General features: G+C 42.7%; 20 protein-coding genes and 1 non-coding gene across 42 annotated transcripts; 10 read left to right on the top strand and 11 right to left on the bottom strand.

Annotated features, from left to right (window-relative positions):
• Nucleotides 1-4,052: 4,052 nt before the first annotated feature.
• tle3a (TLE family member 3, transcriptional corepressor a) lies at nt 4,053-22,707 on the top strand. Its single transcript, XM_061721762.1, has 21 exons — nt 4,053-4,652; nt 5,202-5,355; nt 5,834-5,934; nt 6,142-6,205; nt 7,569-7,613; nt 11,682-11,744; nt 11,912-12,016; nt 15,268-15,472; nt 15,924-15,931; nt 17,412-17,534; nt 17,835-17,885; nt 17,977-18,129; nt 18,597-18,729; nt 18,845-19,020; nt 19,127-19,200; nt 19,302-19,551; nt 19,988-20,235; nt 20,335-20,482; nt 20,595-20,745; nt 20,939-21,015; nt 21,322-22,707. Exons 2-21 carry the CDS (start codon nt 5,332-5,334, stop codon nt 21,427-21,429), a joined length of 2,307 nt encoding a protein of 768 aa, XP_061577746.1. The 5' UTR covers nt 4,053-4,652; nt 5,202-5,331; the 3' UTR covers nt 21,430-22,707.
• Nucleotides 22,708-94,483: 71,776 nt separating this feature from the next.
• kif23 (kinesin family member 23) lies at nt 94,484-103,556 on the bottom strand. 7 transcript variants are annotated; one of them, XM_061721755.1, is made up of 24 exons: nt 103,493-103,556; nt 103,200-103,266; nt 102,854-102,982; nt 102,355-102,460; nt 102,129-102,265; nt 101,928-102,040; nt 101,673-101,843; nt 101,460-101,504; nt 100,632-100,744; nt 100,234-100,355; nt 100,010-100,112; nt 99,839-99,918; nt 99,642-99,761; nt 99,313-99,496; nt 98,848-99,003; nt 98,590-98,756; nt 98,325-98,498; nt 97,950-98,192; nt 96,696-97,031; nt 96,281-96,514; nt 95,485-95,573; nt 95,195-95,273; nt 94,968-95,038; nt 94,484-94,875 (listed from the first exon to the last, which is right to left on the bottom strand). In XM_061721755.1, the coding sequence occupies exons 1-24, from the start codon at nt 103,504-103,506 to the stop codon at nt 94,860-94,862; spliced, it is 3,069 nt and encodes a 1,022-aa protein (XP_061577739.1). In that variant the 5' UTR covers nt 103,507-103,556; the 3' UTR covers nt 94,484-94,859. The 7 variants fall into 7 exon arrangements, with proteins under 7 accessions (XP_061577739.1, XP_061577740.1, XP_061577743.1 ...); XM_061721756.1 differs by having other exon boundaries at nt 99,337-99,496; XM_061721759.1 differs by lacking the exon at nt 96,696-97,031.
• LOC133444951 (Z30 small nucleolar RNA) lies at nt 100,483-100,580 on the bottom strand. The gene has a single exon (XR_009782769.1). It is a non-coding gene; the product is annotated as a Z30 small nucleolar RNA (small nucleolar RNA).
• A 2,947-nt stretch (nt 103,557-106,503) lies between the features above and the next one.
• ddb2 (damage-specific DNA binding protein 2) lies at nt 106,504-112,927 on the top strand. The gene is made up of 10 exons (XM_061721753.1): nt 106,504-106,793; nt 106,902-107,005; nt 107,671-107,862; nt 108,310-108,476; nt 108,972-109,071; nt 109,993-110,170; nt 111,203-111,348; nt 112,114-112,269; nt 112,345-112,390; nt 112,472-112,927. The coding sequence occupies exons 1-10, from the start codon at nt 106,661-106,663 to the stop codon at nt 112,714-112,716; spliced, it is 1,467 nt and encodes a 488-aa protein (XP_061577737.1). The 5' UTR covers nt 106,504-106,660; the 3' UTR covers nt 112,717-112,927.
• Nucleotides 112,928-112,943: 16 nt separating this feature from the next.
• On the bottom strand, nt 112,944-113,823 carry LOC133444183 (protein FAM180A). The gene is made up of 3 exons (XM_061721752.1): nt 113,694-113,823; nt 113,451-113,524; nt 112,944-113,344 (listed from the first exon to the last, which is right to left on the bottom strand). Exons 1-3 carry the CDS (start codon nt 113,755-113,757, stop codon nt 112,997-112,999), a joined length of 486 nt encoding a protein of 161 aa, XP_061577736.1. The 5' UTR covers nt 113,758-113,823; the 3' UTR covers nt 112,944-112,996.
• Nucleotides 113,824-116,045: 2,222 nt separating this feature from the next.
• Nucleotides 116,046-120,491, top strand: kbtbd4 (kelch repeat and BTB (POZ) domain containing 4). The gene is made up of 5 exons (XM_061722609.1): nt 116,046-116,103; nt 117,332-117,807; nt 118,433-118,574; nt 118,720-118,826; nt 118,965-120,491. The coding sequence occupies exons 2-5, from the start codon at nt 117,346-117,348 to the stop codon at nt 119,823-119,825; spliced, it is 1,572 nt and encodes a 523-aa protein (XP_061578593.1). The 5' UTR covers nt 116,046-116,103; nt 117,332-117,345; the 3' UTR covers nt 119,826-120,491.
• A 47-nt stretch (nt 120,492-120,538) lies between these two features.
• Nucleotides 120,539-126,670, top strand: rapsn (receptor-associated protein of the synapse, 43kD). Its single transcript, XM_061721751.1, has 8 exons — nt 120,539-121,716; nt 122,374-122,712; nt 123,182-123,340; nt 123,846-123,944; nt 124,094-124,216; nt 124,333-124,386; nt 124,512-124,711; nt 124,818-126,670. Exons 1-8 carry the CDS (start codon nt 121,492-121,494, stop codon nt 124,888-124,890), a joined length of 1,272 nt encoding a protein of 423 aa, XP_061577735.1. The 5' UTR covers nt 120,539-121,491; the 3' UTR covers nt 124,891-126,670.
• A 227-nt stretch (nt 126,671-126,897) lies between these two features.
• Nucleotides 126,898-131,530, top strand: LOC133444181 (zinc-binding protein A33-like). Its single transcript, XM_061721750.1, has 6 exons — nt 126,898-127,339; nt 128,808-128,903; nt 129,025-129,255; nt 130,171-130,193; nt 130,270-130,388; nt 130,468-131,530. The coding sequence occupies exons 1-6, from the start codon at nt 126,950-126,952 to the stop codon at nt 131,016-131,018; spliced, it is 1,410 nt and encodes a 469-aa protein (XP_061577734.1). The 5' UTR covers nt 126,898-126,949; the 3' UTR covers nt 131,019-131,530.
• A 35-nt stretch (nt 131,531-131,565) lies between these two features.
• ighmbp2 (immunoglobulin mu DNA binding protein 2) lies at nt 131,566-139,702 on the bottom strand. Its single transcript, XM_061721749.1, has 16 exons — nt 139,578-139,702; nt 138,652-138,724; nt 137,918-138,087; nt 137,638-137,833; nt 137,459-137,556; nt 137,182-137,345; nt 136,859-137,059; nt 136,629-136,776; nt 136,368-136,542; nt 135,979-136,161; nt 135,769-135,887; nt 135,593-135,687; nt 133,677-133,800; nt 132,789-133,592; nt 132,511-132,710; nt 131,566-132,399 (listed from the first exon to the last, which is right to left on the bottom strand). Exons 2-16 carry the CDS (start codon nt 138,720-138,722, stop codon nt 132,202-132,204), a joined length of 2,946 nt encoding a protein of 981 aa, XP_061577733.1. The 5' UTR covers nt 138,723-138,724; nt 139,578-139,702; the 3' UTR covers nt 131,566-132,201.
• A 99-nt stretch (nt 139,703-139,801) lies between these two features.
• On the top strand, nt 139,802-143,511 carry chid1 (chitinase domain containing 1). Of its 2 annotated transcripts, XM_061721744.1 has the most exons (13): nt 139,802-139,822; nt 139,893-140,164; nt 140,305-140,448; nt 140,854-140,986; nt 141,067-141,111; nt 141,197-141,303; nt 141,384-141,445; nt 141,541-141,630; nt 141,719-141,820; nt 141,938-142,087; nt 142,217-142,297; nt 142,392-142,434; nt 142,529-143,511. In XM_061721744.1, exons 2-13 carry the CDS (start codon nt 140,060-140,062, stop codon nt 142,625-142,627), a joined length of 1,161 nt encoding a protein of 386 aa, XP_061577728.1. In that variant the 5' UTR covers nt 139,802-139,822; nt 139,893-140,059; the 3' UTR covers nt 142,628-143,511. The 2 variants fall into 2 exon arrangements, with proteins under 2 accessions (XP_061577728.1, XP_061577727.1); XM_061721743.1 differs by lacking the exon at nt 139,802-139,822 and having other exon boundaries at nt 139,831-140,164.
• On the bottom strand, nt 143,210-144,759 carry gatd1 (glutamine amidotransferase class 1 domain containing 1). Its single transcript, XM_061721748.1, has 7 exons — nt 144,624-144,759; nt 144,355-144,431; nt 144,025-144,130; nt 143,838-143,945; nt 143,655-143,746; nt 143,458-143,551; nt 143,210-143,372 (listed from the first exon to the last, which is right to left on the bottom strand). Exons 1-7 carry the CDS (start codon nt 144,757-144,759, stop codon nt 143,257-143,259), a joined length of 729 nt encoding a protein of 242 aa, XP_061577732.1. The 3' UTR covers nt 143,210-143,256.
• A 61-nt stretch (nt 144,760-144,820) lies between these two features.
• cd151 (CD151 molecule) lies at nt 144,821-148,817 on the bottom strand. 2 transcript variants are annotated; one of them, XM_061721745.1, is made up of 9 exons: nt 148,674-148,817; nt 147,819-147,903; nt 147,222-147,413; nt 146,569-146,643; nt 146,248-146,268; nt 145,857-145,961; nt 145,548-145,703; nt 145,375-145,461; nt 144,821-145,257 (listed from the first exon to the last, which is right to left on the bottom strand). In XM_061721745.1, exons 2-9 carry the CDS (start codon nt 147,900-147,902, stop codon nt 145,198-145,200), a joined length of 780 nt encoding a protein of 259 aa, XP_061577729.1. In that variant the 5' UTR covers nt 147,903; nt 148,674-148,817; the 3' UTR covers nt 144,821-145,197. The 2 variants fall into 2 exon arrangements, with proteins under 2 accessions (XP_061577729.1, XP_061577731.1); XM_061721747.1 differs by lacking the exon at nt 146,248-146,268.
• Nucleotides 148,818-149,129: 312 nt separating this feature from the next.
• Nucleotides 149,130-160,141, bottom strand: cracr2b (calcium release activated channel regulator 2B). Of its 3 annotated transcripts, none has more exons than XM_061721741.1 (18): nt 160,100-160,141; nt 157,162-157,418; nt 156,981-157,092; nt 156,733-156,883; nt 155,928-156,074; nt 155,744-155,834; nt 155,573-155,668; nt 155,310-155,497; nt 154,930-155,001; nt 154,431-154,485; nt 152,574-152,653; nt 152,356-152,476; nt 152,048-152,174; nt 150,493-150,574; nt 150,263-150,377; nt 149,874-149,981; nt 149,724-149,800; nt 149,130-149,374 (listed from the first exon to the last, which is right to left on the bottom strand). In XM_061721741.1, exons 2-18 carry the CDS (start codon nt 157,414-157,416, stop codon nt 149,278-149,280), a joined length of 1,974 nt encoding a protein of 657 aa, XP_061577725.1. In that variant the 5' UTR covers nt 157,417-157,418; nt 160,100-160,141; the 3' UTR covers nt 149,130-149,277. The 3 variants fall into 3 exon arrangements, 2 of the variants coding, with proteins under 2 accessions (XP_061577725.1, XP_061577726.1); XM_061721742.1 differs by having other exon boundaries at nt 156,733-156,880; XR_009782707.1 differs by lacking the exon at nt 149,130-149,374 and having other exon boundaries at nt 149,874-149,998.
• Nucleotides 160,142-162,026: 1,885 nt separating this feature from the next.
• Nucleotides 162,027-166,022, top strand: tmem138 (transmembrane protein 138). 2 transcript variants are annotated; one of them, XM_061721737.1, is made up of 5 exons: nt 162,027-162,080; nt 162,672-163,144; nt 163,949-164,120; nt 164,251-164,326; nt 164,414-166,022. In XM_061721737.1, the coding sequence occupies exons 2-5, from the start codon at nt 163,017-163,019 to the stop codon at nt 164,524-164,526; spliced, it is 489 nt and encodes a 162-aa protein (XP_061577721.1). In that variant the 5' UTR covers nt 162,027-162,080; nt 162,672-163,016; the 3' UTR covers nt 164,527-166,022. The 2 variants fall into 2 exon arrangements, with proteins under 2 accessions (XP_061577721.1, XP_061577723.1); XM_061721739.1 differs by having other exon boundaries at nt 162,056-162,151.
• On the bottom strand, nt 165,437-170,276 carry tmem258 (transmembrane protein 258). The gene is made up of 4 exons (XM_061721740.1): nt 170,191-170,276; nt 169,800-169,909; nt 165,673-165,801; nt 165,437-165,590 (listed from the first exon to the last, which is right to left on the bottom strand). The coding sequence occupies exons 1-3, from the start codon at nt 170,191-170,193 to the stop codon at nt 165,675-165,677; spliced, it is 240 nt and encodes a 79-aa protein (XP_061577724.1). The 5' UTR covers nt 170,194-170,276; the 3' UTR covers nt 165,437-165,590; nt 165,673-165,674.
• Nucleotides 170,277-171,400: 1,124 nt separating this feature from the next.
• myrf (myelin regulatory factor) lies at nt 171,401-196,846 on the bottom strand. Of its 9 annotated transcripts, XM_061721732.1 has the most exons (27): nt 196,239-196,846; nt 193,383-193,426; nt 186,013-186,103; nt 185,533-185,877; nt 184,681-184,742; nt 183,427-183,649; nt 182,458-182,558; nt 182,189-182,303; nt 180,927-181,122; nt 180,475-180,551; nt 180,270-180,401; nt 180,076-180,181; nt 179,167-179,367; nt 178,305-178,413; nt 177,876-178,146; nt 177,704-177,776; nt 177,550-177,632; nt 177,376-177,444; nt 177,192-177,275; nt 176,936-177,003; nt 176,745-176,819; nt 176,442-176,672; nt 175,844-175,937; nt 175,520-175,582; nt 174,977-175,082; nt 174,806-174,877; nt 171,401-174,658 (listed from the first exon to the last, which is right to left on the bottom strand). In XM_061721732.1, the coding sequence occupies exons 2-27, from the start codon at nt 193,399-193,401 to the stop codon at nt 174,578-174,580; spliced, it is 3,147 nt and encodes a 1,048-aa protein (XP_061577716.1). In that variant the 5' UTR covers nt 193,402-193,426; nt 196,239-196,846; the 3' UTR covers nt 171,401-174,577. The 9 variants fall into 9 exon arrangements, with proteins under 9 accessions (XP_061577716.1, XP_061577712.1, XP_061577713.1 ...); XM_061721728.1 differs by lacking the exon at nt 193,383-193,426; XM_061721729.1 differs by lacking the exon at nt 193,383-193,426 and having other exon boundaries at nt 180,091-180,181.
• On the top strand, nt 196,697-204,115 carry LOC133444886 (uncharacterized). The gene is made up of 8 exons (XM_061722781.1): nt 196,697-196,842; nt 198,170-198,277; nt 199,422-199,509; nt 199,582-199,674; nt 199,776-199,869; nt 199,941-200,033; nt 202,772-202,973; nt 203,804-204,115. The coding sequence occupies exons 1-8, from the start codon at nt 196,697-196,699 to the stop codon at nt 203,814-203,816; spliced, it is 837 nt and encodes a 278-aa protein (XP_061578765.1). The 3' UTR covers nt 203,817-204,115.
• Nucleotides 204,116-206,457: 2,342 nt separating this feature from the next.
• On the top strand, nt 206,458-230,385 carry eps8l2 (EPS8 signaling adaptor L2). Of its 3 annotated transcripts, XM_061721726.1 has the most exons (21): nt 206,458-206,602; nt 210,999-211,049; nt 211,491-211,537; nt 217,504-217,568; nt 219,394-219,555; nt 220,059-220,208; nt 220,862-220,941; nt 221,110-221,222; nt 221,368-221,438; nt 221,526-221,652; nt 222,528-222,616; nt 222,701-222,775; nt 223,119-223,267; nt 223,363-223,555; nt 224,216-224,250; nt 224,338-224,443; nt 224,585-224,704; nt 227,423-227,495; nt 227,581-227,734; nt 228,296-228,428; nt 229,435-230,385. In XM_061721726.1, the coding sequence occupies exons 2-21, from the start codon at nt 211,015-211,017 to the stop codon at nt 229,510-229,512; spliced, it is 2,055 nt and encodes a 684-aa protein (XP_061577710.1). In that variant the 5' UTR covers nt 206,458-206,602; nt 210,999-211,014; the 3' UTR covers nt 229,513-230,385. The 3 variants fall into 3 exon arrangements, with proteins under 3 accessions (XP_061577710.1, XP_061577709.1, XP_061577711.1); XM_061721725.1 differs by lacking the exons at nt 206,458-206,602; nt 210,999-211,049 and having other exon boundaries at nt 211,420-211,537; XM_061721727.1 differs by lacking the exons at nt 206,458-206,602; nt 210,999-211,049; nt 211,491-211,537 and adding an exon at nt 217,316-217,412.
• Nucleotides 230,386-231,055: 670 nt separating this feature from the next.
• LOC133444170 (acyl-CoA Delta-4 desaturase-like) lies at nt 231,056-245,600 on the bottom strand. The gene is made up of 13 exons (XM_061721724.1): nt 245,439-245,600; nt 244,364-244,593; nt 234,868-234,978; nt 234,554-234,751; nt 234,352-234,453; nt 234,155-234,280; nt 234,006-234,066; nt 233,850-233,926; nt 233,646-233,743; nt 233,379-233,475; nt 233,153-233,232; nt 231,668-231,793; nt 231,056-231,465 (listed from the first exon to the last, which is right to left on the bottom strand). The coding sequence occupies exons 2-13, from the start codon at nt 244,556-244,558 to the stop codon at nt 231,414-231,416; spliced, it is 1,323 nt and encodes a 440-aa protein (XP_061577708.1). The 5' UTR covers nt 244,559-244,593; nt 245,439-245,600; the 3' UTR covers nt 231,056-231,413.
• Nucleotides 245,601-248,459: 2,859 nt separating this feature from the next.
• LOC133444169 (acyl-CoA Delta-4 desaturase-like) lies at nt 248,460-255,917 on the bottom strand. Its single transcript, XM_061721722.1, has 13 exons — nt 255,755-255,917; nt 254,354-254,698; nt 253,011-253,121; nt 252,694-252,891; nt 252,506-252,607; nt 252,310-252,435; nt 252,166-252,226; nt 252,020-252,096; nt 251,771-251,868; nt 251,435-251,531; nt 250,809-250,888; nt 249,169-249,294; nt 248,460-248,990 (listed from the first exon to the last, which is right to left on the bottom strand). Exons 2-13 carry the CDS (start codon nt 254,561-254,563, stop codon nt 248,939-248,941), a joined length of 1,338 nt encoding a protein of 445 aa, XP_061577706.1. The 5' UTR covers nt 254,564-254,698; nt 255,755-255,917; the 3' UTR covers nt 248,460-248,938.
• Nucleotides 255,918-259,999: 4,082 nt separating this feature from the next.
• Nucleotides 260,000-264,840, top strand: LOC133444730 (leucine-rich repeat-containing protein 10B). Its single transcript, XM_061722608.1, has 2 exons — nt 260,000-262,073; nt 264,723-264,840. Exon 1 carries the CDS (start codon nt 260,778-260,780, stop codon nt 261,990-261,992), a length of 1,215 nt encoding a protein of 404 aa, XP_061578592.1. The 5' UTR covers nt 260,000-260,777; the 3' UTR covers nt 261,993-262,073; nt 264,723-264,840.
• Nucleotides 264,841-280,462: the final 15,622 nt, after the last annotated feature.

The following is a 280,462-nucleotide window of genomic DNA, read 5'->3' as shown; positions in this document are numbered from 1 at the left end:
AGTATGAATGAAGAAACAAGTTTAGAAGTGCCATGGTCTGCCAACGTCCCCTCTTTAAAAATAGCATTCTGAATTAATCTAGATAAGAATACGTCCTGTGGCCCTCCGGCTCTGCTGCATGTGATGGAACGACAGCGAGTACGACGCCTGAAACGACAGCATTAAGTATGAGAATGAGTCTGTGAGGAGGAGGTGGGGCCTCGTATGTCAGCTGCCATTCTACATTGAAATGTGTTAAAGAGCGAGCACAAGAGGACTGTTTCTGAGGCTTTTCTGTGTTTTAGTTCCAGCGTGTTTCTGCTTGAACCCGTCTTTAATTAAATTAAGTGTAATACAACAATACATGGTCTGATTTGAAACAGTCATTAATAACACTTACTGAAAAATGGGCGTTTCGGGATCGCTGCTAATATCAATACATTAGCAAACATCAATTATTCTTTAATAATTGTTTCTTTTTTCAATTACCATGCGGTTTTCTAGATGCTAACAACAATCATTCAATCACATGGTGTGACAATAACATGAATACAAGCGGTTCTGGTTTGGTTTATCTTCTCAGTACTTACATATTTACATATTTACTGTGTGTTTTGTAAGAAACTTGAATGTAACAAAAGTTGTATTGAATCAAATCTTGTAGTGTAACAAATATTTGCATGAAAGCAGCATAATGGAGCTTTTGTGTATTGAAATATGAGTTTCAGTTTGATTTGGAGGAATACTGGATTACTTTTAGGAAGTGTCATCGGCCTGTCGTGGCCCTCCATCCGTTCAGTCCACAAAAGCAGCCAAGGCACCTTTGGGCACCTCGGCCGTCTCTTGTGACAGCTCTGAATATCTTTATGGCACTATGTTGCACATAAACAACAATGAAAGTAGTTCACAAAGCTACGGTGGACATGATGCTGATTAATATACTCAAGGAATTAACCACAGAAGATAAAACAAGAACGTGACCAAGCGTGAGACCCAATGAGAGTAGCTCTTAGACAGTAGACGTCCATACCAGTAGGGGGACCCACTCAGCTGAAATTTGCAATTGACACATAACAATCTTCTGCTGGGTGAATCCCTTTAAGACATGCATGACTTTCGGTTCCAATGGAGATCTCGGAAAAAGGGCAAGGCCCTTGATGCCCACTAAGGAATGTTATTGAAGTGAACTTGACAAAATTGCAGGGGAAATTGAAGAATCTGAGAGAAAAGTGAAGCATTTCAAAGCAACTGTCTTCATTTAACAAGAGTCCACACACACATGTAGTCTTTTGTTGTGTTACACTTCTGTTGCTCTGATATGTTGTCGTGTCCAGATGTCAAAAGTGGGTCCACAGATTAAAACATTCAAACAGGATAGTGACTTTTCAAGCTGACGGGTGTGCATGTGTTGTTGATTGTGCAGGTATTTATTCATGAGGGTTGTTGATTGCAGAGAATATTAATTTCAGTATATCAGTTGGCAGCTTTGCCTCTCCCATCCCATCTGAGGGCTATTTACAGCTCCAGATTCCTGCCAAAAACCTTCTTTCTTTCTTGTTTTGGTGACACTTTTTATGTCTGCATTTTTCCCCTTTGATAAGGAATCTCTTCCTGTTTTCATTGATTACCATCTGATGATTCATCCTGATAGAACAGTAATGGGAATTCATCTTTCCACGGCATACTGTGGGCTCTTTGTTCCGTGGAATGTGTGTGCGTGTTATTGTACATTTCTGCCTCCTGCCTGTGAGCTACGAGGCTGCGATACACAGCGTATGTGTTTGTTTGTGAGTGTGTGGTATGTAAGTCTGCGAATCTCCATGCAAACAGCAAGCCAGTATACCGGAGTGTAAGTTACTGAAACGCAAACCCAGCCTTTGCTGTAATAGGGCCTTCATTTTCTGCTTCATGAACAGGAAAGTAAGCAGGCCTGATAGAAAAAGGCCAAGTCATTTATTAAATGCAAGTCACTTTAATGAGCCAGTGCTGTGTAATCTACAAATATGCCTGATAGGTTCGTGATAAATAGTTCCACTCTATCGTTGATCTTAGCCTCATTCATGGGGATGCAAATGGTGGATTTTAACTGCATGCTAACTGATATTTCCAAAGAAATATATGCATGAGCGTGACAAGCAGCTTTGACAATATGACTCCAAGGAGATTGCTCCGTGAAAGAGACAAAATGTTTGCTTGCTGACTAAATCGAAGCTATAAGTAAAGTGAGTTACTAGTTAGTTCAAAGTGGCAGGACTGAGGACAATTCGTGCTCTGTCAAGAATTAGAGCCACCTCTGCAAATAGGTCTGTGTATAATGCCTGAGGGTGGGAGTTTCAGCGAGGCTGGGGGCTCCCGTGTAAATAAACAGTGTGGGGGTCTCAGTGGGTGGAGGGCCTCTTCTCCATGGGGTTTGGCCCAGCCTTTTGTTGCCTTTAATCCAGGCACTCTCAATTGAAAAGCATGAGGGGGTGCCTGGCTGAGATTAGCCTGCCAGCTCTTGTGTGTGCTTGAGTTTCTCACAGACTCCCCCCCCGTACTTTTGGAAATAACACAGCTATCCCACATCCTCAAGGTGGCTGACAAGAATGACAAGTAAGACGACTGCTGGGCAGCCTCAGACCTTAACGTGACATAATGAACTTAGCATTTGCCAGAAGCTCCTGCTATGCGCTGTAAACACGCCTTGCTGTTTTTGAACTTAAGCAGTGTTAGGCAAAAACCAGAATTATGCTATTAGCTTGAATTTGCTTTCGTGGCATGACCATAATTGCATCCAGTGTTGTACCGGATTACATATTACACATGTGTAAGGACACCAGATGTCTGGACTTTTACTAATTTAGCAGCTTTAGTCATTTGTTATGCATTAAAAACCCGGATAATAAAACAATTATACATTTTGATGGCTTTTGTTTGTCATTTCTGTTAAAAAAAAAAGAGAGAACTTTTGGCTCTTTGTATATGCATCAAAAATGCAGAAGTATGTTTTCTGTCTTTTGATCACAGAGTGCCTTTGTGTAAAATATTACATCGACATAATATCCGCTGTTAGACAGATCTATTGTTCTTTGTGCTAAAAGTAAATAATATCCGCTTGTCTGCTTGTTACATAGGCCTATAGGTAAAGGAAAACTACAGGTTGTAATGTTACAACTGTTTGCATGCTTCCTTTCTTCCTTTGTTTAATGTAGGCTCTCATTACCACGTGGTGGTAACAGATTGTTTGAACTGGAGAGAAAAGCCATTCGAAGCTAATTAAGCAGCCATTCCAGGCTCTATTCACAGGCAGAGGACCGGGGAGCACAGGCATTTGTCAGCGCTTGACCCCGCGTGGTATTGATTGACAGCCCTGCGCCGTGGATGACAGCCTCGGCGCCGGCCGACCAATCAGAGGCGGCGGAGTAAGTGCGCCGCGCTGCCATTGGCCGGCAGGCCTTAAAGCCGCAGAGGAGCCCCACGTGGGGGCAGAGCCGCGGCTTCAAAACAAGGCGTAGAGGCGGCGCTCAGACATGGCTGATGTTCACATCACACAAAGGCAATCATCTTCTCTCCCCCCGCTGTGCAACTATCACCCAAATGCTGATAGGTAGGCGCGCGGATGTGTTGTGCAACAATCATGAGACGCTTAAACCCAAAATTTATGTCGAGTCGTGGCTTCAATTTGGTGAACGTACATGATAGATTACTCATTACCGTGTCCTTCATGGTTTTTTTTATGTTTGGGGGGGGGCGGGGGTGTTAACGGACCCTGTTTTTTGTTGCTTTTTAATCTTTATTTATTCCACAACATCGCTCTTTTGTTTTATAACCATGTTGTGAAAACTGCATTTCGCTTCCCACCGTTTACCTTGTCTGGAGATTAATGTTTTTTCTTTAAAAAAAAAAAAAAGAATAAAAAAGAATAATGTTTTTTGCACTGCACATCTCCTTTCAGACCCCCACAGTATCGCACTGGTGGTCTCACCCACAAATTCATTAACTTTACTTCAGCGGGGGAAAAATAACTCCAAATGAAATGCGGATGTGGAATTTGTACTTTCTCTGTCAAATTTGGATATGATCGTCGGCACATCAATCCCTGCTGTTGTTGTCGGAGCCTCCACGGTGGGACGGAGGGGCTGATGCCGTGTGGATCCGTGTGGGATGATGTCATGTACCGCCGCGCCCCACGTGGGGCCGCCGCTCTCCGATAGGCAGATGTGGTCGTGGTCCTTCCGAGTAATGCGATTGGACAGATAGGGCGCTTTCACGGCAGTTCAGCCCTGCTGCCTGTGTGTGGCAACCGGGGTAAAGCTGGACAACTGGGGGGAAATGCGAGATTGTGGAGAGTACCATGTTACGCTTTTAAAGAAGCTCTTCGAGTCAGAAGACAGATTTTTGGGAGCATATATATTTATATATATTTTTTTTTCCTCTTTTTTTTGGGATTAACCAGCCACAGAAGGCGACCGTTCCTCGGAGGATCTCGGCTGAAGAATAAAGTAGTTTAATCGAGCCCGACCGCACCGAACCCCCCACCCCCTCCCCCAGTCTGGCTGGGTGCGTTCAGGGGAGCGAGGATGCTTGTCGAGAACTGCGTCCACATTACGAGGGATTAAACGCATGAATTATAGCCTTCTGTGTTTTTTCTTCGGGAACGGAGGTCGGACGGACGGTTGGGACGCGCGTTTCGGGTATGTATTTACCAGGGCTGCTGGTTTCTTTTTCTTTCTCTTGCCTTTTTTTCCCCCCTGCTCTTTCTTTTTTCGGGCGTGCGCTCCGCGGCGCGCCGCGCCGCTTTCATGGCCGTGCGCGGAGTCAAACAGTAGGCTGTAGGTGGAAACCCCGACCGACCGTCGGCCGCGGCCAAGCTCCAAACCCCCGCACGTCCCAAAACACCGAGCTTTTTTGCTCGTTTTCACCAACAGAGTGAAGCTTGGCACGGATTTGGACGCGAGGGATACGATTCTACGAGGAGAAAGTGCATGGCGCCTTCAAGTGCTTACAGTTTAAAATGTTATGTTGTGTTTATGTTTCCGAAAAAGGTCACGTAAGAAGGCAGAGGTGTATACGCCGAGTCGCATTAGTCTGTTTTTATGTATTTATTATTATAGGACTAGTTTGTTGCTCTTTACTGCTCACTAGTAAACAACGTGAACTGCGTTAAGCTTTTTTTTATCATACAGGTGTGGAATAAAACGCGTCATTTACATTTTTTTTTTTTATCCCCCCTTCCAACACAGGATTTTCACAACCTTTGCCCCCACCCGACTCCAGCCCTGTCTGCGGAGACTTGTGGGGCTGTGAGCACATTTCAACCGTTTCGCCAAAGGACCTGCACCCTGGAGAGATAAACAAAGAAAACATTTCAAGATGTATCCACAAGGCCGACATCCGGTAAGACGTGCCTCGTGTTCAGTCACAGCAGCCCAAATGTTTACCACAGAGCTGCGATGTTTCCCGTGAAACTAACCACCCTCAACGCAGGTCACCACATTTCTACGTGTGTTTATGCTATACCCTAATGTGCTCTTATACGTGGATGCAGATGCTTTGCATGCCTGGAGACAGAATATGAGGACAGGTGGTGCTTCTGATTCAGTTATGAGATGAGATTTCATATTCGGTGTGAAAGCCTCTTTTTTTCATTTGGTGTTATTAGCAGCTGGAGGTGCGAGGTAGACCCACCTCTTCGTCTGGTAAAGCCTCACAGCAGAGGAGATATTATCCTGAAAGTAGTGTAGTGTGAGACATGTTATCAGCGGCATTGGGAGAGAATCCAGAAAAATGACGAATAATGCCTTTGAATGAATAATGCCTGTGTGACTGAATTGTTGAGATTTTTTTTTCTGTCTTCTATTCAACCTTATTCCAGGCTCCACATCAGCCTGGACAGCCTGGCTTCAAATTCACCGTAGCAGAGTCTTGTGACCGAATTAAAGATGAATTTCAGTTCCTGCAAGCCCAGTATCACAGGTAATGGTCAACTCGCTGTGTCACCTGTACTCCACCGATTGATTGATTTTGATTTGTAAAAGCTGAACCTAAAACTCTGTTATCCTGGGAGTGGGGGAAAAAAAAAAGAAAAAAGACCAGTTTCATCCGGCTGTCAAGTGATTAAGTGGGAGTGAATTACTGAAGTGGTGGTGATGCTTGAAAATGACACCTTGTCTTCTATTTTAGTCTTAAGGTGGAGTATGACAAGCTGGCCAATGAGAAGACGGAGATGCAGCGCCACTATGTCATGGTAAGATTATGTTACAATAGGGAGCAATTATAGTACCAAATTTCAAGGCTTGTTAAAGATCTAGTTGGGGTGGAGTGACACAGGCTATTGTGATCACCTGTGTGGTGGTTAGGGCAGGCTGAGTGTCAGGTACAGGCCTGTGAGAGCCCTCGGGGGAGTTTGATGCAGCCGGTTGTTACGGAGCAGCTCTTCCTGACAGGCAGGCAGGCGGCAGTGGGCTGAGGCTCCATTATAGCATGGCCCTGATCTCCAAGGGTTGACTGCAGCATCGCCCCCTGTGTGTGCTGATCTGATTAATCTCCTAGGAGACTCGATGCTCAGACAAATGCATGGCCATAAATTAGGTGTGAGCTGCTGGTGGACGCCCAGAGCAGTGTGTGGGAAAAATGCACCACTGTAAACAAGATGGAGGACGTGGAACAAGGCTGCTGTTGATTCTTTCTTTTTTTTTTCACTCACGTTTCTTTGCTAACCTTAATTATTAGCTTTTATTTTAGCAGCCTTTTAGAAAAACATAGGTGTGCCACTGACGCAAGAAATGTGTCCAGACATAACGCAATACGCAGGTTTTTCTGTGGAGGTGTACTCCGTTGTCCCAGGTAAACACACGCCGGGATGACTGAAACCTACACGTGGATTCTTTTTTTTTTTTGTTTGTTTGTTTTTTCCTTTAGTATTCTTCCATGATGATGAAAAAACAAACCATGTCAGCCTGACAAGAACGAGGTTAGGTAAACATGTAGGGAAGTATCCCACAGCCAGCACGGGGTGTCGGGTTACACCATGGCTGTAGGGCTCTGATCTCAGACAGAATGGCTCTCTTGTTTGAGAGTAATTTTCGAAGAAGCTAATGGACTGAATAATGCATTGGCCTCATCAAATAGACGCTGACTGGAAAGCCATTTCTGCCCCGGCTGCCACTTGTGGGCTCCACGGATTACATTTCAGCCAGACAGACTGACCTGGCTGGAAATATCAAGAGTGTTGAGCAGTTGCGTTAGGCTAAGTAAACAGACATCATGGAGATCTGAGGGCTTAAGATAGTGATCAATACATCTGACCCTTTCATCTCGGAGCCTGCACTATAAACAGCAGAAAAATCAATTTATTGGCTGTTCGCTGTCAGCTGCTCAAAGGAGTCTTCTTCTCGTCAGGTCTTAGTTCATCACCTTGTAGGTTTTTATACTCAAACCATATGATGATGTAATTAGAGTAAGGGTCAGCGGCATTGATTTTTTTGGTTGAATGGAGTTTGTTAGTTCCTCTCATGTCTGAGCTATTAGAATGAAATACACTTTTATAATACTTAAAAAAAAATGTTAGCAGGGTATGATTAAGTAACATCTCTTTCTTTTCTTTTCAGTACTATGAGATGTCCTACGGGTTGAACATAGAAATGCACAAACAGGTACGTGCCACCTTTGTCATATTTTTCAGCTCATTGGTTCTCGATGGTGTCGGGGGGGGGGGGGACACAGGCCGGATCTGCTGCACACAAACAACACTCAACTGCAAATGTGTACAGCCCCTGGATTTGACTCAGCTTTTAGATAAGATTAAAGGTAGACTTTGACAAGCTTGGCCTTTGACGTAATGATTAAAAAGAACAGGCTGCTGAACGGCCGGTGCTTTTTTAGTAGAACAGTAATAATAAGAACAGAGCTACAGTTATTTAATCATTTATTGGGCCCTTATCTTTATCAAAGGGGGTTATTGTGTATTGCCTCAATCAGACTAATTCCTGAAGTTATAAAGATTATAAGAGAGTTATCCTGAGTTAGTCAGACCGTGGGTCTGTCCCTCTCGCCCCGAGACTGGCCAGCTGGGTTAATGACAGCATTGTCGGCGATGTGGATTGGTGTGTGTGTGTTTGTGTGTGTGTGTGTGTGTGTGGGGGGGGGTGATCCATCAGTGTCTGGTCCGTGTGTCGCACAGCCACATGTCTGTCAAACCTCAGGCCCCTCTGATAGCTTCTGTCAGGCACTTATCACCAAGCAGGGGGGGGGGGCTGGAGACAAGTTTGGAGAATAGAGCCGGCGGGGGGAGGGGCAGCAGCCCAGCTCTGTGTAAACAGGTTAATCGACTGATCCATTTTAGCGCCTGACTTTTATCAGGAACCTCAACAGAGCTGATGGAAGCGCTTGAATAATTCATCGGTGGGGCCCTAACCTGCTGAACGGCGTGTTTGTGAGCAAACAGTGTGGCCCCCATCCCTGCAGCCCCCCTCCCCCCCTGCGTGCAGCTCAGGCAGGGGAGGAGGAGAGGATGGGGAGTGGTTAACAGGCAGGGTTGGGATGGATTATTGGATGCACACAGGCATATTATTTTCTTGCCAGGAGATTTATTCCACGGTGAGGAAACTCATTCCTCTAACTGTGCCTTTTTCATTACCGCGCGCGGCCAATAATTCAGGTTTCAGGATGCACGCACCGGCACTGCTTAGATGGACTGATGTGGCGGCGTTATCTGATCTTCCCCCGTCAGCCATGTTAGCAGCGAGATGCAAACAGCTAATTTCTGTTGGATGATGTCAGCCCGTAATTACCATCATATGGTCCTTGTTTCCAAAAGCTGCGTGGTGCTCGGGGCTTGTATAATGGTTAGCTTCAATCAGATTTGGCTTTTACCTGCAGTTGTAATGCAGACGTGGGACTCATACTTGCAGGAATCATTTGCTTATTAGTAAACTATCTTGTATCCTCTGTGCCAAAGCAATCTCGGTCAGCCAACTGACTATTTGCTTTGTTCGTACAAAATAGGCATGCTGTGAAAAGTGGTTGTAGAAACTTTGGCTCTCCAGACAGTCAGTGCTTCCATATCCTCAATCTGTCATGAGGGACTGGACTGCAGTGTAATAATTCCAGGGTGTACGCTTTGGCTGTCACAGCCACTTGTATAAACTGAAAGTTACTGTATTTAAGATGTGGGATAGCTTAGGTCATGTTGGTTTTTGTTAGAACGAGTTTATTTTTTCAAGGGTTGTGTCCCTCTCTGGCTTAAGCAAACGAGCTGAGTGCTGAAGCTGACAAGGTTAATCAGAGGAACTCGTCCATTTAGGAAGCTTTTTGGCTTTTCTCATCTCGGTACAGATAGCTTTAAATGCCAGTTTGAAATTTACTTTGGACTTCACGTCAACAAAGACTTAAGATCGGTGCAACAACTCGGCTAAACTGAAACATCCTAATCTGTGTTAGATGAGCTGATTGTCCTCGTCGGTTTCTTCTCTCAAGAAAAGTCGGACCGTGCTGAGCGCTTGGACAAATTGCTAACCCTGTTAATATGACTAGTCAAGTATTGTTTATAGACGGATCCCCCTACTTTGCCTCTCTATTTAATACTCATCATTGTCTCAAGTCCATTTTCGCTCTGCTGATAGTAACGTTCAAATACCTCTCTGCACACCATTGACAAGCCAGCTTGAGAGAGCTGTTAAAGTGGTGCTACACAGGTCCGAGTACCTGTAATTGTGTAGCGGCGGTGCAAAGCTGGCCTCTCAAGGGCCAAGCTGTCATCTACTTAAAGTGACAACAGCCCCATTTTTATCTAGCAGCAGAACAAAAGGAAGAAAAAAAAAAAGAGAAAAACTTCCCTCAGCACTGCACTGTATCTGTTCTGACAGCAGCAGCGAGCCGAGCCGCTGCCTTGTATTTGCATGTTGTGTTGTGGGAGAAGCTCGGAGACTGGCAGTTGTTTAGGGCGCAGTGGATCAGCCACCTCCTGACCTCCCCGAGCCAGCTGTCACCATGACACTAAGCTACAGAGGAATGGACTGTGTGCTCAAGGCCTTTTTGCAAATCCTGTCAAATGTTCGACTGCTATTTACATGGCTTATCTCAACAAACATGGATTATAGCAGCTGGGTAACTTTTCCACCATTTCTAAGAGTCTCCTTCAACTCTTTCTAGAGCACTCACTAAATTGCATTAATACTTATTCCCGTAAAACCTTTATCTAACCTTTTTTAATGATTTTATTAGCTGTGGGTCACATTTATCGCATCTTTATAGGAGACCACAGTTCAGTCTGCCTGTCGATAAGCACGTTGTAGTCGGCCTTATCTTATGAACTATTGTACTTTCTGTAACACATGCTACCATATATTTGTTGCGGGTTATTGCCTCTTATCTGAAGCTTCACTTGGTTTCATGTGATAATTCATCTCCAGCTTGTTTGTCCTCCTGGTGTGCTTGGCTAATAAGTGGCTATCCGCGTTGCAGCTTGGGTCAGCAGGTCTTGTTCTGTTAGGCATTACTCTCCAATCTCTCCGGCTCTCGGGCTCTGCTCGGAGGTAATATGTCTGGCTGCCAAAACGGCCTGCCATTTCTGCCATGTGTAATAAATAAGCTGGCATTGTGCAAAGTGCATTCTGTGTGTGCGCGCGTGTTTGTGTGTTTGTGCTACTCCACATGAAAAATCAGAGAAAATCCCTGCGATGTGTTCGGCTGTGGCCCTGGCTTGAACTGCAGCTCATAAATTCCAACCATGATGTAGCTTTGGCCCTGTTATTTTTCTGCTCTCAGCGCAGAGCTTCGACCTGAGAGTCTCATCTCCCGAGCCTGGAAGGAGAGGCAGGAAGAACAAGCTTGGCCGTGCAGTGTTTTCAAAGGAGAGGGGAGGGGGACCCGCCCGCCTCCCATTGCTCTTTTTATCCACCATTCATTCGGTCCGTTCATGTGATCGACAGGCTGAAAATTCAATTTAATGACCTGCCTCCAAGCACGTAATATGATTTTTAAAGCCTGTTACGGTCAAGCAGAGGTGCCATTTGCATAATGATCCCAGCCAGATAGGGCTGCAGCCGTTACCATGGCAGTACGTAGACACGCAGAAGAATGGAGGCATGGGGTCTGTGGATATGTGAGGAGGCTGGGAGGGTGGTGGAGTAGGCCCTTGATTACAAAGAGAAATGGCTCATACTTCATTCTTGGAAAGGCTGATCAACAGCAAAATGCACTCTTAACACAGGCCGCTTGTCTTTTAATGGGTATTGATCAAAGATTTGAGGTCTGTTACCCACAAGGTTATTAAATGTGTGATATCTGTGTTCACAGTAATTCTAGACATTGACTGTCCACGCTGTCACGTATAAGTGCGCGGCAGGGCGCCGTTGCCGGCCTCTCTTCCAGGGGTGTGGTTGTGTGGTTGAACGCAGAGGTTAACTGCAGGACAGTGAAGTTGAGGAGAAGGAGGGCAGAGCGCGAGAGAGCATCCTCTCAACGCAGCAGCACTCTGCCTGCTCATATCCGTTTAGCATGGAGTGCACTCTCAGCACAGCTGTGCTCCATCCCCCTGGGCTCTTCTAATGTTTTAAATATTTCAAATGTCAATATCACGCTGTTTAGAGGATGTTGAGTCAAGCAGTTCTGATTGCCGCAGTAATTGACTTAATCGGTGTAAACATTAAAGGCGGGGTTATCCGAAGTCGCTGTGTGATTCATAACCTTCCATCTTATTTTGCTCCTCTTTTCTCTTCCAGACGGAGATTGCCAAACGGCTCAATGCAATTTTAGCTCAAATCATGCCTTTCCTGTCACAAGAGGTGAGTTTTGATTGTGGCCTCCAAAAAGTTCTTATTGAATGAAGTCACTTGAGGGTTTTGGCTGGTTTTTTTAGAAATAGTCCTTGGATGTAAAAATAAGCATGTTAAAGTTAAGTAGTGAAATTGGAGGGTTGGAGCGTTGCTAATAATCGCTTGTCTTCCCACAGCACCAACAGCAGGTTGCTCAGGCAGTGGAAAGAGCTAAGCAGGTGACTATGACTGAGCTGAATGCAATCATCGGGGTACGTGGACTTCCCAATCTGCCTCTCACCGTGTGTATACTCCCTTTTATTCCTTTATTTGAACTTGGGTAGGGGCAAAACTGCGCATGATTGTTTACCTTGTTACATGAACTGAAACATGAAAAGGATGTGAATCATTAACAGCAGCTGCAGTGCAGATTTGCCTCTTCTTGAATTAAATGTGTTTATATTTATATTCATAATTTATATGTACATTTAGTTTGTTTTTTTTCTCATCAGTTTGATTCACCATTTCAAATAGACACAAGTGTAGCTCTCAAAAACAGTCTGTTTCGCTGGCTTTAGTGTTGGTGGCATCCTCTATGCCTTGTTGTGTGTTTACAAATGTGAGCCTGAGAGCTCTTGAGATCCTCTTCGCAGCCCGTATTGGTTTAATTGGCTAAGCCTTTAACGAGGAGCCTCATCCCTCACTGTTGACCTGGATAGCTGTGGGAGTTAAAAGGCTGAGGCTAAACAGAGCACAGCCAGTCCTGCAAGCTGGCCGTGACAATAGGCAGCCATCACATCCCTGCTACGCAGCTCTTTGCACAGCACTGAGCGGCACTAGTGTGTGGTGTTCCTCGCCGCTTCACAGCGCCATCTGCTCCTCATTGATCAGCTGTACTCATCCCATACTGCTGAGACAGAACTGATTGGTTTCACCCACGATAAAAAGCTCAGGCTACCCTTGATCTTATTATGACGAATCTTTAGCAACAAGCCCAACAAGCAGGCTTGATGACTGAGGCACATATTGGAATTCAATTAATGCCCCCCCGGTGACCTTTCTGTTCTGGGATAATTGCTCCCTTGAATTTGTCTGAGTAAGTGTCTTGAAGGGATGGAGGGCTGTTTGTTTTTAACGCGTCGGACACAAGCAGATGCTTTATTGCGCTTTCACTAAAGCAGAGCATCTGCAAGCGTCAGTTAAGAATAGAAATATTTGATTTGTGGCTCCATCCCGTGCATATGATGTTCATATTGAGAACATGTGATCCGTTTAATATTGCATAATTGCCTTACACTTGAATGTGAAGCAGCAGTCCTTTCAGTGTAGAGCTCCGCTGGTCTATAATTTAAAGTTGGCTGCATTAAAAATCAATATGAAATATTTGATGTGCCTGTATGTGATTTCTAAGGTCCTATGTGGGCGCAAGGCTGTTTAATGAAACAGTAAGGGCTGAGCCAGAGTCACAGCAGATGCTCATGTCATGGTGGGGGTGGAAATGTAGCTACTGTATGTTTTACGAATACCTTTCCATTAGTTATTTATTAAGGAGAAGCTCTGTAGGCATGCCAAAAACCTCATGCATATTGTAAAGCAAGGTGGGGCAAAAGAGCGTGCCGGGCAAACAGGCAGCATCCAGGAACCAGCTGCATGTCTTATTAATGGAATTCCAGGCCATTAATTTAATGCAACTAGGATAGCTGCATGCACCGAGATGAACCTGGCTGGTAGTAACTTCCGTATAATTAGAAAAAAACAGACAAAATGTTCAGATCTTTCCACTGGTTTGTGGCGAGCTGGATCATCACAGTTTGAGGGAGAGAAAACATTTCTTATGCCTGCAAGACCATTAAGTAGATTATAGTATTTTAATAATGAAAAGAGGGCATCTGTGATAGCTCAAGCCTTGACCCCTCTCTGTCCTCCTTTTCAGCAGCAGCACGCTGCCTACCCTGCTCTCATGGTCAGTGGCGTCCACTCACATGTCTATGCCATGCTCTTGTTGATGGGTTTTTTTGTGTGCACACATCTGGGCGTTAAGGGCTTGTGCATGGCACTAACTGTACCCGAGTGCTGCACCTTTCACTGTAGTTCTTTTGTTAACACATCCAAGTGTATGATAATACATCTGTTCATTTTTTTTTCCTTTTTCTGTAGCTACATTTGGTCAGGGGGGGAGGGGAAGTGTGTTGAGTAGGTCTTTATCTTGGAATATTTAATTAGAAGAAATAGGCCAGAGTCCTTTCTTTATTTATTATTGTCTTCATTTATGGCCCTTTAATGAGGGTGTTTGCTGATCAGCCATGCTTATTACCCATCAGTGCCTCATTAAACACAATGATCACAGATGTCTCTCCCTTGCCAATGAACAAGCTCCTTAATTTCCCTCATGAACACAATATTACGGCACGCTGCATGTATCTCTGTCTTTGAGGGTCTCTTCTTCTTCTGCTGCGTCCTGGTTGTACTTTGAATCTGGATTAAGCAGAAAATACAAAAGCGACAAAACCAGTGAAAAGATCCTTCTCACATTGATTTTAAAAACATGTTTTAGAACTACGTGCCCTTTGTGTTCCTGTCATTTTGAAACAACACCACCACCTCCTCCTCCTGTGTGTTGACCCTCCGTCCAGTAGACGTTACAAAGTTTCTAATATTCCTGAAATGGCCATAAATGTCCACCGACTGATGCGTGTCTTGTAAAAGAGAGGGGTGCATTGCTGTAACAGCACCTGAATTATTCAGCTGACTAGTAGATGGGTAATAAATTGCTGATGTTTTTATTGGTGTCTCGGCTAAGTATTATTTAACCTTGCTTTAAACTGCTTACTTCCATGCTGAGTGCCTTTTAACTCCCATTTATTTCCCCGTGCCTTTCAAATATTGATGGTGAATATTGGAGGTTTGACTGAGTGCCAGCATGGGACCCCTGGTCCCGGCTCCCAGAGCAGCCTCGCAGACACACTCAAAGACTAAAAGGAAAGCAGTGCCAGTTTCTGGCACTTAGAGTTCCCACAGTCTCTCAGAGTTTTGGTGTTGAAATGATTTATGTGCTGTCAATCCTGGGATGTGAATATCAGAGTGGTAAAGAGACGCTGGCTGTGTTTTTGAAGTGTTTCAAAAATCAGTTGTTTACCCCCTGGGCTAAACATCTCCATGCTCTTCCTCTGCTGGTACAGGTGTTTTTTATTTGATGCTGCAGTTTGAACTGCACCAGTTTAGCTGAAATGAAATACTCGCTGACCTAAGAAGTCGTGTTTGAGTAAACCGTTGCTGTTTTTCTTTAATTTATACTGAAATAGTTTTATTCTCGGTGCTTTACTAACACTGCGACTGGACGTCTCGGGCCATGTTGAGGGATGTAGTTGGTCAATCACCCAACGCTAAATCGACCCTGAGGTGGCACTGACGCTCATTTCTGCGTAAAAAAGCATTAATATCATCTGGTCTTTAACCGATGAGCCTCGTGTGTAGCATGTGGGTTTTTTTTTTGCTTGGCTTTTCCCTCCAACCCACTTGGTGTCTGTCCGTATATCTTCCTGTCAATTTGCAGCAGCAGCAGCTCCAGGCGCAGCACCTCTCCCATGCTGCTCACGGGCCTCCGGTCCAGCTGCCGCCCCACCCCTCGGGTCTGCAGCCACCTGGCATCCCCCCTGTGACGGGCTCTGGATCGGGCCTGCTGGCGCTCGGCGCTCTTGGCAGCCAAGCCCACCTCCCGGTGAAGGATGAGAAGAACCACCACGATCTGGAACACAGAGGTGGGGGCAGGGTTTGACTTTGCTCAGTCGCATCACCTACTGTGCAATTGTGCTTTAGCTGCACAGCCAGTTTATTTGCAGGGGTACAGATGTATATTAATTTTAACATGGTTGAAAAGATGTAAAATGGGAGGAAAAAATCAATTAACCGTGGAGTGCTTCTCACTCTCTGGAGAAGGGTTGTAGAGCCCTTAGGTGAGGAGCACATCCTGTCTGTTCACATTCTGTCTGGGTAATGAGCTGGTACATTCCCAGCCCATGACTACATAAGCTATTCAGCAGCTCCAGTTGGTGGAGATAAGAGGGGCCCTGTGCCCTGCAGCTGATTCGCACACGTTTGGCCAGAAGCATTTGTTAAGATCTACTAACTGTTGTGTTTTTTTTTCTTCTTTCCCCTTCCTCCCTTGATTTCTTCATCACCTCCAACACAACTGTGGCGTCTGCGGTGCAGAGAGCACGGTGAGTGTCAGAAAACTGCAGCGTTCTTGTTGCAGAGATTATTGATTTCACAAAAGTCACATTGTCACATCCGCTGCCTGCGATTACCGATTTCATTCATACGCTGTGTAATCTGCTTTTGGTAAAGTGATTAATGGAGAATGAGGGTTTGAATGTAAATCCTGTGTGTTTAATCCAGAATCTGAATGACTGCTATCATGCTGAAGAGATTAGAAGCCTTGTAATTTCATCACAATTAAAGGAGGACTTGGAGCTTCGCTTCTTTAAGGATTTATTTGATCCCTTCTAGTGTCTCTGTTTGCTTTCATCAGCTGACTCATTCTTCTCTTCGCATGTGATTAATATTCATGATCGCAAAGGAGAGTTGTTTTGTGTTCTTCTCCTCCATCCTGCCTCTCCGGACCTTCCGAAGTGTTTTATTTGATATCCTGCGATCTCTGATGACTTGTGATGGTTCCGTGAGATTGTGTTTCTGTCGGCTGGGACGGCTGAATGGGCGCAGTCATGTCTGAAGAATTGGAGCTCCTGGGGCGATTAGCGGGCCTGTTTTGTTTCTGTACTCTCGTCCCAGGTCATCTGATAGTAGAGTGGTGACTTTGGTTAATGAGTCACGCTAAGCATCTCTTTAAAGGTCAGCCATTATGCAGACACTGTCCCTCTGCCGAGACGGTTAGTCCATCAGCCTTTTGTTCGGCTCTCCGGGTCTTTCTGGGTCCGCCGCTGACTCGGTCCATGTCGTTGCTTTGGTTCTCCGACGAGGGACAGAGAGAATCAGGGGGACTTGGCAGTTTGTTGGCAAGTGGTAAACTCCTGCGAAAGCCTTTGGACACCTGCCTGGAGCCTCCCGTTCTGCTGGCGTCTGGAGTGAGCTGTCCCAGCTTGTGTGGGCAGTCTCCATGAAGAAGCACCAGTCAGTCCCACGCTACTGTGCCCACTGGCAGGATATAGATTCTCTTTCTTTATCGGAGCTCAAAGCCTGAGCTGACACGGTGCCCAAGCACGCCGCCGCAATCGATGCCCAGTGCCTGCACAACATGCAATCTCTCTCCCCGTCTCACTCTCTCCACGTCTCTCTCATGCTTAGCCCGGATGACTCTGGAGAAAAGGCCCTCTGTTCAGCCACAACACACAGCTCATGTCCCTGTGAGGCTGTTTGTTGTCCGGTTATGAGGAGGAGGGAACCCGGCTCAGAAAACAAGCGCTCCTCCTTTCATTTCAGATAACGGCTCGTAGCATTGTGCTGCCAGAGCCGGGCCTGTGTGCGGGCTCGGACTTGGCCGGTGTCGGGGTACTTGCTGGAGCTGGCTTACAGCTGCGTTTTAAGAGTCCGCCGTGCCAATCGTTGTGTGAAGAAGGCATTTTTAGTATTTGGATTGGCGCAGCGTGGATCTCTGTGAATTTGTAATGGATGAATGAGTCAGTGTTCTGTTTTATAAAGAAGACAAAGTGGTAATAAAGCAAGTTTGTTTTGTCTTCGCAGAATAACTCGATATCCCCATCGGAAAGCTTACGAACGGCCAGCGAGAAGCACCGCAGCTCCTCTGACTACAGTTTGGACTCTAAAAAACGTAAAGTGGAAGAGAAAGACAGCGTGAGCAGATATGTAAGTTATTAACAAAATATCTTAACTTGTTAGGGAAACGTTTGTTTTTTTGTAAAATAAAAAAATAAGTTGTATGCATGGCAATGTTTGTCCAGCAACAATGATTTCTTGGAGTTTGGTTTCCTGACGTTACTGCTTCCGGCTCCAGTCTCACTCAGCTCTCAGCTAGGAAGGGAATAAGCTTCATCTTTTACTTTCTTTCCTTCTTTAATCTCCCTAAACTCTCACAGAGCCCTCCCTGTGTGACCAAACACATATCTAAAGTATATCAGTTAATTTCTACAAATGATATCTCTGCAGGACAGTGATGGGGAGAAGAGTGATGACTTGGTGGTCGACGTTTCTAATGAGGTGAGTAGTAAAGGACGGTCGACGGCATGTGGACATGTGCTGAAAACCACTTATCAAATAAACGTGAACGTCTCTTGCTCTGTGTGATCAGGATCCTGCCACTCCACGGGCGAGCCCAGCACACTCGCCACCTGAAAATGGCATTGATAAGCCACGCCCACCCAAGAAGGACACACCCAACAGCCCTGCGTCGGTGGCGTCCTCGGGGAGCACGCCGTCCTCCAAGGCCAAGGAGCTCAGTCATGTAAGACACCAAGAGAGCCGCAGATGAACTGGGACAAAGGGGGTTTTAAATGAGAATTGCAGAGTGAGCAAAGGGATGTGTGCAAATAAATCTAGGACGCTTTCTACTGTGGATTAGGAATGGCTGTCTGTGCTTTAAGTGCATGACTAAATGTCAGGGATAATATTGTCCCGCATCAGGATCAGTCAGGTCTTCTCTGTTAATAGCTCAATGTATTTAATGATTCCAGGATTTTTGCCTGTGCCTCAGTAAAAGATTAAAGCTAACGCAGTAAAGGGATAAAAACAACCCCATCTCCATTGTGACCATAATAGGTTTTAGAATAAATAGCAGTTTATAGCTCTGCAGGACTACGAGGGTTGTCAGAATTAGATTGGATTAAGTTCAGTTTGGTCTGAAATTGTCAGTCTGCACGGTGCTCGGTTATCGTGATGGTGAATGTGCTTGCTCTCTGCTTCCCTTGACAGAATGACAAATCCTCCACGCCCGGCCTCAAATCCAACACCCCCACCCCTCGAAACGATGCCCCTACCCCTGGCACCAGCTCCACTCCTGGGCTCAGACCCATCCTGGGCAAACCACCAGGCATGGAGGCCCTCGGTCAGTCCCATTCTCTCTCCCAACTCTGGAAACCGAGAGGATGCATTTCCAATCATTCTTTCCAAATGGGCTGCTTCATTGCATCTCGATAGTCATCTCCCGCCTTTGTCTGCAGCAGCACCAGCTTTACGCACCCCTCTGTCCATCGCGGGCTCCTATCCCACCCCCTTTGCCATGATGGGCCATCATGAAATGAATGGAGGCCTGACGAACCCCGGGGTGTACGCTGGTCTGCACATCTCCCCTCAGATGAGTGCTGCGGCGGCTGCAGCTTACGGACGCTCGCCCATGGTAACGACCCTCTTTTACGTAGCTGTATTTGTGATTACCTCCGAGGTGACGTGGGATTTTTGTAACAGATCTGTTATTCAAACACGTGCACCTTGCCTTTTTTTAGGGGTTTGATCCTCACACCCACATGAGAGCCCCCGGCCTCCCAGCCAGCCTCACATCCATTTCTGGCGGCAAACCGTGAGTGCCTCAACAAATGTGTTGCACTCATACATTTTTAAAAACCAGCAGCTGTAACAAACATTTACCACATGTATTTCTTTCTTTTCTTCCTCCTGCAGAGCGTACTCCTTCCATGTCAGCGCTGACGGCCAGATGCAGCCTGTGCCCTTTCCACCCGATGCCCTCATCGGGCCCGGTATCCCACGCCACGCCCGTCAGATCAACACCCTGAGCCACGGTGAGGTGGTGTGCGCCGTTACCATTAGCAACCCCACACGTCATGTCTACACTGGTGGCAAAGGCTGTGTCAAAATCTGGGACATCAGCCAACCTGGCAGCAAGAGTCCCGTGTCCCAACTGGACTGTCTGGTAAAGCCCTCTGCTGATTCATGTTTCACTACCAACTGTGTTTTGCAATTAGTTCCTTTTGTGTGTGCTTTTTACTCTGTCGTTTTCTGTTAGCAACGGGATAATCTTTTGTTGATGGTTACGTGCCACTTGCCAGTGTATGCACTGGCATAAAGCTGCAGTCACAAGTTTATTAAACAGATAAGAAAGAAACGGACCTCACAACATTCCCCAACCATTTATAGCCGGCTGTAAATGTGAACATCGTCAAATAAATGTGTAAATTCAGCAAGCTATAAACTTGTCCACTCAGCTCAGATTGATCTGAGTGTGGCCTTTAGTTTATTTTCATTATGAAGATAAGAGTTATATCCTGCTCTCCTCAGACTTGTTCCTGCATTTCTCTGCCTTTGCTACCCTGAACACGTATTGATTAGTTTTGTCCCCTTTGCAACAGAACAGGGATAACTACATCCGCTCCTGTAAGCTGCTGCCTGATGGTCGCACATTGATTGTTGGAGGCGAGGCCAGCACGTTGACCATCTGGGATCTGGCCTCTCAGACGCCCCGCATCAAAGCCGAGCTCACCTCTTCGGCCCCAGCGTGCTACGCCTTGGCGATCAGCCCCGATGCCAAAGTCTGCTTCTCCTGCTGCAGCGATGGAAACATCGCCGTTTGGGACCTGCACAACCAGACTCTTGTTAGGTTGGACGGCAGCACTTATCGTATTAACCGTGCTTGTGCCCGTCATTTCGAAAGTAGGTATTAATAAATGTTCGTATGCCTTTTTTACTTTCATTGTAGACAGTTCCAGGGTCATACGGATGGTGCGAGCTGTATTGACATATCCCACGATGGCACTAAACTGTGGACGGGTGGTCTCGATAACACTGTTCGCTCTTGGGATCTGAGGGAGGGTCGCCAGCTACAGCAGCATGATTTCACCTCACAGGTACAACCCTTAACAGAGAGGATATGGATAACTTCCACACACATGCTAGCAAAGATTGTGAGGTGTTGAGAACTGACAGCTCGCTGTAATCACTGTTCTGCCCCGCCCCTAGATCTTCTCCTTAGGCTACTGTCCAACGGGGGAGTGGCTCGCTGTGGGCATGGAAAGCAGCAACGTGGAGGTTCTGCATCATTCGAAGCCCGACAAATATCAGCTACACCTCCACGAGAGCTGCGTCCTCTCCCTCAAGTTCGCCTACTGTGGTAAGAATGAACGAGCGCGTAAAAAGAGCAATAACTAGTCCCGCCTCCCTGACCGTTGTTTTTTTATTGTACATTATAACTGCGGACATGTTTTTGCAATCTAATTTCTTCAAGATAACATGTGATAAGTGTGTCTTCATACCTAATTGTACTAGTCCGAGGTGGTCTGATGACTTTGCGATGTACTCTGCAGGTAAATGGTTCGTAAGCACTGGGAAGGACAATCTGTTGAATGCTTGGAGGACTCCGTACGGCGCCAGCATATTCCAGGTATGTGGATCAATAGAATCTGTCTGCAGCCGGGCCAAAAGTACGCAGAGTTGTCTCTGAGAGGAAGGGCGCGGTGACCGCTGCCTGACAAGACTATCCTATCAGTGAAAACCCAACCTGAAATATTGACCTGACAAAGGAGTCTTTTTGAGGGCTATTAGACCAAAACTTGATGTCACTGCAATTTAATCTAGCCCCGTAGTCAGCTAATCCTCCCCACTTAACTTTAAATGCTCTTGAGTGTATTAACTGCCTCCAGGACTAAAGTGTTTCTCTCTCTTTTTTTGTCCTCTCTTCTCTAAACAGTCCAAGGAGTCCTCATCTGTTCTCAGCTGTGACATCTCAACAGATGACAAGTATATTGTGACAGGCTCTGGTGACAAGAAGGCCACCGTGTATGAAGTGATCTATTAGAGCAGACTACTTTTGGATCGGAGCATGTTTGTGCTCCGGAACAGTGGACTCTTCCTGCATCCATCTCCCCTCACACAGACAGCGTGGATGTTGCCTGCAGCCCTGGGGTGGATGGGAAGGAAGTTTGGCAGTGCCAGACTGAAATGGATGGCGGCGGAGCTGCTCTGGCTCTGGATTCTGTGTCATCCAGCTCTGCCCTTCCTCACTTACACAACACTTGTACAGCGAGTGCAGTTTCCCAAGGCACTAAGAAGAAAATAATATCTTGCTGTTTTTTTTCTGTTTTTGTTGGATATTTCTTTTTTTAATTCTTCCTTTTTGATGTGGAGATAAAGTTCCATGACACGACTAGAAGCGGTGCTTCGCTCTGGAGCTTTTCCTCGGAGGTCCTGTGAAAAGTGTACATAATGGAGTAATAAATGGCCTTTTATAGATTTATATTTTGGTGTCCAGTTACGCTTGTGATGGTTCTTTCTTGTTTTCTCCGTGATTTTCTGTCCCCTCTGGGGATGGAAATTAGATTAGGACATTGTAAGAGGATATTCTATTCCTGTTTTTTTTTTTTTTTTTCCCTCCTTTTTTTTTCTGTCCATGTTCATTGTCCAGAATGACCTTTTCGGAAATCTAATTTGGATTTTTTTTTTCTCCACCCTGGAAACGGCTTCTTTTTTTTTTTTTTTTTTTCCTTGCTATCTACGATAACTCAGACGTTCGCCCCCTCGTGGATTTTAGCAGCAGAACTCTGGAATGCCCTTTTTTCCCAGACTTGGAGGATGGACAAGTGGCTTTTTCCAGGTTCATCGACCCATTGGTCCTGGTCAGCAGAAACCCAGCTCTGACATGAAGCTCGGTCACTGAATATAATATCACGATGGATCACTAGTAACTGGAGGACCGGCGGTCCCACAAAGAAGCAGCTGTGACTTGAGCTCAGTCTGTTGACACAACTATTGTATTAAAATTCATCGCTCCGCCGAGCAAAGTCATCAGTCTATACGAGTTAATTATTGCCTTTCTTGTTTTGACGGCCTGTGACTGATATGCGAGGCTCACGTGGTTCCACGCGAAGGTGGCAGGCAAAGCAATTACCACATCTGACATTTTGAGTATGATGTTTGCTTTCTTCAGTATTTTGGCGAGTTCCATCACGGTCTTCTCATGCAGTAATTCTCTCTTCATAAAAACAAGTTAAAGTGTGTAGCATACACGTGTCCTCACCCGTGCAGATTGTACAGTCAGCAGTTGTTGATAAATAAACTGTTTTTCTATAAAAACCTATCTTGACTGGATTTTTATAGTGCTCTCACCTTGCAGATTTGCAGAAGTGGTTAATTGCGGCCAATATGCTTATTATTATCCATCGGGAGGATCAAACGTTCGCTTTCAGATGTCTCTGCTCGTATATTAGGCCTGTAAACTTTTTCTGTCTAAATGCAAAAAAAAGTATTATAACTAACGAATTGTATTAATTTGTAGTTTTTGTTTTTAATTTCCATTCATCCAGTTCTGTGTTTGTCGGTTGGAGCTGGATGGCGGCGTTTTCCTGCCCTTTTAGCTGGTTGTCGAGCGTAAACCACAGTGATGATGGTTCTCTGTGTTGCATGAAATTTTACCTTTTTTTTTTTTTTTTTTTTTTTTTTTTGTCCCTTAACAAAGGAAGCTTTTATTTGCTAATTGGTAAGCTTTGAAGGAGCTGGTAGACAGACTTTGTTACAGCTGAAAACAGCTAAGCTGGATAAGCTAATTCAGAAAGGTGGGCGTTAAGCTTATTTTTAAAATGTCAAGCTATTACTAAGGCGGTACATTACATTTTTTTATGTTCAAAGTACAAGGAAATGAACTGGCAGAAACGCTCAAAAGCGGAGTTTTCTTAGCCCTGCTTTTATTACCTGGAAATGAGAAATGTGTCTTTCTTATTGCCTTGTGTGCTGCTATTGTGGCGAAACCTCTCTCGTGCTCTAATCTGCATTAAAAACACATGCAACATTATTCACAGGCTTCCTTGGAGGCTGTGAATAATGTTGCACGATGGAACAGCATCTGCAAATAGCTGTAAATGCATCTGGTTGGAAGCTGACGACTGCCTTAGGGAGTGCAGGCATCAGGGGGTGACGTTCTGGGCGCTGCTTGAGTGGCGGATTTGGACCTTTTGCCTCGTGGTTTAGCTGAAATTGATGCCCAGTCTGTCCCAACACTAGTCACCGTCATGAACCAAATATAATTCATATGGAAGTACTACGAAATCACACATCAACTAGCTGTGATGCAATCAGGGAAAGGTTTATTTTGTTTAGTTTTTTTTCCTTCTCAGCGCCACTTTAGAGGAATGACGTAAACATTGCTCTTGTGTTCTGCTGAGTGGTCTTTTGGTAGATGAATACTTTCGGGCAAGATGAGGTGAATGGCCCGTCCGTCCACTCCAGAGCAATGCTCTTCTAGGACTGTGCTTGAAGCTGTGAGCCCTTCATAATGCTGCCTCTCCAGAGATGTTGTTGTTAGATTATAAAAGCAGGGCCGGATGCTTTCAGCATGGAGCCAGCCGCCATGCTCCGCTCTCACGGGCTCATTTGTTAGAGGCTATAGTCTTTCTTTTCCCACATTGGTGAAGTGTGTACTTCCTGTGTGCATTTGTAGCTTAAGCTACTGCTCAAGTACAATTTTCTTCCTCACTTAATCAAACGGTGGAATGGCTGCAGATGAAAGGTTGTACCTCTGAGTGCCTATCGGTGGACGTTGAGGGGGTCATTGTCTCGCCTTCCACTGATCTGTCTTTCTATAGAGGGCTTTCAGCAGGTTCTCATGCGGAGGCCCATGGCTACTACCGACTATTTAGAGAGGGGGCAACGGTGCAGACCAAGAAACTAGAGTCGCCTAAGTGTTTTGCAGCAGGAACCTAGTCCAATTCCCTCCTCTGCTTGGATGGTTAGAGGTAAGACACGTGAAGACCATACAGAAACGCCGGGGGGGGGGGGGGGTGTCTGTACTGCCAATGTGTGGATTGTGCTCCATCAGATTTCTGGCTGGTTCTTTTGGCTTGCATCCTGTTTTCTATCCTCCTCCACCCATCACACAAAAAGATCCCTTTTCTATTTTTCTTTTTTCAATGCGAGGGACTGGCACCGTGCTGAAATGCAGAATAATAATCCTCTAATCACCTGAGTATTGCCAGTCCTAGGTTTTATCTGCAATGGATGTGAAAGCCCCCAGTGCCTAGTGATTACAGCATTTGATCTGGGTAATAATGTCTTCACTGTTGCCCTGCCTAGGGCCCGAAGGCAGCACCGCTCTAATCCACAGTGCATTCTAGTGGAATTGCATTACACAAAGACCACCAGGGTTCTCTTCTAGAGGGGAGGGGTGGGGATTGGGGGGTTAAAGGAGGAGGTTGCCATAGCAACAAGCTTCTCTCTCTCTCTTACCCTCTCTCTCACTCTCTCTCTCTCACACACACAGACACACAAGCGCACACACATGATGCACACACTCTCTCTCCTGGGCCAGATAAACGAAGGACAGGTTCTATGTTTACTTAGCATGGACCCACCAATCCCTGAGCAGGCTGAGCCCTGATAACATGGGGTCTGTACAGTCACCGACCACTGACAGCAGATAAGCACTCCAGCAGGGCAGAGCAGTCATCACCCTTCAACAAGGATGAACAAACCTGGGAGACCCGGATTCATTTGGATTAGGCTGGATTGCCGCTGCTGCTGGTGCTGCTGCTGCTGCTGCTGCTTTTGCTGCCTCCGCTGTGTTTAGACTACTGATGTTCACAGGACTTTTTACACGAGAACTCGATGTTGCTCTTCACCCTGTGGAGAGTTTAGTCAAAGGACACGGGCTCACTAGCAGACAGGATTCTATTTTAGATGTTGGGGGATCAAGGGACTGTCAGCGCCGGGCGTGTTTGTGTCACTGCAGCTTAACGGCCATGAACCTAGAAAAAGTAAATTCCTCGTGATGCTCGGCGAGGAAAGACACCACATATTACCAGTGTGCTCTTTCACCTTCTACTCATGTCTGCTCACATTATCAGCGCTCCGTCCTAGTCGAAGGCTGGAGAACTAACAGTGCTTTCCTTTGTTTTTGTTCCAAATATCCACTAAAATCCAGTAATTCAATACTGTGAGTGATTAGATTTTTATTATACTAATGCCCTGAGAAGAGACCAACATGCTCTTTGATGTTGAGATCAAGACAACTACAAGTGCTTCTTTATTATGTGCATTATGCTAAGATGCTAATTATTTTTCCACACACACTCTGTGATTAAAGCACAGCTGGAGGTGTGTAAGCAACACAACTAATTACAGCGGAAATGGTGGGATTGGACTAAAGCGGTGGGAGCTTCATTTTCTTTTGGCCCCTTTTCCGCCTTAATTTACCTCAACTTTTTGTTTTTTTAAAGAAGAAAAACACGGTTCACACCTCAACCATTTTCTCTTAGATAAAGGAGGCTGTCAACAACATTATAGATCTTTGAAATGTATCTCCTAAGGAGCTTTTTATGAATATTTAAAATTAATGGCAGCAAATATTAAATACATTACTGGACAGTTGTCCCACCATTTCAATCGTTTCTAGACGTTGAATCTTTTCTTTTTCAGTCCTTCTGTCGTACATATTTACTGGTATACTTGGGATCATCGTTCTTTTGAATGATCTAATTTAAGCCAGGCTTTAGCTGTCAAACATGGCCTGACATGTGGCTAGGATATTCTGATTGACACAGTGGATCTTTGTCGAGCGAATGACTGCAAGGAGCTCTACTTCTGCATAACTGGACACATCAACGTGGCGCTGTGCATCATCGGCATCTCCACTGTGTTCACGTCCGTCTCTAAGATGTCCTGCAGTTGTTGTGATGTAGCTTTGTGAACCGGCGTCATGCTGTAATGTTCTCTTTTAAGAGAAGAGGCTTTATCCTGAAGCTCCTCCAAAGAAGCGTCACATTTAAACGTTAACATCCAACATGCCGGCCGAAGCCTGGATGTTTCCAGTTTGTATGTGGAGTTATTGTTTAGTATTTCTTTTTTTTTTTTAAGTTTTGCTGAGCATTGCAGTGTCTGAACTGAGACTTAAACTTGTTGGGACGTCTACTTGTGGAAAAAAGGGCAACTTTCTTGAATTGTGTTTACGGAATGACAGACTGTAGAAGAATTATTTAAAAATGATCGAATAACCTCTTAGATTGTATATTCCTTCTTGGCATTGTAATAACACACACACACACACACACACACAAACTCTCTAGATCAGCAAACAGCCAAAACATCTCTTTCTAGAGGTGATAGAACTCCTAGCTCCTACTTACTGTACCTGTGTGGTGTCTCACACTCTGTTTCCATTTTTTTTCTTAGCTTTGGTCATTATTTGGGTGTAATATGTTATGTTATTCATTCATACATCTCTAACTCGGAGACCTGCTGAGATTATTTTCCTCTATTTCCTCATTTGTGAAACCTTATACCTGAATTATGTACTTTCTTTTTTTTTTACACGAAACATGGTCATCACTTTAAAAAGAGACTTATAAAATACAAGATGACGTCTTAATAATGTAGTTAAGGGTGTAATTTCAACAATGTTAATCACAGGGTATTGACTGTTTTTATGGTCTTTTAGGTCCACTATCACTTTTAAAATCTTTCTTGTTTAAAAGATTTTTTTAATTGTTCAGCGTAATGTTGTTTACCTGGCATTACCTACGAAATCAATAGCAAAGGTCTAAACCTGTAACTACTTCAGATGCATGAAGATGCCACAACAAGTGTTTCAGCTAGCCTTGTAGCCGCTAAACTAGCTACCACGGCAGCAACTCAAGGGTTTTTGAGTCTTGTCAAAGACTGGAATCGGTCATTTGTTTTAATGGAGGTTTTTGCCATCTTGCTGCAATCACATGCTTAGATTCACATTTCTTTTGGTCCCTAATAAAACCCCACACTCTGATAGATCTAGGATTGTTTTATGTCTGGAAGGTTCCTTCTGGAACTGACCATCAGCCTAATCTGCTCTCCAAATAAATGACAGTGGCTTCAGTATCTGTAAAATTTGGATAATCTCCTTTGTTTGCGAAGCAACAAAATCAAATTGAAACTAATTCTGCAGGCTTAAGTTGAACACTAAACTTGCCAATGTACTTCCTATGTCCTGTATACTTTATGCCGAACACATGTCCTAATGTCTGCTTATATTGTGGGAGCAGTATAGATTTACTACGGTGCTAAAGTTATATTTCCTTTCTGACTCAGGACATTGTGCTTCTCTCACAGCGAATGCTTTCCTTTCACTGCCGCTCTAGAGCACTACAGTCTTCACTGGAGAGGTGCAGAAAGAAAGGCTTGCACACCATTCTTTGATCACAAGAAATGCCACCATTGTCTACCTGCTATTTGGGAAGCTTTTATACACATCCAAGAAGCGAGGTGGCCACATGGTGCCTTTTGTGGAGCGCCTCGCCTCGTCTAAACTTCAGCAGAGCTGTGAATCTCAGCAAGAAAGTCATGTTTGACATCAGCGTAGCGGGGAGACACATCTACTGGGCATCAGGAAAAGAAATTATTTAACAAGGTTTTCATGTATTAGGCAAACTGTAATGGTCATTCAGTTCACATTTCCATCAAATTGATTTAATTCTATTATTTATTCAGCAGCATCCAATTTAAGATTAGTGGGATGAAGCACGAAGAAAGTGTGAAATTCTCACATCTGAACAGTTGGAATCACAGTGTTTGACATAAATATGGTGATGTTATAGATAAACAATCGAGGTGCTTGTAAGAATAACATATCTATCTCTGCAGAGTACTAACATAAGATACATTTATGTGAATTTGACACCAGATTTAATGCATTTCACATCATTGCATTGCTGGTAATATTTTCTTGCCCTTGCTTCCGGGTTCTGCTGATCTTTATTTCCGTGTGGTTCATTGACGATAACCCCCCCCCCCCTTTGCTGTGGCTAACAAAAGCAGATGGCTGTTAGACTGAAAAAAACATAGGGTCAATCTTTCAATGGATCTTTTCTTTTTTTGAAAATATATCATGACATAATCATGTTTCCCCCTTAAAAGCCCAGGGAAGCCTGCCTTGCAGATTGCAGTCCTCTCTTAGCTGTCTGGCCTGAACAGAAACAGCAGTTGCGTGTTAATAAAACCCAGAGGCACTCTGAAACCTTACCCATTCTGCTTTACGCTCTCAGCCAGGAGATTAAAGTCGGGGAAACATTACAGGAGGCTGGATAATTGCCCCTGTGTCTCCAGCAGACAAAAGGCAATGCTTCAGCAATTCCCTCAGTAAATTGTCAAGAGAGGCTCAAGGATCCTTCAAGGCTGTAGCAAATTGTACAGTGCTGTCTAACAAACTACCAATCTCTGGATATTATGGGGCTTCCATATATCCTTGGCTATAATGACATCTTGCACTGCTGTAATAGAGTGCAGGCGCGGGATAGCTTTTGTGAACACACTCCCAACAGAAAAATGACTACCTTAGCTCCTAGTCCAGTCTATGCTTATAACTGGTTTTTTTTCCCCCTCTTTATTTGTATTGTGATTTATAACACTACCATTTTCATGTTTGCCTCCGTTTCAGGGGTGAGTGCCGGTTGCTGGCACCAACACATGATTGCAACCTTTGCTCCTCGGGGCCACTTGATCCCCCGACAGGAAAAACCTCTGCAAGCAGTTAATGAGTCTCCATCCGTGCCCAGTGTTAAGGGTGACTACAAATTAACAGAGGCTTTTGTCACTGCTCTCCTCTGCTCCCTCACTCTTCCTTCCTCTTACCACCATCCTCTCTTGTCATGTCTGCCCCCCCCTCCCCTCCCCTCCCCTCCCCTCCTCCACCGTGCCCTTCCTACTGCTCTTCAATTTTCTCCCTCTACCTGCCTGCTTCACGCTCCACTAGCTGCGTGGCGGGGCCGTCGCAGCCCTGGCTTCGGGTCCTGAGCAGCATTCATTGTCAGCACGATTCATGTTTAGAATTAGCCATTTAATGAGAACAAAAGAAATTAATTGGTGGTTTAGGCCTAATGAGACGTCTGTGAAATTAACAGGCCTCATCAATAGAAACAAATAAAATCCTTCAGCGTGTTGTTGGGGAGCATTATCCTGACGAAGCTTTTGACACAATGATGAATAGCAGGTCAGGAGAGACCATCTGTGCTTTTTTAAACCCCTGCAGGAGGGGGATGGAATGTGGGCTGGCTCGAAGAGATGGTGATAAAAGAGGGAGAGAGGCAAAAGGGGGGGAAGGGATGGCAGGAAAGAAGAGTGAGAAGAGAGAGGGGAAAAAAAAGCCCAAATTCACCAGCTTTATTCATCACCTTTTAGCATGATCCCGCTGTCTAACCATGGTTACAAAAGAAATAAAAAACAAGGGCATTAGCATGTGAAAGGCTCCGGGTCTCTGACTATGCGTCCAGAAAGCCAAAGAGCTCTGATTTCGAGGGATATTTAACCTCCATTCAGACAGCAACAAAGGCCTGGCTGTCACGCTGAGAGCCGTGGTTCAGCCTGATTGGGGCTCGGGGGGAGGGTGTGGGCAGGGGAGGGCGCGGGCAGGATCACAGACCTCATTTGTTCCCCCTCTTTACTTTAGCCTGTCTCTATTCCCACTGAAGAGCAGCATTTCCTCTGTGTGCACCCCCCCCCTCCTGCCCCCATCCCTCTCCCTCCTCCCCTCTCAAAGTTGTAAATGTATGACCTGAGGAATAAAGAATAAATTGGATGGGAAGGAGGTGAGGAGGCAGCACAGAACGCAGTAATACATCTCTATCATGTTCGGTGACCTTTATTTACAGAGTGCTCAGCAACATCTTTGTCGGTGTTGTGTTTCCGCCTGCCTCCCTCATCTTTTAATGGCCCCGTACGAACGCTGCGGACGTGATGGAGGCGGTTATCTGCATGTCCTCGGCTCAGTCTGCGGCTCAGCCAGCCCATCGCTCTCAGGCCACCCAGCCCTGCCTGTTTGTGTATCATGAAGAAACTGTTTGCTTTCCTGTGCTGATCAAATAAACAGGCCATGTCTTTTGGGGGCGGGCGGTTGGAGGAGTGGTGTTGTTTAGCTCTATGGGTGAAGATAAGGAATTGTTTGATGGGGTAGAGAGAAACGAGAGCGATTTAGGTCAGCTAATCTGATTTACACAGAGATGGTCCAGCCGTTGCAGGGAGTAGTAATTACATAGAGGGATTAGAAGCCCCCCAACGCTACCAGGGGAGAGAGGGGTGGTGGCTTAAAGGTCTGAAAACTCCTCGAGTATGTTGCAGCAACAACACCAGATTGAGCAGCTCTTGGTGCAGCTTAAAAATGGCTGAGTTGCGCTCAAAACAAAGAGGGCATTTGGCCAAAGTTGAGTTACTAAGCTTGCTCACATGCGTTTACATCTGCTGCTTTTGATCCCACCAATACCAGAATTTGTTTTCTGTGGGCAAATGTCATAAGCGCATTTCCAGCAGCATTCACGGCTAAGGCGTCCCCCGAACCTGGGAACCGGAGGAGAACAGTGATATTCTGCGTTTTTTTAGTGGGCTTTTATGTGGCATACAACCTGGAGATTGATCCTTTTCAGCCTTGACATTCTGCTCGTGTTTAGCTATTTTCCATTTATGCAGAACAGATATTCAGAGCCTCTCTCGCCGCCATTTGTCTGTGTATTTAAAATGCACAGCTGAATAATTGCGCTGCCAGAGCCATCACTTCATCCACGGGAACGACTTGCACGCTTGGCTGCTGTTCCTAAAGTGTGCTTGGCTAATCCACTCATTGCTTTGTGCATTCAATCCTGTGAACCATAGGGCACCCGCTTGGATGCCCGTGCATATATTACTGCCATGGAACATAAAGTGCTGGGAGGATTTTCCTTAACGATCGCCAACGCTTTAAATGCTTCTGCTTCAACAGTCGATACTGCTCAGCCCATTCAATTATTCAGCCGTCCGTCCCTCATTAACAAAATCCTGACCTTGACATGTCTGCCCTATTTCTCTCCCCTGACAGACTCGGCTGTCCAAATGACTCTGTTTGCTCTGATATTGGATGGGAAATCCATGCATATTGATAAGTTGTTTGCAGTGTAATTGAAAATGTCAGTTATGAGGCCCATGCAGACAAAGGTCAGCGCCAAGAATAAAAGCTGACAAGCTGTTATGTGTGGTGAATATATAGCAAAGGAGCAGAGGAGAGAAGGATAACAATAGAATATGTTCTGTGTTACAGACCTGCAGAAATGGTTGTTCCCCGTATGTCAGACGGGGTAATAAAATTCATGGGAGAACACCTAAGATGACTTAATTTTTTTCTGCTTTCATCTGGTCTTATGGATCAGTTTGCGGCCACTTGATTGAAATTCTAATCTTTTTTCCAAAGGTCAACTTGTTCATCATTCATATCTCATGGTCTGGGTAAATATCCACTGCTCAAACACTCGATAAGATTTCTGAATATGCTTATCAGATAGGTAACTCATAATGTTATGAGGAGTAGCAGGAGTCCTATGAGTGCAATCTTATCTCTTTGAAATGTTGTACCTTGTGCATTAGTGACGTGAGGTGCCAATCAAAAACTGCCACGCTTTGTGTCTCAGAGCAACATCCACTCCCGTCTGAAACTGCAGCACAGGAGCATCAAGTGAGGTTAAAGTGCTCGCCACTATTTCTACATAAACAAAGATTTGAACCTCAGTCCCCGGGAGGCTGTGCCGGCCGACGGCCCCCCGCCCCCTCCACCCACCTCTTCCAGACCCCGTCCTCCCCACAGGCAGAGTGGTGACTGCCTGCTGGTTCTTTAATCGATTGCTAATGGGTTCAATTCCATCGTTGAGGAGCCGCTTGGAACCCGGCCCTGAGACTGAATGAAGTGGAAATACCATTTGCGGCTTTATGAGCCGTTATACTGCAGTGAGAGACCTCTATTCGCCATGCTTCATAGCGCTGCAAAGAGTTTTGCTCTACCGGTTGATGGTTTTTCTTATGCTGGCTTCTACCGCTTTCGGCTCAGTGCTTCCCATTTACATCGTGCCCTAAAGCATTTACATCCATTCAATCTACAACAAAATAGCTTTGCTTTGCTGCATTTTCACAAGTCTTGATCCGTGGGGGTAATTTCCATAGCACAGAATATCTCCCGTATACACAGAACAAGCTAGCGCGTTCGCTCAAAAGTTCATCCCATGGTTTTCATCAAATTTTATCATGAGCTACGATGCCACGTGATGTCCAATTATGCCAAAAACACACAGCCTTTGACCTCACTTACCACAACACTGCACATGTACGTCAGAGAGTATGAGTAAAACTTCATAAATGTGTGTGTGTGTGTGTGTGTGTGTGTGTGTGTGTGTGTGTGTGTGTGTAAGAGCGAGGTCGTGTCTCACCCTCCCTGGTTTACAGATCTGCCCAGATTTCTGCAGCGCTCTTATGAGCTTGCTCTGGCTGAAATGCAAAGCTAAGCAGCCAACACTGCTCCACATTTCACAGCCAATCCCAGCAGACATGTGCTCTTTGAAGCGTTCTGGGCCAGGGATACAAGTCTAGTTTGTTCAGTACTTCTAAAGCAGAGCGAGAGAGAGAGGGAGAGAGGGAGAAAGAGAGAAAAGAGAAAAGAATGTAAGCTGTTTTTTGTTCTTCCACAACAGTAGAGAAAAACATTTTTTGACATAGTAACTGCGAGCCTTGCTGCCAGATGATGGAATCACCCATGTCAAACAGGAAGAGAAAATAAATGCTTCATTGAACAAGAGCGTTGTTTAGTGATGGAGGGAGGGAGGAATGTGCAGGGAGACGGTGGAAGGGGCAAGCCGGCTTCTGTGTGTGTGTGGGTGTCTCAGCCGTTAGGATAAACATTTTCCTAGATGCGGTGGGAATAATTAGTGTCCCTGGCTTAGATGGTCTCATCAATGGACATTAAATCTTCTGAAGAATGGGGAGAAGAAAGCCGTGGTGGAGGAAGCCGGTGATTGTGGTGGCAGACCTGACGGCAGTCGTTGCAGCAGGGTACAAAGCACATGTTTGTGTTTGTTCTTTCAGGCTCATCTTCCAAGTAGAGTATGACAGGATTTACATGCAGGCTTCTAATCTCTGTAAGCGAACCTGTTTCGGGATGTAATTCACATGGTATGTCTTTTGATTCGGATTAGTCCAGGCAATCCTCTTACCCGTGGCTTAGTATAACTTATCACTGACAAGGCCGTCTCGTGGAGCAGTGCAAATCCTCATATCCACCCCTCCCAGACTTCCAACTCGTAATTCTAATCTGACCAAATCTGATCTCAGACTTTAACTTCCAAATACCTCTTGAAAGCTAGAGCTCAAACCGAAGTTCATGCAAGGCCTTTGGATTACATAAATTGAGGTTAGGGATTTACAATATGTTCTTATGTTGGAGAATAAAGCAGGAATTGGACGTAAGCTGTGGAGGAATTTTATGATTTTATTTCTCTCCAATGCGGGTTCTCAAATAAGAAAGATCACTGCTCAGGTTATGCTCTGAATATCTCCAGGTAATTGATATTGGGACTTTTTGAATTCATTTTCACAAAATAAACTGAATTCTGTATCTCTGACTCTATCTGGGCATCTTGTTTATGCCAATAGTTTATATTAACAACATAAGGCAGACGTAAATAATAATAAAAAATAAGACAAAAATGAAAAGAGAAAGTTTAAAAAAATGTTCCATACTTTACTTGATGACATATTTTACATTAACATCATAAAATATTCAAATGTAAGAGTCACATTCCTGATCCTTTAAGGTTCTTTATAATTCAATAAACAGGATTTAAAGTGGAGCATGCATGCTCCACTTTTTCTGCCTTAGCTGAAAGGCCATAAACGGGTTCTTATTAAACGTCGCAAGATTATGCCTTAATCTCACTGAACACATGTTGGGTGGAATAAAAGCAATTTTATTTCTGAAACAGTACTCCACACAGCTCTCTCCCTCCATAATCTTATCCCGGCTTCCGCAACAGAATGAGAATTCTTGCGTGCCAAAGCCGCTGTGTGTTTTAGGAAGGCTAAGAGATCAAGGACCTAATTAAGAGCTGTGACACATTACCATACCTGCGCTTGATTTGGACTGAACCTGCAGCCCAGAGACGAACTTGGTTCTCAGTCAGAGAGGATTTGGGGGCCGTGTGCTCTGCTAGTGGTGAGACAGTGGTGTGAAGATGATGATAAGCCAAAGCCCTAAATCCCAGACTCAGCTGTCTTATCTGGAGCTGCTGGGCTGTGCAGCATGCTTTAATGGAGGCGGCTCGCTGTCTGAGCTTTAGCTACAATCGCATTAAGATTCCCCCTCACCTCAACTTGGCTTGTTTGTTGTCAGCTTTTGATTGAATCTTGTGAATTAGAGTTTCGTGCTGGTTAAAGTCATCACAAAGTTTAATTCTTGGGACTACTGGGTTCCCGGGAAGAGACTGTCAAATTCACTCTCTTATCATGTGATACAACGATTATGATTTTACAACTGATGATAACCTTGAACATAGTCAAACTTTTAATCTTTTGGCACAACAGAATGTGCCTTTTTTCATTCTCTATCTTGCCTGCAAAAGAACAAAAGAGGACAATCTTAAGCACAGGAACAAGTGCCAAGACATGATCATTCAGCTATTCGACATGAAATGAAGTCACATTTTAATTAAGCAACAACAAAACTGTTATTTTAATGTCTGAATTTGTGATCAGTGGTGTTATAACAAAGTGGAAGCAATCAAGAACAACAGCAACTCAGCCACAAAGTGGTAGGCCACGTAACTGATGGAGCGGGGTTGGTGGATGCTGAGGCGCATAGCGCGCAGATGTCGCCAACTTCCTGCAGTCAGTCGCTACAGACCTCCAAACTTCATGTTGTCTTCAGATCAGCTCAAGAACAGATCACAGAGGGCTTCATGGATAGGTTTCCATGGCTGAGTAGCTGCATCCAAGCCATACATCACTAAGGGCAATGCAAAGCGTCGGATGCATTGGTGTAAAGCACACCGCCACTGGACTCTAGAGCAGTGGAGACGCGTTCTTTGGAGTGACAAATCGCGGTTCTCTGGGTTTGGCGGATAAATTGGCCAGGAAAATGGTACTTGTCTGACTGCACTGTGCCAAGGGTTTTTCAGGAGCTAGGCTGAGGCTGCAAAGGGAGGACTGACATCATATTAAATCCTATGGATTAAGAATGGGATGCCACAAATACCTCTGGCGATGTATGTAGACAAACAACCATGCATACTCACACGCAGGCAACATCAATCAATGTAACACACATACCTTCAGACCGTGGGAGGAAGCCAGAGTAAACCTGCACAAGGAGAGCATGCAAACTCCACACGGACCAGGGAGTCGAACCAGGAACCTCCCTTCTGTGAGGCAACCGCGCTAACCACTAACCCACCGTGCTGACGTTTGAATACTTAAAACATTATTTGCATCATCTTGTTTTAATGCAATCAGCTTGTAAACAGAATATCTAAACTGTCCAGCAACATAGCAAGATTAAAGCTGTCCCTTTGGTGCTTGAAGATGTTTAATGGGAGCTGGGCAGAGCTCATGGGAAAGTAGGAAGCTCCTCCCATCCATAAAGATACATAAGGACAGGACGGCTTAACTGCGATTCCTGTTAGGCCCCGTTTACACGTAGCCGGGTATTTACAAAAACGGAGGCGTTTTCATGCGTTTTGGCCGTCCGTTTACACGGAAACGGAGGTCAAAGTCACCAAAAACGATCATTTCTGAAAACTCCGGCCAAAGTGGAGATTTTCAAAAACTCCGTTTTCCCGTTTGCGTCTAAACGGAGGAAAACGGAGATTTAAGCTTCAGAACGTCACATTATGCACCAGAAACTCACCAGCGTCATGTGTGCGACCTGTGTTTACAATTAGTTTGGCCACCGTCAATATTTTCTTGTATTTTACCTGTTTAATATTCTAAAGTCACACTTAAAAGTAACTCCCCCCCCCGTCCAGCCTCCTGCTCATTCAAGCCTGTGAGCGCGTCAGCCAGCAGCATGAAGCCTGAATTATGGTTCCGCGTTAAATCGACGGCGTAGGGTACGCGGCGACGCGCAAGGTACGTGCGCGTCGCCGCGTACCCTACGCCGTAGGCTCTGCGTTAATGTAACGCGGAACCATAAATCACCCCTCAACTGGAAGTTACACACGTGTCATTTGTTGATGTTTTTCCAGGATTCTGATTGGCTTGCATGACGTTAAGAGCGTTTTCATGCGGGTCCGTGTAAACGAGGATTTTTTTGAAAACGTAGAGGGGAAAATATCCGTTTTTGTAAATACCCGGCTACGTGTAAACGGGGCCTTAGTCTGCTGTGGAAGCGCCTCTTGCATTGTTTTGTTGCTCTGTGTTTATCTCCCTGCACCACATACCCATCATCAAACACACATCCGTGCATGCACGCAGCACACCCGTACCCCGGTGAGTCCCAGTCTGTTTACTCAGGTGCCTGCTCGCTCGCTGTGGTGATGAACTCCTGTGCAGACTTTAACACTCTGCTGCCTCTCAGGCAAATGCCAAAACAAATCTTGTCATAATTAGCAGTAATCCTGCTCATTACCGTCTGCTTAATTATCCTATTAATAGCACTTCCTGGGAGAGCTTGTTTGCTATGCAGGCAAATGTTTGTTCCTAAATTAGCAGACAAGAAGACAGCTCCATTGTTCAAACAGCAGCTTTGACAAAGCAGAACAGGCAGGATTAACAGCAGACAGAACGGGCCACAAGCTCATCTCTGCTTGGAGCTGACAGGCAGGGAGGGAGGAGGCAGCCTGGGCCAACAACAGCACTCTTATCCTTCAAGCTGCTGTGTAATCTGCATAGTCAAGTACGCACAATCAGCACAGGCAACTTGTCATATCAGAGCTGCAATGTACTATGAAAGAAACATGAGGGACAAGAATAGAACCAGCTACAGGTGCACGAGGAATAAAGCTACTCATGCCGATGGTGTAAAAGGCTTTAAATGTGGGTTAACTCTTGTTTAGGCTTGCATTAATGTACACGAGTCTATCGAGTGACTTTCATGTTGGTCACAATAAGCTTTGGTAGTAAGACTTACAGTAGGAACCAAGAGCATTACAAAGCACCCTGCAGACAAGCGCCTAACTAACCTCATTATGTCGCAGGTAACAAGACACTAATGTGGACCGTGTGACTTTCAAAGGGAGTGATATGCTTTTCCGTGGTCTCATAAGGTGATAGGCTAATCACTGTAAAAATGAATTGGTTCTGTCTTTCCATCATACCTCCCAAGATCCCGAACAAGAGTCCAGAGGAAAGCTTTTACAGTAAATAAGGCTCGTGCTCACAGCGAGCCGAATAGCAGCCACACTGAGGTACGCACACTAAACCAAGCCAACTCAACACCTCAAGCTCCAGCAAGCCTCTACATTATAAATGGCCCTCTCTCTTTCGCCCATGCACCAATCCCCTATACATACACAGCGTGCCATAGCTGGAGTAAGCAGAGCCTGCAGCACTGTCAGCCCATTGATGTACAACACTCTGCCCTTTGTTCCTTGTACACAAACACACTTTCCACATTAATATTTCACAGGAAATGTACTCTGTGCTTGTGATTTAAAGCCTTTTCTTGTTAACAATGCTGTTTTCTCTGTTCTGTTGCACTGAATTATGAAGGCAACTTGTCAAAAAAAGGGACATGCCCATTAGATTATTATAATGCTGGAGATAAATGATTACTGGCAAGCCACATGTGACTTCATCTGCGCTGCCTTGCCGTGTTCCAGTTCAAACACTTTCCCTGAGGTTACACTTGCAGCTATTAGTTAAGAGTATGGAGATATGCTTAATGCGGTGTGCACACTGTACGTGTGAATGAGCATTTGTAATGTGTGTGCACATTGTGCACATGTGCAGATTACACAGCACCATACTGCGAATGAATTTTTTTCTCAGACGTATTTGTTGGGGTGTTAGAAAATGCACAGCCATGTGATGTCGCTTGTTTGTTCTTGTTGTCAGAGAAAAGGCAAGGATCAATGGATTTTCATTGCAAAAGTGAAACATGGCAGACATAACGAAAGCCTTTCATGAGAAATGAATGAATAATTCATAGGCTCTCTCTCTGGCTGCGCTTTGTTGTGTCTCATACAGATGGGATTACAGAAGGCTAGATCTTGGAAACATATGAAAGATTAATTTGTGATCTGGGACACTGCTTGCTTACAAAAGGACTAAATAATGATTTTACTGAGAGTGGCAAGGATCTGGGGATGGGTGTGCTGTGCACGGGGGGCTGGACACAGAAAGCCTGCAGAGAACAGTGCGCACAGCTGTCAGAGTTATATGACATGACAGCTATTCAAAGACTGTGCAAAAAAGTGAACTTGAGCTCTTAAACATTGTTCGCGCGACTTTAATTGATTCATGTTGTGATGCGGTTAAGATGAAAGACAAGTTAGTGTTGTGACGGTATTGTTAATACTTTTTTTTTTTTAATTGATCCCTCAAGAGCGAAGTGCTGCACCCTCTTTACACAAACAGGTCAGACACTTAGCAGCTGTAAAACATCCTCAGCAGCTGTCAGGGATTAGCCGCCCTGCTCAGACACTTCTGCTTGTGCAGATGCTTAATTTTCTCCTAAATCCAGGCCCTCCTACTTAAGAAATGACTACAAATTAGCAGCCTGCTGCCCAAAGTCACCACTCCTGATTTTTTTTTTTGAGTTGCACATTGGGATTAAGAGACTGTCTGAAAACAACTTGTATTTTTTCACGAGAGCCCCCCCACCCCAATAATTCACCAGCTAGGGAACACTAGAAGCTGTTGTCTGGTCCCCCCACAGATGGCACAGACACTAGGGTGGCACTGCTTGTTGTTTTTGATGAGCTGTGCATATACAAAAGCAAAACATCTGGAGCTGCCATGTGGCCTCTCCATTTGGCCTCCCCCATACCTCCCCGAGCCAGATGCACCCAAACAACTGTGAGCTAAACAGCATGAATGATTCATAGAGGAGTGAAAGGCACAGCTCGCACCAGAGACCTGCCAGCTACTTTGATTGGAAATCTGAATAAGCTATGAATATGCAAGACAGATTAGGCCAGCTGGGGGAGAGGGAGAAGGGGGTGGGGGTGGTTGGTTTACCAAACGATCTGTATTTGACTGGCGTGGTGAAAGCTCCTGTGGTTTTTCTTATTAGAGAATCAGAAGCGTAATGTCCAATTGTCAGAGTCATTAAATTATAAAGACCTTTGAGAGGATGGTGACGGGACCGTCGCACGGGGCGCTGGTTTGCGCCAGAGACGGTTCGACAGTCAGAAGTGAGGCGCGCCGTTCACACTCAGTGACTCAGATTTAATTGGAACCAAAACTGAAGACACTTTGCATCTGATATCAAACTGTACATGTACCAGTCCATCTGCAGAAATAAAATCAGTCAAAATCAGTGGACAGTTGCTGGGAAGACACTCAAAGCTGTTAGGTTTAGTGTTTGAGTCGCTGAATAAATAACAAACGTTTCTTTTTATGTTCATTAAAAGCACACTTATGGAATCTTCATGTTAAGTGAGTTTCCTATTTATAAAAGGGTTTTACAATAATTATTTGTACCTATGTACACATATCCAAGAATTAATGTATTAATTTGCATGCATATTAGAAATTCAAATCCAATATGCAACTTTTCCTAATATGTGGATGTGTTGTTAAAAAAACATTTCCTCTGGAATTAGAGGAGCAAAGGCCTTCTTGATTCTGGATCACACCATGAGGTCAACAAGTTTTTAGTCAACCTTTGACCTTTTACTCCATTCATACCTGGTATTAAAGGTGGAGCCAGCGATTCCTCAATCACACCAGCTGATATTTGCTCCTCCCTAAGAAAACCCTCCCATAATGGGCAGAAAGCCTGCCGGTGATTTACTGGAGCAATGTTCGCCACAAAAAATGTTATTGCCCATCTTATTCAGCCTGTTACTTCCAGCTTCTTTGACTTTTTACTCTCTCTCTTTCTCTCTTTCTCTCTCTTTCTCTCTCTCTCTCTCTCTCTGCTTGTTATCCCTTGTTACTTTCAGCTGTTTCCTCTAGCATTTAAATATACGAACACTGGTTCACACTGGTTCTGGCAAGCATGAATAATATGCATTTTTATAGAGCAGGAACTTTATATCCAATCACTCATGATGTGTTTGGATAGACATTGTAATGCCTGTTGTGATCACCTACACTAAGCTCTGGCCATCAGTAGTCAGAATTCTTAGGGTACATGTTGATGCCACGTGTAAATGTCAACTATTATGATGTCAGTCATATATTTTACATACCTTTAATTTTACTGTTCGTTATATTTACAAAGAGATGATGAATAAACGTCACAGAGATGGAGATCATCTGGTGTTATACCACAGGGGCTGGATCGAAGGAAGGTGGAGTACCTGGAATACAGAGAGATAAATAACTCACACGGAAATATGGAACGCTTGAAAACACTACAGGAAGACTCGTTATATCTCTATACCTCAATATTTCTGTGACGCTTTTAATTCAATCGTTGTTTTAGAATATACCTAAAAGTTTGAATTATTTATGCTTCTTGGTGACAAAATTCTGAGTTTCTTTAGTGCTGATGAATGATACTACCTGCACACAAATAGATATCCTCCCTTCAAGGTTAGACTCGCTGAGATGATCATAATTATAATGATGATTCTCCCACACACTCTTGTGTGCAGTAACATTCTAGTCCTTCACCAAAATTAAATTAACTTTAATTCTTGCAGACATCAAAAGGCACCTAATTTGCCCTTAAAAATATACATTTTTGATCCGTCAGTAAGAGCTACCGAGGAAGTCTCTAACTGAAATTAACAGCTGGTGTTTGGCCATCCATTTCAAGTGTAGCGACTTTTTACCTTTATTAAACTTTGGAAAATGAGCTTGTGAGAAATTTTAAGTTTTAACTTTGTTTAACTAGCTGCAATTATCACAATTAGACTGAAGTCTGTGGTCATTTCATTTATACATGTTGACTCTTTGAACTTGTGGGGGTTCTTCTAGCCTGAAGCTTATTAGGATTCATATCTTAGTATTGTTTCATCAAAGAAATCTTTATATGCTCATCTTCATTCTTTATTTTCTTCACATCCTAGATCTAATTAATCTGGACACAGTGTATGACTTGTTCTTACTGTACCTTAACCGGAAGGTCAAGGGTTGTAAAAGTGCAAGTAATTTATTTGAGGGTCCCCAGAGCCCCGGCCAATTAGGGCTTTTCCTAAGCTTTCTCCCTGATTTTGTAAAATAATCAGGTGACAATTTCTTTTTCCAGTTTCGCCTGCTTGCTATGCGTTACGATAACAGACATAAAAAGAACAAGTAAGAAGAGCTTTAATATGAAGCTGTATTATAGTGCTGAATATAAGATGATAGGAAGGAAAACAGATTATAAATGATGACGGTGGTTGATGGTGGATAGGCTAAGCGTTACTACAGGTATTATTTTCGATTTTGAGGTAGCAAACATTGATAAGAAATGCCAACATGTATACAGTATATCACTATTCTGTCTGGAAATTTGAAGATATTTTGGTCATATCACTGGTGCCAGAAATACTGCAAAATAGTATCAAGTTTAATACCTCTTAACATGCTGATAACAGATATATACCTGCATACCATGATTCAAATAAAAACGATAGAAACAGCTTGATAATTTTACGTCATTGTGGCATCGAAGCACCAGTTTAAAAACACATACTTGCGGATCAGTGCAGAAAGATAAATGAAAAGGTTTAGTCATACATTACAGGGGGGCTCCAGTCCCGTGTCCACAACATAAATACATTAGTCAAAAAATAAAGTAGAAAGCAAACGATTTAATGAGTAGCTGCCTTAAACACGTGAGTTACGGGCCTTCTCACCGTCTGCTGCTCAGTTACCAGCCCCCCCTTATTTCTGTCCACATCAGTAATGGCATCAACAATGACAGAGCCTCTGCCAGCTGTTTAATGGTCTGAACTCTGTCTCTGTGATTACACCAAAGGTCCTCAACCCTGTCTCACACGGACCCACAGACCCCACAGAGCAGTCAAGGGGGGGTTCAGACATCAGCCAACTAATTTGGCTAAAAACCGTCCTCAGCTGAAGTGAAATTTTAACATTTCTACTGGTAAAATCATATTTTATAGCTGTGCTTTCTCACAGGAAGCAACAATATCACCAAACACGTGGATGGGACGGTTTCATTCAAGATACTTATGGTAAAATTTAAATGTTACAAAATTTATGTTTGAGTCTACATCGAACCATTTGCATTTATGAGGACTGAATGGCTTTGAGCGTGGATTCCCCCCCCCCACCCCGTACATACACAGCCGCTGTGCAAGACTACTAAACCACACCCTTCCTGGGCCGAGTCAGTCATGTCATTGGACGACGCTAAAGTTCCAGTGTTCGATATCAAAGAGTTAACTGCCCAGCTCTTTCACTTTTACCATGCATGTAAATTTGCATGTCACCCAACCCCGTGAAAACTAAAGCTGCTGAGTGAGTGTCGAGACAATCATTTGGCCCTGATGCGACTCGGTTCCTTGCACCGGCTCAAGTGTCAATATACAGAGATGTTTTTTGCAAAAGCCCCAGTTGTGTTCAATGCCAACTTTGCATCTTTGCAAATCAAAAGCCATTTAGTGAGGATATAACAAGAAAAATGTGTTGCTGATTTTAAATACCCCCGTTAATCCAGTATTTCATGACACCAGAAGCAACAGTAGGAATGAGGAGCAAATCCGATGACCTGCTATCACGCTTTTTTTTTTTTTTTTTACGTTATTCAGAACACTTCATTTCTATACAGCGATCCTGATTTATTTTCCACCATATTACATCGATGTACACAGATGAACAGCATTAAATTCCTTTTATTACATGGTGTCCCTCTGGTTGTATTTGTTCCTGGTTTATTGCGTTGATGGCAGCTTTCAATTTTCCTCCCTTTTCCCTTTGGTTTCAGAACTAAGCTGCATAAAAAAGGATTAAGATTATGCTTTGAATGAGTCATCACTTTAAACTACTGATGGAGTTTACAGTTCAAAGGGGATTATAAATATTAAAGAGGGCATTTTTTTTCTTTTCCAATGATTGGGTTTTGCATTGCTGTGCATTGCTGAATCACACAGTGCACATAAATTCCAAGGATTAAGAAAAATATAAATCTTCAAGGTCTCTCTCTCATGACTTGATATGCATTTGGATTAACTCTGAGTAATATCCAATTAAATAATGCATTGTTTTTAAGAAAAGCAGGCATATCATGGAGGTTTGTAACGACTTAGGTTGAAGTTCATATTTGCTTTGCGAAGCCATCGTGTGATCAGACAGAAGGTTTTGCTCTTTGCATTATAAGACAACATAACTGACGGCCTTTGTTTGTTTGTTTGTTTGCTTGCTTCTTCACTTTTCAGATCCCCTGTGCACATAATAAGTTGTTATTTTGTCACGTAACTGATCATCCTGCATAGAAATTAAACATATTATCACTCCATAATGTAGGCTGATGGATGAATAAAAAAAAAAGGTTTAGGTGTGTTTAGCCTGTTGATGTATCCTCATATTCTATAAAATATTTTTCTCTTGTAAAAGTAAAGTGCAAAAATAAAAATAGGACTGGATGAAAAATGCAAAAAGGGTAATGAAAATAAAATTAAAATAAAAAGTCTTACACTTCCTTTGACTAATATTTTTTGGTGTGAACAGTCCAGCTTCCTGTTTGAGGCCAACCAGGAAGTAACAAAACTTCACCAACTGACCACAGGGGCTGGCTGCAAAAGTGAAATTATTTTCTGTTCCACATCAGGTCAAATTATTTAAAGAAATAAATGTAAGTATGACTGGGGGCGTGGACTATTGGCCACCTGTCATCACGTCTGCTACGAAGAGCTCAGCACAGTATTAGACCGTCTGCACAGACCTTCCTGTTTTAAAGTCAATAGGTTTTGTTGTTCTGTTACTACCAAACAGCAGCCAGCCTGTTCTAACTCAGTGTTGGCTTTATACAGCAGTCACTTCTGACATTTGAAACAGCAGCTCTTGCTGCAAATATTCACCTGCGGTGAATATTCGCCACGATCCAGCGCAGATCGGCTCAAAGGGCTGGCAGCCACGGCGAATCATTTTCGGATCTTTTCAAGCGGAAGTTTGCCCGTCTGCTCAGGTGACTGTGCTGATGTACCAAGAGCAACGGGTCGAACGGCAGCGGTCCCAGAGGAGCTCTGCTCATCCTTGTAAAAATTAGGGTAAGTGGTGCAGTAAAAGAAAACATGTTAGTGCATTGAAGCACTTCTCTCTCTCTTTCTTGCAATTTCGGTACATTTGGACATCTTTCAGCTGAAGAAACACTGGTTTCATTAAAATATCTTAATCATAAGGAAGTGTCATACTTTGTGTAATTGCGCTAAACGTGGACCTTATTCATGGTTTATTTATGGCACAAAAGGAAAAGCACGGGTTTACTTAACGGCAGTACTGGCTGCATCCCTGCGGGCTGTCTGTGGGGAAGCCCATCAGGGAGCACCGTTGTCTTGAAGGCTTGTGGTTGGTCTGCAACCACGTTTAGGTTAGAGATGTGTGTCTGAGTGACATCTACATGAATGCAAGAACCCAAGAATCCCAGCAAGATGTTTTTATCACAACCCCTGTGGGTTCAGTGTGGTGGCTGACATCAGTTCAGCGCTCATAGTTTCCATGCCAATAAGATGTCTCATCTGCTACTTATTTCTTCCAACTAACAATGTAACAATTCTATAGAAAAATAAATATAGTTTCGTCACATCTGGGCCTAAGAGAATAAATGTAATGTATGTGTGTTACTAAGAAATGAAGGCCATTAACTATAACTGGATTAAAGAAAGAAATGTTGCATTGTTGCCAAATCTTTTCATTTTCTTTTTTTTTTTTTTTTTTTTCTTGTAAGCACTTTGAGATTTCTGAATGGAAAGTGCATTATAAATTAAATTCATTATTATTATTATTATTATTATTTTCACTAATTAAAATGACCTCTGAGTTATTTAAACTGTAATCCATCGCTGAGGCCATTTCAGTGCGGAAGCTTTATCTCTAAAGGCGTGACACAGACTTGGGGCGTCATGTAATAGAAACTTTATAGCACAGATGCGTTTGGCAGCAAATTGCTGGTTAGATCGAAGAGCAGTAAGCCCATGAATCGATCAATATCTTCACTTTGAAGAAACAATCCTCACATATAATGACGACGTATTGACTTTTTTAATAACTGCTCATATTTCTGCTGCAATAATCACTTGGCTTCAAACTGAAAGTGGATCTTTAAGCGTGAGTGTGTGAATGCTTGTTTATTACAGTTGATGCATGTAGTAGATGTAAATGTTGAGTTCTTCCTGAAGCACAGGCAAACATGATATATATGTACAGATATGTGCACTCAGAACTTTCACCGGATCGGTTAATGTGTCTGCAAATTGAGACGCATGTTTTAATTTAGAACCCCCTGATAGGTCACTGTGACTCTTCGGGTCACATGACCTTGAGCTGCAGGTTTGGGGGCAGAATGACCAACATAAGCTCCCCTGCCCCGGCTGCCTGCTCCCTATGAATAAACCATAAACTGGGAGGTGCAGGCAGATCCCGCAGTTTGACTTAATCTGCGTATGTAATACATTTGGCACACAGTGCAGTGATGTGGGCAGTCAAATCAAAGAGTACCGGTAAGATCATTTGTTTGAACGTTGGTTCAGTATGAGTATGATTTGCATGTAACATTTCCCACTGAACCTTAATTGTAACTTATCTCTTCCTCTTCTCCTGTCAGCAGGTGTTTTTTTTATTTTTCAACATGAAGCATGTCATGTCATCAAGTATCTACCAGGGCTCTGAAGCCACTGAATTCCTAGACTTTCCCTCTGGCTTCACCTGGGGACTGACAGAAAAACCCCCTGGGGCAAAGTCTGCCAGGGTTGGAGTCTGACTCCATTGTTTATTGTACAGTACATATCTGTTTCAAACCTAGGGCCACTGCAATATTACTTTAGTTGTAATTATGCAGAAAATAAGTATAAAAAAACACAACATTAATTTGCTTTCATATTTTTTTCTCTCATACACTTTAAATGATCTTTTATTTTATTCTAGGGTTCATTTTCTGTTTTACTCTGAAGGCGCCCCCACCCCCGCCCCCCCCCCCCCCCCCCCCCTACCCGGTGTGGTTCTATGTTTGACCCTCGTCTCTGTACTGACCGTTCACATCCGTGACTTGTCAACCTCTGTGTTAGTGTACACTGTCCTACCTTTTTTTCTTTTCCTGCCAATTTGTTGTTTCTCTGGCTGTCATTCAGCACTTTGTTCCGGACACCTGGAGTTCCCTGCCAGCTTATGTTTTTGAAAATTCGGTACCTTGTAAGACATCCCTGCAATCTTGATAGCTGGCTGTGCACAGTTTTGGCAAAGAGATGCGCCGTTTTCACAGTGCAGCGTTGTGAAGTGTAAACTATGTTGAAAATTGTGCTTTTAGCTAAACAAAAGCCCATAAAAGGGGTTTGATACATTCTTTAAATGTACCATCAAAATTGTGAGTTGATGTGAACACTGAGACAATGGTCATATCTTCAGCTACATCTATACCCGCATCTTCCTTTTCCGGGTCACAGGAGTCTGGTGGAGCCAGTTTCAGCTTTCTTCAGGCTAAAGACGGAGTACACCATGGTCACCAGCCTATCACAGAACAAACAATACTCCTATTTTAGTTACCCTATTCATCTTCTAAATTGCAGTTCTGGTAGACACAAACTGCTTTGCCTGAGGTGCAGGCATCATGGGTCCTTTTATTGCACCTCACATGCAGCACCCAAGTCTTGTTTAGGCATCTGTTTGAAACAGATCAGCGGAAGTACCCCTCTTTATCTGATGATAAGGCCAGAATGCATATTTTAAAACAAAAGCTGAAGGTTTAAATCTCCCACAGAGTATGTATATATATATATATATATATATATATATATATATATATATATATATATATATATATATATATAAATGTATTTTACATTTGATAAATTTGACTAATTTCACTCTGTTTTGTAACTCATTGTGTCTTAAGCTGACTGAATAAAAATGACACAAGTAAACTTTGCATAAGATCCATTTAATGCTTTTCCAGCACAGGGATCTTTTCCCTGTTGGGCGGGTTTCCATTAGTGCCGGTACAGGGTAATACTTGGAATGCTGGAACTGCGACAGGGTCAACCTCCTTGTCAATCATTTCAAATGTCACATGTCCATTTACTGATACGGACCCGGTAGGATCCACCAAACTACAGCTCTGTACAACCCGGTGGAGACAATGCACTACTTTCATGGTTTGCCAACTACCAAGAAATTTTAAAGAAGGAAATAACATCAAAGAAGAAAAGAAAATCAAACGGCTACAATGAGATCAATATTAAAGATGGTTGCTGCATTTCAGTTTGGATACACTGCAATAGTCGCAAAAAAGATGTGAGATGGCTGAACAATGTCATCTACCGGAAACAGCAAATCCAATGGGCACAAGGCAACAACTTTTAGGGCTGCTGGAGTATCTAACCCAGGAAGGGGGGTGTTTCAGCCCCATAAAAGGTCCCAAAACCTCTCTTTGGGTTCCTGATAATCTGATATATGAACCATAAAAGCACGTAAAACAACCCCAGATCCCTACTCACGAAAACGTACCTTTTCAAAATGACCAAGAATCATTGGCCGTTGTATCACCATCACTTAGCCTGGTACTCCATCAAGAAATAACTTAAACAGACTTCTTAGGTTTAATTCATCTTGCATTTCTAACCAGCGTGGATATGCAAAAGGCCTAAGAATGAAGTTGATAGCTTTGTCTCTAGATGACTCACACATTGTCTATTTGTGGTGTTTGACACTATGAAAATACAAAATAATCAGCGTGGTTCATGGAAGATGTGAGATAACTGAACAAAGTTCAGAATTTCAAGGGTTTTTATTATTCTGACTTTGATCATTCCAACAAAAAGTTACAACAAAAACCTAATACCGTTTTCAGTATGTATGAATAAAGGAAACGTTCAACCTTTTATAAACTGGAGGTGTCTTACAACTTGACTTGTGTTTTTTTTTAACCCGTACGACAGTCAGATCTGTGCATATAGGTGAAAATCAAATATAACCCTGAGTGCAATTTCCCCCCAGCTACTTGTGTCTACCTCATCGCAGTATTCAAGGGAGGAGAGGAGCAATAGGCCCTGTGTTAACTGTCTTATTAGTGGGAAATGACTGCAGTGTCAGCCGTACCCAAGCTGTCACAGTGCAGCCATCATTAGAATAAGCATGAGAAGCTCTTGTCGTGGATGGAATCACATTTTAATCCCCACCACATTATTACTGTGGTGAGGAAGGTCAGCACTCAGGCACATTTAAGCATGAATAAACCCCCTTGAGAGCTTATGATAATGTCTTCCCTCAACGGGAGATATTGGTCATATTTTAGTTTCAAGCTTTTGTAGAATATGGCACGGCTAATGAAGAGCCTAATGTAATGCAGCTGTGCGGGCCGCCATGGTAACCATGAATAATTCAGCCTACTTGTTCTTTGGTATCCTGGTCTCAGGAGAGTCCTGCCTATATTGTCCATTATGACAGGCCATTATCCAGCCCTCAGCTTGCTAGCTCTCGGATGGTGCGCAGAGCCCATTTGTTACCCTCTTGCCCCTGGTAACCTTCAACCAGCTGGAGAGAATGATTGAGACTATACTGTTATATAAACATGAGAGCAAGAGATGCAAGAGGCAAGAAAACGAAGAGACCTCTCCACACCGGGGAATTCAAGGAGGCCCTTCCATTTCATTACAAGTGCATATTACATTTCCCTCCAAAGCCATCAGTTACTCTTTGAATACAAATGGCACCAACGGACCACTGTGATTTATTAATGTGCATGTCCTGTTTTAATGTGCATGTCCTGTTTTGGGTAAGAGAAGTATTCAGGTGATTTGCACATGCATTAAACCCTCAGTACAAGCAAAAGGCAGCATTAGTACGTGTTCCAAAAGTACACAAAGTATGCACGATTGGGAATTACTTCTGTCATTGTTAAAAATGTGTAAAACAAAAATGTATTCACTGTTAGTGATTGTTATGTTAAAGATCAGAAGGCCATCCCCAGCAATGTTTGTCAGGCTTATCCCGAGGGGCATGGATGTCTTGCCGGCTCACAACACCTGTTGCCATCTTGTCAGAAATAAACCATGTCATAATGAACAAAACCTGGACAGATTTATGTTTGCCCCCATGACAAGTCCGGAAATGAAAAACAACTAAACACAAGATGACATGGTAACTTCTCTGTTTGGGACTTTTGTCGCTGGACTAACTTGTTACTTATGAGAGAAGCCTTATGTTCGGCTTTAAAAGAACCAACTGAACACCTTTGGTGGTCCAGTCATCAAATGTAGTTGCACCGATTACTCTTAGCCCCCCAAGCTAACATTTGACTTTGTGTACCCACAATGTTTGCACAGATCGATTGCTGCTAGTGCGTCAGGCTCGTGACCTTCCCGTATCGGAATAGCATCTGCTTACAACCTACGTCTGCTTCAAAACCCAGAAACAAAAATAAAACTGCTGGCACAAAGCTGAAGCTAATCATTCCTCCTTGGTGTGCTGTGGTATCCGTGTATACGCTAACCCGTTGGCTGGGCTGACGGCATCATGACACGTAGCCAGAAGCAGCCTCTCTAGTCTATGGAAAAGTCTCCATCCTATGATCTAAGCGGTTGGGGAGTGGTAGCCTAGTGGTTGCAGAGGTGGGTTTGGGCTTGGAGAACCCATGTTCAAGCTCTTGGACTGGCAACAGTGGTGAACCACTGACAGGTTAAAAGCAAAGGACTAATTCCAGTGTGATATATATACTGACAAATAAAGATTATTATTGAATTCCCCAAATTCATTTTTGCATCACAGAGTTTGAGATACTTAGACTGCATTAATTTTGCATATAAATACAACAACACCTCCTACATGAGCTGCATGCAAACAACCTTTTCTTGTCTAGCCTTGTTGACAGCTCCAAGGTTTTCACATCACAAGCCATAGTTATTTAAACACTGCACTTTTAACATGTTATTTAAATGCTTTAACTCCAGTGTTGCAATTATTGACTTTGGCATCATGTTCATGAGTATTTCTTTCAAAATGATTACAGTATACATGTCTTGATAATGTGATAATGATGATGCGGGTGTCACTCCAGGCTTGGAAGGTGAACGCACACACGTGTTGCATCGGATCATAATGAGTTGATCTATGAGTCCTTCAAATCTCATAAATATTGTAATTTATTCATCAATATTTCATCCCATAAATATTCTAATTTCCTTTTGAGATTATTAAGTGCTTTTCAATTGCAATAAAGTGTATAGATTAACTTCAACGAGGTGTCCGTTTAAGTAGCAGCTAGCAATTAAAAACGCATCAGTAAGCTGAGCGACGGACCACATGCGTCCATCATCAGTTTATTAGCTTCTTACGTTTTACCTGTAGTGTTTTTGAACACAGATAATATAAAATGGTACATTAAGGCCATCCAAACCTGATGGGATAACACATGGCAGAAAGAAGAAAAAAAAAGGATTTCTGTGAGCCTGATTTGCCGGTCAATGGTCATAGCTGTAGCCCGTCAAGCTGAAAATGATCCATTTCCAGTCACCAGGCAACCAATTGGTGCATCAGAGAGCCATGGTATCCACGGTATTTGCCATACTTGGGAGACGGGATCCAATTTATGTATAATGAATGAGGTCATGAGTTTTCTTGCTGAAACATATTGCTGGAGGTGAATGTGCTCCAGGAGAGTTTATTTTCTCAAGTTCACGCTTTTCTTCTTTAGTTACAGTCAAACTTGCAGCTTCTGCTGGGATCGGGTCACACAGATCATTGCATGTTAGCCCGTGTTCATAAATGCTGTGATGTCCTGATTCAGTATTTCATAAATGCATGTGTGCTCCTGATTTATACACAAAACCACCACATTCAAAGGCTGTCCCTGGATCAACGGTGCATGTCTGACGTACATATGCCACCGACACCAGTGCCAGATTTTGTTGGTTCAACAAAAGTGATCCTGATTCAAATTTTTAATGGATTTTTTTTATCATGATCCACTTGACACTATGACATTTCATCAAATCTGAAATGGCAACAAAGCAATAAACTGAAAAACAACACTAGTCATATAAATTACAGCTCCCCTCTGCTTTGTCCCAACCTTGGCAGTGGAATAATATTAATACCAACATTAATTCATAGTGGCAGCCCTCGAGTGGAGTATTTATCTGCATCTAATTCATGCTAAATTAACAATCAAATCACTTCCGTTGAATTAAAGTAAAGAAGGCACAGAAAAAAAAAATGTGAGGGCCTAAAAGGGAATTAGCTGTGTGATTGTATTTGGTCAGGAATGTTGTTAGTATTGGACCAGCAAGTTGAGGAGGTGTGATGCATTTGATCTAGTCATTAGGACGGGCAGAAAGCTGTGCTCCCCGGTACCTCAGCCCTTTCAGATCAATGCCTGTGGCAGGCCTTAAATCAATGAGCGTGTTGCATCTCAAAGACTCATCATTGGACTGTCCCCTGAGAGACCGGCTAGTGAGGAAGAGGGAGATAGACATTGGGAAGGAGGCGGAGGGAGGAAAGTACACTCTTGGCTACTGACCTCCGTAATTGCCCTGCGCTACTGCTTGCATCCAAATGTGACCCGTTTGAGATAATTGCCTATTGGAAACACCGCTGAACTTTCCTCGAGTCACAGCTCTTTGTGATCTGGACAATTGTGAGCTCATCAGGGTTGTGGCTGAGCCGCCGCTGTGCAAGGGTCTGATGTTTAGCAGAAGAGTGAATTGAGACTGATGTTTCTGTTCCCGTGATTCATGGCCAGCCATTGTCCCAAGGGCATGGCAGTTTAATCAGGGCCGTGATAGCATCTCTTGGGGGGGGGGGCGGAGCAGGGCCTGTGGGCAGATCCAGAGGGCAGATATATTTATCTAGGTAATGAGAGCCCAAACACTGTGGCTCTGTGGGGAGGGCCGGTGACATGGCCCAGTGTGCTGAGAGACCCGCCGGTGCCATGGCAGTGCAGTCCCTGTGCTGCTCATTAAACTTCCATCAGCGCATGGTCACCATGTTCCTGCCAGGCCTCCAAAGTGCCCGTTATTAATTCATGAAAGCACACCGCACATGTGATTGAGTCTGGCGAGCACTGAAGCATCGAGGCACGAGAGATGGGGGAAACATTGTCTGTGTCTGAACGCCGAAGCTTCCACCAGACCCCTCCCACACTTTCCCTCTGGCGGTGTGCCCTTGAAAAAAAAAAAGAAAAAAAAAAAAACGGAGACAGAGACATAGATACACTATGTTGTGAAACATTAATAGCCGCTGCTGTAGTTTGCCTACAGCGAGAACAAGAGCGATGGAGGTCATGTGAGTGTGTATGTGTACTGTCCGTGGGCGTATGAGCACATTTGTGAATGCATCAGGATGTGCACGCTTGTTTTGAGCACATTTGCCTCAGCGTTTTGTAAATGCAGAGGAGGAGGTGGTTGTGTATTGTCAAGACACTGCTTGAATATATTACCAACAAACGTGGTGTTGTTTAGGGATTGCATGCTTGTATATATGGTGAGCCAGCCACTTTTATCTTCACTCCGCAGACTAAAGCGTGCGTTGGGAGGACCACCTTTAAAAAGAAGACAGTAAATTGGCCTGGATATGGATTGTTGCAATTGAATTTAAAACATTAGCTTCAGGATAATAAGGGCTGCTACAGGGAAAATCTAGGAAATGCATTTGGTCATTAGAGCATGGAGGGATGGGACTAATGGTGTATGTGGGTGGACTTGGGTGGAGGCAAAAAAAAAAAAAACGATGAAAACCATTTTTAGGATGAATGGTTATTTCAGGGAGAGAGCAAAAGAGGGGGAGAGGAAGTGGAGTAGAAAGGGGGAGACCAGGGAGACAGCAAGAGAGAGGAGTGCTACATGATTTCAAATTAACCATTATTGTAGGCTGTGACATGTATTATGTCTCCTGAGGCTGTGAATCTTGAGCTCATTTTCACGGAGATGAGGGGAATAGTCCGCTGTCACAGTTTGAACGTGTACAGCTGGCTTGAGCTCCTCATCTTAGGGCCAATTATAACTCTGCTTCTTTCAAATCCTCACCCGAGCTCTCTGAAGCAAATCTCGCCATGCACGGCTCATTGTTAGGCTCACTCGATGTCTAATTAGCAGAATGTTCCTCTCACCCCCCCCCCCTCCCGCAGTTGAAAATAAGACACTGACCAGGAAAACTTTGTAGGGATAGGTTAGCAGCAGTGAGAATATTTAGTTATCTATAAATTCAACAAAAACATGAACGCTCTAATGTACAATAAGTTTTATTTCCATTTCTTCCCTATCATAAAAGAGATATTTTTAGTACACCATCCTTGTAATATAATTCATATTTGGTCCATTATTATACATCTATATCCTCAACTGACGCTTCTACATGAATTAATATGAATTAATGCCACATTTCTGTTGCTGCTCATAAATCATTTGTTTTCATCTGCTGTCACTAAGCCGTCCTTTGACATGTAATTCTGCTCCTCTCCTAATTTGCATTGGCTAGTCATGTAGAGAAGACAGAATGGTAACTTGAGTGAGAGAGGGGTGAGCTCACTACATTAAATTAGCTCATGTTTACTGTCTTGACATATGAAAGGCAGTGGTAATAATGTGCTGCTGCTGCCGGCCAGCCCAGGAACAACACTGTCAAATTTCATCAGTGTATAATTAATAAAGCAGTCTGGATGATCTCTCTCCTATTAATAGTCACATTAAACTCAGAGTTTATGATATCATTAGGTCAATATGTGCTGTCTTTCTGAGATGAGAGGAAAATGTAGTGCTAAAATAACACAGAGAGTTTGCTGTGGAACGAGCTATACTGGTTACATTGGTTTCAATAGAGGCTCAAGCGCTGATTAAAAAATCCACTCTCTCTAAAAGGAAAAAAAACCTTGTAGCCAAAGTTTGCAAAGTTGAATCTGAAGTCAACACAAGTATTCTGTAACAATGTCCCTTGGACAGATGAGACAGAAGTGGAGATGTCTGGCACCAAGTTTGGCAAAACTAAATGAATAATAGCAGGAAAAACACCACCAACTGTCAAACACAGTCGTGGAGAGGCAGCGGTTCGGGGTGGTTTTTGCAGCCACGGTACCTGGGCACCTTTCCAGTCACCGAGCGAACCACAAACTGCTCCTTATATTTTAGGTTTTCCAGGCTCACACGTGAGGCTATGCGTCTGTCAGCGAAAGGACAATGTTGCCAAGCACACCAGCTCAAATCTACAAGAGATGAGGGAAAGAAAAAGAATGATGGTGTTGCAAAGACCAGCCCGATCATCAGAAGTCTCTGCTAAAAAATATAAGGCAGCTGTGCAAAACCAGATGCACCAACTTACGACGGAGTATTAGGGCCAAACAAAAAAACAAAAAAAGGAAATTACGAGAATAAAGTCATAATGTAATGAGAATAAAGTCGTAAAATTACGAGAATAAAGTCATAATATTACGAGAATAAAGTCGTAAAATTACTAGAATAAAGTCATAATATTACGAGAATAAAGTCGTAATATATTATAAATATATAAATATAACTTCACAAGATGCTCAATATTCCTCATTTTAACACAGGGAGAAGAAGCTCTTCCTGTTAGAGTTCTCATAAATCATATTCTCATAATATTACCACTTTATTCTCGCAACATTACGACTTTATTCTCGTAATGTTACGACTTTATTCTCGTAATTTTACGACTTTATTCTCGTAATATTACGACTTTATTCTCATAATATTACGACTTTATTCTATTACGACTTTATTCTCGCAACATTACCACTTTATTCTCGTAATTTTACGACTTTATTCTCATTATATTATGACTTTATTCTCGTAATTTCCAATTTTTTTTTTGTCTTAGTTTGGCCCTAATACTACGCTGAACTGAAGTAATGTTTTAAAGTGTCCGCAACCCCGCCACAACAACGTTGGACACTGATAACATCAGAGGAAGTGATTACTCCGGGTTACTGAATCATAGACTGTGTTTAGTTTTTCCACACACTGATTCTGTATTTTTGTTTTCTAAAAAAAAAAAAAAAAACAGGATGATCTAGACAGCCATGTGTACATTGTAGGGTAAGACTTCCTCTTCATAGATTCAGCTTAATTCTTTATAATCTTAGAAAACAGAGGAACCGATGTCTTTGTTCGCCCTGAGAGGAGTTAACATGCAGCCTGAGTTCATGTTTCCAGCTGCTTGCAAGCAGAGTGGAGCTTGTTGTGTGTTTTACCAGTGAAGCTCAAAGTGTGATCAGTCCACTCCAACGCTGAACAGCGAGGGAGAGAAATGTTCCCTTTATGTAATTCTGCACTAGTTTATTTCCGCAAAATGGTTTTTCTTGTTGATGAAAAAGTTATTTTTTGAATAGAAGCACTGACCAGAGCTTATTTCCCCAAAAATTGTTGGGGTAGGATAAATGACATGAAAGTTTTGAAATCCTCTGGTGTTTTTCAGATAAGCCAATCACTATAATTACATCATAATTCGGACAAAAATGATCATCTCTACCCACTTCTTCCTGCTCAGCGTCATGAGGGTTTGCTGATGGCTTCTTAGTTGGTGTAGTCGTATGTTCGTGATGGATCCATGCGATAGACTCCAAGACCTCATGACCGTAAAAAGGTCAGGTCAGGGCTACGGCTTTGAGCAAGCCATGCACTTATACACGTGGATTAAAATTTTTCATTTGACACTATTTAGGACTAATTACGCAGTTAGATAAAGCAGAAACCGTCCGGTCCGTTGCAAAACAGCACAAATAGTTACATGTAGGTAATCTCAGAGCGTTGGATCCCTGATAGGTATTCTGTTGTTGTTTGGTTTCTAGGAGGCAGGCCCTGATGTAGCAGGAGGTTATTTGTTATATCATATCAGAAATGTGTTAGTAACACAGTGTCACAGTCACGAGGGGCGCTGTGGAGAAACTAGTCCTGCTGGGAGACAGATGGCAGTGGCCTCAGAAGTGTGAGGCGTTTGCTGGCTCTGCACATTCACTGTGGGGCCAGATCTCAACACCTCACCCCTTTCGATTAATCAAGCCTGCCGCGGTTATTTAAAGCCACTGATTAATCATGCAGGATAATGGAGGTGATAGATTAGGGTTACAGGAAAGTTTGGGGATTTGAAGATAAAAGGGTTTATCCAGGGTTAGTGAGGCGCTGCAGCCGGCTATCATTGAATGATTCACTGAATTTTCTTATTCATCACTGAGATAAATTCTCCTCAGTCATCATTTGTAATGCGATATTTTGACTTACTGAGCTCCACCAGCGTTATCTGTTCATAAACAGACATAAAGGTCACATCACACGTACTAAATGCGCTCGAATTACGTCTCTTTCTGGGTAAAATGATATGGCTGGTAATACTGAGGTGTTAATACGAAGAAATGACACTAAACCGCCTTTAAATATTCTTTTTAATCTTATGTAATGTAGGTGTTTATTCATTTTGAATGGAGAATTAAGGCAGCGAGCGCTAGAGAGCCACGCTTGTCAGCCCTCTTTGCTGGTTATTAAACTGCTGCGTGAGAGAGAGGATATGCATACATCAACATGTCAACACTCGGAGTGTGTAAGGCCGGGGGAGTGTGTGTGTGTGTGTGTGTGTGTGTGTGTGTGTGTGTGTGTGTGTGTGTGTGTGTGTGTGTGTGTGTGTGTGTGTGTGTGTGTGTGTGTGTGTGTGTGTGTGTGTGTGCAGCTAAGCAGAATTTAATCTGAAAATGAAGCTATCCAAATATTAGTTCCACCCTCAATAAGGACATTTTTAAAGTCTGTTGTTACCCTTCTTTTTTTTATCTAATTTTTAATAATATAAAGAGTGGCTCTCTTAACCAGCAGGTCTGTCAGGTCCGTCAGCATTAGACTGTATCTCCGTGAGCAGACTCCCTCTCTGCCGGCCTTAGAGTCCACTGTTTGCTAATGAGCATCTAAAACGAGTCGGTGTGGGTTGTTAAATGGCACGGAGAGCCGCGAGGATCTTATTCTAATGCTTAAAGCTGACTTGATCTTCTGTCTCTACTCCTGCCAGCTGCTCTTTGCTCTGACGGACGCAAGCGCATTCCACGGAAGGAAGACTCTGATTGAACATTTACCTGCCAATCAAAGCCCGAGGGGTCAAGCCCCGCCCTCACCCCCCACCTGTGGACAGCGTGCTCCGGCGGCCTGGGCCCGTCACGGGCCGTCGCTCTCGCGATGAACTCTGTCGCATGTGTGCTGATGCGGGATCATTTGGGCATGTCAGCATGTCGGCCAGCGCGCGGCACTGTGTCTATATGAGGCCACGGCTACGCTCAAGCTAATTAATGCGGCTGAACTTTTCAAAGCAATGCATAGCTTTCAGAGCAGCAGGACCCAATTCTATATTTAAACCTCACAGGCAGCAAGGTTTTTTTTTACAGATGGGCACATTAGCCAACAACTCGTTCTGCTGAATCAAAATTAAAAACGCCACATGGCTTCACAGACAGAGATACTCCAGGAATGCTTGTTTGGTCCTTTATGTGCCCACAGTTGTAGATCTCATGAAATTAATAGGCTTGTGGATTATTTGTCATATCGAGTTACCCACAATATATAAGAATTTGCAAAATATGCAAAATAGTATTTTTCTCAGTACTGATGTGTTATACATAAAAAAGATTTTCAAAAAGAGCTTCTCTGTGAATCTTAAACCTAAAAGTAGAAGTAAAAGATATGTAATTAGAGTATTATCAGCCAATATTTGCTATTCAAGGACATGCTGCCAATAAGTAACAGAAAACTGAGAACTGTTATTTATAAAGTGTGATATCATTACACAGTTTTGCTATGACAGGATACAAACAAGCTTCTCCTCTCTTTTTTCTTGTTTTATAACTATTTCTTCCATTTATAACCTGGCCTCAACAGAGATATTTAAAAAAAATTTTGTTATTGTTATAACAAATCTCTGAATAAGACAAAAAAAAAGAAAAGAAAAAAACTCCCCCGAGGACGTGAGAAGTCCACACAGAAAGCTCCCGGTCAGGATGTGAGACAGGAACCATCTTGCTGTGAAAATGTTCGTGTCAATCAACCGCCCCGCCGCCCCTCAACTGCAGGATCGCCTGGGAAGTTACAAGAGCCAGAAATAATCCAGAGAAGCACCAACAAACATTTTACGACAGGTTCAAGCCGCAACATTTTAAACCCAATTTTTACGTTGCAGACAAATTTCGAAGGTCATTTACAAACGACCCCACTCTTTCAGCAGCTGAAGTGGGAATGCCCACCAACATGTTGCAAACTGTTTAAATATGCTGGATATTTGGGTGGAAACCCCCGAAGAAGGGTTGTTGAGTTAAATGTCAGTTGCAAATGAAAGGGGGATAATCGGAGGAGGAGCACAACAAAAATATATCATGACCATGCTGCTTGTGACTGAACTGCAGCAGGAGCACCCAAGTTTCTGATGTTTTCATCACACAGGATCATAGCACACATGAAAGAGAGAGGGCACGGGGAAGAGATCAAGATTGGCTGCTCTCTTCAACAAACAAGTAAGTAAGACAGTTTGATGCACCAGGAGCTACTTGTCTTCATCATGTTTACATGACAGCATTAACAGCTCCATAACCGTACATTCAGGAGTTACGTGGCGTAGTCTGTGCACCATTTTTGAAATCTCTGCTGTTATTTGAAGCTGCTGTTTTGGTTTTTATTTTTGTTGTTTTTGTTTTGTTTTTTAGAAATGGAAATGCATTCCAGTTTGGGTTAAGGAGGCTAACACCACCTCTACCTTTAAGAGAAAACTTAAACTGTTTAGTGTTTAATTAAGCCTCTAGTTAGTCAGTACGTTTACATGCACTAACAGAAAGTCGAATTGTTCTCACACATGGTGCACATACAATGCAGTATACATTATATACTGCATACTGGTCCAGTTTGACTCCATACTACGTAATATGGACTATGCTACAGTACCAGTAAAAAAACAAAACATTCGGTGCGTCCCAAATGCCATACTAAAAGGTATATACTAAAAAGCATACTTAAATTCTGCACACTTTTGATTAAATATCAATAGTGTGCATTAATTCGGACGTACTATTAAGAGCGCACACGGCACTTCCTGCCGTAGGGAGGGGGGGGGGGGGGGGGTGGGGTTGTTACCATGGCAACCTGTCACAGCAGCAGTAGCAACGCTCCGCTCCGCTCTTTCCCGTTTATCCTGGCCGAAACAAGATGACATTATATAATATTATTAAATACGAATATTATAATATTAATAATATATAATAATATTATTATACTTAATATTATACTTATGACATATACGTATCACTTAGCCAGTGTCCATCAATCCACACTAAAGAATTTAGTGTGGATAGAGCATACTATTGAGTACGTTCTAATGTTTCGGACGCACTAAAAAATCTCGCACACTCATTTTGCATACTCATTAGGGTGGAAGTATGGAATTTCGGATGCAGAAAAAGTATCATAACATTTTCTAGAACTAATTTCAGAAAATAGCACATCATCTGGGCATTTCTTGTAAACTACATTTTGGGAAATTGCTTACACCCTGCATACTGCATACTACATGTTGGAAAAAAATCAGTATGTGAAGCACATACTTTTGGAAACAGCCAGACGAGATGCTGTGGTGGGTCTCAACCCTAACCCTGAAGAGACAACACAAAAATGGGCGGGTACCGTGATTTTGATTATTGTGCTCTAAGCTCAGTTAATGCTCTCAAACAATGTGGCACCTGATCGTTGGCTGGACATGGGAGCTGCGGTGACCGAGGCCCGTCACCCAGCCTGTGCCGGGCTCTTTTGGGACTTCAATGAAAGTGGAGTGGATGGGCCTACGGAGAGGGGGTGGAGCGCACGGCAACGTCGGGGCGCTGAAAGTTGTGCTCTCTTAAAACGCTGTCCCTGCCTCTTACTCAGCGGGACCCTGTTGCCACCTTCCTCCCAGCCCGCCCCTCTTTCCCTCATCTTCCCGAATGACAGAGGAGCCGTCAGAGCAGCTGGGGTTAGGGATACTTGTCAGCAAGGCGATCGTGTGTCCTCTGACTCTGCCCCCTGTCTCTCCCACAGCCATGTCAACTGACAGCCAGCATCAGCTGATTATCGCCACCGGGGCAGTAAAAGAAACCCACTTTGGCAGTGACAAGCTTATGACCTGCAAGACACGCTCATATTGAGTGACCAACACTTCATCCAGAGGCTCAGACTGTGTCACCCTAGCCTTGAGAACACACTACCGGGTGGATAGTCTGACACATTAGCAATCTGTTTAAGGTTAAAGGATCAAATTGTAGCTGCTGTCATGAATTGCATCTGTTACCCGTACAAGATGTTTATGTGTTTGTACACTGTAATAGAACTTAATTGCTTCTTGGACGGGCAGAGCAGAGCAATTGTGCCAGTCTAAATGTGGCTCTAATCATATCTACAAAAACATGTCTAACACACCATTAAACAGAATGTTTATAGATCATTAATGCACAGCTTTGCTAAGTTTGAATAAGTTATACTGCTGACTGAAGGCAAGTGTGGAAATGACAGTCTATGAGCATGGCACTCATAAAAGTTATTTTAATCCCTCGTGGCCAGTCGTGCTTGGTGTTTGTGTATTTTGAGAATCTCTGAGAGGTTAACACCCCCTGTGTACAGGGGCTCAGACAGACTACTGGTGTCTGGTATCAAGCTGAATTAAAGCTATGTCAACACATTCAGTCATCCAGGCTTACATTACAGAGGCCCCCAGTCGTCCCTTATCTGCGGCACAGACATACAGTCAGCTACATTACACACACACAAATGCTCACACGAGATATCCTTCTCTTTTTCTTCCCCTCTATTTATACTGTAATTATGTTTTTCTGTTGAAATTTAAATGAAAGTCCTATTTCTTTTTTGTTTTTTTCCTGCCGTGAGGACATGTTTGCCTTGTTTACAATGCACAAAGATTAGTAAGCATGGAAATATATGATTTATTGATGTAATCAAATTAGTCTCATACTTGTGCAGAACAGCGCGGCAGCGCTGGAATGAATTAATAAGAATGAACTCTAGGGGGTTGCATGCAGGCTAAAATATTGTTCTCCAGTGGAGGAGTTTGTAACTTTTCTGTCAGACAAGTTCTTTCCTTTTTTCTTTTCTTTCCGGAGTGACTTATTGTGTCATCAGCCTCGGGTCTCTGCACTGCAGAAACAGCAAGTGACTGCCTGTTACATGCAGAAGCCAAGCACAATAGCAGAGGAGGATACCCGCACCGTAAATTCAGCCTGAGTGAGGTAACGTTGATGTTGTCCTCAGACTCCCATTGTGCTGCTGATTGCCTGTGTATGTGGCTTGTTAGGCTGCTGAAAGCTTTGTGTTTAGCCCCAGAAATAGAGGCTTGAAGGTGACATCTATCTGGGAGGTGGAGGGGAGGTGGAGAGTGCTGCGCTATGTTTCTATAAATACACAGCAGTCGTGACAGCTCACAGAGGAAACAGCTGAGAAGAGGAGCTTTGCTTTGCTGCATACCTTCTGATGACCCTGTCACTTTCACAGAGGTCTTAATTATTCTGCACGGGCGACTCACCTCTGTTCGCTGCCGAGGCTGAGACACAGTCGGACCTGTCGGAGGAAAGCGCCTCACTGCTCTCTTTGCTGCGCACACAGAACTCAGAAATCAGGCGTTTGCTTCAGCGTCTATGCAGAGTAGTTCCTGTGTCATGTTTTAGCACATGCTTTTGCAGGATCAGGCCATTTATCGGGCAATTATTTTATATTTACTGCATGTTAATTCTGACTTTTCATTAATACCAAATTCAACAGGTGTATAAATATATGTAAAGTATATATACATACATATATATATATATATATATGTGTGAAAAAAAACATGCACATGCTCTGTTACTGTGTTATTCCTGCAGAGCAGCGGCGGGTAGTTTCTAATCTTATACCCAGGGTTACAGTCCATAAAACAAGTCATGTTTTAGCATAGTGTGAATGACCTCTTTTAGCCTCTGAATGACGTTGGAGGCTTTAACGGCTAGTACTGGTATGGCAGTACATTTTTGTCACCTTTGCAGGCTTGATGGCAATTTATAAATGGGTCTAGTGTTTCCGTGCTCGGATTTCAGCGTGCCCAAGGTCACAAATTTGTTCCTGCTACTAAAATTCATGCACAAAGGTTGCATCGTGCAGGAGTTGAAGATTCGGTTGTCTATCTTTAAGCGTACACAAAACTGCTATGGTTAATACCAGATGGCATCTTTTCTGCATTTTCATATTTGCCCCACAGTGCTGGCAGTGCAAATGCCTACTAGTCACCCTGAAATAATGTGTCTTGTTCCTCCTGCAGAGCCTTAACCAACTCTTCCCCCGTCAGCGTTGCTTCTATCTGGACCCATTTCTGTGCTTATGTGTGAGTGTAGGGCACTAACTGGCACCAGTGGATAGATTACCTAATATAGTCCAAGCACGTTATTAGACCCCAGGGCGCTGGCTAAGTCGCTCAGTTCTGTTTGTGGCCTTTTAATTATTCATCAAGGTATTGCCTGCGATGTAACCTCAATTACTGTGGGCTGCGGGGGGCAGGTCACGTGTTGTTAACACTGTGCTGTGATCAGAGCCACCGCAGGGAAGGCTGCCAACGGGAAGAGGAGCTCTGTGGCTTGGCTCTCCACCCACCGCTACTGATTGGCTCACATTTAGCAGGATGCTGACTGCACCGAGGGTAGGAAAGGGAGGGGAATTCTGAAAATTCCCAAAGCCCTCAATGGGTGCAGGAAGACGTTGTGAATACTGTAAGCGTGATGGGCGTGATCAGCGTAGTGGAAGAAGAGGGTGGAAGAAGGAGGGGGAGGAACAGCTCGAGGTCTTCATGTGCCAGGAAGAGGGTGAGATGTGGGCTCTATCTCTCGGGCCCACCTGTAGTGAGCAGACTGGCTTTACACCTGCAGCCCCTGAAACTCGGCACACAGAACAGCGGGAGAGAAAGGAGCTGGCAGCCAGCAACCCATGACATCAGGACACAGGGATGAGAAGCCGGTCTGATTTGAGGGGCTGGAAGGTGCCGAAACTAAGCACACCGTCCATCAAATGCTCTTCCCTCTTTGTGTTGCCCTGTTGACATGATTGTATTACCTCACTTTAATTCATCTTTGAAAGGGATGCAAGGGAAATAAACTCAGCCGAACATTCCCGCGTCTCAATTTGCACCTTAATGAGGCTCCTGTATTTCCATTTGTATCGTCTATAAATGAGAAGTGCCAGAGCTGAGTTTCTGTACTTCTATCAGATTTGGTGAGAGTGATCAGACATCTCATTTCTCGGCTGATTTGTGGCAATCGTGTGTGACTGTCCCCAGTGCCTGCCTCACTCTGACAACCATGCCATGAATATCCCGGCAGTGATAATGAGAGCTGCTGTCATGGCAAGCTATGACTAACAGGAGTTTCATGCTGTGTTAAATAAGAGCTGCTGCCTTGTTAGAGTCTACTCCCACAGGCCGCACCTACCTTTACCTACTGATACAGACATCTCCAAGTCCAATGAGTCGGGATATGAAGGATGGTTATCTTAAGGTGACGAACGTGTCGATATTTGTGCAGTATTTGTTATCTCCACACACTCGTACGATAGCACAAATAATCCCTCATCCCCTGATGTTTCAGAGCATTAATTGAACAGGTTGATGCCAAATCTGGAGCTTTGAACTGATTTCTCTTGTTGACACAAATAGTGTTGTGAGAATTTGCAAAATAGTTTTGAATTTTATTGTTGAAAAGGTTCATCGGCGACAGCATTTGTTTAAAATTGTGTTTTGACCAAAATTACTGAGAAAGATGCAGATTTTCATGAATGAAATGTCATATTGTGAGTTTTAAATTTGAGTTCCTCAAAAAGAAAAAAATCTAAATGGATTATTTATAATTTAATTGATAAATATTGAAAGTAAAACCAATTTTGTTAAGCGTAAAATTGTATCTAGTAAAAATAAAGCTTATTCTTTGATTCCAGGTTCAGAAATTTGGACATCTGCTGCTTTTCTGTTTCATATTTGATTAAAAAAAGTTTTGTACTATTGCTCAAACTGAGCTGGCAGACTTTATTCCTGAGAAACTGAAGTCTACCAAGAGTCTGGTCTGATCTGCATTCTTCACCCTTCCTGCATGTTTTAATTAACACTGAAACCAACTCGTCTGGGGTCTGGTGACACCAGCAGGGTTACCAGGCAACCAGCAGGAGCCTACTGGTTTCTGTTTGAATACGAGATATATTGTGTTAATTAAACAGTTAGAGGAGTATTTGTAGTAGATCATTATGCACTGGCGCAAGGCTTTTATGCTTCCATCGCTCTCTTCCATCCTTGTGAACATCATGTCTCTTTTACAAACATTTACGTGGACTGTTTATATGAAATATTCATGTTTTGATGCCCGAAAGCCATTTACGACCATGATTCAGGATTTCAAATGCTCATTATTCTTTCTCCTCATTTACAAGAGTTGCCTGTGTTTTAGAGGTGACATTTCATATCCTGAAAGCTAAAAGCCAAGCCTGCAGATCAGATGACATTAAATGCACCTTAACCAGCCATCGCAGGCATACAGTGATGTAACAGCTCGAGTGCCATGTCTAAGTAGAGATAAACAAGTTATTTGCAACCCTACAAATTTGCTTTATTGCTCTGTCATTGTTGCTTAGTGTTGATTTAGGTCACAGATCCTAAAGATGGACCAAAGATTTTTTTTTTAAATAGTAATTTTCAATTCCATTTACTTTATTTGCAAAACACCAGACAGTCATCTCAAGGTACTTTACACAGAGAAGAAGTTCAGTCCAGTCCAGTTGAAAACAATCCAATAAAGTCCAATTCACTGTGATTCATTTAATCCAGTTAATCCCAGTAGGGTCTGGATTCAATATTCTGATATTGCCAATTGATTAAAACAACAAACAAAACCGCCCAGGTACATTGGGACTGAAAATGCGGTGGTCTGGTTTAGCCCCGCGCTCAGCGCCACCAGGGGCATTTCAGAAATGGAGAATTTGTGGGCGCTGCCTGCTCGGCAGGACTCGTTAGATTACCTGACGGTTTTGATAGCATGTGAGGATGACCCCACCCTGTGTCGCTCTCTCTGCAGTTATGCACCGAAAACGGATGAGTGGTCTCAAACATCATAAACTGCCACAAAAACTGTCAAGTGTATTTGATTATTAAATGTCAAAAGAAGAATTCTTATAAATGATGGTGTGCTTGTGTTAATTTGTATTTCCCTTACATAGCTGAATAATAATTAAATAATGTTTAAAAAAGAAATAGATGTATTATTAGCTCTCTATCCATCCATCCACCCATCTGGGCTGATTGATCTGCAACGATCATAACGAAGACTTGCAGCCATAAACATTTTAATAACACATATAAAGACAAGGGCTTCATTATTTCTCAGAGAAGAAGAGCACGAGCTCCGCAGAACCGCCACTAGCACGGGGGGCCAGAGACCCAGGAAGCATCTCCAGATGGAACATCCTGTGTCATAAATATTGTGTGAACTGTACAGTCTTTAATGGCACATACCGGTTCTGCTGTGCTTGCAAGTAACCTTGATTGAGGATTTACAAGCATCTCCATAAATTGCTGAGGATGATTTAGAGGCTGCAAGTGTGCTCACTGAAATAGGAGGACAGTGTTTAGACTTTTGCCCTGTGAACGACATATCTTTTTTTTTTTTACGACCAACTTTGCTGCACAGCTGCATGCTCTACAGCATTACAGTGGTGTGTACGACTTTTATGTTTTTAGCGCAACTAAAACAAGTAGTTTCCACATGAAACAAAAATCACATTTTAATTTATTAATTTCGCAAGCTGGCAGCTTTGGGGCGGGGTTAATTAGGGTCCCCGTATTGTTTCTGCTGAGGTTGTTCCTGCAGCTGAGATAAAGCGCTCTGCTGTTCATTACACTTACAACCAGCAAATGCTGAAGTAAACCTTCAAAATGAATTCCAAGGGACGAAATGCAAACGCCGTGTGAGCTGAGTGGATTATCTATAGCTGCAGTCTGCCTCTCTGGGATAGTGCCTTTTATTGTGGAGTGTTTTATTGCTGCTGGAGTAAGCTGACATGGAAGAGGCAGCTCTAAAATGAGACCTGCCAGCCAGCCTGCCTGCTTGCTCGGTTTTACTGCTACCTCTGCTAAAACCCTGCAGCCTGCACATATGCATTTTCATGAATCTTATGCAAACGGCGAATTGACGTTCATTATGTTTGCTGCTCATAAACCTGAGATTCTGGAAGAAATAATGCAACAGTTATCAGTTATGTCGCTGTAACCTTTGTAAGTGTAGAGTAACATCAGGAAGAGTTTTGATCACCGATTCATTCAACATCCCAGGATGAGCTATTAGGCCCTTCCATTAAACAACACTTGAACTGAGCTTTATTACACACTTATGGCTGCTTTCTTTTCTCTTTATGAAGCTGTCAGTTAATACTTAACTTAAAGATGGCAGAGACACACCCAGGAGATTTTTCCGAGCTGTGTTTATAAGAGAGAGAGAGCGAGAGAGAAAGAGAGAGGGAGAGAGCGAGCGACGCTGCTAGGATGAGTGACCATGTACACATGCTTTGCAGTAGGGAGCAGCAGGGATCAGTGGAAGCGGAGTGCTGACAAGCTGACCCTTACCAAAGCCCTCTGTCATTACAGGGATCACACTCTTCAGGGCCAGAGACTCTCACTTTTACTCCTCCCATTGAAAAAAAAAACCTGCTCCTGCCCTCATCACTCATACCAGCTATGCTATCTGTACGGAGAGTGTCGTGCAGTTCTCATCTCTTGGCATTGTTCTCAAGAAAATGCTGTATGCACAAGTGCCACTGTGATGCATGCTTTAGCAGACCTCCGCTTCACTCCCGTTTGTGTGGAAAACGCTGTGTGACTGAAACTACTGTAGTTCTCCGTAACAACCCACTGTGGTGTCGCACACACATTAAATCTGGTCTTTTTTCTCTTTTTTTTTTTTTTACGCTTCCAGGAAATTAATTTTTGGAGAGAATGAAACGCCAACAACGACTTCATATAAATCTAAATCCTCTCTCATGTAGATTAAGTTTCAGTAGCACTAATTTGCTCTGTAGCAGAGAGCAGACATGCCTCTCAGATGACATATAGTGGCACAGTTTTATATTTTCCCCCAGTAAAGACCATTTGCCAGTATTTATAATAGAGAAGGAGTATGGAGAGGGTTAGTGGGCTCTGAGGAACAGGACTGACACCTAAAGTAGGACATATGGTTGTGATTATACACCTAAAATTCTGAGAAGCCTTTCCTTATCATAACCATTTCAGATTAATATCTAAACATAATGATGTGCTGTCTTGTTTTTCTGTCATGGACTTTTGCCAGAAGGGATCGTCTGGGGTAATAGATGTTTTACTGATGCTTTTGACGATGTGGTTGATTCATCCATAAAAGATATCTAGTTGTAAAAAAAGGACACATTTCATTAAATTTTACATAAGCTTTTGAAAGTGATAGTAGTCTTGCTAGATGAAAAATATGGTTGTCGAGACATCCGCTCTGGCAGAAAGTATGACAAAGGTGGTTTAGACATCTTTTGTACATTTTTTCCGCACAACTTTAATACTTTAATACAATTTCGTAAATGTATGAGAACTCAGTCATTAAGATTGAAAGGAAGGCTGGGATTGAACATGGGTGTGGTCTGACTCACACTGAAGGAGATTCATGCCGTGATTTATCAATTACCACATAAATATACGTTGATGGTCCCAACAACTGTCAACATCCCATCACAAGATGCTTCTGTGAAGCTGAGGTTTACTTGAACGTGGTAAAGGATCACACCAGCGATGACACCAAGGATTTCCAGAACCACACTTGGCTTGTTCCCAAACCCGATAGACATTCATCTATAAAGAAATGTAGGCCAACAAAAGACAAAATGAACAAGACATCAGAATAAGATAAGTCCTTCATCTTCTAACCCAGTGGTTCCCAAGCTTTCTCTGGTCCCCCCCTTTTAGTAATAATGCATTTTTGTGCCCTTGTACTTTGATTTGATAACTGAAGAACGGGTTTTGTCCAACATAGCTATTTTATTTTCAGCCTGTTAGCTGAATAAACAAGTTGATTGCAGGTGATTGCAGGTTAAAACTCCCCTAGTGGCAGAAAAACCTTTAGTATTAGCACATTAGCTGGGCAGACCTGCTTATCTGCACTACTGTTTCTTACAGCCAGTCACTTTGATAGACCCGCTTTCACGGCCGCCGCAAGGGGTGTGCGAACCGTGCGACCGCACGGGGCCTCGCGCCCCAAGGGGCCTCGCGCTATGGGCCGTTTTTTTTTTTTTTTATATATATATGTGCAATGATGCGCGTGTCTGTTGTTCAATACAACTGCGTCAGACCAAGCGCAGACACAAGCTGCTCTGATCCAGACGGGTGGAGTGTGGAACAAACTGTCACACAATGTCGAGAGAACAAGACAGATTCAGGAAATTTCCATCAGGGGATGAAAAAAGAAAAAAAACTAAAGAAAATGGAAGAGTTTAATGCCTCTCTGAAAGGCTTGTTTGATAAATTTATTAAAAAAATCACTGATCCGACCGGGTCTCAAGCTGCCGTGGGGCCCCACGTCGAGGCAAGCCAAATGATGATGAGGCAGGGGAAGGTATCCAGTATTTTGCTAATTGGAGAGTTAAAATTGCGCATATAAACACCCGATCTGACCCGAAAAACCCCCAAAATTTTGCGCGCGTGAGCGTAGCGAGTGCGCGAGTGCCCCCCCCCAGCCATTTCGCACAGGGCCTCGCAAATCTCCCAGGCGGCTCTGCCCGCTTTCATCAGGTTTGTTTCAGAGACTGTATATAACAGTGGACGAAGCATTTGGTCACATGACCCGTTTCTGAATCCCGGTTTTGAGTCCCGCTTTCAGTGGCAAAGGAAAACTCCCCTTTAAGAGAGAAGAAACCTTGAGCACTAAGGGGGCGTGGGGGGGCAGGACAGTTCACACAACGTGATGACAATACCACCTGTGGTGTTGTGGCATGTTATAAAACCCAGTGATGAAAATGTGGCTGCTCTCCAGAAACACAGGAGCCCATCAGATCCTCAGCAGCTGTCTAAGAGTCATATATGGTCGCCAACACAGGGATTTTTTTTTCTTAGAGTCAACAGAAAAGAAAGGTGCTTGTGGTAAGAGAGCAGGTTTTCCCTCCTTCCCCCCTTCTCTGATTACTGCTGTTTTGGCAGCTGACGCCCCGTAATGGAGACCTGGCTGTCAGTGAAATTTGTAGCTGTCTGCTGTAGCACAGCTCTTCATTCCAATCAGCAGCTGTCAGACTGGCCCCGGCCTTTATTAATGATGGCCACTAACTGCCTTACAAATTCCCTGCACCATCTGAGAGCCAGCGTGAAACAAGGTTACACTCCTCCAAGTGTGCTGCTGTGGCTTAATGGAGAGATCTCAAATACCAAACTACTACCGAAGCTAATTCTGAGTCCTCTCTTATTTAAAGATCGCATGCGTGACACAGAAAAGTCTGTGATTTTAAAACGACGGTTTTAACATTTTGTTCTTGAGAAAGGCTCAGCTGTTGGAAGTTTTAAATCACAGTTATTTAAACTCACGCTTACGTCATCATGTCCGTGTGAGCATTGCTGGAGTAAGTCACTCTGCTTGATTGACTTAGAAAGTGCCTCGTAAAAACTTCTTTATACCCTTGTATGGGTTAGGTTGCACTAATAGAATTGTGTGTGAGCCCATAAATGCATTGTGACAGAAAAAGCATGTGTTTGTCAGCTGTTAAACATGGGGCAGGGCATCCAGAACGGCACACTGGGGAACAGCTGCCATATACAGTAAATCACTCACCTTTGAAATGCTGCCATGAGCCTCCCCCTCACCATCACTCCAGGGGAGAACACAGGAGCCACTCAGCTGGGAGCAACTGACACCTGGGACGTGACATCGCCTTCAAACTACCTGACAAAACCGCCTCCGAGAAATTACGATTCTTTGCAATTAAAATGCCACATACATATATAAACATATATTATTGAATTTATTATCAGATCATGAAAATATTGATACAGAGGATATTAATTAAATTGCTATTCATAGAGTATTTGCTTTTAGGCTGAATAACTGATTTTGCTTTTAAGTTGTTTTTCCACACGTATTTCAGCCATGAAATTTCTGAAACATTTCCAAGAGTGGCTACACGCGTGAATATAAATGTCTATAACATTCACTCTATGCTTCCTGTTTACTCAACCGGCGAGCTAGCAATAACTCCGGAAATTGACCGTTTGAGCCCATCTGTGAGTGCAGCAGGTAATCGTCTGGAGCGTTTATAGCCAGTGAGTGTGCATGCTGATAACAGCTGCTGCTTCATTCTCCTTTCTTCTGACCTGCATTTTCTTTCCACTCACTTGACGACATCGCACATACGTCCAAATACATGCAACAGGAATGTCGACAGGAAAGATGGAGAGCCTAATCCGCCATGTTTGCCTTGCCGTAAGCTAAGTACTGTTGGTTTAGAAGCTTACCTCTTCCATCTTGTCCTGCCACATCAAACACTTCAGGGTATTTCCTGTGGAGAAAGCTCATTTTACATGGTGATCCAATGCATGTATTAATGATATGTGACTGTGTCACAGCCTAGTTATGGCTAGTGTAGCGACTTCAAGAGAGACTGAGGTTGGGCCTGATTGTCTGATGCGCACAACAAAGGACTTACTTTTAACGTTTTATTATCAAAAGAATAAGGTAAGTTGATCAAATGATGATAATGTGCACGAACCTAAAGTAATCACAATGATCTCTTTCCTTTTCACAACGAGGGGGAACAGGCGTCTAAATTAACTAATATAATAATCAATATGACCACATATATTATATTAGAACCAAAACCACAATAAAAAACTTGACGTTATCCAATAATCCTCAATAATGAAACACCTACTGGTTTATTCACGGCTCCTACAGTTAGGGCTATATCTTTGCAAAGTTTGATCCAGATCAAGGCAAACAAGGCAAAAGTTTCTTTAAAAACAATAAAACAGACTTGAAAGTAATCCCTTGCAATGGTACCTGCAGACCACTAGAAGTGTGCTGCAGGGTATTTCTGTGCTGAGACACAGGCATTCCCCTTGTTTCCTTCCTATTGTGCTGTGTTTGGTGTGTTTTCAGGCTGCAAACTTTAATAGTTTGCAGGGATGTGGATGTGTTTATTTGCACTTTGGATTTGATTATGTTTTATTTTGGATGTTTTTGCAACTGGCTCCAGCGTCTGATAATTTATAAATCCCACTGCCACTCTGGCTCGCTGTGGAGGAATATCCAGCTTCAAATTATATATCAGCAAAAACGTTACCTTTCTTAAATTGAGCACTCCCTTTTGTGAAAAACAAGGTACTTGATCATTTTCTCAACAACATAATGGGGAAACATTTTAACATTATAACTGATTACTACAAGTTGGACCAGCGGCGTTGTTCTGGAAGAAAGAATGCTGGGAAAACTACCTTCTTTTGTTTCGTTTTTTATCCAGTTCCTCATTGTTAAGCTTGCTACGCCCCTTTTTCACTTGCTCAAGGCTGAATGATCCACATTTTAACCAAAACTACATAGTTGCATTGACTCACACAGTTTCATGCATCAGATTACTTATCCACCCTTTTAGGTTGATTACTTACACCACAAAGAAGATTGATGCTCTTGGCTTTTACAGGCCTTGTAAAAGAGGGAAGATTCCTGTCCTGTGACAGGTAGCAATTAAGTCTTAAAGAGGTGTAACAAGGTGCTGGATTATCCTTGTCAGAGGTCATATCAAGGAACGACGCGTCTACTGATCGTGAGTTGTTACAGAAAGATAAAGCAGATGGAGAAGAGATTGTTGGGGATTTTTTTTTTGTTTGTATGACCTTTGGTTCCCTGGTAATCCTTATCTCAAGAATCTTAAGCCGGTTTCCTACCCTCATTCACGGGCCAATCTTTCCATCCCTCCTCGGTCTGCAAAGGAATGCTCACACCTGTAGCACTTCACCCTAATGTGAAGTCTGTTGTGGGAATTCAGCAGGGCAAGCCCTCTGAAAGAACACACTGATCACTCCTCAGATAACAAGTTGTTGTTTTGGCAACAGCCACACATGAGAGAAATGATAGAGAAAAAGAAGGAATGGTGATGATGATAATAATAATAATAATAATAATGATAATAATAATAATACTCCCAGTTATATGAGGTGCTGGCGCCCGGAGTCCTGCGGCAGTTTGTGGTTCATTAGGACCTGTTCTCTCTCTGCTTTGGTGTTGATCCACATTCCACAGTGTGTTAAGTTGTTTGTTTGTGGCTATGTTGTGCAGTGAAGGATTGAGAAATGGATGTGTGAGTGACTCACCGGCTCCACTGATCTGGGTTGACAAAAGAGCAGTATGACATATTGCTTGCCACTCAGCGGCCTGTCAATCCACATACGCGTTACCACCCTACCCTGCAGGCGCAACGCTGGGAAACTGCTGACAATTACAGGAGGCTGAAGATACATTTTCTCTGAGAGAACAGGCGAGCACTCCAGGTATTTTGGAGCGTGTGACAAGCAGAGGCATGTTTATAATTTGAGGTGCTGCTGCGTCGGGGTGATGATCTGCTGTGGACTCCTAGACCTTTGGGGAGGACGAGAAGTGCACGGCACTACTACTCATATCCAGATTTTAAAGGGTTTCTTTGATCACTTGTAGGTTTTTGGCAACCATCATATTTTCTACACAAAAATAAACATTCATATTAAGAGACGCTGGAGCCTGGATGCTCAAAATTACAGAGGAGCAGCCGTAGTTTGAGTGTCTCGTATAATTTCAGGAAGAACGCAGCTGTAATTAGTTGCCAGTTGTTTCCAGAGTTGTTTCCATCATGGGTCATGTGACTCAACAGTCTTTTACAAACAGTGGACAACCCGTTAAGCCACATGACCCAGTGGTTTCTGAAGAGCTGCTACAAAGCCTAAATTTATTTTCTCGTTTCACATGTTGACTTGATTAATCGAAATGTACTTCCTCGTTTAGCTTTTTGTTTCAGTAAGCTTGGTCACATGACCATTACAGATGAGGAAGTGATAGTGGCTAGTCATTGGCTGAGGCAACTGTTAGTCAGTCACATTTGAAATGGATGTATTGCTTTATATGAACTCCCCTGGCGTGGGACAAAAACATTCACCACCCTCAGAGTTGTCATCAAAGTGAACTCAAATGATTAAGACTGAAACATTTTTTTTGACACAGACTGTAAATACTCACTTTAGTAGCCAGATTCCAGCTGCCCGTCGAGGAACTGCAACATATCGCTCTTCCACATGAGAATCAACCCGGCAATTTCATATTTGATGTTTGTTTTTTTTGTGCTTGTACACAGTAACACCATAATGTGTGTAGTGAGCCCTCCACTCCTTGTCTTCCTGCTATACAGATGTGTTTTTCTGTTGCTAGTCTTCAGAATATTCACAAATACTGCAATTTAGGCTTTCTCAAATGTCAGGACATACTGTAAGTGACATGAGGGCATAATTATAGCTCATTAATGCTGGACTGATGTGTGAGACGAGAAGATGATCAATGCAATCATGCAGGTTGTAGGAGACTTGCATACTTGGACATAAGAATGGTCTGAGCATTATCACAATCTTGGAGCCTGCAGGGTGTAGCTTAATGACTCTGCTTTAGAAGGCAAAGCATGAAATACCCGGATTACAAATAAAATAATCTGTGTGTTGGTCATCATTTGAATTCTAATTATTTAAAAAATATAATAATTCCTTATTGTAACATGATAGCCTATGTTTTGGAGACTGTTTCCAGCCGTCTTCTGCATCCGCTTCAGCCTATCAGGGAAACGCCGGATTAACCATATGGGCGACAGGGCACTTGCCCAGGGGCACAGAACCTGCAAAGGGCCCTGGGCAGGGTTACGCCGAGGTTGGAGACTATCCCATCTGTCATCAGCTGATTGGCGGCACACCCAGGACAGTTCACAAGTTCAAGAAAAAGTTGACAATATAGATCAAGAACATGCAAAGTCCACATACAGTAGAAAGGACCTAGTACGAACTAGGAGTCTTCTGGAGACAAAAAAGCTACTGCCACCAAAATCGCTTGTCATTTGGGGCAAGATTTGGACATAATTACCCATTTATCTCTGTATTTAATGATAAAAATGGCCTCATTGCACTATTGATGCAGTGTGTTCAGCAGCTCAGCGTTTACCATGGTCTCAGCTGCAGATGAATGTATGAACACGTCACAGTGGGGAAACGAATAAAAGCTGACCTGCAAGAGTTTCACACAAAAACAAACATCTGACACCTAATGCATAGGTAAAACATTTAATATTGTTGATATGAGTAAAAGAGATTAAAACACACAATGCTTAAATAGAGCTGTGAGTTTCAGGATTACTGAGAATGATGTTTCTCCCCCTAGAAGGACGTCGGTCCCCTGCCACAGTTCTGTGATTACTAGACCTAACAAAGGTCAAACGACCGTAGTCAGCATAAACGTGAAGAAAACAGAGGTCTGATATCAAGGATATGTAATAAATCCTCCGACTTGCCTTAATAGTGCCTTGTATTAACTTCAGACTTCATAGACAGAATTAAGCTGACAGCAACTCAAATAACAAGTGAATAAAACTGATTTGGCTTCATTACCGACAGTTCATAACAGCACATTAGTAGAGATTTCATGTTCACGAGCACCGTGGTAATATTCAAAGATAGATGTCACTATGTGTGGATGATTTTATGAAACAAGAACAGAAATAGTTAAAAAAAAAAAAAAAAAGAAAAAGGATGCCTTCTGTTTGTGGGATATGAGACTGTCTGAGTCAGAAATGACCTAAAAGTGACGTTCCATCTGAAAATGTCCACTCGGATCCCAGAAATTCTGGCTTTCAGCTCCATGTGAATGCACCAGAAAACAAATACTACTTGTACTTTCTAGTGTCATCCCCCTGTTAAGTAGCAAACAAGCTGCCAACATATCAAAGTAACCTTGCATAAGTGAAACGTGTCGTTTTAATGCGGCGTAGCCCTTCACAATGCCAGTCAGCTCGGTTACACCAGTGAGTAATTTGTAGCAACCCAAATTTCACTGGCTGCAGCTTTTTCTCTTGTGTGGGAGTAATTTTGGATTTTACAGTAAACATGGCAGACAAAGAAGAAGAACAGATGGATCTGCACACCAAAGAGCTCCCACATACAATTTATTTTTCATGGTTTTTAAAGCACCACGCCGCTTCTTCAGACTATTAATGATGATGTTTAATAGTCTGAAGAAGGGCCCGGTGCTGGAAATACCACAACATTTCGATTCTACACGGGGACTCTTTGGTATTCACATCCATCTGTTCTTTTTCTGTGTCTACCATTATTTTCGCCAGCACCCGGTCCAGTCCATTTCTCCAAAACGTGTGTCTTCGCTCAAGTTTCCAAACATTGTTGGGGAAAAATAACATCAAAACTTTAAGATGTTAGGAAGTCAAATGAAACTGTGATGGTGAGAAAATCAAAAAAACAACTCTGTCCTATTTGAATTAAGTTAGGATAGAGTAAACTGGTCCCTCTCTTTTTGTCTAAAACTAGCAACTGTAAAATAACAATTTCACATCTATAATTTAGAAAGACTGTGTGGTGTAATTTTGAAGTGACTCACGCTCCTCTGCAGAGCAAATATCAGTGACGCTGCAGAGCCTGTTAAATCTATCATCCTTTGTAACACCAGACTGTCAGGGAATATGGTAAACCTCACTTTTGTACAAGTCAAACAAAGCATGATGAACAGCCACAAAGTCACACAGCATTAAAAGTTCACTTTTCCCACATCGCACAGCCAGAGAGCAGGGCATGGCTGCACAACCACAAGACCATAACTCTTACATGCTCTATAAACCAATCACTTACTGGGTTTCCTTACTCTCAGACAGGACCGTTTCATCCGTGTGCAGAGGACATGTCTGGCATTTTCAAGTAAGCTGATGTTTCAGTTTATTTTTAAAGACTCAGCAGACAGTGAGACACGAAAACTACTGCAGAAGGGTTTTTCTTTTTATAAATACTGAAACACTGTCAGGTTTTTTTTTGTATTTTTCAATCTAGTTCCTGACGTATGAAATGAGACACCTCAGCGTGAGTAAGACCCAGGTGTTGGCATCATGGATGTGAAAATTGAGCACCGGAATGAAAAATTGTTTTAGTTTAGATCTTTAAAGGAAAGGCAGTAGTTCACACATGCTTTATTGAAGGCTTGTCGAAATAAGGACGACCTCAACCCTCAGTGGATTTCACTCACATTTAAAGTAAATAAAGTGAAGTACATTTGTGGTGAAATTTATTCGCAGAGCAAAATTGGTTCACATTTGAGAATGACATGAAAATATTAGTAGTTCTGAATTTTTCACAGGGACAAACAAAATCTAATCCTGCCTGTACCCCGGCGTGTGTAGAGCTTGTGTAAATGAAGAGTGCACATAAATATTGTTGATTTTACAACAGTAAGCCATTATATTATATTATATTCACAAAAATGTTGTATCTTTTTTTTTCTTCCAAACAATAAATCATGTTTCAGACTTCATTGTATACATGGGCTTAAATAATATTGTTAATGTTAATTTCATATTATGTAAATAATGTGAAAAACCTATTCAAATATGTTGTAACTTTAGCTGGTATAGTTACAATTAAACGGCATGGATAATTGGAATTACATTGTTTTGACTCAGTTTCTCCCATGAATTATCACTATAATCTGCTTCAAGTGCAACTCGGATTTTAAGATGCATAATTCCTTTTACAGTTTTCAGCAAACTATGTATAACATTGCAAAATTTGGATATCGCAACATCGTATCGTATCGAGTTGTGACGTGTAATGTATCATGAGGTCCTTGGCAAAACCCACCCCTATTATACATAGTACAAGTATGAGGCGGAGTTTGCTGATGACTCCTGTGTAGGCACCAGCTATGATTACTGATCATGTTTTGTCTAAGTAGAAAAATGTTTTGTTTTTTTTTGTTTGTTTGTTGTCATTGTTTTTGCATCTAACTTGATATGAACGCTTTTTCGCTTCATCGCTTCATCGCTTGAATGCTCTGTTGGACAAAAGGCCCGGCATCACCCGCATTAGTCACTTCTTTCCAGGTCAGTGTCGCCGTCACGCCATTCTAACAAAATTAAACATTTATTCCTTGCTCCACTTCACTTACAATTACGTCTGTTGCCACATCTTAAAATGTGTCTTCCACACTGTCTCTTATTTTTTAACTTGCGTCACGTCCACTGGTAGACATGCAAGTTGAATTTGCACCTTTACGCCTCCGTATACGGTGAAACGCGGGTTGGTATGTAATTAATGAGCAGCGGGATGGTGCAGGTGACTGGCAGTCATGAACATACACATGTTCTTACGATCTCATCCTAGTCTTTCGTAGGACTCCATTCATGAATCTGGAGTAAGTTTTTAGCAAGGAGGTGATTTATGTGCAAATCTTCTCAGAGATTAATGAAGATTTCATGAATGAGGCCCATTGTTTAGTTCAGTCTGAGCGATCATCTAACAAACTGCACCTAGTCCTCTTGTATTATGCATCTTACACGGTATACTGAGTGGAAGCATTCAAGCGTGCAGATCCTAGAAAAACTAAGGTGTCACACTTTAAGGCCCAACTCTGGGAAGAGTGATATGGACAGTTGTCCATTGTTGTCATTCGTTCACCTGAGCAAAGAGTTGATCATTGATTTATTTAGTGACACGCAGCGTCGTTCACCCGCGTCACATGCTGGTGGGTCTTTTTTTTTTAGGTGCCAGACACTGAATGATCCTTTAATCAGGGTATCATGCAACTTTTGGACACAATGGCCATCATAATCTGACACGCTTTTTATTTGACATCCTTCAGTCATGATAAGGTTGAAACCTTTAAAGCTGAACTTGAAAGCTGAGTAGGAAAAGATAAATAAACATGCACAATCCCATAAACATTGTTCTAGCCCTGGTTTGTTCTGGCTGCTGTAAAGGACTGGTGGCCTGTCCATGGCGTACGCTCCCTATCACCCAAACACAGCTGGGATATGCTCCTACAGAAGGAGGTCACAGGGTCACAGAATCCAATAACAGCATCCATTTTTTTAAGCCTTCATTTAACAGACACAAGTACAAAGAAAAGTTTTTCCCTGCCTTCAATGATCTGTTTGTTTTTACAATTACAAATAGACCTTGAATTCAGAACCAGCAACACGTTCAGACGCTATCACTCAACACAGTCTGCAAAAGTTTAAAGATTTGGGCGTTTTTGTTTAGTTTTGTTTTTGTTTGTTTGGGTTCTTTTTCACTTAAGAAAACTTCCTTACTTTTCTGAAAGTGGACTTTGAAAACCTTGAAGTTCAAAGTCTTATAGGAATTGCTGAGAAGTGTTTTTTTTTAAAGAAATCATCTTTAAAACAAACAAGTATGCACAAAGAACAACAGACCAAAACAGAAAACTGGCATGTTGTTGCAGCCAAGAATAGTAGGAAGTAAAACAGACAAACAACAACAACAACAAAAAAAATCATTATTATATATAATATTTGAATCACTTTTTATTAAATTCAAATAATTAAAATCTGACATTGAGTAGTTTGTTGATGTGGACTTGAGACGGTGGTCATCTGAACATCACCTTGGTTCATCTGTAGGGACTTTATACCTCACTTAAGTGTTAAAATAGTAATATGTCCAACTTCCTGCTGTCTGGCCTAATGTTTCTTCCTGTTTCTTCCTCCAAATTTGCTGGTGAAACTGAAAAGTAAAAAGTCCTTGGACAGTGTTGGGTTGGACTGGGTCTCAAATGGCTGTTTGGCTTAAACGTTTGGGTCCACCCACCCAAGCGTCCAGCCACGCGCACCTCCTAACAAGCATTTATGAACATCTTTTATTGGTTCAATCTATCTATGGTGACAATTTATATTAATATCAAACACAGACATGTTAAAATTTGCTAACGTAAGCGTGTAATGTTTCTGAAACCTTGAAAATGTAGTCCTCCTAAAATTTCATTACGTGTGACTGTTTCAAGCAATGCAAAATGTAAGCATGTCGCAACTTTGGAGCCCATGGAGTGCAGTACCGTCGAGGTTTTTGAGCTTTTATCGTAAAACTGCTCCGTTTACTGTGGACCAGCATGGCTTTTATACATTCTGGAGTGAGACCGAGTTGTGTAGACTCACATTTTATTTTCTCTTTGAGTCTTCAGCAGCTTATGTAGCTCGAGCTGGCCAGGGATAATTGCCAGATCTTAAAACTAGCTGTAAAATTAACAGCAATCTGGAATGAGGATAATATGGCAGCGCTAATATGTCTCCTAATCCTTGTTAAAAGTGTGGTTGTGATTACCCTTATTGCAGTCGAGTTGTTTCAGGGATTAAATTCCCATTATTAAAGACCACAAAACAGATTCCTAAAAAAAAAAGCACTCCTGTTTTAAGAGTAACAGACACATTTGGCATGGAAAATTAACTTTACATTGTTGCTAGGTTTTTATTGCTTTCATATTGAAACTCCTACAAATAAAGCTACCTGCAATTCCGGTAGAGACTTTTATGATGGCATTACTGCATGGACATTTTCAAAAGGCTCATATGCAAGCAAAAAAATATTTTTTTTTAAAGCCGGAGAGGGGTGGGGAGTAAAAGAGGATTTTTGACTCTGTGGAGCTAAAGAGGAATATGTGCTTTAGTGTATCTGATGTACGCTGAAAGCCAACACTCAAACAGGGAAAGGAAAGCATGGAAATTAACAATTTTGTGGCTGAGCTATTAGCGGCTTTTTGGCTGGCACTGCTAAAGATGGATAGCTTATCTGACTGTAATAGCTGGCACAGCAGCATTATTGCTGAGCTGAAGCAAGAAGAGGAACAATACGGCACATTAGAGGGGCAGCCAGCAGCCGCCACAAACTGCTCCAGACTTCTAATTAGCATTCATTAACAGTAGGGGAAGAGCAATTATGGTCTTTAAGTAGTGCATTAGCTAATGTTGCTTTTTCACATGTCAGCAGATTTAAATAGGAGCGTGCTCCACATCAGAGCTATTGCTTTGTGCTGACTGGGAGGTTTTGGTTGATTCTTATTATGACCTTAAAATACACCGCTGCTGTTTGTTTACACTAGTTATTACTGCTAACAAGGCCACAGGCTCAGTCAGACATGACTGAGTATTTGCTGCCGTCACAGCTGTTGCAGCAGCTAAGCTGTATGTGAGGCAGCCACCACACCATTAACATGTTTTCAAGTCGCTGCTATACAGGCCGGCTTAGCGGACATGGATGCTGTCACGCAGGATCTGTTTATAGGTATAAGACGCAAGAAATTATAACATCTCAAATTCAGATGCAACCACATTTCAAAAATGTTAATAAATAAGCTTCACATAATGTAAATAATGGCAAAGTTCACCTAAAAATAATTATTTAAAATAGAACCATGTTTCTGTGGCAGTTTGAGGAAAACATTTCTCAATCCAACGTTGCAAAAAAAAATGTGTGGATCTCATTTCACAGTGAACAATTTCAGAGAATCCAGAGAAATCTCTGTATGAATTGGACAAGACTGTAAACCAATTTTCCTGAGGCAGCGCTGCATTAAAAAGAGCCATGATTCTGTTGTTGAAGCTACTGCAGACGCTCAGGAACAATTGTGGAAAAACCACAGCCACTAAACAGTTTATCAGATGCGAGCTGGAACTCTACCATGGAAAGAAAAATCCCGAAAACAAGCACCACAGAAGCAGCCGTGTCTGGCTCAGAGCTCCTTCGTGATACACTGAGACAAAGTCCCAATTCTCTTTGCAATTACTTAATTTCATTTCTATTAAAAATGCATGATTGGTTTAAATAGATCTTTTATGCTCCATGTTATCAAATTAGTTGTAGAGTCACTCATCTACTGACGTGATTTTTAGAGCTATTGTTGATCATTTACACTGACTGAAGATATAGTTATTGATATAGCGTGTTTCTATCCATACAGGCAATTGATATTCAGGGATGAAACAAGTAAACAAATCAGATCTGTCGCTTAAAATGACCAAACAAAAGCCAAATTGCCTCTTTTTGAAGCAACAATTACATGGGACTAGCCCTTAAGTCTCCGCCCTTAAGTTTTTGTTTATCATCACTCTGTTTCCATGCAACAGACTGCATGTTTTGCTCATTTTGTGGTGCCCATGCACAGCCTGGGTGTCACTTCCAAGCCGCTACCTGTGTTTTGCTTTCAATTCATGCAGCACAAACATTGCGGCGCGATGTGGTTGAATTCATTTGCCTTGAGTCACATAGCAGGATCCAGTTTCCTGGATTACTGATGCTGAAGGAAACAACAAAACATCATAAATTTGTCTGAATTTATTAAATTAACTTTTTTTAAGCAATTATAACCCCATTTTTGTTGCATGTGATAGGGCTTGGGATTGATCCAACAGCTGTCCTTTTTTAAAAATAATAATTATTCATTAAGTCCTTGATTGTTTTGTAACCACTTGAGCGCGTCAGACCCAAAGATCAGGATCAGCTGTATTGCAGACAGAAGACAGCATCAGCCAATTATCAACTTATCAGGGTCTGAGTCAAACATAGAAGTCAAACAATTCATTTTTTTTACCATCCTAAACAGATTAAAGTGTGCGATTAAAGTAATCCTGATCAAGCAGACATGAAATTTGGCTGACTGATTTATAACTTCCTCTTCAAAAGTGCAAATGAGGCGAAACTGGGACATTATTGTGTTTGGCTTGTGCAATTAAAAACTTCATTCGGGTGCAAATATTCTTAATGTCACTGCATGTTTTACGTGGTGAACTCCTGGTAGATGCTCTTGGCAATGACTTCCCTTTGTGCTTACTCATCCAGCCTGCAGTCGTCGAATGGAGTGATTCATGTGGTCGTTGGGCAATCTTAAAGTGACAATATCATGATTAGGCTGTTGATATTGGCAGCTGTTGGACCGTGTGAATAACCGAAACAAAATCTTCTTCACAGGACTGTCAGCAGGTCCGGGCTTGACTGCAGAGCGCCCTCGGCTGCACGCTGAGGAATGAGTAAGGCTGAGCGCTGGAACTCTGACGTCTAACAATAACATCCACGTAAGAGACGGGCGATAAAATAAATGTCATTCTTGTCAAACACAAATGCCACTGAAGCAAAAGTAAGCAGAAGTTTGCCTTCTTCCGTTTCCTTATTATCTTTATTATTATTACTGCAGCAGGCGGTCAAGGTTCACCAGCAGAGCACACTTAACTGTGTATCCTGTCACACACACACCCAACGCCCCACACACACACATAAATCCTGTCTCTCCTAACACCAGCCCTGCTCTGTGTGCTCTGCTAATATTGACTCTCCTGACGAACACTGCCTCTATTGAGTCAAACACAGCACTGTTTGACTAGAATTAGAACATCATTGAGATAACAGCCATGGACCTGTCCAGGCTGGAGCTGCAGCGCTAATGCAAAGCAGAGCAGGAGAACCACCGCTGATGAAGAGGGTGAGGGTGCAGAGGTGGATTTCACAACCTGCTTTCTGCGTAAATGTTTTCCCACTCCCACTTTTATCGCCAACACACAATAACGACCGCTTGTGAAACTGTAAATTCACACGTAGCGTTCCCATCCCATCCTGGAGGGCGTCCAGCAGGCTCGTCACTGGGATCGTTGTGTAGTATGTGTCTCTGCGACAAAAAACAAAGGGCTGTCAAACGTTTTGGCAACAGAAATAAAAGCTTGCATCATGTGCCAAAGCACGTATTTAATCTGAAAGCAGGTATTCAATTCTTATCGTCATTTACACATTGCAGCCATAATGTTAACAGTTGTACTCAACCATAAACCCTCCCCAACACACTCACACGTAGATAAGAAAATCTACTCACCTATTGAACACATACACTCACCTGTTATGTAGCTCCTTATCTCTCACATATCACAGAATGTGTCCAAAAGCTCCTTTTATTTGCTTAAGTGTCTACTACAGTTCAACATTTACATTTATTGTCCAAGAGTCTCGCTGAACTCATTTGTTCATTATCTCGCGTCCTGAAGGATTTCAACATTCCCAAAACAAAAGTAGCGTCCTTTCTGTGAATAGCTGCACACTCTTCTCCTTCCACAGCAAAAGAGAATGATTGATGAACATGCTAACATGCCTACTACACCCGTGCGTACTGGGGTCTTCAGGGCTTAACAGAAAGCTCTTCTAAAATACATGCTACCAGTTGAAAGTTTGGACACGCTTTCCTATACAAATGAAGGGGAGAGTGTGTCCAAGCTTTTGACTGGTGGAGTACATGATACTGGACTGGAAAATGACACCAATAGCTTCAGAGCCCTTATCAAGGGTTCTGGTTCACGAGCATGATGGGAAAGTCATTCTTTGAGATACCTTAGAGATGGTACACTGCTCAAACCAATGTTGATGTCACACTTGTCTAAATCAAATAAATGCATAAATGCAAATACCTCTCAGGGTTTTACGGTGTTAGCTGAACTTGAATAAGCTGTCGTAAAACATTGCCAAACTGAATTGTGGGAGGGTTGCATTGCTTTGGAAGTGTTGCTTGCATCAGAGGTTGAGAAAGGCTCAACTTCCCAGGCTTCAGCGTGAGGGTTGGGGTAGCCAACTGGACAATGAGAGGCAAAAGGGAAGAAAACTGATTATTGCTCCCCATCTTACAGGACCAGACATTGTCACCCAACGCTGATATGGACCACTACCAAATGAAGACAAAATTGATTAATAAGGAAAGTTTAACTGTGAAAGCAGAAGCGGTATTGTCACAGAGTGCTAGGCCCAAGTTGACCATGAGAGAGATAGTGGGTGAATCTGGTATGCATCACATCTGTAGTTGTGAACATAAACTCCTTTTCTATATTGCGTGTTACGTCACAGCTAGCCTTCCTCAATATCACAGTCAAACGACTGCAGAAGTGAGGGGAGTGATGGCTAGTGTGGCAGTGATGGCTAGCGTGTGGACCAGCGATTAGCCATGAGGCCTCACAGCAAGAAGGTTCCTGCTTCGACTCCTGTCAGTCTTTGTGTGGAGTTTGCATATTTTCTTCGTGCATTGTGGGTTTTCCCCGTGTACTTCCCCCCACAGTCCAAAAAATGTCTATAGGTTAACCGGTGATCCTAAATCATCCGTGGGTGTGAGTGATCGTGTATGTCTCCCCGTAGTTGCAGGGTTTACGCCAGGAAGGGCACCCGGTGTAAAAACTGTTCCAAATTGATGTGCGGACAGTGTTGATCCGCTGTGGTGACCCCTTCACTTAGAGGGCATAAGCCGAAACGGTAGAGAGAGCATGTCTTCTAAGCCAAGCATTAATAACTGCCATTGTCATAACAAATCATCACTGTAGAAGTGACTGTGTCAAAACCATCAATAATAATAATAATGACTTGGTTTTATATAGCGCCCTTGTGCATGCAAGGCACCCAGAGCGCTTTACAGAGATCATTATTCATTCATACACATCCTCTCTGGTGGTGGTAGCTACGTTTTTGTAGCCACAGCTGCCCTGGGACAGACTGACGGTAGCGTGGCTGCCATATCACGCCAAACGGCCCCTCCGACCACCACCAACATTCATACACATTCAAACACATTCACACGGGGCAAGGTGGGTAAGGTGCCTTGCCCAAGGACACTACGACAGCAAACTGGGACAGAGTGGGATTCGAACCGCTGACCTTCCAATCATTGGACGACCCGCTCTACCACCTGAGCTACTGCTGCCCCAAACAATCAAACACGCAACGTCATTGTGTACCTAGCAGGAAGACGTCTTAAAGCAGCACAACGTAACTTTCAGCTTTTCTGAGTTTGGCGGCATCTTTTGGACAAAAGCGGTAGTGCTTTACCAGAAAGAACACTACGTTTCCCATGAGCACCAGCGCGTACTGCCGGAAAACTCCTGTCCCGTCACGTGCATTTGTTTTGAGAGAAGACGGGACGCTTTTCTGTTTCACCAAGTGAACAGACGGAACGCAAAAAAAAAGATGTTAAACTGCTGGAAAGGAACTGGAATTTACCGGGATACCTTAAACAAGGAAGCCAGGGAGCGGTATATGGAGAAAATAATGATTATTAACGGTCTGGATCCATATGAAATCCCTACTGAAGAATGGAGCTCCTCGTCAGAGCTGCACTCTTTAGAAAGGATTTACTGCCGCAGTTCTGCAGAACCACCGTCTCCGGCTACCTTGTTTAGGAGTGTTTGGCAGCTGCTTTGGTAAATGTTTGACTCGCCATGTGTTTCAATAAATTTGTATAATAGTACAACATACAGTACATGTTTTGTATCCCTCTTACTTCTCTTTTCTTTTTTTTTGACTGCTATATTATGTTGAAGAGGCTCCGAGGCGTGAGCAATATTTTTGTTTTCCTCGTGAGATTATTTTTTTCCTCTGCAGCTACAAATAAGAGTTAATATTTTTTCCTCAACAAACTAGTTTTATCTGAAGATTGGGGTTAATTGCACCGCAGAGAGCTGGCCAGCAAATGCGTTTAGCTGGCGAAGTGGGGAATAAAACCCGTGTTTTGATCTGACCCGGTCTGTGTGAGTGTTTGTGGTTTAAGGCTGATTTATGGTTCTGCGTTAAATCGACGCAGAGCCTACGGCGTAGGGTACGCGGCGACGCGCACCGTACGTTGCGCGTCGCCACGTACCCTACGCCGTAGGTCTGCGTCGATTTAACGCAGAACCATAATTCAGGCTTTACTGTGTGGAAGGTTTGGTCGTTACAGCCGCGATCCAAGCGAGCCGACGACTCTTTCACTCTTTTACTCTGTTATCTCAGATACTTGGTCTCCGTGGTTCTGCCTCCGAGCAGGAAACCGTTGAAAAGTTAAACCATTAGCGATCTCTTCCCCACGTCTGTTGTGTGGAGCTGCTGCAGCCACAACGCAGTAACGGGTTACCAGCTTCTGCGGAGCTGCGCTACACGCCCAGCCCATTTTCGTCTCGACTGCGAATGGGGAAGGAGGGGGAAGTGACGTATGCCATAAAGCAGTCAAAGCCGTAAAGATTTGTAGTTTTTTAGTGTGGCAGGGTTCCTACCATGCTCCTCAAAGTTACATAGTGCTAGTGAAGGCGATACAGACCCCCTCAGACCATGACAGAGGTGTCTTTAAACCTGTTGGAAGTTGATGTACCATCAGAATGACTCTGGAAATATGATATTATGGTGGAAAAGTTACGTAGTGTCGCTTTAAGTTGTTGTTAATTGGTGTGACAACCCAAACCGTCAAGCGCTGCTGAAACATTCGTAGCCTATGTGTCTCGCTCAGCTCGCCGGGCTCCCCTGTCAAGTTACTGTAAATAAAGGCCACCAGAGCCACAACATCTTAAAATATTGATGATATATGCAGTAAAGCAGCCCTTTTTTAACCTCATCTTTACCTCTATTCATAGGAAATGGTTTTATGTGATGGAGCGAGCCACGCAGCTCCACCCTGGGATGTACCTTCCTTGAGATCTGGATTAAGACACAAGTCAGACTCTGCACCTACCCTGAGACCTCCCACTAGCACACACCAAACCTTTATCCTCAAATACTCACGTTTCCCTCATTTCAGTCAAGAACACCTCTGATTCCTGTTTTGGGTACAATCTCTTCATGAGCAATGCGTTGCATCGGCCTAGGTTGTTAAAATACTGCTCCACGGATACAGAAATACTGAAGCAGCATAACACCACACACAGTCTCAATAAATCTCAGCCTTCACTCCCACTTTAATATTTGTATTTTAGTTTTAGTAAGATATTCTTTTCAGAGGGTAGTCTTAAAAACGAATTTATAAAGGTGATGTTTTGGGTATATTACTCTTTTTCCCCAGTTTGCAGCACAGTAACAGGTTTTGGTGCATTCAATATCAAAGGGGAGCTTGGATTTTCCAACTACAGACTGGAAAACCAATAATCAAAGAAGACATCTCCAAGTAATTGTATGAAAATATAAAACATTAGTAAAAGTAGCGCCTATTTTGGTAATTTGATCTGTCTAATATATCATTATAATTATTGCGTACAAGTGCTGTTCAGAGCAAAACATTTTCAGCTTCTCACTTCCAAGGTACACTGAAGGCAGCGTATGGCTGAGGTCAGGAAAGATGTTGAATCCAGGTCATTTTAGTCTTAGACGGCTAGGTGACAAGTTCCAGTCCCCTGCAATCTGCACAGCTCATTGGATGACATTACGGAGGGATAGGGTTATGTTTTTGTTGAGTTTTTTGAGTTGACAGAGGCATCAGACATCCAAATATATCCTCTCAAGCACATAAGTCCCCTTTAAAAATCTGATCATCCAGATTATGAGCCTCTTGAAAAGCTCTGACATATTGACGTTAATTATAAAGGCGAGGGGGGGGGGGTCACAACAGCTTTAGTGCACATTTGCATTGAGTCATGGAAGAACTCACTTGCACAAAAATACTTCTTTAAGCAGTGATTTCCTGATAGTGGAGGTGAGCATGATCCAACATGGCTGTCCAATATCTCCCGCAGGAGTTGAAGACCATAATATTTGATTCACATCATTTTCATGCCAATCTAAACAGTGACCTCTCGTGCTGGATATGCCGGAGATTGTCATCAACAGTGCAGGTACCCGGCACGATTGGACTATCGCTGTTCAGGGAGTGTTGGCAAACGGTCGACCGAGCAATAAATCACATTTCTGTAAGTCATCACTCACTGTAAAAGGGAAGAAACAAAAAAAAAAACGCGTACGCTTGGTTGAGCCCAGCCATCTGGGTCAGTGGTGGGCCATGTTTGTCAACCACATGAAAGGGGGAGAGCTGAATGGCAGGCTGCTGCAGACGGCAGTGCAGGAATCCTTTCTGCTTACATGGTTTCATTTTATCCCTACAGGCCCTCACGGCACTTTGGATTGCCCTGGGTTATGTATTCACTCGGTCATGTAAGCTAAATGAACCATCCATAATGTAAACGAGAAAGAAGAAGAGATTGAGAGATGACAGGGATGTAAATCTAGAGGTGCCCCTGGTGCTAGGAGGGAAGAGAAAAATATATCTGCATTTCTCCCTTATTTCACTTTAAAATGAGCCAGGGCTGATTGGGTGGTGAAACATTCGTGGTAATGCAAGAACCTACTAAAAGTAAGGCAACAATTTGTGAATGTCAGTAATTTCTTGCAAAGAGCTTCTCGTCCTCGCCTTGGCGACAGGATGAGGGTTGAACATTAAATGTCCACTGCCACCTCCTTTCTACACCACAGCTCCCAACTCCTCTCATTTTTCATTCAGGAGTCATAAGACATTTTGTAAATAGTTAATAGCTTCCTGAGGATGCAGGGCTTGTTTTCAGTGCATAATCAATGTTAGACGTCCTTTTTCCCTTCCTAATCAAATCAACACACAAGGTATACGCAAACACATGACAACCAAGCATATCTGCAGTTGGCACCCCAAAACACGATGCACGTTATTTTGTATCTTCCTGGAGAAATATTTCCTGGCATTTCGCTGCAACCAAAATACAACAGCCAGTTTGATATTAAAAAAATATTTGAGCTGGCACGCAATGAAGCGTATGTCAGATGAGGAAAGACAAAAAAAAAAAAAAGCACTGGCACTACGGATGCATTTAGCTGCTCAAAGGGAGAGGCCCTGCCTGTTCTCCATTAGAATCCACTCAGCTCCTCTACAAACAGAGAGGATGCTAGCCAAACAAGCTTATTCAAGGGGGTTCTGTGTGGACAGTGTTAGCTCAGCAAATCCAGCTCCACAAACATGCTTCAAAGAATCCTGCTATCTCCGCAGAGCCTTTGATGTGGGTATTGATCATGCAGCGGTCTGTGAGAAAGAGGGGTTGCAGTGGAGGTTTAGTATTCTGTTCTGGCTCAGATAGAATAGATAATAGCAAAAACATGCACTCCCATCACACCGTGCTCTGCTTCAGTTATGACAGCTGCAAGACCATATTCTATCTCTGAGGTGGATGTGATTAGAAGCAAAAGACAAGAGAAGAGCAAATCAGATCATCCACCCTGAGGACAGGTCACAGCGCATTAGGTCTACCAGGGCGGAGGAGCGGCAAGAGAATCCAAATCAAAGCTGCATTTGACAGAGAGGTGTGCCACGGCTAAAAGCGCTGGCATAGTCACGTTTTTTAACGTCCCGGCGTTGTCAAGAGGGAAGCGAGTACAACAGCATTTTTTCGATAGGCCTTGGTGTCATGCTATGATGGCTATGAAAGCAAGGCAAACAAAGCTAACACTTCCAGAATCACACAGACACGCTGTATGCTACAGAAAGGCAAACAAAGTCTGTTCTTCTTAGCAAGCTGAAACAACCACCCACAGCCGTGCTCCTGTCTCACACTGAGACCATTAGTCACAATGATTTCTCTGCCAGCTGTCCTGGTGTTTGCTTTAGCTAGCCTCACAGGCAGTTTGGACCTCATTTGAATTCTCACTTCACTTTATTAGGCATGCACTGAATCATTAAGTCCAGTAAGGCCCGTGCAGATGTGCTCCTCAGGTAACATTCAACTGCTAAGCTGCACGGCCGTTAATCACGTGACTAAGCAGCATGCGCCTTCAATGTTTTGAAGCCAGAGTCATCCAGCAACTAACCCGTTCACACCCGCTCTAATCTTATTTACATACACTGGTGCTACATTTTCATCTTTCACACCTTTGTGTTAGAGGTAATTACTTTGATTGATTGGATGAACTTTGCAATGCAGATATAAGTGGATGTATTCATAAGAATCCCTTAGCATGCAACCTACTATTGGAAAAGTGCAGCCGACTTTTTTATGATAAGCTGCTTTTTGTGTTTGCTCTTGCATGGGAGCTTTATGCAGATATAAAATCACGCTGTGCTATTTCACCCTCCTCCAAATGCCACCTATGATTGTTCGCAGATAAGCTGGTGCCATTGTGAATCATTTGCATGAAGCAATTGGCAGGACAAAGGTTTGAAATACCGTCCTCCTTTCTGCGAAAAACAATGACTCGGATATCGATTTAGAGTGTTAATAAGAGTCATTTTTTAATATGCATTATTCCTTTCCCCTCGAGAAACCGAGGCCAGAAGATTCATGTGATAGAAAGTTGAATCAGTCTCCACCACAACACTATTTAGTCCTCGTACATCATTCTGCATTGTACCACTGTCAGCAGAACAATTTTTGGCATCTCCTCTCTTTTCATTTCATCAGCAATCTGCTAGCAACGTTGCTTAAATAATCAGCCAACTGCACGCAAAGCACGGTGGCGCTGCAGCGTTAACTAGATGAGATCAAGCACTTGTAAAAAACCACTCAGACTTTTCTGTGAAGGATACATTGTGGTTTTAATGAAAGTGACTCAGCGGAAATCAGTCATGGCATACTGTCACCACAGTGAGGGCACAGCCAGCTAAAAATGCAGCCAAGCCACATATACTGGGCAAGGAGAATACACTCAAGTGACAGCTGCAAGCACTTAGTCAGCTGCCAAGAACAAAGATGGGGAAGGGGAAAAACTCCTCAGCCCAATTTGGCAACGCAAGGCTACACAACAATGGCTTCCGATATTTTCAATCAGTCGTGTTTGGAATTGAGTTTGTCAAAGGTCAGCTCTTTCTGCATTGATTTGTAGCCACAAAAACAAGCACAAAGACACACAGAAAGCTCTGAACAACTCTTGATGATAACTTGAAGACATAAAACAGACAGCATCAGGGGTTTTACTCATCTCTGGCGCTGCAATTAAGTGCAAGAACTAAGAAAACCCACCAAAAAACTGAATGAAAGTCTGAATGACACGGAGGGCGAGAAAAGAACTGGAGAGGGCAGCAGGTGGGATGATAAGAATTCCCTTTGAACCACCAACCACATGCACTTGAGGGTTAGAGCAAGTCTTATCCAAACAGCTGAGAAAACAAACATAACCTATAAGAGTCTCCAAGTTCGAGGCTCTTTGGCACGTGTGCTTGTCACAGCTGAACCAGGAGAGAAGGAAAAAAAACAGTGAACATGCTACCAAGCGTCCAGACAGAGAATGAGGTGAGGAAGGAGGGAGGAAGAACCTGAAAAAACAAGGATGAATTAAAAGAGGCAGAGGAGCCCTGAGTGGCTGGGAGATGGGATGGAAGACAATTGACTGCCTGTCAAAACTCATCTGCATCTGCGGCACCCTCCCACCGCCGTGACACATGAGGACGCGTTGTAGGGACCTGGATTAGATCTTTGTTTGCAAAGCCCTGCTCTCATGCAGTATTTACTCATGTTTCCCACCAGCCGACTTTAATTGTCAGGGATTGTTATGCTTCCTGCTAAAAGAGAGCAGAAAAGCGTGTAATAGGTTGTGGTTTAAAGGACAGCTGCGGCTGTGATTGAGTCACTTGCTTCAACTTGCCCTTCAAATCTGCAACCATTCAGCTGATGCGACACGGCTTTGGAGGCGAATGGAAACCGCCATACCTCGGATGCCTCGCGCAGCCAAGTATAGTGTGCCACTGGATTAGGTTACACTTTCATCACACCTATTTAAACTCGTGCCCACTTTTCACTGCCTGATTCAGAACAGCGTGTTAATCGCACAAGAAGGAAAAAGGTCATGTGCCCCGGCGGCAAAGCCAAACTGACCAACACGAAACAGTAAATATCCATCATAAAGCTGTTGTGATCAATAAAACCGAATGTCAGTCAAATGTATTTATAGGTGACAGAAGCAGATGTTTTCCATGATTCCATGATTCCAAAAACAGACAAAAGGACGGGAAGTTTGACCCAACTTGGCAGAAGCAGACAAACATAAATCATAATGTGCATGGAACATGTAGCTGTGTGCCAACAGGTGACCAACAGGTGAGTCAAGTAGCATGTTATACATGCAAGGATGAGCCAAAACATTAAGCCATATTATCTGATATACTATTGCTTTATGCTCCGAGTGTCAACACAACAGCTTTGGCTCACGGAGTCTTAAACGCAGCGAGCGGTCTGCGGCATCTGCACCAAGGTTTTATCAGCAGATCCTTTAAGTCCTGCATGTTACGAGGTGGAGGCGCCATGGATCAGTCTCTAGGTGTTTACTGTTATGGAGCATGAGCACGAGCCCGTGTGGTCCTCGTCAGAGCTGCTCACACCTGCTCATTTTTCTCCATATTTAACAAGCTGTTTACAAGAAGCAACTGCTCACTTAATGTATTGTAGTCTGTAAACGTCTGCCGTTACAGGATAATGAAAATTGTTTACTTCATCTGCAAGCACTTTACTAATTTACGGTGTCGTTTTAATTAAGTGGGACTTGATGTTATATAAAAGGCAAAAGTGGACACTATTTTTGAATGGCTGAATTTTTAATGGGCCCTGTCTACGTTATGGATCGGTGTGAATTACTTCGTCCCGACTGTGCCAACGGCAGACCTCTTTATCAGAGTCATTCAAGCAAAGAGTCAATAAAACATTGCAATTAGCCCTGCTTTTTAAAAATCCGAGACAAGTCTAATTGACTGTGTATTCAAGCAGAACTCCTTCCAGTAAGTATAATAACATTGATAAGCAGCATAACTCATAATCACACCGAGCTTCAAGGCCTGAAATGCAAGAATGACGCATTTCTCACCGTATGTCCTGATGAGTGGGGGTGTCATTAAGATTTGGTTTATGTGCGTCCCTGACCACTGTCTCTTGTTTATTTCCCTCAAGTGTCTCTTTGAAACCGTTGATCAGGGGGCTCGACAGGAGTTTCATAATAACATCTTTATGAAGCTCCCGCCACTTGGTTGTGAAGGGCCTGCAGAGAGGAGCTGGGGATAATAACGTCGTGCAGCACATCAAACGGAGCCTGGTCAAAAAGCAAAGCACTCAATATCTCATAGGAGTGAATTTAATGGCCACTGGCTGCTCTGGGCTCTTGACCCTCTCCAAGAGGCTCCATGTTAGTCACTCTCCAGTGCTTTCCAATTGAAACCCAGCCAGACTGGTAGTAGATGAGATTTCAACTGTCTACTCAAAGCCTGGATGGCTGTAGCACTAGCTTCGGCTGGTCATTACACTGGTGATGCTCAGCTGATAAGAGATGGGGAGAGTGGACGCTGGCAGCTTAGCAAGTAGGAGTCTTTCTGGCCCTACAAGTCTATATTTCTGTCTTTATACCACAAAGGTTTGAGTTTATCATCTCTAATGCAAAAAAAAAAAAAGTAAAGAATGGCATTTTACTCGTATAGAGGAAATTTGGAGCCTTAAATCGCTCGGAGGCTGTTTATCTTCCACATTCGGAATAAGGCTGGACTCGTGGGGTAAGTGTGCCCAGGAGTCCAGCCGTTGAGGGCCCAGGGCCGTCAAACCAGTCCATTTAATAGGGAATTATATACAGTCTTGTTAAACAGTGAATTATATCTAATCAAGCATGAGGATGGGAACTGAATGTAATTTACATTAATACAATTTAGACTTCAGGTAGCTCAATATAATAAAAAAAAAATATATGTAAAAAGGTTCTTTTTAAGCATGACTTTGAAGGAGCGGGTATCGTCAACATTTTATCCTGTTATGACAAACAGGAGAAGGAAAAAAAAAAACTAGAACTTAAATCACAACGATGACATTTTGTGCTTCGGTTAAAACTGGATGAATGAAGCTGCTTTCATGCTCTACAGCTCAGTGCAGCATCGAGAGCTGGACGCGGTTTGTGTGATGATCCAACATCCTGCTGTCTGTGCTGCCATCTAGTGTTCACAGGCGTTATGTTTGACACCTGACCTGCTGCACTCTTAAACTGATGGCTCATCGTCCACATTTAGAGGTCACTGGAATCAGGCAACAAACGCAAAGTGATGTCAGAAAAGGAATTTTATTCCAGTTTTCCATGAATAAAGCTCACTCATTTCAAACGATACCTGCAGACAGAAATGGCAGAGAAGTTTCAAACTTGTGGCAGCTTCACAACTACTTGTGCATTTCCTTTCCAGCTGTCTTCACACTTGACGCAGTAACACTTATTCAGAATCAACATTTTTTTTTTTAAAAAGCTTTGGAAACTTACACAAGTTTTGCATATACAGTATATAAAAAGTATGGAGAAACACTTAAATAGTTTGACTAGAGCTAAATATATTTATATAAAAAAAAAGGACAATTGAAACTATTGCACAACAGCCAGGTGAGGATAGATAAAGGGAGTCAGCCCCACTGCAGCAACCAGAAGCTTTCAGGGTTTTCGGCGTCTGTAAACAAAGAACAACGGGTGAATTAAAGTAAAGAATAAAATAATTAAAGTTAAGCTCTGCAGATGTAAACAAGATAGATGTGGACGTACTTGGTGATTCCATGATGCTCATATCCAGGGCCCATGTTTGATCCAGCCCTATTCTCCAGAGCCACTGAACACTGGGAAGAAAGACAATATGGACCCAGGTCATGAGTGACATACAGGAGGATGTCGTCTCGACCACATAAACGGTCAAACGTAATCTGAATGAGCTGACTTCTTAACCCCAAGACACTGATGAATTTATAGGAGAACGTTCAAGTTCATCATCGTACCCTCGTCTCCACGTCAGTCCAGGCGCCGTCCGTTTCACCTCCATTTCTCGGGGCACCTTCTGAAGATTTTCTCTTGCGGCTTCAGAGGAAGAGAGGAAAATTCATTCAACCTTTACAGGCATGTTAAATGCTGGGTTTTAGACCTCATAACTAATAAAAGTCCAATTTACTATCATGGTCACATCAAAGCTCACACCACATCTGTAAAATCTTAAAGAGGCCAGTTATTGTAGTTGAAGAATGGGAGGACTACATTGTTTACACCGTATATAACGACGGAGCGCCCGTACCCCACGGCTGTGGTGAGCTCCTGTCTCAGTGTTTCGATGTCGGTGAACTGGACGGCTTGCCCCCCTCCTCTGGTTTTCATCACCTCTCCCTGAATGGAGAGGAACAGACAACATGCAAAAGCTCACGTTAATGAGCAGCAGAGTCAAAACTGTTGGTAAAGTTAAGACACTTAAAAATACCCATCCAAAATAAAATAAAAATTAATTTAGTCATACAGAACCACATCAAAACTTCTCATGTTTAAAAGAAAATCCTCTCCATTTTTTTGAGCCCTCATCCCTTTCAAACAAAGTGGTACCCAGGAGCTACGTGCAGCAAATGTTGGATGAAACCTTTACAACCCTCCAGTCTGATGGAGTCGGCTCTTTAGATTTGTTATGCATGAAGGCTCGGATCTATTGGATTTTTGTTACGCTTCAGTTCCGAGGTGAAAATCTAATTTATGGCACCGACTTGAAACATGCTCAAATTATTCTGCACCAAACACATTTTAGTCATCTTCAAACTCCTGCTTATAAAAGACTCCACATATTTGGCTTTAACAAGTCCGATACACCCAAACAAACCCCTTGTGCTTTTCTTGCTTACTTGTCGTCTTGTTGTAAATAGTTAGCCGACTCACTGTGGTCCACTTTTGTTTTTAAATGTGCTCTATAAATCCATTACACCTTAAATGATAAGGATGGGGTGGTTAGCTTGACTGGTCAGGTTACTGGGTGTTCATGTAAAGAGCTTTGTACTTTCTTTTTTTTTTCATATTAGGATCATCCTACATTTCTCCCAGTGACACGTTACCTTTATAAGTTTGGTCTGTATCTCTCCATCAGACGCGACCTCCTGGTGCGTTAACACATATCTGTCGCACTTGGACAAGGCCTTCTCGCTGGGATGGGACACCTGGATGGCGTTGGGGATGACTGGCTGCAAGACTGTCCCCAGGTCCAGGTTGGAGGGCGGCTTGTGATCCACCCACTTCCCGCCACCGGCGGAATGGGAGCGGCGGTGCAGTGGCCGCACGGGTGTCGTGGTCTAGTCACATAAACATACATCATTTAAAGAAGGCAAGGAGGAAAGAAAAAGAAATGACAGAAATCCTTCAAATCTGTTCAACAGCTCAGAATTTTTTTACTTAAAGAAACCTGATAAAAAAAAAAAGTCTGTTCTTACTCTACAACCTTATGCTGCTGCCACCTATAGATAACACACTGACCCTGTAGCATCTGTGATTTAGGTCTAGGACAAATGCGGACGGGGAGAAGTCTCCATCCTCTCTACCACTGCTTTCTCCTTTCCTCCTTGCCCTGCCGGTTGAGAGGTTTTCGGGAGACTGGATTCTTTTGGGTGTACTAGCGGACTGGGACTGCTGGCTGACGGCCGGAGCTGCTCGCTGCTCCCTCGGAGGGGGGGAGTCAGCCAATGACAAGTAACTACTGCTGCTCGGGGTGGGGCAGAAGGGCCTTGGGATCATCTCAACTTCCTCAACTCTAGCAGCTCTGGCTGACTGATACCTCATCCCTGGGCTGACAGGAGGAAAATCAAAAGGGGCCTGGGGAGCAAAGTGGAAGTACAGAATTAGAGGCGGGAAAAGAAAAATAAAGAGATGCATATAACCAATCATAATAGAATTTACATTGATTATATACACTTCGTTTAATTGCTTGAGCACTATAAACTCAGGATTTTCATCGGCCATGTCCTGATGAAGCAAGGCTGGCGTCTCCTGCAGCTGCTTTTAACACAGCCAATGGCAGCAGCCACAGATAAACTGAGCCCAACACCACTCTGTCCCCCTTGCAGTTTTTGCCAAGGCAAAATAAGAAGAGTACATTAAATACAGTAATCCCTTGTTTTTCGCGGGAGTCAGGTTACAAAAAAGAACCCGTGATAAGTGAAAATTATACAAAGCTTCAAATCGCGGAGATCAGCCCCGCCGCGACCAGAGTTATTGGATTTGAACGGAAGAAGATGAAAAATGACAAAAAATACAATAAGTACAGTAGGACAAATTGTGACTGGCGCGTACAGTATTTCACTGCACTTCTGACTGCCGCTGCATCCAGACTCGCTCTGTAGCGTCTTTTTCCTTCTAAAGCCTGCGGTGCAGGTGTTTTTTCGAGAGAAGAACATAATTATAGTTATGGGTAGTAGTTGTTGCTCTTTTTTCTTCTGGGGAAAAAGATTCTTATAAACAGACATGCCTCCATCGATTATATTTGAAAACTGTAATGAACGATTCATCAAAGGGTCCCGTTCTTGAGCTGCTCGCTGAAGCTCATTGGCCATTCTCAGAATTGTTGCTAAGCGACCAATGTTATTGACACAGGAAGTGAAGAAGCGAGGAGACTGTTTAGCCAATCAGAATGCAGAACACGATGCAAATTCGTGAAGCAGCGAGACTGTGAAAGGTGAACCGAGGGATTACTGTAACCAATTAAACTGAGAAATAAAAATTATGAGAACATACAGAAATGGGTGATGGTGATGCTGATCTCTTTGCTGGCTGAGGTTGATGCTGATGCTGAGGCTCATCTCTCTGGCGTTCCTCTCTGGAAGGCCGCTTCGGCTGCGGCTGCGTCTGACGAGGTGGAGGGTCCGGACGACCAGGAGTCTTGCCTTCTGCCACAATGGCCTTGAGTTGCTTAAACTTTTCATCTTTCACCCAGAGCTTGTTTTGCATCTCAAGTTGTACTGCATTTACACGTCTTTCCTGCATAAGAAGAGCATGACCACTCAAGTACCAGAATCAGCCACTGAATCAGTCAAGTCAAGTCATTTAAATACCAAACAGCTACAAGAAACACCTTTGGTGTGATTAACAGAAAATAAAAAACAAACTCACGCATTCTTTCTCCCACTTGTGCTGGGTGTCCGAGACCACCCCGTGCATGCGGTTCTCCATTCGCCTCTTCTCAGACAGCTCCCTTTGCAACCGCTGCTCTCTGGTTTCCAACTCCTGCTGCAGTGAACGCTTGTCATCTTCATAGATCTTAGTCGTTTTCTGGAGGATGTCGATCTGGAACAGAACCACATGAAACGGTTTGAAAATGTAACACTTCTAGAAATGGGAACAGATAAGAAATCCAGATTTCCTTCTGGCCCCCAACCTTGTGTTCTTGCATCCTGGCCCTTTTCTCCAGACGTTCAATCTCCACTTTGTTGTCCTGGATTACTCTGTCCTTCTCTGCAAGTTTGCCGTTTTGCTCATGAATGAAGTTTTCATTGGAAACAAGGTTTGAGTCCACTTTCTGAAGCACAGACTTCAACTTGGTGGCTAAAAACAACAAGAACAGGAAACATAAGCCATGGTAAGAAACACTTCCAGTCACGTGACCACAAGCTGGAGGCGAAGCATGGACAGGTACCTGATTCGCTGTAGTCTTGCATCAACATCCGTCTGATCCTCTGTCTGTCCTGCAGCGCTTCGATCAGGCGGGGAAGTGTGATGTCATCATGTGCGTCAGTCACCTCAGAGGAGGGTAGAGGCGGGAGACTGAGGCAGCCCCTAGCAGAGGACACATCTGCAAAGACACAGCTTTGGTCGGTCATGTTTCATTAAGCACTTTGAAAATGGAATGCTGCTTTTCCAACAGCTTAGATTTCTCTTTCTTCATACAAGTGATTTAAAAGGGCTGTAAATGACTGCATAATGAAGCAAGATTGATGAAAGGACGAGGGAAACAGTCCCCGATTCACAGATGAGTCTTAGATTGAATCGCTGGACAGACTTAAATGCACTGGTTCCTTTCGTTTAAGTCATTAAATTTCCTTTTCCCCCCAATTCAAAGTGATTTAGTGGTTCCTTTATTCCACAATGCCTTTCAGCAGACCTGGCTCGTGTGCAGCGTGATAACCTCTGTCTGTTGGGCCTCCACACTCTTCCAGCTTGCGAGACAATTCCTCTTTAAATGCCTGGTTTCTGTGGCGACGCCCTGGGGTAAAGCCGCAGATGGGCCGGTCCACTGGACGCGCCACTTCCACCTCCTGCGTCATCTCCGCAAACCGCATCACCAGCTGCACAAACAGAGCACGTCTCACATGTCGGATGAAAGGCAAATTCCAAGTTTATTGTAAAACCACAGCCCCGAGGGGGAGGGGGATACGTCGACAAGACAAAACATTACATATTCTGGGTTCAGACTATACAGTTTTAACTTACCAAGGTTTCCTCGTAGTCATCAGCTTTGGGATTCACACAAACCACCATTCTTACTTTTCCTTCTCCATCAAAGTAGTTTTTAAACAAGTGTGTTACTTTGGAGTCTCTGTAGGGAACCATCTGTACACAGAGTACATGTGTTACCTGCACGGTTCATATGAATTATTTTAAATTGAACCTTTTGGAGAAACACGTACCCTGTTTGTGCCACACATTTGGTTCTCTCGAAGTATCTCGATGCACGTCCGCAGATTCAGCAGAGATTGGTTAATGTTACCTACGAGGTAAAATGTTAGAGCTCAGGTGAATCCTGGCTAAAAGTGTCATCATCAGGTGGATCATTATTATTATTATTATTTTTTACAGACCAGCTTCACGAATGCGAGTGCCTTCAGCACCGGTCCTGCCGGTGCGCTCGCTTCCTGCCAAGTCCACCAGGCACAGCTGACCGACACTCACTTGGTTCTTATCCTGACAATTAAAAAAACGAGAGAGCACAGATAATTAAATTGTCAGTTACAATTTATCACAGATGGTATCACTAATGTGGGCTGGACAGGATCCCAGAAGCAGACGTTCGGGTTTGGCTGACCTGGAGAACGTTGTCACCGTCTGCATCAAGAGGAGCCTGAGCCAGTTTGATAATGAACACACTGTGTGAACGACTGGACTCTCTGTTCAGCCGTGTGTTTGCAACCTTCCTTTTCTTTTGACCTGAAAAAATAAAACGAACAAAATAAATTACAATGAATAAATTGCACACAGCATGTTCATGCACAGCTTAAATCTCTTCTGCTTCTTTGGCTGAAAACTTCATTTGTCCTTCAAGTCTTGCAACTGTCTGCTCAGAGAGAAGATTATGTCGACGTCATTCCCTGGACAGAGCGGACCCGGAGGCCAGCAATTCCAGGTCAGTCACATCTAAAATCATCACTGCAGTGATTCTGTTTTGGAGCACGCTTGTACCCCACAGCATATCAGAGGACTCACCTCTCCAGAAGACCTGAAACGCTTCCTCGGCAGACTTCACTTCAACCTCCATGCAACCGGCCACATACATGTTGTGATTCTGATCCTCCCTGAGGATCTTAGACTGAGGCGGTCTACGACAATAAGAGAACCACGTTATTCATCGAAGAGGAACTTTCTTTTTCCTTCCCCCTCCTTTTGCAATAGATGTAGAGCACCATGCTTTGAATGCAGACAGGGTGGAGTATTGGGTGGATATTGCTTCTTTTCAGCCACAGAAAGTACTCTCGCAGTGATAAAGCAGCACGCAGGTTTGAGGACATACTAGTGCCATGACAAAGACGACAAGAAGCAGATAAGTGACAGACTGAAGAAGGGTTCAGCATTGGAGACATGACCTGGGCTAGCCCCAGACGGCAGCTCTGACAGCCATGCTTTTACACAAGACTAGGGATTGATCTGCAGTGTTTCCTTGTACCGAGTTGCACTGATAGCATAGCAGTTAGAATGTTTAAGTAGTAAACTTTAAAATGTTTTTTTTTTTTTTTAAGTACTTTTTGCTTTGATTGAAGGCTCAAATGTACATTTTCATGAATTGTTTGAACATACCATATTAAAACTGACAATTTAATGCCGTGCATGTCAGCGAAAGAGTTAAAACAAAAAAACAACACTCAGCTCTACGTCATGGAAGCTCCTTTTATACGACTGATTTTAAAACATGCAACTTTAAAAATTTCTCAAGCGTTAATAAGCCAAGGGTCACTTTTTTCCTCTGAAGTAAACATTTGTGTGCAAGTCAGTTAAAAAGCATCTACTCTAATGTCTGAGTTTTCACTGGTCACATACATGAACTCAGTGTTCTGGCGCACAGGTGTGCCTCCACCATTCCACCTAGTAAAAAGAAAAGACATCATTTGTCTTCTCGCTACCCTCGCAGAAACAAATGAAAACACTGCTACACTTAAATTATATTTCTGATCAAGCACATAAAACATATCATTGCATTTAAATCACACATAAATCAGAATCATACTGTCAGTTTACATTTCTCAAACTTACTTGGGTTTGATTGCATCTTCCTGAGTTTCCTCGAGGAGATCGTAGATGTAGTTGTTGTAGATCTCGATGTAGGACACAAAGACACTGTAACTGCCATCCTCGTCCACACCGTCTCCTTTAGTAGCCTCCTCTGACTTAATCATGTCAGCAATGTCAGGATCCGTCTTTTGTCTTAAAAAAAAAAAAAAAAGAAGAATATTCAAAGAGGAAACCAACAATTAAAACATGCATGTACCAGTTTATCTGGTCTTTTACCTGGAGGAGGGCGTTTTAGGAATAATCAAGTTGTTATCTCGCCTTTGGCGCTCCAACAAAGCATCAACTTCACATTGAATGTCCATACCATTTTTATCATCCGTTTTAAAAACCTGAGTGATCAGAGTAGATTTCATTAGATATAGATGTTGAGACAAATATAGATCACGTGGCTCCATTTTGTGCATGGTCTGCTCTTACATATCTTTTGGCTTGGTAGGGGCCGATACTGTTGAAAATCATATCAAGGGAGCGAGGCAGGAGTCCACCCTGACCTGGCGTGCCAGTCATTGTGAATGTCTTTCCACTTCCTGTAACACCATATGTAAAGAGTAGACCTGCAACAAAAACAGCGAGTCAGCCGATAATGCTCAGAGCAAAGCCAAATTTTCCTTATAAATGTACTAAAACCAAAATGTATGCGTACCATTCTTTCCATGAATGAGGTCGTCAACCAGAGGTTTGGCCACATGCTCAAAGAGCTCCATCTGAGATACGGAGACGCCAAAGACTTTTTTGAAGGTGTACTGTGTCTGAAAAGACAGATTTAATAATAAAAAAAAAAACATGTTAGAAAAATATATTAAGAGCATAAAACTGGAATTTGTTGTTTTTTTTTTGACAAAAAATTAAAAAAAACTTCATAATTGTGGATTCAGGTTGATTATCAATATACACCTTTACAACAGAATGTAAATACACTGATTAAGCATCCAACTGAATAGGACTAGTTCTAACTACAGAAGTGCATAATAAATAACCAATTAAGAAGACCTGAAATAATGGTAGGAAAAATAGGTTGCTGTGACAAGTTATCTGCTTTGATTGGTTTAAGATCCGTATGCGACCCTAAACACCTCCATTAACTCGTGTATAATGTACAAATGGATGAGTGCAGGTCTGAACTGATCTGAACAAGATGTTACCTCCTTGAATTCTCCATTGCGGTTTACTTTGAAGCCCTCGGGAGTGTGCAGCTGGATGGTGCTGCTGCTGATCACCTCGATGCAGCACTCCTCCTCCTCCGCACCCAGGGGCCGGACTCGGCAGTACACCTGGGAGTCGGGCACAGAAATCAAACCTGCAGCACAGACTTCTCCGCGGAGGAAATCACACAACAGCACACAGTAAACACTGAAGGGTGATTTATGGTTCCGCGCCACACCAACGCACAGCCTACGCCGTAGGCTACGCCGTCGATTTAACGCGGAACCATAAATCAGGCTCTGGTAGTCAGGTCGTGCTGCACCTCCGGGGTCGAGAGATACTCACCCCAACCGGGTCCTTCTGGTTATTGAGAGCCTTTTTTGCAGGACCCCTGCGAGGGGTTTTGAATTTGCTAAAAAAGAGAAAGAAAATACCACATTTTAACCCGTTGTTAGCGGCATTTACGACCACAGTAGTCAACAAAGCCAACGGCTACAACCCACTACCAACGATAAAACCGCGTCAGTGAAACTCTTCGTATCTCCATACACTTTACACTCACTATTTGGGGTCAAAAACATACAATTTAAGTTACGCTGTCGGAACATTAGTATAATAACTAACAAAAAGCTACTCACGCTTGCCTGTTCATTGCGACGAGAGACCGGTTTCTGTTGCTCCGATTTTGAATCTTCCCTCGAATCAGAGCGCTTTTCAAAAGCCGGCAGGAGCCAATGAAACCTCGCGACGGCGGTCACGTGTTTCCGCCTCTACTTCCGGGGTTTCTATGTCAACATGAAAATATGTTAAATATGCCTAGGGTGTGTTTATAAAACTAACAAGGCAACGCAGGTAACCAAGCAAACGAAACCAAACAGCAACAAAGAGAAGTTTTGAATTTCCACAATAACATGATAAAGTGCTGATTCTGGAAAGTATTCAAGCGTGTTGGCTCCATATACTGTAATATACAATCTATCAATTGTGATCCATAGAAAATAATTGAATAATCAATCATTTGTTTGCTACTGTGTTACAATCACAATGTTCAATTGTGAAAACTGTTATAAACAACAGCTGTCCAACATCATACTCTTATTAAATAAGATTTTAAACAATTGTTTTCATCTACATAAATATATCACAACATTCTGTTTTTGCATGGGCACAAGTAAGACTTTTCTTTTGATTTAGATTTTTTGATTTGAAGATTTTATTTCGAACATGCAAAAAAGAGAGTAAAAAAAAGTATATATATATATATATATATATATATATGTACAGCACTTGGGCAGACCTCACGGATCCACCAACACGCTTGAAACGAATTAGTAGCCACTTATCGAGCCCTACCCCTGAATCTTATATACATTCTTACATGTAATAAGACGACTTTCAATAAGCTTACTTATAAAACACCCATACCTACTTTAATAACGGTTCTATACAGTGATATATTTACAGGATTTATAGTCAAAATCAAACAAATCAAGGCAAACAAAAGAAAACAAAACTAATGCCCATCATTTAGTTGTGCTACTTCTTGAAATATATTACAAAATTTAAGGCAAAATTGCTAAATGAATACACCTTGCTTTAAACTTCTCTCTGTATTAAAAAATATATAATGTTTCCATTGGTTCATTTTTCCTAAATAAAAGTCCTTCAACTTACAAAGCTTGTAATCTGAACCATAGGTTTGAACGTTAACATGACGTCATGTTGTAGACCTGCTCTTGGACATGGGTCTAGGATGAGGTTCATGATGAAGCTGAGGGCTACAAATAGGAACAAAACCTTATTTATCATATGCACAGTTTACAGAAATGTAGATCTTCAGTATCAAGTATTCTAATGTGCAAAGTTTGCAAAATTGAAGGTCTTCAACAACAAACAGAATAGTCATAACATCACATAATCCTTGCCAGGGGGATTAGGGGTTTATAGAAAATGCCAAAAAGATCACAAATGTTCACAGTTTTTATTGCCTCTTGATTAAGAGAAAAACTTTATCAATGTTGATGTACTACTTGACCCCAATGTGAACTTCCATTTGTGATTGTGGAATTTGGCCTAAAGAATGATGAGATTAGTAACGAATATTTCATTAGGCTTTGTCTTATTTCTGTTGGAGTCAGAGAGGCCAAAGAGCACATCCCTCCAAAACAACTGGAATTCCTTTATAATGTTTCTAGCAATAAAATTCCAATCCAATCCAATCCACTTTATTTATATAGCACATTTTAAAAACAACAAGGTTACCAAAGTGCTGCATAATGAGTAAAACAAGACATAATTAAAATAGTAAAAACTAAAAACAGAGTAAAATAGATAAGAGCACATAAAAGCACGAAATAAAAACATACCAAACAGACAACAACCAGTGATTCATGAACATAAAAGACAGGACAGAGACCACACAACTCTCATGCTGGATTAAAAGCCAAAGAATAAAAATACGTTTTAAGACGAGATTTAAAAATTTCTAATGTGGGGGCCATTTCGATGTGGGGAGGTAGGTCGTTCCAGAGTTTAGGGGCGATTGCTGAAAAAGCACGGTCGCCCCTGGTTTTTTGCCTAGTTTTGGGAACGACAAGACGCGACTGAGTAGAAGACCTCAAAGACCTAGAGGGAGTGTACACGTGTGTGAGGTCTGAGATATATTTTGGTGCCAACCCATTTAGTGACTTAAAAACAAACAATAGTATTTTAAAATTAATTCTAAAAGAGACAGGGAGCCAGTGAAGGGAGGCCAGAACGGGGGTGATGTGGTCATACTTGTGGGTTCCTGTTAAAAGACGAGCAGCCGCGTTTTGGACTAACTGGTTGACGCCAGTATAGAGGGCATTACAGTAGTCCAAAAATTACAAATATCAATCCAAAAGTATTGGACAACAGGACAAATGAGTAACTGTTTAATCATTCACAGGACAGAAAGTGCATTTCACATCAATGTCTCTTTTGAATCTTTTAACAATATGATCATTAGAAGGGTAAAACTTTCTCTAACTTTGTTGGTCAGCACGTGTCACTCGGGTAAGAGCCGGGCCTTTTTCCTGTCGATCCACATATTTATTCCAGTATGGAACCACATATAGCACTGTGGCGACATCTGATTTAAACAGGGATCTAATCAGTTTATTGTTGCAGGATAAACAGATCTTACCAATTGAAGTGTCAGCCAGAGATAACAAGGGTGGCTGTTGGGTTTCTACTCTTGGTTGAGCTCTAAATAGCATGCAAACACCAGAAGAGATCGGTCCAGAGACTTTTGCATAATCTCCAGGTGGGATATTATATTCTTCTAGAAACTCATAGGAGAAGAGACGACCAGCCCTGTTAAATAATTGAGCAACGAATGATGTTATTATTAAACCAGTATTCCATAAATAGATATTAATGTTAAAACAGTATGTCTTTTTTGTTCCATATGTAATATGCATTGGGTTAAAAGTTATGTTTGAAAATAAGAGACGAAGAGAGGAAGATCTGGGGGTGAAATAATGACATTTTTATCAGAATTTCTGATATAGACACAGGACAGGAACTCCAAATATGTCGTCTGCTTACGTTATTTTTGGAAAAAGACTGCCACCTACCGGCCACCAGCTGCAACTACATGCAAGTTACAAAACACAGGGGCTCGCAGCCATTACAGTCACGTGTACTGTTGTGTTATGCAAACAGAGTTCCTGATGTTGAACTGAAGACACCGACAGTGACCGACACAAGAAGACCTGCAGGTATTGCTCTTGACCTTGCATACACATTATCAACCGCTTTACTGTCGTTGTACATGCGCAGAAATGAAAAGCAAGCGCGGGAAGTCAGATCCAAATGCATCAAAGAGCAAAGTGAAGAGAAGATCTGCAGAGGATTCTGGTTTAACTCTGTCCAAAAGACTGAAGGGGAAGATAGATGGAGAAACCTCGAAACCAGGTGGGCACCAGGACAGTATTTTCGTGCAGGGACTCTATGCTGTTGATGTTGTGGTCATGACTGTTGAATGGATGTGTGCGTGTTGAATGGATGTGTGCGTGTTTGCAGCGCCGCCTCCCACGTGTCCCGTCCAGAAGAAGAACCATGGGAGCATCCTGCACTATATTTACAGGAGCACCCTGGGCCAGAGTCTCCACTCCCAGATGAGACAGGTAAAACACATGGTCAACAGGATGTCCTGTTCAGCTCCCTGCCTATTAAGGTCCATAAACTCCTAAAAACCCCTTTTTCCTTCAAGAATAATTCATGTTTCTTGTGTAACTTAATATGGACTCTGCATTCAGCTATAGTTTTTTGTAAATTATGATATTATCTAATGTTGCACAGATTTTCTGGGATTGCTTTTGTCTAATTTCAAGGCCCGTTGAGGAGCAGATTAATTTATTTTTTGTACAAAATCATTTTAAAGAAACACAGAACAACAGGAACATGATTATGCAAAATGTACACAACACAATGAGCAGACATTTATTACAAAGGCAGGCCGGAGCTGTGAAGTTTTATTGCCAGTGTTGACATCAAACAGAACGGGTTTGTTTATTAGTAGCAGTACACAGGCACATCTTACCATCACAAAACTACTCCCCAAGATTTCTTGATAGATTTTAAATAAAGCAAAAAAATAGATACCAAGCTGTAAATAAACCTGATTCTGATTCTTATCTGAGAGAAAGGATTTATCCAGACGTGTAAGTGGAACAGTGATACGGAACGTGTTTAGGCATGACTGTGATCGCTGTTTGGCGTCTTTATAGCAAACACTGGAAGTCTGTTTCAAGTGGAAGATGGTAAACCGTTGCGTGCTGTCCTTTTGCAGTGTCTGCAGGAGCCTTTTGTACGCTCTCTGTCTTCCTATCATTTCCACGGTGCCAGCAGTCCCTTCGACCGCAGAATCACCTGTCTGGAGTGGCACCCCACTCACCCCACCACTCTGGCCGCAGCCTCCAAAGGGGGGGACATTTTTCTCTGGGACTTTGAGAATCCAGAAAAGAAAAGCTTTATTCAAGGGGTGAGTTCCTGCATCTTGGTTATCTGACGCTTGTGATGAGCTGTTCGACAAATCATTAGTAAAAACCTGCAGCCCGAGACGATTATATTAACTTCTAACTATATTAGCTTCAGCTGATTTAGATGTGCTTGGTGAAACCGTGTTGATTCTCTGCTCAAATGGGGGCTGGAGACTCAGTTACAGACATGAAGTTTAACCAGTTAAATCCCACTCAGCTGTTCACCTCGTCTATGGGAGGTATGGAGGTATCTGAGATTTCAGTGGGACAACTCTAACAGTGTTTACCAGCACACACATGTAAGACTTAGAACCATCTTCTTCTGCTAGAGTTTCAGGCCAGTTCAGTCTCGCGCCAGTCTTCTTATCAGGTATTACTTTGACCATTTGCACGAACATGAAGTATTGATAACGGTCACCTGATGGGCTTGTGTTTGTATTTGTGCACAGACTGGCGCAGGAGACTTCATCGGAGGGATGAAGTTTTGCCCCACTGACTCTTCTCGAGTTTATGCGGCGTCTGGTGAGGGCACGCTGACCCTGCACAGCTTTGAGGGCCGCACAGCCGATCTGCTGTCCAGAACTCGGGACTGTGGCCACGATCACCACAATGTTTGGTGAGAACACGGCAAAGAAGACTACGTCATGGCAAATGCGGAACATGTCTTCTCACCTGCCTCTGCAATCCCTGCAGATGGGTTTGTTCAGACCTCTTAAGATTTGAAGCTGTTGACAAAGATGCTAACTTTTGAAAGTGTTTTTTGTTTGTTTGCATTTCCAAAGCTGAGAGTTGCACAAACCACATTTATTTCAGCTCGGCTGCTCAAATTCCCGATCATTTATTTGTGCTCGTTAGAACAAAAACCTGACCATCAGAGGTTCGTGAGAAGACGTTACACATTCACTCAAACTACACTCATTTGATATGTTGTTTGTTGTTGACTTTATTCACACCTGCATGTAACTAATGTTACACTTTGGAGTATTTGCATCACTGCATCTTTGACCATTTAAAAGGAAAAAGATGCAGTACCAGTGTTTTTATTGTTCATTTGCTGTTGGATCATTACAACCATCAATCGATTGACCTTTTTCTTTATTTTCTTTCCCAGTCTTTGGTACTGCTGCGTTGACGTGTCCGTGAGCCGACAGATGCTCGTGACCGGAGACAATGTGGGACAACTCACACTTTTGAGTTTGAGTGGCCAGAAGGTGGATCATTTAAGTGCACAAGTTAAACTATTTGTCTTGAAATGTTTTTGTCACTGAACATTTCCTTGCCTTTGCTAACTTCTACGGTGTAAATTAGACTTTTAAGCTTTAATTCAAAGTTACAACGTCCACTGCTTTTGAAATTGTGGCCATTTTTGACACATTTCCTTCATTTATCAATTTTTATGAGCTAAAAATACGTAGAATATACTAAGAAGCAGTCTTGTGGCCTTCAAGGCCTGATTCTTTATTATTTCCTGGAAAATGTAAGGCATAACAAGTCTGCAGTTGATTCCAAGAGTTTCTTATGCATTGGAGAACTGCAGATGTGGCTGTTGCTGAAAGCATAAAGCAGACTTGTCTGAGAGTAACAGTGACTTGTTAGCGTTTGGAAACAAGAAACACGTCAGTGCTCATTAGTAACAAGATGAGTGGAAGACCGTGGGGGATGGTTTTACCTTACATGCATGCCATCTTATGACATGTCTTATGACACCAGACATGATGTTGGCAGTCAAGTGCAGTCTTGGTTTCATGTTCATGATTGTTCATGATTCATCTGTCAGCCGCTGGGGATGCTGGGATGGCATGGATGTTTGTGGCTGCTTATGGGGCTAAGTCGCTGGGCTTTGTTGATGATGTCACTGATGACAGAGAAAAACTAAGTGCTTCAAGTATTAAAAACATTCCTCAGAATTAAAATTTTCCAGTTAGCTCTGAAATCTGAGAAAGCGGAGGAGTATAAATGTTTGGTTGTACTTCCTGAACAGTCAGTGCAACAGTCGCTTCACTCGGAAGGTTAATGAAATGTTTTCAGTCCCAATACTATTGGGATCAGCTGTATTTTCAATACAAACAGAATTTTGAAGACTAGAAGATTAAAATTGTTTTTTTTTCTTTTTTTTCTGCTCATTTATTCAGATTTTCACTGACAAGCTGCACAAAGCCAAGGTGACCCATGCAGAGTTTAACCCTCGATGTGACTGGTTGCTGGCGACAGCCTCGGTTGACCACACGGTGAAGCTCTGGGACTTGAGGAACATGAAAGACAAGAAATCCTTTCTGCATGAAATGCCTCACGAGAGAGCTGTCAACTCAGGTTTCACTCTTTTCCCATGAACTTTTTAAAGTTGTTTTAAATAAATTGTTGGATAAGATCAGACATACAGGACTGTCTCAGAAAATTTTAATTTGTGATTTTCTGTCATGCAATTACAAAAAAAAATGTCATACATTCTGGATTCATTACAAATCAACTGAAATATTGTAAGCCTTTTATTATTTTAATATTGCTGATCATGGCTTACAGCTTAAGAAAACTCAAATATCCTATCTCAAAAAATTAGAATATTCTGGGAATCTTAATCTTAAACTGTAAACCATAATCAGCAATATTAAAATAATAAAAGGCTTGCAATATATTGCAATAATTATTTTTTTTTTAATTGCATTACAGAAAATAAAGAACTTTATCACAATATTCTAATTTTCTGAGACAGTCTTGTAAATGATGGTACGAATTGTTGTGGAACAGCCGTTCATCTGTACATCTGATGCAGATTATTTCTTTGTTCATCACTTTATCCTGATCTAATCACTAATTTCACCAATTTATGGGTATATTTTTAAGGTGAAAGGGTTTGTACTTCCAATCAAGACCAACACTGCTCAGATGATCCTAAAGACAGTAGTTAGGACCTTTTTTTTTCTCTCTTTTTTTAACATATAGTAGGTTATTTTCAGACACCCATAAAAGTGGACATCTAGCCTTTCCTCCAGGCGTAGTGCAGTGATTTTTGTCCCACCTACTTAGGTGTTTTAATGGAGAGTAGTAAAGAAATATGTAGGAAAAAGCAGCATTGTTGCTACTAACAACCAAGAAGCTGCAGAAACCTGTCTGAAAAGTGTCAGCCATGTTACCATGGCAACAAGAGGTTAAATGGGAGCCATGTCGTAAGGTTGAAACTTTTGACTTTAGACGCATCACACCTCACTCACTCATTAGGCGTGCCCCGTAGTACACAAACAAATAAAATCCTGAAATACCAACTTTCATCACGCTGACTTCACCACGTGCACAGAAATCTTCAACCCCACTCACAAATCTTGCACTCTGTGTTTTTTTTGGCAGCCTATTTCAACCCCTTGGACTGTTCTAAGTTGCTGACCACAGACCAGCATGACCAGATCCGCGTGTACTCATCCTGCGACTGGTCTAAGCCTCAACACATCATCCAGCACCCACACAGACAGTTCCAGCACCTCACTCCCATCAAGGTTGGTTTCCGGGCTACATGTGTTCATATCCGGTCGTGACTGGAATGTCTCATAAGAGGTCAGTACAATACGTCGGATGAGAAAAATAACCGCTTAGTGGGACACACAATCAAAGCAGGCGAGCATGCCTGCAAACACTAGTGGCTTTCAGCCACGTTCGCCATTTTGAATCCAAATGTCGTTCGCGTGAATGGTGCATCAAAGAGCATCTTCACAATATCACGTCTTTGGTGGTCCGACGCAAGCTTTTTGGTCAGTTGAGATAAAGGCATTGAAATCAAGTCAACCTTGCATGCTCTGCCACGTTACCTGAACCAGACTTCAACACACGCCAGCGTTAGTTAGTTAGTTTTCAGTCTCCTTATAGTATAACATTCACCAAAAAGCCATGAGAGTTTGCAGACATGAAAACCAGACATTATTACAGGTTCACACTTGAAAACAGAAATCCAACACACCATGTTGATCGACTGCAACACTTTTTAATGAAATGATTATGGCAAAGGAGTACAGGATATCTCCTGCAAACAAGCAGAAATATTGTTTATTGATACAAGAAACAGAAGTTTTTTATGGCTATTAATACAAATTTAAATCTTTTAACTAGACCACAAATCAGACCATCGTGTGAAGAGATATCATTTCAGAGGATGTAATCAGAGTTTGAGAAAAAATTAAAAGTCTCCACCGGTAGTAGATGTTTTCATTTAATCTGTGTCCGATAAGTCTTTCGTGACTGCAGAATGCCGCTCTGATGTTCCGTAGGCCACATGGCATCCTACGTACGACCTCATCGTGGCTGGACGCTACCCAGACGACCGCGTATCCGTCGGTGATCAGAGAACCATCGACATCTTCGACTCCAACACAGCAGAGCTCGTGTTTCAGCTCTACGATTCCACCGCCTCAGGGATCAAATCTGTGAGTGTCATTTGTTAGAATGTAAACAAATAAAGTGCTGTAGCAATTAACACAACAGAGCTTTGCTTTCTGCAGGTCAATAAGTTCAGTCCAATGGGCGACGTGATTGGATCTGGCATGGGTAAGTTTCCCAGAAGCACCCATAGATGCGCTGATGGTTGGAGAGAGGGGTGAAGTCACGTAGTGCTGTGTTTGCTCTCAGGGGTCACGGTGCTGGTCTGGGACCATGATGAGTCGCTGGTCAGCGGTCGCCACAAGCTGCACGAGGAGGCTTCGGCGAACGGTTCAAAGGGGCAGAGCAGGAGTCAGCAGCGCCCCAGCAGGGACCGGAGGGGCCCGGCTGTGGATGCAAAGCTCAAGAAAAAACTAGCCTCTCTGGAAGAGACTCAGACCAAAACCAAAACAGGGCGTGCTAAGCCAAAACAAGCGCAGCCGAGGAAAAAGTGAGCTAGGAAACCTTGCGTGGTTCTTTTGTTTTTAACTTCAGGGGCTGCTTTCATGCAAAATGTTGTGATTCTTTTGTAGACCTGTGCTGTGCAGCTTCTCGCAGCAATTTTTCTACTGTACAATAATAAATATAGCAATTTATATATATATGATTGAATCTTGGATCAATCTTTGACTACATGCAAATTTGGTTATGAGTGCACAAAAGAGTAAGATCAATTACAAAAGAGTAATTGCACACGCCTTTGTTTGACACGTACTGATCGTGTATGTGTGTGTATTAAGCATAATTGAAGAGAAAACTTCCACGTAGTTCGTAGACTGTGATGTTTGCCAGCCGGAGCAGCATTTCCCCCCAGGCCTCCCGCTCCTCTGTGCTCTCCTGAACCGCAGCCTGCTGGGCAGAGTACACTGAGCTCAGGACGAGATTATCAAACTGAACCTGAGTGAGTGGCTTCCTCTGACGAGTCTCCAGGGCGTCCAACATGAGCGTCATGGAGCTCAGACTCTTGGGAATGTCGTCATTGATCTGAACCAGGAAATCCCGCCCTTTCCTCATCGATGCCATCTCCTCGTCCAGCAGGAGGACGTTGTTGTACTGGTCGATCACCACTCCGCCAAGCAAAAACTGTGCACAGGAAAGAAAATCACGTATCCGTCGTGCCCGAAGGGAAGATTTGTGGTATTTAATATATTTGTGTGTAGATTTAAATTGGCCAAAGCCCAGAAAATACCTCAAACATCAGGTTTGCATCAGAGTGAGACAAGGCAGCTTTTTGAAAAACTGGACGTGTGCCTCCACCAACATCTAAAGACAGGATATAAGTGACTTGCGTTACAATATCTGAGCTTCACTGTCTTTGAACATTTCTTTTGCTTTCTAACACAAATTGCACAACCCGCGCAAAGTAATAATATTAAAATAAAAACATCTGTCCAAATCTTAGTCTAGTTAGCACAGTCGTGTTTTTACTTACCCTGAATTTGATCAACACAAAGCCACAAAAAGATCTGGAGGCAGATTTTGAGAAACGGATTCATGGTTGTCCTTCCCTAGATTAGTTCGACCCGATAATGCTTTACATTTCTCTACCCCGTCCACTCTCTCCCCATGATTTTTCTGACTCCAAATAAAGGAAGAAGACTGCGTGCCGCACATTTTTTCAGCTTGGAAAAGGAGATCAAAAGCCAGATGGCTGTGGTACAAAGCACACAGCAATAGTTGGAGATGCTTCATTTCCGCAGCAGGAAAAGTCTTCAGTCTGCAGCGCTCGCACTTGCAAATCTATTGTCATTTGATCCATATTGAAGTATCGAATTATGTCCATGAAAACAAAGCAACCTGTAGATCACAGGGAGTTAACTACAGTTGAGGGGACACAAGTATTCCAAGCAAAGAGAAACTGCATTTTTATCTGTCATAAAGTGAAAAGATTCTGCAGAAGAATCTGCTTTTTTCCCTCTTTTATCTAATCCAGGGCTTCATTTGTACGGATTTGTGACAATGAATAAAATGACTGATATTGATAGAAAACTTAAATGGACAAAAATTGTGCATGTGAACTCAGCTCTGCAAAGGCAACCAATATAATTCCTATTATTCTTAATATTTATACAGGAACTCAGGAAATCTAACGCTAAAGCTAACCTTTCTGTCTTTGTTACCTGATGTACCGTAAACTTTTTGTTTCTTTGATATCTGTCGTCTTGATTTTCAGAAGAATTTTCGGATGAAGCAGGAATGTAAAAGTTATAACCTCCTCCCTTTGGAAAAAATACCCAAGAAACCAAGAATGTTGAAACTCTAAATGAGAGCAAAACACATTGATTTGTGAGGAATTTTGTCCTTGACTTTAAATCAAAAGAAAACAAAGACAAACCAAATCAGAATCAGAATCAGCTTTATTGGCCAAGTTTGAACATGCCAGACAAGGAATTTGACTCTGTTTATTTCGCTCACTGTACCCAGATTTACCCAGAAAAGCTAATATTATCTTAATAATCACTTTATTTGTCAGTATACATGGAAACACACTGAAATGTGTCCTCGGCTTTTAACCCATCACTAGTTAGACTAGTTGCAGTGTGCTGCCTTTATTCTGGTGCCCGGGGAGCAATTAGGGTTAATGGTCTTGCTCAGGGACCCAAGTTGGTATATTTTGGTTCTTTGGGGCTTGAACCTGCGTCCTCCCAAGGCCACCTCTGTAACCACTAGACCACCCATCTTATTGGTTGTTGTAGCATTAGTATTGTCTCTTACAGTAATGTGTCTCAACATTCGATATCTTGTAAGCCAACAATTTCAACTAAACATACGGCTTAAACTACTTGCATGTAACTGTACACTTTTTAAAGTACTCTTTACTTGCAATGGGAACAATAGCACATGTTTAAACAAAGGTGTTTTTGCTATATTTTTCATTCCAGTATGATATGAAGCCACCAGAGATAAGGTGGTTAAAAAAAAGGAATGAATGAATGAATAAATAAATAAACTAGTTAATGTATGGAGGTAGATTTGTTTCTTAATTATTAAATAAAAAAAAAGATTGCTTCAATCAAAGAAACAAACAAACAAACAAACAAACAAGACCATTTTAGACAAAGTCGGGTGGCTGTAGACGTTGGTGTAGACACTCAAACATGTCTGACCCTCTGGTCTGACCAATGGGGAAGCATGATGTTTGTGTCAAAATGATTCAATCAAAAAAAAAAAGACTTCAAAACTTTTTTCACTTAAAAAATCACTTCAAATTGGAAAAAAATATTTTTGATCCCAAAAAAAATGTTCAAATGCGATTTTTTGGGTCTCAAATATTTTTTTGTATTCAAACACTTTTTTTCTGATTGAAAAAGTTTTTTTTATTGAAAATATTTTTTTCTTTTTAAACAACTTCTTTTTTGATTAAATGATAAAGACAGAAATGTCTTACCCATAATATGGCCCAAACACAAAAAACACTACTTCAATCAAAAATGTTGCTTTTTTTATATATATATAAAAAAACTTCACTTCTATCAAAGAAAACATTTCCAATAAAAGAAAAACAGTGTTCAAATGCATTTTTTTGAGTCTCAAATATTTGTTTTGCATTCAAACCCTTTTTTTCTTTAATTGAAATCATTTTTTTTGATTGAATTGAATTTTTTTTAATTGAAAATATATTTTTTGATTGAAGCAATCTTTTTTTGGATTGAATAATTAAGAAACAAATCTACCTCCATATTAATGTCAAGCTGCATTGATGAAGAGGGCTGCAGTAACAACTCTTGACCAAAGGGGGCGGTAGGCGCTCGGTTTTATTTCACCCGCAGCTGGCTGAGAAACGTCATGTACTTCCGGTTAACAGTTCGGCTGCTCTGAATGTTGAAGTGGGAATAATAAAGGTAACCACATTTACATGCTCACCTCACTCCCCCTCCATTAGCCAGTCTGTATTTCTTTCCACCAGTATTGTGGTTGAACTTGTGCTGAAATGAACGAGAGGCGGCTAACAGCGGTGGGAGCGAGACTCGCATTTGTTTTTAAACTGTCGTTTTCAGTGTTTATGCGACTATCTGCCAAACGAGGCCCAGATAATATGTAGACCCAGTGTTTAAAAACCATCCTCACAGTTTAACTGGCGTCAGCCCCCTTGATTGTAAAGGTTTCTACAGGTTATTTACAAGTGATGTTGTGAGCAGTGGGTTTTACCAGGGACGTCATGGATGTTTGAGCTGATTCAGATTACATTCATTATCCTTATGTCAAAAGTCTGTTTTTACTTCTGTGCGATGTTTAGAAAATGCCACAAGTTATATGAGAGAAAAACGTACAAGGATGGCATATTGTCATCAAGATTCAGAATTAAATGTCCAAACATGCAGATAACACTATTGGGTGAATGGGTAGATTTGTTTATATTTATGTACAGAAATGGGCAGCTAATTATAATATATATATAATTATAAGCTAATTATATGTGTGTGTATGTATGCATATATATATATATATATATATATATATATATATATATATATATATATATATATATATATATATATATATATATATATGTGTGTGTGTGTGTGTGTGTGTGTGTGTGTGTGTGTAAGTAGATATATACATACATATAGAGCATATGCAGTTAATAGAGACAGTATAGTGTAAATAAGTATATTTATATAAATATTTATATGGGCATGTGTGTACAAATATATAGAAATATTCAATTATGTGTATGTATGTATAGGTATGTGTGTGATTATAATTACAGTATATAATAATAATACTGTTATTTAGCAGTGTGAGTACAGTGTGTGAGTATTTATAAATACGGGTTAAATGATTAGTGAATGGGGGTAGGATTAAATAAGTTTACACTTCTTCCTACTCCTTTTTTGCACATGTAAATTAAGATATCTAGTGTTAAAGGATGAAATTCTTTGTTTTGTTGTTTTGTTTTCTTAACTTCTTTTGAAGTGTTGTTTTTTTACATATACAAAAATAAAAATCAAATCAAGATCCATGTGCTAAAGTAAAGAAAAATCTAATATTGTCACGTAACTGGAGGCAGGACATATGTAGGTGGCATCTTAGGATATACGTGTTGATGGTTTTTGTGTTTTTCAATAGAGCAAAAAGCAAAGATGGAGTGCAACGAGGAGGGCGGCCTCAGTGGAGGAGGCTCTGTGGGAGAGGAGAACTACTTTCTGGGATACACGTTTACAGACCGCTCTCACTCGAGTCGTGTGGTGAAGAGCATCATGGACTTGTGCCTGGAGGACGGCCTGTTTGCTGATGTCACCGTCACTGTAGATGGCAAAGAGTTTCACCTGCATCGGCTGGTGCTCTCTGCTCAGAGCAGTTTCTTCCGCTCGATGTTCACCTCCAACCTCAAAGAGTCCCACAACCGCATTATTGAGCTGAAGGACGTCGGCGCCCCCGTCTTTCAGCTGCTGGTTGATTACATCTACCATGGCACGATTAAGCTGAGAGTGGAGGATCTGCAGGACACCTATGAGATGGCAGACATGTACCAGCTGACTGCTCTGTTTGAGGAATGCTCCCGCTTCCTTTCACGGACAGTGGAGGTCAAGAACTGCCTACAGGTGACTTATTGATTTCTTTTTTTTACAGTTAAAGGAGCTGTATGTAAGAGCAATAATAAAACGAATCATAAAATGACCCCGATATGTCAACAGACATTTAAAAATCATGTTCATTTCAAATACTTATGTCACTGACAGCAGCACTCAAGCCAGGATATAAGAGGAGTTGCAGCCCTCAACTGATGTTTATGTTGTCATTTTTTGTTTTGGCCTGAAGCTCCACCCTCCACCTATCTCCCAATCACCAAGTCAGTATTGTTTCTGAAGCTCCACCCTCCACCTATCTCCCAATCACCAAGTCAGTATTGTTTCTGAAGCTCCACCCTCCACCTATCTCCCAATCACCAAGTCAGTATTGTTTCGGCATCCGGGTTGCCAGCTCGGTTCTAATTATCGCAGCCATGGCGGCCTACGTTCCTGCTGCATTCTGCAGCCTACCTGGCAACCTCTGGTCGGGGGGAGGAGGGGGAGGGTACACGCCGCTCAACAATATTTTGAAAGTGACTGCAGTACCAGTTTTGGCCATTTCTTACAGACGGCTCCTTTAACAGTCTATACGGTCATGGTAATAATCATGTAGAGTAAGTGCTTCTTTCTCTCCCTCTCTTTTGGTTTCTTTGTCTAGGTTATGTGGCTTGCAGACAGGCATAGTGACCAGGAGCTGTATACTGCAGCTAAGCAATGCGCTAAAATCCACCTGGCTCAGCTGCCTCAGACTGAAGAGTTTCTCAATCTGCCTCTCTGTCTGCTCTTGGACATTATTAAAGGTATCGCAGCTTTATTTTCTGTCATTGTCATTGTCACTGTCATGTAAATCTTTGTAGAAACTTTCAAAACGCTGAGAATGTGCATGACTGTTATTCTCTATTAACTAGCAACATTTAATTCAAAATGCACTTTGTCCCTGCTCAGATGGAGTGCCAAGCTCTCAGAATCCAACAGTGGCCATCGAGTCATGGATAAACCACAACAAGGTCGAGAGAGAGGAATTCGCTTGCATCCTCCAAGAGAATCTTAAGGTAGCATTGCTTCGCACCGACCACTGACTCTCCTTTCATGTTCAGCCAATATTATATTTGATTCAGGGTCAGTTATGTAGACTGGTAACCACTGATATTACCCGTGTCAGTGACATTTCTCTGTCTGGTTTGTCTCAGGAGATCGGTGAGAATGTCCACATATACCTGATTGGTAAAGAGGAGACGAGGACTCACTCTCTCGCTGTGTCACTTCACTGCGACGAGGATGATGTGATAAGCGTGAGCGGCCAGAACAGTTTATGCCACCAGATCACTGCAGCTTGTAAACACGGCGGAGACCTGTATGTGGTGGGGGGGTCCATCCCACGCCGCATGTGGAAGTGCAACATGCACACTATGGACTGGGAGCGCTGTGCACCCCTGCCCAGGGACCGCCTCCACCACACCATGGTCTCCGTCTCAAGTGAGGACGCCATCTACTCTCTAGGAGGGAAGACGCTGCAGGACACGCTGTCCAACGCCGTCATCTATTACACAGTGAAGGACAACATGTGGACAGAGACCAGTCAGCTGGACACTGCCGTGTCCGGAGCCGCTGGCGTCAACCTGGGAGGCACCATCTACCTGCTCGGAGGAGAGGAAAATGACATGGACTTTTTCACCAAGCCATCCCGTGTCATTCAGTGCTTCGACACCTCCTCCCAAAAGTGCCAGATCAAACCCTACATGCTGCCGTTTGCAGGCTGCATGCACGCCGCCGTCCACATGGATGTGATCTTCATTGTAGCGGAAGGAGACTCACTGGTGTGCTACAATCCTCTGTTGGAGAGTTTCACGCGCCTGCGCTTCCCGGAGGCTTGGAGCTGCGTCCCGTCGCTGTGGAAGGTGGCCAGCTGTAACGGCTGCATATATGTTTTCAGAGACAAGTGTAAGAAAGGAGACGCTAATACATTAAAGTTCAACCCGGCCACGTCTGTCGTCTCTGTTATCAGAGGTATAAAAATCCTCCTCACTAACTGGCAGTTTGTCTTAGCCTGAACTGCCCTCTGTATGTTCACGCGTTTCCTGCTGTGAATCAAGGAAGAGTCTTGGAATATTTAGCATCCATGCTCCAACGTCCTCTAAGGAGATCTTTCCTGATGTCTTCCCTCAGCAGTCTTACTCATTCCAGCCTATTTATGACAGCTCAGCCTCGTGTTTCACCTGCTTCTTGTCTCAGTGTGTCATTGTGAATCTCTTAGCTGAGAAGAACCTTTGCAGTGATTTTTGTGACCAGTAAAATTAAAACGATTGTTTCCTTTTTTATATGCATGAAAAACACAACACTCCCTTCAGTATATTGCAGTATCATTCTGTTGAATGAAAATCCTTAGATGTCAAATTACAGATCTATGTGCAAAAACATACCACAGGATGTTTTATAACGTTTCAATTTTTTTACAGTTATTTTGCTTTAAGTTGTATTTTCATGTACAGTGTAATTGTTCAAGTTGAACCGTCATGAGAAATGTTAAATACACAAGTGTAGCTAAAAGCTGTCACTGTTTGTATTGTCTTGACTCAACAGCCTTTGACACTTTTAGTAACTTCACTGAAATTATGGTGTTTTGTTTTTTAACAGAAACTGAACATCGTTTATTGTTGAAGTTACACAGGAACCTCATCTAAAAATGTCACTGTATGAATTCTGAAAACATTCCCTCGTAATTAGCGTTTATTGTCGAATCGGGGTGTGAAGGTTCGTGTTTCCATCCTCAGGGTCTGAAGAGTGGGAGCCGAAGGAGAGAGAGCTACTACGGAAGGGCCACAACTTTGATCCCATTGATGTGCTGCAGGAGGCTGTGCAGCTGAAACCTAACCTCAGGAACATGTCAGACTTTGGGAACTATTCTAAGCATCAGTTGCTGACGCCGAGACTGGGGGTGGGGGTTCTGGAGGCCCATATGTGTCTCTATAAGAACTCCCAATAGGAACTTGCAGCCACGGAAAGCGCCGTCTGAAATGCGGCTACTTCAGCGCTGAAAGAAGCTGCATAAAGCCCCCATATCACAGCGACTCTGTCTGGTGGGATTGTTTCGTGGATGTGGCGGAATGTAAAAACAGGTGATCAAGTGTTTGTCAGGGAATAAGAATCACGTGAAGGTAGATTGCTAGGAGCCGTTGTGACCTTGGGACAGTTTGCTGAGGGCGGAACATAATTCCTGAAGGGACACATGGTCTAGAGTGACAAGACCATCTGCTGTTGCGCCAGCAGTAGGAGGAAGGTGGAGGGGGTTGGACGCAGGGTTACTGAGAATTCCTTTCGTTGGGGTGTGGAGGGAGTAGATATTCTGGGATGTCACTGCTAGAACTAAGCCAGGATACAAGTTTCTTTGACGTTTTTCAAGTGGAAATCCAAGGAAACATTTTTGCATCCTTGACGATAAGACAGGATTGTTGCATGCTGGGACTGGGATCGTATTTTCTTGGCCCTTGAGGTTCCCACAAAGCATTTTGCTATAATGGTCTTGGTGCGTCGCCGTTTAGCTTCGGATCTAGTTTCTTCTCAATCTCAGCAGAGCCGGAGCTGATAGAGCGGGATCCGGTAGGCCTTCTGGCACCAGGCTCTCAGAGGATCATCTTCAAGGGATCTTCTTTGGAGTTGTACTGTGCATGGCAAGGTTCTACTCTCCTCCAGCTCACTGAAGCTGCATGGCCTAAACGAATGAATATTTTTATGTTGCGCCTTGCATCAGAGATGGGCCAGGACCAAACAAAGCAGCAAATAGAGAAGGGCCTGAGGTTGTATCAGTCCAATCAGACGGACAAAGCCCTGCATGTTTGGACGAAAGTGCTAGAAAAGACCTCAGATCCTGGAGGGAAGTTTCGGGTGCTGGGGTGCCTGATCACAGCTCACTCAGAAATGGGAAAATACAAAGATATGCTCAAGGTAGGCACATAAAATCCGTGTGTACTGTTTGTTAAAAGATTTCTGTCGTTAATACTTGCATAGAAGGTCCTCTAAACTGTCTTACACGTGTGACGTAAATCATTCAATGTGAGTGTAATACATGCCAAGAAGTTTTTATTTTGCACGACTATATTTCTTGCCATGCAAACAGCAGGTGTGTGTGTGTGTGTGTGTGTGTGTTTGTAGTTGCAAATCCACTCAACGTGGGGTGCCGAACATGTCATCACGTTTACTCATTACTGGAACGGTTCCTGCCGTAGTAGCATTTTAACATTTCAATGTCTCATTGGTGATCGCTGAACTAAAAGTGGTCAAAGGTAATTTTCTAATATTTACAGCCATCTTGAGAAGCGTGGCTTAATTTGTGGCTTCCACAAGATGCAGAGTAAATAAGTACTCTGCAACCCTAGAATCGGTGTGGGGTGTCTTGTTGACATAATGATCCATTCTGAAACGGTACCCGCTCTCACTAACACGTTAAAACGGGGTCTTCAGGAAGAACGTGCCTTAAAGTTGGATGAATATAACATGGATTTTTTTCCCCTTTGTAGCATCTCTTTAAAATTCTTCTATCCATCTGTTACTCAGCAACCCGCCTGCAAAGTTTATTCCCTTATTCACAACATTTCTCTGCAGTATGCCCTGGATCAGATTGACACCGCCAGGGAAATGGAAGACCCAGACTACCTGACTGAAGGTTACTTGAACTTGGCGCGGAGCAACGAAAAGCTGTGCGACTTCCAGAAGACGGTGTCCTACTGCAAGACCTGCTTGAACATGCAGGGCACCACTGTGAGCCTGCAGCTCAACGGCCAGGTGTGCCTCAGCATGGGTAACGCCTACCTGGGCCTCAGCGTCTTCCAGAAAGCCCTGGAGAGCTACGAGAAGGCCCTCCGCTACGCACACAACAACGACGACAAGATGCTGGAGTGCAGAGTCTGCTGCAGCCTGGGAAACATCTACGTTCAGCTCAAGGTACCCCACGTCCTGACGTCCACCAGATGTTGTGATTGTTCGTTCAGCTTCGTTGAGACGGAGTTCACAGCTGATTATGATCATTCAGAACAACTGATGGCAAACATGGATGGTTTACTTGTGCAGATCTGGGCGACGTATAAAATAAAGTTGAGCTGGTGGCGTGGCTGCTGGGGGTTTATGTAGTACCCTTGACACAGGAGATCTGTAAGTGTAATCCCTCAGCTCCCAGGAGGGTATTACTTTCAGTGACAATGATGAACCCCGGAGGTTTAGTAGGGCATGCTTGAAAGTAATACACCACCATACAGGTTGAGAACACTTCACAGTTTTTGGTCACTTTTCAAATATTGCAAGGTTTTGTTCTCGTAGGAATACGGCACCAAAACAAACTCTACATGTTGGTACACGGATATAGATAGACAGAGCTCAATATCAAGGCCTCTCCTTGTTTTACGTATGCAAACAGGACTATGAGAAGGCCCTGTTCTTCCCCTGCAAAGCGGCCGAGCTCGTCAACGACTACGGAAAAAGCTGGAGCCTCAAGTACCGAGCCATGAGCCAGTACCACATGTCCGTGGCGTACAGGAAACTGGAGCGCCTGCCCGACGCCATGGAGTGCTGCGAGGTATTTTATGAGAAACACATCACTCTTTTCCCGAGACAGACTCATAAGACTCACAGGTTTGCATTCCTCAACAATGTGCCGCCTTCTCATACCTGTGGCTGCCTCAGTGCTCTAGATACGGTAGATGCTGCTCTGCTGACAGGTGCAAGCGCCAGTTGCTCTGTCGTACAAAGCCTAAGACCTCGACAAAAATATGCTCACAGAGGCGCTGGTTTAAAGTGTTAATAAAGAGGGCGGCTTAAGTCCTCACCCTGTTCTAATTATGTACCGAGGGTGAAAAATAGCTTGATGTCATTGCCTTGGAGTGTAACGGTATAGAAAGAACAAGAGCAGCAGAGATTCCACTATTATGACATTTACTAACTGCATTTAGACAAACTGGGTATTCGCTGTATAAGTAAATAAAAACTACACACAAATGCAAACATTTGTGTCCATGTAGCTGAAGGTGATAGGTATGTGGGGGGGGCTCCTAACTAATACACGTTGTCTTGTGATCCAACAGGAGTCCATGAAGATCGCTCTGCAGCACGGTGATCGTCCCCTGCAGGCCCTGTGCCTCCTAAACTTTGCAGACATACACCGCTACAGGCGTGACGCTGATGTAAGATGCTGTATTTAATGATGTATTTGAGCAAACTCATGCTTCCACAACTTCCACAAATGTAAAAGATCTGATTTTAAAATGTTGATGTATCCGGTTGCAACATAAATATATATATGCATCTTTCTTTTGGTAAATCTTGGATTTAGAAAGCATTCCCCCGGTATGAGTCTGCGCTGGGTATTATGACTGAGATTGGAAACCGTCTCGGACAAGCACACGTCTACCTGGGAGTTGCAAAGTGTTGGCTTCTGCAGAAAGAGTTCGACAAGGTCCATCCAACTAAATATTAATCCCAACTGCAGCATCAAACCAACATGTTTGTTTTATGAAGTCTGTTAACCACTAGTTTTGGGGTAATTATGATGCTTGTCCGTTTGTCCTCCAGGCTCTTGAGTCTCTGCAGCGAGCTCAGGAACTGGCCGACGGGATGGGAAACAAGGTAGCTGAACTCCCTTGGACAGTAGAAAATACATTCTTAAGATACCAGTTAAATCCACCCATAATGAGCATTTTTGCAAAGCAGCATTCAGTTTTTATGTCACGTTGACCTTACTTTCCCTGTAGCTTTGTACACTAAAGGTTCACTGCCTGAGTGAAGGCATCTACCAAAACCGAAAGCAGCAGGAGGAGGTCAGAGAGCAGGTGGTGAAGTTCCTGCAGTGCGTAGAGGAGTTGGAGCTGTACTGCGGCATGTGTGGAGAGTCCATCGGGGACAGGGACCAAAAGCTGCAGGCGTTACCCTGTTCCCACATCTTCCACCTCAGGTAGGCGTTTGTCATCAGCCTCCACCCCTTTAGCCATGTAGCATCACACAGCCATACAGAATTCCCAGAGAAAAAGAAAACCTTCATCTTGTACCTGTGTTTCCAGGTGTCTGCAGACAAACGGGACAAAAGGTTGTCCTAAGTGTTTCAAGTCGTCCATGAAGCCCGGATTTGTGTGATGACAAGACTGAGTTGGAGCTTTTGGCGAGCAGACGCAGCACGACCCCTCACAGGCACCTGTACGGCAGGAACAGGCGGCCTCGGGATGTGCTGAAGATGTTTAAGGGCGCACAGGATGCCGAACTGAACCCAGTGTCCCGGAGTGCGGCTCTGATGACTCAGAACAGGGCGTCGGTCTCATTTAGACGCCGACAGAGGAGACGCTGTACAACTAAAGGCGTCTCCAAAACACTGGCCGTCTGTTGCAGCACTGAAACAAGTTATGGACCGTCAAAACAACACTGACATCTTAGTGCACTGGCTAGTTTCATGAAGTTTAGTAAAAGAACGATGAGTGATGTGGCAGTAATCTTTGTCACACTGCTTATTGATCACATGACTTTTCTACTCTGCATCCAGTCGCTCTTCAGCAACAGTTGAGCCGGCGCCGCCGCTCACTTTCACACGTTTATTGCTGTATCCTTGTACATATTATTCTCATGTTAATTTCTTTTGATTTATTGGAGATGTTTTGTAAAACCTAAAAGTAACAAATATCTTAACCATTCAGAAACTAGTATGTCTTTACAGAACAGGTACATGCAGCTGTTTTCTTCCTTATCCATAGAGGTTAAGGATCAGGATCAACACACGTTGTGTTCGTAGGAATTCCTTTTCTTAACCGATTTCATCACAATATTGTTGAATTTAAGAACAAATATTGTTGAGAAGGAAACCTATTAGGAAAGGATCTTTGACCAATCATGCAGTTTAACCTTTTGTTTTGATTTTTTTTTTTAAATGTAGTGTTTTTGTAGTTCTTTGTTACACTTTGACAGACTTTGATTTCACGTTGAAAAAAGCCCAACGTAAACTATTGTACCCGCAAGTACCTGCATGTCTTTATTTATGATGCCCAATAATGCAACAGATTTTTGTCAAATGTGTTTCTTATGGTATTTCTTAATTTCAGTGAGTTTAATCATTTATATTCCATAGAAATAGTTCAATTTCAGCTATATTGTGATTTGGGGGAGAAAAGTCACGTCAACTAAGCTCATCTTGGCTCACTCATTTTTTCCCTTTTATTTATAGCAAAAGCTCATTTTGCTAAATTTCTTTTTGGAGACCGCTTATAGTATGTCCAACTATGCCGACACTGAGGGCAAATGATACGTTTAAATAGAAAATACAATCATTGTATTTGTTATATAACAATACTTGCTACTGAGAGAATAACTGAAACTAATCTTTCTTTCAAGCTCTCTCAGTCAAAGTCAGGGAGTCCGGGCAATGTGGTGTCTCTGAAATGACCCCGTCTCTCCTGTACATCAGGAGGAAGGAGAGACCAACACGTTTTCTGTTTCTGCACACGCACTTCTAGTTCTCTGACCTCTTCCCTCGGTCGAGGTTTCTTCATCCAGAATGATTCATTGTGTGTTTACCTGAATAGACATTGATTTTTATTGACAGTTCTTTTGTGGTTCTGGAGTATGAACAAAACAAAAAAACAAAAAAAAAAAACAGCAGCTTTAACGGCTGAAACTACCTCTATTTTTTGCCTCCAAGCTTTTTGGGAATAAATGCAGCAACAACAACGTTGGAAGACATTTTGCTGTGTTACATTTTGTTTTTCTAGACATGATGTTTTCTTTTAATTAGAATCTGACTCAAATGCGTTATTAATTCATGTGTGCATTTAGTCAGTCACGTGGAAACATTTCATTAAGGAAAATAAAGTGCAACTAAAAGCCCATTTGTTTTGTGAAGTTGATTTTAAAATGGAAATTAAACGTCACACTTGATCAGCATATCTTGTATCTTTCCGTGACAATGTGTCACAGACGCACACGCTCTGACACATTTAACCTGTCGGACCAGTTGAGCCACATTTACTGGAAGCGCTCAGGTTCAAGGCTGATTTATGGTTCTGCGTTACACCAACGCAGAGCCTACGGCGATGGGTACGCGTACGCTACGCCGTAGGCCTGCGTCGATTTAACGCGGTACCATAAATCAGGTTTCAGTCGTACAGTCATCCCTCCCGACAGTCGCCGACTGAGGTCCGACTGAGTCCTCATGGCTGCGACGGTCTTCTCTGCCAAAGACGTGCTTTGTCCTCGATGCTCGGGATATTATTGCTTTCCTGTTCGTCTAGTATGCGGCCACAACATCTGCAGAATTTGTTTGGAGAAATTCTGGGAGTGGAAAGGATGCCAGGAATGTCCCGTGTGCGGCGAGGAGTGCGCGTCCCGGAGGCCTCCCATCAACTTGGAGCTGAAAATAGCCGCGGATGAATATCGAGCCCGAGGCAGCGAGACGAAGCCAGACGTCTGCTCACATCACAACGAGGAGTTCAAGCTGTTCTGCAACAACGACGAACAGCTCGTCTGTCTCGTCTGCCAGGCGTCCAAAACGCACAGAGTGCACGAGTGCTGTCCGGTGGAGGAGGCCGCCCAGCAGAAGAAGGTGCAGTAGAAACACACACCAGCACGGTTACCTGCTGACACACGCTCTTCTGGAGGGAGGGGGGTCTGCTGGTTGCTGGGGTTAGTAAAATATCTGAAGGTCCAGGGTGGAGGTCCAGGGTGGAGGTCCAGGGTGGAGGTTGAGGATGATGGAGGTCCAGGTAGGGTTGCCACCTTTCAGAAATAGAAATAAGGGACGCCCTGATTTCAGCAGCGCAGAAGCCAAAAAAAAAAGCCCCAAAACTTCTAAACTGAATAAAAATGTGTTTATTTTATATGAAAAAACTAAATGCTTTGATTTAAAGTTTAAAGTGCTTTAATAGCATTGAACTTGCATGACTGTACAGACAGACAACCATACTAGCAACTGAAATATCCTCCTATGCTCTGTATGTCCACATCAGCCCAGATGTAGAATATAGCCTACAGGTGAAGAATATGGTGTAAAAGTTAATTTATTTCAATAATTCAACTAGAATATGGTGTAAAAGTTAATTTATTTCAATAATTCAACTAGAATATGGTGTAAAAGTTAATTTATTTCAATAATTCAACTAGAATATGGTGTAAAAGTTAATTTATTTCAATAATTCAACTAGAATATGGTGTAAAAGTTAATTTATTTCAATAATTCAACTAGAATATGGTGTAAAAGTTAACTTATTTCAATAATTCAACTAGAATATGGTGTAAAGGTTCATTTATTTCAATAATTCAACTAGAATATGGTGTAAAAGTTAATGAAAATACGGTACAAATCGTGTCCCGTATTAGTTCAATACGGGACGCAACATTTTTTTCTGAAATAAAGGACAATTCCGTATTTTACGGGACGGGTGGCAACCCTAATGGAGGTCCAGAGTGGAAGTTGAGGGTGGAGGTCCAGAGTGGAAGTCCAGAGTGGAGGTCCAGTCCAGGGTGGAAGTTGAGGATGATGGAGGTCCAGGGTGGAGGGTCCAGCGTGAAAGTCTAGGGTGAAAGTTCAGGGTGGAGGTCCAAGGTGGGCTTAGACATGGCCCTAGTTAAAAACATTATATACTGTATAGCCAAACCTCTTGCTCACATTTGTAACCCATCTTTTCAAACAGGTACATTCCCTAATCAGATGAAAATAGCCAAAGTCATCATATGATAATAGGGTAGGCATCACAAGCTCAGGCTTTAGCCTACACTTTTTTTGGTCACATCTATTTGAGCCATCTCTGTAGTGCCTCTCTGGTTTTGCTGTTTTCCCCATGTGTGCTGTATGATGATGGTTGCACCGAAGTATTAACATTGTTTTTTTGGATGACCAAAATAAACAAAAAAAGCAAAAAGCAAAAGAAAGGTGGAGGTCCAAGGGGATGTCTTCACAACGTGCTTCACTCTGATGCAGACTGTAATGTTGAAGAGAGAACGATAGTAGCTCCTCTCTTAAATGTTGATTTACTGTTTCAGCTTGAGATTTCAACTCGTAACTCTTCTTCCAGGATGAAATTTCCACCGCGTTGGGGCCCTTAAAAGAAAACCTTCAAACACTAAGCAAGACAAAGAAGGAATGGAAGGAAACCAAATCCTACATACAGGTAGACGTGTGTCTGTTTCTCATCTCTCTTCCTGCTTTACGATGATTTTGTGTCATAAATAGTGATAGCTTCTACTTTTTCCTTTGCGTGCTATAAATAACCAGCTTCCTTCACATTTCAGACCCAACGCTTGGAGGTCGAGGCAGCAATAAAGGAGGAGTTTAAGAGGCTGCACCAGTTCCTCTGGGAGGAGGAAACCACAAGGCTCAAGGCGCTGAATCAGGAAGAGGAAACCAAGATCGGAGTCATGGGCATTAAGATCGAGGACATCGAGGAGCAGATCAAACAGCTCTCATCCACCATCAGCGATGCGGAGAAAGCCCTTCGAGCAGAGGACTTGCCATTTTTACATGTATGCTCGAATGTTTATGGAAATGTTTATGAAAATATTTATATTAGTTTCAAATTGACCTTTTTTAGCTCAACGTATCAGTTGTGGCCAGATGACACATATTTACACAGTAAACACGTCTGACCAGACGCAGACGATCCAGCAAGACAAAGAAACGTAAGCAGCTTAAAACATAAGATGAGCAGTCATCTTCATCTGGTCCCTGCTGGCTTTTTACAGCAGAGAACAATCAGCTACGAGCTGCAAGTACAGCCGTCAGAGACGGGCGAGAAGATACAGGAAGACTCTCAGGTTCCAGTTAGACCGACTGTACAAACCTGGTTGTAAAATGACTGAACGCCAAACTGTAGCTTTCACTGCCAGCTGACATGGATCCAACAGAAGGTCTTTGGGGCGTCATGGAGAGAAAGGAAAAGTAACACAAGAACACATGGAAATGTGTCTGAAGAAGGAAAACATCTTTCCAAGACCAAAAAACTGCTACACTCCACGTTTGGGGGTCGAGTCTGCCATCAAAAATCAACATTACGTGTTAATTTAAATACATTTTTCTGAGGATTAATATTCTTCAGTTATTCTGCTGTATAACCCAGTAGAAGAGGAATACTTATACTTGACGCCAATCACATTTGCACCTTTTGTTCAGTTCACTCACTTCCAAGGTCGAAGCAATCCTTTCCTTTTCATTCACTGCAACGGACGGTAGACTAGTTACATGATTTTAAAGTAAAAATCTCATCACAATCAATATTAAAGCTTTTTATGCTCATCCATTAAATAGTTCAACCACACCGTTGATTTGTGCAGGTCACTTGTCATCAGAGGGCCTAACGGTCAATAACTTCAGAGATTTGACCGTAAAAAAAGATGTATTTTTATGTCATTAATGTAATACTTTTCTTCTTTTGATTTTAGGATTACAAGCAAACAAAGAAAAGGTACGCAAAACTAATTACCAGCTACAATCAGCTGTTTCTATGAGAGAACATTGTACTGACTTCTGAATGTTTTTAGGGTTAAATATAACATTCAAGATCCAGAATGCGTCCGGGACATTTTGATTAGTTCTGCAAAGCATCTGGGATTACTCAAGTTTGGAGTCTGGAAGAAGATGGAAAACATGGTCAGCTATGGTGGGTGAACAGACGAGTGTGTGCAAGTCCACTTTAAGACGAATCGTAACCTCATTGAAGTGGGTTTAATGTTTTCCAGTTCCCGTTGTTCTGGATCCAAACACAGCCCAGTACAACTTACACGTGTCCGAAGAGCTGACGTGTGTGCAGTTCAGCAGCAAGCAGGTCCTCCCCGACAACCCCGAACGCTGCACCCGCAGTCTGTGTGTGCTGGGCGCCACTGGCTTCAAGTCTGGCAGGCACACCTGGACCGTTGGAGTGGGCCAAGGTAAAGGCTGGCACATCGGAGTGGCCCGAGAGTCCATCCAAAGAAAGAACACAGTCCTCCTGAACCCCGCAGAAGGTTTCTGGGTGATTGGACTGTCCAAAGAAGGCATGTACCGGGCTCAGACCTCACCTCCAATCAGGCTGGTAGTGAAGCAGAAGCCAGAGAGGATTACCATAGACCTGGATCTGGACCGGGGGAAGGTAACGTTCATCAATGCTGACGATCTAACAGTGATGCACACATTCAAAGACAGATTCACGGAGAGGATTTTCCCCTACTTCTCCCCTGGACTGTGTGAGGACTGGAAAAACTCCAACCCACTCACCATCTGCCCTGTGCTGATAAAGAAAGATGTAAAATAGACGCGTGCAGGCTGAATTGGGGCCCTAAGTGAAATGTTATTTGGAGGCCCCCCACACCACACTCTCATAACTCTCCCCATCCCAAATGTATCATAGGTAGAAAATGACCGTATAACATGCCATTTGACTTGACAACCTATGTTAACAAATGTACTGTAAGTATGGATACAGACTGTATGAGTCAAATAAAGTAAAAAGGCACAGATAATTTGCTTATTGCCTATTTACTGTACAGTGAGCGAAAATAACCGAGTCAAATTCCCTGTCTTGTTTGACCTGACTTGGCCAAATAAACATGATTGTGATTGCCATCAATTAGGCTACTCATCAAAAGAAAGTTACTTCCACCACCTCAGTCCCCCACAAAAAACTGAAAGCAGGTCTGAAATCAGGACTAAACATGCACGTGTGCTTTTACAGATGCACAAGTCTATTTTCTGGATGCAAACTCATCAATGAGGTCGAACACTTCTTAACATAAATTGATATAAAACTATAGCCAATATGTTATATATTGACTATAGTTTTAGTTTATAGCTTATATATGACCAACTGGTCATGTCAGCAATGTTCAGGACAGCTGGAAAAACACAATCCTCCAGTCTAGACAGAGACTCCAGACAGATCCCTATCTAATGAGTGGCAGCTTAGGTGTTTGTGCTAAAGTTTTATTTCAACAACATACCTTTTGCTTTTTTTTTTTCTTCTCACTCTTGATTTGTGATGTCTTTTGAATGACATATTGAAATCTCTCCTTCTGTAGTTCTGCAAGAGCCTGCCTGCACGTGCAGGTCAGATGTCGAGTGCTGTCAATCATGGCACGGTCAGATTTCAGGGTCTCCTTTCTCTCCTCTGCTTCACAGTAGCATATAAACGCACCCATTGCGCATATACGCTACCGTGCAAATGTGTCGGATCGTGCAAAATGTGGCCCCTGTTGGAAGATGAGGCCCTACGCACAGCGTTTGTTATGCAGGACACATTTACCTGGAGATGACGTGAACATGAGTATTTATATCAGAGGTGTGTGCTTTCATAAGGAGAATGAACTTTTGTAAACTTTAATCTGTGTTTCACAAATAAAATTCAGCAGCTTGTCATGACAAGACTGCATTCAGTGCAAATCTGATTACAAGACCGTCCATCATCACATTTGTTCAGTTACGGAGGTGTTGCGGTGGCGCTAACCCTCCTTCTCATTGTTCTTGGGTTTCCTTCGCGTTGCCATATCTTTTAATTTAGAGTCCAGTCTTCTTTGCAGATATGCTTTCTTATTGGGGTCCATGGATTTGTCTTTTTTCCCACTTCCAGCATAAAGAACCCCCTCTTTGCTTATTCTCATCCGGGCGTGACTCTTGGCTTTATCCCCGCAGCCGTGGACCTGAAGAGTTGGAAACAGTAAGGCTGTGAGAACGCGTGTAATATTTGGTCGATGCTGTATAATTCCTGTTACGATTCAGGAACGAAGCTAAATAAAAACGATGCCTCTCACCTCTGGGATGTGATGACTGAAACAGAACTGCCTGTTGCAGAACAAGCAAAGCTGTCCGAGCGTCAACATGGACGCTTTACACTTGGTAAAACTACAGACGCTGTCAGCCTTCACGACAGCACTGATGAGAGCGTCAAAGTCGTCATCAGGAGCCGAGGCGGCGGCGATGTCGCAGGAACCCGCCTTCACTTTGTTCTTCCCTGGAAGGAAATGACGCTTCGTGAAATTGTTCGAGGACAAATAAGAAAACACGGTTATGATATGACATTGGTGCACACCTTTGGCTTTCTTTGCCGACTGGCCCTGAGCCGGAGGAAGGCGACTCTGCTCCTTCTTTTTCTGAGTGCTTTCCTCCCTTTTCTGCTGCTCCCTCTTCATTCTCTCCAAATGTAAAGTCTTCAGGTCTAATGGAGGCTTCGGCCCTGGACACTGAGGCGCTGGCTCGCTTTGCAGAGCGGCGACCGTTTCCTTTCCTCCATCCGGTTTCAGCTCCCTGGCCGGAGCTGGCGTCTGTGGCCTGGAGACGGTGATGCACCTGCCGCCGCCCTCTCCTTTGCTTTCATGGACGAGGCCCAGCTCCTCTGCGACTTGGTGAACCAGCAGCCGGTCGTGCGAGTTAAACGATGATGGAAACTGTAAGTCACTCTGATTTGAGTCCTCTATGAACTTCTCCACCTGCTCTCTGATCTCGGCGTACCTGTCCTTGTTCTGCTTGTGCTCTGTGAGCGCTGGCGTGGACGTCTTTGCGTGCTTTTCTGGACCGGCAGGATTTTCTTTACCGCTGTCCCCGGTGGACTTCTTCTGTCCTTGCTTCCCCCGACCAGACGGCTGATCTCTGGCCTTCTGTTTGGCGGACGAGACGTTGGCGTCTTTGTGGGTGCGACTGTAGTTCTGCGGTGCGACGTCGCTGAGGTATTCGAATGCTGTTCTGACCTCACCGAACTCAGTCATGTGACTGATGAGGGACTTCAAGAAAGCATGATTCTGAACGGTCTGCGCGTCACACACGACAGCGATGTGGCGTCTCGCACGAGTAACCGCGACGTTTATCCGTCTGTCCTCTGCGAGAAATCCGACCTCCCCTAAAATGAAGATATTAACAGAAATGTTTACAAGTAGATTAACATATAAATGATATGCCACAATCAACAAGACGCAGAAATCACCTTTTCTGTTGGACCGAACAAGCGACAGCACAACCGCTTCTTTTTCTCTGCCCTGAAATCCATCCACCGATTTTATCTCCAGATCCGGGTGTCGTGAAGAAAGTTTCTGACGTAGAAGATCCACCTTTATGAAGATGAAACCATTAAATACATCATTGAATTTCCTTTTTGTCAATTCAAAATATCTGGATATTGTTGATTTTATTCAGCGATCTTCTGACAATCAATATAACACAAGTTCAGATTAATTATTTGTCAGGTTTTAGCTTGTAATCGTTGCTGCCACTTTCAGTTTTATCAAATCATAAAATCAACAACATGATTTCTAACACAAAGCAAACTTAAACTTTCTTTAAAAAAAAAAAATATATATATATATATATATATATATATATATATATATATATATATAAGTAGATGACATGCACGCAGGTTTCCCTGGTTTTTCGTGTCCCTGGTTAACCCTGTATGAGGTAACCTTTGAATCTGGGATCAAGGCACATGTCAACATATCCAAGACAAACAAATATATACTTTTGTCCTTCACGATAAAAGCTGAAGGGTTAGCGTCTCGAATGGTTTTCATGTCTGTTTTTCCCCTTTTTTTAAAAGACACTTGATAATAAAAAAGGTTTTAGAGGAGAACTCGGTTTTCCAGAAATCCTTCAAGTTTTAAAGGTATTTTCTCAAAAAAAACAAAAAAAAGGCCTCTCATTTTAATAAGTTAGTCAGACTTTAGGGTAAAATTTTAAATATTTAAATAAAGTTTTAGGACAGCAGACATCATAGGGACGTTCCTGCTAAAAGTATTGAACAAGATGAGAACTAATCTTTGCAAGTACAGCGTTTTGGTACCACATGAGCTGATGCTGCCTCTGATACTCTGGACATCGGGACTCTTTCACTTTGTTAAGTAAATACGTTGGTCTGTTTGTATCTGGTTAACCATATATGTCCTTAAGAAAAATATCCAGTATCTATAGATAACGTGCCAGGGTTTTTTGTTTCGCATTATTGCTGGTCAGCATCATGAGGAAGCACCTCATCACTTTCAACAACTGTCCTGAAGACCTTCAGCACTCCTGATGACAAGAGACTGACCGTTTGTTGTCAAAGATTTAAAAATATGTTCATGTCTTGATGCCGAATTTCTTGCAGCTCAATCCGGATTAAAATAAAAAAGGTATTGATCCCTGGCTCAAAGGCCTAGAAAATTATACTGATGCCAAGCAATTTGGGACTTTACCAAGAAATCTGAGACATGATCAAAGATAAAAAGAAATAACATGTAAAACTTTGCTGGGCACAGAAGAACCCGTGAGGGAACACAGTGGGCCGTCTGTGTCTGGAGGCGCCAGCTACAGGGTGCCAGGGTCAGGGGTCCAAAACCCACGTCTGTGGGAGGGATGCAGGAACCACACTAAAAACCCAGGGAAGAGCAGACCATCGCCACGGCAACCGGAATCAACAGCCCTCCTTGTCAAGTTCATTGAGTGAACATTTTCCACATTTTCAACTGTAACTTCAACAAAACAGGACATCTGATGCCACCAGATGGCTCCACTGTGAGCTCAAAACAGCAAAGAAAAGAGACTGAACAGCGTCAAGTAAAAATAACTCAGAGGGCAAAATCTAAAACATTTGGGACCAGAAAACTGAATCCAACCAACCTAAAACAGGAGCTTCCTGTTGAATATTATGAAGCTACTGTAACAATGAGTAAATATAGCTGCTAAAACTTCAGTTAAATGTAGTAACTGATATCGGAGGGTCTAGGATCAGTCTCTACACCCAAACAGATATTTCAGCTACGTTCACCATTTTTTCCTGTATTTCAGGACAAAATAAATTGAAAAGAAGAACATTGATAATGACAATAATAATAAGCTGCAGGGTGGATTACGCCTGTTACTTACTTGAAGATTATATGGAGCGATAACGGCAATGTCTTTGGCTTTAACCCCAGCTTCAGTCAAGGCCTTTATGTGCAGCTCCACGATGTCTACTTCACCTGAGAGAACAATAAAACAATGATCTCCCTGCACAATCACAAACACCGCTAACAGCAAAATAAAACAGCAGCGGTTCTAACCTAGGTTGCCTTTGGACACCTCGTCCGTGGTCTCCATTTCATTCATGCCACACCCCGCGGTGTCGATCAGCAGGAGTGGAGTTCTGGTCTCGTCAACACAGGTAACACCTGCCAGATCTCTGTGGGATGCAAAACATTCCCAACAGTTCATTTACACAGCGACCCGACACCGGAACAGCAGCAGGAGTTATTTTCACTGGGGATGCTCACTTTAGTAAGTGACTCTCCACTGAGCGGTGAGCAGTTAGTCTTCCCTGGTACATCTCCTTGGAGGCCCAATCCATGATGGCGCTGTTCATGCGGTATTGAACCGTTAACATGCGGACCACGGAGTCTCCGTACATCTGAATGAGTCTCTCCATGAGACTCAGGGACAGGCCTTTTGATGCAGCTCTGTACGGGCAACATTGTAGAATAATGAGCATCGCATTACAACAGTGAAGCAGCCAGATGATTCATAAGGCGCTTCTGGGACTAACAGGACTTTTATCAACATATACAATAAATGCATGACCAGTGCGAAACTAATAAACGATAACATCGAGTTAAGGAAAACTTTAACGTGTAAAAATAGGAGGACTTGCAAGAGCCTGTTTTACGTTTGTGATTTGATAGTTGGGGGTAGCTGCTTGTAGTCTCCGGCCAGAATGCACTTGCGTGCGTTTAGCAGAGCGATCCAGCAGCTGCTCTCCAGGGCCTGGGCACACTCGTCCACCACAACCCAGTCAAAGTGCTCTGCAGGCAGGAACTTCAGAGGGCCGGTGTCACAAGCACCTGCAGAAACACACACACACATGTGCTATTTGACTGCTTTTACCTCTGCCGCTACAAAAAAAAACAACAATTTTCTTCACTCTGACCAGTGTTGGTAGATAAGACCACATCGGCCCTTTTCAGGATCTGGGTAATCGCCGTGGTCTCCCTGTCTTTCAGCTCCTTTCTCAATTCTCCTACTTCTCGTTTGAAGTTGAACCGGTCTCCTTTCTCCTGCATCTTCCTCCTCCCCATCTTCAAAGAAGACAGACATTAAATGGGTCAAAACGCAAGATATGAACTCGACTGGTGGGCGAGGACAAATAAACACACTCACAAATGCTTTGTCAATGTCTTTCCGGATGTCAGCGATGATGCCTGCGCTGTCGCTCTGAGCGAGGATAGCGTCCAGCGAGTGTTTCTGGATGGACTCCAGCAGTCTGGCCGGGTGACCCAGTCTCAGGACCTTGGCCTTGCACCGAGCCAACCTTTCCACTAAATTGTCCACAGCAACATTTGAAGGAGCACAGCAGAGGACCTGCACATTCACAAGAACGGTTATCAAAATGATCCTGAGCTACTGCAATGACAAATGCAGCTATCGGGAATAAAATGCATACATCTATTTTCATATCTGAGAATAAATTCAACCGTTTGCACCTTTTGCCCTTGTTTGACTGCTTGCAGGATGATCTCCACCACAGTGGTGGTCTTTCCCGTGCCCGGAGGTCCGTGGATCACAGCCAGTTCTCTCTGGGACAGAGCAAAGGAAACGGCTTCTCTTTGGGAATCGTCCAGGTCCGAGTTAAAAAACTCAAAAGCATCTGATGAAACAAAACAAAAACAAACAGATTTATGTTGAAATGCAGTGGTTTTAAGTATTCCGGTCACCAACAGAGCCATTTCTATGAGATATATTTAGTCAAGCTTTACGTACTCGTCTGTGAGTGGGACGATGGTTGTGAGTCTCCGAAAAGAACGTTTATCATATTAGCAGCTGGCCCGTTGTTGTACCCATTCAATGCGTTCAGTGCACTAAAGGTACAAAACAGAATAAGAGTGGAACTCCAGATTATGAACTCATTCATGGAGTTTTACGTGACGGGTCTTACTTACTGCTTCATTCGTTTGTAGGTGATGTCATTGGCTAATTTTAACAGGTTGTAAAGAGAATCTGTATCCAAATTGATGCCATCCTTAACATCATCGAAGGCCACACTTATAGATGCTTGGCTGACCCGCGTCACTGTCCCTGTGCATATCTGCGACGGCGCAGTGCATCCAGCAGTGTCATACAGGCCAACTATATCACCTGGAACAGAAGACATTTACCTCACGATAAACCAAACCTGAGAGCAGAGCCGCATCGACAGTGATATCTAGGTTAACATCTCACCCGGCCCAAAACTGTTGCTCGGAAGAGAGGAGAAACCAAGATGCTTCCTTGGCTCGAGGACAACAACCGTGCGACCATACAGGCCTGTGGACTGACTTCCAATCTGCAGTTTCAGCAGGCAAACGCCTTTATTTTGAAGATCCTTCAGAGACACATTCTCCTGCCATATCCTGAGGACACAGTGTTATTTTACAAAGAGAAATGTAGAAATAATGACTTTTTGGTGGGAAAAACACTGTGGGTTAAGGTCGCTACTTCGCTTTACCATATCTAAATATTTACTCAGCTCGAAGGAAATATGCACATTTTACACAAATATCTATGTTTTCAGAGGTTTGTCAAGGCTGACGCAATATTGCTGCATCCAAACCCAGAAGGCTGCTTCATGTCTTTAACTCATAACAATTGCGGATAACTCATTTCAAAAGCACAAATAATCAATAAACAGGATCCTACACCCACTGTAGTATCTATAAATCCCAAGATGTGATTTAATTTTCTCTGGCACCTTATCAGAACATGAGAAACCATCACATAGTCGTGTCAAGACTTTATATTAGAAAAACCATAATTCTCTTCCTTCATAACAGTCCCCGTCTAGTGTCAAAAAACATTTTGAACTACTGAGGAAAGTGCAGGACCCCGTTTATGGAGCGTGACCAATACCAAAGGTGAAACTCACAACCCTTCTGCTTCATTTTTAACATTTCTTCAGGTTTATTTACAGCACAGACCTGGTTTCTTCGATTTCGGCCTCCCGCTCCTCCTGTAGAAGCTCCAGAGTCTTGGACACAAACGCCTCCATCACTAATATAAAAGCAAGCAAAATCAGTTCCCCAAATTATGATACCGGTAACTTAATTGTATCTTTACACAACAAATGTACAATAAAAGGTTTACAAGTTTGGTGGCCCATATTGGCTGGGTAAAATCTTTACTTATAAATTAAACCACAAATAAACATCTTTCCATACAGAGACAGGGTGAAGAAAGAAGCTGACATATTATGGTATTCTAAACACATTATCTTTTAGAATATACTTTTTTTTAAATTGTTCCTAAAATACATCCATGTTATAATCATTTTAACCATTGCGTTAAAGTGTTTTCTTTTCTTTTCCGTCTTCATTCTGTCAGTTTTTATATTTAGACTTAATTTGCAAATATAGTAATAAAATCTAATTCACACATTATCATGAAACAATTCATAATACGCATTATGCACAAATTATTTTAAAGTAAGTAATTGGTTTCTAGTGATACCAGTTCAACTGTACTTTGATCGCATCTGAATTAACTTCTAAATCAAATAAATTACAAATATATTTAATTGTGGTAAAATGATTTAACTTAATTGACCGCATCTTTCAATTTTAACTATGGACAACAAACTCTGTTAGTTCAATTACACTCTGTTAGTCAGATGGATATATATTTAGATTAGTTTTAGCACTTTCTCCAAGTTGTGTTATTATTGGTTCCAGTTATGTAACTCCTCCAACTGACTGTAGACTTGTACATGACAAAAAATAAAGAAAATACAAATGTAAGAGTTTTAGACTGGTGAAAGTTTATGTTTTATTCCTATTCCTAATGGCTTAAACACGGTTAAATAAACGTTAAAGCGCCGCCACACTCGGCCCATTTTAACGGCACTCACCGAGCAGATATCTGAAATATCACTGAAAGAGCAGCGAACATGAAGAATAAACGTCAGGTTGATTCAAAACATCATCATCTGCAGCACGTTTAAGCCCACAATGTCACCGGTGTGTTTGGTTGGGCTGCACCGGCTCCTTCGTGTTGTGTTTCCCGGTTACAGCTCCGCCACAGCGCCGCCTACCGACCGGGAGGACTTCCGGCGCGCTTTTATTTTGAAAAGTACCCAACGCGGAAGTCACCCAGGTTCGTTGACGCCGCACGTACACGTTGATCTAAGTTGTCAATTTTGTAGCCATTATTCTCTTCCACACAGCCTTCCTTTGATCACACGTCCAGGCTGAATGATTAACCATGCGATTCCAGGGGTTATGAGGAGGATGTGGTCGTTTTTAGCCTGACAGTCAGTCAGAGAGGAACGGACGCTGCAAACCCAAGCCAGAGAATATTTATTAAACTGCACAATTTTCACCCCGTTTGGAAATGAGAACGACGATATTATTACTGAATGTTATACTGTGCTGCTGGCCTGTCAGAGCCACTCTCTCAAAAAAGGATGCTAAGAAGTCGCTTAAAGCTGAAGCTGAGGTTTGTAGCAGCTGCTCTCTTACTTACCTGTGAGCTGGACTGAGTTGTATTTGCTCCCAGGTCAGGTGTGCCTTTAAACGCTTGCCATGATTAATCTAGACTTACCTGATACATTTTTCATCCTATACCTTGCTGTTTAGACATCTCCAGCTGAATTGTCTGTGCTGGACAGAGGTCTTGTTGCTTCAGACATTCAATGGAAAGACATAGTGAAGGAGGAAAAGAGACACTGGAGTCAAATCAAGAAGACTTTTCAAGGATCAGCGCTTGGATATGTCACACCTGTAAGTCTGCAGTTCAGTCAAGATAGTTACGCTTCCTCTGGGTGCTTAAGATTATATCGCTGAGACTTAAAACATATAGGATATTGGGATCACTTTCCAAATTTTATAGCATTTTAGAAAGTTACAAAGTGATATGGGAGAGACTGCACTATAATAACTGTTGAAATGCACTTGTCTTTGTTTTGATTCCTTTTGAAGCACAAATGAAAAAAAAACATGCTTCATTAATGACAGCAGTCAGCAGCTTGGCATGAAATAAGTTAAAAACTGCAAGTCTTGAACTATTTCATATCACAGCAGGTCCTTTAGGTTTGTTGTAAATACATTGACCTGGGTTTTACTGATAATCTGTATGTTTTGATCCAGTACCTTTTTTTTAATATTTTATTTTCCTCCACATTGCAGTGGAATTCCCACGGCTACGACATTGCCAAGGTGTTTGGCTCCAAATTAACGTCCGTGTCTCCAGTGTGGCTTCAGCTCCGCCGACGGGGGCCTGAAACCTTTGACGTGACGGGCCTCCACGATCATGATCCTGGTAGATGATGCACATCACACAGTCACATCAGGCATCCCCTTTGATATACATATTACTTTTATTTATTTTTGTCTTCCTAGGTTGGGTCAAAGCCGTGCGCAAGTCGAACAAAAAGGCCAGGATAGGTGAGCAAATGTTATCGTGGGTCAGTTCAAGTCACGTCGGACCAAACAAGTGCTTTATTGTTTACTTCATTTGTTTATGTCGTAGTGCCCCGGCTGTTATTTGATGGCTGGTCCTACCAGGACTACATGAATGTGTTTGGGAGTGAAGATGAAATTGAGGAGCTTTCTAATGAGTTGGTGGATGTCGCCAAGGTAACTGAGCTGCATATCCATCTTGAAGTGCAATAACGTTTGTTCTGTGTCCGTCTGACGCGCTTGCTGTGGACTTTCAGACCGAAGGTTTCGATGGATTTACGTTGGAGCTCTGGAGCCAGCTGGGAGGTAACAAAAGGAAGTGAGTTACTCTCTTGACAGGAAACTGGAAACGCTGGCACTTGTCCCTTGATTACTCATCAGTATTATCCTGTATAATCTTTTCTACACATACAGAGAGCTGGTCCACTTGGTGAAACACATATGTGAGACTTTGAAAGCTAAGAAACTAGACTGCATTCTTGTTATTCCACCAGCAGTGACAAGGTGAATGAAATTATTTTACATATATAAACTATAAAGTAAAAGTACATCATTTTAGCTTGTGTTAATTACTCCCTCCCCTCCCCATCAGTACGGGACAGCCAGGGATGTTCAGCAGGGAGGAGTTTGAGCAGCTCGCTCCGGTTGTCGAAGGCTTCAGCCTCATGACGTATGACTATTCCACTGGTGCCAGGTCAGCGCTTCTGCACACGTCATTCAACTTCAAGAAAATTCACAGTATTAATGATCGAAACCTCTTGGGTTACTACTACTACTGTCATTGAGTTGCATGTGTTTGTTATTGTAATAGTCCAGGCCCGAGTGCTCCCCTGCCCTGGGTCAGAGACTGTGTTCTTCAGCTCGCACCCAACACTCAGTGGAGGCATAAGATCCTGCTTGGACTCAATTTGTATGGCCTTGACTTTGCAAACCAGGGAACAGAGCCCATCCTGGGGGGAAGGTGAGATAAAACTGCTGAAAAACTGTGTGAATACAATTTTAGCAATCCGCTATTTCATGTATAAACGACCCTTGTGCACTCTCAGTGGTAAGCAGTACATTGAGGCATTCTCCCTGTGACTTCCCACAGGTACATAGAGATTTTGCGAGAGCACAAGCCCAAAATCCTCTGGGATGAATATTCTGCAGAGCATTATTTCAGTTACAAGAGGTACCAATTTAAAAATGCATCAAATCAGCCAAACGTGGCTATAACTTACAAAACTTCTAAAATACTGACTTTTTTCCCTCCCTTTCACAATCAGAAACAATGCTGTCAAGCATGTGGTGTACTTTCCATCTTTAAAGGTAAAACACTACCATTTTTACCTCACTACATATCGTATCAACAGCTATTTATGTACACAGTATGTGAGAAGTTAATGCTCTTTTTCTTTTGCAGTCGATCTACCAGCGGCTCTCTTTAGCTACTGAGCTCGGGACGGGGATATCCTTATGGGAACTGGGACAAGGACTGGACTATTTCTATGACCTTCTATGAATGCAGGGCTTCTTTGAAGAGACTGTAAAGACAGCACATGAATTCATCTTTCATTTAAGTTTTTGCTCTTTTTTTTTCTTCCCTCTTTGAACTCTGAAACAAAGTATCAACAGGATGTTAATACTCAACTTGTTTGAGGGTCATGAATGTGTTGAGAAATCTCAGTCTGTGTTGATTTTCAAAGGTATTTGAAGCAACGTACTGAAGCTCTTGGAGCTTTGCCACACTGCGGTTTTTCCCACTGATGTAGTGATGTGTGCGGTTCAGTCCAAACGCAGTAAAACATCTGCATCCCACCACAGAACGTACATGATCATCAACATGTTTGGAGTCAAACAGAAGTCTTGTTTGTATTGGGACCATATGTACAACAGACACCTGCAGAATCTCTTTATCCAGCGCCAGACATCATCACCGCTCTTGGATCCAACTGTATCGGCTTAAAAGATTCATCCATCATCAAGACATCTCAGTAATTATAAGACTAAATTATGTGGCTTTTATTTAATATATAAAAACATTGTTGACAAGCAATGAGGTCACAGTTGCAGCTTTGCCAAATATGTGACTCAGTGTCATCTGTTATCAAGATAAATGTTTAATTTCATAAACAAACATGGGACAACTTTTTATTTGGCATTACAAAGCAGGATTAGATTATTTACAGCAAGTGATGTTGATTCCATATTCTGTCCAGTTATTAGGTGTCTATCGACGACTATGTGCACAGCATCTTCTTGACTTGCTGGAAATGAAAAAAAAACACATGATGGTTTTAGAAACAGTGATGATGTGTTGGTGTTGTGGGCATGTACTTTTGTTTAGCTCACCCGTGTACGATCCACCACTGTCTTTTACAAAATCCTCCACAATCAGGGGCAGGTTGGCAAAGTCGGGCTTCCGCACCAGTTCAAACACGGAAGGCTTTTAAGGAAAACAGTCATGGTTGTGGTTATTTATCTTTTTTCAGACAGCCATCATAAACATCCTGGGTTATATTGTAACCACAAGTTTAAAGAACAGTTACCCCTGTTAAGCTGTATCCACTGAAAATCCATGTCTGCCCTTCAGTAGCACAACACAGCGCTGACACTCCCAGTCCCACTGCACACACGGGCTCTGCAACGATGGAAAAACAGCATGCAGCTACTGTTTTTTTTTTTTTTTTCTTTTATCAGACAAAAGATTTTGAAACATGTCCCAAACCCACTTTGCTGGGAGACAAACTGTGTGAGAATGCGGTGCATTGAGCCACTGTGTGCCAGGTCGTTGAGCGCTCCGGGGCAGTCGGGGATGACCAGCGCCTGGTATCTGGCACCTGGAAAAGATTGTCATGATGCACCTGAGCAGAGTTCAAGAAGAAGGAAAGAAAAAAAATAGAAATAGAATATTCTCACCATCTATAGATTCAAGTTTGGCTGGTGTTGCATAGGATTTCAGGTTGAAGTCCTGCACCCATCTAGATGTGCTTTCATCGATTCCTACGAAGTCCATTGGCTTTCCCTGAAATTCAGAGAAACCCACAACAAAATAGTACAAAAGATTTTACTGTATTTGATATCCTGTAACTTTCAGTACGTCTGTGTGATCCCTCATCAGGAAAGTACTTTAACTTGAATTTTAAGGGCTTGTGGGCTTTTAGGACAGGCAGTTCCTTTTCCTAAAGGAATTTGGTAGTCGGTTACCATGGATACGTGTCACCTGAAGACCAGGCTCCACTAACTCACCCCCGGTGTGGCAGTCTGGAGATTAAACGCCGTGCTACAGAGACTGAAGCACTGAAGAAAGGATTTCGCTGAGACGCCTGAATGAATAAAACACAGTTCATGTTTGAGGGAAGGTAATCAATATCTACGACATAAAACTAATGACTGTTAGTGTTTTCTTTAAAGCTAGCTGTCGCAAGAGATGCTGTTCGATCTTAAAACCGAATGACAGAATTAAAGAAACTTTGCTCTCACTGAGCATACAATTAATAAAACGACAACTGACTTACCTTGAGGAGAAGCACTCGCTACGATTAAACAGGTTGGTTTTGCCGACATTTCATCAATTTTTGCTTGAAATGATCGAGAAAATAGGAGTACAAAACAACGCGAGGAGGAAGTGGAGTCAGCTGACCACAACAACATCCGCTTAATACATTTCAGAATAAAAGCTCAAAATGCGACAATATCAGAAAGTCATTTGGAATAATGAATGACAAGTCTTTTATTTGCATCCAAACAAAAATATATTATCTACCTATCTTTATATCTCTCTTTTAAAGAGGTTTCCTTCATAAATGGTTAAAAAAAAAACAAGACCAACTCTTGATGCAAAAATTATCCACAGTATGTTCATATTGATTGGAAGTCCATCCAGACATTGTGGTTACATCACAAATGGAAGATACTGTACATGAGCATGCAATTTAATTTTGCAGTGCTGTCCAGCAGCATTATAGTGTCTCTGGTTTGCATTTCGGAAACCATCATTTCATAATTTGAAAGGGCAGCTTCACACCATCACTGAGTTGTGGACACGTCTGGGATTAAAAAAAAAAGGTGAAAACTAAATCAAGCACAAAATCAGTATGACTCTTCATTCAGATTCCGATAAAGGCAACACGTGAACATCATCCCCACAAGCTGAAAGAAAGCAGACATAAGCAACTTTTTATTAGCACTCATGAACGGGTCGCATTTTTCACCGCATTAAAGCCTTTAAAAAATGTTCTCTATTTTGGTGCACAGTTATGGCCTTACCTGCAGAAATGCAATCCCAATACCCACTGAACCGAGAATATATAACTGACTCTGGATGAACTCTTCTAACTTCATGATGCAGCCTCCCTGGGAGCACAAGAAAGGGGGCTAAAGTATTATCTCGTCTTCCTGTAACATTTAGCCGTGCAGAGCCAGTAGAGAGCTCCTCTTACCTCCACCTTGTAGATGTTGGACGGATGGTCCCTACGGCCGCAGAATTCGCCGAGAGTTTTACAGCAGCTGTCAGGAACAATCCGAGGATTCCCTGCAGCCAGGATGAACAGGCTCTCTTTCCACTCAGAGGAGTTGTTACTTCCACAACACTTAAACTGATAGGAAAGAGGAAGGTGAAAAAATTGTGGCTGAATTTTGTCCTTTAATAATAAAAGCCTGGACGGGATTTTTCAAATCAAGCCGTCGTGGTGTATCCTGTTTCAATTTGAGCTGCTGTTCGCACAGACACAAGTGCTGCTGCTCCATACCTCCTGCTGAAGTTTGTCAATAGCCTCTGTGATGCTCTCCTCTCCTGGCTGAGCGTATTTCATCTCCATGGTCCCTTTCAGATTCTGTCTGAGCTCCTCATCCAGCTGTGAGTCAAAACAAAATCAGACACTGGCACACCACCTCCCAGCAATAAAAATAGCCCCTGGTCAAGTTCCTGTCCTCCTCTCTCTGTAACATCCCAGTCTACTTGAGAAATGCCTTCACATATCTCAAATGATACGAGCACAGATTCCCTGCCCTCAGTCCCTGAGTCTCTTGTGATGAACTTGTAAATGAAAACTGCTGTTGTATTGAGAGTGAAAAGAGATAAACATATAAGAGCATGTCAGAGGATGAGATATGAAGTAGAAACACACGGCAGGAGATTACCTGGTTGCAGAAAGGGAAACACTGGAGCAAGAAAAGGGGAGGAAGAAAATAGCAGGGTGAAAAAAGACAAATGAAAGCGTGCACAAAAAGACATGCAGAGCAGATTCTAGAACAGAGTTCATCACCTGGGTGTTAGACTTTGAAAAGATATGATACAAGACACATAACTTGTGATTACACGATGAAAGAATACAAGCAGGAAGACAATTACTCAAAACATCATTAACAAATGTTATTTATCATAAATATATAACCAAAAAGTATGTTCATCCAATCTAAAATCAGTTACAAGCACCTATGATATTGGGAGAAATACCTCACCTCTTGGTGGTTAATGTAAGCCAGGACACCAGCAATGACCTCCAGCAGGAAAACACAGAGCAACAAAACCAAATACTGGGGAGGAAACACATTAAACTGTTGTGAACAAGCCTGAATGATAAAATACCACTTCCTAATTTTTTCTGATGCGAAACTACTTTTGCATCTCCACAGAAGCAAAACACTAATCAAACTCCTGAGGGATTCAACTGTGGGAAAGGAAGCTGCTAATTCAGTACAAAGGTTGGCGGGGGCGGATATGGAAATAGACATAATGTCACAGAGTTTATGCAGATTTGCTTTTGAATAAAATCCTTTGACTTTGAGTGCATTCCCCTCTCTCGCTCTATTCAGTCAGAGCTCCCGCTTGTGTCACCCCTCATTCCTCTGGCATGAGCTGCGGTCTAAATCTAAACTGTTAAAGGCACACACTGCACGACTTTGTCTGCTCTAGCTGTCAGGCACGCCTGGCGTACTACTCGGCACTGAATACGAACAGATGAGACTGAAGGTCGCCAAGGATTGATTTTAAATACACCACTCTGGAAACTTAGAAGTGTTTTAGTTCCTGATTTGACATAGATAGATGTCCTTTGTGAGTGTGAAGCAAAACAGCAGATGTAGGCAGTGCTTCCTGAAACAGATCACTTTACCACGATCAAAAGACTCCTCGCCTCCTTCAGAGTGGCAAAGCATCCGATCAAGCCCGTCACTATCACAACGAGCCCAGCGGCTATCAGGATGTAAGCCGACGCCGAGTAGAAGCTGGAGTTCAGTAAACTGATGTAGTCGTTCTTTTCCACCAGAGTCCACACTCCCACCGCCAGCACGGTCCCTCCTGCCAGCTGAGATAACAAAGCACATGCTCACATCGTAAATGCACCACATTATAAGACCACAATGCAAACGATACAACACCTCAGTCAGTCACTGCGCATCTAAAGAGACATCTGCTTGATTATCTGGCGAACATACGTCTCTGAGGACCTATGTGTGGGTGTGCACAATCTGATCTTTATATCCTCAAAGCTGAAGGGAAAGGAAACTGAAGGGAAGACAGATGTAAAGGTTGGACCCTATTGTTTGGCTCCAAGCTAACTATTGAAAGAAAATCCTTAAAAACAAATCTCAAAGTCATATCACAACTATTCTGTTTAATTTTGTGCCACTTTTAGATGAACTATTATCACAACATTCAGTAGAGCTCTTGATATACTTTTTAAAGTTTTATGTTTGTTTTGTGAACTTACCCAGAAAAGAATGTTGAAAAGAAAAAGCAGATATTTGAGACAGATTGTCCCACAGCTCTTTGTTTTTGGTCTTGGAGCCTGCATCCTGGAAAATAGGACGTGTTAGTCATCTCCAACCCTTTCACGATATCACCAAATATGAATGATCTGAAAGGTTCCTACAGAGATAGCACAACTGAGGACAGTAAACACAAGATGCTCTGGGAGCTCCAACATTGCTCTCATGCTCCACACGAGATCATTATCTCTCTGATCAAAGCTGGGTGGACTTCAAACGCAGAAGCAGCACAAATTGGTTGTTTTTTCCTCTTTTTTCTTGAGGGTTTTATTAACATTAGAGAGTGTGTACAATATGTTACGTGTTTTATTTTAAACTGGCATCAAGTCAAGAGCTTGCAGATGAAATCAAATATGTTGTGGGTAAAGCATACTTAACGACTTGGGTCACGTGACCCCCAGCAGACAGATGTATGTCTCCCGTCTTAGTAACTGAAGTTGATCCTTTAACTCTGCAGTGATTCACTTTTGACTTTAGGATTTAATTAGTCTGTTTTCATCCCAAACTGAGCTTTTTCTCTGCTTCTGCTTATACGGAGCTCATGAAACTGAGCATCTGGGAAGATTTTGGTTTTCAAGTTTAGAAACAAGTAAGACAAGAAAAAAAAAGAGACAATTAAAGGTTGCAATAAAACATTTAAGATTTCCGAAACATTTATCAATATGTAAAAGTAAGAGGAGACAACAACAACATTCCCAACAGTTATTTTTAACCTATTACGTCAGGGTAACAAAAAAAAAAAAAAGAAGGAAAGAAGAACAACCTCTTGCTGGTCGCTGCCGCCGAAGCGCTCCTACCTGATTGTAGATGATGGAGCTGTGGAGAGCGGTCAGGGTAATGTTCTCTCCGGCCCCACTGATCCCACTGATCCCACTGTCTGTGAAGGTGAACTACAGCAGCATGATCCTCAGCTGACGCTCGGACCCGAGCCGCCCGTAGCGCGTCGGCGCGCCTGTCCTCTTTTCGCCTGATTTATGGTTCCGCGTTAAATCGACGCATAGTCTACGGCGTAGTGTACGCGCCGACGCGCGCCGTACGGCTTGCGTCGCCGCGTACCCTACGCCGTAGGCTCGGCGTTGGTGTAACGTGGAACCATAAATCAGCCTTTTGGCTCCGTGTCCGGGGTCCTAGTCTGCCCCCCTCTGGTTTCCTGCCCACATGAGCTCTACTGCTGTTCAAATAATGACGTTAAACACTCAAACTGTGTCTGGTCGTTTCACGCAGTGAAAAGAAGTAGTCCGTTATGACGTGTTTTGTTCTTTATTATAAAAATAATAATGAAACAGACAGAAATTCGTTCATTAATGTTGTTCACAGAACAATTACAATCTTTTTTTTATTGGTAAATTATGAGTCCTGGTGTTGAACCACAGCCTGGAGTTTTCAGTGACAGCCTGTCCTCTACTTTTTAATGCAGGTGCAACACCCCCGTTCTGCAGCGTTCTCGGTCAGTAGGACCGCATCCTCAAGCTGTTGATCATGCTTGGTAACCAACATGCTATCAAAAAGAGAAAAAGAAAACCATCACTGTGTCACCAACGTATGTATCGATTCTTTCTCTCAGGTGTAATCATTCAACTACTTAATTTCACTCAGTACATTAAAAGTAAACTCTAATCCAGAACAATTAAGATATTTAACTTATGATACAAGTAATCAATCAAACAACAAATGGTATTGTTTCCACCTCACGTAGTTGAATAAAGACTGTCGTTTACTGCAGCTACATTAAAAGTGTAACCTGGATTTGGCTACAGTCAACAACACAATTACAAAGTACAGTATGTGTAAATATGTTAAGATAGAATAGTACAGATGCAAACATTAAATCAAGGATCAAACCGTACCCAGCCAGACGATCCATCAACTCGTCCATGTTGTGGCCGGTTTTTACACTGCACTCGTGAAACAGAGCCTGGTACTGCTGCACAAAGCAAAGAGAGATCGTCACTTTGAATCTCTTCAAAATGTTGTGCGGGTATTTAAACGCAGCTTACATCCGCCAGCCGCTGGCCCTCTATGGCCGACACTTTTCTTCTGTTTCTGTCCGTGAGGTCCAGCTTGTTCCCCACCAGCATCAGCACCGTCCCTTCACACGTCTTCTCCTGGGACAGACACACATCTGATTGCAGTACACACTCTGTTACTGTTGATAACAGCAGTAAGGCTAAATGCTATCACACTGTCTAAAGCCAAATTCTCCACAAAAAGTAAAAAAAAAAAAAAAAAGGAAGCAGAATTGAAATGTACTTCTAAAATAAAACATCATTAAAACATCACTTCTTTCCAAGACCCTCCCCCCTGCACCTTCTCCTCAATAACCTGCTGGTGTATTCAAATAGCTGTTTTGCATGTTTTTACATCCAGGATAACTTCAGCAGCTCACCTTCACAGAATCCATCCATCCTCTCACCGCGATGAAGGAGGCGGGGTGGGTGACATCATACATGGCAAGAACGCCGTCAGCCTTCCGGTAGTATTGCTGAGTGATGCTGCGATACCTGAAAATGACAACAAAGAGAAATATTTAAAGAAAAACGTATGGCACGGTCACTGAGCAAAGAACAAACAGTTGTATAATTTATTGATTCCCCAACTTAAAGCCGCAAGTCTGACCTCTCCTGCCCGGCGGTGTCCCAGAGCTGCAGGGTGACAGTGGTGGCGTTAAGTGTTAAAGTCTTCATCTGGTAATCTATGCCTGAAAATGTCAAAGAGCAACTGCTTTACATTTGACTGCATAAACAGCACCATCCACAGGTACAAATATGCCCCCGCAGCTTTGATTAAAGTCACCTTTCCTCACCAGCAAGGGTGTCTGGTAAACCAGGTGGGAAGTTCAACGTTACAGGCATTAGATTTTAGATTCTTGAAATGAGGAACCTTTGGTTTTCATCTACAAAAATCAGGCCAGAAGTTACCTTGAACCGGGCTTTTCCAGGTAACCTGCTGCAGCCCTTCCCTGCACCTTGTGAAGACATTTCCTCACTGCATTATGCAAACCCTTTGGTCAGGCTCACCCCAAACAGGCTTTAAAGGTTTAAGGTCAGATGATTGAGGTTGGCATCACATCACTAATAGAGCACAATTTGTTTGAAGCCTGTCCTCTCTGCCCTCAGGCAGAAGGGCCTTGTTCTATTATATACGACTGCTCACAGCGGCTTAAGCGTATGCAGCTCAGACTTGGTCAGGCAATAGTTACGACATTGATCAGGCAATAGTTACAACATTGATTGTGACTGTGAAATTTGTCACTTTTGATTGAAGGGCGTCACTAAGAGAAAGCGGTATTTTCAATGTTTTGCCATGATATGCCATCATCAACCATGCACGTTCTTACTTTCATACCCACTATCCAATCTGCCCACAATTCACACATTTGATTAGGCTCCCATGCCGAGCAAGAGTATATGACACTCTTGGATGCGGCCCCATCACGCCACCCTCTGGTCAAGGAGACGTGATTTTGGACATTATATCGTGTATTTCCTCAGTGTGTCCCCAGATCAACCAAGTTTCCCCTTGCACCATATAACATTTGGTATATCAAATGGTGCCAAAGTTATTCACTATGAAACAGGAAGTGCATATATGTTTAAAAAAAAAAATCATCACTGATTTCTTGAATACATGCAGTTATAACTGCACCATACATATTGATATTATGCATTTTATGCTCAATTCTGTTTACATCTGTTGTGATAAATAAGCATATTTTCACAAATGGCGAAACACAGGTTGATCTTTATCAAAATTTGAATTCAAACTGAGATAAATGTACAAAACCTCAGTAAAATGTATTGGTAAAACTTTTTTATCAAGTCTTTATAAAATGAAGGACTCTGCAGATTATTAAATACTCATGAGGGGGGCCCTGGATAGCTTGGTTGGTTGAGCGGGGGCACCGTATATGGAGGCTATCGTCCTGGCAGCGCAGGTTCCAATCCTGGCCTGTCACATCTCACTGCTCACTTCATGCCACCCCCCCTCCCCCTCCTCCTTGATAGAGTAGCAGATTGTGTCTTATATGATTAAGCCCTTTTTTTTTTGCAATGTAATAAATTGATATTAAGAAAATCTTCATCAAAGAAGCTCATTTATACCAAAGCCGTGTTGTGTACTTGTACTTGTGGAGAGTACTGTACGAGTACAGCGGCTGATATCAGAGACTTACCAGTGGTGGAACTCATTTGGCTGCAGAAGCGTCCTGTGCAGTAATGCTGGATGAAAGAGGTCTTACCGACCCCCGCGCTACCCAGAAATACCACCTTGAACAGCCGCTGAGGAAGGACGGTTTTGCTCTAAAATTCAGGTAAAGGGGACCAAATGTCACACCAAGGATTTCTATACAGTTTTTTTCTTTATTATTATTATTTGGCCAAATATATGAATTATTTCATGGCAGTGTAATTATCACCATCTTTTAGTGCTACATATTAGTCATGAACTGATAGTTCATTTGTAGATGTAATATTTCCCTACCTGAGTTTGCTTCTGTTCAACATAATCAGCCCTGACTCTACATGACGGTTGGTGAGTCTTGGATGACTCTGTCGCGTCTGTCTTTGTGTCCAGCTCCGAATCATCAGAAGAGCTCAGCAGTCTTTAGATTTGGTGAATACAAAACAAAATTAGTGGCTTCCTTTGGCCATCGGGCATATTGCTGCTAAAATGACAAATGTACGTTTACTAATACAAACCTTGTCATGGGCTCATCTGGCAGTAAGTAGTTACCTATGATTGATCCTTTCTTCTGCAAAGGCTTTGTAACATTTGGACTCTAAGAGGGTTTTGTGGGAATTGGGGAAGGATTAGAAGCAGCATTCAGACTTTATAGATGTCTTTAAATCTGCAGAGTACAGAAATTATGCCAGAAAAGTTAGGACAATGTGTTTAATGTATAATAAATCTTAAAAACGTATATTTTATTGACAATGAAACAGAAAATGTATATCAAATGCTGAAAGTGGGTACGTGTGCCATCTTAACAACTCCAGACCACTTCCTGGAGTTTTGGGAAGGTTAATGTTGCATGTTGGAGGGAAACGTCCAGCACACAAAGAAATACGCTAGTAATAGATGCAGAAGGCAGTGGAGCCTTGTTTTGCTGAAACGTGCAACATGTTGTCCGGATGGGGCCTAGGTAGCTCCAAAGCTTGTAAAAGGCTTTCACCATTATGTTTTTATTTTCCAGGTATGCTCGTTCCATTGGCACTCACACATCCTGTCAGAAATGTATGCTTTTAAACGAAGTGTTATTAGCAAGTGTCCTATTTCAGTTTCTGATCCATTTTACAATAGTTTTGTCCCAAAGATGACAGCAGTGTTTCTGGATTTGATGGCTGGCACGGTGAACTGAGTTCTTAGACAGTAAATGTGGTGATTTCTTTGACAGAAACCTGCCCGATTTTAATGCAGGACAAATCCGACATAGACTTCCAACCTTGTCCCACACCCATTCATATTTACTTTAAATGAAAATATTCTCCATTTTGCACAGATGAACATTATTTTGAAATAATTTCTGTGTGCATAGTTTTGTACGGATTGTTTAACATTTTACTTCTAAGATTCTGCCTCTCAAAGATGTTTTACCCAACGATGTCACCCACCTTCTGCCAATCAACACACTTAAATAAAAATGGAAGGCCATTTTCTAAGTATGCATCTATTTTTATATCTATATTCTTAACATACCGTTTACTTTTTCAGCCTTTTTAGGATCTGTTGCTACCACCAAATTTAAAATATCTTTCATGAAACTCCTTAGTTTCAACATTTAATGTTCTCCTGTAAATAAAATTTGGGTCGTGAAATTACTCTATTCTGTTTTTATTTACCTTTCGTAACGTGTTTCTAAGTTAGAGTTGTAATATGAATTAGGATGCTTTTGTATTCACAAAACAAAAATCAAAAAAGAGCCTTTTCTGTAGTTAACATACACAGGGAGGATATCGGCTTTGACAACTTAAGACGCAAGATAGTCCATATTTGACATTTATTCCTCTGCAAAATAGTTTAACATCACAATCGTTTCCAACAATACACTTATTTATAAATTATATATAAACCAAACAAACAAAGGAACAAAGAAACATCCAGCAGGTATCGTTAGGTTGTAGTGGAGACTTCCTTGAATGTGTACTTAACAATATTTGTGAGATTTCCTAAGAAATAACTATACCAGGGACCAAAATGTTTGTAAATGTGTCCCCTGTGAGTCCACTTGCATGAACGGTGCTGCAGACAATGATACACATATTAAATACACTTTCTCCCCATAAAGTTGACACAGGAAACATTAAATGAGTATTCAGTAGAAACCCTCGCTTCACTGACCACATTCTCGGAAAAACAACTTTGCAATAATTAATCCACAACCAAATATCAGCAGCTGCCAATATTATCAATCATTGTCCAAAGGATGAAAAAAAGATTAAGCTGTTCCAGGACTTAGCTTAGGTTGGGTAGACCTGCCGTGCCCACGGGCTACAGACATCTTCACTGAGGTAATAAGCAAATGTTGGTGGTTGGTGGACAGTGTGTCTGTGACTAACCCTCCTCTGGGACTGCTGGGCATCTTTTTCATCACGCAGCTTCCTGTTCATATCCCTGGAGAAAAGAAACTTGTTTACAAACATCCACTGGATCATGTTGGAACCATCAATGGTTAAAAAGGAGATTAAGTGATGTTAAAAATTATTGTCTTTCCCACTTTGAATCCACTCAGACCACCCGCTGTTTTAGTTGACAATTACTTTTGTGTTAAATGTGAACAACTATTTAAAATCCCTTTTCATTTAAAAGTTAGTTCAATTACTTGCAATCAGGTGATGTAAGAAAAGTGTTATTATTTGTGATACCTTTTCTTCTTTCAAGCACTTAATACAAAATCATTTGTGACCACACACATAAAAAAGCACAACATGAAGAATTAAACACAGTTAAACATATGTTATATTCATTATTTTACATTTACAGTTTGTATTTGTAAAGTAATTAATCTACAAAATAAAACAACTTACTAAAACAACAAAAATCCCAATTGAGACATACCTTAATATCTCCAGCTGTTTTAAAAGACTATCCTTCTCTTTCTTCATGTTGCTTGACACTTTAACCACATGTCTAAGGATAAATGCACAAACACACACAAATACATGGATCTCAAACGTTTGAAGATGTCGCTTTGTACCTAAAGCGTAGTTTAGATTAACACTCTGTAGCATATTTATTATTACCATTATTTACTTTCGTTTCATAATAAAAAAGGGATAAATAAAAAAAACTCCTCTTAAGAATCCATTGGATTTGGGGGGGGGGGGGCTGGAAAGTTGGGAAGTGTCTACTTTTTTTTAACGTATTTGTACTTTGTTCAACAGCAGTAGTTTTCCACTCATGCAACACGCAGAGCTGGGCTTTTCTGGGGCGCTCACCTCTGTCTGGACACTTGCTCCTGTGTAGCGCTGCTCTGCAGCGTGCTGAGCTGGCTCAGCGCGGCCTGCAGCTGCTCTCTGCTGCTCTCCACCTGCTCCTGCAGCTGCATATTGAGAAGCCGCAGCTTTTGGTTCTGCTCCCTGATGTTAGCTTGCTCACAGCTCAGCTGTCGGATCCTGGTTTCGAGCTGAAAACAAAGACAGGCCCCCCGTCAACGGTAAACACTTCTCAGAATCAACTTTAGTACCATGTGGACACCCACCTCTCTCTGTTTACTCAGCATGCTCTCCACCTCCTGCTCCCGCAGCTTCAGCTCTTTCTGAAGTTGCCGTCCTCGCTGCTTCTCCTTAATCGTGTCCTATAGTAAATACCAACATAATGATCCTTCCCCTCAAATGACACAGCAGCTCAATAAGCGAGTGCGCATCTATACCTGAACCAGCCATTTCTCTCGCTCCTCTCTGATTTGATTTTCCATTTCCTCGTATATAGACCGCACCATCTGGTCGTGTTCACTCTCACGTCTGACACGACAAATCAAAGGGCGTTAACAGAAAACTCGATCCAAACAATATTTTCAAGTTGGGAGCATGAAGGACCCAGGATGCAACAGTGACCTGCGTAGCGCTTGTTCCAGACTGTCTCTTTCTCTGATGGCGTCCTGCAGATGGGAAACGGCGTGGGCCAGGACGCGCTCCAAGGCACCGAGCAGCTCCGGCCTGTCCCTCTGAAGCTCACACCACAGAGAGCAGAGCTCCTGTTGACTGTCACACGTTAAAAACAAGGATTAATACGACTGAAAACAAGTCTAACTGAATTAATGTACCAAGATTAAGTAAACATGTGCATGTTAAGTGGATTTAACACCTCAAAGTAAGAGTCCCGTAATAGTAATTATTATTTATGTTTTTTTTGGGGTCACACTAGGGCTGTGCGATTAATCGATTTTAAATCTAAATCGGATTTATTAATCAAGACGATGTTAAAAAAAAGGAAAATCGGAAAATCGATTTTCCTTTTTTGCAGCTGGCTGCATTACAGACGGAGCTCGTCTAGTCATCTTTGTTTGGTCAAGAAAATTGTAAATGTTGTCACTTTACTAAACTCAAGGAGGATTTACAGTATCTTTCAATTGCACTTCATTCCCAATAGGGAAATTTGTTTGCTATTTTTCTTTAAAAATAAAGATAAAATATTTGAAACAATTTATTCCATTGTCTTTTGTAGTTTTACCAAAAAAATCGAAATCGAAATTCGGGTTTTCGGAGAAAAATAAATAAATCGGGATTTCATTTTTGTCCAAAATCGCCCAGCCCTAGGTCACGCAGTATAATAAAGTATTTATACATATTAATATTTGTGCAATATTTCCAACTTTATTAGGCATTGTTAATTTAACCACGTAAGTAAGACAGCTCTTACTCTTTGAAATGTTTGTCGGCGCCCAGCTCCACGAGTACGTTGACAAATGCGACGGCGTTGGGATCCTGCGAGCGGTCCAGCTCCCCCCCATCCTCCTCCACTTCCTCTGCGCTCAGCACAGCGCTGCCCTCCAGCCCCACCAGCTCACCTGCTCCACCACCAAAACAACAGGAGAACTACATGGAATCAGGTCGACTGCAGCTTCGCCTGTCTCATAAGTGTCTGAACAAACAAATGAAACGACTCACCGAGCCCGGTGCTGAACTCAGCAGGAGTGAGGAATCCGTTGCTCTCTCTGTCCAGACTTTCAAACACTGTTTCGAGCTGTTCAGAGGACAATGGCATCTCTCCCTGTAGCCTCTGTGCAGGAGAAAGGAAAGTTAGGAGTGTGGCAGTCTGAAACTGGTCTACACGGCATCAGCGGTGTACCTGCATATCCCGTTTTGTGATGAATCCTTTCCGCTCTTTGTCACACAGAACAAACAGCTCTTTGGCTTTGCCCATGATCTCTGCTGTCGGACTTAACGGCGCAGTCTCCCTACCGCGGGGCGAAGCCAGCGGACTGGACCCCCGGCCCTGCCTGGGGCTCCCAGCAGATCGGCCCCTCGGTCTAGGGCTCGACAGTACCGCCTCGCCGCTTCCTTGACCCACAAGCACTTCGCCATCACCCAGCCACTTTGACATTCCTGTACACAGCAAGAAGAGCATGAAAAGGCTAAATTTAATGAATTACTAATTAACTACTCGCTGTACCCACATGTTCACGTCCTGGTTCTCTATCTGGGCTTAATGACATGACCTCAGTGGCATTTCATAAAAATACCCACCTGGGAATGGGCGATATTTTACCGTTCACGATATGCCGTCAAAAAAATTCCCCACGGTAAGAATTTGTCATCTCGCGATAAAAATGATAAAGTTTTTGTGTAAAGTCAGATTTATGGTTCTGCGTTAAATTGACGCACAACGTACGTGAAGGAAGGAAGGAAGGAAAGATATGAGCCAGAAAGAAAGAAAGAAAGAAAGAAAGAAAGAAAGAAAGAAAGAAAGAAAGAAAGAAAGAAAGAAAGAAAGAAAGAAAGAAAGAAAGAAAGAAAGAAGTTGATACGTGTTTGTGTAACAAACATGGCGGATCTGAGTCATTACAGTTTTTTGGGGGCAAAGACTGAATGTGGTGATGGATTTATAGTTACAAAGGTGGAGTTGAATTGGTATTTTTTTTATCGTCATTTTTATCGTTATAAATGCCAAAAATTATCGTGATAAATGTATTAGTCCATACCGCCCATCCCTAGGGTTTTCTTCCTTCTTGATGAACCAGAATGAATGTTATGACATTTATCTCTTAAATGGTGCACTAAACTGTGAGAATCTGTGTTTAAGGCCCCTCCCTTGTCAAACATCAGCTGTTGAATAAACTAACTGAGGCCGAGAGCCTTATCTACAGCTGCTGTAATTTCTCTCCAGGCAATATTTTATCTAATACTTCAGCCTGAACACCCCTGGGTGTTGTCCTCAGCTTTGGATGTAACAATCAGCTCTACCACTTTGATCAACCTGGGTTCTGGTTCTCCAGCTGAGGTCATATCTATCTGAGGCTACGATCCCATGGACCTGCTTCTTAATGATATTTGCAAGCGGAGCAACTTGCAACTCTCTCCTTTGCTTTCTCCGGCCCAGGTTCAGGGTGCCCCACAGACCAACACCATACTACAATAGAGAGGTTTCACCCTTTAAATACACTGAAAGGTTGCTAAAATATTAAAGACACCTGTGATATTAACTAAGCTGAAATTTGTGATTTGTTATGGTTTTACCAACATGACATTCTTTCCAACAGATCTATCCAGGCCAGCTTGAATTACCCTTCTAAAAAAAAAAATCTTCTTTTCAGACTTTTATTTGTTTATACTATCACATACAAAAGGCCTGTAAGCCTAAAATATACGAGTCCTCTCATATTAATAGCTTTTGTTCTGAAGAAATTAGTCCTTGTTTCAATGAGCTGGAAGTTTAAACATTAGTGTGAGGCGTGACTGGAAGATGTGGTTTCATACCAAACTGCCAGCTGCCCTCGATGTTTATTTGCATGAGGAATAATCAGCTGATAAATGCTCAGCAGGATGTGCACAAGGTAAAAAAAACAGGATGGAGTTATATGAGAGGAATTATTTGTCTTCGAAGGGCAGGGCAGATAGCTATGGGAGAGGAGATGCAAATTAAACGTTTGGGGTTGTTTGCATTGTCAGAGCTGCCAAATTTGCAAACAAATTTAACTCTTAAGGGAAAAAATTGCTCAGTATCCCCTCTGAAATTTATACAACAGTGATTTATAACAGTTATAAGTCAATTCAATTTTATTTATATAGCATCTAATACAACAAAAGTTGTCTTTAGGCGCTTTCCAGAGACCCAGAACATGACCCCGAGCAATTATTACATAAACAATGGCAGGTAAAAACTCCCCTTTAGGAGGGAAGAAACCTTGAGCAGGACCTGGATCATAAGGGGGGACCCTCCTGCCGGAGTCGTGCAATCAGCCTTCAAATCACATAGATCAATATACATTATTGCGTGGCTTCTCATATCAATAATTGATTTCCCTTTGAGGACTAATAAATGTTTTTTTTTTTTTAATATCATGCCTTTTCCAGTAGTTTTATCTATCTATCTATCTATCTATCTATCTATCTATCTATCTATCGGCATAGAAAACAAGAAGGCAAAGGCAAAAGAAAACATATCCGCAATAGTTGTGACATGTTGACCTGGAAAGCTTTCAAACTTTGACAGTAAGAGCTATAGCAGGATTTCAGATGAGAAATGGATGTAAACAACTGGTGTTAAGGATTTTCTGTCAGGTGGACTCTGCAACCACCACGTCAAAGGTCAAATAAACTTCAATAAACTACACGTACTATTTAGTCATGGTTGTCATGTGTTGAAATGTGAGGTGTCCTCGCATGTGATAGTCACCATCTTGAAGCTGGCTTTGAAAAATGTTTTCAAACTTTGAGAAGGGTCAACGTGTAACTATGTGGGAAACTTTAAAGCATATGGTGCTCGAAATACCAGGAACAGTTGAGACTAAACGGCAATTTGTAGTAGCGTTTGCGATATTAACAGGTTCCCCTCAAAAGTAGCCTAATTATTTACAAAAAGCTTGCATGTATAACCAACATAAAGAAACCATACAAAAAAAAACGTGTCAAGCACCGCAACCTGCATCTAGACATTTGTTACTAAAGGAGAAAAGTTATTAAGGTAATACACCCGAGAACTTTAATACAAAATAACCGTTCAAAATGATCTGCATTAACTCTCCATATGTCAACTGGGTGAATTAGGAGAAAGTTTGCCAACTCACCTGCACCGAGCAGAGACAGAACTACCTTTGATTACACTCGCCTCACGCAGAGTTAAGAAGCGACCGCTAGGGGGCGCAGGCGCTCCCGATGCCTACCGTAATGGTTGGTGCAGCGGGGCCACAGATCCGCTTCATTCTTCGCCCAAATGCATGTGTTTGTCGTTACTAGGGTTGCCAACCGTCCCTTGAAAAAAGTATTTATGAACTAAAGTACGCGCCCCGTATTGAGCTGAAAAGGCACGCACTTTGTCCGTGCCTTTATATTTACTGTGAGGAATATTTACTGTGAGAGTCAAAAAATAGTCATAAAATGCCAATGGAAAATGGCATTGAGCTGTTGAGTTCATGTTATTTTTTTCTGTTTTACTACAACTGTAGCCTACAGTCATGACCTTTGAGGCACAAATATATTTACAAGTTTCCACAGACTTTCTGTTTGCACTTTTGTCATTGCACTAAAAATGTGCACTATTACAGAATGGATGTTCTGCTTTCTTTCTATTGTTTTATATGAATTTATACAATTTTAAGTTAAGCAGGACAGGTTTATGTTTAAGAAAGATACTTATTTTATTCAGTTAATTATGTTATTTTGTATTAAAGTGAATTGCTGGATGATCATTTGTTTTTCCATGTGTTCATGGCATTCAAAAATACGCATTTAATTCAGGTTCGAGTCAAATAGTTAAAAAATCGTTTCACTCACAAAAAAAAGGGGCTAAAAAAATTCACCACGCCAGGAAGGGTGAAGGCAATCGGGTTGGCCGGCCCTGCAGATGAGGGGTCCCTTATTTATTCTTCAGGGAGTTAATAATAATAATAATATAATAATAATAAACTTTATTTCTATAGCACCTTTCATACGAAAATCGCAGCTCAAAGTGCTTCACAGTAACAATACAAACATGTCAAGAACAATGAGAAATAGAGAAACAAACAACAACAGCAAATAAAAACAAAAAACACAAATATTTAAGTGCAGTGATATAATACATAGGTGCATACGTGCAGTGATATAATACATAGGTGCATAAGTGCAGTGATATAATACATAGGTGCATAAGTGCAGTGATATAATACATAGATGCATAAGTGCAGTGATATAATACATAGATGCATAAGTGCAGTGATATAATACATAGGTGCATAAGTGCAGTGATATAATACATAGGTGCATAAGTGCAGTGATATAATACATAGGTGCATAAGTGCAGTGATATAATACATAGATGCATAAGTGCAGTGATATAATACATAGGTGCATAAGTGCAGTGAATAATACATAGGTGCATAAGTGCAGTGATATAATACATAACCCTGACAAAAAAACAGTGAGTTGGCAACCCTAGTCGTTATGCAGCGTTTTAATTTCAAGTTATACTTTTAAAACCTTGTGAGGAGAAAAAAAACACGTAGCACAGAACTTAGGGATTTAATTCGTGCATTGGGACGTTATGAATGCTGCGTTCCATTTACCTCGGATGTCGGGACTCGGAACTGGGAATGACGTCACAGCCGAGTTATCAGCATTCCAGTTACAAAGTAGGTAAACAAGTTTGTAGTTCGCAAATACCACATGAAAAATGTAAATTACACTATAGCAGCATATATATGCCGAACAATACTTGTATACGACTGATTTAGTGTGACCAAAACTAAATGAAGTGCTACGAATTTTTACAGAGCTCTCTTACTGTTTACAACCGGGGCAGCCATGTTGGAATGGTAACTCGGGGGTGGTGAAGACTCTCCCACTTTCCCAGTGGGAAATCCCACTTCGAGGGGCGTTCCAGTTGAAAAATCCGACTAGGAACTAGGAAATCCCCACTACCGAGGACAAATGGAACGCGGCATAAACCCAGTGAGTTCGTTATTACGGTAGGAGCGGCGTTACCATGGAACTCCGGAAATACAGACCTTAGCGCCGAAAACACGGCGGCGGTGCACACTTCGAGCTGCGGTCCTTTATCGGGAAATAAAAGTAGGAATATTTAAAACTTAAGACCTTAATTGGGGAATTGAATTACTCGTTTTCTTGTCGCATTTTTGCTGGTGAGTATGCTGCTTGTATAACGGCGAGTAGAGTTAAATAATGGCGTGGTCGACGTAGTAAACGTGCCCTGATTGAGTCCGCTGCCAGCAATAAGCCCGTCACTCCGTCATCCGCCTCCAGGCTTATCCGCAGTCCGGACACCGGGGGAATCTCCGTTTATGGATAAACTAGAGCGACAACAAAACACGAGAAGGTGTTGTCTCATACGTGGGCCAAAGCTGTAATCCCGGCTACGAGCTGCCTGATTTATGGTTCCGCGTTAAATCGACGCAGAGCCTACGCCGTGGTGTACGGCGGACGGGGCGCGTCGCTGCGTATCCTACGCCGTAGGCTCTGCGTTCCCCCCATCCACAGCATGAGCGTGGATGGGGTTACTTCTGATTTAGCTGTCCGAGGCGGAGGATAAGTTACATCAACTGCTCTGGGAGAACTGGGATGATGTTATGTTTGTGAGAGATGGACATTTTTCTTCACCTGACTGCCTCCTCCATGTCTCACAGCCTTTGTTCTTCTCTGTAGGTGATGCTGATGCAGCTGACGAGACTTTAAACATCAAACACCCGAACATGAAGCACAGGACATGCTCCTATTATTCATGTGGCACCTGACTGGGACAGACTGTGGATTATTTTCCAATTTGGGGAAGCAACCTCTTTTTTTCTTTCTTTCTTTTCCATGAGGAGTGAAGGATACCTAAAAATAAACCACCTTTTATGGAAAAAGCCCACGGTGCAGGCTCTGTGATCGGACTGTTTGGGGTCACCCATGTGCGTTTTGTGTGACTATATAGAGCCGTAAAAGCCTGGACCTGTAGAGAAAAACCCGGACCGTGAAGCTTGGGGTTTGCAGAACTGGTCCCTGAAGATGCTCCAGACTGGAAACTACTCTCTGGTGTTGTTGATCCAACTCACACTGTTGGCCTATGACCTCTTTGTCAACTCCTTTAGTGAACTCTTGAGGGGAGCGCCTGTCATCCAACTTGTGCTTTTCATGTGAGTTACAGAACATGCTAAAAGAAATGGGAAATTTATGTATTTTACGAGATACATACTGATTTTTATTTCATACCTTACTGAGGATTTAACCACATAAAAACTCTCCATGAAATGAAAAAAACTAAAATATTTACCTTTTTATCTTTTGGGTTTGGGGTGTCATGTTTATATTCAAGTGTCAGTCTCTTAATATTTCCTAACTGCAAAGCAGTTTCACATATTTCCCTCTCAGCACATTATTTTCATGTTAAACATATTATTTGAAAAGGCTGAACTATGTAGACTGATTGGAGGTGAAATTAGAGCACTGCATTTCCATCGTGTTTAGGGTCATTGCTCAGAGATGCCGTCGCGTCTTTCCAACTGTGACAAATTAACTCCTAACATGCAGTATACTTGCAATATAGTACAATATGCAATATAGTTGTCTCAACTGGAACTACAGTTCATCTAAACACAGGCTGAACACTTAAACAGTTGAAAATTTTGAATATAACCATTATGTTATTTTAATCTAGGCTGGACTTTATTTCACAGCAAGTTTGGCAAAAATTAAAAAAAATCTGACCCTGCAAACATTTTTTCATTACATTACTTCATCACTGACGTAATTGAGAATTTGTGTTTGATCAAAATGTAAGTTTTAAGTATTTAAAAAATCTCTAGATCAGTGAGATTATCTGCATTAACTCTCCATATGTCAAGTGGGTGAATTAGTCTGACTCAGGCACTCCCACAAAGTTGCTCAACATGACAGAAATGTGAATCATAAATAAACCACTGGGAATCTTCTTTTTGCAGCATCCAGGACATCGCCATCTTGTTCAACATGATCATCATCCTCCTGATGATGTTCAACACCTACGTGTTCCAGGTGGGCCTTGTGTCTCTGCTGCTGGAGAGGTTCAGAGCTCTGCTCGTCTTCTCTGCTCTCTACCTGACGCTCAGCATCTGCTTCCACTGCTGGATCTTGGTACGTTCTGTCACACCTTCACATATGTGTGCAAATTACGTATTTGAATACTACAAAACTGTATTACCCTGTATAATTGCTGATATATATTGGCCATATAGAGTATTTAAGTTGTTTTATGTGGTTGTAGAACCTCAGATGGCTCGATTCAAACCGCTATGTTTGGACAGATGGCCTTCAATCTCTTTTTGCTTTCCAAAGAACAGGTACTTGATTTGTTTAAAGATACACATTAACCATAACATAACACCACAGTCCCTCTGCCCTGACCGACTACATCTGTCTGTTAACAGCGGCCGTTCTGTACTACTACCTGTACAAACGCACAGCGGAGTGTATGGGAGACCCAAGGCTGTATGAGGACTCTCTGTGGCTCCGCGATGCTTTTGCCAGAGCTCGTCAATGAAAAGGAGAAGCATTCTGAGAGAACTGTGAAAGGATCTGTGATGAAAGGCGTATCTGGCATTACGAGACAGGACAGCATCGTCAGGAACTTGGAATTTGGGATGACGCCGCGGTCCGTTCTCCCACGCCGGCAATGATGTCAGACTCGTCTGGAAATTGCTAACGGTGAACGCTGATGGAAGTGTTTGACAGGCAGTGAGAATGATGCAAAGTGTCTTGCAGTCTGTTTCTACTGGCTTCCCGCAGACGGGAGGTTAAATGGTTTACACTGCCAGGTAAGCCAAGGGTGGCATATGTAGTATTGTATTAATCAGGATTGAGTCAGTTAATCTGTGGCCTTGTAAAACAATTTGGACTGTTGGCTGACTGCAAAGAGAACTGTTGCACACGAAGGTTTTGTCTGCCTTTTTTCATTTCTTTTACTTTCTGTACTCCAGTGATTATAGACGATGTAGTCATAGTCCTGTTATTGTGCTCAAAGGAAGAGGGTATTGTGTTTTTTCTTGCCTTACGTAAGGTTGGCATCTGATGTTTACATGTTAAATGCATTTGTAACAAGCTAATTTCTACGTGAACTCAGTTGGATTCTGAGTGTGGATCTTTGAATCCTCTTGACACTTTTTATTAAATAATCCTTGTCTTAATCCAGTTTAATCCCTCATTGCAAGGGTAGTAAGTATTATCCTGGAGACAAGGTGAAACTGGCTGCTCTATTTTTAACACAAAGATTAATCAGGGATTGAGGTTTTAGGCCCCACTAGTGAAACACACCACAAATAGCCTTCAGTGTGACAAAATACCCAACTATTCCTGGACAGGTTATGCTGAAGTGCACTTGGCCTGGTTTAAATGTTTTATAAAAATTCTGTAGATTCTTGCATATATTAGACTTTAAAGAACGACACAGGAAGTTGTACAAATCCTCTTTAGTTGTGAAATGAAATCCAGAGTCCATATGATCCCAGAATGTTGTCAGTGCCATTCAATTAAATCCAAAAAATCCAGTATGTGTTTGTCAATGATGTCCATTATCATGGAATGTGTTAATCTTTTAAAGGTGGTCAGCTGAAATGAGAAGAAAAGAAGAAACACAGTAAAGCACAATACCACATTAAACTGAACACACTTGTCTGAGTTTTAAACATACCTTCATACGTAGATTCCAACCCACAGTAGAAGGAACAGCACACCGAAGCCCATGAAAAGTGAAGCCACCAGGGAGATCAGGAGCTCTTTGTAGATGTCTCTTGTGTATTTCGTTGACGTCACCTCATAACTGTTTAAAAGTTAAGGTAAAGCCCAATAAAAAATGTACAAAACACAAGACAGATTTTCACTGTTTAATATTGTTTCCTGTAGCTGTACATTTCTAAAATTACTGATATCAGACTTGGCTAAATGTGCTGCTGGCATACTTTGGCTGTTTTTTGCAGGAACAGGTCGCCTGCAACAACTAGATCACACTTTGAGCTCCAACATGAAAGTAAAAACTGATATTTTAACATGAAATACCGGTATGTTAAAACGTGCGCTGCTCTAAGGCTATGTTCCCCCTCGAGGTCTTAATGCTCAAGTCAGAATCTTTGCCAAGATCTGATTTCTTTTGTGGCAGTTCAACTTCACATTAGTTCATTACTTTATGAATTTGTTGGCTTCAACTGCAAAACATTATTATTTTTAAGAAATCATACATTGCAAACACTTAGTGTAATCTAGAACTATTTGAGCAAGAAATAAATTATTATTCAACACACTGGCCAACATTAGCAGTTCCCTCGTTTGGATACACAACCAAAAGTTGCATATTTAAGAGTCCGTTACTGCACGACAATGGCAGACGACTTCTTTATGGGTCTTGGAAATATTACACATCTCTAAAAGGGTTTGTGAAATCTGTGCATCTTAATGTTGGGGTGATCTACAGTAGACACACTTTGTGACCTCACCGAGACAGAAGAATCAAACTACACTTGGCAGAAACCACAAAACTCTCCACTGGCTTTGAGCTACCTTTATAAATTCTGCGAGTCTAAAGGCCTATTTAACATTTATGAGATAATCCCAGTAAAACAGACGTTATGGTTTAATTTCTGAGATTTTACTAGTTTATTCCCTGTTACCAGTGGAACATGCTTTTTTTTTTTTAAATATGAACCATGCATAAAGTTATAAGACGACTAACAAATCTTGGGAGCCATTGTGGAGACTCATCATCGAGCCGATTGAAACTGGCTCAAATTAAATGCAGCAACTGATTTAACAATCAAAAACCATCAATCCTGCATATTCAACATTCTGCCCAAATTTCCTTGGATCAATTTTTAACTTGGAGGTCTGTCAGAAGTACTGGATGGATGTCATGCAGGTCGGCGGTCCTCAGGTTCCAACATGCATGTTGTAGACGTTTCTCTGCTCCAGTGTAACCTCGCCAGCCACTCGCTCACTTTAATAAAGTTCTCTCTGCTGAAGTGTGTTTGTTGCTTCTACCATTCACAGCTCGACTTCAACATTAATGCAAGTCTGTTGATGAGCCATGAATATGATCCAGGTGAGCTGAAGCTGTGAGACATCTAAAACATGGAGTGGTAGCCGAGACCCACTACAATTTCTTATGTGTATAAAAATCCTGCACAACCGATATGTAGACATCAAATACATGAACTGCTTGCTTGCATATGATTTTTAGCCATTGTTCCTGCGTACAGTGCAAGTGATCCAGCCATGTTCACAGTTTTCTTAGCATATGTAAGAACTCTGAGGAGTCAAATCTGAAGCAAGAAGACAATGAGTCGGTTTACAACCCAACAGAAGCTTTAGGGTGTCAATTCTTAAAATTGTATGCGTGTCTAACCATTAGTCTTAACAAAAATGACTGCCTGAGCTGTTAGTCATCCACAAAGTAGAGTCATTTACGGTTTGCTTGTTCTCCTCCCTTAATATTTTGCCAGAACTAGAAGAACATTAGTCTCGCTTGAAGGAGATTCCCCAGAGTGAACCAAGAAGATCTTTGCAGTCAAAATACAGGTTGATTCTGCAATAATCACCCACTGGTCTCCACTCTCTAGTTAACAGAAAATTAATCAAAACCGAACAATTTTATGTGGTACACTACGCTCAAAAATCTGTCAACACGTTTCAGTGCGACTTTGACAGCTCAACTTGATTGACTATTGGAGCATTCAGCTGACATATGAAAGTCGGTCCTTGGTTGGATACGGGTTGCACCGTCAGACATTAGATAACTAATTATGTAGTGCTGGCAACCAAACATCATCCAAAATCTAGTCAGTGTTACCTTACTATAGTTAAACATCAAGCCAACATTAGGTTTTTAGAGCAAACCCAATCTTCAAATCTATAATCATAATCAGGGCTGCACATAAGTGGGCCGCCAGAGCGCATGCGCCGTCAAAATCCACAGTGCGCTGTCAATCTTGTGCTGCGAAGCGCTTTTGCGTACCAACAGCTGGGGCTCATATTATTGGTTGTGGCCAGACCAGAATACTAATATTAAAAAATCTATTGGGAGAGCTTTTCCCCAGAACTGCCACTCAAAGTTGGTACTGGCCAATCACAGCGCTCGTTACTCCCCCTCCATGCTCGTTGGGCAGGAAGAGAGGTAAGAATCAGCTTTATTGAACAAACCCTGACACGTCTCGTCAAAATGTCCAAGAAGCAAGCGCCATTAAGTAATTATTTTGGCGTTCCACCACCACCAACTACAAAGAGACGCCAAACTGAACCACTACCCGAATCGAACAGAAAACGTGTGTTCGCCGAGAAGTGGCTGCATGATGTTACGCGGCGACGCGCACCATGCGTTCGCGCTGCCGCGTATCCTACCCCATAAGCTCTGCGTTGGTGCAACGCGGAACCATAAATCAGCCAGTGTCCGTCAGTGCGTGCAGCAGTTTCCTGCACCAGCAAGACGCTGCTCTCTAATGGCTCAAAGTTTATGAAAACCCCAAATAAAAAATAAATTAGAGAATATTTTATGAAATCAATAAACAATTCCATCATCCAAATTATAACAAATAAAGGTTCAACATATCTATTGAAATAGATTAACTTTTACACCATATTCTAGTTGAATTATTGAAATAAATTAACTTTTACACCATATTCTAGTTGAATTATTGAAATAAATTAACTTTTACACCATATTCTAGTTGAATTATTGAAATAAATTAACTTTTACACCATATTCTAGTTGAATTATTGAAATAAATTAACTTTGTAAAGGTTGAATAAATATTGTTTTCCTGCATCCCTCTTTTATCGGTCCGGCGAGACGGGTCACCGTGTTTTTGGAGGCCCAAGTCACATATCCAGGGGCTCCTTTGAGCACCAGACCAAAATAATTATGTGCAGCCCTGATCATAATCAAATGTTGGACTACAACGTTGTTCCAAACTCACACTAACCTCAGGTGTCAACTATCCGTCATCGATGAACCAATCAGAGAACAGGACTTTTTGTTTGTGGATTTGTGGAAGACGAATTATTTAAAATGTGTGTATTGTTCTGTATTAGTTACAACTGAACTATATTGTTATTGTGAATGAGTTGAGTAAAGAATGACTTACCTGACTGTTTTGTTTCACTTTATACATACATACATACATACACACACATATATATATATATATATATATATATATATATATATATATATATATATACACACACACACACACACACATTTTATCATGCACCTTATAACCAGGTGTGCCTTATGTATGAAAATAGACCCATTCATTGATATTGCTAAAGTAAATCTATTCAGAGCCTATTGTACACCTCTTTACACAGCTCACCTTTGGTGTAATTATACCACCACCAAGCTAAAGAAGTTGCAGGTAGCATATAATGATGCGTTCAAGATCCTCCTAAGCTTCCAAGATGGACAAGTGCATTCACTTTATTTGTTAATTGTTATGTTCCCACCTTCCATGCTCTGCTGAGGAATTGTATGTTTAAATTTATGTGTCGACTCCATGAGTCAGAAAACTGTCTAATAACTGCACTCACTAACATCAAATGGAGTGATACAAGGTACACATCTGGACTATGGAAACATTGGAACAGATGTTTGCATGTATTTTAATGTGTGACCTGTAATTGTTATGCATTTTTATGTATTTTATATGGAACCTTTTGAGTCTGTAATAAAATATCCATTCATTCATTCATATTGCGCCTAATGGTCCCCAAAATACGGTATGTGTTGATTTATTAATGACTAACGTAGGAGACGAGGTGGTGAAAGGATACACGAAGAACCAGGCGGTGAAGAAGGTTCCGATGGCCATCAGCACCACGGTGAGGTGCGGGAACACGGCGGGGTTCACCGGGCTGGTGTACCGGGTCATGGCCTCGAGTTCCTGCAGACACCACACCAGGAACCACACACAACCACGTCAGGGCTTTTACACAGGGCTCAGCATGCACAGAGCACGTACCAGTAAGAAGAACTAGTTTAGCAGAACCCCTTACTGACACCAGTGACGTCGACACGAGCTGCTACTATTTCCAACAGAAATGCTTTTATACACTTACAAATCAAAGAGCCATATGCAGTTAAACTAAACTATGCACAGTGTAAAACTATGTACTATGTAAAAGTTAATTTCTGCAAATACAATAAACGTGTGTCATTTATTACCATTTTGTGATGAAGAGAAGCTCGTACTTCTATTGTCCAGACGGGAAGGCCACGTACTGATTAAGACTTCCGGGTTTGTTTCCTGATGCACCGACGACGTCACGCTTGGTCGTGTTACAACCCACAGTTTAGTCTGTCAGGCACGAGTGGCATTGCGTTCCAGTGCAAATCTCTTTTTGCAAGCGTTTTTAGATTACATATTATGAATGAATGTAATATGTATTGCTTCTATAATGATTTGTCTTAATAATTTGCTCTTCATTGCAGTGGTGAACAATATTAGAAAAATTAGAACAGCAATAATAATGTTCAAAGCAAGAAATAATGCACTGCCTGAACATTCAAAAAATGTTTCAAGATAAAGAAGGACAATATAATCTAAGAGGAAAATTACATTTTAAACAACCTTGTGTACATACTTAAAAGCATGTGCATATCAGTCTGTGGGGTAACTTTGTGGAATGGTCTGGATGATGAAATCAAACGAAGCACTAACTTTATGCAGTTTAAAAACACATACAAGAAAGCAATTCTTGACAAGTATAAAAGTGGGGACCTCTAAAGAATTCAATTTGCCTTCCATATGTATTTCTTTGATTGTTATTTTGTTCCTTGTGGGATGGATCATATACGATACAAATATCACTGCCTGCATTCATGGCTGGTCATGACTGGGAGATTGGATTTTTGAATTTAGGATATTGTAGGAGACCTGTTTAATTATGCCTTGATCTTGTTTATTGGTTGTTTGTGTTGTATTTATTTTTTGTTTTTTTGTCTTTTCTTTCTTTTCTTTTAATTTTTAAATGTGTATATAGCATATATGATTTGATATTGTGAGGAAAGGACAGGACTAAATACGCGTTCTGCTTCCTCTTGTTCCCTCTCGAACACATTGTTTTGCTGTGTGTTTTATTTTTAGATGAGACTGTTAAATTGTTTTGATTTTTTTTATATTTTGATGCTTTTAATTGGATGGGTTTTGTTGTGTTCGAGACAAAGCCAACAATAAATAAATAAATAAATAAATGTGCTACCTGAAAGACTGAACTCGGGGGTATACGGTAAAATTATCACCTTTTAAATCGTTGGCTGCCATCTAGTGGATCAGTGGACACGTCCATCTATTCCGTTAACTGCCACTAGGTGGCAGCAAAAGGTAGCTGGTTCGCTATGGTTTCACAGAATACCGAACAAACTCAGACCATGCAATCACCATTTTATTTACTGCATGTAGTTATAGTATTACATCACAGTTTTCTGACAAAACAGAATGAAAATATACGGATAAAATGAGCTATAAAGTAGTGATATTAATGTAGCCAATGAACTTTTAGCCTTACCCAACTTCTCTGAAAAAATAGTGCTAAAATTACAAATGTGTCGGAGTGTGTTCTCATCAATAATTTCCCAGCTCCAAAAGCTGAAAGTTAATATATTATGGATGGGGAAATAAAACAAAAAAAAAAACTAAAAGAAGAACAATGAAACAACACAGTATTTCATAACAGATAAAAGGATCATTGGTCATTACAAAATATAACAATACAATTGCATGTAATGCAGTTTTGCCAGAGTATCTGATACCAATCCGATGCACTGGATACAGCTAAAGCAGTTCATGTATACAGTGCAAAAAGTGCTACGGGGTCTCTTTATTCTAATTGGTGCCTTATAAATACGCTAAAACCATTGACATTAAGCAAAAAGACTATGGTGAAGTATCGTACACAGTCTTCATTTACTTACAAAGTACTTGTTCTTCTTCTGATGGCTATTCTCCCAACATGTTTATGTTACATTTGACTTAAACAGTTGTGTTTTCTCTTTCTGAACACAGAATATAGATTTAATATCAAATGCCAATTAAAGCATGGTGTCAAATGAAAAATGCCTTTAAACATGAAAAAGTAATACAAAAAGGAAATATTATACAATTCAGCTACATTAAAAGTGTTATTATTATTGCATAGTCTTAGTTGTATAGGTACAGGAAAATATTTAAAAACACCCAGAGAAACACATGAAAGGGTATATCCAGTGTAAAATTTCTAGACGTATCTCTGCCCTCTAAGTAAATCAAGTTCTCTCCAGCTTTATGATCCAGACATTAAAAAAAGATCTTGCGTCTAAGTTGTGATGTATCATTTTAGAGAAATGATTGGGCATGCACCCGGATGATTTAAGTCATTTATTGCCTTACCAGCATTGTCCAGTTACCAGGATACAGTCGCAGCTATTTCAGTGTTTCTTGAAGTATTGTCAGTGTAGGACTTGTTGGACTTCCAGTATCATATGCTAAGAGCTATCAGTATATACATGAGTTGAAATACAGTCATTTGTTCAATTACCCAGTTTCAACATATACATGAAGTCATGTGGGAAAAGAAAGGGAACGTTAAGCATCTTTCAGTTTAGGATGTAACTGGAAATAAGCTGATCCTTACCTGCTTTTAAAATGAGATAAAAGCAATCTAAATGAACTACAAGACGTGACAAAAAACAGTTTATTTATTTGACAAAGACTAAGAAAATACGTAGAAGCAGTGTGTTAATAAAACAAACCTCACTACACTGTGCCATCAGTCTCTAGTCAGTAAATCCAGGCCCACTCTTCATTATCCTGCTACGGTTTGAAAGAATTTTCATTGTCTATACGTCGGTGCTTTGACTGTTTCTTTGCAACAACTTGATCTCTTTCATTATTTCATTCAGCCATCATGTCGTAGATTTGGTGGTGCGGATCATTGTCCTGCTGCGCAATCTAATTTCAGCCAATCTTTAGCTGTCGGGTAGGCAGCTTCACATCTCCCTCCAGGATACTGGCACCCAGGTGGGTTTATGGTATCTCAACTGTCTGTAGCCACGACAAGGTTCCCACGACATGTCTGTCCTGATATGGCGTGCTCGTGGCACCGTGCATTCTGGCTAAACACTTTTACTTTGACCTCCTCCGTCCACGGGACAGAGGTCCTCCGGATTATTCAGAGACACATTTGCAAACCCAATCTAGCATATTATGTCTCCTGTCAATTGCTCCAAATAAGCCAAACTGAACTGAATTAACTTTTACATTTATCAGATGTTGAAGGCTGTACTTACGTGCGTCAGATGCAGTTCTTTGTTGGTGTTTTTAACAATTTCTCTGAGCATTGCATTATTTGCTCCTGAGGTAAACCCGCTGGGACGGCCACACCCAATAAGACTAACGACTATGTTGAATGATTTCCAACTGAAATCAATCTTTCTCAGTGTAGAATGATAAACCCCAAATCTTTTGGAAAGGCCGTTATAACTCTCCCCCGGTTGGCGGGCGGCAACAGCTGTTTCTGTAAGATCATTGCTAGTTTTTTCCTCCTCAGCATTGTGTTAAAGTACACGAGTGGTCCAGATCAGCATGCTGTCAAAAAATGCTTTTTTAAACACTTTCCCACCTGCTCAGTCAAGTGTATTTCATAAACAACCAGGTTTCTACTTCATTTTTCATGGAAGCAGGAAGGTCATACTTACTATTTTAACCACGTTTCCTATGTGTCCCCTGAGTTTTTGTTAAATACATGCTGACAAAAAAACAATAAGTCTTGTGTTATTAATCTCATGCTACATTTACTTAATTCTAAGACTGGATGATTTTCCAATTTCATCCAGATGCTTAAAAATTAGAGCTGAAAGATGGTCTCCTTTTTTTTTTCCACATGACTGCCGGCTCTCCAGTGATCACCCAAACACAAATCTGACTCAGAGTCCTTAAAGTTACAATATGAGCTCACATCATTCCTGTATGGTAATAGGCATAAACAGTGTCTATATATATTTCATTCAGTGTCATAACTCTGTACAATGTTTAATCAGATGTGGCACAGGGACGTAGTGGACTGCAGCTTCCTGCAGCCTCCTGCAGCAGCTTCAACCATAAGCTCCGCTGCAGAAACGTAGGATTGGCCAGTGTGTACTACTGAGGTATATTTAACATACAAGGCATTCAGCTGAAGCCAATGACCGTGTGTAAAACTATTTGAATCATAGGGTAGCAGGCACTGGTTTTAGGTTTCAGTGGAAAATCAGATCCATTGTATTTAATTTTTTTTTAAAAAGTGTGCAGTTTCATCTACAGTGTCTAAGCCTGCTAAAAAAAGTAATCACAGATATACTAAGAATGGAAGACATACGGTAGTCATCAATAATAAAGTAAACTATAAATGTTGGTTGGTTTTCAGTGGCAGTTAACAGTGTCATTTAAAACATGTTCAGCGTTTCATGCTGCAGTGGTCAGGGGAAATTGAGATGTCTATAATTTACAAATGATGGTTATTGCAGTGGAAAAGCCCTTTCCCATCACAACAGCACACAGCTGGATCTGCAAAGGCCAAACACACGGTCTTCCTGCTCACACACAGCTGCTTTGAATCAGGAAATGGTAGTCAGAGTACGAGGAGGTCTTTTCTTCAGTGGCACACCTCACTTCACTCTGTCAATGAAAAGTAAGCAGACCGATGAAACGGAATATTAATATTGATCAGTGCGACCACACTGCCCAACGTCACAGCTGCAGTGACCGGATCAGAGATGGCAGGAGAACCAAGCATAAAGCGTTTCAGAGGCCGGGTGTACTCACAGATGAAGAGACACGGAAGTGATACTTGATGTCCTGGAAAGACAGAGGCACTGACCAAAGGTGATGAGTCCCCTTGGGGAGACGCAGGAGGAATAAAAGATTTTATCAAAAGCCCTGCAGAAGTAATTTCACTATATGAGAAGTAGTAACTCTGTGTGATGTTCTGCACACCTTTGTTGACGTGTTCTGTCCATCGTGGAGTTCTGTCTCCGAGTGGTTGGGGCATAAACGTCCTTTGGTAGCTCCGCATTGCTGTACCCACACATTGTTTGTGGAGCTGAAATAAATTCCACCATTAAACGATGTAACTTCCCAACACTTTCCAAAAATGTCTTAAGCCTCGCTCAAGTTAACTGGAGATCATTGCAGCGTTCCTAAGATGTGCACAATGTGCATGCTCAGCTCAGACGCTGCACAAGACTTAGCAGTTGGAGTTACGGGCAGTTAACCGGGTCTAACTGGACCTCTGAAAGTGTCGCTAATGAAACACGTGTCATTTCCTCCAAGACACTTACATGCCCACAAATCACTATAATGCTGCTGCTCGTACACGTCCTGTGACGTTACCATGGAGCACTTGGGAAAAAGATGAGCTCAAAACACATCAATTCAGTTAAACTTGATTATTTGAGCATAAAACAATACTTGCACATCAGTCAAATCACGTATGGTTTAATTGACTTGTACTTATAGTGTAGTCGTGTTAATACTCACGTCATGTGCAAAGTAATCTGTGAGATGGAGGAATTTCTTTGTCCGTGAAGTGAAATTGTGTAGCTAGACTCAAGACAGAGAAAAGCACATTAACATGCAGTATATCACACCAGGGTTCACACTGTAACTGAAGAAAAGACTGTTATCAAAACACCACACTCGTTATGTTTTTTATTTTCCTTTTCAGACAGAATTAAAAAAAAAAAGTTATTCCTGTCAAAGGGTTGAAAGATTCTGCAGAAAGACGCCTGGCGCAACGTCCGCGGGTTTAATTCATCATTGTTTCCCCATCAGCTCAGAATCACACAAGAGCTCATCTCAAACCTGCATAACTCTGCTGTTTCACAACTTTGTGAGGTGATCTCCTGGTTCGTCTCCAGGATGTGGACACTAGCGAGGGAGGGAGTTGCTCTTCTCCCTATTAAGAAAAAAAGAAAAGCATTATTAAAAACAATACCAATGTTTCCTATTGTTAGACAAATTGACTTTTTGTGTGTGCTCTTGCATCATGGGTAGAGTGTAATGTTTTAAGATAAGATAAAGATAAGATAAATCTTTATTGTCTCCCTTAGGAGAAATTTGTCTTGGACACGAGAGGCACAGGCGACAATCACACTCCAACAAACATAGAAAACACAACCCCGAAGTCTTTACCCACACATACAATCAAACCACACTATAGTTAACCCACATCAGTTCCGACTCCCAGTTCCCAGAAAACCCACTACACAATACCCCTGACTGAGTAGAAGAAAAAACCATTCCACAGAGCCCGACTGAACTTATTGCACAGATGTCCACATTATTGCACACATGACCTACGCAAGAGAACCTACACATTATTGCAAAGCCCGACTGAACCTATTGCAGTCGGGCTTTGCAATAATGTGTAGGTTTCTTTTTGGGGTGTTTTGGGTTTGACCTCTTGTGCTGAGGCTGCGCTGCCTGCGCGGTGTGGGCTGCTGGCCCCCCGGCAGACGGTTGGTGGCTCCCGCTCCCTCCAGGTCTGAGGAGACGGGCCTCTTGGACTTGGGAAGGTACATGGGCGCTGAGGTGTGACTCAGGCGGTTTCTGCTGTGGCCATCCTTGTCCATTGGCCTGGACTTGGCCTTCTTGTTGATGGTACCTGGTGTGGGAACCAGGCTGCCTAAACCTAGAGAGAGCAGATTATCATCTTGCACATGTACGGTACAATAGATAAGGTTTCTTTTTTTGCTTTCCTTACCTGGTGTGGATTGATTATTACTGGGTGTGAAAACGGTACTTGATTGGTTGTTCACAGCGCTGGTTGAACAGCAAGCTGGAGGCAAATAGCGACAGAAAAACACCAACATCAGGCTAAATTTTCTGCTGGGACTTTAAAACCTGCTCGACAGAGACGTTTGATCCCACAGATCATCCACAACCTCCACCCACCTGGAGCAGGTGTGGGGGTCAGTGGAGAGGATGGAGTCTTGCGGGAGGATCCCAGCGTAGCTCTTGACCTGCACCGATCAGAAGGCGTGACACCGGAGGTCAAGACAATCCTTTCATGCATTTCAATGAAGTTGAATGTGCGACTCGCAATCTCACACAGAGCAGAAACAAACACTTAACTAAGCAGTCTAAGTTAAGACTGAAGAGTACGTAGAAACTGAAAAGGTTGTAAGGAGCATTGGAGTAGATAGAGTACCATGTGCAGACAGGTGGACAGACAGTTACAGTGGCAGTGAAGATGGGCATCCAAGAGACGTAGAAAACACACGGAGGAGCAAAGCTACGGGAAGCAGGGCAGAGATTGTTGAAGGGCATTTTTGCAGAGACAGATTGATTATTTTCACTAAAAGTGTGTATGTCTGTGTATGGGAAGCACATACCCATCTTTTTCTGTGATGGCTCCCCTGTGATGAAGAGTGAGGACGTAAAGGACCGACATGGAAATGACACTGTGGACGAATAAAGAGCCAGGATATGATCATCATGTCATCCCGTTTGCATGGATGAAGCAGGTTTAGGGAGGGCTGCAGCCCCCCACAAGCATCCTTTCATACCTGAAGGCCATGACAACCACCAGAGCCAGGATGGCGCCCTGCATGAACCTCTGACTGATGCAGCCCTGATCTGGAGCCGGGCTCTGCAGTGGACAGACAGCATACAGATCATCCGTACATCTTTTCATTTGCAAACACAAACCTGACCACACACCTTGCTCCCAGATTTAACTGTCTTCTTCTTCAGTGGGCCGCTTCCCGTCCGGCTGAAGTAGCTTCCCGATTGGCTACGTAGACAAGACACGTAAAAGTCATTTACTGCTTCTGTCTTCTTCAAACAAGGTGCTCTTCGTGATCTAAAGCCGAAATACTGCCGGTTTCCTCACCTCACCGTGCCGCCGCTCACGGTGCTCTTCATGCTGTCGAGGCGGCGGAGCTTGGCCAGCTTACGGCTCCATCGCTCCAGCTCATCTATACGAGTCTCCAGGTTGTCTGTCAGCTTGCAGAGCTCCTTCACGGCTCCAACGTTCTCCATGAAGATACGATCCTTATTGACGACTAACAGGTTGGGAATAGTCTCTCCGTTGGCACACACCACATCCCCTCCCTCCTTCACTGCCTCCGGCAGGATTTGCTGAACCTCTTGGGCGATCACTCCTGCAGGCAGAGCGAGAGTCGAAGTGGGAAACAAAAGAAAGATGAGGAATGCACTTCAAGGGAAAAACAGCGCTCATGTGACAAAGGAAAGACAATAACATGACGTGCGGAGATGATTGGTTTTAAATCTGAAAAGAGGTTCTTTATGAACGTGTTACCAGTGTCTGCAGTGTTCTCGATGCCCACGGTGGCGGCGAACTCAGGCTTGTACTGGTAATGGACGAGCCTCATCTGAGAAATCCTCTTTAAATTGTCTGTGGTGTCAACCTGTGTGCAGAGAGGATGACAGTGATGTTGTCTGTGCAAACGGAGTGAAAACAGCTCAGATGAGCAAAAGCGCTGGTGCGTGATTTAAAAGGCCAAAATCACAATGCAGTGACTTATGATATATTTATCTCCAAACATTATGAGGACAGCATTTTAAAGCTTGAAATTAAAGAAAGTCAAGAAATGGATAAATAAAAACAATGCAAAAGTTATTTAGTGTTAAACATTAATAGAACTAGGGCTGGGCGATATGGACCAAAAGTCATATCTCGATATTTTCTAGCTGAATGGAGATACTCGATATATATCGATATTTTTTCTGTGCCATAATTGGGGTTTCCCCCAAAGCATTATAGCATAGCATCTGTTAGCATCTCTGTTAGCTTCATTTTTTCTGAGGCAAACCCTTAAAAAAACAGTCAGTTTTAATACAAAGGCTCGTGCCAAATGTCACACAGGTTCCTTTATTAACAGAGGTCTGCACAATATCAAAATGTATAAAACAAATGAAATAAAAATAAACTAGAACAATGTCATGCTTTGTTTAAAAGTCTTTCGGTTGTAACGACGACGTAATGTGGCCACACACACACACACACACACACACACACACACACACACACACACACACACACACACACACACACACACACACACACACACACACACACACACACACACACACACACACACACACACACACACACACACACACACACACACACACACACACACACACACACACAGTCTGACCTCCTGGACATTCTCTTTGGCCCGTATGTCAGACGGGTGGACCAGGGAGCCCATGACCTTCAGGTTGCCGTGGACAACGAGCGCCTCGTCGGGGCGGTCCGTGTTGACGCCCACTCGGCCGTGGTGGTACACCGAGTCGGGCAGCTGGCCGCGCTGCCACAGCACCTCGTTGTCACTCTCAAACTGGCCTGGGTTGGATGCCTGTCACAGAGACGCAGAGACAAAGGCGCCAAGAGCATCCCATTCAGACGTTCAGAAGATTACAGCCAATGTCACATTTAAGAAGAACAGTTTCACATCTCATATCTGCTGGTTTGTTATCTCCCCAAGACTTCACAAGAGGAGTTTCCATGCAAGCACATATCTGGCCCATGAGGAAGCTGCTCATGACAGCGACACACTTCATTTCTAAAAACATTCACACAACAGAAGATACAGATCATATTATTTCCCAGGATAACCAGGTGGGCAGGATTTACTCGTACACATCTCAGATGTCAACAGTTATGATTTTGCTTTGCTAGCGTAGCTTGAAGTGATGCGTTCAGAATATTTAAACTTATCAGGCAGCAGCACGGTGCTAGTTTGCATCAGCCTGCTAACCATTACATCAGTGTCCGTGTAAATCCTGCCGTATTGGTGTTGATAGCCCGACACTATTATCCAGTCTAATTAAAGTTCTAACCCTAAGTTACCCTGATCTAAACCACGCCCAGTTACACTAACCTGAGATAAACAAAGTGAAGCTACTCAGCTTGAGTAATGTACAGGTATCTGGATCTTCTAACTGAGTAAAAAAGCTTAGTTCACAAAAGACTGAGGAAACAGATGCTAGATTAAAAAAGGCTGAGCTGTAGACTAAGATAAAACATTCACACAGGATATGATTGCTGTAGGAAGGAGACAGACATGGCCAGACGTTACCCTGACGATGATCCTCTCAGAAACGTGAGCAGCCACAATGTAGCTCTGATTGTGGGACTGAGCATGCAGCGCTACCACCAGCATGAAATACCTGCGAAGACAAGTTCATCCACAGGAGCCGTGAGTACCGGATGCCACAGACAGTTGTGTATATTCACGCGCTACGGCATGTTGCTCACCTCTGATCGGGGTTTGGTTTGCCCTTCTTTCTCATGTTGTTCGCTGTGGTCTCACTGAAGTGGAGCCGTCCTACTGTGACTTTGGTCACCTGCTCTGGAGGCAGCGTGACGCTGTGAAGGAAACCCATCATACTAGCATACTGTCAAAAGTCCTTCAGGAAACGCTTTATAATGTTTCTACACGATCTAAAGAGCTCAGACTCACAGAACTGGCTTGAAAGGCCTCTTGCTGCGGTCGGACTGGGACTGCTCCACGCTGATGGACTGATTCATGGATTCCACCTGTGGAAGGAAATAAAAACATCTCAGGAGCTGTTTAAGTTCAGTCTGTGACCTTTGATATCCACTAGGTGTCACACTAGAGCAGCAGAGCGAAACGTTGCTCTATACACGCTCTATAAGCAAACGCAAGAGATTCAAGTTGATGTGGAGACTTTTAAGAAGATCGTTCTTTTCTCCTATGAACTAAAGGACAAGGACTCGTGCACTAACATGCACATTTAGCAAGACCAGCCGTCACATCACAAATCAGTGCGTTCTGGGGGAAAATAGCACATTTTTGTTTACTTTATTCAGATTTGCAGTTCATCTTAAACCAAATGAAGTGAATAACCAACGTGTGGTCCGTGCGGTCCATGTTGGACGTGTTGACGTCACCTTCACTCCGTTGAGTTTGAGGTAGAAGCAGTCGATGGGCTGCAGGCCTTCGTTGGTCTTGATGTACTTGGGATCTCCGAGCATCCCCACGTATACCGTGACCTGGAAATGGTTTTTCTTCTGGCAGACAAACGCATCATCGGCCAGGGAGAAGTTGAAGCCTTTGTCGGCATCAACACGGTAGGTTGGCATTGGACTGGAAACAGAACAAGATTGTGGCACAATGAGAAAAGAAAAACCTCAGATTTATTGTCTATAAATTCTACACTTTTAATCGTAGAGTTTCTTTATTTTTGTCTTACTCTAAAATCTGTCAGATTCATAAAGCAATACACTGTTTGGGGAAGAAAAACCACATCGTAGCATTTCCAGTTCTGATTCAGGCACATCCCCAATAAAGACAAGCTAAAGCTAAGTTACATTTATTTCCCCCCAGAGCTGCATTCACCTTTTTCTTTTGTAAATATCTTTTTTTGATAACAGGAGAATTGAACGCCTAGTAAAGTCTTCTGCAGTAGATTGGTATATTTCTCCGACATGCTTCAGGAACGAGAAGCTGCTAACCACACGCATGAGGGTTAAATAACTTGTTGGCAGCTGAAACATGAATCACTGCAGCCCCGTCCAGCTAAAGGCCCTACAGGTTAAAACAAACTTCTTTTTTTTTTTGTTTTAGCTTCAACAATTCCTACAAATTCAGCAAGTACCTGGACGTTACATTGGAGGTAATGGAGCAGGTAAACGCTCTGTCCTGACTTGAATGTTCACGTAAACAGTCATGTTTGTGTTCAAGGTGCCATGAAACTCTCTCTGAAGACCTCTGAGGGTTCTTCAAGGATCTTCTGGAAAACGTGTAAAAATAAAACCCCACTCTTATTTTTTACATGGGTGTGGCGTTTGCAACGGCCAACCAGGTGGTTTTGATAACATATCTGTAAGGTCTTGTGAGTTCATTTTAACCTTCCTCCCTAACTGTTTTGGCATTTAAAAGCACAAGTAGGTGCACACAAGTTTTTCCTTTGCCCCCCTCCTCACATTGCGTCTCCAAGTCGAAACCCAGGGCTCGTTCACTCCCCCGCACTGCTCACTGCTGAGGAATTTCTACATCTCTGCAGCCCAGCTATTCCTTTTCCACTCCCGCCCTGAACCTCGCTGAGTTTGACCAATTAAAAACTCCTTTCACGTTTGTCACTCTCTGGCGTGATCTTGGCTCTTTGTGTTCCCAAACATGTGCAGATAAGCCAAACATAGACTCCACCTACAGCTCTTTGCAGTTGGCGTCATACAGCGGCGTCCACTTGTTCTGCTGGTGCGGCTGCCACTTGATGCACTGATAGTTTGGGTCCAGGTAGGCGTTGTCGTTTTCCTGCATCACACCTGTGACAAACAATGTTAAACAGCTGATCTCAAAGGGTGATGATCACAGGTGAAGAATTCTGTTCTGCGAAAGTCTCGATCCGTGTTAGACGTTAGTCAGAGCAAGTGAGATGAGGAACAGGAGGTGAGACGTGGAGGAAAGATGCCTGCCTACCTGGTTCTTGTTTGATGATACCTGTGAGGATTTGGGAATTCAAGGTGCTGTTGGGAGAATCGGAGTGCTTCCTCTTCTTGGCCGGATGAGCAGGGATACCACTGAGAAGGGGAGTAGAAACACAGTCAAGGGTGTTCTCACTAAATACAGCCATCAGCAGTGACGTGGACAGAGCTCATCCAAAAGTCCAACACGTACCACCATTGTGGTACATGAGGCCCCTGGTGAATCACCAAACTAATAACAAGAAATTGTATTTTAAATCAGACATGATATGAAGATTTTTTTTTTGTTTTTTTTAGCTTGAGAGCGTTTGTTGCACATTTTCCCCATATTTCAATTTTTTTTCAAAAATATGAACTTTTGAGCCTGGACAATATAATCAAATACTCAGATTGCATCCTTGTATATAAAATCCTCCATGGTCTGGCTCCACCTCCATTAAATATATTTATAAAGAAATCATGAGCAGGTTAACCAGAGCAGGATCTAGAGGTGACTGTATTGTCCCATTCAGAAAAAGTGCTTTTGGGCAGTCAGCGTTTTCATACCGAGCATCTCATACATGGAACACAGGACCAAATGTCATACGAGACACACCCACCCTCACCTCCTTCATTAAACACTAAGAACAAGCTTCTAGAGAATCAAGTCTGCACTCATATTACATCTTAGTGTATTTTATTGTATGTTTGATTTTATATTTTAGTGTATTTTATTGTGTTTTCTTCTATTGTGTATTTATTAGTGTATTTTACTGCTGTCTGTCATCATTTCTTGGACTTTATGTACTGTATGTGTGTCTGACACCTTCTTTTACATCAACCTGCCCCAGGGACTAAAGATGCAAATTAACCACTGGCTATAATCTAGCATATTTACATGAACATGTTATTAATATGTACTGTCCCTGATTCTTTTCCTTTAAAAAAATAAATACAAAATACAAAATACAAATCCATTACTCACTCTTGGGCCTGAGGATGCTGCAGCAGCTGATGAAGCATCTGCGTTTGCTGCATGTCCCCGCCTCCGCTCGTGGCTGGTCCGATAGGATACTGCGATATCATGGGCTCCGGCTTCAGGTACATGTCCCGATGCATGCTGGGATAGTGACCGTGTGGCGGGAGGGGTGGCGTTGGAGTCATATGACACATGTTCTCTGGTGTCATGGTCCTGATCATGTGAGGATCTAAAACAGGGAGGCAGCCAGATGTTGAACTTTTCCTCCTCAAGATCAATCTGTCAGCTTGGTGTTTAACATTTCAGTTTCTGTCACTCCTCTAAAACCTTGGCTCGAGGTTTTTCTAACGCATCCCAGTGGATATATGCACTATAAAACAAAACCATGAGGCATGACCGACAAAGGTCCGGAGGCTCTAGAAAATAAGGGTTACGATATGACTTAGTGGTCATGTGCACAAAATACTTATCCAGGGCAGATAACACTTATAAGGTAATTTTCTCTTGGCATTGTGCATTCACAGTAACAAAGTGTTCAGCTGTGATTTTCAGAGCAGACTTTACTCAAGTAATCAAGTATGTTTTCTATTGCAATGGATTTGGTAATTAAAAGGACATTTACTTCCATAGATCTTATGCAAAAGAGAGAAATCAATTTAACTCATGGTCACGCTGAGATGACGTCAAAGACGACATAGAAGATGTGATCTGCAGCGTTAAAAAATACCAAGTAATGAGCTAATGGTGATGTTTTCTTGTTGCAGTTTGTTGAGCTGGTTACTTTCACACTCTGAATCTAAATCATCCTTCAACGTGTCTGGAAGGATTTATGTTCCTGCCGTTTACAGGAAAGGTTGAAAAATAGGCCTCGATAACAAGCTGCTATGAATTTTCATGAATCACCGGCGCTCTGGGAATCCAACCAATAAAAACAAACCCCTTGACCAGATCTGCCCACTTTCAAGACAGGCCTCTCCTTGTGGTTCTCAGTTTTTGTTAATCAGAAATAATTAAAGGCTTTTGGCATTATGCTTGGTCCACAGCTACTCTGGAAGCTGTAAAACTAAAAAATGAGCTTGTTTCGAGCAAGATTTCAACACATTTCTGAAATATGAATGATGCAGCACATCACGCGTGCATCCTGAACACAACGGTGGCTTCTACAGCCGTGTGGAGATGTTCGTTTGCTTCCCACAGATCAGAGCACCACTTTCCTCAGCGCTCGCTGTCATAATTTATTTTGCTGGAATGCCTACTTACCATTCACCTGTTGAGGAGAATATGGCTCTGAGCTGGAGTCTGGGGGAGACTCTGGTAGTGTCCTAAAAATAGAAATGGGAAATTAAACGAGAGTCCCTGAATGTGACTTCAGGCTTTTAATGGGATCGATATCTGCTCATCCTGAATCCCACGCAGCTACGCTGCAAATAATAACTCTTCTGATTAGGGCTGGGCGATATATCGAGATTTTAATATATATCAATATATTTTAAAACGCGATATGGTACGAGACATTATCGTTTCTATCAATTATTTAAAAAAAAAAAAAAAAATTATGATTTTGATATAGCTTATTTTGTGACAAATTGACTTGAATGTTTTATTTGAGATTTGCACACATGTTTTGTTATTTGCACAACTGTCAACCTCAGTGGAAAACTCTGCCTGTTACTGTCTACATTATATTAATTGCAAAGTGTATTTTAATTTAATTGTTATGCAGGAAAGGGATATTTGGTTTTATTTTATTCAAAAAGCATTTTTATTCTCTATATGCAGGCAGTTTATTTTTATTTCATTTGTTTTATACATTTTGATATTGTGCAGACCTCTGTTAATAAAGGAACCTGTGTGACATTTGGCACGAGGCATTGTATTAAAACTGACTGTTTTTTTAAGGGTTTGCCTCAGAAAAAAATGAAGCTAACAGAGATGCTATGCTATAATGCCCCAATTATGGCACAGAAAAAATATCGATATATATCGAGTATCGCCATTTAGCTAGAAAATATCGAGATATGACTTTTGGTCCATATCGCCCAGCCCTACTTCTGATATTTCCTCATTTGTGCACATCTGTTCATGCAGCTGGGGGTCTGCAACTGTTCTCACCCCGGAGCGTAGTGGCCCCTGTGCTCAGGTTTGACGTGAGCCTGCTGCTGGTGCTGCTGGTGCTGCTGGTGCTGCTGGTGCTGCTGGAGCGGCTGGTGCTGCTGGTGCTGCTGCTGGAGCTGCTGGTGCTGCGGCTGCGGTCCCAGGCACGGGTAGCTGTGTCGCAGGCCCACGGATGGACCTTGGGCGTAGGCGTTCTGACAGCTAGGAGGCCCGGGTGGAGGGGCTCCTTGGCGTAGCGGGATGGGGGGGCTTACGCCACACACCAGACCCCCGGAGGAGGACACTCCTGCCTGAGGAGATGAGTAATTTGGTCCCGGGGCGCTGTGGACCTCTGAGAAACAGCTGGGAGGGGGAAACAAATAGGGAAAAAAAGAGGCATTAGCCTTATCAGGGAAAACAAATTCCTTTGTAAGGACTTGGTGTGGGTTTGGTTGGTGCTGTTTGAACGTTGCTGGGCTGGTCGGAGTCCCTACTGACATGTCAGTGCTGTCGTCCTCCTTGCTGATGTACTCTTCCAGGATACTGGTGTCGATGTTGGCTGGCTCCAGAGAGCTGGTAATATCATGACCTGCAGTGAAGGGAGGGTTGGGAACAATGGGAGGCGGGTGGGGTGGAGGGTGGAGGGTGGAGGGTGGATGGAGAACATCTGGGGATTAGCAAAAAGCTACATGGGCTCTGGTTTCAACACAAGCTGGTGTTGTAATTTCTGTGATTACCTGACAGATACATGACTGTAAGGATGCAATTTGATGATTCCAGAGTATATAAGGACATTATTGTTTGTTTAAGACCACGTGAAGACAAGAACTGTGATTGGCTTACAGAGAATTTAAAGGTTAAGCTGTCGTGAGTGACCAGCAGTCGAAGGATGTGATCGATTCAGAGGCTCTAATTGATTACACATGAAAACTGAATCATTCAAGGTGGATTTTTATTTACCTTTTAAGGAATAAAACACTTTTTCTGCTTTATTCTTAACTTTAAATTTTTCCCAAAGATCTTCTCGAGCTCATGTTATGCATATAAGTATATAAACAATCAAGGGGTTTCCAAGCCTTCCCCCTCTCTGCACGCCGGGGACATTTTCTGCCTCAGAGAGACAAAGCCTGGCAAATCCAAAACACATGACCCCACTTAATCTTTAAAACACAGACATGTAGAATAAGCACCTTCTAATGCTTTTATTCAGAAAAGAGTAAATCATCAGGGATAACTTATTCACAAGAGGACGGTTTCCTTCAAAGTCACCATCAGATGCGTCAGACTGCAGATGCTGAGACCAGAATCGTTGTGGGAGACGCTCAGGTAACCAGACGGAGTGGGGGGGGGGGTAAAGGACCCCGTATGGGTGGGCAGACAAGGCCAGCCTCTCCCCTGTTTCACTCTCCCTCACAGACTTGGTCACCTTTCCTCTGGCAGATTAAGCAGCTATGCTCAGTAGGGAATGTGAGGAATTTTAGGAAAAACGCTACGGCTACCATTAAAAAAAAAAAGGAAGTCTACCGCTGTGACTTCTCCTGCCATCAGACACATAACATAAACGCCCCCCCCCAGTGCTGCTGAGCTCCTCCGAAGCTTCTGCAGAGACGTCTGTCGTTATCCACGAAGGAGAACAGCGGACTTTATTATGTCATTAACAGGCAACACTTTGTCACATCCAAGAACATAGTTGGTGTTGAACTGCAGAATGATGACCTGACCCTCTATAGAGTGTCAACGCTGCAGTTTCACAGTCGGTACTAAAACATCATGAGAGGACCATGAAACACATCTTACTTGTTGCTATATGTAAATCTCCCACGGTAACATGTTTGTTCAGTGTCTCAAAATGTTCTTGACTCTTGACTTGGACACGTAGCAGACGAGGGCGTCACCAGATGAGCATCCGTCCGACCTGTCACTGCTGAACACGCAGCTGATGAAACTGCCGGAGGTCATGTGTCGCCAAAACCACTCTAAAAGATTCAGCCCAGTCAAAGTAGATCTAATTTAGTTGGTGTAAATAAGACCACGTTGTATTTTTAGTCATTAACTTGTGTGTGTGTGTGTGTGTGTGTGTGTGTGTGTGTGTGTGCGTGCGTGCGTGCGTGCGTGCGTGCGTGTGTCTGTGTGCGTGCGTGGGTGTGTGTGTTATGAATGACTAGCTTTAAAGAAGATTAATTGATGGTTTAAAGCACATAAATGAGATCTTGTGAAATATATCAAATATAATATATAATATATGCTATAGGCCAGGGGGTGCACCTGTAACGTCACCCAGCTGAGAGACCAGGGGGTGCACCTGTAACGTCACCCAGCTGAGAGACCAGGGAGTGCACCTGTAACGTCACCCAGCTGGGAGACCAGGGGGTGCACCTGTAACGTCACCCTGCTGAGAGACCAGGGGGTGCACCTGTAACGTCACCCAGCTGAGAGACCAGGGGGTGCACCTGTAACGTCACCCTGCTGAGAGACCAGGGGGTGCACCTGTAACGTCACCCAGCTAGGAGACCAGGGGGTGCACATGTAACGTCAGCTGAAATTTATTTTGGCACTGGTGCAGACAGATTTTCTCATCTGTGCCACACCCTGTCCATGTACAGGACTGTCTCAAAAATTTAGATTATTGTGATAAAGTTCTTTATTTTCTGTAATGCAATTAAAAAAACATTTTTTTTTTTTCTGGATTCATTACAAATCAACTGAAATATTGCAAGCCTTTTATTATTTTAATATTGCTGATTATGGCTTACAGTTTAAGATTAAGATTCCCAGAATATTCAAATTTTTTTAGATAGGATATTTGAGTTTTCTTAAACTGTAAGCCATGATCAGCAATATTAAAATAATAAAATATTTGCAATATTTCAGTTGATTTGTAATGAATCCAGAATGTATGACATTTTTCTATTTGTAATTGCATTACAGAAAATCACAATATTCTAATTTTCTGAGACAGTCCTGTATGTTTCTAACAGCTGTGGTGCTGCTGCTCCATATTCTACCGAACATCGCTGGTGGTCGGGTGTCTTAGGAGGGTTTCTTCTCACATCTAATAAAACAAACAAAATACCGTTGCTGGTTGTTTTTAAGCTACGTTCTTTCTGCTTAGGTCATCTTGTTTCTTGTAAGATTGAGTCGCATCGAGGCAGCGAGGCAGCTGCTGGTTAATATTCTGTAAATGGTGCTTATATTGATGAATGGCAGCTGGAACGTCATTGTCACTATTGTGATCAGCAGGCATTGATAATCTTGCACTCATTCATTTCACTGCTGCATCTCGAGCAACGTCTTTCACGGTTCTTTCATTTTTTACTGAGCTTTAACACTGGTAAGGACTTGAAATTACAGGGTTATGAGTATGAAAATACACACGGCTTCTGGTTACACACCTTCTTTTTCACGGATTATTGTGTCCCACTATCTCACCTGGGATGTACGGGACGATGTACAGTACCTGTAACATGTTTACTTGTGAATGCGAGTAGGGAATAAACTTTGACATCTTGTAACTTTCAATCACGAAACCCCAAAAACTAAATCACTTGTGTCAAACTAATTAAATGAGATTTATGTTTTAACTTTATAAATTGTCAAACTTCCATTTTTATGGCGAAACCTGTCTTGCTCCACTGGTTGGAAACAGCTGGTTAACATCTCTCGATGCATGCCAGCGCAAAGGGTAAAAGAGCAGGACGGTTCCCCTCTAAATAAGATCCAGATGTGTGCACCCCACTCAAAGAGGCCGTAAATTAGAACTGGCAGGCCTGATAACGGAAAATAGAGAGATATGGGGAAAAGCAAGGTAAGATAGATGGGGGCCGAGCAGACCTGGGGTTCGAAATGTGAAACAAAAGTTGGAACGAGAGAAGGAAAAAGAATGTAAATGACAAAAAGAAACCAAGTTATAGTCGAGACCACATTATATCTGCGTCTTAGAGATACGGTTGAGGTGTTGAAGTCAACGTCGGCGCAAGTTCAAGACCGACACTTGGTAAAAAACAAGTTGAAGCATTTAGTTTAATTTTCAAATGAAGGTCCAGTTGTTCAGTCAGAACTCGCCTCTGCCTGCACTACCAAAACTCAGTAACCATGGAGATGGGCCTGTTAGGTAAGTAATGACGTTAGCCTGACTTATGCATAAGGAAACAACCAACATTCAGAACTACAGCCTCCGCTGCTAAACGCTGCAATAACTCATCATCTCTGCCTTTTCGCTGTGAACCAGACATGAACGTAGAAGAGATGCAGGAGGTTTTTCACCGTCCAGCTGCAAACCTGCGAGTAAACGACTTTTTATCAGCATTTCTGTGCAGCCACAGGCCGCCCGACTGACCTCCAGCTTTCAGGTTTATTTTGTCACCTGAAGGAAACATTGCTCTCCGACAGTTTGGTGCAAATCGGGTTGGAGCTGAGCAGGAACACATACTGCTAAAGTTTCATCATACGAGCCACACCTGAACCAGGAACCAGGGACCAGGGACCATGGCTGCGTCCGAAATTCCATACTTCCACCCTAATGAGATTGAGTAGCAAAAACAGTATGTAAGATTTTTTTAGTGCGTCCAAAACATTAGTACGTACACAATAGTATGCACTATCCATACTCATTCCGGAGAAATGTATTAGTATGGATTGATGGACACTAGTTAAAGGGGACCTATTATGAAAAACACGTTTTCTCTTGCTTTAACATATATAAAGTGGTCTTCCCTCAGCCTGCCAACTCAGAGAAGGAGGAAAGTAATCAAATTCTGCAGTGTCTGTACAGCCGCCTGGATGAGCCATCCAGTGTGATGTGGCTTCTACGAGCCGTTCACATTCTGCTCCTCTCATTACGTCACGACAGGAGCAATACGTGAAACCACTAACAACTAACTCCGCCGGCCGGAGCTTCCGCTATTTTTTCGTAGCGGTGTATCGCGTCATTCGCGTCATCGCGTCAGGCAGCCAATCAGCACAGTGCCTCATTATCATAGCCTCCCGCCCACTCTGAATCCCACATAGAGATGGAGGTTAGAAACGGGGAAGTTAAAGACATGGCTTAGAGACTGAATATTTAATTTATTTAGCAAAAACAATCAAAAGCTTGTTTTTAAGACATTCAAGGCCTGTTTAAAATAGGTATTAGATGCCATAATAGGTCCCCTTTAAGCAGAAAGCATTGCAATGCAGTGTTTGGTTGCTAAGTGCTGCGCAGATACGTATATGTCATACGTATAATAATAAGTATAATAGTATTATTATGTAACATTAATATTATAATCTTCGTATATAATAATATTATATAATGTCGTCTTGTTTCGGCCAGGATAAACGTGAAAGAGCGGAGCGGTGCTGCAACTGCTGCTGTGACAGGAGTTGTTACCATGGTAACAACTCCCCCTCCCAATGGCAGGAAGTGCTGTGTGGCTCTGAGTAGTACGTCCGAATTAATGCAGACTACTGATATTTACTCAAAAGTGTGCCGAACTTAAGTATACTTTTTGAGTATATACTGTTTAATATGGCAATTCGGATGCACCGCATGAGCCATGAGCCATGAGCCAGGAAAACTGAACCATGAACCATGAACCCGGGGCCACGAACCAGGAACCATGACAGCATAGCTGTGGAGAAACTGTTTAATAACGAGATCTATTTCACACATAAAGAACTATAGGAAGTTATTGCAACCTGATGTTTTTCCTATCCCCTACATCCTCAAACAAGCTAAATCTTATAAAACGGTTCTTGCTAAATAAACTTAAGCCTCGTCTAAGTAAGCCGGCGTGTTGCGTGCCACCATCACCGTGCAGTGAACGTGACCGTCTGGCCGAGGCGGGTCTGTCTGGCTTTGCTGGAGGGTTTTTCTGTCTGTTAATAAGGTTCTTCTTCTGCCGCCGTTGCCTCGCTCGTGCGCAGGGTGGAGGGGGATCAGTCGGGGTCCTTCTCTGGACTGTTCTGGTTTTATGACTTATATGGATTTTAAATCCGGACTCTGATAGTGTGAATTAGATCCACTGAATTATCATGAAGTGGAATATAAATGGACTAAAGTGAATTGTATTTAATTAAACTGAACTTACAAGAAAAGGCATCGATTTTGATTAAAAAGTAGCTGTTTTCTTTCAAGTTTGTTTTGTTTTGGTTTTATTGTTTCTGATATGAACATCTTGCTGTGAGTTAAGTAATTGTGGATTGTTGCTTAATAACAAGTGATCTGATGTCAAAAGTATTTCTCCTGATTCAATAAATGTAGCATTTGACGTTATGACATTATTATATTTCCTTAACTCTCCACACGTCACCTCTGAAGGGCAAAGGAGAAATCAAATTTCAGATGCCAGGTCTAAACGCAAAAAACCCACAAAAACCAGCGGAGAACTGCGGCTCAACATAAACATAAACACAACTGTAACTGGGTTTAATTCTGTTAGCCCAGGATCACCACATCAAGACCAAATCTCAGCCTGAAGAGTGACGAAGGATGAAGCCCGAGCTTCGCCAGGCCGCGCCGCTTTTCTCAGAGGTCATTATCTGATTAGACTGTTCACTGCAAACGTGCACACCAGGAACTCGGTGACGCATTCAAACCTGTAACGTTGCTCCGTCTCTTGAATTATTTCAAAAACACTATAAGCTGCAGCGATGCTGTTAACGTCCGTGAACGGGCGAGCAGGACATAAATCAAGTGACTGTAACCTCCACATCAGCCAATGGGCTGAAGCCGCTGTGAGCTGAATGTGTGCACGTGCTGTCCTCCATGTTTTCCTCCGTCCAGCTGTGCTCGGCGAGGAACAGTGCAGGAGTTGTCAGTCCGCTTCCATACAGACTCGTCTTTGGGGAGATTGTGTGTGTTTATGCGTGCGAGCATACGCGTGCCCATGTCAGCATGCACTGGTTTGTGTGTGTGTATGCGTGTGTGTGTGTTATGCCACCATTTCAATAGCTGGGCTGTAACACAGAGGGCCCAGTGTGAGCGTGGCCATTAAACATGATTTGACTAATATCATTCAGGAAAAAGCGCAGCTATACCTTCGATAATAATGTTGCTCTTGTTGCTTCTGTAAAGAGGGCTGGGCGTGATAGGACGCTTGACAGGACCTTCATCTCTCCTGTAATCTATAGATTTGCCATCCTTATTGCCTCACTGTAAATCTACAATGCTGTCTTTCATTTCACAGATCTACTCAGTCTCTGCTTGTCTTGGAAGAGGACCCCCACCCCCACCCCCACCCGTGGTTCTGACCAGAACTTCAACTTGAGCAAGGTTTCTTCCTTCCTCTTGTAAACTTTACTCACTATTCATAGATGAAAATCAATACAGGGCACTTACATGCACGAGTTAATCAGTCACACCTTCAGTGAGACTCAACTGAGGGAACAAAGTCCGTCTGAGTATCAAACGGGCCTGAACGGACTTGGCTGCACATGTGGACGGACGGTGGAAACAGCTTCTGTAAAACCCCCGACACGTATCTGTTGGCACTTAACTGCCCTAAACGCATTTTTGAGTTCACTTTCACGTTGGTCAAATTTCACACATCTATGAACGATATTCTGTCATTTCAATAGAAAGCAGCTCTGAGTTGAAACACATTGATTGTTCTTGCAGTGAGCAAGTAGGCGCACACACACACACACATACGCAAACACACACACAGAAAGAAAAGCAAAGGGAAGAAACGTGTCACATGATCACTTTGTGGATGTTAAGACAGCCCTAACAGATCTTCTCTGGTTGTTTACATCACACAGCCACAGGTAAAAGAGCGAGGCCCGTCGCTACGGCGAGTATTAATGAGCCGGACAGAAACCCTGCATCAATCAGAGACTAGGAAATCACATCTAGACACAAGTAGAGCAGACAGAGCGACGCAGAGTACCTGCACGAAGCCAAAGCATGTTGAAGTTCTTGAGATGACAACACCTGCAACAAAAGATGAGAGGAACAGTTCCTGTCTATTTTTCACATGTTTCCCCACTCGGGCTGAAAGACTTAGTTGTGCAGATCTGAGGGTTGCAGATCAGGGTAACAAATGTGTGTGTGTGTGCATTCCTATGTGCTGGAGATATTGTGTGAAAGCTTTTTCATGGGGATTATTCCCCGGTCATGAGAAAGGGCTGTACCAGGCTGCCACACAGCCCTCGTCGCACACAAGCACTGGTCGCGCCGGTGGACCTGCTCGTGGAGATTACGGCAGGAACGAGGCTCGGAGGGGACGCCGAGGCAAGCGCAGCAAATATGAGGCTGAGTGTGAAGCCAGGGCTGCACAATCAGGAGATGGAGGGGAGGGGGGGCAGGTTTAGTGCAATATATGGGACATTATGAGGAAACAACAACAACACATGTTCAAAATGTAGTGTTGTTTTAGCAGTGCTTGAAGTATTTTTGGTTAAAGACTCGGGGCAGCAGGGTTCTCCCTAGCGAGGTCGCTCAGCCTCAGATTAAAATCATTTCACAATAACGTGGAAACAAAATCATCGCACACTATCTGAGGATTACAGCAAGCCTGGCTGCTCAAAAACAACACACTCCGCTACCAACAGTTTCCATCTGGAGGAATAAATCAGAGAAACCAGCCGAGCAACGGCGTTCTTATCCATCGGGAATTTTCATGTGGCGCCTCAGGTGATAGCAATAAAACCGTCAATGTAAGAAAATATGCGCTGCTTTCAGCTCAGACTGAACCATTAAAACAACTATCAGTATCAGGTGGGCTTTATTGAAATGTCCGAAGGTGAATCCTGACTCTGGAGACGAACTCATGACATCATCTCCCATCTTTGGGTCATTGTTCTGTTGAGTTCTCTGTGAAACCTTCCTCTTATGCATCTTTGCCATAAACAGGAGTTAAAAAGGCATGAAAACAGCAGCATTCAGCATCAGAGCCCCCCGCGTGGCTGCAGATTCCTGCAGACGCACAGCGTCAGCGTGTGCTGCATCATTCACAAGGAATCTTGTGACGAAGCTTTATGTCTTATCATTTTAAACAAATCTTCTGTCAACCTTTGGCAGCAAACGGGAACACATGCCAAAGTCATTGTGTCGGCATACGTGGTCTTCGGGTGAGTTACTGTTTGTCGTCTCGGGACCAGAGAGGAGAAGGTCAAGTTTTGAGGGGGATGGTGGCTCCCTTCTCTCAGCAGTCCGGTCTCTCTCCACGGCGAGTCTGCACTATCTCACCTCCTCGCCCCGTCTGCTCACTGTCACCCTAATGGATCCAGAGAGAGCTGGAGCGAGAGGCCAAAGACCTGAGGAGAAACACCAGCCTCACCTCATCGTGTTTTAACAGCCACCAGCACTATGCCAGGAATGTACATTAATGCAAACGCATATTTCCCTAATCCTATTAAAACAGCGTTTAGAAACCCCTCACGGTGTACCACTGGGTGTGTTTCGGGCGTGCAGCAAGAGGAACGGGCACTTCTCAACCTCGTTATTCATTATCTAAGATATGAAGACTCACGTTTTGTCACTTATTCAAACACAAAGTTGATCCTGTTAGGTTCTGAACTCACAATCAGGGAAGTGATGCAACTCGATGGTTCATTAAGTTAAAGAAGAAAAGAAATGGAAAGCAGGCACCTACTGTGTACCTCTCGTGGACAAGTTGACATTTTAGCGAGAGTGGCTGAATTAAAGCCAAAGTAAGAACATGTCTCTTACTCCCAAAGCAAGAATGTAAACACACCGAATTCCAGCCAGAATGGCCAGAACCTCTGACAGTCATGGATGGCTGTGTATGTTTAAGGCAACAGCGGCGTATACTCTAATAAAGTGCTAAGCCCTCAGACAGATAACTTTTGACTATTGGGGTGTGTGTTTATGTGTGCACCTGACAAATGCTGAAACACTTGTGGGGGTTTTGATTGTTCTCAGCCAGATTCTCTCTCATAATCAGCACCATGTGATTACTGATGGAAACTGCAGTTTAATTGAAACAGATAGGATACAAAAAAGGGCTGAAAAATTCTTAAAAAACAAAGTAAAGGGGGTTATTTAACCCAGCGGAGTCATTCAAAGCCTGCAGGTCAACACACACAACTCTGGGGTTGTTAAAAGGATGATGAAGTAGGGGCATGATGATGCTGAGCGGAACAACAGTTCTGGAGAAAGTTGCTCACAAGTTGTTCCACAGTATTCTTGCAAAACACAACATTTATCTCAACTTGAATTCCTACACCCCTCCAGCCCCACCCTCCTCCTCCTTCTCCTGGGTTTTTTTCAGAGGATTCCCACTTCAACTAGATCTGCTACCCATCACCAGCACTTTTGCTCCCCACACCAGTTCACCTCACCAAATTCCTGCAGTTTCAGTTTTCATGGAGATGCAAACAAGAAACTTTGAAACAATTAAACCGAACACACTCACCTAACCCTTTTCTTGGGAGACAGTTTTATATATATATATATATATATATATATATATATATATATATATATATATATATATATATATATATATATATATATATATATGTATATATAATATATATGACAAGTCTGCTTTTATGAGTTTTGAAACGACAAAAAGACAAAAAAAAAAAACACATTTTCCTTCATCCGACACATTTCAGTTTTGTTTGTTCGTTTGTTTGTTTCACTTTTTTTAAGTCAGACTGATGGCACTGATATCAAAAAAGTATATATTCATGTATACAATATGTGGCCTACACAAGTGAAAGATAATTTTGATTTAAAAAAAAAAATAAAAAAAAAAACAACGACAATTTCTTACCTTCAAAAAACCTCTGCAGCGCTTCTGTTTCATCTACCACGTCCATCCTAGCGGGTCCCACATAAAAAATCCATTAAAGTCTCCCCTTGTCCGAACGAAATCGATTCGGATGGGGGAAACTTTCACATATACATCACGGAATCCAGATTAAAATCGACTTTTTTATCGCGTTGGTTTTCACATAAATCCTCCGCTCGCACTGAAAATCTCTCTTAATTTGTACCGAACTGATGTCGGTTATGGCCAAATAATCTATAACCTTAAAACTTTAGTCTCAAGTGTTTTCTTTTTGTTTGTTCGTTGTTATTTTTTTTTAACATATACAAGTCCCGACTAAAGCCTGGAAAATAAAAACGTAAAAAAAAAAAAGCCAACTCAGGCGCAACTTCACGTGATAAGAAAACTTCACAACAAGCGTCGGTTTTCTTTCTCAAAAGTTTGTCTCGGTGCTGGGAGAAATGGTCAAAGTCGACGGCAGAAAGTATAGAAACGTGTGCGTAATTTTGGGCTGGAGTAGAGTCCTGGAGCTGACTGGACTCTTCCTCCTCTCCCTCTCTCCTGCAGGATGTGAGGAGCAGCAGAGAGTCGGAGGAGAGAGGAGCAGGTGAGGGATGTGCTGCTGCTGCTGCTGCTGCTGCTGCTGCTGCAAGGCCTGGAAACAACTATCTCTGTTCACTGGCTTTACCTGGTTTAACAACGTGTATTTTTAAGTTATTGGTCAATCAGGTTCCAAAAAGCATGTTTAGTTCTCATGCGAACACCTTTCGGTTTCCCGACTTTAAGCACATGTTAGAAGATGTGGAGTCAGTGCTTTGGAAAGGCGATTTAAAGAGGCTTAGATGCATACAAATGCATCTAACAACTGAAAATAAAATGAAGTTCAGTATCTCGAGAAATTTTCATTGATAAAAATGTTCGTTTACAAGTGTTTTAACGAAATTTGTACTCAAATTGGTATCTATTATTATCATTGTTATTAATGTATTATCATTATTATTATTATTATTATTATTATTATTATTATTATTATTATTATTATTATTATTATTATTATTATTATTTCTTTGTCAAATTCACATGACAAAATCTTAAATAAAATATAGGGAAAACGAACAAAGAAATATAAAAAGACCATAATGAACCGATTTAAAACAACCAAAACTGGACTTAAACATCAGGAAACAGATGTAAAATGATCAAAATGAAACATAATGATTAAGATCGTACAAGAGGCAATAATGACTATATTAAAATAATCAAAAACATAAGCGAGTGACACAATTATGTCAAAAATCTGCATTTCTTGCAGTTCTTTTGATATTCTTCTTTCGGTCCTTTGTGAAAAGAGTTGTGGGACTTTTTTTTAATACATCTGCCTGGACTGATATGAGGCAGAAGCTCTTAACAAAGCAGTGTAGCATATATTACTCACCTGTCGTAGGTATTTTACTGTGTTGCTGGTTGAGGTTTTCAGAGGAATTATTGGGTGGATTTTTTTAACAGCGTTTAATAAACTGCATGAGTCTAGATTATGGAGAGTTTGACTAAAGCTAACTTTAGTGATTTTAAACAGATGACAGCCAAGAGAAGAGGACTCCTGCCCACACACAGATGAAGTGCTTGATGTACCCCTCATCCAAACTTTGGTCCACACTGATGGCGTGTTTTACATCTGTGCTCTCTGTGGGGACGTGCTGGACTCCATCGATTCCAACAACCGACAGCAACAGGGGTGTTTTGTGTCAAAGCTTCCCAAAGGGAGGATTTGAGGGAATGATCCATTTCTCTCAACCTTATCAGCTGCATCCCACCCCCCCACCCCCCATCCCTCCCTTGTAACAATGCCACTGTGTGCAGCCCCCGCAGCCTGGACGCCCACCCCCCCGTCACCCACATGTGAGATGCTGTTGTGTTGTCTTGTTCCCCCACAGCTGGAGCATCTCGCTCTCCACCCCCCCACCCCTCTGCTTATCCTCCATTCAACCCAAACAACGCCTCTGTTCTTTCAGCCACACTATGCAGATTGTTCCAGAGGACAAGTGAGAAAGAGAAACAGAGAGAGGCTGAGGGGACAATGAAACAGCTGGCTGTGTTAGACCAGTTCATTTAGGTATTCTGTATTTCTCATCTCATGTAGCCGTGTATTTATGTGTGTATAAATGAGTTGTGTATGGCTATGGCTGTGCGGCTGTGGATCCTGTCCACCGACACACACCAAGACTTGCCTCCGGTACGGTCAACAGATCCGTATTTTGTTAATTGCTCGGATAGGTGCAAGTTCACTTTAGCTCAATGTCTATTTGAACGTCACATTAAAAAAAAATGTAATTCCAACTTCTCTTGCTGCAAAGTTGATGTTATATATAGGACTGAATTCTTCTGACATTCACACATTTATTCCTTGGGAATATAAAGATGAGCTGCTAATAGTTCATATTGAAAACTTGTCCATTTTAGACATGTTTTTACTAACAACTGAGTATAAATACTTATAAAGTAATCTGCAAGGTCTTAGCCACCATTCCTCTCTTTCATCAAAGCTTAAATGGCCCTCTGTATTTATTTTTTGTCTATTTATTAAGGTTCAAACATAAAATACACTAATAATGTTGGTGAAAGAACAATTAACCGGTTGGCTGATTAACAGCTATTTCTTAATTATTGGTATCTGACATACAAAGCACCATATCAGTTAGCCTCAAGATAAAAACAAAAAAAACCCACACAATGTTCAGAACAAAATGACTCTACAAGCAAAAGTCAGTTTTTAGTGTGACCTCCCTCAGAACTAAGCACTGATTTAATTATTTTTAAGAAGAGCTGTCTTATGTTCTTATTCTATTTTAGTCTTAGAGAGTCAGGTTCATGTATTTTCTATTTGTATATCAAAAAGACTAGAAATTAAAAATGGATGTCATTAAAACTTAGACAACAAGATTTGGGGGGCCCATGACTTTTATATATTTTTATTTGTAATATATTTGCTTATGCAATACAGGGCTTTTTCAGGGAATGGTTGTTTGAGGGCTGGATTTGTCCTATGTCTGTGTTTGAGCAGCCTCAACGACACGTTTACGAAGACACTTTAACAAATACATTAATAAAAGCAGCCAATGATCAAGTCAGAAAAAGTACCGCAGATTTGCAGATGTTGAACTCCCAGTTCAACGGCACGTGTCGCAGCTGCCTGCAGTTTCCCTTCCGGCCGGTAGGCGGCGACCTCGGCGTGCGGCGGCTCCACAGCAGGACAAAATGGCGATCAGGGGAGCAGGTAGGTGGACGCGTCGCCATGGTTACGCACACGTTTCTGCCTCCAACCTTAATCCCGAACAATAAAACGTAACAAAACATTGGAGCACTTGATGCTGTCTCTCTTCTGGTTGAATGTGCTGAGTTTAACTTGGTCTCTGTGTCCGCAGGAAGGTCTACCGGTGTGGTATCCTTTATTATCATCATGTCTTGCCTCACTCAAATGAAGTTCTCTGCCAAATGTCATGTAATTGAACTCAAAGTAAAACAATCTTAACTATGCACCAGCTGTCGTCCATCCCGCTGCAGCTGCTGCTCCATCTGACGAGCGCCTACTTCGTCCTGTATTTCGTGTCGACCCTCGGTTTGATCATCAGGAAGAGTGAGTGGGCTGTTTTCACCCCCAGGAGTGTCAGGTGAAGGGTTTGTGGTAACTGTGGTCTGCTCTGTCAGGTTTGCTGCTGTCGTATCCCCTGGACGCCCTGGCCTGTGATGTCGGGCTGCTGCTCCTCCTGGCTGCTCTGGAGCTGCTGCATTTCTTCTGTGGTGAGAAAAAAACACAATCAAACATACTTTCAGTACTCCGTCCTATAAATGCTGGTAAACCTGAAGATGTAAAGTACCTGTTCCAGTTTACTTCAGTACCACTGTTACTGTCGTGGTGTATGGATGACCTTTTATTTATTATTCTATTATTATTCTTTTAATCCCTGGCCTTTATCATTTTTTGAAAGTTTATTTCAATATCCATACATACACAACATCCCACTTCCTGTTAATGTTTGTGGAAAATATTAAGAGATTAAATATGTTTTAATTGCTTCCTCTGCCTTTATCCTTTTATAATAATTAATAATTCCTTACAACTTACTAATACATGCAAGTATATATATATATATATATATATATATATATATATATATATATATATATATATATATATATATATATATATATATATATATATATATATATATTTGTTTATTTGTTTATTAGGATCCCCATTAGCTACTACCTAAGTAGCAGCTATTCTTCCTGGGGTCCATACACATAAAAATAAAATAAAATACATAATATACAATATACTTATATATAATACAAGATTTATATATATATATATATATATATATATATATATATATATATATATATATATATATATATATATATATATATATATATATATATATATAAGTCTTGTATTAATGATAATATGTAATAATAATTAGTTAATAATAATAATATTACTAATACTAAAACTACTACTACTACTAATAATAATACCATTAATTAATTGTACAAATGAATTATTATATAAGTATATATATATTTAGTATCAGAATAATCAGGGCAGTTTTTTTTTTTTTATTAAGGCAAGGCAAGGCAAGGCAAGTTTAATTGTATAGCACAATTCAACACAAGGTATTTCAAAGTGCTTTACATCAACATTAAAAGCAGCAAAAAATAATTAAACAGTAAATAACAAATAAAATAAAAATAAAATGATAAGAAAAGAGGTAAAATAATAAAAAGCACAAGTTGTTTAAAAATAAGGGCAGTAGAGTACAGCAGGTAAGTATTTAATTTAGGAGTACGCTTCAGTGAACAGTAATGTTTTTAGGCCTGATTTAAAGGAGCTGACAGTTGGAGCAGACCTCAGGTCTACAGGAAGTTTGTTCCACCGGTGAGGAGCAGAATAACTGAACGCTGCCTCACCTTGCTTGGTTCTGGTTCTGGAACCACAACAAACCAGATCCAGATGAACCTCAGGGGTCTGGGAGCTTCATAGGAACTAACAGATCAACCATGTATTTTGGTCCAAGACCATTCAGTGCTTTGTAGACCAGCAGTAAGATTTTAAACTCTATCCTTTGACTCACTGGAAGCCAGTGTAGCGATTTCATGACTGGTGTAATATAGTCCAGTTATATTAACCTTTATTTATACAGGTAAAATCTCATTGAGACCCAGGGTCTCATTTACAAGAGAGACCTGTTTTAAGTTACAGACTAACTGAACGTACAAGAGACAAAAACAAAACAGAAACATAAGATAATTAATAATAATAAAATTAAGGAAAAAAAATGAAACTATTTAAATACAGTACATGTTCAGACCCCCACTGGCTGTCTCACCAGTCTCCAAGTAATTTGAAGTCCCCTAGCGAAATAAAACTGGCCAGATTCAGCTTCTGTTGGAGCCTGTTCCAGGTCACAGGTGCAGCATAGGAGAACGTCTTTTTGCCAAGTTCAGTACGGATTGATGGGATGGCAAATGTTATGTAATCCAGGGACCGGAGGCTATGACTGTTTCTGTGTCAAGTATGTTGACAAATGGGAGGGGAGTAGTCCAATGATGGATTTATAGACAAATAGATACCAATGGGTGGTTCTGCACATGAAAAGTGTCATTGAGAGAGTACAATGTGCAGGGATGTGTAAGGGGTTTATAACCAGTTATCAATCTCAAAGATCTGTGATATGCAGCATCCAGTAGATGTAGGGAATGAGCAGAGGCATAAACACCATAATCCAGGAGTGGCAAGAAAGTTGCTGCAATAATATGTTTTCTTGCTTTAAATGAAAAACAGGCGCTATTTCTGAAGAAAAACCCCAGCTTTAAGTTAAGTTTCTTCAGTAATTGGTCAATATGGCATCTAAAAGAAAGGCAAAACGGAATTATCATCAATTACAAGTTGGGATAGCTGTATTAAATATAGATGGTACACAAAAGGCAGTTATTTGGAAATGATTTAAGCCCTACACCAATCAAAAATTATGTAAGTAATCTATATGACATTTTTATTAATTAAAAATACTTTATTTGTTTGTTTCAAATGTGATGCACGCAGCACCAAGTAGTGAACAACTACAACGCTGTCAGTGTTTTGGCAGGAAGGCCAGTTTAGTTATGCTGTCGTGGTTTCTGCAAACTCTTACACAATCCACAATTTCTACGCAGTTTGTGGAGAAAAACATTATGTTAAATCGGTGAACTATACACATTCTCTCACAGGATGGTTAACACATTACTCAGCTTTCTCTGTCTCAACGTTTTAAAATAACTCGCTGGCATGAAATCCAAAATCAAAGCATATGTGCAAATTAATGTATGGTTGACCAAAAATAAAACCCAATAGTTTTTTATGTATTTTAAAACATTGCTTGGTAGGAATGTTATGTTATGTTGTGTTATTTTAATACTTTTGTGATAAAAGAAATGGAAATAGAGATCTTTATGCAAAGTTGAATAAACTGACATGAAGTCAATGTCGACGTCTCCAGGTGTGAAGGGGAACCTGACGCAGAGTGAGGGCTTTATTCTGGGTAACCTCGTTGCCACGGCGATAACGATCTTATTGACGGTCTACTTCCTGGTGTGGCAGACGTACGTGATGCTCGCAGACGTGATCATCAGCAGCATCTTACTTGCCATCTATAGCTTCGATGGAGTCTTGGCCTTGAGCACCTTGGCCCGATTTGCCAGGTTGGTTCCACTTTCATGACTTTTTTACATCAGTATTACATATTAAACCATTTCAAAGTGGTTCACGAAACCGTATACTTGTTGGGCCACTGTCATCAAACGGGAAACACAGTGATAACTAAACCTGTGACCCACTGATCCAATTATACTTCTTACTTCATCATCAAGTAGGTTTCTGTCACAACTTCCCATCAAACAAGAAAAAAAAAGGTGCTTGTGTCTTGTCTTCCTTCCGCCTGTCTTTGGCGATACCTATCGATCTTTTAAAAGTTTTGACAGCAAGAGAGAATTGTTTTATTTTATATGGTCTCTGATGGACACGGCCAGACGTGGAGATGAATAATTGACAGGTTGGTAAACGACTGTCTGGAGTCAACCGTATATAACCCTCTTCAGTATCTCACAAAGAGACAAATGAGCCTCCATTTATTTGAGATATGTTGACGTGATTAGCATCTCGTATGTTTGTTTGAAAGGCTTGAGGGCAGTGAGCGCTCCTGTTGTCCGCGTGATTGTTCCTGAAGAAATCAAACCCTCGTTCCTTGTAGTACTCGTCTGAATTATTGATATGGATGCCATTCAATCAAAGGATACAGAATACCTTGTAGCGTCGTCACATCCTCCGATTTTCCTTCCAAGTATTGTACAAAGACAATAATTCAGTCTTGCCTGCGACCTTGTTGTTGAAGTGATGGAGCTGCAATGAAACCATGGTGGATGACATTGGAGTGGAGGATTTTGTGGTTTGCAAGGGAACTTGTTAAATTTGCCTGTTTGTTGTTTTTTATTGCCATTACAGATGTTTATTTGCTCTTTTTTACATCTTTCAGTGTTTATTCATGAAGAAACCCCCTCCTAATCATCTCTTATGCTGCAGCTGAGCTCAAGGCCTGAAGAAGACGTAACTCTGTCATTGGTCACTTTGAGTGTTTTTGTATATTTTTATTTGGACTTCTTTTGTAATTACAGAAATAGTTTGATTAAAATGTAGATATTTTTATATTTTGTATGTTTGATTAAAATCTGTGCTGCAAAACTCCTGAAGACAGTCTTTACCAAAGAAACGGTTGCTTTCTTATTTCCTCCTGAATTCTTTTTCATTTTATTTTCTTATGGTTGAAATAAAATCTTTATATAATTCTGCACGATAGAAGTTTTACATGTGTTCCCGTTCTGTCCAGTAGAGGGCGTGATTGTGTCAATAAAAGCTTGACTTGTGGGAAACCTTGGAAATTACAGATGCAAAGGAGGTCATTTTAATAGGAGTTTAACTTTTGAATAACTCGTAGCTGCACTGTGGTCCCACTGGTGCTGATGAGAAAATAACCTTCCAGCTCTGTCCTGAAGCTACGCTGACATCACCATACCACACATTAAAATAAATATGTGACATCAACTACATTTATCATTATTATAAGTTGGTTCCTGTAGTCTCGGCCCGTTGGTAATTTCCGACTCCCCTTTCCTCAAACAGGTAATATATCTCAGCACTGACAGGTGCAGTTAATGATCAAACCCAGGGAAAAGGTTCCCAGAGTAACCACTCTGAAAACATGTGACATATCAGAGCGCTGGTGCTTGAGCAACAGCTGAGCAAGGACAAACACTGCAGGTCAGGAACAGGGTACAAACATTCCTGTTTCCCAATGCAGGTAAAGTTGAGGTACATTTACGGTAGATTGGGTCCAGGGAGGTTCTGTGTTTTGCAGAGAATAAAATCTTACTTATTTTAATTATATTCAGCAGAGGGACCTCTAGCAGTGGTGATTCCTGCCTGCCAGTGACACTGAGACCCGGTCAACTTTCCACACCGTTGCTCCTCCTTCAGTCGGTCACGCTAAAGAACTGGAGCACTGACTTGTGTCCAAGTGGTGTACACAAGTCCCTGCTTTGCTGCAGAAAGAGAAACCTGATGCCGCATCACCCCCCACTCTAAGCCAGTTTTGTGCTAACCCAGTGGTCTGTTACTACTATAATATACCTCATTATTATTTTTGCAATTTAATAGTACACAATCATTTCTATGTACATCTGGACTCAAAGGGACAATGGGGATTGTCGGGAGGGTTGGGGTGGGTAGTGTGTGGGGGAAGGATAGCTGGGTGAGGGATCTTGTATACTTGTAAGTATTTGAATGTTACAGCCACACTATGCCTGTATTCTTTATTCTCTATAACCTGTAATTGGTTGATGTATAACCAATACAAATTTCTAAAAGAAAAGAAAGAGAAACCTGAAGCAAGTCACTTCCTCAAGGGTTTTTTTTATTCTTTTTTATGGCCATATAAATGCTTTGAATGTTATCTAGTGCATCTTGTGTGCTTGGTGTTTTCGTTTTACAAAAATAGCTACCCAGTGTGGTGTCACACTAAAGAATATGCCAACACAAATCTAGGTTTCACAATACAATTAAAAGATTCCCACAAGGTTACGCAGAAACCCAACATTCCCTAAACTAAACTACAACAACTTCCTCCAAGAGTTGAGTTGTAGGCTGCAGGACAAGGGACGGGGTTAAACCTCTCTCAGCTCACGTCCATTCAGAACTGAAAAGGGAAATGAAACCTTTTCTCTTTCACACAAGTATGAAGAGATTTAAACATGGTAAAGGTCACTAAGAGCCGGTACACATGCAAATGAAGTCATCAGCTAGTGTCCAAGAGTCACCACTGTACATTTTGAGCCAAGCCTAAAACTTTCTGTCCTGCAGGTGAAGTCTGAGGTAAGCTCCTCCTCCTCTTCTTCCTCTTTTTATCTTCTTTATTTAAATCTCGAAATACAATGAAAAATAAAGAACAAAGGCAATATACAAATACAGAGATTCCAGCACCAAATTGAAAAGAAATAAACAAAAGAATATATATATAAAAGGACAAGACAGTTAAATGTAAATTAAAAAGATAAATAAAAATAAAAACAGCATAATGTGCGAGAGTAGGTTTCATGTAAACAAATTCAGCGATTTACAGATGCCGATGGTCTTTTGTTCCTTTGTGTTTTTTGATGAGTAGATCGTCCTCATATATTGTTCAAGTTCTTTTTTAAGGAGTTCAGGCTTTCTGTGGATGAATTTGCACTTATGTATGTGAAACTTTGCTAAAAATAAACACAGATTTATAAAAAAGAAAGCATCCCTATCTTTGTGATTAAAATTATGAAAACCAAAAATAACATTCTTAAAATAAAATAAAGATGAAAATCAGAAAAGACAGAATCAGCAATATACTTGTGGAAGTCCCTCCAAAATTTATAAGTGAATTCACATGACCAGAATAAGTGAGAATATGTTTCAGGATGCCTTTGGCAAAAAGAACAATTAACATCTATATCATTCTTAAATATTGTTTTGCAGGGTAGAATTTGTGTATCAATTTAAAAGAGATCTCCTTGACTCCTCCTCATTCCTCAGATTGGGTTACCTGCTCATCACTCACCTGCGCCTGGCACTTCCTCCTCCTCCTCCTCCTCCTCCTCCTGATCGCTAATTCTCTGAGGTGACAGTCCTTCAGGTCTGCGCTTCTTCACCGCAGGAGAGAAACAGCCGTCGCGAGTTTTCCAGCAGGTATGGCAGACTGATGCCGGTCTCCTCACACACGTCTGTCCACCTGACCAGTCCGGAAAACACCACTGTGAGTTCTACCGATGGCAAAGAAACTGCGTGTGTGCTGTCTCCGTCTTTCTTTCTGTCTTTTTCATTTTTCCTCACGTAAACTTGCTGCCAGGTAGGTGTCCCTTATGCAGCCGACAGGAATGAACTCACGCTGCTTCAGAGCGGAAGACATTAGTTTTGCGTCCCAACTGAAGTAAGATGAGCTCACTCATCTGCCTAAATATATATTTTAGGGTCACAAAGTGATTTAAAGAGCAAGACTGATTTGTTAAGTCCACAATCTGTGCAAACCAGACATTTGCATGTTTGCACCCGTTGGTGCGCGACATGATGATGCATGTGGCACAAACGCGTTTGTGCAGTTGGTGGGGCATTTAGGGACAATTCAGAAGGCTCGTAAAATTGTTTCGAGACAATAATGGAGGCAGTTGCTTTCGGATATTAGATCTAATAATATCATACATTTAATTTAGTTGCTATATTTTACAATAACCAGGTGTGCCAAGTAAAACATAAATAGATAAAATGGCAAATCAAGTTGATATGAGCCAACCGAAGTCTAGACTTAAAGTGTACAAATAATAATAATATTACTCAACTCAACTCAACTCAACTCAACTTTATTTATAAAGCACTTTAAAACAACCACAGCTGAAACAAGGTGATGTACACAAATAAATAAAACAACACAGGAACATAAGACAATTTACAAGAAGTAAATACTAAAATAATTGTTTATTGTTTTTAAAAGTAATTAAAAACAATAAAACAATAACTAAAAACAAACCATAAAAACACTAAAACAGGAGCAGAGACTCATGCAGGGTTGAAAGCCAAGGAATAAAAATGTGTTTTAAGACGAGTTTTAAAAATGGACAGTGTTGTTTAATGTTTAATGTTTAAAGGAAGCGCGTTCCATCATTTTGGAGCGGCAACAGAAAAAGCTCTATCCCCTCTGAGCTTCCGCTTTTAAGTACTAAAATAATGCCTCACTTTGGGTACTATTAGTTAAAACGAGAACGTTTATTTTAAAAGGCTGTGGAGGGTTTGTAAAGCAAATAGCAAATATGAAAAAGAGTGAGGCCAAGACCAGGTTAAAAAACCTTGAAGTGAGCTCTAAGCCAGAGGGGCCTTGAAGAGAGACTAACATCATATAACTCCTGGATGGTCAAAAAACATGTGCATATCATTTATATGTGCCGAGGCTTTTAAGCTCAGGCTCTGTTTGTTTAGAGAATCTGTGTTTGCTCAGAGGAAAGAGGGCCTTTATTGAGCGGCCTACAATTGATGGGTGACATATATAAACTGTGGCACATCAGTTGTGTTGTATATAAACAGTCTGAAAAGCAACGATCTGTGTGGCCAGCTGTCTGAATGAGGTGCAACATGAACCTCCTTTGTTTTCTTTTCGTCCTCCTCTTTGTTTTGCTCGGGAAGATAAAAACCTGGTATTTACTTTGTAAGTACACTATTAATCAGGACAAGATGGAAATGGTTTCTTTAGTATTTTTATTCTTAGATCATTTGCATGGAACAAACTAAAACACAAATACTTAGGTTTATTTTGATTCAAGCAAGGTTTAATTCAGACTTCACTGACCAGAGCCAGATGGAGCAACAAGGGCAGATCTGTGTGCGGTAACATTTCACCTGGGGTCACGTCGGATGTCACGCTGCTTTAGTTACAGCAGCTAGCTGGTCAGAGGAATGTTGTTATTGCTTTTACTGGGTGGAGGAATAAAATCCTGACATGCTGCTCATTAACAACCAACTAACAAACACGGGCCGATGATGCATGAAGCACAGTTCTTTGTTTTCTTGTTGTTGTTTTTTAATAGTATCATCCTCATCGTCATCCACCTCTTTCCCTACAGTAAGATGATGCAACTCAGCATCAAATCTGATATCTGGTATTCAGTTGGGGCAAAGTCTAGTTGTTCGTCCAACACCAACTTCAGACTTTTGTACACGTTATAAAAGCCATTACTCTATGTTTGTTTTTTGCTGTATGACAAGGAGTGTTTTTGTTGTTCCTCTAACTAAGCAGTTTATGGAGTAACAGAGGTTGCTGCCGAGCACCTGCTGACTTTATATCCATCACTTTACTTCCACCACGATTAGTCTGTCAGCAGGTCGGCACAAACGGGTTTAATTGCTTAATTACATTATTGTTTTATAAATAAACTAAACATATCTCTGTATTTTATACTTTCAAGTTTGCTTTCCTTCGTTGTGTTCAGTCATCAAATACCTTTTCTGGCATATAACCGATTCGACGAGCTGAGGGGAGACTTTTCTGAGCTGAAACTTACGCACGAACATTGTTATGCACATATTAGATAAATATAAATAAAGAAATAAGGAAGAAGAAAAGGAAATTAAATTCCTCTTGTTTCATCACCGGCTCTTATAGCACGTAATTATGTCTGAAAAAGGGTTTTTCATTACTTAACAATAAGTGGAGTGTTGTGGGCTGAGTGGAGGTGTACATGCAGACGTGAAGGTGGGAACATATGACACCCGGCCCCTCCTCCTCTGGCCCAACTACCTACTGAAACCTGGCGGCGCGCCAGGGCTGTGAACAATGGCTCGGAGAGATAAGAGCTGAGTGAGGAGGCTTTCGGTGTGTGCAGATGTCACTCTGCGCAGGGTTAACACACCTGGCTGTGGTGGTCCTCAGGGGCTCGAGTGCTGCACCTGATTTTCTTTGTTTCAAGAACATCCTCTTTTTATGGGGGGTTATTTTCATGATCTTCACATACAGTATTTATCTAGTTTATATGAATGACACTGACGTTTGTGTACCTGTTGCAGGAGGCGTGCACAGTTAGGGTTGCTGCTCGCTGGTGACCCAGGATCCTAATTGTTTGTGCTAATTATAAACACGAACCTGACCAGTTCCTTACAGCAGTACGTGGCTTGTTGAGGTCTAAAAGTCACACAAGATGATTGTGATCAGCGGTTTTATTTGAAGCTCACTGTCGTCATTAGCAGATACATTCTTATCAGTGTTTAATGGAGCAATAAAGTCCCTGAAAATGTAACGTCACAGAGCCTCCCCAGTCATGCTGCAGCTCCACCAGGTTTACAGTTAGAGGATATGAGGGTGTGTTCAACCGCAGGGGGACTGTAGTCCTGAAATATACCACACAACCTGTCAGTGCACGCTTTGAGAGACGAGGGAAGGTATCCAAGAACAGAAGGAAATGTTGGCGACAGTTTTGTTTATTCATTTTCTGCTTTCCTTAATCTCTCAGAATGCAGATGAAGGGCTCTGTCACTCGTTGCTCTGCCTTCTTAGATGGCACTCCAGTCAAGAGTATGTGGGTGGGGAAAAGTCAAACACTTGACTTGGTTCTCAAGCTGTGGAGAAGCAGTAGTGGACAAAGGGGATCTAATTACAAAATACGCATCAGCCTGCTGTCTGCAATTTCCCCCCCCCACCCAAGTACCTGCCCCTGCCCAGAGCCAGGCCCAACACCTGGCTGTGCACGGTGGGGGAACCGGCTGTGCAGGAGAACCCACCTGGGCTTCACAGGCCCAGTCTGCAGCCTTTTACTCTTTTTCTTGGGTTGCTTGAAAGTGTGTGAGAGACTGGGGCAAATAAAATGGGCAAGCTTGGCGAGAGTGTCCACCTGGCTTTCAGACGATGCAGGTATGCAAGACAGCGGGGTGGGAAGAAAGACGGAGGCTTGGCACTGATCCTTGATGACAGACGCACTGTGAAAGATCATCTCGGTTCCCTGGGAGTCGAAGTGTTGGCTGCCACTTTCTGTCCATGTCGTCCACCAAGACAATCCACCTGTGTTTCCTGTCCCGTGGTGACGTCATCGACTCCGTTGCTAAGCCACAAACACAACACTCCAGCACAGTCATGGTTACAGACAGAGGCTTCAGCCACACCCCCCTCCTTCTCTCTGCTGCCCTACCAACTGATTCTTCATTGTCACACTGCATTAAACCCCAAGTAAACTACTTACACCGCCCCCCCCAACACACACACACACACACACACACACACACACACACACACACACACACACACACACACACACACACACACACACACACACACACACACACACACACACACACACACACACACACACACACACACACACACACACACACACAAATCAACAGAGATGGACAAATCAGGGGGAGCAGTAGTCATATGTTTCAACAAATGTAGTTTTGCTTCTGAGAATGCACTCGGTGGATTATTTGGTGGCGATATACCAAGAAAATATAATTAATTTGTTTCCCACTTTTATTTGCAAAGCATGATGAAAATTAAATGCTAAAATTGATCTGACTGAAAAAAGAAATGAACCCCTCTTCCGTCAGACATGTTCATTTTCATGTTTGTTCTCTACTTGTCTGTAATTATTCTCGTCTCTTGTTTCCTCATCAAGGTGGACGCGTGAAAGCATGAGTTCCCCGGGACCTCAGTCGAGGCAAGCCGAGTGAGTTTCACACGTATTGTTGCTGCTTCTCTGCAGATGTTTACCTTGTGTGTGTGTTGCGTAACTGTGTAACGTGTGTTACCGTCACACAGGCCAGAATCACTAACCCAGTATGTGGAAGGGGGTGTGGGTCAGGGACTTTGGGCACAGAGTGGCTCTGTTGAGAGTTGTTTGCTTTGCCTGGACTCGTGCCTCCGGCCTCCGTCCGCGCTTTACTCTCCCCCTCCTTCCTCTCCCCCCTTTTCCACTCGCACACTCTCCGGGGTCCATATGTTCACAACCTCAGACTAATCTCACCCAGTGCTGGCCGGGCTGCTGCCTGTGTTCCTGAGAAGTGGCAGTGTTGGAGAGTTTGTGACATCCAGGGGGTTGCAGGGCACAAAAGATGAAGGGCATCCAGCGTAACCCCTTCTCCTCCTCCTCTTCCTCTTGTCATTGCAGTAGAGTGGCCAGATCGGACAGCAAGCTCAGCGCCAAGGCTCTCTACGGTAAGTAGCTTCATGGAAGTTTACATAACTGTTTATGTTGTTTTGTTGCTGTTTTTTGTTTCAACAACTCACCTTTGCCGACCTTTTACGTAGGCTACCACGTGTATTTCTGAATCTTGCATCACTAAAGGCTGTTAGTTGCACACGCCTTATAATTTAAGATGTTTTGTGCTCTTACTCTCGCTGAAAAGAATCTTACGCTCTACTGATTTCTTTTTTTTCTCCTGTGAAAACCGAGAATTGATTTAAAGAAGAGTTCAAGGTTAACATCTATTGTTGTTGGACATACAGTAGAGCGCCACTGTTGCTCTGGGCGACATATTCATAATGAGGAACAAGGCTCTGAAGGTGTACTAAAGCCTTAAAGCCCCCATCCAACAAATCTACTTGTGACCTCATTTACAGATCCGATTGAAAGAAATGACACTGTAGCTGTGGTCTTATCTCTGGACATGTTTCCTTAGTAAGACTGTGGTTAGTGCTATCAGCGCTGGCACGTAAAGCTCGACAATAATTCATTTACCATGCAAATCAGACCATAAGGAAGTGCACTACCCTCTCTCTTCTGGTGGCATGCTGGTGGACTGTCAGAACCCTCTCCCCTGGACGTGCACGTTCATACTGATAAGAAGGAGCTTGGTCCTGCTCAGGGGCCTCGCCGTGCTTCAAGCTGGCGACACCTCTGTCAGACTGTCACGGGCCTGAAGCAAACCTTCTGATGGGAACTTGACTTTCCAGCTTTCAGTGCATGCACGGCATACTTGGATTAGCTGTTGGATAATTAGCTCTTTGTCTGTCTGCAATGCAGTGATGTCAGCAGATGTATTCATGTTTTCTGATTTTTAGCCATGCTTGTGCTCCATTTGAATCTGCCTTGGCAGTGATTTGATGATGGCATGATGTGGCGTTTTATTCTAGCATACTTGTCTTAGGGTGTGTGTGTGAGAGAGAGTGGAACAGGGCATGTGCCAGAGCAGGGTGTGCCTGTTTTTAATGCATATTTGGAACAGGGTGGGGATACCCAAGTCTCGCAGGTGAATAAAAGACACATTGAAAAGTGGAGAGGAAAGGGCAGACTCTGCCCCTCTTGCACCTCCGGTCCTCCCCTTGTTGCTTCAGACATAAGCTCATTGGCCCCCGCCAGCACCTCCTTCCACACGGCTGACATAGACACAGATTTTTCCAATCTATCATACAATATACTCATACAGAGACACATAAACACAACGGGGACATTGCGCTTCACCCCATGGCTGCACTTTTCTAAATTTAGGACAACCTCAGATGGAGGATGACGTTGCTGTAGAACTGCAAGATGTTCCCCCGACCGTCTCACCGTGCACGTCGTTGTCTGTGACATATTTCTGAGCCATAAATCTTCCAAATATCCACAGGGCGCACCCGCACTTGTGCTCCTCGTGAAACGCCCCGCCGTACGCATGATGTTATTTGTCTTTAGCTTGTCTCATTTTGTACGACAGATGGTCGCCGCTACCTTGCACCTACAAGGTGGCGGCAGCACGCCTGCCCTTTCTAACCTGAGAGGCAAGAAGGTGTGTACGAGTGTGCACCATCCACAACAGAGCTGGATATTTGGATAGAGTGTTGCTCACAGCTCGTTGAATAAACATGTACGCTAACAACTGCAGGATGATCTCCTGTATGCAAAACCTCGCCATCATTCACACAATGCACTGCAGCAGACAAGTGATGCAAATGATGCGCAGGTCCACCTACTGGATCTGTTATCAGCATCTTTAGGGTGAAAAAGTAAGATACTGCCCTTGAGTTACCGTCTCTGGATCTGAAGCCAAAGAGAGCTTTTCTGAAAGTGTCTCCGATGGTCTCTGGCCAAGGAACACATCTAAGTCAGGTAACCTGTTTGTAGGGGGAGGCTGAATTAACAGGGAACTTCAAACAGATCTCTTCCTGCTCTGTTGTTTTTCTTGAACGCCCGAGTTTGAATGAAACGTAATCACGGCCATCACTCTTGTGCTTTTTTATGAACCTTCTGCCGGCTGTGTGTATCTGCAAAGAATTCCAGGATCTGCAATGCATCGATAAAACCTTTATGCAGATGGACTTCAGTGGAAAAAGTAGCACACTTCCCTGTTTGCAGTTAGAAAAAAAAAAAAAAAAAAAAGCAAGTCATGCGCTTGTGTCAACACGGCTGCTCGTGGTGAGATGGATGTCCTTTATGTTGCACCGCAGGGTTTTGTTGATCAGTCCAAAATGGCAGATTTATGACATCACATCATAAATAAAGGTTTTAATGCAAGTATTTGATTGATCTGCGTTTAATAAGTTAGTATGTTCCTCGCTGCCCTCTCTAAAGAGAGCTCTGCAGATCGCCCCTTCGGCCCGCCCAGCGGCTCAGTTTGAGAACAGGTTGGAATAAATATTGGACATTAATAAGACATGAGGCGAGCTCAGCTTTCGGAGCGACGCGTATGCTTGGGTTTCACCTGCGGGGAGCCAAGCAGGAAGGAGTCATTAGAGAGGAAACGGCAGGAACAGGGAAGAATACCGCTCATGCAGATAGTATAAAGCCCCCCCCCCCTGTAGATATTTGAACATTTAAGAGCTCTCTGAAGCAACTTCATCATCACAATGACTGGTCACAGTGAAGAGCAAATACCGGGATGTACTATAAAGTCCAGACATGCATCCCTTAAGTGTTCTACAAACAGTGCGGCTTTTGTGTCCCAGTCACCACAAAGTTCACAAAGAGAAATGTGTCTGTATGAAGAGACGTCTGGGTGGCATCCCAGTGTTTACTCTTTTGGGCGGGGGGGGGGAAGAGATTTGATATGTCAGCTGGCACACTAGCTGATAGAAACTGACTTGGGCCGTAATTGTTACCTGAGGACCATTCACCTGGTAAACGGGTCCAAAGCACATTGGCACACTCGTTTGACATTAGCCACTTTGAGAAAGAAAGACAAAGAAGACAAAGGTTCAGCCAACAGGGCACACGATGCTGTTATCAGCGCCGCTGTTTGGAAAGGAGGCAGGGCCAAAGAGGTTATTCCAATGTCAAACAAGACCAAGCATTTCTCCGTTCACTTTTCTCCTTTACTTCTTTGGACAAATTACAGTTTTTATTTTACTACCGAAAGCAACAGTAACTAAATGATTAATTTCATGAATGTTTTATTTCTTTTGTTTACATCTGAAACCACAGTGTAAAAGTGTAAAACTGTGCAGGCCTTATTTGCAGCAAATACAAACAAAAGGGGACGTAGTTAAAGGAAAACATAAAGCTATCAGAAATGAAAGATGCATCATGGATAACTTGATAAATGTGCCATTAAGAACGGTCAAGGACATGACGTCAGAAATGCATCAAGCTGTTTTATTGATGCAGGTCCAATGAGACATATAACCGACTGTGGAAAGTCCAAAAGTGGACAGTTGGCACTCGTAAACCTCAGGAGAAGGTGTGTGCTCCATCTCTGCTTTTCCTACAGTGAATATTCTGATGTTGGTTGAGCAGCAGACGTTACAGGAGTAGTGCACCTTCTCAAGGACTTGAACAGCACGACATATTGAGTATAAAAAGAAAACAAGCGCCGTCGCTGAGATGTGCGGAGACGTACGTCAAGAAGGGACGAGCAGGGATGACATCCTTTAATTCTACGATAAAAGCACACGTGGAAGTTGAAATTTTAGGCCCTTTTCTCTTTAAATAAATGGTGATGAAGCCATTTATTAGAATAGTAATACGTAATGCCACAACTTTTATTTTGGAAACCTACCCACTGAATGACATGGCCAACAAACGGCCTATATCGGAATCCACCTTAAAATGAACGGCTAAGATTAAAATATAAAAAATACCTTATCTTATCTAGGTCCTACTTTGCAATCCCCAAAATATTAACTTCACCAAGGATGTGGCTTTTAGTTGGTGAATTCTAGGATTGCAGTTCTCACCACTTTTTTGTGGTCTTGGTCTTGTCACGGCCTCTTTTTGGCGTCTATCGTCGCCACAGTAACGCTTTTGACTGAGAAAAGTAAGCAGGATCTAGACGCACATTTTGATGTATAACACACCTGGGTGCACGTTACGGTTCGGGCGAAGAAGCGGCCGAAGAAATTGCATAAATTGCGCCAAAATTACACGATTAATTAAAAATGGCCAAATCCCTGTTCGGTTTCGGCCATGGCGCCAAGAAACTTTTCTTTAAGTTGTGACATGATACAGGTGTGAACCGGTTTTCTAACATGTACGTCAAACCGTATTGTGGGGCTTGAGACACAAAGTTTTCTAGGGGGCGCTGTTGAGCCATTTTGCCACGCCCATTAATGCAAACCATTACTGTAAATATCACATTTTTCACCAGGCCTGGCTTGCGTGCAAAATTTGGTGACTTTTGGGGCACGTTTAGGGGGGCAAAAAGGCCCTCATTTCGTTGGAAAAATAAAAATACAAAAACGAGGAAAAAAAAAAATTCCTACAGATACAATAGGGCCTTCGCCCTGTAGGTGCTCGGGCCCTAATAATGCAATTTAAAGCCGGTAATTGTGTGTATTTAAAATTCACATTTCCTCTACAAATTAAGTACAATTTAAATCAGTAACATTTACTATTCATTAGACTTCATTAGACTGTGTCCTGTGTCCTGTGTCCTGAGTCCTGGGTCCTGGGTCCTGGGTCCTGGGTCCTGGGTCCTGTGTCCTGGGTCCTGTGTCCTGGGTTCTCCTCGTGCATGCATGGACTTTCTCTGTGTGTGTGTGTTGAAGTGAATGAGACACAAACAATACAAGTTCTCTGTGGAGGCTAGGTTATGTAATTCATTTACTACGTCTGGTTTAGTACCGTAAGTGTTTTTCAAGCTGACTGCCCAAGATTTTATCATTTAAAAGGTAAAATGCTCTCAGATAAGGAGCTGAGCATGGTGCAGTCATGTATCTTTTAACCTTTAGTAAATCTGTGCCTGTAACTGGCTTTGGATCCCATCTCGGCTAACTTGATGTGTACGAAGGCAAAAATAAGATATTCAGACTCCATAATTTGACATTTGAAGATGAGCTCCTTGGATAAGTGTGCTTTCAGCTTTCATCCGTGCACAACAGTTTTTGTTAGAGCAGTTTCCCGTCTGTTTCTGCTAAAACCCTTGCTGCTGCCTAACATTGTATTGAGTTTGTTGTGAAAGCTAAAGACGGAAGCCATCTGTGTGCCTGGTGTGAGGTGATTTGTTTGTTATATGATCCATGTGATATACCTAATATACCTTGAATGCAGTCCATTGTAACCTTAGTTATTGTCTTTGTGTATCATATCTGGTGTTTCCCGTAATGATGCTGTTTTGTATTGACATTGCAGCCCGCAGCCAAATAAATCCATCTCAGACTGGACATCTGTGTCCGTGTTCTTTAACGGGAACGCCGGCCAGTAAAACTCCTGGAGACAACCACTTCTCTTATTTTCAGTTATCTAATCATTGCAAAATCTCAAAACATACTATTTATAGAAGATATTTTACAAAATGTGAACAACTTACAGGTGAATAATTAGTCAGGGCCGCCGCAAGGGGTGTGCGAACCGTGTGACCGCACGTGGCCTCGCGGCCCAAGGGCCTCGCGCTAAAATTGCGCATATAAACACCCGATCTGACCCGAAAAACCCAAAAATTTCCAGGGCCCCCCCCCGGCCATTTCGCACAGGGCCTCGCAAATCTCCCAGACGGCTCTGTAATCAGTAGTATAGTTCATGATGGGCGGGAGGTTTCCCTGTCAGGGGTTAAAAAAAAAGAAGCCATACAATTATCCTTCTCACTTCCGTGTGCTTGCCCTGCTGGTCTTTCACCTCACTCATTCGCAGTTCCTTTTACCTGTTCCAACAGCTGAGACGCCAACATGTGGACCTACGGTCAGTGTTCATGTTCGTGTTTGCGTTGAAGGATTTAAGAGGAAAAAATGGTGGTTTCTCCTGTGTGATTTTTGTCTTTGGTTATCCACAGAACAACGGAAAAAATACTCCAACTCCAACTACATCATGCAGGAGACTTCGCAATATCACGTGGAGGTAAAGCTTTCACCTTTTCCTTTGAAACTGATCTAACTGATATATTTAAAATGTTTTACTTTTGAAGCTGAGAAAAGCTTTTAAATTAAATCATGGACAAGAGTTTGTTTTAAATGTTGCTTTTATAACTGAGGATGTAACACAGATGGATCGATGTAAGAGGCACTTTAATAGACTTTTTGATTAAATAAAGTTTTTTTTTTTTTTTTTTTACTTTTGTGGTTAAAATTCAAAGTCAGTTGTATTTATTAAGAAATCTCCTTTTACGTAACTCCAGATGTAGAACATTTCTTATGGACGCTGTAGTTATAATTTACTGTCATTTATAATGACAGATTTATTAGCTATTTATTAGCTGTTTGCAGGCCTGGTGTCAAGAGATGTCATTAACAGAACACGATAGATTTGTGACACAACAATTAAGGATGGAAAAGTTCTGATAATCCATTAGTTTAAATTCTGCTGGTGCCATTAGGTCAAGGTTGGGTTAATTATTATCATGTCAGAAATTGAATTACACTTCAGGGTTACATCACACACACACACACACACACACACACACACACACACACACACACACACACACACACACACACACACACACACACACACACACACACACACACACACACTAAAGAAAAAACACGTATTTTTCTTTTACCCAGAGATAAAAGCTGACCTGTGAGTTGACATCTCTGTTGCATTTAATTGACTGTATAAAACGTAATAAAGATTCGAGCTGAAGGGGGGTTGATGTCATAGGTGTGCTTCAGGTCAGAAATGGTTCTGGACCGTTTACAACTGAAAGGGATTTGCCGAAATCTGTCTTTATCATTGTAAACGGGTTGGTAGTGGAGATAACGACGGTGCTGGCAATGATGCACTTTCAGATCAGATATAACACGACCATATCTCACACTTCTAAACTAAACTGTCAGCTGAATGCAATGCAGTAAATGTTTATTTGTTATATAGATATGTTTGGCGCCGGGTTTAAGGAAAATAATTCATGTTGAGTGATTAAGATGAATCTGATACAGATTGTAAATATGATATTTTACTTAAACTTCTTCACGCGTTTCAGCCCAGACCGGTTAAAGATGGTGGAAGAGTGTGGAGGCGACAAAGTCCAGAGGATGTCTGTGTTTTGCAGGGTTTATAATCACATTGAAAGCTTTGATAAATAATAATAAACTGGCACGGTTACGTGAGCAGGAGAGAAATATGCAAATAAGGTCTTCATTTAGCTTCTGCCCTTTGTGTTTTAGATATAACCCTGCTCCAGCAGACCCAATTCAAATGAATGGCTCACTTCATCAGCTTCAAACACTGCATGCTAAACCACTAACTCATTCTGACTTTGCCACAATGCGGTACACAGTATGCAGGAGGCGACAGCATGCGAAACATACCCAACGGGTGTGCAGTTTCCAGGAATAGTTCCAGTAGCATGGTGTCTTTCACACTGGCATTGGACACACTGGCGATACTGCTGGACCCGTATATATTACCTACTAATATTATATGCACAGTATGTGATTTCAAAATACTCAAAGTCTGTTAATGACTTTAATATAGTCTGTTAATAATTTGAGCAGTGTGAAAATAAGTGAAGCAAAATGCTTTCAGAGAGTTAGTTGGAAAAATTGCTAAGAGCTGATGAAAACTGCCCCTGCTGTTTCCCAGGGTTTAGACTCGAGAGCTGGTGTATTTCAGCTTCACATCACAAGCCAAAATGCATTTGTCAGATTTGAATTCATTGCTTTCCAAAGCATGCAATTAAAATCGTCGTGTTGTAATCACTGACAAGTGTCTTTCTTTTCAGCATCTATCCACTTTCATCATGGACAAGACAGAGTCTATCGTCACAGTGGATGATGCCATCAAAAAACTGATTCTTCTGGACACAAAAGACAAGATCTGGACCCAGGAGATGCTCCTGCAGGTTACCGACAAGGCAGTCAGGCTGTTTGACTGTGACACACAGGTAAGACCGCTTCCAGGTGTTTCTGCAATTCAGTTTGACAAAAAAGTTTGTAGCAGCAGAAAAAATGTTGGATAACATTTTCTTTCAAAAACATGATGGATGGATGGATGGATGGATGGATGGATGGATGGATGGATGGATGGATGGATGGATGGATGGATGGATGGATGGATGGATGGATGGATGGATGGATGGATGGATGGATGGATGGATGGATGGATGGATGGATGGATGGAGATGGATGGATGGATGGCTCAAACAAAGATTGTTCACAAACCAAAGCTCATTGATGAAAAGACCAATTCTACTTTAAGTGAATTCTTCTGTCGAGTGTTGAGAATTATAACAGAGAATTTGACTTAAATGAAGCATTGATACTTTCTTCACACACGTTTATAAGAAGAGTAATAACAGTGTGCAGTGGCCTCCCCCTAACATTTCTCTTGCTCTCCCCTTCCTCCTCCTTTGCCTTTACCATCCCTTTTTCTGTTGTTCTCTTGTAGGAAGAGTTGGAAAACTTCCCTCTTCCCACGATCCAAATGAGTCAGACGGTAACAAACCAAACGCGTTATCCGTCTGTGCTGCTACTCGTGTGCCAGGACAAGGACCAGCCCAGGCCCGACATCCATTTCTTCCACTGTGACGAGGTGGAGGTGAGTCTGAGTGGGATGGTTGTAGGGTGTAGGGTGCACTAATGGGTTAAGGTGGGAACCTAAGCTGATTTATTTTGTTTGGGCTATTTTGCTGTTATACTACACTTTTGCTCATAAAGTTGGAATAAAACATCATTACTTCTTTTTGTGAAATTATTTTAAATAAAAAGATGATTCTACCTTTATGTGCAACAGTGTATTAAGCTACATTGTTCTGCTTTGTTTCTGGTTAGTTTCTGGGTAGTAGTGATAAATAACTGTAACTAATACATGAATCCTTTTAGCCTCTGTGGTGTGTTTGGCACCTGATATGAAGGTTTATCTTTTTTTGTCTCAAATTAATGAATTCAGTTCCTACATTTTAGTTTAGTTTAGTGCTTCTTGATTACATTGCCAGGACTGATGAACTGCCATGTAATGCCTATGGTTAGTTATAATTCAGGCAGAAGCGGATTTTATAGAAGAAGAGAAGAGACCAAGCTGGGACACTGACGCGTCTGCAGATGTCCCTGTGTTAAAACTGTTTGAATTCCTAACTTCAAATATTTGCTGATGAGTTTGGGAGGGTAGAATAACGGCTGGTTTAGAGGACACCTGAGGTAGACAGAGGTGTGGTGAAGCTGAAGCTGCTTGTCCCTCCGTTCCTTGTACAGGCCGACTTGGTCCATGCAGACGTCGATAGTGCCATCGGGGACAACAAGCACGGAAAGAAACTGAGGCTTCAGACCTTGAAGTGAGAACAAATCTATTCATACACACAAAAAGTATACACACACACACACACATATATATATTCTTGAAGCAAATGCATGCTTGAAAAAGAATCTACTTTTCAGCTAACTTGATATCTTTGCTCCTCTTCCTCCTCCTCCTCCTCCTCTTCCTCCTCTTCTTCCTTCAGGGTGAACCAGGAGAAAATGAAGCGCCACAGAGAGACGATCCTCCCCCCTTCTGCATCCAGGGGCCCCCCACCTCCTGTAAAAGGACGAGTAGCAGCCGCTCCAAAAACACCAGGTGAGAATACACACACTACATGCATCCTTTCAAGAGAACATCAACCTTCCTTTTCTCAGTGAAGGGATTATTTAATGGTTGCATTCGTTCATTCTTTTCTTTTTTTTTGGTATTGTCACATGAACCTTCTCTTATCTGGATGTAGAGAGACAACCTTCAGGTCAAAGTGACGCGGAGTCGCACGAAAAGCTGGCCCAGCGCATCGAGAAGGATGTGGTGAGCCGCTCTGACAGCCTCAAATTCCCTTGCAAAGCCCTTTTCATGACATCATAACGCTTAAAGACTGTGTTTTGTCACTTACAGCAAATCCTCAACTGTGCCCTAGATGACATAGAGATCTTTGTGGCGCGGCTGCAAAAGGCAGCAGAGGCCTTTTCCCAGCTCAACCACCGCAACAAGAGTAAGAAGAATAAGAAGAAAGGACCAGCAGGTCTGTCTCCCTTTCTTCTTTGGTGGTGGCATAAATGCAGTGACAATATGCTTATATTGCTCACGTTGCCATGTTTGTGTCTCTTTGTGTCCTGTGGCCTGGGACTCTCATCCTGGGATGTATGTGTGGTAGTAGCGGCCGGTTGGGGTTCAGTAATATTACTACTCATTAATTTTAAGTGAATACAAGCAATGAAAACAACTTCCCATTTATTGTAGAAAGTATTAATATTACTGCAACTGATGCTGTGTAACCACCCAACATTGGCAGTGGTGTGATGCTTTGTTAACATATGTGTTGCTCGTGTGTTTCTGGTCGGAGACGACCACGGTGTGACTTTCCTCACATTGTCTGGTAATAACACTTCAAAGGAAGCATCATTAATGCATGCTGTCCCTCACTACACAAACAGGTTTGCATAAAGTGATCAATTGGCCCTGCAGAGAATCTGTTTCTCAATTCTGGGTTCTGGGTGTCCTGCAGGCACCTGTTGACCTTCAGGCTTTTATAAACGAATTGACACGTAACAAAAATATCAAAATGTATTTTTACTAACAGTTGGTGCTAGGAAAGTGAAACTACACTGACTGTATTTCTCAATGTTACGTGACATAACAGGTTGAGAAACTCTGCTGTAGTACAACCCTCCTTACCCTCTGGCCAAGGTGAACCTTCTATCTTTAAAGTTGTTCATTAACTGACTGCTGGTGTATCGCGGGAGACATAACTTTTAGTAGAGATGATAAACCAAACCCTTTAAGACACTGAACCCTGGCCAGATAGTGAAACTTGTGCCCTGTTTGCGTCACGTCTGCGTGGCAGCCTGGTAATCCTGGAGTCTGCGTGTGGTCATTGTTGCTCTGGTTGTTTTGCAGAGGGCATGCTGACCCTGCGAGCCCGGCCCCCCTCTGAAGCAGAGTTCATCGACAGCCTGCAGAAACTGAAGCTGGCCCTCAACCTCTTGGTGAGACAGCGCCGCTCCTAACCTTCCCACTCTCAGCTCCGTCTCCATGGCCTGGTTGTTTATCTGTCACTGCGCCCCCTGCAGGCTAAACTAAAGAAGCACATACAGAACCCCAGCGCTCCCGAGCTGGTTCACTTCCTCTTCGGCCCCTTGGAGCTGGTAAGAGCTGAGTGAATGGCTTCTTTTTTTAATTCATACATTTATATCCATGTTTAGTTTAAAATGCTGCCCTTGGTGGAGCTGTATTTTAGCTGAGCTAAAACCACAGGCACACAAGAATGTGATTTCTCCCATCAGGCTTACACTCATGCACCTGCAGACTTTGCTGTGGGTCTCAATAAATACACCAAAATCTGTATTGTAGCTTCTGTATCTGCAATTCGTGATGCAGATAACTGAGAATGTTTTATCCAGGATTCTTCTGTTCGAGTGCTTACAACTTCTACAGACCTGTAGCAACTGCATCTACAGAAAATACCATGTATGTCCTTTCATCCCTCAGGTGCTGCAAAGCTGTGGAAGTCCTGAACTGGTACGTTCAATCGTGTCTCCTCACCTTTCCAAAGATGCCGTTGACTTCCTGCGGGGACATCTAAGCCCCAAAGAGACGACCATCTTTGAGCTGCTTGGAGATGGATGGACCAAACCCAGGTACAAACACGACCACGTGCACGGCTGCTGCTGGCTCTGTCTTCACACGTTTCCAGCTCAAAGGTAACGACATCCCTCTGCTGGCTCCCCTGCAGAGCAGAGTGGCCCAGGGATCAGTGCGCTCCTCCCTATTATCCAAAGTTTCGGAACGGCTGGGAACCACCAGCAGAGCTGTTGCTGACGGCGCCGTGGGAAACTGAGGGACCCTCTGCACCGAGCAGCGCCATGCACCATGCACCGCATGGCTCCCCCTCCAGGTCCAGTTACAGGAAACCCTCGTCTGAAGATGTAAGGGCTTTATTTGGGCGATATTTTACTGTTCACGATAAACCGTCAAAAAAATTCCCCACGATAAGAATTTCTCATCTCGCGATAAAAATGATAAATTCCCGTTGATGATGTTTTTGTGTAAAGTTGATTTATGGTTCTGCGTTAAATCGACGCAGAAGGAAGGAAGGAAGGAAGGAAGGAAGGAAGGAAGGAAGGAAGGAAGGAAGGAAGGAAGGAAGGAAGGAAGGAAGGAAGGAAGGAAGGAAGGAAGGAAGGAAGGAAGGAAGGAAGGAAGGAAGGAAGGAAATGAGCCAATGAAAGAAATGAGCCAGAAAGAAAGAAAGACAGACAGAAATTAGCCTGAAAGAAAGAAAGAAAGAAAGAAAGAAAGAAAGAAAGAAAGAAAGAAAGAAAGAAAGAAAGAAAGAAAGAAAGAAAGAAAGAAAGAAAGAAAGAAAAATTCCCATTGATGACGTTTTTGTGTAACAAACATGGCGGATCTGAGAGCGAGATAGATTTATTTTGTAATTTTTTTGATCGTCATTTTTATCGTTATCGGGATAAATGCCAGAAATTATCATGATACATTTTTTAGTCCATACCGCCCATCCCTACGCTCGGGGGACATAACTCTTGAAAATTCAACCATAAATGTGTCTGTCTTTTTTGTTTTTTTAGTATTACGGAACTCACTCCTCCACCTCCTCAAACGGGTAAACAATCAATCATATTTTCTTTTTTAACCAAAACCTCCTACAGAAATATAATAAAAGTTAAATCATAATATCATGTCTTCATAGGTCTTACAACGGGATGCCCAACAGCCGCAAATATGCCAAGATTCGCTACCACTTTGTGGCGCGAAACGCCGACGAGCTGTCAGTGCTGCAGGATGAAATCCTCGAGGTTGAACTGGCAATTTTTTAAACACTTCATGTCAAAATTGTGGTTTCACCAACATGTTAAGTGCACGTTGAGGCTGTGCCTGGGATGACTGACATCACGGTTTCCACTGCTCTGAACTGAAATGTGGAACTTGTCTCTCAGGTGATAGAAGATGATAAGCAGTGGTGGAAGCTACGGAACCGGAGCGGACAGGCCGGCTTCGTCCCGTTTAACATCCTGGATGTCGTGAGGATAGAGGAGCCAGAGGCCTCGTACAGTCAGGTGACCTTCCAGTCGCACACGCTGCATTTACTTACTAAAGCAGTGGTTCTCGTGTGGTCCGGCTTCAGGACCCGCCAATCACCTTTTCATTACAAGCCTCGACACAAATGGTGGAAAACTTCTCCAGTGTATTTAACCACCAGTTGCAGTGGTGCAGTTCGAAGCTAGATGGTAAAGAATTAAGAATTAAGTTCACGCACAAACACGAACTAAAAAAGAGCTCCAAAAAGACCCAGAAATATGTCTCCTTACCTGAGCACCCACTGACGGAACGTGTAACGTGCGCTGTAATAGTAAAACTGTCCAGTCACGTCATCAAGCTTCATGCATAAGGTATGACAACCAAAACATTTCAGCAGCAGACGTTTTAACGCACTCAGGGCCCGATTTACTAAGATCCTAAATAAAGAGTACTAAATTGCGTGTGCACTGAAAAAGTTTGCACGTGCTGTTGTTGTGTGTTTTGCGGGTGATCAACTAAGATTGCGTGCGCAATTGATAACAGGTGCAAACCTCAGTATTTAAATGAGGTGTTGCGCGTCTTACGGTTTGCGGCGCAAACTTTGCGCCATGGAGAGTCTGGATGGAAAGCAGGATATAGTCGCAAGCGCAAAATGAAATTTGACGAGTTGGAGTTATAGAGATATTAGTGGAAGAGGCAAATTGTTGTGCCGTATTCAGCACCCCTGCGTGAAAAGCACCCCCTCGTATATTCAATGATAAGTAGACCAAGAAAAAAAACAACACACTGACACTTCAATATATTTATATATACACACTCAGGAGTTTATATTATATATATTTACAAATATTATGGAAGACAACACAGTAAGCAGGCTATTAATTAATGACATCAATAACCATTCACCCGATTTTTTTTTTTTACCCGAATCCATGAGCGCATTTAAACATGAATCATTAACACAAAACTGGACGCTAAACAGAACATGGACAACAGAACACGGAATGAGAATATCATTTTTGTCAGACGAGGGGGTGCTTTTCACGGCAGGGGTGCTGAATACGGCACAACACCGGGGTATGACTGCAGAACAAGTATAGGCGCACAATGAGAAACACTTTTTTCTCCATGAAAACACGTGATTTATTTATTATCACAAATAAAAAAATGAATGTGCCTCCTGTGGCAACCTTTTGCTGAATAATACTCGATTTAACATTCAAATAAAATATTTCTCCTTTTGCATGTGGAGATTAGCACCTTCCTTTCGAATGTATTAAATACAGACGCAATCACAATCCCCGCAATAACTTTCAGGCTTGGTAAATCTCATTGCGCGTGGTAAATGGACCAATTTGCATTTTCCCCTCCCAGTATTTAGCGATTTCTGGCGGGTACGCCCCATATTGATTATTCATCAGGGCAAAAGTACTAAATGAATAGCGTGTGCTATTTTGCGCATTTGAGAGGCGCAGTCCTCTTTGCACGCTGTTAGTAGATCAGCTCGCACATTGGTTTGCGGGTGCTGTCAAGTTTGCACACGTTTTTACGCACGCAAACCTTTAGTAAATCGGGCCCTCAGATGGTGTTTTCCTGCATAATAAATGAAATAAAAGAGGGCAACAACTAAGAAGTAGACTCAAAATACGAGGCTTCACCTTATCTTGTGGCAAAGTGCCCTGACCCACCGAAAAGATGTCAGCGACATCTCTGTGGGTGATAGAAGTCCATCCAGGACACGTCATCAGCCTTGGGGCCTGAAATAGCTCAGAAGTGGGTAACTGTAGGAGGGATTGGTAACGATCCTCATCGATCTGTCCACTTGTGCAGGACTTTGAATGGACAAAAACAGGTGAGGGGGGTGAGAGCAAATACAGCAGCAGAGAGCCACCTGGAAAACTAAAGAGGGTCACAGACTCTGGTCGCAGGTACTGTACGTGCACAGAGCCAGGTTGAGACTGAAGTGCTCCTGTGACTATTTTACATGGAATGTCAACTTTCCCTGGAGCTTTTATTCACTCCCCACATCAAAGTATGAGTTGGAAGCTGGTCTACTCGAAGGAGAGCTGTTTCTGGCCCCCACCTGAGAGCCACGTGGAGGAACCATCTTCTTGCTCCGTACCTGTCCAGTCAACCTCCCTTCTTCTCCAATAATATACACAAGTTATTGTGTATAGCTGTAAATGAAGCTCTACGCGCCCTGTGAAGTAAAACATTTAACTTTTCACATGTTTAGAAAAGATTGTGTCTTTTTGGCTTTAGAAAAAAATTGTGAAAGGGTACCGACGGAGAAGTCGTGATTTTTGGATGGAGAAGTCATAGGTTAAAAAGTAGACAACGTTTCCCTTAAATCTACTGGTATGGAAATGAAATATAGTGTAAAGAGAAAAGAAGAAGACTTTCAGTGTTTACATTGGAAGTGTACATCGCTTGAGTGTTTAGAAATGTCCCATTTCGTGCTTTCATTTCCTTTCTGGAAACGCCTGCTCAGCTGGTTCAGTGGAAGACCGGCCCTGGATCTAACTCTGCTTTACAAAAGCAGAATTTAATGTAAAACTTACATTCCCACCTTTACAAACGCGTGCACCCAACACGAGCACCCTGCAGCAAAGACTCACACACATCGCTTTGCTTTTGACTTCTAGACAAAGATGTATCAACTTTTTTGGAAGACAAAAGTGTTGAAAGTGATGTTTGAAATTACATTGTGGTTATTTTCCTTTAAACTTACTTTGTGTTTTTTGCTGTGTGTGCAGAAAAGTTACAGGTCGCACTCAGGGTCAGTAAACCATGGAGACGGCATGCACACGGGTGCACCCAATGACAAAAGTGAGTAAACACAACAAAAGGAAAACAGATTTAGGTTACATTGTTATTTTTTTCTTCTAACCTCAATCCCGTTTCTATGCTATAGTGATTGATGAGCTGTTGACAAAAATCACGAATAAAGGCCCGCCTCCCAGAAAGATCCGCGTGGAGCGTTCACCTACCACTCAGCTGCCGCTCACCTTTGACTCAAGCACAGAGGAGGTGGTCGCTTGGCTCAACGCAAAAGGTTTCTCAAAAACGTAAGTGTTCCACAGAACCCACCAATCCAACAAACCAAACCCCTCCTGCACATAATTACATACGTCTTACCTTTGCTGGCTTGCATTCATGCTTGAATTGATGAACAAATGAAGCTACGATTACATCGCTGAGCCACTGAAGGGCTGTCCTCCGAGTCCTCGAAACGCGCTTACGACATTATCATAAAAGCCAGTCTGTTTGTATGTTATCATCGCACCGTGGTGTCCTTAAATGCCCCATGTTATCAGTAATCCTTCTTCAAATCAAAAGTGAGCTGGTGAACTTGGTTTCTCCTGCCTCTGACCTTTCACCTCTGCCTCATACCAGAGTTTGCCCTTTTAGGCCCAAGATTAGCTGCCAATAACTCAAATCCTTAATGATAACTTCAAATCCGCTAATGTCATCATTTCCCAGCCTCAACAGTGTGTGCAAGTGTGCACAGGCATCTCAAGGCGACTACAACGTGCTCCCTGCTGTAAGCAGTGGTACGCTGCGTCATACAATAAATGTATTTACATGAATATGTACATGAATATGTAAATATATGTAACTTTTTACAGGACTGTTGAATGTTTGGGGATCCTGACTGGAGCCCAGCTTTTCTCCCTGAACAAAGAGGAGCTGAAGGCCGTGTGTGGAGACGAAGGTGCGCGCGTCTACTGTCAGGTCACTGTGCAGAAAGCGCAGCTAGAGGTCAGTGACCCTCGTCCGTCTGTGTGTCTGCATGCCTGTACGTCTGCTGTTATTAGCAGACAAAAGAGAGAAAAACTGACTGTGCTTGTTCAGGTAGTGTGTAAGAAAAACTCAAACACAGATTTTCATTATTGTTTATTCACAAAAACACAGTTATCGTGTCATCAGTTATGATTTCATTGTGTTTCCTTGTCAGTCTTACTATTACTGTCAGCCCTGATCAAGTTGTGCCTGTAAAATCATTGTTAACTGGACTGAAGGAAACTGGATCATTGAACACAACTTTTCCAAACTACCTGCAGCTTCTATACCTCTACTCGTTTTGCTCCCTCTCTGTTCTGGCTATTTCCTTTCCATTTACACATGTATTCTCTCGGCCCTGAGCCACTCCCACATGAAGCCCCTCCGTTATCCCTATTGTACACCTTACTGCTGTCCTCATGCATTCCCTGTACCACTCAGAAATACTTTCTCTCACTCCTGACTTTCTCATACACCACCACAATACCCCTTTAAGCTCTCGGTGGTACGCTTCCTCTAAAGTCTTCCTCTAAAGTCTTCAGGCGCGTTCTCAAAGCAAATACTCTACCTAGCACTCTGTCGTAGTGTGAAAGCAATCATTTTAGAAGTAGTACTGTGAAATAGAATGAGTTAAGCTAACAACGGGTTATTTGATAAGGTTATTTCACAGAAATGCAGGAGTGAAAATCAGTTATTCAGGGATACCGACTCATTCAAATAGCACATGCAGCAATGAATGTAAATGTCGAAATGCAGTCGTTCAGTGGAGCTGAGCGTATTTGGATGCTATCAGGGACCTTCTGAGTGTGAGCACGGCATCTTGAAGGAGAATAATCCAATATCTGAGCATAAAAAACAACAGGAAGCCTGCTCTTAAATCCAGTTAATATGATTTTGATTAAAGATAATGATGTGCTCCCACAAGGGTCTCTCTCTAAATCTATCTCTGGGAAGATTTGAAATAACTTCATGGTTTCCCTTGCAGAAGTCAAGTGGCGACACAGAGCTGCAGGAGATCATGAAGAGGAGACAGGAGAGGATCGACACCGGCTCCACAGACTGACCCGTCCGAGGGAACGACACGACCCGTCCAGATGCTTTACTCTTGACCAACCGCAGCAGCTTACTAAATCAACCTACTTCTTTTTTATAATCTACCAGGTAAATGATGAAATGCTCTGTATATTTTTAATTATGTATTTATTTTGTATCATGTAATGTGTTTGTTATTCAAGTGTTTTCTTATGAAATTATGTTGCTTTTGTTTTCAAAGTCTCAAATTATAAGAAATACCTGATGAGAAGAAAACAATATCAACTCGTACAGTGTGTGCGTGTGTGTGTGTGTGTGTGTGTGTGTGTGAGTGTGCGTGCGTGTGAGTGTGTATGACATGCATCCTTTGTAAATGTATATGAGCAGTGTTTTGAGGTTTAAAAGCATTGGTAATATTGCAGCTGTTTACTAAATTACTCTGTAAAAGTAAATCTTAGCCGTTGCATTTGTAAATCAGTGCCAGAATGTTTGACTTATTTCTGATGTATAGCCAATTATCACATTACTGTTTACATACAATTTCATTACAATAAAGCATGGTATATCTTGCTAGTCGCAATTACCTGAAATCATCTAATCCGGGTTGGTAAAAGCCAATCAGCAATAAGTATTAATTCACTTCATTGAGCTGTTTCTACTTTCTGTTTCAGACATTCTGGCAATCTTAGCTGGCGTTAATTCTGCATGAGGTCATTGTTGAAATGTCTTTATACCGCATGGTGTATTGCGGTGTAGAAGTCACGGACAGGAATAAAAAAAAGTATATGCCGTAGTTTTAGTGTTCTGATGGAAATGAAGAAACTTTCTTTGGGTTGTAAATACTGTGGGACACAATGTTTAAAAAGACTGTAATAATGGTAATAATAAAGTCTTGGTAAAAGTATTCCTACGTGTCGTTTTTCTTGTTTCTATGACTACTGTAACTGGGACCCCACTGGTTATTATCAAGGAGACCACGAGGCCCGCCTCGTATGCTCACATAAAACGGGGCATGACGTGTCAGTCGGCGCTTCCTCCACATAACATCCACCAATCATTTAACACTTCATTTACCACAAACAGAAAACTGATATGGAATGATATGATATGGAAATCACCAAAAAATGACAATGCTGCTGCGATTTAAACAGATTTGCAAAGTAGTAACACTCATTTCGTGCACGGTCAGGGCATCTGGTGCAACAAAACTCTTAAACTTTCAACTTGATTTAGAAAAAGAGCATGTTGTTCTGACACAGTTTTGTAAAACAACCAATGAATTTCATTGATCCAAAACTCTGAGACTGTGATGGACTGGCAGCCTCTGCGGGGAGCTCCCAGCCTTCAACCCTGCAGTGAGATTCGTTTACTTAGTCAAACTCTGCTAGTCTTAAATGCTTTGATTCTTAAGGTGATGGTTTAATTATAGATTTTTTTATGAGACTATGATCTAACATTTTACAACATTTATCAAGGGCTGTTAACATCAACATTCATGACCTCTGAGTAATGGTGCTTTAATGCTGTTTTAGCATTATTTGATTGGATATATATGAAGAATATGTTTGCAAAAATAGTCAACAACACGTGTTTATTGCGTATAGAAAGAGAAAACAGGGGTTACAGTAAAATATGTTACAGATTAGACAGAAGAAATTTAAATGGGCCTTGTAAGCATCGGTTACACTGAATCGTCAGTTTAGCTGCTATCGTGTCTTTCTGTTCGAACTATCACCTCCTTTTAAATTGTCTACTGCCAGTTTTCATAGTTTTACCTAAAACATACCTCTAAGGTTGATCACCATAATCAAAAATCCTATGTGCACAAAGAATAAAGTCTAATCTGTTCACTTTAGAAAAATCCCATGTGATCAACTGTCTTTTAAAAGCTAGAACAGGCAGTCTGTGATCCGAGAGAGGGGAAACCTTCGATCATTTATGGAGATATGAATCCAGCCAGAGATCTCCTGAGGTTTTCAGAGAGCTGGAGAGGAAAATTAGACAGAGGTTGTTATGAATGTGATCATCTAATCATGTTTATTTTTTACAATGAAAAGCTTTCCAAGAATGTGCAGTTTATAAAGAACATGAGAGTACCTACAACCCTCTGCCCGTGCTGTATTTAAGGTTTTTTATGGTCTGTTGACTGCTTATTCCAGGATTCAGTGAGTTCAGTGAGTTCTCACCTGACAACATCAGCCATGCCTCGCCACAAGCCTTTCATCTGGTAAGGGATCCCATGCTTCTCGCACAGCGCACGGACCTTTGGTGCCACCAGGTGGTAGTTGTGGCGTGGCATCCTGGGAAACAAACTTGACAAACAGAAAAATGACACAAAATAAAACATCAGCCAAGATATTTAAGCTTTGGTTTTCAGATTTAGTGCGATGATGTTGACATTTCCATATATACGTATATGCAGATATTTGTCCGTCAGGTCAGGTGGACATGCAGTTTAATGTTGGTGTCTGGCTTTTCTTTCTTTTTTCCTGTCAGTATGTTATAATATTTATTGCACCGTTATAATATGGAAATAACATCTTAGGATTTGCATGATTTGCACGAGTACACACATTCACCGCCAGGTGTTAACGTCCACAACGATGTTGCTTCAGTTCCAACAGCTGTTCAGAGGAAAACAACACGATAGTTGTGTGACTACGTTTTAAATGAACAAGACACAGCAGTCTGCCAAATGTACAGCTTCAATATGGTTCGCCATGGCGGCCTGGCAGCCAAGAAAGATCAAATGGATGCTGTGATGCTTAAGGCATCATCACACGATCAAGCGCACGTCCAATAGGATGAGGGCTTCTTAATGTGAAGATTTATTTGTTGTGTTTACCGGTAATGTAGATGCATTTATTTTCATTGGAATAGTTGTCAGGCTATTTGGCATTACTTTATCCACACCTCCATCAGGGAGGCCTCCAACCAGATGCCCGAGCAACCTCACCTGGAGCCTCCTGATGTGGAGGAGCAACAACTCTTAGTCCGTTTTGATCTTAACCATAGGTGAGGGTTGGAGTGAAAATCGACAGATAAACTGCACTAGTGCAAAAGCTGCAACAATCTGCCTGTCGACCTCCCGCTCCATTCTTCCCTCACTAGTGAACAGGAGATTCTTGAACTCCTCCACTTGATGAGGCAGAACTGGGATTTCCACCTTTTCTTAGCTGAGAACCCTGGTCTCACACTTGGAGGTCCAGGGATGCAGGCCAGATCCAGGCCAATTCAATCAGACTCATATGAAGAAGAAAATATGAATTAGCATGGTATCCCTCACGTGGGCGTGGGTTACCAGTTTCCCATCCTTGGAGCCAAACATGGGTGAGGGAGTCATTTCAGAGCACCGGTAGTCAGACCTCCACCCATGGGGCCCAACCACTGTGGGCCCATCACATGCAGGAGGGGCTGCATGAGTTGGATGCTATGTGGGATGGTAGCAGCCAAAGACATGGGCTTCAGCATTACAACTCCGCTCCGAATAACTGACTATAATATATAGCATTTAATAATAATTATAATGAATGTATCCAAAGTCCTAAATATTCATTATAATCTTGCTGAGGAGCAATCATAGCATTGGCAACTGATCCATTATCCTCATTAACTGTAAGAAACCTCCGAATACTCCAAAGTCAAAGACTCAAATCAATCAAATGACTTACTGGTGTTCGATTTGAAAGTTGAGGTGTCCACTGAACCAGTCGTTGAAGAAGGACGTCTCAATATTACAGGTGGCGTGTAACTGGAGCAGACAAGTGCAGACGAGTTAATACGTCCATCAACCTTCTGTTAAACTGATTCAGAGTAGCAGAGTATTTTGTACTTTGGAATTGCAGATTTTTGGAGACTGTCTTTTAAAAAATGATCTTAAAAAAAACAATCAATCACCTGCGTGCTCAGCCAGTCCTGGTGGTTCTCGTGATCCATCTCCATCGGCAGATGGCTCATCTGGGTCACCCACACGAACCAGTGACTCTCCAAAAACCTGGGGCATAAAGAACCATATGATTCACTGCTTGAGGTGTCAAATGTCAAAAATAGCTTCATCGCAATGACAAAACAATCATTAATGACACTAAATCATCAGTGAATAACAGATTCCACGTTCTCGAAAGTAGACCCAGTCACACGTTCATTTCCTTCAGGAACCTTCACCTGACAATCGTTGTGAGTGCCAGTGTACCCAGTAGGCCGTACAGCGGTACGTAAGTGGAGAAGAAGCGCACGTAAAACGTCACCCACCAAGCCAGGTCCTTCAGAAGAAAAGGATGGCACCAAGTCAGGATGCATTTCCTGCCACCATGAACTGGAATTCTTTCCAATAACGTTTCTGCAACCCTCAGAGATTCACCATCTTACCACCCAGTCGCGACGCATGATCATGGTCTTAAAGATATTGAAGTTGTAGAAGACTGGAATGAGCAGCGGCGGTCCCACTGAAAACAGAAGTATGAATTACGCCAGGAAGACTTTTTAAAGTATTTATTCATGTATAATATGTGCACGCAAGCCTACCGAGAAAGAAGTAGCGGTGCTGGTGGTTATACGGCATGTGCTTGATCTTCTTCGTTCCATACTGTGAGAGAGCAGGACGGGTTTGTTGAGCCTCCACCGCACGTGACAGAATCAGAAATGTGTTTTGGTGTTTTGGTTGAGCTACTCGCCTCCACCGGCTGAATGGCTCCAAGTACAAACAGCTCCATCATGTTGATGTCTGGGTCCTTGCTGTAGATGTTAGGTTTGGCGTGATGCTGGAAGTGCCGATGATTCCACCAGTTTCCTGAGGCCCCCTAGGAAAACTTTTCTTAAAATATCTGCACACATTACAGAAACTAAAACATTGAAAATATGGAAAAGATACCTTTAAATGCCCAATCACAAACTTGTGAACCAGATGGTTCCACTTCGACTTCTTGAAGACAGAAAGGTGACCGAAGTCATGCTGCAGCCAGCCGGCCTGCGCCTGGACATGGAGACCACAAGCTTTAAGACATCCTTTTTCTTAGTCATTCTTGTAGTTTCTTAACAACATTTACACAAAAAAGTCATTATTCTTAAATGACCTGAGCTGTTGTCAGCATCACCGTGCACAGTAATGTCGGTACCAAGCTGGTCCCCCACATCCAGACAGTGAGCCACGCGAGGGCCTCCAGCAGCAGGATGTGGCCCAGATGGAGGCAGAAGAACAACGGCGTAGCTTGAAACAAACCCTCCTCCACTGCCTGCTCTCTTAAAGCATCAAAATCCTGTACGATCGCCGACTGGAAGGAGAAAGAAACACAGTCCTTTAAAGTCAAAGTGAAGTCTTAATGCCATGAGACCCGTGAAGGAACAAGCAAAGCAAGATAAATCTGCCCCTTTGGATTAAAAGCCTTACATTCTTGTTGCTGTCCTGACTGGGCTCCGTCGCAGCCAACTCTCCAAGTAGCAGAGGCTTCAAATACTTTTGCACCAACTTCTGATCAGGATGGAAAGCAGCAAATGGCTCCTGGCAAATGAAATAAGAACCCCATTAAATGAGGCGGCAAATACAAATGTGTACAGAAAATGAAAAGTACGGCGAGGCTGCGACGCCTGCTGTCATGTACTGGACCCTGTTATACTGGGCTGACTTAGATGGACAGATACAGCGGGTCCATCAGGCCTGGGCTGCTCGCAGCCAGCAGAGCGAGAGCTCACTGAGGCCTGTGTAATGGGAAATTTTGGTATAACAATGTCTGTTGCCTGTTTTCAAGTGAACATTCCTATGCCGAGGTCATGCTCCTTTGACACAGAGCCTGGCATGGTTGCCAGGGTGATATTTTGTCTAGTTGCTCCTAGCCTGGCCACTATAAGATAGCGGGTGCTTAAACATTGCTGACTGACTGGCTGACTGAGCGTCTGTTCAGATCGGCACTGTGTGATCCTCCATTCAATTGAATGTTTTTCCTCTTTTCATAAAAACAAAGACAGCTGAGGTGTCCTGACATTCATTTTTGAACAACAATTTTTCCCACCACACCTGTTTCTTTGTCAGAAACACACACTAGATGGTGTAAGTTTAGTCTGTGGATTAATGGGAACGTCCTTGTTTCACACTCACCTATCCCTCTGGTTTACTTGGGCCATACACACAGCTGACCAGACAGCTCAGATGACGCTGAAGGCCCTTTGGGGGCCCTAAACGTTTGGGCACTCCGTTTAGAGGGTCGCTCTAATTTTGAGTCTGTCTTAATGAAACAGCTCTGGGGTTTATGGCAAAACAAAGAGTTCATGCTGCGCCCCCTAGAGACACTGAGACAACCACACTGGCTTAAATAAAGTGAGTTGGTACATTCCTGTAAAGACCCAAATTTGAAATTTGAAATTGGTATTGACCATCCTATTTTATGTTCAGCTGGCACTGATGGCTCTCTGTAGATGTGTCAAGATGCACAACCTCCCAGCAGTACTAGTATGACAGCATTTTAACTAAACAACCGTAATTACGCTAAAGGAGTGTTTGGTTTTCCCATCAGAGATTTTCCCTCCCAGCTTTTATAAGTTCCCACCTGCTGCTGCAGAAGCTTCCTCAGAATGAGGTTGAACGCTGCATTGTTTCACACTCTTCACACTGCAAAGGATTATGGTTAATAATATGAGGGTGTGTTCCCAGGTCATCCCAAGTTATCATTTTGCACTCATTCAGATGGGGGACCTTAGAGCTACAGGACAAACCAAAAGTTTGGACACACTTTCTCATTCAAACAAATGGGGAAGTGTGTCCAAACCTTTCGTCTGTACTGTATGTCAGCGGCTTCTGTGCCGAGCCATAATGATGCAGAGTCGAGGATTATCGCCAGCACTCGCCTCACTTTCACCGGATACATCAGGGATTAACAGAGACACCATCACGAGGACTGACTGTCCCTCTCCGAGAGAGGGACAGACTGTTGCACTGTTGGACTGTTGGCAGGATATGCCAACACCATGAAAGTGCAAATTGCATTACTCAGCAATCTTGTTAACTTAATCCACAATTGAAATATTTAAATGTAGTAATTACTGCCATCTGGTGGTGGAACAGCTGAATCGCAATCATCTGGCAGTAATTTTGGGTTCCTGCTGTTGAAGTTCATTAAGTGTTAACCACTTAATGGAGCTAAAAGATAAACTACAAGCAGGATGACTTCCAGCACAACTTCAACCTCAGACAGGTTTAAAAAAAAAAAACAATATAAATTTAATTCAGTCTTTTCAGATAATTTAGTCATCGCAAACCTCACGGTGGTTGGCCACCCTCGTCGAGTCGGCATCTCCAAATAACTGCTAAAGGTTTTTTTTAAGCCTAACCGGTTTTTGTTTGTTTTTCTCTCCAATGTCACGCATGCTTGCTCAGGATGGCAGTTTGATTGAGTTTGGGACTCAAATGGAATGAATTAGATTATGAATTGAAATAAACTGGATTTTGCCTGAATTACAGTGAAATACACTGAAAGGGATGAGGTTGTTGTGTGAATTGGGAAAATTCGAATAAAGTGAACTGAACTGAAATTGAATTAGTTTATAAGATGATAGATTATACTTTATGCCCATGTGAAATCGTCCCGGTGGTTGTGTGTATTGTAATAAAATTACATTTGAGTTATTTTGGTGCTATTGCACCATGAATGGATATTTATCTTTCCTTCCTCATACTTTAGGATTTTCAATAAACAAATAAAAGTAATAATGTTGGACATCCACAATGGGAGATATAAACATCCATGTTACATTCCATATTATGAAAATGGATCCTTGCTATTAGCACAAGTTAAAACATGTTTAATAAATATCTCACATAAGAGCAGCCAGACGTCATCAACATGAAAACTAGTTCACTAGAAATTCAGCATTGTTATGGCCTTTGGATAAAAACAGTTTTTAAGTCTGGTAGTCGAGCATGAAACGTCTGGTGACCTGGGTGAGACGAATCCCTTAGAATGAATGAGATACAGTGTTAATTAGGTTAAGGGTCATATTCACGCAAACGCGTGAAAACACAGATAAAGTAGGTGTATCCGTAAGAAGAATATGGATATGGACAAGATTTTCACAGATGCTTTAAGATCCAAATGTGTATTTGGAGATGCAAAATGAAAGATGTCTGCTGTGTTTTAATGTCATGAATTACAATTATGATCTGTAACTAGGCTGCTGCAGCTATCTATGCTGTAAAGTTAATGTATGTTAAATGTAAAAGAAAGAATTCAACGTTCAAAGGCTTAATAAATTACTGTACCAGCCATAAGCTTTTCTAGACTGGTATTTAAGGATATTGAGGATATCAAAATGTATCATTGTATATAGGCTAAATGTAAAGTCGAACACCTGAAATGTTCATTATTCTTCCATGACAGATTTAATGATTGATATTTTATCAGTTTAGACCCACTTTAGTTGGGTTTAGGATCGCTGTGAGAGAGCTGGAGGGCGGCTACGTCCTGGTCAGGTCATTGGTTCAGTCCGGGTCTAAATGTTACGTAGGGTTGCCGTCGTTAGAGAAAAATGTAAGTCAAAGTCATGTGACGTTTGTTGTGACAATACTTTTTAAGAGGTGTTAAGACAAGATAAACATTAATTACAGTTCCATCTGCAAGTGTTTCTAGTATCCCATCATAACACTTACCGTATTTTCGCGACCATATGGCGCACTGTGTGGAAAGGCGCACCCTCAGTTTTGTGTGTCATTTTTGGTTTTAAAACACACATACGGCGCACCGACCCATGATCATCATCCCTTCATCCAGCCACCCCTTTTCATTCGCCCTTATAATGACTCCGGCTGGAAACGTCTTATGCAAAGTTTTTCTTTTAAAAATCACCATAGGTTTCTGTCCATCAGCTGCGCCAGTCAAGCGCAACATAAACGAGAATGTGTGTGTTTCGTGCCGCGAATACACACACGCGCATGTCGGGATCCGGTACCGGGTTTGTAACCGACAGATTTGGCTGCAAATCTCGGAGTGTGAAGCTGATCTGACCTGGGGCAGACCCCAGAAATCTCTGCTCGCAAATCGGCCGGGAACCAGGTCATCGGACCCCGCTTTGGGAACCAGGAAGTCGGCTGCAGCAGCGCCCATCACCGCGCTGCTGCAGCCGCGGCTTTAACCGGGGAATGTGGACGGTTCCGACCGGCCGGGACCGGAGGAGCCCACATGGACTGGTAGTAGGGGCTCCCGGGGAAAGAGCACCGGCATTTCAGCCGGATCTGCCCCCGGGGAGGCGGCGATCAGAGCCGCAAACCCACGGCAGGTGCTTCCTCGGTTCCCGACATGCAAAACACACGCGCGCTCCAGAACACACACACACGTGTGCTTATTTAAAAATATAGCGGAGCAAAACTTAGTTTGATTGTATTTTATTTCACTTTACACATCAAGCAAATCCTTAAAAGTCTTCATCATCTGTTTCGCATTAAACAGCTCAGTGGAGTCTCATTCACGTCGTAACTCACGGGGGCTTCACCCGCCCCCTTCTCTTTTTACCTTTCTCATGGTGACCGGCCTTACATTACCGTAATTCAGGTAATAGACACGGCGCACTGTTTCATAAGGCGCCCGGCACATTTAAAAAAAAAAAAAAAAAAAAAATGTGCGCCTTATGGTCGCGAAAATACGGTACAGTTTTAGCTGAAAATTGGAAAGCTGGTTAGACGCACAAATGTAGTAAAGTATAAAGATATTTTATTGTGAGGTTTAGTTTTGACCCCTCCTTGAACCGCTACCTTACTGTGGTGGAGGGGTTTGTGTGTCCGAGTGATCCTAGGAGCTATGTTGTCGGGGGCATTACGCCCCTGGTAGGGTCTCCCATGGCAACAGGTCCTAGGTGACGGGCCAGACTAAGAGCGGTTCACAAAAGGCAATCATGAGGAAAAATAAATCGAGGACCGTAACCTCGCCCGGATCGGTGTCACCGGGGCCCCTTCATGGAGCCAGGCCTGGGGTTGGGGCTCGCTGGCGAGCGCCTGGTGGCCGGGTCTTTGCCCGTGGGACCCGGCCGGGCTCAGCCCGAAATGGCAACATGGGCCCGCCTTCCTGTAGGCCCACCACCCACAGGAAGGACCGTGAGAGGCTGGTCCCATGTGGGCTGGGTGGCAGTCGTGGCGGGGTGCCTCGACGACCCAATCCCCGGACCAAAACCCTCACAGTTGGGGACATGGATGTCCCCGCTGGGGGGGAAGGAGCCGGAGCTTGTGCATGAGGTTGAGAGATACCGGCTAGAGATAGTCGGGCTCACCTCCACACATAGCTTGGGCTCTGGAACCCAGCTCCTTGAAAGGGGCTGGACCCTCCACTACTCTGGAGTTGCCCAGGGTGAGAGGCGGCAAGCTGGTGTGGGTTTGTTTTATAGCCCCCCTGCTCAGTCGCCATGTGTTGGAGTTCACCCCGGTGAACGAGAGGGTCGCTTCCCTGCGCCTTCGGGTCGGGAAAAGGTCTCTTATTGTTGTTTGTGCCTGCGGGTCGAACAGCAGTGGGGAGTACCCGGCCTTTTTGGAGTCCCTGGGAGGGGTACTGGATAGTGCTCCAACTGGGGACTCCATTGTTCTACTGGGGGACTTCAACGCTCACGTGGGCAATAACAGTGATACCTGGAGAGGCGTGATTGGGAGGAACGGCCTCCCCGATCTGAACCCAAACGGTGTTTTGTTGTTGGACTTCTGTGCTAGTCACGGTTTGTCCATAACGAACACCATGTTCAAGCATAAGGGTGTCCATCAGTGCACGTGGCACCAGGACACCCTAGGCCGGAGGTCAATGATCGACTTCGTTGTCGTTTCATCGTTTTGGACACTCGGGTGAAGAGAGGGGCTGAGCTGTCAACTGATCACCACCTGGTGGTGAGTTGGATGCGCTGGCGGAGGAGGAGGTTGGACAGACCAGGCAGACCCAAACGGATTGTGAGGGTCTGTTGGGAACGTCTGGCTGAGCCCTCTGTCAGGGACATCTTCAACTCCCACCTCCGAGAGAGCTTCTCTCAGATCCCGGGGGAGGCGGAGGACATCGAGTCCGAGTGGACCATGTTCTCTGCCTCCATTGTCAACACGGCGGTACGAAGTTGTGGTCGCAACGTCTCCGGTGCTTGTCGTGGCGGCAATCCTAGAACCCGGTGGTGGACACCGGAAGTACAGGATGCCGTCAGACTGAAGAAGCAGTCCTACCGGGCTATGTTAGCCTGTGGGACTCCTGACGCAGTAGATGGGTACCGGCAGGCCAAGCGAGCCGCGGCTCGGGCAGTCCTGGAGGCAAAAATCCAGGTCTGGGAGTTCGGTGAGGCCATGGAGGAAGACGTTCGGTCGGTCTCGAGGAAATTCTGGAGGACCATTCGGCGCCTCAGAAGGGGGAAGCAGTACTCTGCCGGCACCGTTTATGGTGTGGGTGGGGAGCTGTTGACCTCGACTGGGGACATTGTCGGACGGTGGAAGGAATACTTCGAGGATCTCCTTAACCCGACTGACATGCCTTCCACTGAGGAAGCAGAGGGTTGGGGACTCTGGGGCGTGCTCATCCATCACCCAAGCTGAGGTCACTGAGGTAGTTCGTAAGCTCCTCAGTGGCAGGGCACCGGGAGTGGATGAGATTCGCCCTGAGTACCTCAAGTCTCTGGATGTCGTAGGGCTGTCTTGGTTGACACGCCTCTGCGACATTGCATGGAGGAAGGGGACAGTACCGCTGGAGTGACAAACCGGGGTGGTGGTCCCTCTCTTTAAAAAGGGGGACCGGAGAATGTGCTCCAACTATAGGGGGAATCACACTTCTCAGCCTCCCCGGGAAAGTCTACGCCAGGGTACTGGAGAGAAAATTAAGGGCGATAGTTGAACCTCGGATTCAGGAGAAACAATGCGGTTTTCGTCCCGGTCGCGGAACACTGGACCAGCTCTACACCCTCCGCAGGGTGCTCGAGGGTTTATGGGAATTTGCCCAACCAGTCTACATGTGTTTTGTGGATCTGGAGATGGCATTTGACCGTGTCCCTTGTGCCGTTCTGTGGGGGGTGCTCAGTGAGTATGGGGTCCGGGGCCCTCTATTAAGGGCTGTCCGGTCTCTGTATGATCGGAGCAGGAGTTTGGTTCGCATTGCCGGCAGTAAGTCAGACTTGTTCCCGGTGCATGTTGGACTCCGGCAGGGCTGCCCTTTGTCACCGGTCCTGTTCATAATATTTATGGACAGGATTTCTAGGCGTAGCCAGGGGCCGGAGGGGATCCGGTTTGGGAACTACAGGATTTCGTCTCTGCTTTTTGCGGATGACGTTGTCTTGTTGGCTTCATCGGACCGGGACCTTCAGCACGTGCTGGGGCGGTTTGAGGCCGAGTGCGACGCGACAGGGATGAGAATCAGCACCTCCAAAACCGAGGCCATGGTTCTCCACCGGGAAAGGGTGGCGTGCCTTCTCCAGGTGGGTGGAGAAGTCCTGCCTCAGGTGGAGGAGTTCAAGTATCTCGGGGTCTTGTTCACGAGTGAGGGAACGATGGAGCGGGAGATTGACAGACGGATCGGTGCAGCGGCCGCAGTTATGTGGTCGATGCACTGGACCGTCGTGGTGAAGAAGGAGCTGAGTCGAAAGGCGAAGCTCTCGATTTACCAGTCAATCTACGCACCTACCCTCACCTATGGTCATGAACTTTGGGTAGTGACCGAAAGGACGAGATCGCGGATACAAGCGGCCGAGATGGGTTTCCTCCGCAGGGTGGCTGGACACTCCCTTAGAGATAGGGTGAAGAGTTTGGTCACCCGGGAGGAGCTCGGAGTCGAGCCGCTGCTCCTTCACATTGAGAGGAGTCAGCTGAGCTGGCTTGGGCATCTGTACCGGATGCCTCCTGGACGCCTCCCTAGGGAGGTATTCCAGGCATGTCCCTCCGGGAGGAGACCCCGGGGAAGACCCAGGACACGCTGGAGAGACTATGTCTCTCGGCTGGCCTGGGAACGCCTCGGATTCCCCTCGGAAGAGCTGGAGGAAGTGTCTGGGGTGAAGGAAGTATGGGCATCTCTGCTGAGGCTGCTGCCCCCGCGACCCGGGAACGGATAAGCGGCGAACGATGGATGGTTTAGTTTTGATAAAGTGACGCGGGCCTGCCCAGCTAAAAATGGGTCTGGTACCCTCCCACTCACAGCCACATCCACTGGTAAAGAATGTACCAAACCAATCATAAGGGGATATTGCTGGGACATCATGGAGGAGTTTCAAGAGCCACTATTTATTTATTATTTTTTTATATTTTAATCCTGATTTTTTCCACCATTATATCACCCCATGCTCCTACCTAAGTGACAGTCCTGGGCATTGCCATCCTCTACCAACCCAGGGAGGGCCCTGCACTGAGTTCAGGTCTCCTCCTTAACCTGAGGAGTTGAGGCTGCTTCTTTTCACCAGACAGGGTGGGGTTTCTCTGGCCGGACGTAGCACGTGGAAGGATCACGTTATTCCGGCCGGATCCTCCCCACCCCATCTGGCGCCCCGCCTGGCCAGAGGGGGCATGTATAGCCCAGGACTGTTGCATGTTTTTGTGAGGGTAGCTCACATTAACTACCCAAGGGAACACGGGGAGAACATGCAAACTCCACACAGAAAGGCCCTTTCACCAACCCCACCCAGGGTGTGGGTGCTGAAGTCACGGGGGAACTAACCTACGCCGTCGTCCCCGGCGGGAATTGAACCCAGGACCTTCTTGCTGACGGCTGCACGGCTTGAGACGGCTGCACTACCAGCTGCGCCACCATCAAGAGCCATTATCTAAAAGAGCATTCATCAGTGGTCCTTCTCCACTGCACACCATTTAAAGCTAGATTTATGGTTCTGCGTTAAACCAACGCAGAGCCTACGCCGTTGCCGTGACGGCGTCATGAACCCTTCGGACTTCTCCGTCACTCCATTTCACTGCGGTGCAATACCCCCCCAGAGCGCTAGGCGGTTGCGTTCTTTTCCTGAATGGTTTATCGTCGTCTCTAGTTGATTCTTTGTTTTTCTTTTACGGACTTCCTCAATGAGACACTCTCGACTTGGTCCATGTTGATAATGTTCTGTCCGTGTACAACAACAAGATGTTTAAAAATTGCGGGGATAGCGCAGTCTGGAACCGGAAATGCGTTGCTACCAAGCAAACCAATCACAGCCCTCTTGGTCTGCGTTGGGTCTGCGTCGCCACGACGCGTAGTTCCATTTTTTGGGAGGTGCACGTCAGGCTACGGCGTAGGCTACGGAGAGCCTCCCGCGTAGCCGCGTACCCTATGGCGTAGGCTCTGCGTTGATTTAACGCAGAACCATAATTCAGCCATAAGTCGTGCTCGGTTTGCTTCGTGGTCGCCAACATGTTGTGGAAATAAATGTTGATTTTATTAAGCAGTTGTGTGTAAGTGGGTCAGAACACATGTCAGGGCTCTCGATGCAGAAATGACACAGAACCAATGGCTGTATAGTGATTTTAAAGCACAAATGAAAATTCATCCTTACGATTTTGAGAAGCAGATCATTGTAACGTCGGAGCTAATCTTTAGGAACAAAATAGCAGTGTGAAGACTGTTTTCAGGCCAAGGCCAAACCCTCATGACAGTCGCTTTGTTTAATCACACAGCTTCATTCCTTAGATTGCTTGTGTGCTTGTAACGGCATCTTGAGGTTGTTACTCTCTGGAAATTACAATTAAATACAGAGAAAACAGGCTAATTTCTTGATTCAAACAGGAAGAGAGCTGGCCACGCTAATATAACCAGGCATCGCTGTGAAATGCAAATTTTGCCAGATTAGTGCAATGAGGCTAAACTAAAAACTAAACCTCCTCAGGCTTGCCACTATGATCACTGCTGCTCACCACAGCTGCAAAAAAAAAAACTGCTTTAATCTCAGGATAAATATTCCTCACTGAGGGGATCCATATTTACCGTGGCATCCTCCCCAGCATAGTGGCCGAGGACCCGAAACCCTCCCGGGTGCCTTTTGGCCCACTGGGTGACGTTGTACACCTTTCGATCGATGACCAGCCACTGATCGTTCCTGCTGCGGTGCTTCTGCACCTCCTCCCAGGTGTAGACACCTGCTTCCCTGGCCGGGTCCGTCTGCTGACCTCCGCCCCCCATCACTGCTGGAAATGCGCCTGCACAGTCAGAGGAGTCTGTGGGTGCATGTGAAGAGAAAACGTAAAGAAAACGGCAAGGAGGAGGATGAGGATGTGTCCATCTTCACTTCAACACCATGGCATGGTGAGCAGCTTGGAAATACAGGCTATAGAACTTGTACATTAACTCAAAATCAAGTGAGGAAAGTGAATATAAGAGGCATTTAAACATTAGTGTAAAAGGGGCAGAGGATCGCTGGTTGGTTAAGACACTCCTTACAGCTACTAGGAAAACCATTAGAAGCTGGTATAAACCTGAATTCCCTACTCTAAAACAGTGGCTGGATATTATGAAAGAAATATGGACGATGGAAAGACTGACCCATATCCTGGGTTTGAGGGAAGGGCTATTGGAGAAGAGACGGCAAAAGTGGACATTTTATCTAGAGAAAGCATAGGGATGCTGACCTTTTTTTTTCTTTCTTTTTTCTTTTTTTGGATAGATTATTAATGTGCTTACCCACAAGTTTATGTTCATGTTTCTCTACTTTTTATTATCTTTATTATTTATTATTATTTATTTATTTATTTTATTTATTTATTTTGTTTCTTTCTTTGTTTTTTGCATTTGTTTTTGCTTTTTTATTTCAGATACTGCACAGTGAATACAGATGATCTTTGTAATCTGGTAAAAATGTGCAGTTGTAATAACCTGAAAATCCAATAAAGACAAAGTGACAAAAAAACAACATTAGTTTAAAAGGAGAATCAGACTAAATAACAATCATTTTTGTTCCCCCCTCCCTCCCCGGGTGGGGGGTTTATTCCTCAACAACGGCAGGTTGCTCCAGGCAGCTCTCCTGCATCATCAGGCCACAGAGGGAGTAAATATTCAGACTTACAGCATCCAGGTTTTCAGCAGCCTTCTCTCCTCCGCCAGCCACAGCAGACGGGTTCGCGGTGGATCCCGGTCTGCACAGACCCCCTTTTTATAAAAGTCACGAGAGCAAAGCTTTTTCCTGGTGCTTTCCCGACGGGCTGCCCCCTCCTGCTCTCCCTCCTCCTCATCATCATCCTCTCACCCCCTCCGTCCGAGCGAACTTCGAGCGGATCTTTCGAGGGTTTCTGGCCAATGGGCGCAGACACAGCAGGTCGGTGCTGGCCGGCCGCCACCGCGACGCGGGTCCAGATGATTGTCTGCACATGGAAATGACTCGCCTCAGCGCTCCGACAGAACACGTTACGATAAAAGTCTCTGGTGAGACTCCCGGAGGACTCCGGGGGATGCTGATGGCTGCAGGGGACGAAATAGGTCACGGCTGAAGTTGGATTTACGGTTCCACGTAAAATCGACGCAGAGTTTACGCCGTAGGGTACGGCGTAGGGTACGCGGCGACGCGCAAAGTACGATGCGCGTCGTTGCGTACCCTATGGCGTAGGCTCTGCGTTGGTGTAACGCGGAACCATAAATCAGCCTTGAGGTTACTGCAGTTCATCAGACTCGGGTCGCCTCTCAACCTCAGCTGCTGCGTTTCAGAGTGATGCAAATGTGTGCCGAGGGGTCCCCCCCCTAACCCCAGAAACGGTCCAGTTAATTGTTTGGTCAAACAAAAGAAAGAAAGAAACAAAAACAGAGGACACATCAGCTGGCAAACAGGCATTTTAAACCATTGATCCGAATCAGAATTAGATTCAGTTTTATTGGCCAAGTTTGAACATTGTCCAACAAGGAATTTGATTCTGGTTATTTCGCTCACTGTACCCAGATTTAAAAATAGTAAACAGTAAATAAACAGATGTGGCACTTATTAACATATATACAGTCAAAAAACTAAAAGGTGCAGCAGATGTGATGTAGAAAAATGACGGCTCTAAATAAAATAACATATACAGTTTTTTTTTTAAGTGAAAGGTACAGCAGAATGAGGCAGACATAATTATTGTTGGAAGTTGCATTGTTGCAGCACGTGATAGTGCCATTAAATTACTGTCATTATTGTTATTGTCATTGCACGGTGATGGATTTCTCCGAGACTCTATTAATTGTGAGAGTTCAGCAGAGAAACAGCTTGGGGGAAGAAACTGTCCTTGTGTCTGGAGTCTGATTGTTCTTCTGGTAATCCGCCCTCTCTTTTTGTGTATCTGGGGTAGTTTTTGGATATTTTTGGGGAACACTTTGAACATCTTATATCTTAGTGTTCAGCTTTCACCTCCATGTGGTCATGCCACATCACTTTGTGGTAATTTTCTGTTTTAATGAAATTATTTAAAGTCTCTTTGTTTGTTGACCTTTCCCGCTCATCCTCCGTGTTTCTCATTCTTTCTGTCTCTGCAGGTATCTTGTCCTTTTATTATTTGCATCCTTCATTCACACTGTGTTCGCGTGCGTGCGTGTGGTCACTTTTCCTCTGCTGAAGCCAGTTTTGTGTCTATTTCTCTTTGACGGTCCAACTATGTTAAAAGTCACTTCGAGCACCGGCCGAGGTCCCTCTAGTCCCTGGCCTTGTTTGTGTATACTTATTTAATAGTTACATCACGCACGTCAACACAAACACATCAAATAATAACAGAGAATGTTCAGCTGTTGCAGCTCATTCAAAGTAAATGCAATGAAAAGGTTGTTACCGTTTTTTACTGCAGAGCAGAGACATCCACAGGTTTGTGCATCTTAACCAGTACAGAAAGGCCGTCATGTTAATGAAATCATAACTTTGCAAGATGCAATTTAAGAAATAAAAAAAAAGAATTAAAAAAACCTTCAGCAAATTAGTAAATGAGAATAATTGCGTGAAATGTGTGTATATGAGGCACAAAAAAGGACTTTTATAAGCCTGTCATTTTTTTTTGTATATATTACACATACTGGCTGGACAAAAATAATAAAGAAAAAAGAAAAAGTTTCTGAATTGAGCAATAAAACAGTATAGCAGCAGTGAATACTACGTTAGCAGCAGGTTAACTCAGGCTCAACTCAGCTGGTTTAAGTTAACATGGTGCTCATCGTGCACGTCGGTCACTGCCGGGTGCACTTCTCCCCTACACCAGCAGATGGCGCAGAACAATTACTGTCATTGAACCACATGTAAAGTACACTTGGAAAGAAATGTGACATAACTCAAGTGTACGACAGGAAAAACACACAAGCCACCTCAAAACTTATCATCTAGCGATGCAAAAAGCCAGGATCTGTATATTAATAGCTTACTACATCTTTGCTGCTTACACACAGTGTCCAATTTGTGTTAACTACTTTAAGTGTGTCTTAACACAATGCCAAAGAGGAAAGACATCAGCAATCATCTAAAATGATGCATGCTAATCAATCTGGGAAGACTTATAGGGATATTCTCAAGTCAAGTGTGGATGTCGCAGCACGACATGGACTTGTTTACAGACGCTCATCCAGCTATTATCTTTGTATTTTATATTATAAAGAGAGACAACCTTGAAGAAGGTTTAAAATGCCCCCATGCACACTGGAAAATCAACATCAGAGTGAAAGGAAAAGAAAAGAATAAATGCATTGCGAGGATACAGCCGAAGCCCAGACCTCACACAACCTTAAGGGAGCTGTACATCAACAAGAATATGCAAACCTTACTGGAAAGAAAAGACCAAGATCCTTCACATGAGACACTGACAGCATCACATGGAAGATATCACATCAAACCACTGCTGCACGAAGAAGGGGATATATTCAGTTTTTTCCACACAATGCATTTTTGTTCAATAAATAATGACACGGTGTAACATGTCACGTGTTGTTGTCCATCTGAGGTTACATGTCAGACCTGGTGGGGACCTTGATGTACCCTGCTGCACCCTCCACGCTGTCTTCATTCACTTCTAATCCAATGTTTTATTTCATTTTTTTTTTAATATTTAGACCTGTTGAAAAATGTTAGTGCTCCCAGATAGTTGCTTTTATTTCCCAAGCATCACTCTTACCGTTTGTCTCTGTGCTAGCACTTAAGGCCCAAGACTAATCAACACAATTCCTTTATTGTATATTGAAAGAACAATTGCAATTGTAAAAGTTATACATTGAAGATTTTGATTTAAAGAACATTGGTTTGGTTTTTTTTTTCTTTTGGTTTTTTTGATTGTCAGTAATTACTGTTATTGTTCCACTTGTACAACACGCTAGAAAAATGTAGGAAACATTTTGAATAATTCAGTTATAAATCAAACTAAAACATCACCCTACATGCTGATTAAGACACTTGAAAATCCTCCGTGCACAAAAAATATTGCACTTCTGAGCGCTAAATCAGACTTGCTTATAACAACTACAAAAAAGCCATGAATCAAACATGATTAACTGGATGCTCAAAGTCACACAGATACAATCAATTTGAATGCAAAAGTGGAGAAAAGCTTGTCTCCTTGTAAACGCTGCTTTTTATTTGTGGTGATATGCATCGAGCCAGAGATCCCCGGAGGTTTTTAGTGACCTGGAAAGGAAAAGAGAGAAGAAGAATGGACACAATATCAGTGAAATACTGAGTGTTTACAAGCAAGCAGCCTGTTTCCTGAGATGGGAAAAATACTAAAGCCTCAGGATGGCATACTTTGGAGAAGGATAGGGATTTCAACGACTGGGACTCCTGCATTGCTGCAGTGACTTCTTACCTGACAACATCAACCATGCCTCGCCACAAGCTTTTCATCTTGTAAGGAATCCCATGTTTCTCACACAGCGCACGGACCTGTGGGGCCACGGCGCCGTAGCTGTGGCGTGGCATCGTGGGAAACAAACTTGAAGAAGACAAAAGAAGACAGGAGATATTCATCATAACATTAGGCTTCATGCTGCTTTGTTTATTTCGCACCGGCTCCCTAGCAACGCAGCTGTCAATCATAGCTAGTGATGCACAATATTATCGGCAGCATATTGGTAAGGCCCCGATAATGGCCAAAAAATGCCGTATTGGTATCAAACCGATGTCAAAATGAACACGATAATTTTCACTGATAAAATAACAACGTGTTGGCCTCCTCCAATGCCTTGGTAACATAGGCAGAGGCACCTCAGCACTGTAGTCTTCTCCCCAGCAGGTGGCAGCAGTGTGCTCAATATGCTCTGAAAGCAGGAAATGGATGCACTCACACGCGAGGAAGGAAAACTAATACGAGCAAGAAAAATGTCTCTGCTGTCAGTGAAACTGACATCAGAGTTGCCATTTGTAATGACTGTTCCAGTGAAGTAGCGCGAGGAGGGAATAAACCGTCATCATTTAATACCACAAACTTGAAGACCCACCTGAATTGCAAGCACCTTGACAAGTATAATGAGTTGAAAGCGACAGAGACTGAGGCAGCGAAACAGAAAAAAAACAACCGCCAACCGCCGCCCCACTCCCCCACTCCCCCACTCCCATCTGCTGGGGAGTTACTTGAAAAAGCAAAACCATTCGGCCGTGACAACCCGAAGGTAAAGGCATTAAACACTAAAGTGTTGGAGTTTATTGCGCTCCATAATCAACCATTTTCAGTAGTGGAAGATGTGGGATTCTGCCGTTTGGTTTCACAACTAGAGCCCTGCTATAATCTACCTAACCGGCGCTACTTTTCATATGTTGCTTTAACGAAGCTCAACGACCAGGTCACGGCACACGAGCTCCTTCCTGCCAACAGTCACATAAGCTTCACAACAGATATTTGGACTTCTGATGTGAGCCCAATGAGCATGTTAAGCTTACTGGCCCAGTGGATCGAAGAAGATTTCACTCCACAAAAAGCTGTTTTACATACATAAAAAATGAAGTGAATAAATGTTGCATTTTTAATACATTTCATTTACTCATCTCATTCAGTAGTGAAAGCAGAAACTTAGAAACTAGTGTATTGATTGATTGAATATTTTGGGCCAAGGCCTTAGGGCAAAGGTGCTTATTTCCATTGTGGTCCTGTGTATAGTGTTCAGTAGGCTTAATATGAAAAATAAATACAAATATATAAAGTATCGGAATCGGTATCGACAGATATGACCCTGAAAATATCGGATATCGGTCATAATTTCAATATCGGGCATCTCTAATCATAACCTTCACTGCTGTGATGCCACACGATAAAAATACCCCACAATAGGGGTTTTTATATTATAATAATATCATATTTTATATTATAAGAAGAATTCCCAGGGTTTTCCTCTGCACCCTTAATGTTTGATGTCTGATGAAGGTTGTTTGGTTTTTTTTATATCATTATTTTACCGGCAGCGTTTGTCTGACAACATAGTTCTCCTCATGACAACCGATCATGTGACTTACTGGTGTTCGATTTGGAAGTTGAGGTGTCCACTGAACCAGTCATTGAAGAAGGACTGCTCAATATCACAGGTGGCGTGTAACTGAGAGAGACATGAGACGTGAGACATGAGCAGATGAGTTCATATGCACTCAGTTTTCTATCCAGCTCCACCCTCTTATCCTTGACAGGATGACGTGGGGCTACATGTCCTATACACACATATACATACATTATACATATATATTACTATCTGTTTTCCATCTTTGTCAACAGTGTTTGAGAAGCTGCAGCCAAGACGCAGCAGTGAAGATGACCTGCTATCGTGCACAAACAAGACGATGGTTAATTTCAAAGAGCCTCATTTATAGGTTTCTTACTTTATTTTGCATACTTTAATGCTGAAATGCAAACTATTTCCCAAAAACTGCACCTTGCTGAAGCACCGCTTGTTCCCTCTACTATCTCTTTAAAGCGTTCCTTCCTAAAAAGACGAGTCTGTCATGATTGGTCAAATGTTGGGAAAAAGAAGTTAAGTGGTACCAACCCCTTTACTGTGGACTTAAATGAGAACCTTTACAGGGTCGTGCACACTAGCAGCGCCTGTCCATAAAAGTGGATTTGTGGCAGTGTCATAATCAGTGGGTACCTGCATGCTCAGCCAGTCCTGGCGCTTCTCGTGATCAATCTCCATCGGCAGATGGTTCATCTGAGTCACCCACACGAACCAGTGGCTCTCCAAAAACCTGTAAAATAAGTTCAACAAAAATATTAAAAAATGTGACTGAGAAGAATTTAAAACAGTCACTTCACAAGAGGGGCTCTTTTATTATGGGGTATTAATAAGATGAAATGAATCAGTAATATGACCAATATGAAAATGAAAACGTGCCTTTGAATTTTTAAAAGATGCTATAGTTCTCACAAAAAACAAGTTCAAGACTATGAAAGCTGAAATGAAGGACATTTCCCTCCAAGCATTTACCTGACAAAGCTGAGGAGCGCCGCCGAGCCAAAAATGCCATAGAAGGGTATGTAACAGGAGAAGTAACGGAGATAATATGACAGGGACCAGGCCAGATCCTACAACAGATAAGGAAGTTGCTATCAATAAATGAATACTAGCACCAGAAACTTCTCGTGCCCCAGCCATCTCTTCTTTGTAATCAGGATACGTTTCATGGTGTATTAAATTCATGTCTGACTCAAATATTTATATAAACTGCTCTCTTACCACCCAGTCGCGGCGGGTAATCATGGTCTTCATGATCTGAATGTGGAAGTAAACTGGAATGAGTAGTGGCGGTCCCACTGCAGGAGACATAACGAATTATTCCCGGAAGGCTTTTCATTTGTTTTACCGTCTGCACACAAACCTACCGAGGAAGAAGTACTGATGTTGCAGATTATACGGCATGCGTTTGATCTTCTTCATCCCGTACTGTAACAGAGAGAAGTTGGGAGCGTGGTAAGCGTCTTCAATGTTTAACAGACTGCTGAAAAGGTTTGTTGTGAGCTACTCGCCTCCACCGGCTGCGTGGCCCCGAGCACAAAGATCTCCAGCATGTTGATGTCCGGGTCCTTGCTGAAGACGTTGGGTTTGGCGTGATGCTGGAAGTGTCGATGGTTCCACCAGTTGGCTGAAGCTCCCTTTGAAAACAACCTTTTAATATGTGCGTACGCATTAAACAAAGAAAAGCATTCAGCATAGGAAGGTTACCTTCAAATGTCCAATTACAAATTTGTGCACCAGGTGGTTCCACTTGGATGCTTTGAAGACAGAGAGGTGACCAAAGTCGTGCTGCAGCCAGCCTGCCTGAGACTGGGGGGAAAGAGGACAAGTGACCTTTTAGCTATGTTTATTTTTGGAAGTTCTTCTGCAAAAACCGAGAATGGCTTTCAAATTACCTGAGCTGTTGCCAGGATCAGTGAGCACAGTAACGTCAGTGTCCAGCTCGTCCCCCAGAGCCAGACGGTGAGCCACGCGAGGGCCTCCAGCAGCAGGACGTGGCCCAGGTGGAGGCAGAAGAACAACGGCTTCGTTCGAAACAGACCGTCCTTCTCTGCCTGCACTCGAAGGGCCTCAAAGTCTTGTACGATCATCCGCTGGTAGCAAAGGAAAAGACAGTGTCCAGTCGAGCCGCGAATGCTCTACGTTCATGTGTCACATGGGATTTTCAGACAGCATTTCCAGCATTTCCAGTGCTCCGGACTTAAAGACTCACATTTTTCTTCCGGTCCTGGCTGGGTTCTGTCGCTGCCAACTCGCCGATCAGCAGGGGCTTCAGGAACTTTTGCACAAACTTAAGATCAGGATGAAAAGCAGTGAATGCCTCCTGGAGAAACAAAAGGAACTTTTACTTTTATCCATAAAGGACTATTAATATCTCTGTGAAACCATGTAATCTGAGACGTCATCAATCACAGCTGCAGGTGATTTTTAGGCATTTTCATTTTCATTTTAATTCTAGATGCTGAAAGTAAAATAAAAGTAAAATTGAAAAGATCCAGACATCCATTATGCAGTTTCATCGATGTAAAAACCGTTCGTGGAGAATAATAATATTCAAGATATCCATAAATTATAAAGTTAAATTTTACTTTGACAAAATAGCAAAGTAGATCACTGCAATTAAATCTTAACTGGTCAGAACGACCTTCGGAGATATATCTGACATTACAACGTGGGGTGATGTGTTTATTGCAGGTCAGCCGAGGTTACACGCAAAACCGCCGGTCTAAACCGGTTGAAGGTCACAGTTCCAGTTACAAGCCACAGAAATTACAATTTTAAAAATCAATATTGATATTGATAGGAAGAATTGAAGTTATGGATAAATATTCATACAGATGTGCATTACTATACTTTTCTCAAGAATGAGGAATGTCCAAATGAAATTGTACTACCGGTACTTAAAATACATGAAATATTATATTAATATATGAGGTTACTTCCTATGTTAGAGATCAACATTTTTAAGTAATAAAAGTAAAGGTGTGGATTAGATTGTGTGTATTTAAACTGAGAGAAGGGGTTTTAATTAGAGATGTTCAGAAGCTCCATCCGAAATGCTCTCGAAAAAAGCCGACATTCAAAAGGCAAATATAAAACGTGCAATAGAAGCGTATGCTTTTTATTCAAGGGACATTTTCATTGGGATTATCTAAAATGTTCATTTTAACGTGAAGTTTCAGCTTTCAGACATGTGTAGTGGACGTCAAGCCAAGTGATGATATGTTCAAATTCTGTTTCATGTTTTTTTCTTTTTAACAGGATCTAATAACTTGGCAAGAAAAGAAAAGGTTTCATGCTTTTAACGGGAGGTGGTGAGTAACATGCGTGATGTAATGAGGTGTGCTGAACTACAGTAATCAAGCACACAGGGAAATAGAAATGAGACCAGATTAGTACAACTACAGTATCTCCAAGTTGAACTTGAATAGGTCTAAATTTAACATTCTCTGTTTGTTTATTGGTTTGTGTCTGTTTGTTTTGTGTCATTTATATCAGCACAGTCGTGTCAAAAGGCCGGTTTGTTCTGTCATTCAAATGAGGAAATATATTTACCGTGGCATCCTCCCCAGCGTAGTGGCTGATGACCCGAAACCCTCCCGGGTGCCTTTTGGCCCACTGAGTGGTGTTGTACACCTTTCTATTGACGACCAGCCACTGATCATTCCTGCTGCTGTGCTTCTGCACCTCCTCCCAGGTGTAGACACCTGTATCCCTGCCACTGCCCGGCTCCACGGGCTCCTTGAGCTGGCCTCCACCTCCCATCTTCACCGCTGCTGTCTCTGGCCTGGATCCACCTGGAGAACTGGAAGACCAGACGCCACACAGTCTCACACCTGGCTGTAAAAACTGGTCCTGACGACGAGCCTGCAGGCGGGGTGGAGGGCGCAGCTCTCACAGCTGCAACACAAGGGAAGTCAAACACGAAGGCCAGCAACACGTTTAATAATTGATGATGAAATCCGACAACCAATTGAAACGAATCGATCAAGCATTTAACTGAAAACGCATCAAATCAAGCACACATGCCAGGAATGGTCATTAAGGTTAAAGTTAATATCCAATAAGCTCAGTACTCGAGTTGTGAAAAAAAATCAGGGAGGATGGTGGATTTTATCATATGGGGACAGATAATTTGTGCTGATTACAAATAATATAATATATTACAAATAATAGCACTGACCAAAACACCTGCAGAAATACTGCAGGAATGACATAGCAGCAGTTAAATGCAGCCTTCTGTAAGCTTTAAATATCCACTGGGCTTACATCAAATACTTCAAAACACAAAAATAAAAAACAGTTTTCTGAACTTATCAATATGACTCTGTCCTTCACAGGATAAGTAAAATGGATCACTGCTTAAACTCAAAATCTTCAAGAATATTTGTCTTATTTCTAGTTAAAATGTCTCATTTTAGTAAAAAAAATCTCATTACACTTAAAACTAGACTCATCACTGGAAAAAACAACAATTTTCACTTGTTTCAAGTAGATTTCACTTGAAATAAGTAGAAAAATCTGCCAGTGGAAGATTTTTCTGCTTGTAATGAGAAGATAAATCTTGTCTGGCAGATTTTCCTACTTATTTCAAGTGAAAATTTACCTGAAACAGATGAAAATTGTCACATTTTTCTGGTGTTATTTTTCTGGTGATGACTCTAAATGTTGAAATAGCAGTAAAACCACATTCATTGATGAAATGACATAAGGGATGGAAAGGGGGGATGGCAGTTTTTATTTCAGGGGGGATGCCATCCCTCCTCACCCCCCCTCAACTCGAGTACTGAATAAGCTGATAATAAAACAGATCGGCTGATCACTAGCAAATCTAACAACGTGTTGCCTGAGGATTTTTTTTTTTTTTTTTTTTTTTACCAACAACGGCAGATGACGAGCGGCTGCTTCTCAGACACCAGCTCAAAACGTGAAGATGGAAAAATATTGCACACTTACAACATCCAGGTTTTTCCTGACTCTCCTCGGGGCTTCGGTCACAGCGCCGGGCCGGTTATAACCGCTGGATACGGGGCCATTTCAAACGGCAGACATCACGGTTGCCCATCCTCTGCCCGATTTCCCTGATAGGGTGTATTCTCCGTCTCATTCAGACGCTCCGTCAGTGCGAACTTCGAGCGGATCATTCGAGCGCTTCCAGCCAATCGGCGCGCAGCAGCCTCATGTTTTGGACCGCTGGTCACAGCAGCCATAGGCTCAGCAGCCGCTCCTCTGAATAGCACTGGGTCGTCTGAACGGCCAGACGGGCACACCGACACAAAAGAGGCAAGACAGAGAGAGGAGAAAACCAAGAAAAAGAGAAGTCAGGGAGCGGACTTGGGTGTTTTATGGCGGATGCTGCTGTGGCGCTGCGGCTCCATCAGGGAACCAGAAATGAGAGACTGATACCGGCGCTTATTGAGCAAAAGTCAATAATTATCTGATGAGAACAAGTTCCACGTCAACGCAGGGAAATGAACACTTTACTTTTTCATTTTATTTCATGAGACAAACTTAAACGGGTCCAATCACAGAGCCTGGTGAAAACGGCAGTCACACATGCGCGGGTGCGTTTCAGGTTATTTCCAGTCAGTGCGGTTGAATGTTGTTTTTCCACGGTCGTGTTGAGTGCAGGTATTTATGGGTTTATTTTATGTGCGTGTTAGTTTTGCGTCTGTGGCCATTTTGCTGTTCTCTGTCACCATTTTATGTCTCTTGTGTGGTGGGGGAAAAAAAAACAAAAAAACATGTGAAAATCTACTGAGCAATTAGAGATAAAACGGTCCGCCACAACTGCACAACAGGTTGTTGTGAGAACAGGCTCAATGTTAGGATGAAGACAGCAGATTGTGTTGCAGAAACGTGGGTGTGTGTACTGTTGTTATATTAAATAATGTTTGAGTTCTCATCGGACCCACGTAGATGCTGAACACGCTGTCTTCACTAGAAACAGGTCTCCACAGGGTGGGGAAGATGTCCAGGGTCTGCTGGGGAACCTTGGAGCAGACTTCTTATAAAACCTAATTATCCAATTTTATTTATATAGCATATATTACAACACAAGTTTTCTCCAGAATCTTTCCAGAGACCACACATCGTCAACCCATGACTCTTTATGCTAATCTAATTTTTCTATGTGGATATTTTAGTCTCTCTGTAACTGTTTTCTGTGTTTTGGTGTGTTTGGTTTTTTTTTCTCCCTCTGGTTTTAATAATCAATTTTCTAAGACTAGTTTGTCTCTTTTGTGGTCGTTTTGCATGTCTTTGTGAAGGTATTTTGTTTCCGTTGTGTGTGTTTCTGTGGTCATTTGTTTTTCCTGATATTTGAAGTTATTTTATTTCTAGCAGTCATTTCACTTTTAAATAATCTAGTCTAACTTTAGGATTATTTTGTGCCTCTATGTGGAAGCAAACATTTCGGTTAATAGTCAATATTTGTTCATCATAATGCAATAATGCTAAAGTAAAGCAGCGTAACATGTCATAGAGTGTGTTGTTGGAAGTTTTTGTTTTTTATCCTTCAAGTCCGTGTGTCTGATGTACTTCCTGGGTTATGCAGTCATCACAATAGCCTCGGTCGCCCCGGCACTTGTCCTCTGAGGCCTCTGTCTGTCTGTCCAGCTTACGGTCCGTTGTGGCTTCTCAGGGTCGTTTGAATGAGATGCAGAAATGTGCAAATCAGCTCTTTCAGTGCTGAGCATATCATTCGTGATTATCCTCAAGCAGCCTGTCCCCGGGTTTGTCCACTTCTTCTGACACCGCTCATCAGTCTGACAGGAGCGCTCCGAATCTGACCCCCGACCTCTCGTTCGGGCATTCCTTCTGGATCATAACCAGCCGACACAATGTCAGTCAGGGAAACCGTTTGCTGTTGTCATACAGGATCACCGCTAAAATACGGAGAACATTTTATTATAAAATGCCACATTTCCTTCAATCCATCCATCCATCCATCCATTCATCCATCATCCATCCATCCATCCATTCATCCATCATCCATCCATCCATCCATCCATCCATCCATCCATCCATCCATCCATCCATCCATCCATCCATCCATCCATGGTTAAGACAAATTGAACTATACATAATAAGAAAATGTAAATTTGTTTGATTTATTTATAAAATTAATCTGAGCAGGTGAATACTGTAGCATAATATAATTTAAGTTATTCTAGTTATTGCTTTTATCTTTAAAAAAACATTTGAGGGCTTACTCTTCCTCCTGCGAAGGAAACTCATCTCAGAGTGGGCTGAGATGGTCCGTCTCAGAGAACTGGTTACTGATAGCAGCAACCTTATCAGTAAAGCAGGAAGCAAACTTTTCTGCAGCCAACCCAGGTGGTGGAGAGAGAAGAGAGTTAAACGCAGCCAACAGTTGTCGGGTGTTGGGAGCATTCTGGATCTGGTTCTGGTAGAAGGCTATCTTGGCAGCCTTTAAGCTGGATGTGAAAAATTAACGTTTTTGTTGGTACTCAGACAAGTCAGTGTGCTCTTTGGATTTGCGCCACTTTCTTCCTGAGGCCCTAAGTCCTGAAAATGTGTATACCTTGACTTCATAAAGTCTACCAAAAAGTCAAAGTCAAAGAAAGTACAAGACTTCTTTACAGCCATAGGCCCAAAATTGGGGTATTATCCGGGTCCCACTTGGGCAAACAGGCAATACACATGGACCCAGAGAACAATCCCATACGGCGCAATCTTTTTTAGCTCATATACTGTATATCGTGGGTCCAAGTTTTGTAGAAATGCTGGGCTTCTCAGAGGAAATATGTTAGTTACCTCATGGTTGCAGCTTATTTGGTATTTAGGTTCCAGCAAAGGTCAGAATATTTACCTCAATAGTTACCTCTAGTTGGATAAAAAAAGCTATAAACTGTATATACTGTACGGATTTACAGGTATCATATAAACCTTCACCTCTGATTAAAACGTTTGAACAAATCTTGTTTAATATGATGATGTGTAGTGCAAGGAAGGGAAGGCAAGGCAAGGGAAGGCAAGGCAAGTTTATTCGTATAGCACGTTTTTACGTACAAAGCAATTCAAAGTAAAGGAGTTTAAAAGCAGAATTAAAGACAGACATAAATTAAAAAGAATAAATCAGATGAGATGCAAGAAATAAAGGTTGTAGTGTATTATGGGAGATTACAGAAACGCAGCAGTAAATGCAAAGGTTTTCAACCTTGACTTAAAGCAATTGAGAGTTTCAGCAGCCCTGATGCATTCTGGGAGGTGAGGAGCATCAAAGCTGAACGCTGTCTCACCGTGTTGGGTTCTAACTCTGGGTACAGAAAGTAGGCGTTCCCCTGATGACCTGAGGGTTATGGTTTGTTCATGATGGACCAGGAGATCAGAGATACAGTATATTTTGGTCCTAGACCATTCAGAGATTTATAAACCAACAGCAGAGTTTTAACATCTGGTCTGGGACAGACAGGAAGCCAGTGTAGAGATCTAAGAATGGGACTTATATGGTCCACTCTATTGGTCTTAGTGAGGACTCTGGCAGGAGCGTTCTGGACTAACTGCAGCTGGTTGATGGAGGTTCTAGGGAGACCCGTGAGACCAGCGTTACACTAATCCAGTCTACTGAAGATAAAAGCTGGACTAGTTCTTCCAAGTCCTGCAGAGACATCAGTCATTTAGTCCTCCACATGTCCTTTAGGTGATAACAGGCTGACTTCACTACTGTCTTAATGTGGCTGTTAAAGCTCAGGTCTGAGTCCAGAACCACTCCCAGGTTTCTGGCTTGGCTACTGGTTTTTGGCTTCACTGCTTGAAGCTGAGTGCTGACGTTTACTCTTTCTTTCTTGGCTCCAAACACTATTTCTGTTTTGTCTTCATTTAACTGGAGAAAAGTCTGGCACATCCAGTCTTAAATGTGATCAATGTTTGAATTGAGTTTACTCTCCCGGTGAGTGTTTGCGTCGGTCATGAATATTCATGTTTTTCATACGTAACAAAACAAACCCAGAGTCTTGGATTGGGAGCTAACGTGAAGGATAAATGTTACCTCTACTACTAATCCTGAAAAGTACCTGTGAAGGAACAAATGTTGTCAACACATTCTTCCTTTCTTTCTTTCTTTCTTTCTTTCTTTCTTTCTTTCTTTCTTTCTTTCTTTCTTTCTTTCTTTCTTTCTTTCTTTCTTTCTTTCTTTCTTTCTTACAGACTACGGTACTTCTGCTTCTAACAGAGATTGTGCCTCTCTCTCTCTATCTCTCTCTCTCCCTCTCTCTCTTTCTCTCTCACACACACAGAAACCATGTGATGTGCTTTTTCCCTATTCGGGCCACAGGGGGAGGGAGGCATCAGTGTAACGTAAACCCTCAGCTGATGGAGAGACGCAGCAAACCTCTGGGACCTAGTCACTCACTTTGTCTTCAGTCTGTCAGCGCAGCAGTTTTCCAACCAGCAGTTTCTTCTGCAGGACAGGATTGCATCTCCAGGGAGCCTCGTCCTCTAACAGGGATCAGCTTTGTCAAATAGTGGACGGACTTTAATGAAGTGTTTAGTCACTGGTCAGGTCACAGAGCTACTCAGATGGTTGATCCAGTGACGGATGCGGGACGGAGACGGTCCAATGTCCTTAAGTGGCCTTTTTAAACTCTTCCTAACTAACAGAGTGGATCATGTGAGCAGGTAACCTGGGAGGGGCCAGTTTTCTCTGTTTTGGACGCCTCAGAGACGTCAAGGACGGGATGGTAAGGACCATGACATTTCAATCGCAGCTCTTCTTTGCTGATTCCAACTAACATCCATAGTCTTCTGATGAAGGGACAAAGAAAAACAATTGACTCACTATTGTTGAATGGCTGCATAACTTTAAACTGCCTTAAACCACAATGCTGTCTGCAGCTCGTGGGTTCGACTACACAACCGCAGTAGTGTCCAGGCTGAGGGTTAACTTGTCACAGAGCTGCCTCATCAAATGACTGTGCCCTGACTCCCGTCAGAGTCGAGGGCTGCTTGGCCCAGCATGGGAAACTCCTCCAGGAAGGGTGAGGGGGAAGATGAAGAAGATGGGGCAAAGGATGGAGAAGAGGCAGAAATCCCAGAGAAGAAGAAAGAAGCAGATGAGGAAGTAGAGGAGGAGCTACCATTGGGCGTAGAGGAATTATTGGAGAGTGGAGATCCCGTGTTGGACTTGAGCTACCGCAAATTTAAGCGGTTACCTTCACGTGTTTTTGAATTGATGCATCTGGAGAAGCTTTATGTTTGTGGGAATAGCCTCCGCACTCTACCTGACAGCCTCACCCAGCTGCAGGGTCTGCGTATACTCGCCCTCGACTTCAACAAGATGGAAGATGTGCCGCCGGCCGTGTGTCAGCTCACCAACCTCACCCGTCTTTACCTGGGCAGCAACCGGCTCATGAGCCTCCCACCTGAGGTGAGGAACCTGCAGAGCCTGAGATGCCTCTGGATGGAAAGCAACTACTTCCATAGATTTCCCAAAGAGCTCTATGACTTACCCCAGCTCAAGTCCCTGCAGATAGGGGACAACCGGCTGAAGACGCTACCTACCGACCTCTGCCGCATGGAAGCTCTCAGAGGATTGTGGCTTTACGGAAACCGCTTTGAAACCTTCCCCAAAGTCCTGCTACGCATGGAGGCCTTGGAAATCTTAGACCTGGACCGCAACAAAATATCAGATTTCCCCAGCCTGAAGCGCCTCAAGGGCCTGCGTCTTTTCTCCTATGACCATAACCCAGTCAGTGAACCCCCTACAGTGGGAGAGGAGGTGTTCGTGGTTGGGGAAGGGGCTGCAGAGTTCCTGGAGGCACGTCAGGATGGGAAAGAGAGACAACGAATGGCAGCAGAGAAAGAGGCAGAGGAGTTGGCGTTGGCTGGAGAAGAGCCAGTGATTCATGGCATTCTAAAAAACAGCAATTCCAACTCAAAACAAGCAGCAACTGAAGCTGTGCTGACTAGAGAGGACATGAATGTTAGAGAGGGAGTAGCCCTGGTGAAGCAGGAGGACAAGACAGGGGATGCGGGGGTCCCAGGCCCTGAGTACGATGGAGCCGAGCTCGAGTATGATGAAGAAATGATGGAATATGAGACAGAGGAGCTGATGTGGGAACAAGATGGATTTATGTATGAGGGAGAAGAGCTGGAGTACGAGAGGGCCCAGCTGGACTACGAGTACGAAGACAAGCAGGACAACACGGGGAGACAAGATGGAGGGGCGTGAAAAGTCCCCCCAACATCCAGGAGATCTGCGGGCAGGTGCACGTGGATGATGGGAAGTGCAGCAGATACGTTCCTTTAAAGGGTGTGAGACACTTTCTGAACTTTGCTGCTAACTGACAATCTGTTAACTGTGAAAATGATCTTGGCATTATGTGTATATAAACTAAGAGAACCTGCAACATCTCACTCAGCTGCACATGATCCGGTGGCGTGTGCATGTGTTTGTGTGTGCGTCCCATTGTTGGGGTTGTTTTGTCTTCAATCATTAAATATTCAGATGAATAAAGTCAGTTTTGGTCTTCTGTGAAGAAACATTTATAAATGGTAAAACAACTTGATTGAAACGCTTGAGTATTTTCACACATCCTGGTCAGTGTGTGTTTTATGTGCTTCTTAGTGCACCTCGTCTTGGTTCATTGCTACTCTAAAAAAGCCAGACCATGTGTGCATGTATATGGATGTGTAAGACTTAAAAGTACTAAATATTTATGACAGGCTAAACACTAACCCCCACAACCCTTGTCAGCGCTGTGCAGCCAGTCTTGTGAGCGTCAATGCCAAGAAAGAGCGCGCGACATGCAGGACTGTTGAAGGGATGAATAGCAGGGGTGCCTCACCATAAAAGGTAAGTCCCATGGGATGCTTCAAGCGGGAAATGGAAATGTAAAAAAAAAACAACAAAAAAAAACTTTCAGTCAGACAAAACCTGCAGGTCAGGCATTCGGCTCAACACTGACCATTGTTCAGTCATTCTTATTCATTTATTTTAGTGACTACACCTTTTCTAACTGCTAACATAAGGAGCAGCCCAGGTCCATGTTCTCATCTCATCTCTGCACTCATTATTCATGCGGGGCTCATGTGTGATGAAATACTCCACCTGTGTTTGTCTCACATCTCATTGAAGGAGTAAAATATTGATGTCAGTGCTAGAATATTAATGTTGCTCATGTGACAGAGTCCGAACTTGTTTCTGAACAGACACAACGATCTCTGAACCTGCACATGTGAGAATACTCACCGATTCAATATTATTATTATTATTGTTATAAAACAATTTATGACGTTTGGAGTATGAGAACTTTTTAATAAATTTATCCAGAAAAAAATATTATGATAGCATTTATTAATTTATCATGACTGTTGTTTACAGCCACATTAGAAGCTCCATGCGTCTCTTAAAGTTAAACACTAATGCTGAACGCTTGAACGCTTGTATCCAGCAGATGTATCATTTACGTGTCTTCATCATCCAAGTTTAACTCCAGTTCTCTTTTATTTCTTAAATGTTTGAAACCCTTTCCACAGTGCTGTCATTTAAAAACAACAGCATTTTTATGTAGTATGTTGTTTATGTAGTATGTTTTAAAGAAATATGCATTTTCATCACACTAGTATTTAAATGGTGTATTTAACTTGTATAGCACCATTCCAGCTGCAAGTTAAAGGGAACCTATTATGAAAAACATGTTTTTTCTTGCTTTAACATATATAAAGTGGTCTCCCCTTAGCCTGCCAACTCAGAGAAGGAGGAAAGCAACCAAACTATTCGTAAAACTACTCTACGAGCCGTTCAGATTCTGCGCCCGCCGTTACGTAACGAAAATGCAATTTGCATCGGTTGGCCTCCGATGCGTGAAACCACGCCCACAACTAACTCCGCCGGCCGGAGCTTCTGCCATTTTTTCGTAGCGATGTATCGCGTCATTCAGGCAGCCAATCAGCACAGAGCCTCATTATCATAGCCCCGCCCACTCAGAATCCAGCATAGATAATGAGGTTAGAAACTGGGAAGATAAAGACATGGCTCAGAGGCTGAATTTCTCATTTATTTAGCAAAAACAATCAAAAGCTTGTTTATAAGACATTCAAGGCCATTATAGGTCCCCTTTAAGTTTATTTTCCTCAGAACATAGTCTTAAAAATCATTAAAAAAATCAAATCAAAAAGTAAAACCTTAAAACCACAGATATTATCGTGGTTAAAAGCACTGGTGAAAAGATGGGGTCATAAATGTTGGCAGTGTTACAAGAAAAATAACTTGCGTGTTTCTTAAAATGGTTTTGAGTCCGTTTTTATTTAACAGCATTTCAGCTCTGCATATATGTCTTATTCATTCATAAAAAACCTTAATACAACGTCTCATAAGCTTTGGTGGGTAAATTAAATATATATTTGGAAAGTATTTCATACCAAAAGCTGTCAAATAAACCTTTAAAGTCAAATATTAAATGTTTTCCTCTCTAAAAAAAAAGCTAAAGTATTAATGATAATAATAGAGGATTGACTGAAGTGTTACAGTTATATACTGAAGAGATGTACTTGAGTACAAGAAGTGATCTAGATACCACCCCTGGAGTTGGTCTGGAGTCACGTGACGCTGCGGTGCGTCTCTGGGGGAATGTCAGTCCTCCTCCCAGGTCCAGAGTCGGACGCCCGTCCCACAGCCGTGGGTGGCAAAACAGCATGACGCTTCACAGACGCCCACGTGACCCGGTGCCACGTTTGGCCCCAGAGCTGTCGCTCTGCACATCCGTTTACAGCCCTCACATTCTCAGCAGGCTGACAGTGCAGCTTTACATGGCGACGCATAGACACGGCAGTCTGAAGCGTTGCAGCTCATACAAAGATTTGATTTTACTTGAGAGAACTTTTTTTTAAGATGACAAAAATACACAGCAAACATGAAGTGTAACTTTTGCTGTGCTATTTTGCTTTTATTCTCCCACAGAGACTGGTGTGTGGACAAGGGGCCGTATCTCTGTGATGGGCAGCCAGTGACATCACAGATGTGGGAAGGTTTAATGTCTGAAGATGAACCTGTGAAAGGAAAACGGCTCATGTGAGTCAGCGGCGCCTGCTGGGATTTCATTCATCTGCAAGAGCACAACTCTGCGTCACCTGTCCGTGTCCCTACGGTTATAACTGCTGCTCATTTTCACGCTGATGATTCCTGGAGTTTGAGAATAGCTCATTTGTTTCAAATCACCATGACGACCAAACCTGGAGGATAACAAGAGTCTTTCAACTGAATATTTGTCAGTTCAGCTTTGATAATGTTCCCTATTCTTCTTTGCTGAAGGAAGTACTGTACATTTACACAGTTACTCAAGTTATCATAAAATAGGTTATTGTACGTTATCTGACTTTAACTTTGAATTTCTTTAAACCTCAACTGTGCTAGATGTCAAAGGTCACTACTGTCTGTAATCTACTGACTGCTGGCCACTGTGGCATTACAAAAGACAACAACACAGAATGTGAAGCATTATGTGAAGAACTTAACATTGAATAGGCCTTTCTTGACAAACTTTTTCAATTGACTTAATGAATTCAGTTATTTTTGTCTTTTCACTCCAAACATCTAAATATTTGGTCGATAACAACTGAAAGTACAAAACATACTTACCTGCTTTCATAATGTGTTGTGAAGTGTGAAGAATCCAGAGGTGTTTTAGGGAAAATGAAGTTGCTCGGGGCATTTAGGATGTACCCAGTGGGTTCCTAAAAAGCATAATAAACTATTACTGAAGACGCTGAGAGCCCCAGCCACGGACATTATGCATATTAAAGGGAGAAACAATATACAGTTTATGTTTGGCACTTGAATTTTTTTCCAATGGTCCTTATAGTTGGTACACTGATTGTAGTCTGGGTTGAAGGCAGAAGGGAGCTCTAGAGAGCCAGATTACCATAATAATGTCATCATGTCAATTATCATTCACTTAACCATGAAAAAGAAAGAAAATCAATTAAAGCTCGGCCTGGATAGTTATTCACTTGGCAGGCCAGGGGGGAGATGCCGTTTCTCGTATATCCGGTTTCTCTGTACGAATGGTTACACAGGCCTGGTATCACTTCTGTACCCTAAAACACAGACGAAGAGGTTTCAGAGTTTAAAGTGAAATGACACCTGCATTTCTTTGCTCTAATAGATTCACTGTCAGTGTGGCTCAACCTGCTGAAACGACGGACGCACAAAGTCGGTCTTCATCACTGAGAAGGGAGTCTGACGTTTCACCTGAACATCAATAGTTTGAACAAGAAATTAAAATACAGCTACAGATCTACAGATTTACTAGATTTTCCAGAGGTCTTCCTAAAGACATTATAAAGTGATACAGTTATACAGTTATATGTAACTTGAGATGAAACAGGATTATCAATGGATTTGAATATCCAGGCAAATAAACTGCATTTGTATAGCCGTTTGCTCGTACTGCTGACCGCTGATCCATTCACCCGCGCATTCATAATAGTGTTGATCATACACACGCTCCAACACCGGTGAATGATATGGGTTCTGTTTTCCTGCAAGGTTTTAGGTTGGGATTGGTTATCTGCTGTTCCTTTTTCATGGTTTTTGCTGTTCAGTCCTGTGTCTGATTTGATTGTGCCACCTGTGTCTTGTCAGCCCTGCTCAGGTCTGTTTCCTTTTCTCCCTCCCTGGCCTCTGTTCTGGTTTCCAGGTCTGTCTTCTTGTCTGATTTATTTTTCTTTGGAATATTTTTTGATTTCCTGATTCTGCAGCACCTCAGATTTTGTTGCCTAAATTATATTTAAATTCATTAAAACCCACAGTTGGCTTCCCACCACCTGCATTTGGGATCCTTCTACTGCACCAATTCATTATAGGTTCAGTGTCTTGCACAAGGACAATCAGAAGATCAAATAAGCACTTTGGGGATATAAACCAGGGTTGGCCAGCCGTGGTCCTCAAGGCCCGCTGTCCTGCATGATTCAGATGTTTCACTGCTTCAACACACCTGATTCAAAGGAATGGATCATCATTAACATCATTATCAAGGTCTGCACAGGTCTGTCAGTGGCACTTTCATTTGAAGCATGTAGGGAAGCAGGGAAATCTGAATCGTGCAGGACAGCGGGCCTCGGGGACCGGAGTCGCCAGACCCTGGTCTGAACTGTAAGTGACATAAACAACCATAAATGCTCAGATGGAAAGGATGGGATGTGAAGGAATGACAGTGAAGAAAACTCACTGTGCAACAGCTTTTCTCCTGGAAGGTGTTAAACTGCCGTTCAGTTTCTTCAGTGAAACCAGTCCGTTCTTTTGGCCCAACCACAACATAGATTGGAGACACTGCGGCGAGGGTAAACATTTGAAAGGTTTCCAAAATGCTCATCTGGCTTTTTATGCATTAATTTTGTACTCAAAAGTTTTTACCTGATGGTTTGAGACAACGGGGTGCAAACACTCTTTGATATTCAGTCTGTAAGAAAGGTATTCATGAGGATAGACAGCTTATGTATGTGGCGTTTAAAACTCTTCAGCATTTCCAGTTGTTGCATATATATATATATATATATATATATATATATATATATATATATATATTTTATGAACCTGCAGTACCTTTTCTTCCACAGGTTCTGTTTCTGAAAGAATCCTCAGCTGTTGCAGGCCAATGCCACCTGTAGTTTTGTTAATGAGGTTTGGCAAAGACCCTGAGTAATGAGAGCTGGCGTGAGGCTGGTAGTGCCGTTTAGTTTGAGACATAAAACTGTCAGACTGTGGTCTGGAAACAAAAAAAGAGGCTCCTGAGAAACACTTCAGACACAACCCTCCTCAAGCAGTCTGGCTATTTTCTTTTCATCATCTTGGGAAACTAATTTACACTGAAGCACCTATTTGACCAAAAACTGTATTTCATGCTTTAAACCTCTGTGACTTGGAGAATAGGGAGCTAAGTGGTATTTTCGTCATTGAGTTGACAGAGCTCTCTGTAAAAAGCAGTATTATGAGGACTGTTATACAAGACCCTTTTGTGGAAGAATTGACAGCGAGATCTATTAACCTGAGCTCCACATATGAAACCCACACCTTCTTGGGGAATGCATTTTGGCCTGATAAATATTTATGTGAGGACCTGAAATTGAGTATGTTGGTTCACTAGATTAGCTTATTTGGATGCATGTTTTGACATCCTGCAGACCCAAGGCCAATCGGAGATCAACCATCATTGAAGTTGACATTCGTTTTAACGTCATCTAGCTCATCTACAAAGCTGTTGCAAGGTAGGGCGGGGTTTTTTGTATAGAAGATTTCATGTACAAAACCATTCAAAGTGATTTACATAAAAACGTTTTAAAAAAGCATTAAAAAGCAAAAGAGTTTAAAACCAGAAATTAAAGACAGACATGAGTTAAAATGAATAAAACAAATGAGATGCAATAAATAAAGGTTGTAGTGCATTATGGTGGATTACTGAACTGGAGCAGCACTTTCAGAAAGTAAGTGTGAGACCGTTTAGAGATTTATAAACCAGCAGCAGGATTTTAACGTCTGTTCTGGGAAATACAGGAAGCCAGTGTAGAGATCTAAGAACTGGACTTATATGGTCAGGTCTCCTGGTCTCCTGGACTCTGGCAGGAGCGTTCTGGACTACCTGCAGCTGGTTGATGGAGGTTCTAGGGAGACCCGTGAGACCAGCGTTACACTAATCCAGTCTACGGAAGATAAAAGCTGGACTAGTTCTTCCAAGTCTTGCTGAGACATCAGTCATTTAGTCCTCCACATGTCCTTTAGGTGATAACAGACCTGTTAAAATTCAGGTCTGAGTCCAGAACCACTCCCAGGTTTCTGGCTTGGCTACTGGTTTTTGGCTTCACTGCTTGAAGCTGAGTGTCAACGTTTAATCTTTCTTCCTTGTCTCCAAACACTATTATTTCTGTTTTGTCTTCATTTAACTGAAGAAAGTTCTGGCACATCCACTCTTTAATCTGATCAATCTATTTGATTATAGTCTCCTGGTGAGATGGTTAAATAGATGTGTCATCTGCATAGTTATGGTAACACATCTTGTTCTTTTTCATAATTTGAGCGAGGGGGAGGATATAGATGTTAAACAACAGAGGCCCCAGAACTAAACCTTGATGAACCCCAGATGTTATTTTTGTTAGCTTCAATTTGTAGTCACCTAAAAACACAAAATAGTCTCTTAGATTGGATACCAACCAGGTAAGTGCTGTGCAAGAAAGTCCCACCCAGTCCTTCCACCTCTATCAATATGTTCTGGTCGACTGTGTCGAACGCAGCACTGAGTTCCAGTAAGACCAAGACTGAGATGTTGCCACTATCAGTATTGAAGTGGATGTCATTAAGGACCATTACTAAACCTGTCTCAGTGCTGTGATGTGGACAGAAACCTGACTGGAAGACATCAAAACAGTCATTTAGTGTCAGGAGATTTTACAGCTGTTGAAAAACAGCTTTTTCTATGATTTTACTCAGAAAGGGGAGGTTTGATACAACCCTATAGCTGTCCATAGGGGAAGGGTTCGTTAGTTATGCTGCAAGTCTGATCCATACCTATGCTTATAGTTGGCAGCAAATCACATCAGGGAGTGACAGTTCCCACTCTAATAACTTTCTGAACGAGCACTTTTCACACTCACTTAAATGAAGGGCTTCCAGTGCAGTCCCAGCTAGGCTTGTAATGTATAGCTGGTCTTTGGTTTGATGTAAAACCCGTAGCACGGGGACGTCCAAGCTGGGAGACCAAACTCATCCTGCCTGAAGCTCGGACCAAAAAGTGTAGATCACGATCCAAATCTGACTGTAAAAAGCAGTGTAATCAAAGCTGAAAGGGGTCCACCTTACCCTACCTCCTAGAACTTATTGGAGGGTGTGTTGAGGCTCAGTTGTCTCTTGGTGGCATGAGTCAGCATGACAGTCCTTCCCTGTAATGGAAACCAGTGATGGATTGAAAAACATCCAGCACACATTGCCATAATTAGAAAATGAAAGCTGCAAACAAGTTGAGTCCATCGTTTTTAGGTTTGACTGAACTACAAACTTCAGACAGTCTGATTAACTGACAGCACTCAGAGGGAAGTAATGATCTCTTTGTAAAAGGCACCGTGAGTAAGAAGAGATGAGGGTAACAACATTTATACTGCATTTGTCATGAAAAATAAATGATGTCTATCGAGAAAAGAAGTCACGATAAAGTATAATTTCTTCCAGGACATACCTTCAACACCAGGCTGTTCGTTCACTCCGCTGTGTTGTGCTTGTTTTGAAGGTTACCAGGTCTCTGTTGCTAGGAGATTGCACACAGTGGCAGAACATTACAACTGAAAAGTGAAATATTGCCAGTGACAAGACGAGTTTCATCAAACAAGCATTCATTGTGCTTTTCTTGCAACATTCAGCTAGTTTTCTCTGCAGTGTGTCGACAAACTTCATTACTAATCCTTTTCTGTGTTTACATCATCTTCTAGACATGCACTTTTTACCTCACCTCATGAATGCGGAACATATTCTCCGTGTGATGATCTCCCATTAATGCCACAGACAAAAATGCAATGAAAAAGAGAAATAATCATCACGGTGTAGTATCAGTCCCTGCAAGACGTGTACTACCAAAAGATCGGTTACGTGTCTGATATTGAGAATTCTTACAAGTACAGTAACTTAAAAAACAACATCAAAAAAAGCTGATATGAAGGAAAGCATGAAAGTACTAATCATGGCACTTTTTATTTGATCAATTCTGCTCAAGTTTGAGATTTTAAAGGTTGTAGATGTTCAATTTTCTGCAGGTGAATTTTAAGAACATGTTGTTGTTGTTTTTTGAAAAAATAGACTGATTAAAGTTTTTAGTTGCCTTTTCATGTGAATTTCCACCCTCATCTTACATAAAATGTGAAATAAAACGTGAGCTTTCGGGCTTTCACACTGAGCCCGTTTGGACGGACAGTTCATCCGCGTATCCACTGGATGGCATTGTGATTCCACAGTGCTTCTTAATTCTTCAGGTTACATGAAAAACAAAAAGATGGATGGCTTGAAATTTGCATGAAATCTTGATAAAAATATCCATCCCAGACAGGGAGTTATCACCCACTGCTCCGTGCAGGAGAATATGTCCTACAACAGATTCCCACACATGCAAGAACATCTCGATTAAATCCTGAAGAATGTGTAAATATGGTCTGACGTGGACTTCAGATTCACTTTTAAGAAGAAGCAACTATATAACATGTGCATGTCAGATCAAGGGTCATGTCTTTTTTAAATTAAAATAATTATTTATGTCCCCTTTTTGTCACACAAGACTCAGATTCCTCATGTTCTTGCAACTCTTCTGACTCGTTTATTTCCTTCACGGTCGTGTGGTTAGCTAGGATATTTAATTACAGCACAGAATCTTATATTTCTTTTTTGAAAAGCTGTTCACAGTCACACCATTACACACCTTCCTTTCATATCACCTCATCTTTCTTCCCTTGTCATCTAATTTCCTTGGACTCACACCTCTCATTCGCCTCTGCTACATCATCTTTTCCTCCTTTCCTGTTCTCCATCTGCCCAACGCTGGCAACCAGTGGAGCCTGTCTTTACCAAGCTGTTGCCTGTCTTGCCGTTCCACAGTCTTTCTTGTTTGACATGCTGTCATGCAATGCTTGAAAGTGTTCATTATCTCCTCCAAAAAAAAAACAACTACAGGGAATCGCCTGCATCATTGAAACTGACAGTCCCATTTCCTGCTTCTTTTCTCTAAAACACAATGTGCACGTTATTGGCATCTCTAATTATAAATTCAAAGGGATCCACCCCGGCGGATTAGCCTGAGTGCTCATTTTCATTGCAGTCAAAGATTACTGAGGATGATTTGACTTAATAGAACAACTTGGGCCTGACAGGCAGCTTGGGGTAACTGATGGTAACACCTACCGTCCTCTGTTTTAGATGAGAACCTGGAGGCGCGCCGCTCTCTTCTGACTGTTCTCCCTGACATAAACACAGCTCTCTGTTTATTCTCCATCTGCATAATTCACACATAACACAACTGCTCTATAGCAAAGCTCAATTATGATGAACGCTTTCGATAACAAAGCAGTGATGAAAAAAACTCATGCACCCTGTGCGGTTTGCACTTGAGATAACACGCCTAATGCACAAGGGGCTAAATGTTACAGAAAAAAAAACAAAACAAAGGTGGATGCAGTCGTTCTAAAAATAGACAGAGGTGATGCAAGCAAGGGTCTCCCGTCGAGATGAAGTGCTCGGCTCGCCTGCAGCCTTCTGTTGTAGTTCAGGGAGGGACGAAACCCCGAACCTGTCTGCAGGGTCTTGGCTCGGCCGTGTCCTCTTCCCAGCTTTGCTGCTCTGGGAGGACACTCTTGAGGGTTTCTCTGTCAGTTCAATAATTTGTTTCTTCATCTGCAATAAAATAGCATGGAATGAATGTTTAAGGACATAAAGAGACCGCTGAGGCGTTCAGACCCTTTGTGAGTCGGGTCTCAGAGGTGTTTTTGCTGCTTCTCTGATGTGGGTCTTATCTCTCTTTCTTGCCTCCTTTCTGACTTCTGTGCTTAAAAGGCAGATCTTGCATGCATGGCATGAAGTAAATTGCGTTGTCATCTTTTTCCATTCTGAATTTCACTGCCCTTTAGTGCATGTTTGCAGGCAGAACAAGATTTGGAGAGGTGGATTCAGGGGAAAAAACACGACATTTCAAGTCTAAACAAGATCCTTTCCTGACATTTACAAGACTGTCCTCTGTAACACAATGAAAGAAAATTTAAATGAAAAGAAAAGCAATGTTTTTACCGTCATGTTCTTTCTGCAAGAAATACCTTTGAATTTGTATTCAATCATATCTGATGTGTGGAACATGAAAGACACGGAGCTGTTGTCCTCAAGTGCAAAATGTCAGAACTGAAAAAAAAAAACCAGCACAAAGAAGGAAACAGCTGATAAATGATCTGTTATCTAACTAAAAACTGAATTAAAAATAAATCCTCCAGGTAGTAACAAGTAGCCATTTTATTAATTTTCTTTCATGTTGACTAATGTGTTGATCCCAGCAGGAGATTTTTACTGCAGTTCTTAAATTGCCCTCGAAAGCTAAATCAAGGCTTGTAAATTGCTCCCTCTTTCAGCAGATGCAGAAATATAAAATAGGAATAGTGTTATTATTACATTCTTAACTATCGCAGTGTAATTTCAGATAATGAAAAATACACTCAATCATTGTGATTTTGTGGACAAACCTGATCACTTTTTTGTGACAGGAGACATGTTCAAGTTCAAAAGTAATATAAGCTGTCACTTTAAAAGAAGCAGTTACAAGCGCCATCAGTAATGTAAAAAGAATAAAATAAAATGTCCATTGAAAGATTTTGAAACATGTTCTTTGTTAAACCAATAGTTTCCAAACTGGAGCTCTAAAGTTCTCTTTTACACGGGGTCAGCAAGGTTAAACATTAAGTTCTGAAACCAACTCACTTGGTCCCAGCTCACTCACTTATTTTGCTTAAGCGGGTCAAAAAGTGCCAGCACAAAAGCGGATTGATACCACGCCAAGCTTCTTTGTTGCTGCAAAAAGAGCTGATTTGAGTTTTAAAAATACTTACAGGAACTAAACTTTCTGTAAGGACCTAAAACAACAAGAATCAAATATGTTCTGAGTCAGAACTAAATTTGGAGCAAAACTGCAGTTAACGTCAGCACAGGGGTCAACAGAGTCAGAATGGCTCAAAAATGTTATTCCACTTAAATGATAGCATTGCTGGGGTCCCTACAGACAAACTGAGGGAATTTTAGATTTGTATGTATTCAAAAAGTGTATGAAAAGGACTGTTTGTTCAGGCATCTCTGGTCAGTAGCCTACGTTTCCATGGAACTTCACTGTTACCATACAGTGCGGAGAACAAGTATTTGATACACTGCCGATTTTGCAGGTTTTCCCACTTGAAAAGCATGTAGAAGTCTGTAATTTTTATCATAGGTACTCTTCAACTGTGAGTGATGGAATCTAAAAAAAAAAATCCAGAAAATCACATTGTATGATTTTTAAGTAATTAATTTGCATTTTATTGCATGACATAAGTATTTGATACATCAGAAAAACAGAACTTAATATTTGGTACAGAAACCTTTGTTTGCAGTTACAGAGATCAGACGTTTCCTGTAGTTCTTGACCAGGTTTGCACACACTGCAGCAGGGATTTTGGCCCACTCCTCCATACAGATCTTCTCCAGATCCTTCAGGTTTCGGGGCTGTCGCTGGGCAATACGGACTTTCAGCTCCCTCCAAAGATTTTCTATTGGGTTCAGGTCTGGAGACTGGCTAGGCCACTCCAGGACCTTGAAATGCTTCTTACGGAGCCACTCCTTAGTTGCCCTGACTGTGTGTTTCGGGTCGTTGTCATGCTGGAAGACCCAGCCACGGCCCATCTTCAATGCTCTTACTGAGGGAAGGAGGTTGTTGGCCAAGATCTCGTGATACATGGCCCCATCCATCCTCCCCTCAATACGGTGCAGTCATCCTGTCCCCTTTGCAGAAAAGCATCCCCAAAGAATGATGTTTCCACCTCCATGCTTCACGGTTGGGATGGTGTTCTTGGGGTTGTACTCATCCTTCTTCTTCCTCCAAACACGGCGAATGGAGTTTAGACCAAAAAGCTCTATTTTAGTCTCATCAGACCACATGACCTTCTCCCATTCCTCCTCTGGATCATCCAGATGGTCATTGGCAAACTTCAGACGGGCCTTGACATGCACTGGCTTGAGCAGGGGGACCTTGCGTGCGCTGTAGGATTTTAATCCATGACGGCGTAGTGTGTTACTAATGGTTTTCTCAGAGACTGTGGTCCCAGCTCTCTTCAGGTCATTGACCAGGTCCTGCCGTGTAGTTCTGGGCTGATCCCTCACCTTCCCCATGATCATTGATGCCCCACCAGGTGAGATTTTGCATGGAGCCCCAGACCGAGGGAGATTGACCGTCATCTTGAACTTCTTCCATTTTCTAATAATTGCGCCAACAGTTGTTGCTTTCTCACCAAGCTGCTTGCCTATTGTCCTGTAGCCCATCCCAGCCTTGTGCAGGTCTACAATTTTATCCCTGATGTCCTTACACAGCTCTCTGGTCTTGGCCATTGTGGAGAGGTTGGAGTTTGTTTGATTGAGTGTGTGGACAGGTGTCTTTTATACAGGTAACGAGTTCAAACAGGTGCAGCTAATACAGGTAATGAGTGGAGAACAGGAGGGCTTCTTATGAAGAACTAACAGGTCTGTGAGAGCCGGAAGTCTTACTGGTTGACAGGTGATCAAATACTTATGTCATGCAATAAAATGCTAATTAATTACTTAAAAATCATACAATGTGTTTTCTGGATTTTTTTTAGATTCCATCACTCACAGTTGAAGAGTACCTATGATAAAATTAAAGACTTCTACATAATTTGCAAGTGGGAAAACCTGCAAAATCGGCAGTGTATCAAATACTTGTTCTCCCCACTGTATATTATGACAAAATAGGGATGAGATTTGGGGTTGTTTTAACTCCAAAGTGTTCCTTTAAGATCATGCAGAGCAGCTTGTGTCTATGTTTCTCATACACAATTCTTCATTTCTTATTGCTTCTTTCTCTTTTTTCTTTTAAGATCATGTATTTTTCAGTTCAAAAAATGTTTGAACCAATGACCGCGAGACCTTCCCAACCTCTGCGTTGGAAATAAATATTCTCAGAAGGTTTCACTCTGAGTGGGGTTAAAGCTATGCAGACAGATATGAACATGCAGCTATAAACCGGCATTTTTTTGCCATCACATGTAAACTTGAAAATAAAAGGTTTTTCCCTGTCTCAGTTCTACACATTGGCAAGCCAGCATTCATTATACTACAGTAGTTTAAAAGGATAATGTTTGCTCAAAAAATTGTTTCAAGGTACAGACCCTTGATCTGTGAATGTAAGTATAGACGGTCCATAAGTCTGTCATGGTCTATGGACAGAAACCTGACTGAACACAAACATTTTTACCGTGGTATAATGTCTTCATAATTACAGGAATCACACCTCGGCCTTCGTGGTAAGGTCTACACGGCAGTGTTGGAGGAAAAGCGTTGGATCCGGGAGGAACGTCCTGGCCAAGGAATGCTGGACCAGCTTTTGACCCTTGCTGGAGTCCTGGAGGAGACATGGAAGTTTACCCAACCAGTCCAAGGGGGTTACGTTGACTTGGAGACATGTCATTTTAGGGACTGTGTCCTTCCGGATATTCAGTAGGGTTGTCTGGGAATAGAGGACACTGGATCTGTTGCTATAGAGGCCGTTCACTCCTTGTTACACACAGCTGAGTTGGATCGACGTGTTGGTGCAGTCAAGGGATGGAAGGGGTCTGGTTTGGTAGTCACGAGATCTCCATCTTTGCTTTTTGCAGATGGCATGGTCCTGTGACATTGAACCATAATCTCCATTTTACTGGAGCAGTTTGTAGATAAAAAAAGAGCACCACTGGATCTGAGGCCATGGTACCAAATCAGAAATGAGAGGAATGCTTTTCCAAGGGTGGGGGTCAGGCGTTGGGGAAGAAGTGAACGAGATCAACCAAGCAAGATCAGTGCTGCATCTGCAGTAACGCTGCATTGGTCTGATGTGGTGAAGAGAGATCCATGTTCCCACCATCACGCGGTCACAAATTGAAGGTGGTGACCAACGAGTGCGAGGATGCAAAGGTCTGGAACGAGTTTCCTCTGCAGGACGGCTGGACTGACACTTAACGATAGGGTGAAAGGTTCGGTCAGTCCTCTGTGTCATGTGCAGTTTCACGATAATGGCTCACCTACATCAAGTCAGTCTCTACAACCGTAGATGAGGCATTTCACTAAAAACTGAAAAAGTCAATTACTTGATGGCACTATGAACAGTCAAAGGTACTTCAAAACACTGGATTCATATTATTAAGCCATAATATGTTGACATGACTTCATTATTAACAGTTTGGGGAATTTTTCAGCCTATACTGGAAATAAATCAGGAATAAACTCAGATGTTCTCTGGTAGGAGTGGTGCTAGGATGACTGTAAATAATCAAAGACAGAATGACAGACCAATGAGTCTCCGGACACAGGTTTAGTAAAAATGATTCTTTAATATGCAACAAAATCAGAGCTCAGCTCCAAGGCTCCATCCACCCAACACACTTCATAACACCGATGAGTGGAGGAGGTCGAGAAAATCAACGAGTAAGATCACAGTCCGCTCGGCCAAAAAACAGGAGAGGCTAAGAAAGCATGGAACGCAAAACCAAAGTGCTACTGGGCTTGACCCTGAGACGCCCTCGCTTCCTTACCTAAAGTGCGACCACAGGGACACGCTCCTCAGCCGCCTCCAGGGGCTCTCACACCTCCCTCCTCCGCCTCACTCTTACAAAGCAGCAACCCAAAGCGGGTTCTGACTTGTCAGAGTCAGGTGAGGTCAGAGCGGAGGTGGGTTTGGAGTAGCTGAGGGGTCATGTGTGGAGGTCATTATGGCGAGTATGCTGCCATTTGAGGGTTTGTGGGTCTCAGAGGGACTGGCCAAGACGTCTCTGTTATCGTCATGGCCCCCGGTGGATACATAAGAGGTGGAGTCCTTCTGCTGCTTTGCACCCAGTGAAGTCTAATCATCTTTAAAATGTTAACTAGATGCTCAGATGGAATGTTTGAAGTTTCTGAAGGAATGACACGAGGGCAGGAGGGAGAGGAGCGTCTGCGGAGGCCGCCCAGTAAGAACCCACTACTATATCAGTACAGGGACATCAACAGAAGTACTACATAGATATGTACAGAGCACCCAAGCAAACACGCTGGAATACGGAGTAATAAGTGTGGTGCGGGAGAGGGAGGGTAATAATAGTCCACTACAAATGCACATATCCCACAGCTTTTTTGTGTGGTTGGTCCAGTCTTTAAGGCTCGGTTCTCTTGGTCTTGCTACAAACGGGCTATAGTGAAGCCACCACAACAGTTCTGAGTCTCATATCTGTGCTTGAATTCTGAATATGGCTGCTTTGTGATTCTGTGTGCTGAGCTGGCAGCTGCCCTTCTCCCCACAGCCCACAGTGAGAAGAGGCATGAGGCGTGTCCCCTGGGATGGGATGCACGGATCCCGTCTGGTTTTTTTTTTTGGGGTGCGCGTTTAATCATTCCCTCATCCGCAGCACTCTGCAGAAAAACTAGGTGCTCCTCACAACTGTGCAGGGTGACAGATGGGAGACGCTAATGGACAAAGAGTCCCATGATAGATGAGGGACAATAGATTACTGTGAAATCAGATTCTGGTAGCGCATGCATTACCATCAGAACAGGGAAGTAAATGAACAATCTGGGAGAAGAAGTGGAAATCTATACTTAGTGGAGGATTAAAACTAAGCTGTGTAATGAAGAAACGGGAGTGGACGCGATGAAATGCACACACGGAGAAGGAGGGCATCTGCCAGCTTCGGCATACACAGTCATCCTACTTCCTAACACACACACTGCGTCACATGACAGTCTACATCGGAGAGGAAGGAGGAGGGAGGCACTGCACAGAGAGCACTACCACAACTATGGACAGACGGACACCTAACACACACTAATGCACAGGGTTCCCAGTCTGCGTTCCACTGCACTCTCCTGGCTGCCAGAACCTCGCTGCGTCTCATCAAGAAACAGAGGAAAACTAAAAAAAAAACGCACACAAAATGAACAAATGGACAAAAAAAAAAAAGGAAACATACACTTTGGATCCCACTGGCTATAATAAAATAAATCATCAATAAAACAAAAACAAACTTAGAATATAAAAAGAGCCAGTGGCACAGAAAGCATCTTCCCAGTGACTGGCTTTTGAACGGCTCTACGCTTTTTCTTTTAGTCTACCAAGTATATACTATTAAACTTACCAGGCAGCTAAAATCTATACAGTACTGTCATTGTTCATATATTTATAGATATTTATACACTATACAAAGTTGGCAAAAATACATAAATAAATACATTAAATTAGATTGTACACATCACAATTGTGTGTTTTAAGATAGAGCACTCCTTGCTGAAGAGGAGGGTCGCAGCAAGTTGAGAAGGGAGCTAAAGAAACAGGAGTGGTACCCCAGACATCCCCTCACCTCACTAACATTTCAGAGCGTAGCATTAGATCAGTTAAAGTATTGCTTGTTAGCTCCCTGATTAAAAAAGGTTCACAGAGCAGCAGGAGTCAAAGGTGGCTCCACCCCAGTCGCGTATACGACCAGCGAAGGATCTGGATGTGGGGGAAATTGGTGGCAGGTTATTTTTGGTGTGCCTGTGGACGTTGTGACCCCCCCGTGGGACTCTCTCTGAGAGATGGTATTACAAATGAAGCCAGAACTGCATCTACTGTCCTTCCTGGAGGCAGCTGCTGGCAGTATCTGCTGAATCACATCATGTCAGTGGAAGAGACAGTTGGAGGACTGGTGCCAAACTGATCAGTGCTCCATCTCTACCCATCCTGACACTTCATACATATATATAGATATATAAACCTATATATATGTGTGTGTATGGCTCTGGCGCATGGGACATAGAGAAGAGGCTGTGATGATACCTGCAGGAAAAATAACTGGCCTTTGGATGTAGCTGTGGACTGACTAAATATCAAGGAGACACATGGCAAATTTTAAACTTTGATAACGCTGTTAGTTTTTTTTCTAATTTCTTCAAGCAATGAAACATTTTATTAACTCTGTCAGACGGCGGCCCTTGCTGTAATCTTTGGGCTTTCCATGCTGGAGTTTAAGAGCTCTTACTGAGCAACAGACGAGCTTATTACGCAGCAAGTTCACGTCCCTCAGTTGTGCAAAATAACAGGCTGAATCACAAGCATGCAAATTGTCTTTACAGTGTGAAATTGATGGGTTGCTTCTTCCTGCTTGAGACCCACGCCTTCCTTCATAAATGTGACGGCAGGGCGCCGACGCAGGGACGCTTCCCCAATCTCACCCTTTGTTCCCCTTCCAGCAGAGCTGCCAGGTGAGAGGAGTGGGGGTTTCAGAGGGGCATGACCGAGACATCACTGTTATTATTACTATGCCCCCGGTTGTAATATCTGCCGTCAATTACGCCAAAGTGTGCAAATTGTCTTTACGTGATCAGATTGACCTGTTGCCTCGTCCTGAATTTGGCTCTGTTCTCCTCATCCACGAGTACCCCCCACCCCACCCCTCCATACACGGTAGTGATGACTCCAAACCCAACGTGGAAGGCATCATCAGTGTCAGCTCAGGGCCAATCCTGTCTAACACAATGGCATTACAGTAAATCCCCAAGCCTATAAGCAGACGGGGTGAGATGTCATGCCAAGCGACTGGGGGGAGTGACTCCACAGGGGGGTGCGCGGTCCGATCATACATTGTAGTCAGGGAGCACTTGGTTTCTTGCGCACGTATTAACAAAAAGGAAAAGCACAGGCTGCAGTTTGTGATCCGGTCCACTTCCTGGTGGCGTGGGGGGGTATGGCAGTGCTGCTACAGCGAGCCAGGGATGTGTCGGGTATCACTCTTTCCCTTCGTTCGCCTCGCCTTGACCACACGACACTCCCAACAAAAATACAGCGGACATCAAAAACCCTTATTCAAGAAGGGCGGGTATAATTAGCTTCAGTATCATCAACATCACCACTGTTACTCATGAATGTCGTTGTTTTCTTCGTCGTTTCA

This window comes from Cololabis saira, chromosome 5, assembly GCF_033807715.1.
Source record: "Cololabis saira isolate AMF1-May2022 chromosome 5, fColSai1.1, whole genome shotgun sequence".
Classification (NCBI taxonomy): Eukaryota; Metazoa; Chordata; class Actinopteri; order Beloniformes; family Belonidae; genus Cololabis; species Cololabis saira.
Note: the sequence above shows the minus strand (reverse complement) of the source record. Positions and strands in the feature narration are given on the sequence as shown.

What these genes read in the sequence shown, in the direction of transcription:
- chid1 (XM_061721744.1), top strand. Translation starts at nt 140,060, where the DNA reads ATGAGAACGACGATATTATTACTGAATGTTATACTGTGCTGCTGGCCT. An exon ending in GAGCCCATCCTGGGGGGAAG is followed by an intron (nt 142,088 to 142,216) that starts GTGAGATAAAAC and finishes GACTTCCCACAG; the next exon opens with GTACATAGAGATTTTGCGAG. An exon ending in TGTACTTTCCATCTTTAAAG is followed by an intron (nt 142,435 to 142,528) that starts GTAAAACACTAC and finishes TTTCTTTTGCAG; the next exon opens with TCGATCTACCAGCGGCTCTC.
- tle3a (XM_061721762.1), top strand. Translation starts at nt 5,332, where the DNA reads ATGTATCCACAAGGCCGACATCCG. An exon ending in TTCCCAATCTGCCTCTCACC is followed by an intron (nt 12,017 to 15,267) that starts GTGTGTATACTC and finishes GTCAATTTGCAG; the next exon opens with CAGCAGCAGCTCCAGGCGCA. An exon ending in TCCATTTCTGGCGGCAAACC is followed by an intron (nt 19,201 to 19,301) that starts GTGAGTGCCTCA and finishes TTCCTCCTGCAG; the next exon opens with AGCGTACTCCTTCCATGTCA.
- ighmbp2 (XM_061721749.1), bottom strand. Translation starts at nt 138,722, where the DNA reads ATGGAGGCGTTTGTGTCCAAGACTCTGGAGCTTCTACAGGAGGAGCGG. An exon ending in GCCGAAATCGAAGAAACCAG is followed by an intron (nt 138,088 to 138,651) that starts GTCTGTGCTGTA and finishes CTGTGTCCTCAG; the next exon opens with GATATGGCAGGAGAATGTGT. An exon ending in CCAACTATCAAATCACAAAC is followed by an intron (nt 136,162 to 136,367) that starts GTAAAACAGGCT and finishes TTGCCCGTACAG; the next exon opens with AGCTGCATCAAAAGGCCTGT.
- LOC133444170 (XM_061721724.1), bottom strand. Translation starts at nt 244,558, where the DNA reads ATGGGGGGCGGAGGTCAGCAGACGGACCCGGCCAGGGAAGCAGGTGTC. An exon ending in TGATGCTGACAACAGCTCAG is followed by an intron (nt 234,454 to 234,553) that starts GTCATTTAAGAA and finishes CTCCATGTCCAG; the next exon opens with GCGCAGGCCGGCTGGCTGCA. An exon ending in GGCATGGCTGATGTTGTCAG is followed by an intron (nt 231,466 to 231,667) that starts GTGAGAACTCAC and finishes TTTCCTCTCCAG; the next exon opens with CTCTCTGAAAACCTCAGGAG.
- tmem138 (XM_061721737.1), top strand. Translation starts at nt 163,017, where the DNA reads ATGCTCCAGACTGGAAACTACTCTCTGGTGTTGTTGATCCAACTCACA. An exon ending in ATCCAACTTGTGCTTTTCAT is followed by an intron (nt 163,145 to 163,948) that starts GTGAGTTACAGA and finishes TTCTTTTTGCAG; the next exon opens with CATCCAGGACATCGCCATCT. An exon ending in TTTTGCTTTCCAAAGAACAG is followed by an intron (nt 164,327 to 164,413) that starts GTACTTGATTTG and finishes GTCTGTTAACAG; the next exon opens with CGGCCGTTCTGTACTACTAC.
- LOC133444169 (XM_061721722.1), bottom strand. Translation starts at nt 254,563, where the DNA reads ATGGGAGGTGGAGGCCAGCTCAAGGAGCCCGTGGAGCCGGGCAGTGGC. An exon ending in GCCAGGACCGGAAGAAAAAT is followed by an intron (nt 252,892 to 253,010) that starts GTGAGTCTTTAA and finishes CTTTGCTACCAG; the next exon opens with CGGATGATCGTACAAGACTT. An exon ending in TTACCCGCCGCGACTGGGTG is followed by an intron (nt 251,869 to 252,019) that starts GTAAGAGAGCAG and finishes TATCTGTTGTAG; the next exon opens with GATCTGGCCTGGTCCCTGTC.
- cd151 (XM_061721745.1), bottom strand. Translation starts at nt 147,902, where the DNA reads ATGCAGGCTCCAAGACCAAAAACAAAGAGCTGTGGGACAATCTGTCTC. An exon ending in CTTACATTAACCACCAAGAG is followed by an intron (nt 146,269 to 146,568) that starts GTGAGGTATTTC and finishes TTCTTGCTCCAG; the next exon opens with TGTTTCCCTTTCTGCAACCA. An exon ending in TTGACAAACTTCAGCAGGAG is followed by an intron (nt 145,704 to 145,856) that starts GTATGGAGCAGC and finishes CTTTCCTATCAG; the next exon opens with TTTAAGTGTTGTGGAAGTAA.
- kbtbd4 (XM_061722609.1), top strand. Translation starts at nt 117,346, where the DNA reads ATGGAGTGCAACGAGGAGGGCGGCCTCAGTGGAGGAGGCTCTGTGGGA. An exon ending in AGGTCAAGAACTGCCTACAG is followed by an intron (nt 117,808 to 118,432) that starts GTGACTTATTGA and finishes TTCTTTGTCTAG; the next exon opens with GTTATGTGGCTTGCAGACAG. An exon ending in TCCTCCAAGAGAATCTTAAG is followed by an intron (nt 118,827 to 118,964) that starts GTAGCATTGCTT and finishes GGTTTGTCTCAG; the next exon opens with GAGATCGGTGAGAATGTCCA.
- cracr2b (XM_061721741.1), bottom strand. Translation starts at nt 157,416, where the DNA reads ATGTCAAAGTGGCTGGGTGATGGCGAAGTGCTTGTGGGTCAAGGAAGC. An exon ending in TGAGTTCAGCACCGGGCTCG is followed by an intron (nt 156,884 to 156,980) that starts GTGAGTCGTTTC and finishes TTGGTGGTGGAG; the next exon opens with CAGGTGAGCTGGTGGGGCTG. An exon ending in GAGCAAGTGTCCAGACAGAG is followed by an intron (nt 155,002 to 155,309) that starts GTGAGCGCCCCA and finishes ATTTATCCTTAG; the next exon opens with ACATGTGGTTAAAGTGTCAA.
- gatd1 (XM_061721748.1), bottom strand. Translation starts at nt 144,759, where the DNA reads ATGTTGTTGTGGTCAGCTGACTCCACTTCCTCCTCGCGTTGTTTTGTA. An exon ending in ACAGTTTGTCTCCCAGCAAA is followed by an intron (nt 143,747 to 143,837) that starts GTGGGTTTGGGA and finishes CCATCGTTGCAG; the next exon opens with AGCCCGTGTGTGCAGTGGGA. An exon ending in CAGTGGTGGATCGTACACGG is followed by an intron (nt 143,373 to 143,457) that starts GTGAGCTAAACA and finishes TTTCATTTCCAG; the next exon opens with CAAGTCAAGAAGATGCTGTG.
- tmem258 (XM_061721740.1), bottom strand. An exon ending in TTCACCGCCTGGTTCTTCGT is followed by an intron (nt 165,802 to 169,799) that starts GTATCCTTTCAC and finishes ACTTTTAAACAG; the next exon opens with TTATGAGGTGACGTCAACGA.
- LOC133444730 (XM_061722608.1), top strand. Translation starts at nt 260,778, where the DNA reads ATGGGAAACTCCTCCAGGAAGGGTGAGGGGGAAGATGAAGAAGATGGG.
- LOC133444183 (XM_061721752.1), bottom strand. Translation starts at nt 113,757, where the DNA reads ATGAATCCGTTTCTCAAAATCTGCCTCCAGATCTTTTTGTGGCTTTGT. An exon ending in TTGTGTTGATCAAATTCAGG is followed by an intron (nt 113,525 to 113,693) that starts GTAAGTAAAAAC and finishes TCCTGTCTTTAG; the next exon opens with ATGTTGGTGGAGGCACACGT. An exon ending in ATGCAAACCTGATGTTTGAG is followed by an intron (nt 113,345 to 113,450) that starts GTATTTTCTGGG and finishes TCCTGTGCACAG; the next exon opens with TTTTTGCTTGGCGGAGTGGT.
- kif23 (XM_061721755.1), bottom strand. An exon ending in CCTACCAAGCCAAAAGATAT is followed by an intron (nt 102,041 to 102,128) that starts GTAAGAGCAGAC and finishes CTGATCACTCAG; the next exon opens with GTTTTTAAAACGGATGATAA. An exon ending in TAAATCACAGATGCTACAGG is followed by an intron (nt 96,515 to 96,695) that starts GTCAGTGTGTTA and finishes TTATGTGACTAG; the next exon opens with ACCACGACACCCGTGCGGCC.
- LOC133444181 (XM_061721750.1), top strand. Translation starts at nt 126,950, where the DNA reads ATGGCTGCGACGGTCTTCTCTGCCAAAGACGTGCTTTGTCCTCGATGC. An exon ending in AGGACTTGCCATTTTTACAT is followed by an intron (nt 129,256 to 130,170) that starts GTATGCTCGAAT and finishes TTTTGATTTTAG; the next exon opens with GATTACAAGCAAACAAAGAA. An exon ending in GGAAAACATGGTCAGCTATG is followed by an intron (nt 130,389 to 130,467) that starts GTGGGTGAACAG and finishes AATGTTTTCCAG; the next exon opens with TTCCCGTTGTTCTGGATCCA.
- rapsn (XM_061721751.1), top strand. Translation starts at nt 121,492, where the DNA reads ATGAATATTTTTATGTTGCGCCTTGCATCAGAGATGGGCCAGGACCAA. An exon ending in AATACAAAGATATGCTCAAG is followed by an intron (nt 121,717 to 122,373) that starts GTAGGCACATAA and finishes ATTTCTCTGCAG; the next exon opens with TATGCCCTGGATCAGATTGA. An exon ending in ACGCCATGGAGTGCTGCGAG is followed by an intron (nt 123,341 to 123,845) that starts GTATTTTATGAG and finishes GTGATCCAACAG; the next exon opens with GAGTCCATGAAGATCGCTCT.
- myrf (XM_061721728.1), bottom strand. Translation starts at nt 196,284, where the DNA reads ATGGACGTGGTAGATGAAACAGAAGCGCTGCAGAGGTTTTTTGAAG. An exon ending in TTCTCCTCAACAGGTGAATG is followed by an intron (nt 183,650 to 184,680) that starts GTAAGTAGGCAT and finishes TCCCTGTTTTAG; the next exon opens with ATCCTCACATGATCAGGACC. An exon ending in GTGAGCGGCGGCACGGTGAG is followed by an intron (nt 177,777 to 177,875) that starts GTGAGGAAACCG and finishes TTGTCTACGTAG; the next exon opens with CCAATCGGGAAGCTACTTCA.
- ddb2 (XM_061721753.1), top strand. Translation starts at nt 106,661, where the DNA reads ATGAAAAGCAAGCGCGGGAAGTCAGATCCAAATGCATCAAAGAGCAAA. An exon ending in TGGAGAAACCTCGAAACCAG is followed by an intron (nt 106,794 to 106,901) that starts GTGGGCACCAGG and finishes GCGTGTTTGCAG; the next exon opens with CGCCGCCTCCCACGTGTCCC. An exon ending in CCGCCTCAGGGATCAAATCT is followed by an intron (nt 112,270 to 112,344) that starts GTGAGTGTCATT and finishes TGCTTTCTGCAG; the next exon opens with GTCAATAAGTTCAGTCCAAT.
- LOC133444886 (XM_061722781.1), top strand. Translation starts at nt 196,697, where the DNA reads ATGGTCAAAGTCGACGGCAGAAAGTATAGAAACGTGTGCGTAATTTTG. An exon ending in CAGATTGTTCCAGAGGACAA is followed by an intron (nt 198,278 to 199,421) that starts GTGAGAAAGAGA and finishes CACGTGTCGCAG; the next exon opens with CTGCCTGCAGTTTCCCTTCC. An exon ending in AATGGCGATCAGGGGAGCAG is followed by an intron (nt 199,510 to 199,581) that starts GTAGGTGGACGC and finishes AATAAAACGTAA; the next exon opens with CAAAACATTGGAGCACTTGA.
- eps8l2 (XM_061721725.1), top strand. Translation starts at nt 211,435, where the DNA reads ATGAAGGGCATCCAGCGTAACCCCTTCTCCTCCTCCTCTTCCTCTTGT. An exon ending in TAAGAAGAAAGGACCAGCAG is followed by an intron (nt 221,653 to 222,527) that starts GTCTGTCTCCCT and finishes GTTGTTTTGCAG; the next exon opens with AGGGCATGCTGACCCTGCGA. An exon ending in GGAAACCCTCGTCTGAAGAT is followed by an intron (nt 223,556 to 224,215) that starts GTAAGGGCTTTA and finishes TTGTTTTTTTAG; the next exon opens with TATTACGGAACTCACTCCTC.